The 288,358-nt window shown below is 39.2% G+C and overlaps 4 protein-coding genes across 9 annotated transcripts in view; 1 reads left to right on the top strand and 3 right to left on the bottom strand.

The window, feature by feature from the left end:
* FYB2 (FYN binding protein 2) overlaps positions 1-21,785 on the bottom strand; it is a 60,413-nt gene extending 38,628 nt beyond the window's left edge. For 3 of the 6 annotated variants that reach the window (XM_032218463.1, XM_032218464.1, XM_032218465.1), the window contains exon 1: positions 20,243-21,785. In XM_032218463.1, coding sequence (XP_032074354.1) covers positions 20,243-20,311 — 69 coding nt within the window. In that variant the 5' untranslated portion in view covers positions 20,312-21,785. Of the gene's footprint in view, positions 1-5,317; positions 5,424-5,793; positions 5,945-20,242 lie in introns of those variants that run through there. The other 3 variants (XM_032218466.1, XM_032218469.1, XM_032218467.1) reach the window with 2 other exon arrangements.
* On the top strand, positions 19,008-73,277 carry C8A (complement C8 alpha chain). Its single transcript, XM_032218470.1, has 11 exons — positions 19,008-19,214; positions 22,968-23,061; positions 24,424-24,568; positions 29,923-30,061; positions 33,817-34,006; positions 41,842-42,042; positions 42,831-43,071; positions 61,803-61,934; positions 62,539-62,696; positions 69,690-69,912; positions 71,992-73,277. Exons 1-11 carry the CDS (start codon positions 19,099-19,101, stop codon positions 72,141-72,143), a joined length of 1,791 nt encoding a protein of 596 aa, XP_032074361.1. The 5' UTR covers positions 19,008-19,098; the 3' UTR covers positions 72,144-73,277.
* Positions 73,278-85,512: 12,235 nt separating this feature from the next.
* On the bottom strand, positions 85,513-122,545 carry C8B (complement C8 beta chain). The gene is made up of 12 exons (XM_032217935.1): positions 122,320-122,545; positions 116,292-116,448; positions 111,610-111,745; positions 109,612-109,753; positions 108,314-108,446; positions 107,122-107,319; positions 105,695-105,935; positions 97,106-97,234; positions 95,776-95,939; positions 91,155-91,308; positions 87,494-87,562; positions 85,513-86,249 (listed from the first exon to the last, which is right to left on the bottom strand). The coding sequence occupies exons 1-12, from the start codon at positions 122,406-122,408 to the stop codon at positions 86,104-86,106; spliced, it is 1,758 nt and encodes a 585-aa protein (XP_032073826.1). The 5' UTR covers positions 122,409-122,545; the 3' UTR covers positions 85,513-86,103.
* A 6,762-nt stretch (positions 122,546-129,307) lies between these two features.
* On the bottom strand, positions 129,308-248,349 carry DAB1 (DAB adaptor protein 1). The gene is made up of 12 exons (XM_032217831.1): positions 248,336-248,349; positions 245,779-245,953; positions 238,741-238,839; positions 188,854-188,985; positions 185,716-185,835; positions 178,100-178,159; positions 155,112-155,168; positions 149,977-150,039; positions 149,270-149,378; positions 145,555-146,103; positions 142,832-142,959; positions 129,308-132,650 (listed from the first exon to the last, which is right to left on the bottom strand). The coding sequence occupies exons 1-12, from the start codon at positions 248,347-248,349 to the stop codon at positions 132,606-132,608; spliced, it is 1,551 nt and encodes a 516-aa protein (XP_032073722.1). The 3' UTR covers positions 129,308-132,605.
* Between the last annotated feature and the right edge of the window lie 40,009 nt (positions 248,350-288,358).

Genomic DNA, 288,358 nt, shown 5'->3' with positions numbered 1-288,358 from the left:
AAAAGGTTAGCCATCACTGTGCTAGAACAACTTTTCCCAGAACGGACGACAACAAATTCTGGGTATTACACACCTTGGAAATTTGGGAGCTGCCACAATGAGCAAGAGGGTGGTACTAGTTTGAACCACCTGATAAACCTAACAGCCTCACTTAGCACGAGAAACATGTATATTAGCTGGTTTTATCCTGAAATAGATCAGAGATTAGAAAATCTGGGGGAAACAGACAACCCTAGACAGAAGTTCCATTATGCTGAAAAGAGACCTGCTGATGTCTTTAATGAGAAAGCAACACAATTGAGTCTTGTCCTGAGATGTTATTGAATTTTGTATAATTGCATCCAACTTATTAAATACCAAATGGTCTCCTCTGAATAACCTCTCGTAGTCATTGCCAGTGTTTCCACATTAAACAGTGTGATGTAAAGCATCCAAGGGATACTTCAGTTGTTCTGATTGTGCTAGAGCAGCCAGCTGCATGATGCAACCAGGCATGCCAAAGACTCTAGTTGAAACTGGAATCTATCTGCAATTAACACTGCCATACAAGAAAGACAAATGAAACCCACTGATCTTCATCTAAAACACCACGCAGTGTTATGGCTATAACCAATGGCAGCGAAGATTAAATAAACAGCATTGTGTCTGCAGCATGGGCACAATATCTGCATGCTTTTCAAGGAACAAAAACAGCCCAAACACACAGCCCTGTTTATGGTTCTTTATTGAAAACCAGGTGCTCCTCTATTTCTGAATTCTCTTAGATGGTACTCAGAGATGGCCCAATGAAAACAGAAGCCTTTGCCAGGTCACAACACTGCAACAAGGCATCCCAGAAGGATTGTATTCCTGAAAAGAATTATGGTATTATGAGTTAAAACACAGCTGAAACAATAGATCTGGATCCAGAAGAGATGCCTCTGCTTCTAAAGAGCACCACAGGTGCCACGGCATGTCCATGAAGCACAGCACAGTATGCTGGAATTTGAAAATAGCTCTGACAAAACCAGAGATTCTGCAGTGGCACAATATACACACAACAGATCATTCTCTATACTCCCATCAGAACTGGGGGAATGTACAAATCCTTCTTTTTTCCTTCTTACAATCTACCATATTTTTTGGATTATAAGATGCACCTTTTTCCCCCTTAAAAGAGCCCCACCCTTACATCCCATTTTTATGAAAAACGGGCTGTTTTTCAGCAAAATGGGTGTTTTTGCCTTCCACCACCCCCAGAAGCACTCTGCAGACTTCAGCAGGGCTGGGGGAAGGGAAAATGCCCCCTTTTTGGTAAAAAAAATGGGATCATTTTTGCCTTCCCCCAGCCCTGCTGAAGCCTGCAGAGTGCTCCTGGGGGCCAGGGAAGACAAAAACTTTCCCCCCTACTTTCCTCTTCAAAATCTTGGTGCGTCTTATACACCGGTGCGTCTTATAGAACGAAAATTATGGTACTTTTTGATAGTTTCTTTTTAACAAATCTGATTCATTTCCTATCTTAATTATTTTTACAGATAACTCAAAGTGGAAAACATATCCAACACAACACCCACTTCCTATTTGTCCCACAACTACAGTACTGTGGGGTGTGTTGGGCTGGAGAGAGAGGGACTGGCCCAAAGCCACCCATCTGCCTTTCAGGTCTAAGATGGGATTTGAACTCACAATCTCACGCTTTCTAGCCTGATACTTTAACCACTTGTTAAACCTTAATTTTTAGAGGCGGGATACCCTAATGCAAGATTCTGGGGGGAAAGCTCCCTTCTTTCCTACTCCAAATCAAGTTTGATAAGGCCTAACAGTTCTTCACTTATCACCTTTCTAACTAAGAGAGAAAAAGAGAGAAATTCACAATGGGGGAGAAAGAGAGAGAGGGGGGGATCTCTATTACTAATTAGAAATCCTTTGCATATGCAAACACCTCTGAAATAAATTTCCTTGAGTTCAATATTAATGTAACACTTTACTAAACAAACAGGAATTCTACAGGAATTCCTGTAGAATATAATGCACTTAGAATTTTTTAAGTTATATCAGTCCAATAGATGACCAATATTTATGACTAACTCAAAGCTATAAACTGTACTTTACAAGCTACTATAGTTGCGTCAGATCAGATAAGCCACATTATGCATCAGTACAACCACATGATATGTTCTGTAACTACTATGAGTTGGTACAAATATATTACTGAACTCTAGAGATACATGTGTCACTTTTGTTCTACAACAGGGCTGTCAAACTCCCAGCCTGTCAATGAACATGAGGGTAGGAAGAGTGTGAATTATCATGTAATAGTAACAGAGTTGGAAGGGACCTTGGAGGTCTTCTAGCTCAACTCATCACTCAAGCAAGAGATCCTATAAACCATTCTGGACAAATGACTATCCAATCTCTTCTTAAAATCCTCCAGTGAATGGAGCACCCACAACCTCTGGAAGCAAATTGCTGATTATTTGTTCTCACTGTCAGGAAATTTTTCCTTAGTTCTAGGTTGCATCTTTCTTTGGTAAATTTCCAACTGTTATTTCTTGTCCTGCCTTTAGGTGCTCTTAGGTTGTTCCTCTCTTCTCTGTAGCAGCCCTTCAGTGCAGAAAATCAGATCTTTTTGTCTAAGAGATTTGGGGGGAGAGTAAGGATCAAGATTACAATAATAGAACAATACCACCCAAAGGATTGTGAGGGGACTCACTTACAGTTGCACTTCAAGAATCTAGAATTTATTTTGTAAATCGAAAGGGGAACAAGCTCGGAGAATCATTTATTTCCAGGTACTAAATACTCTAAATCTTAGGAGGCACATGTTGCCACATGCATCAGGGACTACAACTAGACTGACACACACTGCACTCAGGAAGTATCTACTCATGCAGATTTTCCCCACTAATCCAACAGGTTCTCAAAAAAGCAAAGAAGGGGGGAAAGCAAAAGAAGCCATTATTCAGGTAGTTTCATGATTAAAAATAAACTGTACAATATCAAGTGTATATGCAGACCATCTCAGGGGCCTTAGATCACTAGTACAATCTAGTGTCTCAGAAGCAGCTCCATTCTTCAGTGGATCTTATTTTGTGTACTTTAGAACAACAACAACAACAATAATAAACTATAGGCCAATCACCTGTTTGCCAACAACATATAAGCTCCTTACTGGACTGGTATCATTGCAAACCAAATTTATGGATACTTGGAAAGAAATAACTTGCTTCCTTTTTGCAGAAAGGATGCTGCAAAAATTCAAGAGGAACAAAGGACCAACTGTTGATTGACAAGTTAATCCTAAAGAATTCAAAGAAAAGACGAACCAACCTGTTCATGGCTTGGATAGACTATAAGAAAGCATTTGATTCAGTTCCCCATAGCTGGATCAAGAAATGCCTGAAAATCTTTGGCATCAGCAGCAACAATCAAAAATTCACGGAAACTTCAATGAACCTCTGGAAAACGAAGCTTATAGCTAATGAAGAACTGGGTGAAGTTGAAATTAAATGAGGCATTTTCCAGGGCGATTCCCTTTCACACCTAATTTTTATACTCTCAATGCTACCACTGACAATCATTTTGAAGAAGATTAACTGTGGATATGAACTTGCAAAGAAAGGACTGAAAATTTCACACTTGGTGTGCATGGATGATTTGAAGCTGTTTGGTAAAACAAAAGCTGAACTGAATTTATTAATTGAAAGCACAAAAGAATTTAGCCAAGACATTGGTATGGAGTTTGGAACTGACAAATGTGCAACAATGGCAACCAAAGCAGGTAAGGTCCTAGAAGATGATGGAATACAACTTGAGAATGAAGAAATGATAAAGGCAGTAAAACCAGAAGAAGGCTACAAGTACTTGGGGATTTTAGAGGCCTCTGACTTAATGCACAATAAAATCAAGGAATTAACTTCAGCCAAGTACATTCGACGAATTCGCAAGATATTAAAGTCCAAATTGAGTGGAGGAAACATCATAAAAGCCATAAATACCTGGGCTATACCTGCGTTTTGATACTCTGCAGGAATAATTGACTGGACCTAGATGGAGTTGAACAATTTGGACAGAAAAACAAGGAAGCTTATGAGAGTAAATCATGCTTTGCACCCTAAAAGTGATGTTGACCGATTATAACTACCAAGAGCAGAGGGTGATCGAGGACTCCTACAAGTAAAACAGACTGAAAGAAGACAAACACAGCTTGAATGATTACATCCAGAAAAGTGAAGAACCAATGATTAAGGAAGTAAATAAAGGAGGCCTTTTGAAGACAACTAAGTTAAAATCTGAATATAAGAAAGAAGTAATTGAGAAACGAGTGGAAAATTAGAAAAGCAAAGCTATGCATGGCCAATACTTGAAAAGTATTGAAGGCAAAGCTGACCAAAAACTAACTTGGAACTGGTTAAGATCAGGAGTACTGAAAAAAGAAACAGAAGGCTTTATTTTGGCAGCTCAAGAACAAGCCTTAGCCACAAACTGCATGAAGGCAAAAATTCAACATGTTCAATATGTCTCACAAACAGCAAATGTCGCCTCTGTAATGAGAAAGATGAGACAGTCGACTACTTGATCAGCGGGTACAGCAAAATTTCACAAACTGACTACCTACAGCGCCATGACCGCGTTGCTAAGATTATTCACTGGAAATTGTGCCAAAAGTTTGGATTTGAGTACAGCAAAAACCACTGGGAACATCAGGTTCAGAAGGTTTTAGAGAATGAGAAAGTCAAGATCTTGTGAGACTTCAGAATCCAGACTGACAGGCACTTGGCCTACAACACACCTGACATAAAAATAATTGAAAAGAAAAAAGTATCGTTCATTGACATTGCAATACCTGGTGATGCACGAATTGAAGATAAACATCAAGAAAAAATCACAAAATACCGGGACATGCAAGTTGAGCGACTGTGGAAAAAGAAATCATGTGTTGTCCCAATTGTAATTGGAGCCCTTGGAGCAATACATAAAGGGCTACCTTGCTATTTGAAAATTCTAAATTTACCTGACTTGAACATTCTGACTCTACAAAAAACCACCCTACATGGAACAGCTTATATCCTCCAACATTACCTTAACAGTTCCTAGGTCCTTGATTAGGACTCAAGCTGTTGAGCTACCAACCAGCCCCAAAGGCTGTGAATCTCACCAAAGATTAACCACATAATAACAATGACACAATCTTGTCCATTGACTGTTAGGCAGAATTAAAATGGAATTGGCCACAAAAACCAAATTACATTAGGAAAGGTAGCAGTAGAAGGAGACAGTGAGCTGCATTGCTACATTCCAGTTTTAGCCATATTTTTTCAGCCAGTGGTAGCCTTACCTAAAACATTGCAGGTAGAAATAAATTGTAAAGAGAAGCCATCTAGAAAGAATGGGAAGCGTTTTCCCCCTTCTGTTGTACTAGGAATGTTTACCGAGAAGCCACGTGTGTAGATGGATAAAGTTCACTTCAGAAACGTGAACCCGCTAAATAAACTCCAGCACCGAAAGCGAGGGAGGGCTCCGGAAAATCCAAACCACAACTGTGGCTCCAGACCAGACGCTGTGCTTTGCTCTAGAGTCTAGACATTAATGCCTTGCTCTAGAAACCAATCCAAAGTATAGCTACCCTCCTCCTTCAAAGCAGTTTGGGTCCGGTCTACTCCACCCCCCCTCACCCCCGAAAAAACCCAAACCCGCTTTCCTGCTGCCCGTGGCAGCGATCCTTAACCAGCTGCAAGCCTCTGAAGAGTTAAGAGAATCGTTGTTTTGTCCCCAACCCCACAAACCCAACCTCTGGCCGGAAGAGTTACCAACCATGTCCATATTTCCCCGCTTTTTGTCGTACTCCTTCCCAAGCCGTCTCCACTCCTCCCAAGCAGCCCATGCCTTGGCTCCAAGGAGAGGAGTCTGGCCAACTTCCTCTATCTCGAACTGCCAAAAGAAAACCGGCAGCGAGAGGCAGAGGAGGAGGAGCGTCGATGCAGAAGAATCGCACCTGAGCTCCTGAATCGGCTCCTCCCCGTCTAAAGCCTGGGGCTGTCTGTAAAGGCAGATTAGGTTCACCTGTCAAAAGAGCTAGCTCTGACATGCACTCCCTCCCTCCCTCCCTCCCTTCTTTCTTTCCTTCCTTCCTTCTTCACTCTTTCTCTCCCTCCTTCCTGTCTAAAAGCCAGATTAGATTCACCTCTCAAAACAGCTAGCTCTGAGATAGAGCCCACCCTCTCTCCTTTCCTTCCTTCCTTCTTTCTTTCCTTCTTTCTTTCCTCCCTCCCTCCCTCCCTCACTCTTTCCCTCCCTCCTTCCTGTCTAAAAGCCAGATTAGATTTACCTGTCAAAAGAGTTAGCTCTGAGATCGAGCCCTGCCTCCCTTCCTCCCTCTCTCCCTCCTTCCTTCCTTCCTTCCTTCCTTCCTCACTCTTTCTCTCCTTCCTTCCTGTCTAAAAGCCAGATTAGAGTCACCTGTCAAAAGAGCTAATTCTGAGATGGAGCTATTCCTCCCTTCCTTCTTTCCTTCTTTTCTTCGTTCCCTACCTCCCTTCCTTCTTTCCTTCTTTTCTTCCTTCCTTCCTTCCTTCCTTCCTTCCTTCCTCACTCTTTCTCTCCCTCTCCCTCCCTGGCATTTCCACACTGGAACCACCGGCCTTAAGACATGGCTACTTCATCTGGAAAGCAAGTCCCACAGCCAGGGCCTTTCAAGCAAAGATTGTGCTGCCCAAGGGACATAGCAGCGAACCAATTTAAGCCTCTTTTGCCACTCTGGATGGGAGATATAATATGTGCAAGTTGGTTTTTGTGATTATTTTGAGGAAATAATAATCAAATGTATTATTTGATATATTTCCCATTCTCATCTGTTTTGGTCAGAACACAGACAACCACTCTGATTCAGTGCATAAAGACAACTATGCCTGGTGTTCTTCTCCTTCATTTTTTCTTCTTTCGGTTTCCTCTGAAAAGGCAATAACATACTTTAACAAATATCAAAGGAAGAGGGCTTGAGGCGGACTCTAAATTAGCCAGAGATTGAGACAAGTTAATTGCACTTTGTCTAGGCAGAGGCTACTACCCAGTCAGAATTAAATAGAATATGTCCTTATTGGTTTTGATGTAGTTAAATTTTTCCCAAGGAAACCGATTGTATTTTAAATAGCTTATATAGAATAGCTAAGAACAGAAGCAAATTATATCCTAATATTTAGTTTTAATCAGCTCCTATGTAAGTTTAGTGTTGATCATATTTTTAATATTTCTGCATGCCAACAAACAATGGAGCACATTCTCTTATTGTTTTATTTACTGTTGGCTTGAAAATGTGTTCAGTTTTGCAGCTTTAGTGCAGACTTTTAATAGAAGGCCTTCAGAATTGTTTCAAAGTTCCGGGTGAGTCAGAAAATTGTTCTACCTGCCAAGAATGTGCTTATTCTGACTGGAAAAATTTGCATTCCCTCATGAAGACCAAATGCATCTTTCATTTCAAGATGCAATGAATATATAGTTGTCTATAATTATATTAGTGCAGGCAGTCTTCGACTTACGACCACAACTAAGCCTATTTTCTGTTGTTGAGACAGTTATTAAGTGAGTTTTACCTCATTTTACGACATTTCTCACCACAATTAAGTATATCACTTAATTGTTAAGTTAGTAGCATGGTTGTTAAGTGAATCAGGACCCTGAGACACTGCAACAGTCATAAATATGAGTCAGTTGCCAAAGGTCTGAATTTAGATCATGAGACTATGGGAATGCTGCAAAGTGTGAAAAATGATCATAAGTCCCTTTTTTTCAGTGCTGTTGTGCCTTCAAATGGTCATTAAACAAACTGTTGTAAGTCAAGGACTAAGGTAAAGGTAAAGGTTCCCCTCGCACATATGTGCTAGTTGACTCTAGGGGGCGGTGCTAATCTCAGTTTCAAAGCAGAAGAGCCAGCGCTGTCTGCAGATGTTTCCATGGTCCTGTGGCCGGCATGACTAAATGCTGAAGGTGGACAGAACACTGTTACCTTCCCACCAAAGGTGGTCCCTATTTTCTACTTGCATTTTTACGTGCTTTCAAGCTGCTAGGTTGGCAGAAGCTGGGACAAGTAACGGGATCTCACTCCGTTACACGGCTCTATGGATTCAAACCGCTGAACTGCTGACTTTTATGATCACAGGTAGTCAAGGACTACCTGTAGTTATTCAGGAGTTGACATGATCATTTCAAATCATCCATAGGGCTTGCTCAGTACATAAGGGACTGGAATTGCAATAGGGACATTACATGCACTACATACTATCATGTATCTGATTGCCATTTCATGGTGCCTGGAGACAGATTGGCTATAGTATGCAGAGCCATGGGAGAAATCATCTTTAGTTCTGAATGGAGAGGCATTACCCCAGGCAGGCCCAGTGTTCAACTTGGAGATTCTCCTAAACTCACGACTCCTGCTCAAAGAATAAGTGGCAGTTGTGGCCAAGAGAGCCTTTGTACAACTTTGGGAAAACTGTGTCCTTTTCTGGATTGTGAGGCTGTTTAAACACTAATCTCAGGTTTTTTTTAGAATGACAACCAGCCTCTTGGAGAGATTAATTGTCACTTTGTCCAAATAAGGAAAATGTCACATTACTGGTCCTAGATCTATTCAAGCTACAAATCTATTTACTGTAAGTTACCTTCCTAAATATCCTTAATGCAATTTTATTAATATCTAATCTAGTTTAACCGTCTGTGCCATTATAGAAATGGCATCATATTGGAGAGATTAGGGCTGTGGAAATATTTATTCAGGGAAGTCCATTTGTGGTCAGTTTGTTAGATGTTGTAGAGTTCACTACTGTGCCACACTAAAAATTAGGAATTTGTCACATGATATTGGTGGGCAGGCTCCCTTCTCATTTTTTCATGCATGAATCTGTGTTAATTTGAAAACCTCCTGAAGCTACAAGAGGTGTATTGAGGAAAATCTAAAGAGCTATGAAATGGCCATGGAAAGATGCCAATGAAAAGCAATTAAGTTTTTTTTAAAGAAAATAATGCCATTATTCATAATACCGAAAGTTAAATAGAGCTTGAAATATATCATATATTAAACCAGTTTAAAAAGGTGGAATGTATGACTCATTCTATTTTAATGATACTTCCTATTTCTTAACAATGAAGTGAAGGTTAAAGTCTACCTACTCCAGTGGTTAAAAATCCAAGGTGGGTTAAGAAATGATAGCATAACACTTAAATAATGATCATTAAGTAGTGATTTTGTGTAGGCTGTGTTATGAATAACATGCATTTTAAGGTAACAATTGACGTATTAATTTAAATGCCACATTCATCTCCAAAAAATATCAAAAATAGTTTGAAATTATTTGTTAGAATCTTATTTGTTTTTAAATACCAATAATTAAAAAGATAATTCTTTTGTGATTAAATCTGATGAGGGCAACATACAGAGGCTGAGATGTCATACAAGTGGCTACACAAATCAAGTGAATTATGAACAGGAAATTGACCATGCTAATATTTATACATGTACCTTTCAAGTAGTTTTGTATGTTAGATTATTTGGGTTACCTGAGAACTACATCTACCTCAGATGGCTGGTAAAATGCAGTTTTAAAAAAAGCACCTGGGAAAGTAGAAAGCTTGGAAAAGAAAAATAGTAATTAAAAAAAACCCACCAGGCTTCAAACCAGGAAACTAAGCAAGAATTAGAGCCATTGCTCTAGTAGAGCACTCTTGATTTAAAAAAAATCAATTTAGTTGAAAAGAAGCCACTCCCTCTGCAAAGCAGCTAATGAACTGATAGGATTGGTTTGCAATAAAATGAAGGGTGCTATTTGTAATAAAGGGATGTGGTGACTCAGTGGTTAAGATGCTGAGCTTGTTGATCAGAAAGCTTGGCAGTTTGGTGGTTCGAATCCCAAGTTCCACGTAACAGAGTGAGCTCTCGTTACTTGTTCCAGCTTCCCCCAACCTAGCAGTTCGAAATCATGTAAAAATGCAAGTAGAAAAATAGGAACCATCTTTGGTGGGAAGGTAACAGCATTCCATGCACCTTCATGCCAGTCACATGACCACAGAGACCTCTTCGGACAGCGCTGACTCTTCGGTTTTGAAACGGAGATGAGCACCACCCCCTAGAGTCAGGAACGACTATCACAAATGTGTGAGGGGAACCTTTACCTTTACCTTTATTTGTAACTAGCTGTACCCAGCCACGCATTGCTGTGGCCCAGTCTGGGAGTAGTCAGGTGGCAGGTGGGTGCTGCCGTTGTTCAGGACTCGGGGCTGCTGGGCTGGGCGAGGCTGGTTGGGGAGACAGTGCCGGGGCTGTCGGCCTCATAGAAGTTGTTGAGCATCTCCTCGGAGGAGCTGCGCTCGGGCTCCCCCAAGTCGGTGGCCCGGGAGAGTGAGATGTCCAGGATCTCGGAGCAGGAGAAGTCCTCGGTGTGCCGCCTCATGGGGCACCCAGGGGCCGCCCCAGCCCCGCTGCACCTCAGGCTGACACAGCCACTGCTACCCTGTCGGAGCCGTCTTGGCGAGACTGTAGCTGGGCGCGCGCGGCCGGCTGTGCTGAGGAGATGCTCCACCTCCTCTGGAGCTCTGCTGGGCTGGCCGGGGGTAGGCCGGCTTAAGGGTGGGGGGAGGCAGCCGAGGGATGGCACAGGTGGCGCCCCGCCACAGACAGCAAAGGCCCGGCGGGGGGAGGGAGGGGAGAGATGGGAGGGGGAGGCCGAAGGGCTTCGGCTCCCCTTGGCAGAAATGGCCAAAGCTTGTCAGAGGAGGGGCGGGAAGGGGAAAGGGTCCGGCCGCAGCCCAGCCACACATATAAAGGGACCGTTGGGATGAAGCTGGAGAGAGGCCGAACTGTTCCGAATATATTATACTCACTAAATGAACGTTGTGGTAAATGACACAGCTCAATTCCAACGCAATGTAACACAAAATAATTAAATCAAAATGAAAATAAACTGAAATCTATGAAAATTCAATATAACAATGCAATCGGAAACATTGAAATGGAATCATGAAATATTTAGTATAGCGTGTGTTGCTTTTACATACACCAGATGGCGCTGGAAACATTGAAATGGAATCATGAAATATTTAGTATAGCGTGTGTTGTTTTTACGTCCACCAGATGGCGTTGGTTTTCAAAAAAGCATGTTTTTACAAGAAATCATGTTTTTACCTGTCACAGGTGTGACATCTATGTAATATACGTATATAAAAACATTCGCGTATTCGAATGCAACGTTGTGTCAAAATTTCAAAGCAATCGGTGAAGAACTTTAGGAGATTAGCCATTTTGAACAAACAACCATTACATTTTTATTTATATAGATAAAAGGGAACTTTAAGTTAATAACTTGAACAGCATACTTCAGAGGCAGAACAGAAAAATGCACCCTAAAGTTATTCCAACAGTGAGTGGAGGCAGCATGGTCTGTTTTATTCCCTCAAAAAGTGGTTGCTTATCTATTCTGATGATGATACAACCGGGTAACAAGAATAAAGCTTTTTTATTTATTTCCTTCCTTCCTTCCTCTCTGACTTGTGCTGCTCAGGTATTTATCTGACTTATTCTCTCTCTAAAAAGGAAAAGAGAACACTTACATCCCGAGTAAAACTTATCTCTGTTTTTCTTTCATGCAAGCTCCAGCCTCAAAAATACTTTTTTTTTATAGAAGGTGAGCTCCTATCTTCAGGGTTTCATTCTATGCATTCTTTCCATTGTATAAAGCTATCGGTTATCCAACCTGGTAAAGCTGTGATATGACTGTAAACCACTCTCCTTTTATCCTTCTCCTGACCTTTGATGGAAGGTTGTCTTTTTAAAGGCCATTCTTTTCCTCTGCACCAGCAAGAAACCTGAGGTAGAACAGTTGTCATGTAAACATACTTCCCAAACAATAATATCTCCCAAAGCAAATACATAGAAATGTGTAGAAGTAAACATTTTATCTGAGCAAAAGAGATTTGCTTTTATTTCTTAAAAACAGATACGATCACCTATTTCATAGGTTAATATTGTGGCTAAAATATAATCTGAATAAGGAAGGGAGACCCAATCTCAGGTTTTCAATAGGCTGGAAGCTCATTTGAAGGCACAATCTAAGTACATAAACTCATTACTAAGTTTATAATTCAAATGTTATAAACATTTACCTTCATAAATATTATAAACATTTACCTTCATAAAGGTAAAGGTTTATAATTATGAATTAGGTCCACAGCTCACATCTAATTGGTACAGACTTGAGTAACTGCATTAAAGCAATTTACTAAGCTTGGATAGATTTAACATTGGTTAGAATTTTGACTTTTGAAGCCATCTCCCCTCCCCTCCCCCCACCAGTCAATGGAAGAAATGTCTTTTCCAGAAACTTGTCACTGGTGCCAAAATGGGAAGTTCTGCTCTGTTCTCAAGCTCTCGGAGATTTCTTCTATACTTTGCTGTTCTTATGACTAAAACCTGAATCACTTATCAGTGATTTTTGACAATTACTTCTGCTTTTGTGTTGTGGTATCTGTTGTCCTTTCTCTTCAGTTCTGTGCTTATGAGCAATTTATGACCAATGTAGATAATTCTCAGCACCATCTAGGAGCTTATTCAAAGTGCAATGTTGATTTGCGAACTTGTGCAAATCATATCTATCCTGGAAAAATTTCAACCAGGAATGGGGAAGAAGAGAATGAGACAAGCCGCCTTCTACTGAACTGGCCTGAAGTGATTTGAAGCCATAGACATTACTTTGTTGAGTTAAACCAGGTAAACTCTGCAGCAAAATAAAATCAAATTGCTTTTATGATATAAATCACTTCATTAAAGTGAATTTTAGTTGTTTTCCATACCCATATATTCTCCATGTGTTAGTTCTAGTTAGAGCAGCATCTAATTCACACATTTTTTTTGATAGACTGCTATCATCTACCATTTTAACCTTTTCTTCCCCAGGCTAATAATTGCCAGGTATATCACAGACCTGTCACATGGATTCAGACTATTTTCCATATTGATTTCTGTTGGGAATATGTGCTAGATTAGTATCTTGTGTTTTCTCTAGAGCACACAGAGACAAAAGCCTACAAGATACGTTGGATAGAAAGAGAATGATGGCCTCAAAAATATCCAGTAAACTTCTATGATTGAGGTGACTCAGAACTGGGACTTTCCTTGTCACATCTGCTGCAAACCACATCTGCTGTGGGATACCTTCTAGTTTTTCAGTATCATCTTAAAATGTGGCATAGTCAGAAATGACTTCAGTACTTAAGATGGTGCTATAGCATCATGTAACTTGAATCTCCTGCTTATGTTAAAAAGGTAAAGGTTCCCCTCGCATATATGTGCTAGTCCTTCCCGACTCTAGGCGGCAGTGCTTATCTCTGTTTCAAAGCTGAAGACCCAGCGCTGTCCAAAGATGTCTCTATGGTCATGTGGCCAGCATGACTAAATGCCAAGGGCGCATGGAACTGCTAGGTTGGCAGAAGCTGGGACAAGTAAGGGGAGCTCACTCCATTACGCTTGGCTAGGGATTATGTTTATGTTTATGATTATAATTATATTAATGCACTCTAAAAAATCCCCCTAGCTCTACAAAACAAATAAGGTTTTTTTCGGAAGAAAATAAATTTCTTCTCTTTTGTCAAGACCTAGCTTGCCATTACTCTGTATATCTCACAGGTAACATGACCATTAATTTGTAAATTGTAAAGACTGGATAACACATGAGTGCTATTCCTAAGAAAAGAGGGGAAGCTAGTGGAATTGTGTGAAAGGTGCCAGATTTTTATTACAGTAATGCCCAAATCTTAAAAAGAGTTCCCCAATCATTGCCTGATTACAGTTACGTGAAGAGTCAGTCTCCATCTCCTAACATTAAGTCTATTTTTCTCACTGGAAGCAGCATTTGTTTTCTCAGGTCAAAGCTTGTATCTACAGAGAAAATGCCAAGGAGACAAAGCACCGGAGCTTGTTACAGGCACAGCGTTATCTGACAAGTGCCTCTTAACCTGAATAAACTGAGGAATTTATTTTGTCCCTTTCTACTCCTATGATTCCAGCGAAACATTTTTTAAATTCTCCTCAAGATTTTGCTTTCAGGAGCAAAGCAGAGCCATATTTCCAGGCACTAGCTGTCTGAAATCCACCCAGCCTAATCTTCAAGGGTTAATCTTTTCTTCATGGGGGTTTAAAAGCTCAGCTGACAGTGCAGAGTCTAATCAATTCAGTTTGCAATCTCCATAAGTAATAAAAAAGAATGTCTCATTTAGGAGAAAAGGAGGACTTGATGCAAATTCATTAAGATGTTAACCCCCCCAATAATAAAATATTCCTTCCTAAAATGATAGTTTTATCAGAGAGACATAACCCTGTCACATCTTTGATGTGGAGAAGTACATTTTCTTCTTAAATGGATCAAAGCTCTTCCAATTTTGAAACACTCGTACGGTATTAAAAAAACTCAACTAGATTTGTGTTTCTTCTAAATTTTGCTTTAATATTTAGATGAGCATGTACAATTTATATGAAGTTGAATTAAATAACAATCACATTTTATATGAATGGAAATGTGTGAATAGAAATCTAAAGATGGCCTATAGTTTCCATAGTCTTTTGCATTGTAGAAACCATTTTTAGAATTCTAGTTACATAGAGTTCTTTTTAAAAAAAAGTTCCTGAAAATTGTAAATTGTTACACCCAATCTATTCAAATTTAGTTCTCAGAACTCTAGCAGTGTCTCAATCTTGGCAGCTTCAAGATGGGTAGACTTCAATGGTGGCTGGGGAATTCTGAGAGTTGAAGTCCATCCATCTTCAAGCTGCTATAGTTGAGAAACTCTGCTCCAGCACAAGTGATGATGATTAGACTAAGGAAGCTCTTTTCAATCTAGGAGAAACTTCAATTGCCAAAATCGATTGGGTGATGCACTTGATATATTTGAACATTTTCCATTTTTCTCTCCCTACCATTATGCCTTCTTTGAATTTATCTATTCTCATTGCAGGCAAGGAATAGGTTGTGATTTTGGGGTAAGAAAAAAGATAAGTGCATGATCTGATGCTTTAATCAACATAACAAAAGCAACTTTTGCACCATTATGTCCCAAGTCACAACACTTGTACAAAAGGGCAGAATTTACAATAAAACGGTGTGGTGCTGCTTTTATCATCTGTGCATCCTCTCCTACGGACGTTTGTCAAGCCCATGTGCATGCATTTGGAGGCAAATTGCATTCAGTATAGTAATAATGGATGATAATTACCACTATGTTTTAACTGAATCCCCTGGCATTCAGTATCCTCAATAGAGACGACTATAATAATCCTTCAAAATGTAACTTCTGCAAATTCCACAGTATTGAGTACTTGAAAATTTTTACTGTAAGTCTTAGTTAGGCAAAGGCTTTTTTTTTTTGCTACAGTTTTCCACTAGAGGACGAGCTAACCCAGCTTTAGTTGCATCAGGATTTTTTTCAAGATATTTCTCTACAGTTTTGGGGGAGGGGAAAATGTTCACAATGTTTATTGATCTTCAGGTTAAAATCAGACAAGGTGAATAATGACAACTTTTACTGAAGCAACTTATTATTAGCCAGACTGATGGAATTTACTGCACATCTAATAATTCTCTCTTCAGTAATTTTTAAGAGAAGTCTTCTCAAACAGGGCATTAAAATGTTGCATTGGAAACGAACTTTACTGTTCTCAGCTGCTCCAGTTTCCCACCACATGACTTGGAGCAGTGGTGGGATTCAGCCAGTTTGCACCACTTTGGGAGAACCGGTGATTAAGTTTCTGAGCAGTTTGGTGAACTGGTTGTTGGAAGAAATCATTAAGGCAGAGAACCGATTGTTAAATTATTTGAATCCCACCACCGACTTGGAGGTTTTAATATGCTGCTTCTCTATAGATTAGACCAGGGGTTAGGTGACTTTAAGACTAAGCCAGCTAAGGAATTCTGGGAGTTGAAGTCCACAAGTCTTAAAGTTGCCAAGTTTGGAGAACCCTGCTATCGTGAGAGAGTTGTCAAGTTTAGTCTTTGTGCTGAAAATCATTGGATCAGTTTCTTTCTCTTGGCTTTCTCTCATTCATAGCTGAACCACTCCAGGGTTTGTTTAGTGAGGTAGTATTCCACCACAGGGTTAGTTTTGAGACATGTGGCGATGCAAAGATTGCTGTCTTTTGCCTTTTGGATTTAGTGTGGCAGAGTGTGCCAAATAACTCAGATGGTGGAGCAGCTCCAGTGGGTTGCCCTCCAGAATTGCTAGCCAAATTCAGTTTTGGCTAGGAATGCTGGGAGCTGCCATCCAACACATGTGGAGAGCCTGAGGCTAGGAAGAACGGCTGCTCTTTGGGGACATTGCCTTGAAGGTCACTGCACCAGCTGAACAGAGTGAGAGTGTAGGACCCAACATTTATTTGCAGCTTTCTAATATTAATGCATATGGGAGTATAGTTTTTAGCCATCATTTTTAATATGTAATTTCCTGCAACATGAGATGTGTTTTATTCATCTGTGATATGCTTAGTGTCTTGAATCTCTCCAGTATTTTTCTATTTTCCTGATTGACAGCATCACACACTCACTAAAGTGGCACCTTCTTTTTTGGAAACTGGAGATGTGCTTGTTTTATTTCTGGAAGAGCCACAAATAACTTTAATCATATGAAGTGTGTTTCCGATGCCACTGTCAGCATAGCTAAGATAGATATAATACTTCAGCAATCTCGCTAGATGCTGAGAAGGACAATATTTGGCCATTTTTATTAGAGGATGGTCAGGTTTTGGGTTGGAGAGATTCCTGGTGGCTGGTTTACATGGCATATTAAATTAAAGGAAGATTTCATATTGTCATTTACTTCTTTCTTCTCTCCAATTGCTTTAGAAATCAAAGATTTAGATTCTAGTGATGCAGTGACTGAGTAGGCAAACATGACAGCCAATATGTGCTAAGCAATAACTCACTCTGCTTGGATGCTGGAAACTATTTTATTGAGACAGACAATGGGGAAAAATGAATTGCCATTTTCTTTAGGGCTCTGTGCAGTGTGCATTTTGTTTTCCCTAAGTGAATTCATTGGTAGGTTCGGCATATTATTTTCTAAAGCTTTGCTGTAAAGTGAGATCTGGCTTGCAAACTCCACTTGAACAGATGGCAAGAATGGCTGAATTCATATAGCCCAAAGGAAGCGCAAACTGAGTTTGTGTCATCTTCATTACTCATTGAGGTTACTGCTATTCAGTTCTATTCCCATATGTTATCCTGTTTTAAGTCTAATCTTAGCAAGGCTTAGCTAAGGTTCATTCATATTAGATCTTTATTACAGCAATAGACAACACAGGGGATCAATCTGCTTTATAACCACAGAATATAACAGAATAATAATTATTTTTTAAAAAGTTTTTGCTTATTTATTTTCTCAGTCCATTTCCCGGAAAACTGGCTGATGATTCTAGATGACATGGCATTAATTCTGGCAACATTGACCACTGGTCACATGGACTGATGTAGAATTAACAATGTTTAAAAAATAGTCAGAGACATTCAGAAAGCTCTCTGTTTTTATATCTTAAGCTACTTCTCTGTTTTATTCTGTCAACTGTGTAAAGGTATTTTTTTTGTCACATATTAGTTCAAATATGTCCTAAAATTATCAAAGGTGTCTACTTTCTATAATGCAGATGCATATTGGACTGTTTATTTGTAGCATTGTCCCATATATATTGTAGAATGCCAAACCACCGAAAGTCCAACTGGAATCTTACCATCCGCTCCTTAAAACATAAAGTTGTAGCTTACAGTAATTTATTCTCAGATTTTTGATTAAAGAAAACTAGACCAAAAAAAAAAAAAAGTGTCGAGGTCCTCTGCTTCAGATCAAATAAGATAATCCAAGTTGTGATCCTGCAAAATTCCTCCAAAATGGATATTTCTGCAAAAATTTCATTAAATAGTGTGGCTAAAGAAATATCAAGAACTAGCTGGATACCCGTCTTCATGTTGAAATTATGTGATTGGGCTATGCAGGAGAAATTCGGTTCACAATCGGTTGGCTCAGTGGTGGTTGGTGAGGTACCAACGCTTAATACTGAATGAAGGAGTGGAATGTCTGGCAGTTTGAACTGAGGTAATGGAATGTGAGGCAACTGGCAATTGGAAAAGAGTTCTTTTCTAGTGGGGAGGGAGAGTAGAATGTCTAACTCCATACCATCAGAGCATGTTAATATAAAGCAACTGGCAGATGGGGAGGGGAAGTAGAACTCCTTAGCATCAGAGTGTGTTAATTACTGTATAAGAAATTCTAATTATCTGATGGTCATTTCAAAAAATCCTTTCTTATCTAGAAGCAATATTTCAAGTTTGTAGGATTATTGGTTTTGAAGTCCCAATATTATCCCAAGTTGAGGACAACATGGCTTTAATTAGCCATTGCAGAGAAACAATCAGAGGATATATTTTTTGTCTCCCACAAAGCACCACAAAGTCATCTGCGTGGCATGATCCAACATATCACAGGTCTATTTGACTTGTACATACATATCAGATGAATGCATCACTACATATGGCCATGGTTTTTTTTCTAGTCAAATTTACACCTGTCAAAATAGTGTTAATATTAGTGAAATCCAGTATCTATATCTGGAAACTTCCCATATGTTAAACGTTGTACTTGGAAGAAGAGAGGGAAAACCATTGGGAAAAAAATTATTCTCTTGATTGTTTTGGATTTTCCTTCAATAATGCTGTCATTAACTCCTAACTATCACAATAAAACAAGCAGCAATTAAGTTCATGTTCTTATACCTTCAATTTGTAATATATGGGCTTCATAACAAAGAGTTCAGTTCCATTAACCAAACATAGTGGACTTTGGCATGAACACAAAAGCTTGTTTAAATATGTCCAGCTTTCTTGAAATGTCTGTCATGTAGAATCCAGTTTGATTGGTTTCCTCCCTCCCATTTTGTTTGTTTTTCTTTTGGTCAATTATTCACAATATCAAAGAACGTTCAGGACACAAAATACACTCTTTAAAAAAAAAAACCCAGACCACTCCCAAGTGGGTACTCAAAGGTTTTCAAACCAAAAAAATAAATAAATGAAAAGGATTTGGTTTTGCTAAAAGAAAATGAAGATCCACCCAAATAATATACTTTTTCCTATAATTTTCTTAATAGCTTACTTGCTATTATGTCAGAATACAGATGCGGCAGAGAGTAAGATAACCGGATTGCCTTCCCAGAGGTAAGTCTATCTCCATGTAATTTAAGATACTACCTGTCATATAGAAATTCTTATCTGGTCAGAACATCAATTCAAACTCACATATGAGTCGTGTGGGTACCATTATCTTAAAGCAGCTAACAAAAAATGGTTGACACAATTGTCCCATCACTATGGAGCAGTAACACAAATCATTTTTGAGTCTCATAATTACATCTGTTTAAGATATTTTCTCCTGAGCCACAATTTGTTCTTCAGACAATTCTGTTCTTCATTCCATGCAGACTAAATCAAAATGAACTTGTAACCAGATTATTTAACAATACATTTGCTAGCTATTCTATATAATTTTCTGGTGATTAAAAAAAAAACAGGGACAAATGCTATCCTCAAAGTTAAACTCCATTAAATTCTTTGGACTTTAGTTCCAAGTAAAAATATATAGGACATTTCCCCTCATTTCAAAGCTGAAATCCTTATTGGAACTAAATTAAGAATAGAATGTTTTTATGCTAGATAAAGTGATCACATCAAACAAGGGGGAAATGTAATGAAGGTGAACTTCAAACATTTTTGGGAAAGAGAAAGCAAGAATACTATGTTTGGATTATTAATATATGATTTCTGAATTTTCAGGATTGATTCATTTGTTTCTGCAAAAAGTACAGATGGCTTATTTTTGTCATTGCATTCCTCCACTGCACCCGCTCCCAGCCAAATGTTTAGTAATTTCATCACTTTGTGCTCCATGCAAGCGACAGCAAAGGGCAGAAAGTGGAGAGGAAAGAACAAAAATAAAATAAACAATTACAGATTTTTTTTTAAATGATCCTCTCCAACTGACTAGTTCTGAAATTGAAACTGACCTATAGAAACAGTGAGATATGATCAAGTACACCCCACTGCTATCTTTACATACATCTCTTGGTCTTTAGAGTAGCAATAGCACTTAGATTTATATACCACTTTACATTGCTTTACAGCCCTCTCTAAGCAGTTTACATAGTCAGCATATTGCCCCCAATAATTTGGGTCCTCATTTTACCTACCTCTGAAGGATGGAAGTCTAAGTCAACCTTGAATATCACGTCTTTTCCAGCTTTGGAAGAGTTGTTCATTGTACTAATTATTAGTAGTTTTCGTCCTTACAAAAAATAAATCTCCTATATACAGTAATATATCTGCTTGTCATCTGACATTGGGGATTATAGCCTGTGAAATCTCGTGTCATATTAAATTTGCTGGTCTTCAAGGTGCCGAAGCACCTTACATTCTCCTAGTCTGTCAGTCATAATGATAATAGAAGGTAAGTGATAATGACAGGGTCTGTGTTAGCAACGTGACAATAACAAGCATTGCTCAGAGTTTCTACTTCAACAAATAATCAAATTGGATGTATCTTATTAAGGAATACATTGGATTCAGATCTGCACCCTATCTCACCCTATGTTCCTTCTAGAGAACATACTCTGAAGAAATTCACACACAGGTAGTTGTGAATCATTGAAAAATGTAGCTATTTGAATTGTCTACCATGGGACATTTACTCTGATAATAAAGTAATGTTGCTCCAAGGAACAATATTACTTTATTATCAGAATAATCTACTTGTTATCATGTAAAATAACGTGTTCAAGATTTTGTCTACTCTGCCAAGGAAAGACTGCCTAGAATCTGAAGTAGAGATCTTTAGCCAGATTGTATTAACTTTGGAGTTATAAGTTATTCTGGATCAAACCTGACTTTATATTAATAAGGGGTTGTTTTTTTCAAGTGGGATAAGATGCATACAATTCTGAATCAGATGAGCATATATTTATGTTTAATTAATATACAAGGATGTTTATTTAATCAAATATAAATTAATTCATGTGAGTATAATTATATTTAATGAAGTATTCAGAAAAATAAAATTAAGGGTAATAGTATGCATTTTATAGTTTCAGGCCTCCAAATTCCACAATATTTTCATGTGATCTCATGCTTCCTTGGGACATTTGTCAGTATTCCTTTTATTTAATATAAAATTCTGGGATCTTTTATGCTTATCTTTAGTTCTTCCAATACCAATATTTTTTCCCATTTTTTCCTGTCAAAGTTTAAAAGTTGTTGCCTCTGCAGTATTTCGTAAGAGTGGAGGACAAAGGTAAGGTTGAGACTACAATTGTAGCTTGTCAAGGAACAGAACCCTGTAGCTTCACATACATCCACAATCATGTGCACATACTCTCAAGTAATTAGTTCTAATTTTGATTTCAGTCTGATGTTACATAACACTTGTTTCTTTGGAGGAAATAATAATGGGAATTGGTTGTCTATCCAGTTTTTCCAAGGTTGTGGAAGTCTTAATTTGCCTGTTCTGTAGGCTACCATGACATTGAAAAGCTTAAATAATTACTACTGAAGCATTTTTATGTTAGAATTCCTTTAATTCTGACTAACCTTGAATATTACTTCAGATGTCATGCCTAATACTGTAAATAAGTGGTATAGTGGTATAGTTTCCTACTAGACAAGAAATCCTATACCATTTCAGACAAATGGCTATCCAACTTCTTCTTAAAATCTACACTGGAAGTTTTTAAGATGTTGGATAACCATTTGTATAGGGTTTCCTGTCTAGGTAGGGGGTTGGACTAGAAGACCTCCAATGTCCCTTCCAACTCTGTTATTCTATTCTATTCTATTCTATTCTATTCTATTCTATTCTAATACTGTAAATAAGTGGATGGGAGCAACACTGAGTGAGAAATGGTCTATATTGGAGTGGACAATCCAGGGATCTCATTTTTAAGTAACTATTTTTAAGTCTCCAAGAAACACAGAAGCTATGATAGTGACATGATGATAAAACCAGAAGAAATGTAATAGGTTGTTTTTTTAAAAAAATAATAAAACCCTTTCTTAATTATTGGAGTATAGTATTTTTGTTTTGTTTCAGTGAAACTGCTATGAGAACTTCTTTTGATTTTAGATAGGACAAACTATGGGCATACATCATTACTTCATATATAGCTCAGATGTAGATAAAAAAGACAACAAAATATTTTCCAAGTGTGAGTTTCTGGTACTCATTCAATTTTGGTGGTATGATGCTGTGAGAAGATACTTATAAAAACCTTAATTAATGCATGTTTATTTATTTGCTACCTTTATATCTCACTTTTGCTCCACAACTTCACAACACAGTACACACAGAGCATACTATCCTACAGCTGAACTTAATCCCACAAGTACCATCTTGTTGAGAAAATGCTTCCGGGCCATAATCATCTAGTGAATTTCTATCACTGAGGCTGAATGTATTTTTTATACTGTAGGTTAGCTTCACTCTAGTATTGCCACCCTAATAGGCATTACCAAGACGTGCACTTAGATCTTTCTATAATGTAAAATAAATTTTGCTTGCAATGATGGTAAAATGAATTTTCTTAAAGAAATAAATGTAGATGGTATTCCTTTTCTCCTGAACATCACAGAAGAATGTAAAGTGTAAAATAAAAATAAAGTAAAATGAGCTCATCACTGTTTTCTGCCAGAGTGCAGACAAAACACAAATATGCACACAAGATTCGGCATACAAGATTCCTTGAACATTTGAAAACAGTCCTTGAAATTAACTTACCCACATTTGAGCCTGACATACTTAATAGGTATTAAATCCAACCCCATGTTGCAGTCAAGAGTATTCTATTAAAATTGATTTTCACAGAGTAGATGTGCAAAATGGATACTATTATTCAGTATTGCTAACTATTTTCATTCTATTACAAGATCACGAAGACAAGCTGGGGGACCTATTCCCATTGATTGTCACCTGAGCACATGGTCGCAATGGACAAAATGCTTCCCTTGCCAAGAAAAACGAGTAAGGAGTTCCAGTCTTATGCATCTAACTTCTTGCTATATGTTGCTTGCAATAAGTAAAATCATAGATCAGTATAGGGTCAATATCCAATTCCATGGCCAAAACCCCCACACAAAACAGATTTAGACTGAATGAAGGACTTTGAAATCCTTGTAATTCTGCTCTATTTTTGATTGGATCTAATGTGCTGCTCTGTACATACAGTGAACCAAGATGCCAGAAAAGAATATAGGAAGTACTTTGCTGGATTTGTGTATGTGTGTGTATATGCATACATTTGTGTCACTGTTGGCTCCTGGCAACTGCCTGGATTAGTCCCTGCAGTTTTCTTAGCAAAATTTCAGAAGTGGTTTGCTATTGCCATTGGCTGATAGAGTCATCCAGTTGGCTTCATGTCAAGAACAGGATTAAAACAGGTAACTCCTGGTTTCTAGTCATACCTTAACTGCTACACTAAAGTGGCTCTCTTTGCTGGATTGATGCACTAAATATCTAGATACTTATTTTTCGGTCATTTCATGTATATTATACCCAATCTGCCTAGTACTTCTGGCAGTTTATAGCCGTGGATAACAGTCAAAACATCCAGGTAATGTAATAAACAACTAGATGGTTACAAATCCATGACAATGCAATGGTAATAATAGCATAAAGATTATCACATAAACTATCATGGTAATGATATTGCTGTGGAGCAATCATAACCTTAAATAGTATATTATGGCAATGTTATTCACTACTAAATGCTATCCAGAAGCCTCTTAACTAACTTCTGAAGCATTGTAATAGGGCAAGCTTTACCTCCAAGAAAAAGCTGTTTTGTTAAGACTGAGACTGCAGAAAAGTGTGGCTTCATTTCACAAAAATTAGGTATTAACAGGAGTTTCTCTTTGGATGAACTTGGCGTGCAATGTTTCACTCACTCTCACACACACACATAGACACATACCAGCCTGTACTATTAAAGTGATAGCTCATATATTCACCAACTGTTTATATAGAATTCCAAGACATGGAAAACCGATCCCAGTTATTTGTGGGCTGATACAGAGTTATTTTATCTTCTTGAAACAAGAGTGCAATTGGATTTGAAAAAAGACCCTGCAATTTATGTTGACTGCAATCAGGCTTTACCTCTCGGTGTTTTTTTTTTAATTATCTCTGAATGTTTCATCACCGCATACTGCAAGCTGTGCTTTAAGTAATTCTCACTGTATTGAGAAACACTCAATTAGTTCTACATTTTTAATGGCTACATAATTAATGCTTCTCCTTCTTGGGTGAGATTATTTTGTGGGATTCTAAATCTTTAATTCCACATTTTAAAGAATTTGTATATAACTATTTTAATGTACTCTACAGTTCAGATCAAGGCAGCTGGTACAACCAGCTAAATATAAAGGGAGAATGTGCAATGGTAATCTTTGGGACAGAGAAACATGTGACCCGACAGAACCATGTGTGGTGGATCAAAGCTGTGGAAATGACTTTCAGTGTCAGGAGACAGGTAAGTCTGCTTCCATTTCAGTCTTCCCCATTCTGATGCCCTTTGGATGGCTTCAGTTTCTATGTTGTTGTTAGTTGCGAAGTTGTGCCCGACCCATCGCCACCCCATGGACAACATTCTTCCAGGCCTTCCTGTCCTCTACCATCCTTTGGCGTCCATTTAAGCTCACACCTACTGCTTCAGTGATTCCATCCAGCCACCTCCTTCTCTGTCGTCCCCTTCTTCTTTTGCCCGCAGTCTTTCCCAGCAGCAGGCTTTTCTCCAGTGAGTCCTTCCTTCTCATTAGGTGGCCAAAGTATTTGAGTTTCATCTTCAGGATCTGGCCTTCTAAAGAGCAGTCAGGGTTGATCTCCTCTAGGAATGATCAGTTTGATCGCCTTGCAGTCCAAGGGAACTCGCAGGAGTCTTCTCCAGCACCATAGTTCAAAGAAAGGGTAGGTTCTGGCAGGCACTACTGCAGGTTCACTCGTGAGTGTGCCACATGCAATAAACATTGTTCTGCGCATGCACAGAAGCAAAAAACAAAATGTTGGCATCTACGGCGGCACCCGGAGAATCAATTCAGGGGCCTGGCAGGCCTGGGTTGCTGCCAGTTCCAATGATCCAGACTGCCAAACCACTACCAGTTCAGCTGAACTGGTCCGAATCAGTAGGAACCCACCACTGGTTTAAAGGCCTTAATTCTTTGGTGTTCAGCCTTCCTTATGGTCCAATTTTCATAGCCATACATTGCAACTGGGATAACCATTAATTCCCATTAAATGAGGCACTGGTGTCTAGAGGTGACCAGCCTTGAAAGATTCACTGAAATTGCTTTGAAGAAAAAAAAATTTTGGTTGTTGTTGAAATGAGAAGAACAAAACTTTTTGTTTCATTTCTGTAGGCTCCATAGTCACGTTCAGTGATGATGGACTTTTTGGACTTGGTGTTCAGAATTCAGGAAATGCCTAAACTGACTTTGAAAAATACAATCCAATTCAGGCAGTGTTTTCTTTCTGTTGATAGGTCTGTGCTGCCCACAGGAGGCAGCTACAGGTTGCACGGGGCCTTCATTCTTGAAGAGGCTTTGGAGAATACTCTCACCTGGCCTGTGCAGTCTCCGAATATTACACAATAGCGCACTCTTCATTCATTATTATCAGACTGTCTGGGAGCTGCACAAGAGCACAGCCATCTCCCACGACTTTTCAAAGGGTCCAGAGGCTGTTTTGGTGTACATGTTTATTTTTACGTCCCAAAAATGCTTTTTCAAGAGGCAATTGGACTTTCTGGTTTTTCATTGAAGACGTTTCACATCTCATCCAAGAAACTTCTTCAGATCTGATTATTTTCAAGAAACTCCTGCAGCCTTAAAAAAATCAGGCCAGAACAGTCATTGTGGGGTGTTTTAGTCACCCAAAACATTGTGCAGTGTCACTTTTGACATACATGTTATTCATCATCACTGGTCTACTTTATTCATAATACTGTGACATAATATTACTGGTTTGCTTTTGACTCAGCATTATATATACTGTGCAGGAGCATTTATGTAAGTGCTAAGTTCCATCATATATCATACAGCAGTTCCGAATTGGTTTCTTTGCAGTTAGTGTTTTCCTTTCTATACATTTCTATCTTGCGTTCGTAATCTCGTTACTCATTATCCATTTTTATATACATTTCTTTCTTTCTTTATACTTAGCTACTTATGATGAAGTATTATTTACCTATATTGTGCTTAATATTTTTACTGTCATCTATTCTCTTACATGTAGTTATAGGTATACATTCACATAGTTATTCTTTTTCTTTGCCATTCTTACATTATTATTATTCCATTTAAAAGGGTATAAGGTATAATTTGGAATGTATTATTTACCATTCTTCACACCTGCTATGACACCACCTTATTTTCTCTTTCTTTTCTTTTCTCCCTCCCTTCCTTCTCTACTTACTTCCTTCCTCCTCTCCTTCCCCTTCTTCCTTCCCTTACTTCTCCCCTACTCCTACACTCTGTCTTCTCCTTCTTACCCTCTCTCCTTCTCTTTTTCTCTCTTCCTCCCTCCTCTCCTTCTCTTTCTCTCCCTCCCACCCTCCTCTCCTTACCTCTTTCTTCTTTCCCTACCTCTCCTCCACATCTCACCTTATTTTCTTTCTTTTCTTTTCTCCCTCCCTTCCTTCTCTACTTTCTTCCTTCCTCCTCTCCTTCCCCTTCTTCCTTCCCTTACTTCTCCCCTACTTCTACCCTCTTTCTTCTCCTTCCTACCCTTTCTCCTTCTCTTTTTCTCCCTTCCACCCACCTCTCTTACTTCTTTCTTCTTCCCCTACCTCTCCTCCACATTTCTTCTTCCTCTCCTACTATCTCTCCTTCTCTCTCTCTCTCCCACCCTCCACTTCTTTCCTTTCCTTCGTCCCTCCATTCTCTACTTCCTTCCTCCCCTACTTTCCTTCTTTCTTCCCTTCCTTTCTTTTTTATTGTTATAGGTGTCTCTTTCAAATCCAGTTTATGTTTTCTTGAGGGTGTTATTTCCACAAGTCCATTTTTTTTTCATATCACTTCCTTTTTTCTCTATCATTCTACAGTTCTATATGCCAGCTATCATCCTGATTTGATTTCACCAATCATGACCCCCTTGTTTTACTCATAATTATTATTTTTGAGAGTTGTTCTATTCTTTCATTGCTTTTTATTTCTTTGCTCCATCCATCTATCCCAATTAACCCATATCTGGTCTACTTTCAATTTCTTAGGAATATTAAACATCTGGGCTCTTTTTTTTTTAGTGAGTTCAGTCCATTCAAGTTTATTGACATAATTGTTATTTCTTGATCCATCTTTAGTTGAGATTGTTTCTTTTACTTCTAGTTTGTATCTGACTTTTCCCTCTCGCGCCTTCCTTCTCTGCTCTCTCTCTTTCTTGCCTCTGTTCTTCTTTCCTGCTTCTTCCGCTGTCTTCCTTCTCTGCTCTTTCTCTTTCTTGCCTCTGTTCTTCTCTCCTGCTTCTTTCGCTGTCTTCTGATGTTTCTTCCACTTGACCTCTGTATTCTAGTTCCTCTTTGTTTCCTTGTTTTCCTTCCCTATTACAGTGTTCTTCATAGAATTTGTGTGCTTCTTCTAAATTCTATATCTTATATCTTTTTCCTTGACAAGATACCAAAACCCCTTCTGGTACCAGCCATCTGTACATAATTCTGTTTTTATTCAACTCGTTTGTTAAAAATTGGTATTGCCTGCGTTGTTCCCGGATTCTCTATGGGATCTGTTTAAGCATGGTCAGCTCTTTTCCCTGTAGTATAATCATCTCTTCTCTGGTTTTTTTTGTACACTTCATCTCTGGCAGTTTTCTTAGTGAATCTTACATGTACTTCTCTCGGGAGCCTATGTCTCCTTGCATAATTAGTATTCACCCTGTAAGCTTCATCAATAATTCCTCTCAGTTCCTGTTCTGTTTTTTGCAGAAATTCAGTAAGGATATTAATCATTTTTCCTTTCAGATCTTCCTCCTTCTCTTCCGGTATGTTTTGAAATCTTAGGTAGAATGCCACTTTTTCGTTTTCGAGTCGGATTATTGACAATTCCAATTCTTTATTAAGTTGCCTATATTCTATTTCCATTTTTCCCATCTTCTGATCTGAGTGTTGTATTTTTTCTTCCATACATTGGATTTTCTGTTCGTTGATTGTTAAGGCATTCTGTATCTTTTCAACTTTATCATCTACATTTTTGATTGTTCCTTTCAATTCTCCCATTTCCTTTTTTAATTCTTCATGATTTTTCCTTGTCTCTACTTGGCTTATAGCCAAGGTCTCCTGAATCATCTGTAGCATCGATTGCATGTTTTGCATCGTAGGTGCTGGTCCCGCTGATTCTGCCATCTTTTCCCCTTTCTCCAACCCCCACGCACTCTCCATTGTTTTTTTATTTGAGGAGGGGGCGTTGCTGAACTCACAATGGATATGGTCTTTTTCACTAATTTTGATGAGGTTGCCATTTTTAACCCCATTTTTTGACCTTGCCCACGATTGGTTATAACTTTTACCTTATTTATACCTTGTCAGTAATATCCACAATATATTATAATTATTATAATTGTATAAACCAATATTCAACAACAATTCCACAATTATCCTTCCTTGGTATCACCTTTCAATACTTAAACAGTCTTATGTAATAATACTAGTAATATTCTATTTGATTAATTTGATTAGTAAATATCATAAATTTATATATCACACCCTATTCTTATATCAATAAATGTCTCTCAGTTTTTTCGGTTGTTCAATATTCAGTTCTAATAATTAGTCTCTCTAAGTCACTCTCTCCTTCGTGTTATTGTTAATGTCCTTGAAGCAAAAGACAGACCTCTATTTCTTGTCTCTGGCACTGCTCCAAGCTCCTAGTCAGCTCAATATCAAATACTTAAAAAATTCAACCCAGCGGCAGAAGAACTGGTAAGCAGAAAAAAAGGGAACTCCGTTTGCCAACCCGAGTATTATGCAGTCACTTCTTTAAACCTTCCAAATCCTTCCGGCAAATTTTATCCCCTGAAGTCCATGTCAGGATTTTGTTCTTACTGTGGCTGATCTTAAGGTTTCTGCGGCTGTCCCTTCCTGTCCGTTCTAACTCAGCCTCTTTGCACTGCTTCTTTTTGGCAAAATTAAACTGTAAAAAATAGGGTCTCTCCCGGCTCCTTCTTCTCTCAGCTCACCCATTTTGCCAGTTTTGCGTTGCTTTCCTCTCTGGATTGTTGGCAATAATAACCAGCACCTGAATTCGACTGCTTCTATTCTGTTTCTTCCTTCTATGCGGCCGCCATTGCTCAGTCCTAACCAGATGGTAGGATATTTCTTTGTCTGTTTAGAGGGGTTTCTCCTATCTGCCGGGGGATTTGCCTTACCACCCCGGCGTCTGCAGAATATCCCCTTTGATCTGCTGGTCTCTTCGGGACCAGCAGTGCTCCAAAAGTGAGCCCACACAAAGAAATTAGAGTTAGGGGTTAGCGGAGCTCCCTTACCCCGCTCTAGGCACAGTGATGTCACCACCCGGAAGCCGTAAGTGCTAATTTTTTATTAGCATGATATATGTCAGGATATTATGGTCACAGACCATAGTTAAACAGCCTAGCTTAACATTTTGTGTAAAGTCCAAGGTTTCTAATTAACAGAGATGTACCTTTCCTGAAGAGGACCAGCACTTAGGCTTCATAAACACCTTTGGCTTAGGTCAAAGGTGTAAAAGTGTAAGGTGAGCAAGAATGTGAAAAAATCTGACCCAAATTATTTTTTAAGCATGCGAGGAAAATATTTTTAAATCCAACTTTAGATCAAGCAGAGATTCCAGAAATAGATAAATAACAATATTTGTACTTCAGGACGTTGCATTAAACGTCACCTAGTCTGCAATGGAGAATTAGACTGCAGGGATGGATCCGATGAGGATGGTTGTGATGATGCTGAAAGTACATGTGACTATCCAGATCCAGTCCCAGGAATTGAACTAGTTTCAAGAGGGTAAGTAGAAATGGTCCCCCGCAGAGTCATTTAAAAAAAAAATCAAATAGAAACAAAAATCTTACTTCCAGTTTTGATAAGTTTGCGTCCAGTGTGCAAATGTTTTCAGTTTTTCTAATTTCTTCCCGTGGTGCCTGTGAATTTAGAATTTATTCTGATGCTGTACAAAATAATTGCAAGGTGGATGCCCAGCCTTTCTCTTATAAAAAATCCAATGGAAGGAATTTCCTTCATCTGTTGGGATTTAGGATGCTGACCATTTAAGACTGGGTTCCCAACCTCTGAACTGTAAACTGGCCACAGCCCGTTGGGAACCAAAGTGGTGTGAGATCATGTAAAGGTTCTTTTGCACATACACAGGGTTTATGTTCTGTGTGTGTGAAATCAATCCCTCCCCCTCCCCACATTGCTGAAGCTTCTGCTGCTGCCAGTCTGTGGAACCAAAATGGTTGGAGACCCCTGCTTAAAGAGATGACTGCATAAGGAAAGGCAATACATTCAAATATGCCCTTTGGTCATTTCACAACTATGCACAAGATCTCTTATCCCATTCATTGATATTTCAATGACAAGCCAAAATGTTGACCCTCATCAAATTAAGAAACAGTTGAAAAATTTCAGATTTTTAAAAATAGAACAACATTAATTTTTTTGCCTCATTTACAGCATGTGGTAGAAAAAATGTTTACTTTTATCCATCGCATTGTGCCATATTCTGAAATGCACATTTTAGAACTCAACCAAGTTAGGATAGAGATTTTATGAATGCCATAGGAATAGATTCTTCATCTAATCTGTTTTATAATAGTCCAGTTTGGCAAGAAGCCATTACATCAAATTTCAAAAATAGACTAAATTCTCTAGATAGATAAAAGGTTACCTGGTTTCTCATTCTGTTTTAAATACTGAGAATTATTCAGTGCATTTACAACATCATTTCATCTGGGAAAAATCTCTCAGTGGCTTAAAGAGTAAGCACTGATTTGACAGCTTATCATCCTCACCGCACTCATATACTCTTTTTTTAAAAAGTCTGATGTTTATAATTTACTGGATTTATTAGCAATGCAATAATAATGGCTGAAAGATAAATATTATGAGTTTGATAATGCAATAGCTGCATAGTTTGTGCAGTCTGCCTTTAGTAAGTTACACAAGGACAGAAGGGTTTATAAAGAATGTGCCAATACATGCAAATAACTGGAAAAATGAGTGATCTTAATAAACCAAGGATCCTGAGAAAGAGGACAGAATTTGAAATACTTATGCAGACTCAATGTCATTTATTAGGATGTATCTATATATAGTTATTCCTGGAGACAGAATATCTTTTTAAAGTATGATAGAATTCATATAAACATTCAAAGAAGGAAGGAAAGGAGGAACAGAAAGCATGAGAGAGAGAGGGCAGCTATTAAGATCTTTTTCCTATATTTTTTCTTTATTATTTTATTCCTTTGCCTTTAAAAAAACTTTTAATCACTTTTATAAAACTTTTATATTTTCATTTCTCTCTAGTATAAAGTTGATTTTATGCAAGCATTCATTTCATTTTTCTTTCTTTTCCCTTTTTGTTGTTTGTTTTATTTAATAAAAAATAAAAAATACACAAAAATTGGTTTGGGAAATAATCGGGTCACAACTTCCTGAGTTACTACTTATAAGAGTTGGATGCAGAGCAACACTGAAGATGTAACGTAGTTTGGATAATGAAATGTCTGCATGGAAATAATCAAACTCAGAGTGCATCAAGGACCCCTCATTTCAACCCCAAGCTATAAATATTCTCCTTTATTGGTACCATTTTTTATGTCTGTCCTGTTGTGGCATGATCATGTGCCTTGTTTCTACTATTTGGATAACTTCAGTAACTGCTAAGTAACCTCACCCCTTTGGTGCCACTAATGCTTCCTTGTCCGGTGGTTACACAGGCAGCCAAAAAGCCCATTGGTTCAAACCTAGAGGCTAATTATATAGTTGCAATGCTAGGAACATTCCTCACTTATTACCAAGTTACATCACAGGTAGTCCTAAATTTATGAGCACAATCGGGACCAGTATTTTTACTGCCAATCCAGGTGGTTGCATCCGATTATTATTTTTTTGCCACACTTTTAAAGCAAATCATTGCACTTAAGAAAATTACCCATTCGTTAAATGAATCCAGTTTCCCCATTGACTTTGCTTGTTGGAACCTGGCTGGGAAGGTCACAAATACTGATTACATGACCTGGGGTTCCATCATCAATACATGTTTTCAAATGCTCAAATTCTGATCATATAACTATGAAGATGCTGGCATAGTTGCAAGTGCAAGGACTGGTCATAAGTCACTTTGTTCAGTGCTGCTGCAACTTTAGACACTAAACGGCGAGTTGCAAGTTGAGGACTACCTGTATTGTAGGTTAACTATAACCAGTTGCATATAAGTAACAGCTGAGGTAACTACACCTAAAAGAAAGGTGTTAACATAGCTGCAATTTCAAGGAAACCTCACGTTTAAGGAACAAAAATGGACTTTTGTTCACTAGTTCATGTCTGTCAAAGAAGAGACGGAAAAAGATATTGTAGGTATGGGATACAAAGATGACATACTGTGGGTTTTAAATTGGCAATGAAAGCATATCAACATGTTAATTGCATACAGGTAGTCCTCAACTTACAACAGTTCGCTTATTGACCATTCAAAGTTACAACAGCGTTCAAAAAGTGACCTATGACCATGTTTCGCACTTATGACCATTGCAGCATCCTCACGGTCACGTGATTTACATTTGGATGCTTGACAACTGGTTCATATTTATAACAGTTGCAGTGTCCGGTGTGTGTGTGTGTGTGTGTGTGTGTGTGGGTGTCATGTGATCACCTTTTGTGACCTTATGAACAGTGGTGGGATTCAAATAATTTAATAACTGGTTCTCTGCCCTAATTATTTCTTCCAACAACCATTTCACCAAACTGCTCAGAAAGTTAACAACCGAAGTGGTGGGAACTGGCTGAATCCTACCACTGCCTTATGACAAGCAAAGTCACTGGGGAAGCCAGGTTCACTTAACAATCATGTTACTAATTTAACAACTGCAGTGGTTCATTTAACAACTGTGGCAAGAAATGTCATAAAATGTGGCAAAACTCACTTAACAAATTTAACACCATCAATTTTGGGCTCAATTGTGGTTGTAAGTTGAGAACTACCTGTATTTATGCAGAGGTACATTCCACAGGATTTCACTGAATTTTACTCTTAGATATATACTCATAGGATTCAAACTAATTTGTGCCAAATAGAAAACATCTCAAAAGTATGCTTGAAAATGTATCCACACTATGACACATACTTCAAATGCATTATCAAAATATATTTCTACAACTGTACCCAAAGACAATATTATCATAAAAGAGTGCAATGAATTAAAAAGTAAATGTGAACCATTATCACATTTCATGCACTCAGTATTAAAACGTCCTTCATCCTAATCTGCTTTGGTGCAAACTGAGAACTTTTACAACTTTTACCAGTTTATTGTGTTGTCATCTATGTGTCTAGAAATAAAAACTAATTACACATATTTAGAAGTAAAGAAATAGAGAATCACAGCTTTAATTGGCCTACATCTGAATCATTCCCCAGAATTATTATTTTTTTTGGGGGGGGGGGAAGAGAGTTTCTAGGATGCTTAAGAACTGGAATACTCTTTGCCACAGAACACACCAATGCTGCTTTACCTATCTGCCTTTCTCCTTCTTTATTAAAGATTCAACATCCTTACACAAAAGCCAGCACTGTTAGTCTATGACCCTAAATATTTTGGAGGCCAGTGTGAAACTGTTTATAATGGAGAATGGCGAGAACTGAAGTATGACTCGACATGTGAACATTTGTATTATGGGGAGGATGAGAAATATTTCCGAAAGTCCTACAATGTTCATTTCTACCAATTTCTAGTAAGTACGTGGGTGCATTTGTGTGCTTAACATTAAGGTTTCAATAACCCGGGAATAGGGGTGGGTTGCTGCCAGCGTTACTGCCGGTTCGCTACTCGCGCACAGTTGCCTATAAATTGTTCTGCGCATATGCAGAACATTTAAAAAGGACTAAAAATATGCCAGCAAGGCATGGGCGACTGGGGAACTGGTTTGGGGGGGGGGAGGGTGGCCAGCCTGCTGGCCCTACCGGTTCAGTGACCCAGTTGCAATTTCCACTACCAGTTTGCTCAAACCGATGTGAACCGGTAGCAACCCATCTCTGCCCTGGACCTATGCACGGGAAGACCTAATGCAGTAGAGTTATATATTGAATGGTATTAGCCAAATTTCCTGCTTTGAGTTATATAAAAAAGGCATCAACAGTTTCATTGAAGACACCAAGAAGAATATTATATCTTCAGGAATGAGACAGAGGCTCGTGTCCGGTAACTCTGTAACCAATTTATTTTAACACAACTTGTAACAGTAACAGGTAACAACCAGGCAGGGTGCTGGTTTAACAATGTAGCAACAGAAGGATGATCTGTGTAGAGAGAGAGGCAGAGAAGCAGCTCCAGCTGGATTGGAGTGTTCGTCTGCTCTGGTGCTGAACAACTGACAGTTTGAACGAGTCTGCCTTTTATAGTTCCTCAGACTCGCCCGGCAACTGACAGGCGCGTCTGATTGGCTAAGACGCACCTGGCTGCTGCCGAGCTGTCATTCGTAACAGCGAGGACTAACTTTTACTATACAACACTTCTTCCCCCCCAGCTGTGCGCATGCGTGATGTTTGCGCACGCGTAGTCTTGTAAGTATACAGGAGAACGGCGGACACGCCCCGAACGCCGCAATTGCATTGCAGGCGGATCATCGCATTGATGTCCCTGTCTGAGCTCCTCCCCTCGGGGAGTGAAGCTCCAGGTGACGTCTGATGGCAGAGGAACCCTGAATGGATGACTCCCACTGAATGGTAAGCTGGGCAAAGGGGGCGCGGCCGAGGATGTTGACGGCTTATGACTAGGCCGGTAGGCGGCCTCTGGAAGGGGAAGGCTAGGTCTATTTTGGCCTAAACGTAATGGGTTGGGGTTTTCAACTCCGGATTGAGAAGCACTGCTGGGCTGTGATACTGAGCTAGGCTGGCCTGGATTGGAGAAGGCTGGAGAGTTGTGGTTATTTAACTGCGGTTGCGGGTTCAGGTCTGGCTGAGAAACGGTTAAGCCAGGACCTTGCGTGTCGGCTTGAGAATCATTTTCTGATGACCGTCGTTGTCTCAATTGATCCAGGTGTCTTCTCCAGGTTGATCCATCTGAAACTCGAATCCTGTAGGAAACGGGCCCTGTTATTTCGGTTATAATTGCAGGCACCCATCTCGTCTCTCCTCCATAGTTTCTAGCCCAAACCAGGTCCCCAGGCTTAAAAGTGCGGGAGGGGGTTGGAGGCCCCAGGTTGCCAGACTGAATTCCTGAATAGACGGGATGCAATCTATCCAGGGTGGTGCGCAGGCGCCTGCCCATCAACATCTCCGCGGGGCTTTTCTGTGTCAGGGGGCAAGGTGTGGAGTGCTGTGCCAATAAGTAAGCATCCACCCTTGCCTGCCAGTCTCCACGGTTTAGACGGCCCAAAGCCTCCTTGGCAGATCTAACCGCCCTTTCCGCTCGGCCATTGCTGGCCGGGTGGTAAGGGGCAACCAGCGCGTGGCGGACCCCTTGCTCGGCCAGGTATGTTTGGAACGTTGTAGACGTGAATTGCGGGCCGTTGTCGGACACTACTGTGTCCGGCAACCCGTGGGTTGCGAACAATCGTCGCAAGGCTCGCACAGTACTGTCAGATGTGGTGGAGTGCATGAGCAATACTTCCACCCATCGAGAGTACGCGTCCACAACTATAAGGAAAGTCTGGCCGTGAAAGGGGCCAGCGAAATCTATATGTATTCTAGACCAGGGACCCCGAGGCATCTCCCATTCCCGGGAGGGAGAGGAAGGAGGAGATGGTCGGGACTGCTGGCAGGTTTCGCATTTGGCGACCCAGGCTTCGATCTCTGCATCTAACCCTGGCCACCAAACGAAACTGCGAGCAAGGGCCTTCATTCTGCTTACTCAGGGGTGACTTTCATGGAGACGTTGCAGAATCTGTTGTCGGAGGACCGTTGGGATGACCACACGGTCGCCCCACAGTAGGCAGCCTGAATGTATAGAAAGCTCCCACTGTCTGTTCTTGAAGTGCTTGAACTGAGGTGGTAACTCACCCGCAGGCCAGCCTCTCAGGACCCAGTTCAATAGCTGTGACAGTGTGGGGTCAGACCGAGAGTAGGCGGCCACATCGGTAGAAGTCAATAGCAATTCTAACTGAGCAATTGCCAGAACAGAACGGCAAGGAACCGCTTGATCTTCCGTGTCCGGAAGAGGGCAGCGACTAAGGGCATCTGCATGCCCTATTTGCTTGCCCGGACGGTAGCACAGGGCGTAAGAATACGCCGCTAAGAACTCCGTCCAGCGGGTCATCCTTGGGGACAGGATAGGAGGGGTCGGTCTATCACCAGCCAGTAGCCCAAGGAGTGGCTTATGGTCTGTGAATAGGGTGAAGTGCCGCCCGTATAGGTAGTCGTGAAACTTTTTGATTCCAGACACTGCAGCCAGAGCCTCCTTGTCAATCTGGCTGTAGTTCCTCTCAGCCGAGGACAGTGTTCTGGAATAAAAAGCTATGGGGGCTTCTGAGCCGTTGGGCAGGACGTGACTCAGAACAGCCCCCAAACCGACGGGGGAGGCATCACATGCTAGAGTCAGGGGCATCTTGTCGCTATATTGCACTAAGACTGCCTCTGACGTCAGCAGGGATTTGACAGCCGCGAATGCATGCGCTTCGCGGCTGCCCCATTGCCAAGGCGCGGATCGGTCGAGCAACCGATGTAGCGGCTCGGCTAGTGATGCCTTGTGAGGGATGAAAGGCGCATAGAAATTTAGAAGCCCCAGGAACGATTGGAGCTGCGCCTTTGTAGTAGGAGTGGGAGCGTTCCTGATAGCTGCCAATTTAGAAGGGGTAGGATGAATTCCCTGGGCATCAATTGTGAAGCCCAGGAAATCCACTTGGGGCACAGCAAAGAAACATTTGCTGCGTTTAAATTTAAGACCCGCACCCCTGAAATGGTCGAGGACTTTCCTCAGTACTTTGATGAGGTCTGAGCGGCTGTCAGCAGCGATCAGGATGTCATCAAAGTAAGGTACCACTCCAGGGAGCCCATGGAGCAGACGTTCCATGAGGCTCTGGAAAATCCCCGGGGCAACGGAAACGCCGAATTGAAGGCGGCGACAACGGAAAGCCCCCCGGTGGGTGATGATGGTTTGGGCAGCCGCCGCATCGTCATCCACAGGGAGTTGCTGGTAGGCCTGCGCCATATCCAGTTTAGCGAAAATACGGCCCTGCCCCAAGGAATGGAGCAGGTGCTGTACAACAGGGACTGGATAGGGGTTTGCCTGAAGGCCAAGGTTGATGGTCGACTTATAGTCGGCGCAGATCCTAATGGAGCCGTCGGCCTTCACTGCAATCACAATGGGGGTCTCCCAAGGTGAGTGGTCGACGGGCTCCAGTATGCCCTGCGCCACGAGCTTATCGAGCTCAGCTTCAACCTTTGGCCTTAATGCAAAGGGCACCCTGCGGGCCTTCAGTCTGATTGGTGCAACCTGGGGGTCCAAGCTAAGGGATATGGGGCTGCCTTTGTAATGGCCTAGCTGGCCATCAAAGATATCAGCATAGTCTGACAAGACTGCTGCTATGTCTGGGGGCGTGTCCGCAGTAGAATGAATCCCCTGAAGGGAGATACCCAAGGGAGAAAACCATTCTAACCCCAGAATTGCTGGTAAAGGTTTCTGAACAATTAAAGCAGGTAAAACAGCGCAAAACTTGCCATAAGAAACCCTCAAGGCATATGAACCTAGGATAGAGATATGGGAGCCTTGATAGTCTGTTAAAATTGCGTTAAGGGGTGACAAGTGACAACGTTTCACGTGGGGGCACAACATAGAAAAAGTGTCCCAAGAAAGAAGGGATTTTGATGAGCCGGAGTCCACTTCCATCTGACACGGCTTCCCTTCAATCAGTATTTTAATATTGATTTTGTCCGTACCCTGTGAGGATGAGTTGATGGAGGTGTCATGCAGGGACGAAGAAGCTTGATTGATGTTAAAGCATTCGTCTTGACGCTGAGCAGGTTTCCGCTGCTGCGAGCTCTTCGGCAGGGGTGGAGGAGGACCATATGGAGGAGGTGGCTCGATTGCTGCAGAAGGAGTAGGAAGTGAAGCCTTGCAGACATGGGCTAAATGTCCTTTCTTTCCGCAGCGGCGGCAAACCGCTGCCTTGAAGGGGCAATTAGCCCGGGCGTGCGCTCCGCCACAGCCAATGCAAGCAGAGGAGTTTGAAGGGAAACGGCTGATGGCTTGACTCTGTCGAGGCTGCTGACGGCGGGGTTGTGCTCCAAGTCTATCTACCTGAAGTTGTTGTAGATAGTCAGGCAGGGGGGCTAGCTCATCAATTAGATTTGTAATGTACGTTGGCTGCTGGAGCGGAGGAGGAGTTGGAACGGTTGAGGCTTGAGTGGCAGGTAACCCTCCAGCAACCGTCATCTGCGCGAGGTAGCGTTCTATTTCGTTGGAGGATGAATCTGCCAACTCCGCAGCGCGAGCCTCGTCTATGGCATAAGCTAATGTGACCTTAGGCTTGCCCAAAAGTCTACGCCTGAGAAAAATATCCTTTAGGCCACAGACGAATTGCTCTGCGAGATTTGCCTCAAGATCTGGGAACTCACACTGCGCTGCAGCAACTCTCAAGGCTTGCAAAAATTGATTTACCGTTTCTGCAGGCTTTTGGACTCGCCTGCGGTAAGCGAAGCGTCTGGCTATTTGAGATGGAGTAGGTGCGTAGTATGCCTGCAATCCGTCTGTTAGTTCTTGCCAGGTGAGGTCGTACACCGCTCTAGGTGCGGCAAAGGACCTTGCGGTGGCAAACATTTCTGGGCCACAAGCCGTAAGGAAGAACCCACATTTCCTCGCTTGAGACTGACCTTGATGGTTGTTAGCGATTAAAAAGCATTCAAACCGTTCAAGAAATGCCTCCCAGGTTTCACCTCCAACCCCAAAAGGGGCAAACATTGGCATTCCGGCCATAGCAGTTGGTTGGAGAAGTGGCAGTTGGTTCCTTTTTCTTCTGGTTACAGGTCCCCAGTCCTCGTCGCCAGTATTATATCTTCAGGAATGAGACAGAGGCTCGTGTCCGGTAACTCTGTAACCAATTTATTTTAACACAACTTGTAACAGTAACAGGTAACAACCAGGCAGGGTGCTGGTTTAACAATGTAGCAACAGAAGGATGATCTGTGTAGAGAGAGAGGCAGAGAAGCAGCTCCAGCTGGACTGGAGTGTTCGTCTGCTCTGGTGCTGAACAACTGACAGTTTGAACGAGTCTGCCTTTTATAGTTCCTCAGACTCGCCCGGCAACTGACAGGCGCGTCTGATTGGCTAAGACGCGCCTGGCTGCTGCCGAGCTGTCATTCGTAACAGCGAGGACTAACTTTTACTATACAACAAAGAAGACCTACTCTGGACTGATAGATTTTAAATGAGATAATGATCAATTCCTTCGGTGTTTGTTTGCTTCTAATGTGATAACTGAGGCCAGGATTTGGTCCCCTCCTGCTGAGGCCAGAATGAAAACTCGGAATGATCTATTGCAGGAATCAAATCAGGTTTTTTTTGCCTTGTGCAATTTTACCTAAAATCTAGCCTATTAGCACCGTTATGGGATTATGTACTATTAGATCAAGGTGCAGTATAGTACTGTTTTATTCTGCACTTGAAATACTGCATCTAGTTTTGGTTGCCACAATACAAAAAAGATGTTGAGACTCTAGAAAGAGTGCAGAGAAGAGCAACAAAGATGATTAGGGGATTGGAGGCTAAATTGTACAATGAATAGTTGTGGGAACTGGGAATGTCTAACGAAGAGAACGATTAGGGGGGGAGACGATATCAGTCTTCCAATATTTGAGAGGCTGTCACAGAGAAGAGGGAGTCAACATATTCCCCAAAGCACCTCAGGGCAAGATACAAAGTAATGAATGGAAGCTCAACAGAGAGAGAGCCAGCCTAGAACTAAGAATGAATTTCCTGACAGTGAGGACATTTAATCAGTGGAACAGCTTGTCTACAGTATTTATGGGTGCTCCATCACTTGAGGTTTTAAAGAAAAAAATTGGACAACCATGACCAGAATGGTATAGGGTCTCCTGCTTGAGCAGGGGTTGGAGTAGAAAACCTCCAAGATCTCTTCCAACTCTGTTACTCTGTATTCCCATCAATATATCAAATTTGCATATGTGTGAATACTGCAATGCAGAAGTGGGTTGCTCCCGGTTTGGCCTGGTTCAGCCGAACCGATAATGGTATTTTTGCCTGAGTCGCAGAACTGGAAGCGACCCAGGCTTGCCAGGCCCCCAAACCGATTCCCTCACTGCCGCTGATGTCGCCGCCATTTTGTTTTTTAGTGACTACGAATGTGCAGTTCACTGTAAATTGTTCTGCGCACACACAAAGAACAATTTACGTTGAACAGCGCACACATTGTCCGTGCGTTGCAAACCAGTAGTAAAACTGGTAGCAGCTCACCACTGCTGCAATGGGCCTTTACTTCCAAGTTCAGTGGAAGTTTAGCAGTATATATAAAGATTGGGAGTGAGGTGGGGCAGGAACATCTGAAATAGAATAAAAAAATTCAAAATGGTGCTTACCACCTCCCTTCCCTTTCCTATCTATCTATCTGTCTGTCTGTCCGTCCGTCCGTCCGTCCGTCCGTCCATCCATCCATCCATCCATCCATCCATCCATCCATCCATCCATCCAATTTATTTTCCGCCCATCTAATATCCAAAACTCTGGGCAGCTTACAATATAAAAACATTAAAATCATCCATCATTAAAAAAACAGCAAATAAAAACATTAGCAGATAAAATCGAGGACATAAGATGACAAAGAAAGGAGCCAGACATACAGAGGAGGAGGAGGGGGGTTAGAATTTTGATTCATCAACCACTTCTGTTATGAAGCTCCCCCATTGGGTCCCCAAGCCATCTGCCAAAGCCTGGACTCAAGGCTCTTATGAAACATCAGGAGGGTGCCCAATTTTTATGGGGCTTGATCATGTAGGTGTTACCACTATCTTGTGCCCTGGTGATGAAGTGGTTAAAAATAGTATTGCATGCTAACTCTGCCACTATTTGGAGTTTGATCCTGACAGGCTCAAGTTTGACTCAGCTTTCTATCCTTCCAATAAAATGAGGCCCCAGATTGTTACGGGCAATACGCTGACATTTTAAACCTCCCAGAGAGTGTATAAAGAACTATGAGAAGGTATATAAGTCTTAGTCCTATTGATGTTCCTATTTTCTGATATTACCCTCACAGACGTCCCAACGTATCAGATAGTAGTTTGCACACAGATGTGTACATTTAGCAAAGGCCTCTCTTGCACTCACCAAAGATTAATTCCAGAGTGTCCAGCATCATCTGAATAACATTAAGGCAATATCATATTGGTGGGCAGAAGGTAAAATGTTTGTTCACTGTGATCACAAAATAACTCAGGAAAAAGATATTTGTCCTGCAAAGGCTCAGATAGGATAAATTAGGTGTGCATGTTCTAAAATACCTCAAGAATTCTAGAAGTTGATGTCTAAAAGTCATAAAGGGGCCATAGTTCCTCACCCCTACTCTAGGGTAAAAGAGAATCCATTGTGATGTTAATCCAATTTATTATCTTTTTATTTCAGGCTCAGGCTGATACTGGTGTCTCTTCAGAGTTTTATGATGATTCTGCAGACTTACTGAGGGCCATCAAAAAAGACACCTCTAGAAATGTTGGATTTACAGTTGGCATAGGACCTGCTAGTGTTCCTGTGTCTCTGGAACTGGGCCTAACATTATCAAAGGCTCAGGGGACACTGAACAATTTTACCCAATACAAAGAAAAGGTATTAGAACAGCAAAGATCTCCTTTCTCAATCCTTGTTATTTTCTTAAATCAAATCACTCAGCTCACATTACCCTTTTGAACCAGTAATAGTCATATCTTAATTTATGTGTGTAATTGCACATGTGAGATTATTAGCACTGCTATTGCTCTTATTACACTGAAGTAAAAGGAAGTATTATAATGGAGAATAAAATTATGAAGAATATTGCATACTATCTCCCTCCATCCTGCTTCCTTGACATTAAATATATAAATGAGAATGGTTGAAAAATATATAGAATTATTCATCAGGCAACAGTTGTCAGAGAAAATGTTCCAACAGCAAATCTATCTTTCATTAATGTAAAAAATCAAAAGTTGTAGGAAGTCATTATTTTGCTTATGATTTAGGAAAGCTTGGAAATCAAGAGATGTGAACAGCTTGGTGCTGATCAGTTTTTAAAAGGCTTGTATGGGAACTGGTTACCATCCAGGACTTTGGAATAATTTGCTTCGAGAAACAACTAAAGAGGGTTTTTTAGAGTTGAGGTGGCGCAGTGGTTAGAGAGCAGTACTGCAGGCCACTTCAGCTGACTGCTAGTCGCAGTTTGGCGAATCAAATCTCACCGGCTCAAGGTTGACTCAGCCTTCCATCCTTCCGAGGTGGGTAAAAAATGAGGACCCAGATGTGGGGGCAATATGCTGACTCTGTAAACCGCTTAGAGAGGGCTGAAAGCCCTATGAAGCGATATATAAGTCTAACTGCTATTGCTATGAATGAACTTACCTCTCATGCTTTATCTACAGAATATAGGATTTATTCGGGCCAAAACCAAAGTACAAACAGCTCGTTTCAAGATGAGACGTGATAATATATATTTGGATGAAGACATGTTAGAGTCTCTGATTGAACTTCCAGAGGAATACAATTATGGGATGTACAGCAGATTTATTGATGATTATGGCACTCATTTCATAACATCTGGAACCATTGGAGGCATCTTTGAATACATCCTTGTTGTGAACAAAGACAAAATGATGAGCTCAGGTTTGCATGTTTATTTTATATATTGTTCAGTGAGGGAAGTTTATACATCAAAACACATCTACATGATTAAAGCCAGGTCCAGGCCCAGGATTGATATCTTATATTTATATCTGAAAATGCACCCTGCTCTTCAATTTACTATAAAGGTAAAGGTAAAGGTTCCCCGGCACATGCCTACTAAACATTTCCGGCTCTAGGGGGCAGTGTTCATCTCTTCTAAGCCAAAGAGCCAGGGCTGTCCAAAGACATCTCCGTGGTCATGTGGCCGGCATGACTCAATGCCGAGAGTGCACGGAGTGCTATTAGCTTCCTACCAAAGATGGTCTCTATTTTTCTACTTGCATTTTTTACATGCTTTCAAACTGCTAGGTCGGCAGAAGCTGGTACAAGTAACGGGAGCTCACTCCAGTGGTGGGTTTCAAAAATCTTTAGAACCTCTTTTGTAGGTGTGGCTTGCTTTGTGGGAGTGGCTTGCTGGCCATGTGACCGGGTGAGAGTGGCTTGCCAGCCATGTGACTGGGTGGGTGTGGCCAACTTGTAAAATGTGGTGAAACTCACTTAACAACACTCTTGCTTAGCAACTAAAATGTTGGCTCAGAAACTCTGGCATTTGAAGCATGCAAGTCTTAAAGCTGTCAAGTTGTAAGACCCTTGCACCCCTAACCCTTTAGAACCCCCCAGGGATGTTCAAACTTGACAGCTTTAAGACTTGTGGACTTCAACTCCTAGAATTCCTCCTTTCACTCTTCATCTTGATGATGGGCGGACAGGTGGGGGGAGGGAGCTGGAACTAGTTCTAAACGGCACTGTAGATTTGTGGAACCTCTTCTATAGAAGAGGTTAGAACTGGCAGGAACCCACCCCTGGCTCACTCCATTATGTGGCGCTAGGTATTCCAACCGCTGAACTGCCAACCTTCTGATCGACAAGCTCAGAGTCTTAGCCACTGAGCCACCGCATCCCTTTTACTACTAAAAAAATGCCAAAATGAAGGAATGGAGGAGAGGGAAAGAAAAAGAAAATATAGATATGAAGTCTTAGCATTTGATGGCCAAGTTGACTAGTAGGGGAGAAGACATCTGTTCTGCAGATCAATGTATGGAAACGTAATGCACATGGATAGCTGTACTAATAATTTTTATCTTTGACAAAAGAAAAGCAATGTTTCCAGGGATCTTATGACACAAAGTGCTCACCTGTCCTGTTTTATTATGTGTGGGAGAAGAACACCCTTATTTACTTTATTTGGGTCACTGCATTTGTTTCTTGCCTACATGATCCCAGAAGGCCTTGGAATTGGCAGTCCAATAATCTTCTTCCTCTCTTTATTTTTGGAATCATTCTGACCACCTGCAGACATAAGCAACATTTTTTGGGGAAGCAAACCCTGTAGATGCGTGATGGTGAACATATGGAGCCATATCTGCTGGCACGGCATCCCTCATGTCCGGTGCGCATGTGTGCACCAGGCAGCTGATTTTTGGCCTTCTGGAGGGCTGGGGAAGGCTGTTTTCACCCCTCCCAGGCTTCAGGAAAGCCTCCAGAGCCTGGGAAGGGCCAAAAAAAAGGGCATGCACGGGGGGCGGGGTTGTGCGCGCACACACAATTTTGGCACGCCTTTAGAAAAAGTTTAGCCATCACTGCCCTAGATTCTGCCTGAATGCATTATGCCATGACCATCAATTGCAGATCTGAAGTCTATGTACCGCTCTACTTTTACAGATCAGTTCCAGATTTGAATTTCAGCAGCTTAGTATAGATTATATTTACAAGGCTGTTAACTGCTTCCAAAGCTACATTAGCAAGGAGAAATTGATTGTTGGTTGCTTAATGCATTGGAGATAAACGACAGTCTGAATTAGTCAAAACTTGTGAATTATTCTACACAACCAAAGGAAAGTTGCCCAGATCAGGGGAGGCAAACTGTGTCCATATCGGGAATCATACACACAATAGAGACACGTACCAAGATGCCTCACTCCACCACTCAGCTTGTATTATTTTCAAAGGAGCATATACTGCTAGAAATATCTGGATCTCAGATATAGTATAGTATAAGTATAAACAATTTCATAAAAATATAAATCCCAGTCTTATCCTTCTATAACACCTTGAGACACATTTCAGTTGTATATTTGGAGGTAAATCTATTTCGCTCTATGATTTTTGGATAGGTGAGAAAAACTGTTATTGCTCATAAAACCTATATTCTGGATTACCATACAGGTAGTCCTCAGTTTACAATTGTTTGTTTAGTGAACGTTTAAAGTCACACCAGCACTGAAGAAAATGACCTATGAATTTTTTTCACACTTATGATCGTTGCAACTTCCCTGTGGTCATGTGATTAAAATATGGACAGGTGGTAACTGACATGTAATTATGACAGTTACAGTGTGCCAGGGTCATGTGATCACTTTTTGCAACTTTCCAACAAGCAACATGATTGGGGAAGCCAAACTCCCTTAAAACTATATTACTAACTTACCAACTGCAGTTATTCACATAAGAACTGTGACAAAAAAGATCGTAAAATGGAGCAAAGCACACTTAACTATCTTGCCTACTACAGAAATGTTGGTTTCAGCTGTGGTTGTAATTTAAGGATTACCATATTTTTCAGACTATAAGATGCACCAGAGTATAAGACGCACCAAGATTTGAGGAGATAAATAAAAAAAAAGTTTTTTCCCCTTCCCTGGCCCCCAGGAGCACTCTGCAGGCCTTCCAAACCCTCTGCCTGCCTTGAAAATGGGGCATGCAGAGAGTTTGAGAGGCCTGCAAAGTGCTCCCGGGGGGCGGAGAGAGTAAAAATGTGATGGTTAGGGGGTGTGGCGAAAAATAGGCCCGTGAAGAGGGTGTGAGAGGCTTGTAGAGTGCTGCTGGGGGCTGGGGAGGGCAAAAAACAAGCAAAAAGTGAGTCCATTTTTTGCTTCTTTTTGCCCTCCCCAGGCTCAGGACCACTTTGCAGGCCTCACAAACCCTCTGTGCATCTATTTTTGTGAAAAACAGGATGTGCGGGGCAGGGTTTTGGGAGGCCAAAAATGTTGTATTGAGTGTATAAGATGTACCCAGATTTTCACCCTCTTTTTGTGGGGGGAGATGCATCTTATACTCTGAAAAATATGGTACCTATATTATAAATTAAGAGGTTTTGTGATAGGAAGAAGTGGCTTTGGTGAAATGCATTGTTCAAGTCTCACATTTCCAAAGGATGCACCAAAAGCGATATGGATGACTATGAGATGAAGTGACATTGTTCCCTTGCATAGAATATTGCTTCTCCCTAAAGAGCATATTTTTAAAAGGGAAGGATGATGGGTCTTGGGGAATGATGATACAGTACAGTGGGATAAAGTTAATTGGAGATACTTCTGCTCCATGCGCATGCACAGAAGCCCCAAACAGCTCAAATACAGGTAAGGAGCATGGGTGGGTGGGTGACCCTCCAGAACACCATACCAGAATGGTACCTGGTGCTCCCAGCAGGCACTGGTTTGCCCGTACTGGGGCGTACCAGTCGTATCCCACCACTGACTTATATCTAAGCCTCAGCTTTCTTGGTTTGAACTGAGTTATCCAGGAATGAAGTCGGCATCTTTTCTACATAAAGCATGTAGAGCATGGGTATCAAACTCACGGCATCACTTTGCTGTCATGTGACATTTCGTGATATTTTTCCCATTCGCTGAGCTGGAGTGGGTGTGGCCTGTGCGTGACGCATCTGGCCCATGGGGTGCCAGTTTGACACCCCTGATGTCCTTGATTTATGATCACAATTTTATGCCTTTTTTCACCACAGTTGTTAAATAAATCATGCACTCTAAGTTTAAGTGAATCTGACTTTGCTTGTCAGAAGCCAACTAGAAAGGTTGCAAATGGCGATCACATGATCCTGGGATGCTGCAACTGTTGCAAAGACACGCAGAGCACCCAAATTTGGATCACGTGACCATGAGGATGTTATGATGGTCATAAGTGCAAGGACCGGTCATAAGTCACACTGTCCTGTCTGTATACTTTTCTACAGACTCAAGGATGGCTGGAGAGCTTTTCTGAGCAGAAGTGGGGAAAGGCATTTAAATGAGCATTGTACCTTGCAGATTTTTTTTCATTTTGAGCATTTCTTGGCATGCCTCTTCACTCTAGCCACCCACAAAAACACACAATACTGAAGAGCTATCTTTATGGAAAAGGCTATTGTCTTTTTCCCAGTAATCACCCAGATTTACCTTGTGGTAAGATGGGTGGTGTTGTGGCCTACCAGCAGCCAGCAAACCTGGCAGCAGAGTCGGATAGTGAGGAGGTTGAGGAGTAACATGGGCCAGTCCTGGGTGCTGAGGAAAGCTCAGACGAGGGCTCTGCATTGGAGGCAGAGAGGGAGCTAGACAGTAGTGAGGCAGAGGAACAGCTGGAGCCTGTTCCCAGTGTGCGCATGTGCAGAGCTGCCAGAAGACAAGAACAACTAAGAAAGCAGGGTCAACTTAGGAGGTGATTGGCACCTCCCATAGGAAACAAAAGAGGAGCAAATGGGGAGTTGGCTTTTTCAGGAAACAATTCCTTCATTTGGTCATTTCAAGAGAGGAAAGTTCTGTTTGTGACTATTAGAGAGACTGTGCCAAGTTTTGCGTTGCCCTGCGTTTGGAAACTAGTTATTTGGCAGGTCTCCAAATGAGATAAAGTTCATGTTGATAAACATTCCTCTGAAAGACTGTTTGCTAAGCCTTGTGGCTTGTGAATGAAAGGAATTCAGAGTCGTGTAAATAACATGGGTTTTGCTGGTCACCAAAACTCTGCTTCTTGCTTTTTAAGGAAGCCTGGGTCAGAACAGGTGGCCTATAAATTTTATAAATATATAAATATATAATAAGTGCAGAGGAAGGAGGACCTGACATAGCAACGACACGACGTGTGATCTTGGAACTCCAAGATCGCTGTCTATACTTTTGCCGCTGGACAGTCCTTTTGGACCTAAACCGTCCCAAAGAGATGGTGACAGGGAAGATTATGTCCTGCTGATCTCAGGGACACCACCAAGTCCCTGATTGATCCAGGAGAATCTCTTTTTACCGGCGACAGAAGCGCAGCTATTGAAGCTGCTGAATTTGGGACAGCTACAGAATGTGTCCATCTGGTGATGAAATCTTATTATTATAAAAGCCCCCCCCCAATAAAGCTAAATTAAATTTGAAAACAGAAGAGAATAAGTGACAAAATTAAGCTACATTAGACAGTGTATTATCCTTTTTTATTTTCTTTTATGGATGGAACTTTTGCAAATGTTTCCTATTCTTTAAATTGAATTGATTAGTTTCTCTTCTACTACTTTTTGCATTCTTTTTTTATACCTATGGATTAAAATCTTTTTTCTTATTATTATAATGCTGGATTGGATGGTTTTTTTTTTGCTCCATTTAAGAATTTTGTTGCCTTTAAGACTCGAATATAAAAAAGATATAAAAGGAATACAAAGAGGGCTGTAATAACAGAGGGAAAGGAAGTAACACTGCCACTTGGAGGCTGGAGGCTTGGAAAGCTTGGATCTCTCTTTGATCATTTGATTTTGCATTTCAAGGTTCCTCAATTTGTTTACAGACAGTGATAGTGAGAAGAGCATGGGTTGTTTATACAGGTGCTTTTCGGGATCTTCATTGGCAGCTGGAGTGGAGCGAAAACAAAGCCTTGTCTTGAAAGATTATAAATGAACTTGCTTTAAATTTAATAAAAAGTTTTGAAAGCCATAGTGGCAGTGTTTACAAGTTGGAAGAATGGCGCAACATGAAAAATAAACCTTAACATTGCAAAAGATTATGTTTGAAATTCAAAAATTATTAGAAGTAACAGAGAAAATTGAGAAGAGATTGGAGAACATAGATCGTAGAACAGTAAAATTTGATGGAAAAATTGAGGATGTTCATCAAATGAAGAAAGTGGAGGTCAGAGTTTTAAAAACTGAAGGAAAAAATAAACAAAGAGACAAGAAAAATGTTGATATTGACAGTGAGCTGAGCATGGTTGGAAATGGAAAGAGTGGAATATGGAAAGGGGAGATAGATGGATTGAGCTCTACCCCAGATCTCAAAGTATAGAAGAAGAAAAGAGAGAAGAATTGATGGAATTAAGGAGAGAAATTTTGTCAGAGGTACTAGTGATAACCAAGGATAAGCTGATTGAAGAAGTAGATGGGGGGTTTCAAGCTTATACAAGATATGCAATAAACAATAAGTTGCAAAGAGAAGTCCATACAAAGCTTACTAAGGAGATAACCAGAATACTAATGCCACAAATGGCAAGAGACATAAGACTGCACTATTACTGGAAAGACACAGGTTGATGTAATGAAAACTTATAATAAAAAATTAAGTTAAATTTAGTTAAATTTAGAGCATTATGTATAAAATGAAGTGATAATGGATACAGTTAAATAATTGATTGATAATGATAATAATGCATATGTATGTATGTATGTATGTATGTATGTATGTATGTATGTATGTATTTATTTATTTTAGTGTCACAACCCCTGGTATGCCCAAATGTGGGAGGAAGCTAACTGCTTCCATTCTGTCTATCGGCTCGTTACAAGAGACCATCACAACAGAAACCCAATATTTTTACTGTTGCCTTTGTTACATTTGTGTTGTATTTGTGCTGATAAATAAATAAAGGGAGACTAGTATAGATCTATAATATTGGGTTTCTGTCGTGATGGTCTCTTGTGACGAGCCGATAGACAGAGAATGGAAGCAGTTAGCTTCCTCCCACATTTGGGCATACTAGGGGTTGTGACACTAAAATACATACCTACTTCCCTGGCTCAGCTGATAAGGAGGAGGACCTTGTGGCTTAGTGGTTAACACATCTGCCTAAGATGTAAACAAGCATAGGTTCGAATCCCAATAAGGGTATGGCTAGCTGATGAGAGCTAAATAGCTTGAAATAGATCTATACTAGTCTCCCTTTATTTATTTATCAGCACAAACATAACACACACACACACACACACACACACACACACACACACACACACACACACACACATATATATATATATATATATATATATATATATATATATATATATAATATATTGATTTGATAAGAGGAAATTTGATATAAATTGCAAATGGTGACTACGAAAGGAGGTTTAAAAACTCTGTTATTAAATATAACCAATTTTATTTAGAACATGTTATAAAGATGTAATGTTACTGGATGATATTGGGAAGAACTAATGGAATGCCATTATGTGGTTTTGCTTTAAATTTGGAATATTTGATATAAAAGGACGTAAAAACAATTATAGTCAAATGAAGCTTGAGATATGATGATAGTAATATATATAAATATACTTGATTTAAAATATATGATTTGATATGAATTGTAGGTGATGACTGTGGAAGGGATGCATGGAAGTTTTTGTAACTAATCGACACACTTTCTACAATTTGTAATGGGAGATGGTTTTCTGTTTTTTTGTGTGTGTTTTGCCTGTTTGTGTTTATTCAAAAAATTTGTATAAAAAAAATAAAATAAGTGCAGAGCTTGCAATAGTGAATAGTGAATAGCGAATAGCGTCCATCCAGTCAGACTGTGGATTCAGTGGACCTTAATACTTGCAAGCATGTGTCTCTCCTGGTCCCAAAAAGTGACCAACAGAGAGACTAACGTGCCTTTCAAAGCGGCAGAAAGCCAGGCTGTCAAGAGAAGAAGAATACATCAGCCAGCAACATCTCCACAGAGCCAGTCCTTTATTTATTTTACATTTTGCTCCCTGCCTTTCAGAGGTGTGTGATTTATACAAGAAGATGGGCCCCGTGGAAGGAGGAGGGAAGCGGGAATCCTAAAACAGACAACAAAAAAATGCACCCCGGGAGAAAAATATTTTTTGCTTTTATGTAAGATACTTGTATAATTTTCACCCACAGTAGTAGACTATAAAAAGAGAGACACATTTATCAAATGAGTGCTATAGTTAAGTGCCTTGTTGAGTCAGGAGGAGCAACCTTTTGCTTTAGTGCTGCTCGCAGTGTCTGAAAGCAAATGTTTCTCTAGAATTATGGGCTTGTTTCCCTTCTTCTGAAAATGCTGATGATGGATGCAATCACTATCAAGCATGGATGACTCAATGAAGCTAAGGCAGAAATATACTCTTAAGGGGTAGTTTGGCTATCTTTGCCTTGGCAAGCATGTTGATTGACAAATGATGCTTAAAAGTAGGGGCATGTTGTAATGAACTAGTATGCAAGTTTAGGCTTCTGCTGGTTTACTCCTTCAAGGACAAAAAGAGCTTTTTCTCTCCAAGATTAACTTTCTTGTCAGTAAGACTTATTGTGAGTTGTCTTCAGTGTGCCATATTGGCACCATGAGCCCCGGTGGCACAGTAATTAGAATGCAGTATTGCAGGCAAACTCTGCCCACAGCCAGGAGTTCAATTCTGGTCAGTTCAAGACTGACTCAGCCTTCCATCCTTCCAAAATTGATAAAATGAGGAGCCAGATTGTTGGGGGCAAGATGCTAACTCTGTAAACCTATTAGAGAGCGCTGCAAAACACTGTGGAGAGGTATATAAGTCTAAGTGCTATTGCTATTGTCCTTTGCCTCAGGCAGCAGAATTACTTTAGCATGCCTTCTGAACTCAGGAATAAAGGATTTGTAAGATGTTTAGTAGCTACAGGAAGCTAGGAGTTGCTGAGCTATGGAGGTAAGGTAGCTTTCAAAAGCATCATGAGATCAGGTAGGTCTGCATTGGTCTTACTGACCCCTGCTGTGCATGGTGTCCCAAATTCTTACACTAGAGTAATAGACCAGTGATGGTGAACCTTTTAGACACCGAGTGCCCAAAATGCTCCTGCATGCCCATATTGAAAGGTGCGTTGTGCATGTGCGAATGCTTGCATGCGCGAACCTGTGCCCGCATGTGCAGACCTTAATGAACGTGCACATGCATGGACTTACAGACCCGCATCCGCATGCACGGACCTGTGTGCATGTGCAACAGAGACCCAAAGATCAGCTGGCCGGCGGGAGGTGGGGCATCCCAACCCAGTGAGGTAAGATCTTTTTCTTTCGTGAGGTTCTGTTTCATCATTTGCAGGGAAACAGAAGCTCATGAAAGAAACACCATAGAGATCTGATCTGGGGTGACGGCGTGCGTGCCAGCAGAGGGGGCTCAGAGTGCCACCTCTGGCATGTGTGCCATAGGTTCGCCATCACGGGTATAGGAAGTGACAAAAATTGGAGATCTAACTGAGTCACTGGTCTGGTTCAATAACACTTGTTTTTAGTTTTTATGTTATGTTATAGTATCTTACAAGCTTCTTCATGGATGTGATGCAATTAAAATTAGACATAAAAGTTTTCTACAATGCAACACAAGCAGTTGGCTGGTTCATGTAGATCTTTAATCTCATTACAGACATTCTATGGTATTTTTATTTATTATCACATTTATATGCCACCCATCTCTCAAAGCAATTGTTTATATATCAGTTACTGTAGGAATTTATATACAATCAGTATATGTTTAATAAACTAAATGTGTAATCAAAATAACTAGAAAGGTAGGGAAGTATGTAGATCGACTAGAGTAGGGATCTCCAACCTTGGCAACTTTAAGACTTGTAGACTTCAAAGCAAAACTGGCTGAGGAATTCTGGGAGTTAAAGTCAACAAGTCTTAAAGTTGCCAAGGTTGGAGACCCCTGGACTAGAGGGACAGATGGACAGGTATTTCTTGTGGACATATTAAGTTTTTGACCTCCTGACTAAGCTGTTATATTTTTAAAAATACTTGTTTCAATTCATATATATCAAGGTGTATGCAGACAACACTGTATTTTAGTATTAGTGATTTTATTGCTTGTTTTGTTTCATTTATTTTATTGACAATTGTTTTCGTTATTTTTTGTGGAGGCCTTTTAAGGCTTCTTTGGGTAGAAGAATTGTATGGGAGAAGAAAAAGAGAGAACGAAGCAAAATATGCATGTTTTGTATGTAATAGACTTTGGACTAAGTCTAAAAGTTAGCTACCTACATTTATCCATGGTGGCGCAGTAGTTAGAGTGCAGTACTGCAGGCTACTTCTGCTGCTCACTGGCTGCCTGCAGTTTGGCAATTCAGGTCTCACTGGCTCAAGGTTGACTCAGCCTTCCATCCTTCCAAGGTTGGTAAAATGAGGACCCAGATTGTTGGGGGCAATAGGCTGACTCTGTAAACTGCTTAGAGAGGTCTGTAAAGCATTATGAACCGATATATAAGTCTAAGTGCTATTGCTATTGCTTCTGATAAAAAAATCAATTTTCAAGTGCTCAAAAGCAGGTGCTGTGTTGGTACCCATTCCAATTCATTCTCTCTCTACCTCTCCCTCCCTCCCCCCCTCTCTCTCTCTCACACACACACACTCACTCTCACACTCACTCTCTACATAGACTGCTACATACATTCTTACTTACATACACTCTAATTTTCTTTAATTTGGTAGTGTTCTCTGAATTCTGCAAATATATCAGCAAAAAAAGAGATGGAAATTTATTCTGAAGGAGGGTTTCTTCACCTGAAACAATGAAAGAATGGAAACAAATATAGTTATGAATTCTTGGGAGTTGCACAAAGATTATCTTTGATTTTTCTTTCTTTCAGAGCAAATCATTATTCTTGTACGGTTTCACAGAGGAGCAATGCCATTTGTTTGTGATTTCTAATTATACAACAGAAAGAGACTTTCTCACACTATTATTAATTCAAAAATTAAAAGCAGAAATCCATCTAATTTGTGTACCATATTTAGTCCCCTGGAATTACAATAAGACAATAAGTAATCTTGTTTTCTCTTTTCCTGCACTGCCAATATATTTTGTATGATCATTGTTTTATGACATCTACTACATACCATTGATCAAAGTAGGAGCAACCCTCTCATGACTACCAATAGCAAATTGTATTGACAGGCCTTTGCTGCAACTAATTACTTAAGAGCTACTAGAATATATTGTTGAAACACTGAGAAAAGAACTAATCATTTCTTTTTGTTTAAAGTAAATAGATTTCACCCAGGTGTGTTGTTAAACAGTGGTGGAGTAGTTAAATACAAACAATACTATGGATTTATTAATATTCTGTCAGTTGGCAGCAAATGAATATAAATTCAGCAGCTGGGAGGCTTTGTTCTATTAGATATGGCAAAGTACAGTCCGAGTCATAGCTTTATCGAGAGTGTCAGCTAATTAGGAAACATTAAACTTTGTTCCCTAATTACATGAAGCAACACTGATACAATAATATACTAAACCACAACAGAGAAGGCAGCATAGTGTGCAAGCCAAGCCCAATAAAGAAATACTGCTTTATTTTGCTCACAAAGGCCGAATGTGGTCATTGATTTATGAATCCTGGCTAAATGAAACTATGGTTTGTTTTAACCTAAATGCCAGAATTCCAATTTATCTTTTGTTCTTGTACTCCACTTTGTATCTTCTGGGTACCAGTAGAAGAAATTGAGGAAATAAATGAGGCATTAGTCATCTGCTCTTGGTTTGTTCAGCAAACCATGGTTAAAATGAAAACTAGCTGACTATTATGTACAAATGCAAACTTACCAAAACACAAATGTGGATTTTCCTCACTGAGAAAGATTTTTTTAAAAAAAGAGATCAATCTGGTGTCTGTTAAATAAATTATTAAAATACTGAATCAAATTTCCTAAAATTTCATAAATAATACTTTTGGTCTAAAAGAAAATAATAGGCAAGATTCTACAGGAGAAACCTATCATGGTTTCTGTCTTCCCTAATCTGATACTATAGAAAAATGTTATATTATAAATTTACCTCTGAAAGTAGCAAGTTAAGAAAAATTTATGCATTTATAATACCTTTGGTATTACTATGTTTCTAACAAGTTGCAATTACAATATATGTAAGGAGTCAGCATCCTGCACCATGGCAGGGGGACGGGCATTTTCATCTTACCCAGCCTCCAGAGGCTTTCTTCAAGCCTCTGGGAAGGCGAAAACTGCCTTCCCTGGGCATTGAAGGCCTTCCGGGAGGCCTATGTTTACTCCTCCCTGAACCTTCACATGGGCCCTGCACTTACCTCGCATCCAAAATGGGCCATGTGGAGATTCTAGAGAGGGGCGGGGTGGGAGGGATGAGTGGGGCAAGCCAGGGGTGTGTTTAGTTCTCGCTCTTACAAATGACAGCACGGCAACAGCCAGGCGCGCCTGATTGGTTCTGGCATGCCATGGCTGAGCGCAGGCTGTCAAACGCGTGATTATTGGCCTCCCTGCTTGACAGCTCCATATAAATAGCTGTCAAGCAGGGAGGAGGTCCCTGTCTACCACTGTTCTGGCTTGTTACTGTTCTGTGAATAAAAGGTTGTATTAACTTACCTCAGATGCCTCCTGCCTCATCCTTCTAGGGGATTTAACATTGGCGACAAGCTCTGAGCTACAACCTACAGCGACAGACAAGCACATTTTGTTAGGCTCTCCATGCTGCCGGAAGATCTAACATCGTCTAGCTATGGCCGCAATTCCTCCATTCGCTCCGTTTGGAACTGCCAGCGAATCGTGGGCCGCATTCCTGCAGCACTTTGAGTGCTTTCTCATAGCTAACAACCAGCAGGGGTATTCGCAGGCTCGGAAGTGCAGCTTCTTCCTCGGTGCCTGCGGCCCCGAGATGTTCGGGACGGCCTGTTCCTTCGCAGCCCGAGACCGGTTTCTGAGCTAAGCTGGGACGAACTTATGGAGGGGCTAAAAAATCACTATGCCCCAACTCCCTCAAAGATTACCTGGCGCTACGCCTTCCGCCAGTGCGTGCAGAAGGAATCTGAATCTATCAGCCAATTCCTCCAATCGCTCCGAGTTGCCGCCATCCAGTGCGAATTCCTTGATCTGGAGGACAACTTGGTGGAGCAACTTGTGTGTGGGGTAAAGGACATTCATCTCAAGCGGTGACTGCTAGCCAAGGCAGACATTACCCTGCCTCAGGCGGTCGATGAGGCTAGGGCTGCGGAACTCTCAGAACAATCAACTGTTGATGGCAAGATACATGCCTCCATTGTCTTTTCCATGAGCCTGCCTGATCGATGAGCTGGCCCCATTGCTGGATCCAGACGATGAGGACCAGGTCGATCACCTCTGAGCCATTCCTCGGCGACAACAGCCTCCTCAAGTCTGAGCCACTGCGGCAGCCGCCGCCTGCCTTGGCTGTGCAGGCAATCATGCCAGAGCATCGTGCCCCTTTAAAGCTTCGATGTGCCACCATTGTGGCAAGAAAGGGCACCTGGCGCAAGTCTGCCGGGCCACCCTGCCGCCTCCCTCGCAAGCTGAGCTGCCTCTATCAGCCTATGGTCCTCCTGCACCACATAGAAGCCAGCAGCCCCGCTGTCAGTAGAAACACCGTGATGACTGTTTCGCCTTAGAGGAAAACCTCCCTGCCACCCCTGCAGAGTCGGTCAGCCGGGCCACGGCCGGCACCAAAAATATTACTGTCACTGTCTGCATCGAAGGGTCACCCTGCCTCATGGAGGTGGACTCGGGGTCCTCCCGGTCCCTGCTGTCATGGGCCACCTTCACTCGTCTTTGCCCGGGCGTCCAAAAAAGCACAGCTGTCTCCTCCGGACACTGTGCTTAGAGACTACCAGGGGACTCAGATTCCTACCCTGGGCTGCTATGGGGTGTGGGTGGAGTACGGGGGGAAATGCTATCTGCAGGTATTGGTGGTTCAGAAGCCGCTGCCAGCTCTCTTGGGCCTGGACTGGTTCACCCCATTGGGCTTCTCCCTCTCTGAGGTGCATTTTGTGGCGGACACGTCCCCTGGCATCGCGAGTGTCCTGGCAGACTACGCCGATGTCTTCGATGGTGAGCTGGGAAGGTATAAGGGGACCCCTATCTCCCTCAACCTAGACCCCCAGGTTGCCTTTATCAGGCTGAAGGCCCACAGGGTGCCTTTTGCCTTGAGGCCCAAGGTTGATGCCAAACTTGATAAGTTGTTGGTGTAGGGGATCCTGGAGCCCGTCAACCACTCATGATGGGAGACCCCAATAGTGGTCCCCGTCAAGGCCAACAGGTCCATCAGGATATGCGCTGACTGTAAGTCGACCATCAACCTTGGCCTCCAGGCAAACCCCTATCCAGTCCCTGTGGTGCAGCACCTGCTCCATTCCTTGGGCCGGGGCTGCACCTTTGCCAAACTGGATATGGTGCAGGCCTACCAGCAGCTCCCGGTGGATGATGATGCAGCGGCTGCCCAGACCATCATCACCCACCGTGGGGCTTTCCGCTGTCACCACCTCCAATTCGGCATCTCTGTTGCCCCGGGGATCTTCCAGAGCCTCATGGAGCGACTGCTCCATGGGCTCCCTGGCGTTGTCCCATACTTCGATGATGTCCTGATCGCTGCTACCAGCCACTCAGGGCTCATCGAAGTATTACGGAAGGTCCTCCACGTTTCAGGGGCGCGGGTCTTAAATTAAAGCTCAGCAAGTGCTCCTTTGCTGTGCCTAAGGTGGAATTCCTGGGCTTCATGATTGACGCCCAGGGAATTCACCCCACCCCCTCGAAAGTAGTGGCCATCAAGAATACCCCTGCACCCACCTCCAAGGCGGAGCTGCAAGCGTTCCTCGGCCTTTTAAATTTCTATTTGCCGTTCCTCCCTCACAAGGCGTCACTAGCTGAGCTGCTGCATCGGTTGCTCGACCAATCCACGGGCTGGTGCTGGGGCAGCCACGAGGCACATGCGTTCGTGGCTGTCAAAGCCATGCTGATGTCTGAGGCAGTCTTAGTGCAGTATAACGACAAGATCCCTCTGACATTGGCTTGTGATGCCTCCTCCGTGGGCTTGGGGGCGGTTCTGAACCATATCCTTCCCAATGGCTCGGAGGCTCCATTGCTTTCTATTCCCGGACACTTTCCTCTGCCGAGAGGAACTATAGCCAGATCGACAAGGAGGCTTTGGCTGCGGTGTCCGGGATTAAAAAGTTCGATGATTAGAGTTTAGAGTTTTTTAGAGTTTTATTATTATTTATAGGCCGCCCTTTTCCCTGAGGGGACTCAGAGCGGCTTACAAAATATAGGGAAGGGGGTACAAAACAGTAAACATGAAACAATACATGAATAAAAGTAATACACAACATTCATTCATCATTCGGGTGGGGACAGATTACGATCTTTATCCCCAGGCCTGACGGGATAGCCAGGACTTGAGGGCTGTGCGGAAGGTCTGGACGGTGGTGAGGGTACGAATCTCCACGGGGAGATCGTTCCAAAGGGTCGGAGCTACTACTGAAAAGGCTCTCCTCCGTGTGGTTGCCAGTCAACACTGACTGGCAGATGGAACTCGGAGGAGGCCTAATCTATGCAATCTAATAGGTCGCAGGGAGGTAATTGGCAGGAGGCGGTCTCTCAAGTACGCAGATCCATTACCATGAAGGGCTTTATGGGTGGTAAGTAGCACCTTGATTACTTGTATGGTTGGCCCTTTACGCTCTACACTGACCACAAGCTGCTCCTTGGGCTTTTGGCCAGTGACAGGCCGACCTTTCCCATCCTGTCCCCCAGAATGACCTGCTGGACGGAGTTTCTCGCAGCATACCCGTACACGCTGAGATACTGTCCTGGCAAGCAGCTGGGGCATGCCGCTGCCCTCAGCCACTGCCCTCTGCCCTGCTCTGACCCCCAGCCAGTCCCATGTCTTTCGATCCTCTCCATTGCTGAGTTGGACCTTCCTCTATCAGCCACTTATATGGCTGCCCACTCCAAAGCTAACCCTGTCCTCTCTCAGATCATGGCATGGGTCCTGAGGGGCTGGCCTACAGGGGTGTCTCTCCGGAGTTCCGCCCCTTTAAGACACGTCAGCTGGAACTGTCCCTCCACTGTGATTGCCTGCTATGGGGCGACCAGGTGGTCATCCCTCCCTCCCTCTGCTCCCAGGTCCTCGACCGTCTCCATGCAGACCACCCGGGGTCGCACACATGAAGGCTCTGGCCCGGAGTTACGTTTGATGGCCCTGTTTGGATGACGAGATCGAGGCCTGGGTGGGGAGGTGTGTGCCCTGCCAGGTGTCCTGCCCTGCACCCCCCTCTGCCTCCTCCAGGGAGTGGGAGCTGCCTCGCGGGCCCTGGTCTCACCTTCATCTCGATTTCGTGGGTCCTTTCCATGGCCAGGTATTCCTGGTCGCCGTGGATGCCTACTCTCGCTGGGTGGAGTTGGTGCTTATGCACTCCACCACCGCAGAGAGTATGTTCGCCACACACGGGTTGCAATTTTCTTCCACGGTCTTCCAGGCCTTCCTGGCCGCCCAAGGGATCCACCACGTGCCGGTCGCCCCTTACCACCCGGACAGCAATGGCCGGGCGGAGAGAGCGGTCCGCTTGGCCAAGGAGGCTTTGGGCCGTTTGGACGGTGGCGACAGGCAGGCAAGGGTGGATGCTTACCTGACGGCTCAGCACTCCACTCCTTGCCCCCTCACGCGGCAAAGCCCTACGGAGCTGTTGATGGGTCGGCGCCTGCGGACCACCCTGAGTAGACTTCACCTCCTCTATTCAGGGACTCAGCCTGGCAACCTGGGGAACCCCTCCCGGTCTTTTGGCCTGGGAGATTTGGTATGGGCCAGGAATTACACAGGGGACCCTCTGTGGATGCCTGCCACCATCACTGAAATAACCAGCCCCTGTTCCTATAGGGTCCACCTACCCAATGGCAGCGAGTAGCGCCGCCACCTGGATCAACTGAGGTGCCGCCACCCTCCAGAGGCCTCCACTCCTTCCGCTACACTGAGGCCAGCTGCCATCGGGGACGTCTTACCTCTCCAGCGCCGCCTCTTCAACTGAGGCATTCTGGGTGTGTCCGCTGCCCACCCGCCTGCCTACTTACAGGAGTACCCATGTGCCACTTCCGGTGCATGCACCCTCTCTGGGTGGGAAGAGGTGTTTAGTCCTCGTCTTACGAATGACAGCACGGCAACAGCCAGGCGCGCCTGATTGGCTCCAGCGCACCATGGCTGAGCGCGGGCTGTCAAACGCGTGGCTATTGGCCTCCCTGCTTGACAGCTCCATATAAATAGCTGTCAAGCAGGGAGGAGGTCCCTGTCTACAGCTGTTCTGGCTTGTTACTGTTCTATGAATAAAAAGTTGTGTTAACTTGCCTCGGACACCTCCTGCCTCATCCTTCTAGGGGATTTAACAGGGTGGGATTTGGTTCTCCGAACCGGCCATAATGTTAGCTATGCGTTCTTTCAAACCTCGGTGAACCTGTAGCAGCCCACCTCTGACATAGCTGTACTCGCTGCTCCTCAAGGCATTTTTACTAGTGAAAAGTGAAAGGAGATAGGTTGTAGCTGGGAAATACTGGGAAACAATGGAATATTTTCTATTTAAAAACACGTTGAGAAGGGTTAGAAAATGAATTGTAAATAATGTGATTGGATAGAAGGATAGATAATGTATTAAGTAGGCTGACAGTTAATGGATGAGATTATGTGTATATACTGTGATTGTATGGCTTCGCTGTGTGCACTATTTTAAATGCAAAAACAATAAAAATATATTTTAAAAAAGAAAATGATTTGAAAGGTGGTCTAGAACCTCGATCCACCAAAGTATGTTCTTGCTGTTCATTAAAAAAATATCCAACCTTTCCAAGCTTCCAATGGTGCTGGTTTGAGGGTCCCTTCTAGAGTCTGTTTTAGCTTTAATGAATAGATTCCTTACAGCAGAGATAGTTAGGTTTTTTTTAGGTTTACAATATGTAGAAGCTTTAAAAAAGTTTGATTCCTTTAAGAAAGAATATAGAAATTCTTCAGAATAGTTTCCCATTTTTTTCCAAAATATAGCAGCTTTTCCAATTATGAGGGCAAGCCAAAGAAATTTCATGCACATTTCCTCTGTTACTTGAAGGACCAAAAATATGAAAAGAATCTTGGCTATGCCTTTGCTTGTAGGAACAGCAGCATAATTGAATATAAGCTGATGTAGATTGTTGTTAGTTGCAAAGTCGTGTCTGACCCATCATGACTCCATGGACAACGTTCCTCCAGGCCTTCCTGTCCTCTACCATCCCCCGGAGTCCATTTAATTCACACCTACTGCTTCGGTGACTCCATCCAGCCACCTCATTCTCTGTCGTCCCCTTCTTCTTTTGCCCTCAATCTTTCCCAGCATTAGGATCTTCTCCAGTGAATCTAATGCAGGTAAATTATCTCAAATTATCATTTTTTAAAAAAAATATGTAATTTCAGTTATTTTTACACATTTCTTCTCAGACATTCTTGTTTCTCAAAACCCATATATGGCTTACACAGTGGCAATTATGGAAATGTAATTTATATTATTTTTTTAAAAAGCAGACTTGAATTCTCTTCCTCACTGTCAATAGCTTTCCAGATACCAGCTGCCAGAGATGGAGTAAAAAAAACAAAAAACCATCTGGAATGCATTTAAAGTCTCAGCTTAGTTTGTGTGTGTTGCAACATGAGGGTGAATTCCCACCTTTTTTAATATTGTGTTGCCTGTGGAAAAGAGCAGGGCTTTTATCACATGGCTCTGCCTGCCATCTTGGTTTTTTGATGTACCCTTGGCAGACATTGTTTTAGACAATGACCAGTGAAAAAATATTGAAATGCAAATAAGGACGTTCTTACTGTGCTTCTGTTGGTAATTAAGATATGAAGGTTCATCAATTATCCATGGGAATAAACATGCTAATGATATTCATGATTTCTTCCTTTACTATAGAAGTTAAAAAGGATTATGTAAATAGCTGTTTTGGGGCATCGATTGGCTTAAGCTTTCCATTTCAAGAAACTCTGGAAATAGATGCCAAGGTGAACTTCAATCAATGTGGCACAAAAGGAGGCATGAGCGATGGTAGGAAATAGACTTCTTCACTCTTGTATTTAAAATGTCTTTGTTTCCATAAGGGGACTCAGGCACTAGAAATTATTCTTCACAGAGCAAAACAGACACAGCGTGCTGCATTCTCTTGCTGCCGGCCCTTATTCTATTTGATAAAACACAATTTGTTTTAGAAATTAAGGATTATTTCAAAGGAGAAGAAAATGTTTATGAGGGGCATATGGTAGTCTTGGTCACAAAATGACTAGGACGTATATAGGAATGTCTTCAAAGTCTTGAATGTCATAGGATTCATTCTATGTTTTGTTAATTTCTTGCCATCAATTGATTTCATTCATAACGATGGATGGCAAATTAAAGGGGAAGGAACAATAACAGGAAAATATATATTTTGAATTCACAAGAAGGAGGTCAATGTTATGATGCAGTTTTAACATCTATGTTGACAAATGCTGTGCATACTATGATTATATATTATACTGTAGATGAATAGCACAATATTCCAAATTCTTGTAATTCTTATCCCCTTTTAAGTTACTTCAATTAATGAGTGTCTGTAGAATTAGGGAAATCATAGAAATGAAATCTAATTTTTTTCAACTGTTCAACTTTCCAGATGGCTCTGAAAATAAGTCAGCCATAGAAGATATTATTCCCCGGGTAGAAGGTGGAGATGCCTCATCCATTGCCAGAATCCTGGAAAATAGGAGCTCCATAGCATACCGCTACTGGGGGAGGTCATTAAAACTTAATCCCACCATTATTGATTTTGAGGTAAGCCTTTGCTTTCACGTGTAGGAATGCTGCATTTGTAAAGGATTGAAAGTGTACTGGAGCAGATCATTTTATATTTTGATAGTGATTCCATCTTAGAACAAGCTTAAATGTAATGGGCTGTAGATACGCTGACCTTCTCTCCGTTTCACAAGGATACAAATGTTTGTTTTGTTTTTTAAAAATAAGAGGCCAAAAAAAAAAGACTTTCAAAGTAAGGGAGAGGTAAGAAGAGGACTTGCATTCTTAATATGTAAGTTTTGTTTATTGCACTGTGGCAACAAAAGAAAGGTGGGAATAGAAGCACTCATTTTAGGAAATTGAGCATTGTTATTCTTCAACAAGGAAGAATGAATTGTATTTTTTAACCTAGGTCCTGATATGATTAATCCTGCTGTGAAGCATTTACTACCAGGCAGTTTAGATATCCTGTCTAAGATGAAAAATAGCTACAGAGATGGAAACAGTCAACTGCCTTAATGGATCCTTCTAATTGTTTCCCTAGTTGACAAAGACATTTGGAGCAGATGTGGGGCAAGAAGGTGCTGAAGAAAACAGTGGTCACTAGATTGTACACCCCATACAGATAGTTTAAAATGAAATCAATTGTGGACATATTATCCCCCAAAAATAAAAGGAGCCATAAAAAAAAAACTTTTCTGGCTCTCCTTTGCATCTAGCAGCAGGATTAGATCTCCAAGAAATATAATAGGACTCTAGTTTTGTCCAGAAGGAGAGAATTCCATGTATTTGGTTGCCAAGCAATGCAACTAAGGCTTCTCTAAGCTAACCAAATGAAATGATTTGTTTGTTGGGTTGCTGTATCCTCATCCATGGCTGCAAGTATAACATCAGTTCATTATATAGCAATAGCACTTAGACCACAGGTGTCAAACTCGATTGTGTCACATGATGCATTGTGACATATCACAATGTTTTTTGCTGTGCGGAGCTGAAGTGGGTGTGACCTTCCCATGTTCAAATATGCTATCATTCAAAAGAGAATAAGGATACTAGATTTCTAGTTCACCATGAAATACATAAAACGGTAGAGTATAATGTGTAAAATCCTTGAAACTTTGCTGGTATCTAGTGTTATGTATTGACTATATATAGTTGTGTTAAGCCCTGCTAAAGTGAAACCAACCTTTAGATGAATTTAACTGTTAACTGCAACTGTTTTAGAGGGAAACTTAGAAAATTCATATTTGGGTGGGCTTTTTCAAGTATTGTGATTGGTTAAGGCCCTGTGGGCCCAGAGCAGAGGTGGGTTCCTACCAGTTTGCACCTATTTGGTAGAACCGGTTCGTCAAATCTACTGAACCGGTTAGAAGAGGTTCCACCAGTGGACCCGGAAAGCAGGCCACACCTACAGAAGAGGGTCTAAAATTTTTTGAAACCCACTATTGGTCCTTGGATATGATTATTCTACACTATCATGCTCATATTTATAAAACTCAGTGCCTCTGTGAAAGGTAAGGATGACTACTGCGTTTGTGGTGCAATCAGAACATAGTGTGTGTTGAAGTTGCTTTAATGCAAACCAAAGATGCTTTTTAAAAAACAAGTTTACATCATATTCTTATGCATGCCAGTGCAGTGTGTGAGGTAATTTAAGGTGGTTCTGACAAGTGTCGTCGGCATCTTCATATCAGGTCACATGGGCGGCAAGCCACTCCCATCCGGTCACATGGGTGGCAAGCCACTCCCACAAAGGAGGCCACACCCACAGAGTAGGTTCAAACAATTTTTGAAACCCACCACTGGCCCAGAGTATAAATTACAGGAATTTGCCTGTTGTTCCACAGTTCCAATTTTGAGTCAATAAAAGCTATTGTATGTGTGCAGGTCTGTTCTTGCCTACTGAAGCCCATTATACACACTATCTAGAACTCATAATGTAATCGGTCTTTAAAGCAATAAAAATGCATTTTTGTTTTTTGACATAATAGTAAGGGTTACCTCCAGTTTTAATCCCAAAAATAACTGTGGGACATCTATCAAATATATAGGATAAAGTTATAAAGCCTAGAAATGTATTGGAATAAACTTAATTCCATGGTTTGCAGTAACAATATTACAAATAATAAGTCAAACTTATTATTCACATGCTTGAAGTTGAGGATCCAGCTAGACATCTGCCTTAATATCAGCATGGTTTTCAACCTAATAAATTGGTACTCCTGGCTGCCAATTTATTTTTTGCTGGGGCTTCTGAAGTTGTCATTTCTCAGTGTTACCTTTTCTTATGGCACAATTGTATGCTGGATATTTTCTAACGTGGAATGCCATTTGTGGAAAAAAGATGATACACCTGCATGATTAAATGGCTGCAACTAGACATCCAAGAAATTAAACCTGTCAGGCGAAAGTTCCTAGAACGATGTTGTTATGCATCTGTTCAGGGGACAGGCTGGTTGTTACTTTGTACGTTTGGAAGAAGACGCCATTTAACAACATTTGAAATGATATACCAGGCTCTTAACCAATGTTGTTTCTTCCCCTGGAGTTTATCACCCTAAGCTACCATTCGTTTTAGCTTGAATATAAAGTATTCAGAATTTATGCTCTGAATATATCTTGCTGTCCCCTCTAGCTGCTTTTCTCCCTAGATTTTTTTTTAAGGCACGAATATATATATGTGCTGTAGCAGAGAGATATTCCTGTCTTTCACATTCGCTGTTAGAGAGAGATTTTATTTATTCAAAAACCTACATAGCCAACTATCTTATACAATAGAAACCTGAGCAGCTCAGGAATAATAAGAGAAAGGAAAGGGAATTCAGAACATCCTCTAATTGCCAGTTCCTTGAGGAAAACCTTTATGCAATTCACTTTTTCTGGATGACTGTATAATTCAAGTCCCCAATTCTGGCAGATTCAGATGTTTAGAACTGCAAAATTCTCACTGTCCTGTAAATTCTGGAGCTTAGCTATAATCAGTGGTGGAATTCTGCCAGTTCGCACTACTTTGGGAGAACCGGTTGCTAGCTTTCTTAGCAGTTTGGTGCAGTGGTGGAATTCTAATAATTTAACAACCTGTTTTCTACCCTAATGATTTCTTCCAACAACTAGTTCACCAAACTGTTCAGAAAGTTAACAGCCGGTTCTCCCGAAGTGGTGCACTGGTTTGGTGAACTGGTTGTTGGAAAAAATCATTAGGGCATAGAACCGGTTATTAAATTATTTGAGTCTCACCACTGGTTGTAAACCCAACACATCTGGAAAGTGCTGATTTTAGGTAATGCTAAACCCCATTTCCTTTATTTTCCTATTTAATTGAAGCCAGTCCAGCTTTCCCATCTTGGGTGGAGACATTTCCATGAATTCTGACTGAATCTGTTTGCCCGGCATTTAGTCCTTAACCCTTCAAAGACAGCTTCAGGAACATCAAGTGCTTATGGTTTTTGAGTAGATTCAGACATCCAGTAATTACTAACTTCCACTTGAATGTCCTTTCCATTTGACATACTGTTGTTTGCTAAAGTGTCTTCTGTAAATATTGTTTTAAAACACCCTTATTTTTTTCAAGGCCGTGGAGGATCTCTTATGCAGCAATCCTCTCAACCCCTTGAATTACAGGAAACCTCTGTAAACAGACTGCCCTGCACCTATCTCAGCATTCCTGACAGCTCTCCATGCTATTTGTAGTTCTGTCACTTGATCCGTCTTTCCACACTGCGTTGCTCCTGTGCATTGGGCTGCAGAGCTTCAAGCTACCAATAAAAAGTAGCAAAGAATTAGAGATTCCTGTATGTTTTTATTGTCATCTGGGGCTCAGCAGGAATGTTTGCAGCCCAGATATTCTCGAGAGATCCACTGAATTTAAATTTCAGAGCCCACCTCCTTTGCAGTCTCCAACAGCCCATTTTGATCTCGGCCAATGATTGATGGAAAAGGTTCTTGAACTTGCAAACTGTCACTCTGTGAAAATATTTATCCAGCATGTAGCTGCTATGTAAAAGGCAAATTCCATATTGGGTAACAATTAGAAAGTCTTGGCAGATGGCAGAGCTGTTTAGAAGCTCAGTAGGGTCAGGTTTAGTTAACAATTGGAATAGAGAGACAGAAAAATCAAGAACTGTTGTCTGTATTGAGAAATTGGGCATTGGTGACGGAGGTGGTGGTGGTTGAGAAACCTTTAGATGGTAATGACAAATTGTCCTTATTCAGTATCAAGCTTAGATGAAAACACAACTTTAAATAGTTGGGAAAATGATCAATAGCATCACAATTAAAATTAAACATACTGTACGACATGAAATTTAAAATATGAAATACAAGATTAAAATATGTACAAGTTTATTCAGTGCACACATATATCTTGTTTTTTCATTTGCACAGAATTTTCAAAGCCGATTATAGCAGGGAAAAGAATGCAAACTGCATATAATGCAAAATTTTAGAAGTATAAAATTAAAACTGATGGCAGTGCAATGCCTATTATACAAATCAATGAGAGAAGCCAACTTCATCGGGCATGCTGCATATAGTTCTGTTATAACAAGATATAACAAAAATAGAGAAAAAAAATGCTGTAGAAAAAGATGATCAAAATGATAAAGGGGACTAGAACAGCACCTTAGGGCAAGCAGTTGCAAGGTTTATGCTTTTAGCTCAGGAAAAATGGCAGGCCGAGAAAGGAATATAATAAGCATTTTTAAAATAATGCAGAGCGTGGGGAAAATGTCTTGTGAGATATTTCCCTCCTGCTGTCATAAAAATAGTTGGGGAAAGTTCTCCCACTGAAGATGTTGAGTGGGGAGAAATTCAGGTAGAGAAGAGATAAGATTTTGTATTGCAGCCAGGACATTGCTTCCACAGATGTAAATGGCTGTGTATTACAGATGCTCATTGTGTATAATAAGATTAGCAATGATTATTGGCCATGAAAACCTAATATTGTCTCCAGACATCAGTGGAAGACACATCTGATCAGAAGAGACCTATTGTTTTCATCTTCAACTTCTCGGTTTCCCAAAGTTGTCTGGGTAGCTACAGTAAAAACAGAGTCTGATCCAACATAACTATTTGTATAATGGTTAGATAAATAATTATATTTAAGATTTTTGGGACGAGGGGGAAAATCCATATTTCATATTATAATGCAACAATCTTGCTTTTCGTAGACTTGGTTTTTCCTTTGATTTGCAAGTGGTACTTTCATTTGTTGGGATAACTCATCTTGGCTGTTTGCCCTGTAAGCAGCAAAGAGAGCAAATAGTGGAGCAATCTCTCCCTCAGATTTTACAGCCTGAGAAATTAGATCATTCTGAACTCTTTCAATATGATATTTGTATATAGTTATTTATACCTATTTTCCAGAAAATAAGGCAGCAATCTTAGCCAACCTTAAATCAGAAGTCACCAGATTGGGGAAAGCTGCAGAAACAGAATGATTCATTCCTTCTTTCTGAAAGATTCAGAAGGGTGCAACTGGTATACTGGTATAAATAGAGACTTCACATTTTTATAGTTCCAGGAAGTCACTTGATTTGGGAAATCAAACTGGATACAGATGAGAAACCCATTTTTAATGAACTTATGGCTGCTCTCAAGGAGAGACAAAAGACCTCATGACATGTTGCTTGATGTCTTTGCTTCCACACTTAATGACTAGAAGTGCTCTACAAATCTCTGTAGTCACAATGACTTGAAGTCACAAAAATGTCAGTTCTTAAAGCCACCAGAAGTCCTTTGGTGCTACTATTAATGCCGCCCCCTTTGTCCTGCTCAATATCTTCCAGGTCATCTAGCAGCTTTATAGAGAAACTTGGAGAAATCCTTTCCTGAGATCCTTTTAAAGATGATCTCCTTTATAGAATATCATCATTTCCTTTAAAAATACAAGATTTAGGATAAGAAGTAGAAGTAAACTTACCTGAGGATTAACCGATTGGTCTACAGGATCCCCAGAGCTTAAAATCACTAAACAATTCTTCCTTCTCTATCCCTGTTTCTAAATATAAAGATAAAAGATATCTTTATATAATATAACAATAGACTTTTTTTTAAAAAAGATATTGACAATGCAGTCCTAACCAGGGGTGGGATTCAGCCAGTTAGGACCAGTTAGGACCCGGAGTCCTTCGAGATTGGGCGGCATATAAATGTGGTAAATAAATAAATAAATAAATAAATAAATAAATAAATAATTGGGTAAACCAGATGCTAATTTTACTTCTGATTCACTGAACTAGTAGTTGCAACGACTGGCTGGCCCAGCCCAGCCCTTCCCTCCCATGAGTCTCCACGTGGCCCGTTTTGGATGCCAAGTAAGTGCAAGGCCTGCATGAAGGCTCTAGGAGGGCAAAAAACAGGCAGAAACCTCCTTCCACCATGATGCAGGAGGCTGAGTAGGCCACGCCCACCCAGCAACTGGGCAGAGAACCGGTTGCTAAAAAAAATTAATCCCACCCTAACTAATTATTTTTTCACCCTTGTTCCCCAAATTAATTCCTATAGCATTAATCCCTGTTGTTTCCAACACAGTCCAACACAGATTTAGAGAATTTCAGGTAGCTGACTTACTGTAGTCATTATCCTCATTTTCTATATCTACTTCTGTATTTAACCCAATTGTTTCAGTTATGAGAGCTAATGTGAAGATGTCTTTGGCTCCTTCGCCATGTTGTTTCCTCCATTCTCTATAAGAATAACACAAATTAGATTTTATGCAGCTTCTCGGGATTTTTAAAAAAAATGTATATAGCTGTTTAAACGAAGGAGGAGAAAATTGAGAGACAATCCTTGAAAAGCCAGACGGGGCCATTCATATCTTGGAATAATCTATCAAGATGATTATCAAAATAAGTATTTTGCCATTCCATCCAATCTGTACCTGAACCATTTAATTTTATTGGTTTACAAATGGCCCTTTCCCAAGATATCCTGGTACTTTCTGTGCATTGTATTTCAACTTTCCCAAGGTTGAGGTAACACCCCAAACAACCACAATATAAAAATAGTTTTCCTTTTTCTCTTTTTCTTCAGCTGCAGCCCTTACATGAATTATTGTCCAGGACAAACCTTGGTAATTTGGAAACCAAGAAGAGAAACTTGAAAAGGGCTTTAGATCAGTATTTAATGGAATTCAATACCTGCCGTTGTGGTCCCTGTAAGAACAACGGTGAACCAATCCTGCTGGGAGCTACATGTGTTTGTGAGTGTAAGCAAGGCTACCTAGGTCCTGACTGTGGAGAGACAAAGAGGAAAGGTAAGACTTTTGAGAAAACATTGTTAAACGAGACCTCCTGAGATCAGTAGGCTGTAAACAACATTTACCTTCAATATCTTGGATCACCTTGTATGCCAGGCTATCAAAGGAGCTTTATCCAGGAATCAGATTGGCATTTCAAGTCAGTCTGAAGTGTTAACTAAAGACGTTGTAGAAGTAGCTTACTGCAGGAGCATAAATCATATCAGAGACTCAAGGGCAGAGCCAAGGAAAGCCCCCGATAAATATTAATGGGGATGTCCAAGGCTCGCAGCTTAACCCTATGCAAATTTAAGTGTAGTTAAATTGATTTATTCTAGTGGATATGGGTAATACTTAATTCCATATGGGATTGTGTCAGGTCAGTCACTTCAACCTCAAGTTCTCCAGATAATTCTTTGATATAGATCTGGAATCTCTCATACTCTCTCTCATACACATTGTACTCTCAAAGACCCATTATATAGATATATAGCAGAACCTGATGTTCTCCTGTTGTCAGTAATTGCTTGCCTACATTTTTCCCAATCCATGAAAGGTAATGGGAAAGATGTCTTACTGCTATCTAATGCATACATTTATGGTGGTTGTGCCACCATAAAAACCAGCATTTATTTGGGAACTTTTAGTACAGTACTTACATTCAACCACAGTCAACATTCTCTAGGTTGCAGAGAAGAGAGCTAAATTGCATATTCTATGTACAGTATGTAAAGAGTAAAAACACAAAAATAAAAGTAGGTATAGCTAGAGTGGTATAGTGCTTAAGGCATTGGATTAAAGCACATGTATATACCTGGGTTATAGTTCAGTTGCAAACATTGAGGATTACTGTGATTCTGAGCCAGGCTCAGCCCAATTTACAATCCAGTTTTTTTGGTCTGAGGAAAAATTAAAATATAGAGTAGCTGACAGGTAGTATGTGAATCAAATAAATACCCCACAAGAAAAGCCTCCACAGAAAATAATGCAGTAGATAGCACTTTAGAATGCCTACCCCATTTAAAATGCTTGGATACAAGGCAATATATTGTCTAATGCCTAAAGTAGGATTTCCCAATCTCAATAACTTTAAGATGTGTAGACTTCCAGAATTCCTCAGCCAGCATGATGGGAATTGAAGTCCACACATCTTAAAGTTGTTGCAGTTGAGAGGCCCTGTTCTAAAAACAACAGCTGCTGTGATGTTGTCTTTGAGTTCATTTTGGATCATGTCGATGCAGTCCTAATAAATTTGTCATTCCAATGAATACAGATAAAAATGAAGATTAACAGGTGGGTCTTACAAAGAACTCTTAAAACAGTCTATTTTTTCCCCACCCATTGCAGTTTAAAGTTGAAACTCCAAACAGCTTTAAGGGGTTTTTTTGGGGAAGGAGGAGGGGCTGACAGACAAGAGAAAATATTCTATACCTTTTTATGATTGTGACTATTGCAGGCAACACATGATTCATGCAATGTGCAACAGTCTTAGGTCTCTCTTCTGGCTGCTTCTCTGTAACAATCAGAAAAGGAGTTATATTGTTATTATGCTGTGAATTTGCCCAGTTCCCGTTCATTTTACAGGCTGTTATACTGGTTTTTTAAAGCAGGATAAGGCAATCTTGTCTTATGGCCTTGATGGAATATATGTCAAATAATGGGACCTATGGTAAGAGAAGTTACCATCCTTAGTTCCACCCTCATATCCCACTAATGAATTCCTAGAGGAAGATGGCTACTGGATTAGGAGAAACCTTGCCTGGTTCAACAGAACTCTCCCAACATACTTACATCAAAAGATTGTTGGTCTTGATTAACATACAATAGCATTAGTTCTGGAATAAGTGTCTTTTAGATCAAGGATGGTCCAACTTTTCAGAACTTAGTAAGTGACAGCTACAGCAATTCCAGAAATATATAAGTGTTGCAAAGCTATATAATGCTGCTGGTATTCTTACTTATTAATAATTGCCAGTAATGTCCAAGTTCATCCATAAACTGGAATGGGTTTGATTTTTTTTGTTTTACTCTACATATTGAACAAATCTGAAACTGGTTTTACATGAAAGTTGCTAATCACGGTGTACTGTGTTACAGGTTATCCAGTTCAAGGTAGCTGGAGTTGCTGGACTCCATGGGCAGCTTGTCAAGGGGGATCTAGAAGCCGCACAAGACAGTGTACAAACCCACCTCCTGAAAATGGTGGAACAACATGCCCAGGCAGGAATACGCAAACAGAGACATGTTAATAACTAATAATGCTATGAGTGGATTAATGGGTTGTGCTACCAGGCAGGAAAATGTTGGGAGCTTGATGCAAATAGAGTCAAAACAAATGGGCCATAAATATTGACTTACCTTTAGGACAATGGAAAATCCCAGTAGCAATCATATAAAGAAAAAGAAATGTAAATGTTTTGTACACTTTGTACATCAGTATTGTAACTGTAGTAATTATTTTTGTTGAATGCAGAAGTCCGCCATAAGGAAGATATTTTTGCTCTGCACAAAATTTAAAGCAAGAAAAAAATCGTTATATTGCTAGCCCTGTAATATACTATTGACTAACATGTTGGGACTATTCAGAGAATTCATTTTCCTGTGGATACCTAGTGTATGATACAAAATAGAATGAACTTCCCAGAAGGAAGTACATTCCTTCTGGGAAGGAATTTACTACCATGGCAACAAAAATGTTTTTTTTTCCCTGCTGTTGGACAAATTTGTTCCCAAAGTAAGATGTAACAATTGGGTCCAAAATTATGAAGATTCTTCTTATCATCATCATATGATATTTTTCTCAAGTTCACTATTAATTCAGAGGTGGGTTGCTGCCAGTTCAGCCCAGATCTGCGGAACCAGAAGTAGCGGTGATGGGAAGTTCCACACACACACACCTGGACGCTTCTGTGCATGCGCAGAAGCATCTCACACGTGGAAGCATGCCCAAACTGGTAGTAAAAAGATTAGCAACCCACCTCCACTATAATTCAAGAATTGATCATTACAATATGAGCTTTTTTCCTTCAGATAAACCAATTTCTAAACAAAGCAGTCCTTTTGCTATAACTAAGATGATAAATTGCCTCTGGATAAAAATCTTCTATATATTCTGCCACTTAGGCAGTCTTAGCTTTTTAAACAACAGCAATAGTAATAATACTTTGGTGTAACACTTTTCAAACTTCAGGAGTTGTAAAAATCACACCTGTGGGTCAGAATCAAGCAACTGTTACAGCTGTCGAATCAAAGCACAAATATTCAGATAAATATTCAGAGATCCAAGAGATGAAACGTTAAGGGAAGCTAGGCATTTCTTTAACTATAGTAGATCTACCCAAATTGTTGCAAACTAAATCTAATAAAAGCATTTTGAAAAACAAGTGTGAACTGGCTGCCTTTTACTTGGAACATCCAATAACAAAAGATATTCTGTTTAATTTGTTTAATGATGCAATGGCAGATAGCATAAGGATAACAACATTTCTGGGAACAATTTATGCTGGTAAGGGGGAAATCCTCATGGTGACTTCTGTAGGGTAAACAACTTGTGCTCTTTGTGAGAATGGCTCCTAAGCGGGGAAAGAAGCTATTACTGTAGTAATGTGTTGTACAGCTCTAAATGAAGGTATTTAAGGTTTCTAAATGAATCTTTTGTACAAGTCATAGCTTCCTTTCTCACTCTACAAAAACCTTTATCCAATGGAGCAGATTACTTTAGAAGAAGGTTTTACAGATGGACAGCTAACTATCAGCATCTACCTGAAAATGATCCTTCTCATTGTAATCAAGAATATCATTTCCTGCTGTGAGAATGGATTTGTCAACTTCTCATAAGAAGTAAACATCATGGTGCAGTCAGAAATGTTGTTTATGGATGTTCTAGTGAATTATTTCAAGTTATAGTATGAGAAACAGTATTAAGCTGTTTCAATCATTACATGTTCCCTCTCCTAATGCAGAAATAGAGAAGTTTTGATTTCATGAGGGGGGGATAGGCAGAGGAGGGCTGGTTGATCAATTGAAGTGTTGAACAAAATTAATCTAAGCATTTATTGACAGGCAAGTATGGTGATGAATGGAATCCAGTTTAAATTAGAATGGTCTCAAAGGTTTCTCAGAGAGATCTGAAATGGGTTATGCCCTTTTTTTAAAAAAAAAAATGGGAGTGGTTCTAATTTCAAGCCTCACTAGCTACCATTCATGTTTCATATCAGCTTTGCTATAGATCATTCCATGAAACTCTAAAAGCCAAAATTCAATATAGAATAACAATAGGACATAATGTAGCACCTGAATATAATCCATACTTAAATAAAAGCTGGTGGGTAGAAAAGTCTTCCACAGACAACCTATGAGATCTCCATCCAGTCTGAGCTCCATAAATTAAACAGAGAATCAATTATAAAAATGAGTTTGCAACCTTATCTATAGAATAGAGAATAACAGAGTTGGAAGGGACCTTGGAGGTCGTGTACTCCAAACCCTGCTCAGGCAGGAAGCCCTCTTATCATTTCAGACAGATGATTGTCCATTCTCTTCTTTAAAACTTCCAGGGTTGGTGTACCCACAACTTCTGAAAGCAAGTTGTTCCATCGACAAATTGTTCTAGCTGTCAGGAAATTTCTCCTTAGTTCTAGGTTGTCTCTCTCCTTGATTAGTTTCCATCCATTGTTTCTTGTCCTGCCTTCAGGGGCTTTGGAGAATAGGTTGGCCTTCCTCTTCTTCATGGCAGCCCCTTATTGGAACATTGCTATCATGTCACCTATAGTCCTTCTTTCATTAGACTAGATATATCCAATTCCAGCAACCGTTCTCGATGTGTTTTAGTCTCCAGTCCCCTAATTTGTTGCTCCTTTCTGCGTGTAATATGTAATCTTTTGATTACATATTAGAGGTGTTTTTTTTTAAATAGCATGTTTTTAAGACATAGAGCAAATAGTAGGGGAAAAATAATGGATGCAAGAAAGCTAAATAGCATTTTATTTGTTTTGGTGAATTCTGTTTGGTTGTGCCAATGTAAACTTTAAAGTCTCCAAATTCCAGCTTGGTATAATCTTTGTACAACCTGATGATGGATAAAGGACTCATAGCCGCACACACAGCCCTTCCCGCGGAGGACAGAGCTGCACAAATGAGGCTATTTTCTGTTTAAGACTAGCTATGAATCATCTATTAGTACACCAGCATTTTATCTCCAAGGATCCCAGAACTGGAGATGTTAACAGTCTGGTTGATTTAAGACCTCTTTTGTGGATGCAGAACATAAATCTTAGGGTAAGAATATGCACAGGACTGAGCTAAGTTGAAAGACTGTGGTGGGGAGTCCAACAATAACACATTCCTAATGAACAGTGGTAAAAATGGGCCTAGGTGAATATAGGCAGACCTAGTAAATATCAACCAACATGTATCTGAGTGAGACAGCTTTAACAGGCAAAGGCTACAGTGCTAATAACTTAGGTGGCAAGGATGAATTAAAGGACAAGGTGAAGGGCAAAAATCAATCTCGGATTTGCCATGCATGAAACTTTCAGACACACCTCTTCTTTTCCCGCCTCTCTCTCCCCAAAAGTCAAGGGGGAAGCAGTTTGTGATGCTTCACTGCAGCATAAATGGAGGACATAGACCAGGCTTCATTACCGAGGCACACACCATCTTCTGGGTGGGGTTTATTTGGGCGGACCAAGCATTGGCACAAAATAAATACATTGCCTGCAGAGATTGGGCCTCAGATAATTACATTCCTCCAGAGATCATGATTGAAGCACAATGATTCAATCTCGCCCTGAGCAATAAAGCAAAATAATCCTTTAGTGGCAACAGTGCTGCTTCCATATTTGATTAAGCTGGCTGGAGAGAACAGAAGCAGGACATGAGAAGGATCCCTTGACTTGAACAAATGAAATGCTTTTTAATAGCAGCAGGTTGGAGATACACGCTTTACAGCACTGCCTTGATGGACATTTCAAGTTTCTTGTAGCTCCACTAACCTGATTTAATACTGCTTTACACCCTGGAGGATTAAAACAATGCCTCATGTGACCTTTCTGTAAATATTACCCCTTCCCCCATGTTTTTTCAACTGTTGTAGTTCATGAAAACAATTTTCTTCAGATTGAACCAACTACAATATTTGATCTGTCTGTAGAGACAGAAAACTGCATAACATTTTGAAAATGATAACAATGGGTCAATGTTTTGCTATTTTTGATTTTAAAAAGTATGTATGCTTTCATAAAAAATATGAAACAATCCATCTTAACTCTAGCTGCATTTATTTGATTGCTTAATCCCCCCCCCCAATCTTACAAGTTATTTTAGTCGTAACCAATTCTAAGTGGCTTACAAGGCCAGTTTACAGAAAAAAAGGATTAAAACAATAAAAGCAGCAAACACAGCATTCTGGCTTGGAAAAGATCATAGAGCAATTTACAGATGACAAACGAACAAACAAACAAAGAGGTTCTTTAGTGTGCCACGTTTGCACTACTGGATCAGCTCCCAACTTCAAAATATTGTCTTCTTTCAAGCCTGAGTTTTTGCAGTTGTTTCAAAATTCTGATTTTAAACAAGTATCCATATTTAAGCCCCTCAAATAACTTCTACAGCTATTTTATTCTTGATAAAATTTTGATCCAAATATTTCTAAGGAAGCTTGGTTATTCCCTGATTTACAATTAGGGGCAATATTATGATGCAATATACAGGTCATAGATATGGGAAATAATGCATTTATTTACTCTTAAGTCTCTATATCCTAACAATATGGTATTTATGGTAGTCACTGTCAAACAAGACACATGTAGTAGTCTTAAGCACCTCTTGGTTGACTATCATAATTTTTTAATATCATATTGGTAGCAACAATATAAAAAAATGTTGAGACTCTAAAAAGAGTGCAGAGAAGAGCAACAAAGATGAATAGGGGCCTGGAGGCTAAAACATATGAAGAATGGTTGCAGCAATTTATAAACTAGTACAGGGTGAGAAATTCTCAGGCCACGGGCCAGATGCGTTCATGTGCTGGTCACACCCATCCCTGGTTTAACGAAGGGGAAAAATGTCCCGATATGTCACGTACTGACATCATGACATCACGAGTTTGACCCGTGAATTAGGGGTCAATGATTGCCATATCTATGATTTGCGATTAGTTGGGTGGTCTGAGTCCTCTGTCAAGTTCAGGGCCCTGGGTTTTAACTCTTGCTGCATTTGCACTTTTGGAAGTTGTGGACAAGCATGAAAACTAACTAATTCATGAACTGAGTTTTATTTCATGATGTGTGGCTTGAGAGAAAATACAAATGTGCATTTGGTGTATTCTAAGAGAATATAAGTTTCAAAATTATGTGCTGAGTGCAAAACACAAAATCAGAGTTTTAATAGAAATGCCGAATCTGTTTGCCCATAGATATTTATTCAGCCATTTCTCTTAAGTGCAGTAGAACTTGACAACATTTTTTTTAAAATAAAGTAATCAGCAAGGGTTGAAAAAAACAAAAACAAGGAGAGATACGATGATGACATTGCCACGGCTTGCAAAGCCAGACAACCAGAAATCAGCCTGACAAAAATCTTAAATTCATTCAGTGGGATTTAGCTCCTTTATTTTCTTGAAAAGAGGGCAACACCTGACACCCTTACAAAGGCAAGGAAAGATTCATCCAATCTGTCAACTTTGTCTGCATAGCACGTGGCAGCAAAATACCGTTTTGGAGGTGCTCTTCAAATGTCACAGATAAACCACCATGAGCCCCGGGCTCCCCCACTTCATCCTCAACAATGAAAAATGAGAGTTTGTGCAAGGAAGCTGAAGTGAAAAGGAAAGGGAAGAAGAAAAAAAAGAAGCTGGATGGAGAGGAGGAGGAGGAGGAGGAGGGGGAATCTTGCCTGCCAGGCCTGTAAAAGATTATGAGCAATTACACAGTTACTGTCGTAGTCAAAGAAAGTAATATAAGCAGCGCTGAAGGGCTCAGCGTGTAAGCCATACCCAGTGAGATAAAGCTCCAGTCATTTGCTGGCCTAAATTAAAAGCTCATAATAGGGATACACAAGCGCACAAACAGAGGGTGGGGGTGGGTGGGGAGAGATAGTACACACTACCAGACGGTCTCTTTGTAATAAATGAACTTTATCCCTCCTCCCCCACCATGAAGAGATGTTTATTGTGCATGCATGTGTGTTTACATTTTTTTCTATACTATATAGTGTGTACAGTACTGTGCACACTTCATGCTGCACAGTACTACATAGTGCTATACAATATATAGTACTATACACTGTATACTATACAGTACTATATGCATATGTGTGTATGTGTGCACATAAGCGTGTGCACATACACACAAAACATAGGCATATCTACTTGCTCTCTTGCTTTTTTGGCAATGAATATGACCTGCAGGATCTTACTACCTTCCTGATTCATTTAATGGGTGGGTGGTGCCTTGTTTCAAATGCAATGTTGGAAAAGTATCAGAATCAGATGTGTGTCAAGGTAGGAAGGAACAACTTGATTAGCAAAAGCAAGAGATCTGGATAATGGAAACCAGCCCAGCATCTTCGATGTTCAAGGTGCAGATGCACGATAACAGCACAAAAGGGATTCTGCAAAATGGTTGATTTTGGGGGGTGGGGGGGAGGAGAGAAAATCCTTCTCTCTTTCCCCCCACCCTGGGTACTTTGTTGGCTTGGTTTTTGTGATCTCCTTGAGTCAGGCAACAGCGTGCACGTAAATCAATCAATTAGTCACATTTCACTGAAAAAAATTGGTACAGATTCCCCAGGAGGTTGCGCTGTGCATTAGAAATATGTCTGGGCATTGGATCTCTTCTTAAATATGTTCCTAGCAGGAGTGCTGGAATACTTAGCTGAATAGCAAAAAGACTCATTCTGTTTTCAATTCCAGCTGCCACACAGACTTGACCAGTGATGGTGAACCTATGACACATGTGTCAAAGGTGACATACCATGACATTTTGAGTGACAGGCTAGTGTTCACCAACACCTGACAGCAACTGTTCTCAAAAGCACACCCCATGCTCACGTGATTTGGGGAGGCTGCAGTGACTATGCAACAATGGGGTGTGCTCTTATGTGGCTTTTGGACCCTCAAAAATCACACACCATATTATAAGACGCAGCTTAGTTTTTTGGGGAGGAAAATAAGAAAAACAAAATTCTGCTCCTGCCTACCAGCAGTAAATCAGTATTCATCTGGCTAGCATCCTTATCAAGCAGCCTGGTCAGCTTCAGCACATTAGTTCCCTGGTTGTGAGCGTGCGCATTGGGCACTCGTTGGGGCTGATACACAGCTTCAAAAACACAGTTGATCATCACAGGGAGCACCAGTTAGTAAAGCAGACGAAGCACGGAAGTGATCAGACAAGGCAGCAGCTGTTCTGGGTTGCCATTTCTGGTGTGCAGAGGCCTAAAATATGATGGACGGAGGCAGTGATCAGCAGCAATGAGCTTTGGCGATCCCCACAGCCTTGAACGGGTCTCAAAGTGGAGCTCTCAGAGGCTGAAAATGCGAAGCCCAGAGGCCAAAAACCGCAAGCCATGGAGGGTGCGATGGTCTGTGGCAATCCCTGCAGCTTGGAACAGGTCTAAAATGTGACGTGTAAAGGCCAAAGGTTGGGGGCAGTGGGTGGGCGGGGCTACATTTTGTGTATAAGATGCATCCAAATTTTCACCCTCTTTTAGGGTGGGGAAAATGTCCATCTTATATCCAAAAAATACGGTAAGTACGAGATATGCTTTGTCATGAAGCTGCAGAAACTGTGGAAAAGCTCCCACATACCTTGGGGAATGGCACAAGGTGGCCCTGAGTGGCAAAGAGGGAAATAGGGCTGATGTCAAAGCCTGAGGCCCAGTCTCCACATTGCCACCGAATGCTTTTATGCAGGCAGCTGGAAATGGGGGAGGGGGTAGATATAGAATTGTTTCTCTTTCTTGGAAGGGGGATGGGTGTTATGCCAGTAGAGTCAAGTTAGACATTTCCAACTTTTCAGCACACCGAGCCTAAAAAAATTGTCCATCACTTAGAGTGTGTTTCTCTCAAGAAGTTTGACAACATTGACAACATGAAGGCCTCCATCAGCTTCAAACAGGCTTAAGGTGCCTAATTCTGCCCTAACCTGTGGTAGGGTAACGTAGAGTGAGCTTACTATAGGCAGTCCTTGATTTACAACCACTATTGACCCCAAAACTTCTGTTACAGAGCGAGACATTTGTTAAGTGAGTTTTGCTGCCTTGCCACTTGTCATTGTTAAATGAATCACTGCCGTGGTTAAGTTAGTAGCACGGTTGTTAAGTGAATCTGACTTCCTCATCGACTTTGCTTGTCGAAAGGCCTCAAAAGGTGATCCCGAGACCCCGGGACACTGCAACCATCATAATATGACTCAGATGCCAAGGGTCCAAATTTTATGCACGTGACCATGATCGTAACGGTCGTGTGAAAAGCAGTCATAAGTCTCTTTTTTCAGTGCTGAGTAACTTCAGTCACTAAATGAATGGTTGTAAATTGAGGACTACCTGTAGAATGTTTTTCAACGTTAAGGTAGATGGACTTCAGTAAATCCTAGTTTTGTCTGATCTAAGCTGCAACACTGTGTGACCAAAATTGTATGAGGCAACGAAGAGTCAAGATCTTCTGTAGCTCATGACAACTCCTGATCATATCCAGTTTTGAAACCCAGGTTAGAAGCTCTCTGGGATGCATATACCATCTTGATTTTTCTCAACCCACTCTGTGGATGCTCCTAGTTGTTCAGCTAAAAAAAGTGGTTCCATCCATATATATTCGGGCAATCCTCAATTTACAACCATTCATTTAATGACTATTCAAAGTTACAACGGCACTAAAAAAGTGTCTTATGGCTAGTTCTAACAGTTGTGATCAATAGAAAATCCTTATAGTCAAATGATCAAAGTTTGGATGCTTGGCAATTGGCATGAATTTTCAATGGCTGCAGCATCCTGGGGTCCTGGGATTGTCCTTGGCAACCTTTCCAGGGAATTTCTCACAAGCAAAGTCAATGGGGAAAGCAGATTCACCTAATAACTGCACGATTCACTTAACAATGGTAGTGATTTGCTTATGAACCATGACAAAAAAAAGCTCATAAAATGGGGCATGGCTCACTTAACAAATGCCTTGTTTAGCAAGGGAAATTTGGAGGTCATAAATTGTAAATCAATTTACGAGTTCATGCTCATAAATCAAGAACTGTCTCTACACACACACACACACACACACACACACACACACACATACACACACAAACCAAACTTAGTACACAGATGGCTTACTCTCTAGAAACAAATATTGTTGGGATAAGACACTCCTAAAACCTCTCGGGGTGTGTGTTCTATTAAGATATAGCTTGTTGTGCCTTAAAATGGCTTCTACTGTACTGCCATAAAATGGCTTCTACTATGCAGCACAGTGGAATTGCCATGGTAATGGCTTCACAGTATTCCACAAGGGGCCTCTCTCTAATAAGGGGGGAAATCCAACATTAGAAATTATGTTTGATCTGTACATTTCCTCCCTATAAATAAATACTTGGACAACGCTGGATAATTGGCTAGTACCAAATAATTATGAGCTGATGTACTCACTGGAAGAAACAAACAAGCATACATTGGACAGGATATCTGCTATTTTGATTGCGGTTTGCCAGACTGACACTGGGTAAACTCAGACAATTTGTGAGCAATTCAAAATTGATTTTGTCTGACTAATTAATCTGCAGAATATTGTGGCTCTAGAAAGACTGTCATGTTTTAAAGAAGACCCTGCAAAACATTTTGGTTATCCTTGTCCTTTGGGCTGTCCTCTGCCCCCTCACCTTCCATGTCTAATGAGATAAATGCTTTGCTGATCCTTGAAAAGTTTCTTTCCTGTATTTCTGCTCTCCCACCCAGCTCCCCAGGGTTGCCCTGCTGTCAAAAATCCTGATTTATTTTAGCTCAGTGATCCATTCAGCATTATGATGTGGTGTGTGTTTCAAACATCGGATGCAACTGATAGGTACTTAATGAACCCATGAGTTCCTAGCAGTCCTGCTTCATATTTATGCTAGAAAAGACGGGGGAAATTTACATAAGAGACTTTCCTCTTGTCCAACTGGGCAGCTTTGAGTTTCTGCTTGAAAAGTGATGAGTGTATCTGAAATGGAGGAAAGCTAATCAGAAAGCCAAGAGTTTATTTGCTAAAATAAATCCATCGGAAATGGTAGCTGGGAAGCGGATTCTGCAACAACAACACTTAGATATCTTGATGCATCTTGAAAAGAAAGGAAGTATGTTGACATTTTGTTTCAGATATTAAGGCATGTGTAATTGGCAGTAAAAAAAAAAAAAGAAGTTTCTTTGAATACCTGTATTTCACAAAGTAAGTTTCAGCATCTTCCTAACCTTGTTAGGTTCAGAAATTAAGCAAGGTCAGATCTGATTAATAATCAAATGGGAAGGTATAGGCCAGACCCCAAACTTAAAAGATAAATCAAACAGTAAAAGCAGTGACAAGCCACCACATGTCTCTATGTCATCATCAGGACGGGAACTTAATTGTGTAAGTGTTTACCTTTTCATTTCATAACTTGGTTCATTTATATTCCCGTGGTATTCATTAACTTTCTATCCTGCCTTTTGACCAAAGTTTGTTCCTTTGGATAACATATGCAAAATAAGATTCAAAACAACAAAAACATTAAAACAATAAATCTTAAAACACCAATAAAAAAGCAGTAATTAATGCAGTGTGCTTCAAATTTAGAAACTTTTAAGATGCGTGGATGTCAACTCCCAGAATTCTCCCAATCGCATGCTAGCTGAGGAATTCTAGGTGGTGGAAGTCCACACATTTTAAAGTTGCCAAGTGTGAAAAACACTGTATGAAAGCTATGATATTCTAAGCTATATATCTGTAAAGACTAACAGGTCAATGTTTATGAACAAAATGCATTCCCATAATTTGAACAGCTGGGAGATGAAATCCAAAAATTCCTTCCTCGGCTTCTCACCAAACATGTTTTGAATATAGGTAGCCGTTACTATCTGTTGTCAAAGCTGATGATTTTTTTTTCTGGTGCTCTTCTAAGGAGTCTAACTAGGAACATTCAATAAAAAAGAAGAAGAGTTAATTCCTGTCTGACAGCTAGTCCTTTTATAGGGAGCTGTCGGACCGCTCAGCCAATCGGCTTTGAGTATTTTCCCACCAGAATGGAGGACCTTGGTGGAGCCTATTGCTCCAGTCATATGTAGCACTTCTCATCCATAGTTCTCTGGAAATCACATATTGGAAAGCACTTGAGAACAGGTAATATGGGACTCTAATTGGATGTGGCACAGAACGAATGGAGATGTGGCAAAAATCTCAGAAGGGAAACTTCCTAGTTTCTTGGGCTGTAAAGGTGATGGGGGGAGCTATATACCTTCAGATTCTGCTAATGTAACCTTACAATAAAGTAGAATTAGTTCATCTGGGTATGCTTTCTGTCTCTGGACTACCTACCTGACAACAATCTGGAAGTACATTTCTCCACTGCTGCATTTACAGCCTAAGAAACTACACTCGTGGCTACACTCATTCCTTGTGCAAGCTAAGCTGCCTCTTATCCATGGTTCCCGTGACTGGGACTCTTTCCTCTACTTCCAAAGAATATTCCCACATACCATTAAAGGGACAGAATGTGCATGTGTAAATAAAAGTGTGCATGTATGTGGAAGAGAAAGAAAGAGAGAGAAAGATTGAGAAAAAAAAGGAAGGAAGGAAAATAATAGCATACTTCATTGTTTATAGGAAGGAAGGGAGAGATAGTACACCAATTGATATTGCCATAAAATAACAAAATAATAACCATAGTAGTACCCCAACCCAGAATCCCATCCCTTATTGCAACACCTAAGGTTATTCTAACATTTGCCATTCTGTCCCTCATGTGCGATGGATCCGATTTGTGCTACATAATGAACCCAACATTCTCCCCTGAACCCATGAAACAGATGAAATGAGCAATTCCATTTTAAAAGAAAATTACAAATGGACAGACGGAAATAAAATGCAGCGCTAAGGATGATGACAGATGGAGCCTTGTGCTGTTTTTAATCAGTGACCCAAATGAATGTTAAGAATGGTTAAAATGTGCAGTTCATTAAGCTCTCAAATGAGGGTTTTGCAGATGGATGCAACTGTACTGCGATAGATATGATGGAAGCTGGTGCAATTGCATGTTTTTAAGCAATTGTGGCCTAAAAATGTCAGGAGTTAGCATACATCTCACCTAACTACATATATGACTTCTAAGCATTTAACTGCATATTTTGATCTCACTGATTTTGAGGGGGCTAAACTAGATGGATGTCCTTTAGCAGCAGAAGTCGATTCCTCTAAAAAGAAGGCAGTTTGGAGGAATCATACAGGCCCTACAGATCCACCCAAAGATTAGATGTGCTGAGATAGGCAGGCAGATTTCCTATGCAAAGGAGGTGATGAGATTATAAATATGCAGTGCAATGCAAACCCTAACTCCTCCTGGATGACTAGAATAGAATAGAATAGAATAGAATTCTTTATTGGCCAAGTGTGATTGGACACACAAGGGATATATATTGTGTCATCCATGCTATCTCTCCCCCACCCCAATATATATTTGGATATTTCTCTATGTATTTCAAAAGCTGACATACAAATACCTAAAATATTTTGAACTGAATTGATCCCAAATACAGCATATAGAAAGAGCATCTGGAAAGACATCATCTGAAAATACAGAGCCTTTTCCAAACCCATTAACCAGGAGAAAACAGGCCTAAAATTGTTCTTATTAGCACCAGAGAAATAGTTCTCTAAGTTAAAACCTCATCAGGCTCTAAAAATGCAACCCGAAGATTTAGAGCCTAGGATAAACATAAAGTCCTTTTCCAGAGGAAATCCTGAATTCTGAATTATCTCTCCCCCCCACACCTGGATTAGTTTATTCTTAATGAAAACTGGCCCAAATAAGTGGATACTCTTAAAATGGTGCATAAAAGCCTTTACGTAAAAGCACTTGCTCAAACCTTCCAGATACTGGAGTAAATTTGGATTAACTCTTACGCCATGGCCTTGCCCCCCCTTCCATTTGTGATATCTTCTGCCTGTTGATCCAGGCATTGATGTTTCAGACTCAATCCGCTGTCCTTCTGCAAGTGCTATACAACAAGCCAGCAAGAAGGAAAGGACTCTTGTGATTTCTCTCTTCTGGCTGGGCAGCAAAGAAAGTAAATCTCGATAACTGTGCCATTCAAAGTACTTATCAAGATCTCTACTTTCCCTTGACAATGATCACCAGATGCAAGGTTACACAAGGCAACAATTAATCTATTTTATTGTGCACAAATTCAAAGTATTTCCCTATGACCTTTATGAATTTCATTAATTTTAGTTTGTGTTTATATGGCGCTCCAAAATGCTTGTGAATATATACTTCTGAAAAGTAATTTGCTGGGAGAATTCATGCAATGAATAAACATATCATTATTACACAGATAAGAAACTAGAGGGTCACGGTGGTATTTGAAAGAAGTTCACAATCCATATTTTCTTTCTTTTTTTAAAAAAAAAAAAACCCGACCTAATTGGCTAAATCAGTTACGTTTTAGGCAATAAATGGGAAACAGGATTTATTGTCACATTGCTTTCAAGTTTATATTTGACGAGGCTGCTTTGATTGAGATTTAAGCTTTCATTTATCCTAGGTATCTCAGCAGCTAGAAATACCCTCCAGTGACTATTAGAAAAGCTGTATTGTTACATTGATAGAAAAATAAGTAATATGTTCTTGCTAGAAGTTGCTTTACTTAACTATCTGAAAAAGGTCAATATTTCTTAATGCTGGAAGGGGAAATGATGACCTTTAATATTACAAGTACCTCTGCACCCTTAAGCTCTCTCATGACTGGCATAATAAACATTCATAAAACAGATTTTAAAACAGTATGCATTTTTTTAATCCAAAAGGTAATATGTGGTACCTTCCTCTGTAAGCTCTAAAGTTTATTGTATTTCATTCATACATTTCCACATCTGAAAAAGGATTTCTAAATGGGACTGCACTATTTATCATTTAACCCATCATCCAACTGTTTGGATTTATGAACAAAACTCAGCATAACCTGCATGTTCTCTTTCCAAACAACTTTTCAACACAATCATTAAGTAGTTTCCTGACTTGGCCCTGGACAAGGACTGCCACCATTTTGAGGAGGTGGGTTGTTACATTGCCGGCTTCTAGATTTTTGTCTTCCACTACTTGGGGTCCAGCTGGACCAGCAGCTCCAGTTTCCATCAATTGGAACATCTGGGGGGAGAAAACAGTGATGTTATGAGGTCAAACAAATAAGGTAATGTCAGTCCTAATTTTGACAATTCTGATTTGGTCTAAGCAGATTAATAAATGGAACCATAATCATATTTATAATTTTTGATATAAACTACAGCAAAATAATTTCTAAAAAGAGAAAAGAACACACTCATAAATGTAATATTGCTATCCATGTTATTAACTATGTCTTGCCTTGATTGAAATAAATTAGTGTGGAACAAGTAAAAAGGATTTAAGCAGTGGCATCCACAAATTGACAAGATAATAGATGCAGTGTCATAGTACAAGGAAGTACAGGCAGTCCTCAACTTACAACAGTTCATTTAGTGACTGTTTGAAGTTACAGCAGCATTTTTCACACTTATTACCGTTGCAGCATCCCCAAGTGCACATGATTTTCATTCAAATGTTTGACAACTGGCTCATATACTTATGACATCGCGGTGTCTTGGGTCATGTGATCACCTTTTGCAACCTTCTGACAAGCAAAGTCAACGGGGAAGCCAGATTCACTTAACAAATATAGCAAGAAAAGTCGTAAAATGGAACAAAATTTGCTTAATAAATTTCTCACTTAGCAACATAACTTTGTGGTTGTAAGTAGAGGACTACCTGTAGTAGACCATCAGAGGAAGTGTTGTGGCTTTATACTTTCAATGGTGGGACAAACAGGAAGGCCAAACATTCTGTGGGAGCCATTCGCCCATTGGTTGTGCATACAGATTTAAGTGCAGACAACAGAGGAAAACATTTGTCTATTCTCTCTCTACCAGAGAGGAAAATGTCTTAAGTCACTTTGTCTCAAAGTTCAGGGAAGGCCAAATTTGTTCATACCAACCCAGTTGGAAAAGCAGCACCTGAAGTGGTTTACATATTACAGGCCAAAGAATGATGATCAGTATGAAAAGGAAAGGACACAGGTACAGATTCCAATCTTTTACAGATACATATATGTATCTAGAAGGAGGATTTGCTCTGGCAAACATTTTAATACGTTGTCCTGATGTTCGTGCGTCAATGTTTTTCACATTAGAACACATTTGGTACCAATCTGGGGATTATATGGTTATAATGAAATTATGCCTGCAACACAACAAACGATAGGTGCAACACAACTAGGCTGAGCAGCATTACAACTCTACAGTCAATGACTACTTTGCTTTGGGAAAAAATAAATAAGGGTGGAGGATGGGAGGAGGTGTCACCCTGTTGTCTCTTACTTGTTCTTTGTGTTCTTTCACAGGCAGTACCCTCATGTCCTAGGGGACAAATGCATTCACAGCGAGTCCCTAAAAGGAAAAAGTAGAATTAGAGGTATTTCCCAGGCAATTTTCAGACACTTGCAAAAACCACTGAGATATAATTGAAAGGATTAATTGTGCAGATGGGAAGGGAAACTATTCCAGTCCTGCCCAAAGATACGGTTATCACAAAGACGACAGATGACATGGTATCGAATTGAATTGAATCGAATACTTTATTTGGCCAAGTGTGATTAGACACACGAGGAATTTGTTCCCTTATGCGTCTAATCACACTTGAGCAAAGGAACCCAGGGAATGCATCTTTCCTACCTGCAGCTCAGTTAAAAAAAATTGCACACAATGTTTATCTGTTGCAGAGCCACATATCCAATGATCCAGAAACCACACACAGAGTAAGCAAGACTTTAGGGGGTTAAGGGCTGCACTTGGTTTTTGAGTGTCGTGCTTGGATAGAGCGGAGAACTTACTTCAAGAAGTGGTTGGAGCCAGGAAAACAAAATCCTTCAATCTGATTTCAATTTAAATATAATTACATCTGAATTAATTGAAAATGAATGCATCATTGTATATGATTTTTCCATCTGCTAAGTTAAATATTTTCAAAGTTTTGTGGGAAGCTGAAAGACAGTCGAACTTTATGTACTCCAAATGACGTTGGGTAACCTACTTAAGTTTTTTAGACATAGTTTTAAACATTGCTGCTTGCTCAGAATTATAAAAAGTTGAATGGTTGAGGTTATCAAACCTGGGGAAAGCAGCATAGATCTAACAGAATGATATTGGCTTTATTTCTAAAACCTTCAATCTCTTCAACTTCTCAATTGCACATTTAAGAATAATTAAATTAGATAAAACATAACAATAATATTAGGGAAGATATAATTTTTATAACTGGCATGAAATCCAACAGAGAGACGGGAAATACATCAGTTCTAATTATGTAATAAATATCAGTTCATATATAACATGTCACCAATCACTTTGAGCCAAGATAGTCAATCTACGGATACATGTACCCCAAACGTGATTTGAATCTCTTTCAATTTTCCAAGAGTGTACACTCTTCACACACTAGTTTTCACTAATAACACCATCATCAAAGCTTTTCATGCCCTACAAAAGCCAAAAATGTTAACCCTGCTGATCTAACATTCTCAGAGGCAGGCACCCAAAATTATAATAAAAAATTAAGTGGGGTGCGCTGCCCATAGAAAAATGTAGCCCAACCTATTTATAGAGTGGGCTACAAAGATCAAGAGAAAAGAGGATTTGGCTTGTCAAAGATGCATATAGAAAAGAATAGACATAGATTGACATAGAAAACACACACTGAGAAAGACACAGAGAAAAGGATGTAAGGATGCTTCACATCTCCAGCCTGCTAAGGAAATGCTGTGGATTATTTGCTGAATAACACAACTGAAATAAAAAGCACTGAAAGGGAGCAGTGGTCCACATTCTGATTTAGTGTCTACCATATTTTTCGGAGTATAAGAGATATAGAGTCCGGGGGGGGGGGGGGTTGGTGCAAAAAATGACCTGGTTTTTTTTCTCATTTTTGCCCTCCAGGAGCATTCTTAAAGCCTCCTAAAGGCTTTGCACAGCCATTTTTGCAAAGGGGGCAGGGTTTCAGGAGGCCAAAAATGCTGTATTCAGTGTATAAGATGCATCTAGATTTTCAGCCTCTTTTTTGAGGGAAAAAGGTGCATCTTATGCTCCAAAAATATGGTAGTTTTAAACTGTTGTGTTTCCATGGTTAAAGGTTGTCCATAGAAGCAATCATGTTGGGAAAGTCATTTAATTCAGCCAACTGGACAGTTTTTGCAAAGGCAACTCAGAAACAAATGGTCTTAGTCATTCCAGTATGTAGATAAGTAGGTAGAAAGACACTGTAACTTAGAGAGGTGAGACTGAAGACCACAGCTTTTCAGTTTAGGGGGACAAAGAAGCTAAGCTTGCTAAAGGTAGCATTCTATGTCTCCATTCCTTTGTCCTGGGATAAGAACTGGCTTGAGATATCAAGGTCTTCCACAAGGCATCATTGGGAAAAATTTTCCCTGTGTTGTAGTTATGAGTGGAAGAAGCTGATTAGATTGAGATACCAGCCTTCCTTCTCTGTGCTTAGCAAAGTTAGCTTCCTTTATATTCCCCCAGTTACACTTGAAGAGTATTCAGAAGCTACAGCTCCACAAAATGTATCCAGGCAAATAATTTTAGTATGCTCAAGGGGGGGCCATGAAACATGACGGTTGCATGAACTACCCTGGTTACCAGTCTGCTTCCAGGTCCAATTCAAATTATTGTTGGCTATTATCTTTAAAGCCCTTTCTGGCATGAGTCCAGACCAGTGATGGGATTCAATTTATTTTACTACTGGTTCTGTGGGCATGGCTTGGTGGCCGTGACTTGGTAGCCGTGGCAGGGAAAGGATACTGTAGAATCCATATATTCCCTCCTGATCAGCTGGGACTCAGGAGGCAGAGAATAGATGGGGTCGGGTTCAGTCAGAGGTGGTCTCTGAACTTCTCAAAGTTTCTGCTACCAGTTCTCCAGAACTGATCAGAATTTGCTGAATACCACCTGTGGTGCAGACTACCTGAAGAACTGTGTTATTCCAATGGGATTATTATTAGCATATAGCACTGTTACATTAGCCAGGAGACTACAATGGTAATGCAGAGTAGTATTTTGGTGCCAATTTTACTAACTCTGTTGTGTAACACACTAACAAGACCTATCTTTGCACCAGGAAGAAAGGTGAGCATCTCTTCCTGCAGCAGCATCCAAGGCACACCCACTCAGCAACCAGTCAAAGCACTGGTTGTTAAAATTTTTAAATCCCGCTGCTGCCTGGGATCCTGACCAGGGCATTCCATTCTGGAGGTGGCTAGTAGAATAAGAGAAGATCCCACCTCCATTCTGTTTACTCATTGGATGTTTGTATCTGCATTCTTCTAAAATGGTTAATTTTGATTGTTTTAACTTTTAATGCTTAATGTTTTTAATGCTTTATTTTTCCAATTGTTGGACACTGCTATTTTTGACATTATAAGTCACCCAAAGCCACTTAATAGTGAGATAGGCATCATATAAATTCAATCAATCAACCCATACAACACATTTACAAAACATCTGTCCGCTCCTTAATCCAGCTTTGCCTTTCCTAGCCACAATTCAGAAGTGATTTCTTCCCCCTCGAAACAGGGGAGAACACCCAGTGCAGAATCTCCTGTAATGATCACAATAACCATTTTTAGCAAGTTGCAGATGGCATTTCCTCTTCCAAGAGATGGGAGAAACACTAATTAATGGCCAGAGAGCTAGTGCGCTAGTAAAGTTATTTCCGAAAGAGATTTTAAGCAGATTGCAATGCTGTGTTTAATGCCTAATTGGGTTGGAAGAGACATTCTTAAATGTAAATGAATAAGATTCCATTATACTTGCCAAAGTGGTAAAGTTTTTTATCTTGCTAGGCTGCCAGTGAAACAATTGTGACATTTAGAGAAATATCTTACTTTCTCATAGTGGATGGGAACAAGGAGAAAGTTGAAAGAAACTAAAGCAAACAGCATTTTCATCGCGGATATTAGACAAATGGTCAGAGCTCACAACTTACCTTTCAAAAATGGGGTTCCGTTGCCCTGGCACTGAGTGCATCCACAGTTACTTGTTTCCTGATGGAATTCCTCGAGAGCAAGCTTCATGTTTTGTTTCAGTGTAGCAGCATTGGCAAAAGTATTTGCAGTAATCAAATTGTAAAGAGGTTCCACCTATCAAGAGCAGAGAGGGGGCCTGTTCATCTCTTCTGTGTTTGCACAAATATTTAGGGGCGGGATTCAGCCAGTTCAGACCAGTTTGCGTGAAACGGATGCTAATTTTACATCTGGTTCGCCAAACTGGTAGTTGCAAAGACTGCCTGGCCTTGTCTACCACACCATGCCCCTCCCAGGAGTCTCCACGTGGCTCAATTGAATGCCAGATAAGTGCAGGGCCCACAGGGAGGCTCTGTTAGGACAAAAAATGGACCCCCAGAAGTTCCAGAAATCCGAAAATGAGCCCATTTCTGGCCTCCAGAGGGCCTCCGGAGCCCAGGGAAGGTCATTTTCACCTTCCTGGAGGTTCGAGGAAAGCCTCTGGAGCCTGGGGAGGATGAAAATACCCCCCACACACACCGTGGTGCAGGAGGCCAAGGAGGCCATGCCCACCCAGCAACTGGGCAGAGAACTGGTTGCTAAAATTTTTGAATCCCACCCCTGCAAATATCTCTAAATACCGTATATACTCGAGTATAGGCCGACCCGAATATAAGCCGAGGCACCAAATTTTACCACAAAAAACTGGAAAAGTTATTGACTCGAGTATAAGCCTAGGGTGGGAAATGCAGCAGCTACCGGTAAATTTCAAAAATAAAAATAGATACCAATAATGTTTTTGAATATTTATTTCAAAGAAAAACAGTAAACTAGCGGTGTATTCAATGAAATACTTCACTCACCTCATGATGCTGATGTCCCGCTGTGATGATGATGTCCCGTGCAGCCGCGGGAGCGATGTCCCGCCTCCTATGACACACGGCACAGTGATTCCTATCATTGGATCACTGTACCAGAGGAGGTGGGACATCGCTATGTGGCTGCTTGCCATAACAAGGAGGAGGTGGGACATCGTTGCAGAGCGGCAGGAGGGGGAGGAAGGGGAATCGTAAGACAGCCCTGCATTACATTAGAACGTGAGGAGGGGGGGATGGTGCGGTGCGCGCTGCGCGGCAAACTGACACAGAGGGAGGGGAAACTCACAGGGGCACCGGGCCATTCACGAGTGTCACCCAGCGGCATGGCCCCGCCCCTTTTTCTCCTCCATTTCGGGCAAATTTTTCACTGACTCGAGTATAAGCCGAGGCGGCTTTTTTCAGCCCAAAAAGTGGGCTGAAAAACTAGGCTTATACTCGAGTATATACAGTATGTCCAGTCAAAAGATATGGACCACAAAGCTCAATAAAGTTTATTGTAACCAACCCAGAATCACCTGGTGGTGAAATGGGCCGCAAAAAAATTTAGTACTAAATAAATAGTTTGTGATAAGAGATGGAGGTTTCCACATGTTTCAGATACAGGCTTTTCCTAACCCCACCAAGACATACAAGATTTCCCTCTAAGCAATGGCGATGAAGACAACTTCATCCTTTGTGGGTGGATTGAGGCTTGATCCGATGACAGCACATTAGAACTAACATGCAGAAATGACTCATTTCACTAATGATCTATGTTAAACTTTCATGGGAGCATTACTGCCAGAAAGTACCAGACGTCATCAGAACTCAAACACCCTAAAGGGACTGAAGCAATAAATCCACCAAGGTGATCTCTTTTGGAGTGTAGCAGTTAGTCATCCCTGTGAAGCCATGCAAACACAACTGACCATCTCCTACCATTAATTTAAAATAGATGCCAAGAGAGAAATATGGAGGTACGCTCATATAAAATTTCATGAATGTGAGATGGATGACAGTATAAATGGAATAAATAAATAAATAAAATATTGTGCTCTTAAAGTGGCTTGATCACCTCCCTTTACTGGGCAAGGAGTATCAGTTGTTTTTACAGCATCCTTTACAGCATATTTTGTTGGTAAAGTCGCAGAGTGGAGCATAAGGTGGAAGCAGGGGTAGGGTTGAAAATTTTTAGCAACCTGTTCTCTGCCCAGTTGCTGGTTGGGCATGGCCATGTGGGTGTGGCCTACTCAGCCTCCTTTGTCACAGTGGGGGGAGGCTTTCCTTGAGCCTTGGGAGGGTGAAAACTTCCTCCCCTGGGATCCGGAAGCCCTCCGAAGGTCAGAAACGTCCAGGAGACCTGTTTATTGCTCTCCAAGAGCCTCCACACAGGCCCTGCACTTACCTGGCATACAAAATGGGCTGTATGGAGACTCCTTGGAGGAGTGGAGTGGGGTTGGCAGGGCCAGCCAGTTCTTTCAACTACCGGTTCAGTGAAGCAGATGTAAAATTAGCATCCATTTCACCCCGGCTGAATCCCACTCCTGGGTGGAAGGTTGTATGAAAGATAACACCAGCTACTGAGATCGTGCCTGACACTACAGTGATACAGAGGACACAGTGTGCTGCAGTATTAATGACTAGATCTTCTTTTACGGTAGTGAAATAATTGTCTATAATTGTCATGTGATGTCCCAGCCAAACTCAAAGGCATTGAGAACAAGATGTTTGCAGCTGTGAATAAGCATTAGAATTTTTCTTCCCCAATAATCTTTTGTGATCTCAGGACATATTGACTAATTGTAAATTTCTTGTTTTTTTTTTTTAAAAAATTGCTGCAGCATTTGAATCAATCAGAATTAATTATACATCACTTTTGTCCACCCACTTATAATCTTCTTCAAATAAGAGTATCTGTCTGTAAGAGCTAGTCTGTACTGACAGTAGCCACCACAAATAGTGGCCAAGTTTGATTCAGAAGTACAAAATGAACTGGATCAATTCAAATTTCCAATTTGGAAAATAAGCGTCTTCTGGATGCCCGAACAAAAGCGTCGGAATTGTTTGGAAATCCACAGATTTCCAGTTTGATCCTCTAATTGGGTTCAACTGTTTGGTTTATTATTAGGTTTCATTTCACAGTTTTGGTTGAATCACCTTTGATTCAAGTCTTCAAACCAAAATGGACAATCCACCCAAGGAGAGCAACCCTGACTTTATGCTAAATATTCAGCGACTCCCTGAAAATAATTTCATTTTCTAAAAGTCTTGTCTAATTCTTTTCCAGAATCGGAATATTCCCAGCTTGGGAACATTTCCTATTGCATTTAATTGCCTCCGCTTCCTTTTTCTGATTACATGTAGGCTTAGGCAAATTAAATGACAAACTCTCAGTAGACAAAAATTGGTTAAAGCAATAGGTAACAACCCAGGAGTGTACTTTAGTCATACAGCCCAGTGCATTTGAGACAGAACTTGTTCATTGGGCTCATGTTTCAAATACTGTGAAATCTATGCATTTCCCCTCGTTGGATTAAAATGCTTTCTATATTGCCTCTTCAAGAATTGAGTACAATTTCTTGCTGCCTTTTTCTTTTCCAAAATAAAAAGTATATAGAATTGTTTCTTTTCCAAAGGACATCAGCTAATTTCCTTATTTGTTCAATAGCGTCAATAGATTTGGAAATCAGGCAAGTTATCATATTCAAATTTGGACCGATTACAGATTTCTTATTTGATTTCCACTCCTACTACAGGGAGCATACCCATTGGCTTAGATCCTGAAAGGCTTTGGCAAAAGCATTCAACAAAAGGACTCCCCCATCCCCCATACATGCACCCTGTCCCCACTGTCCATTTTTGGCTTCCAGATTGATACAGGAGGCTTTCCAGGTTCAAAACAGGGTATGGGGAGCCTCGTGCAGTGCCCCCTGAGCCCTGTTTTGGGCTCGGAAGGCCTCCTGCACCAAACTGAAAGCCAAAACAAGGCACAGGGGTGCTGTGCGAGGCCCCAAAAAGCAATACAAGTTCCCCTCCATGCATACATCTGTTCCCCATGCATACACATGTGTGTCCCCTGCATGCACCCTGCCCCTGTGCATGTGCAGCAGGCCTGAAGACCAGCTGGCTGGCAGGAGGCACACGCGCAGCTGAGCTGGGCTGGGGCAAAGGCTGACGTGCCCACAGAGAGAGCTCTGTGTGCCACTTGTGGCATGCGTGCCATAGATTCCCCATCAAGGATTTAGGCTTATATACTACCCCATAGTGCTTTACAGCAGAATTCTCAAATATTTCCATCTTCGCAGACTGGCAGGGGGGCAGAGGGAAAGATTCCGTTTGAGTGGCAGGTAAGCTTGCGCCCACCATTTGTGCAAGTGGAGCACATGTGCTTGTGCTTGCCCACTGTTCGCACAAGTGCTCTTGGTCACTACTTTGTGCCCTGGTTCCAAACAGCTCAAGATGGGCCATGGCCTATGGGTTGGGGACCCCAGCTTTACAGCACTCTCTGAGCCGTTTACAGTGTCAGCATATTGCCCCCAACAATTTGAGTCCTCATTTACTGATCTGGAAGGATGGAAGGTCGAGTCAATCTTGAGCCCTTCAGAATTGAAATCCAGCCTGTGAGCAGAGTTTGCCTGCAATACCACATTCTAACCACTGCGCCATCAGGAATCCCCACCTATTTTTGTTTCCCTCTCCTGAATATCCTGAGGCTGGTTAATGGTACGGAACGAATGTTTTATACAACCTTCATTCGGATGATCTCTGGGTTGTACTGAACAGCATCCCCCCACTCCTGCATCAGTTCTGCATTGGGCAAGTCTTTGTTTGCAAGTGCTGTAATGTATTCACTGGCCCCTCCACGGATAAGAGCAATAAAATCTTCCACAAATTTCTTTTCTGATGTGGTATCTGTGGAAAAAGAGATGAAGCATAGGTTTAGAGATTTCTATGTGTCTTTAATACTTTTTATGTCAAGGTCTGAACTGCCGTGGTGGCACAGTGGTTAGAATACAGTACTACAGGCTAGCTCACTGCTCACTCCAGGAGTTTGATCCTGACAGGGCTCAAGGTTGACTCAGCCTTCCATCCTTCCGAGGTTGATAAAATGAGGACTCATGTTGTTGGGGACAATAGGCTGACATTGCAAACTGCTCAGAGAGTGCTGTAAAACACTGTGAAGTGATATATAAGTCTAAGTGCTATTGCTATTGCCTGACATAATGGTGCAGATCATGCTTTGGTTATGCTCCAAATAGCAGGCTGATACTGTTGACCGATAGATGTAGATCTATAATACAGCTAGTTAGTCCTTGACTTATAACCATTTGTCTAGTGACCAAAGTTACAGTGGCATTGAAAAAAGTAACTTATGATTGGTTTTCAGACTTATGACTATTACAACATCTCCACAGTCACATGATCAAAATTTGGGCACTTGACAACTGGCATGTATTGATGACATTTTGACTGCGATCATCATTTGTAACTTTCCTAGCCATTTTCTGGCAAGCAAAGTCAATGAGAGAAGCCAGATTCACTTAACTGCAATGATTCACTTAACAACTATATCAAGAAAGGCTGTAAAATGGGGCAGCACTTACTTGAACGTAACTAACAACTGTCTTGTGTAGCAACAGTAATTTTGGGCTTGGTTGTGTAGTAAATCAGGGATTACCTGCACGCTGGTTTGGAACTATTAGGTTTTCAAATGGCAAAAAATATAGAATTATCTTATGCAGGAAAGTAAAAACATGCAACTGTTGATGAGATAGATAGACAGACAGACAGGATAGAGATATAGAGATATAGATAGATACTGGAGATATAGAGATAGGTAGGTAGGTAGGTAGATGGGTAGATAGGTAATAGAGATAGATAGATGATAGATGATAGATAGATAGATAGATAGATAGATAGATAGATAGATAGATAGATAGATAGATAGATAGATAGATAGATAGATAGATGAGAGAGAGATGAGAGAGAGAGAGAGAGAGAGAGAGAGAGAGACAGACAGACAGACAGACAGACAGACAGACATACATCACATATTTACTTGATGGTTACAGCCTCACCTCCAATTTCTTTTAAAATGGCATTACACCCTCCAGCAGTTATTCCTACTGATACACTAACTTCTTTAATAGTTACGCCAACTTTAACACCATTTTGTGTACAAGCTTGGACATCTCTGAAGTTATATCCTTTGAAAACAGAATAAATATGCATTAAAAACACCACCTTGCATTCAGAATCTAAGCAGTTTGAAGGATTCAACTTCCCTTAATTTGCAGTCTTCTATTCACATATTTGCTTTGAGGTTACCTTAGTGTTCTGCTTTCAATATAGGAGTTCAAGACAGCAATGTAGAAATGACCCTTCTTTTTTACCCCCATAGTTGTAACCTGTGAGGTAGGTTAGGGTGAAGAGAGTGAACTGCCCCCCAAATCATCAAATATGTTTCCATGGCTGATCTTGTGGATCTGAATCTGGATCCCCCCCTCAAGCCCCAGTCTTACACCTAAATTTTCAGGAATGATAATAGAAAACTAGTTCCAGTCCTCTGGAATGGAAGAGTCTTCTCAGTTCAACCATAACATATGAAAGTTAATTCATTTATTACTCTTGTGAAAAGCTATCACATAAGGAAGGACCACTTGTGCTTCACTGTTCAGATTTAAATGCTACGGTAGAGGAATACAGTACTACTTCTTTATTAATTACTAATGAAAACAATGTGGTTCCAGTGGGGAATATCAATTGATTGATCGATGGTTGATTGAATGGTTGATCGATTAACAACAGATCCCACATCCCCTTCATCCTATTCCCTCCCTTCCCATCTTTTAATGTTTTGGATTTTGTATTAACTTATTCATGTTTTAATGGGATGTGGTGGCTCAGTGGCTAAAAAGCTGAGCTTGTCGATCAGAAAGGTCGGCAGTTTGGCAGTTCGAATCCCTTGCGCTGCGTAGCGGAGCGAGCTCCCATTAGTTGTCCCAGCTTCTGCCAGCAGTTTGAAAGCATGTAAAAAAATCCAAGTAGAAAAATAGAAGCCACCTTTGGTGGGAAGGTAACAGTGTTCCATGCATCTTCAACATTTAGTCATGCCTGTCACATGACCATGGAGATATCTTTGGACAGCGCTGGCTCTTCGGCTTTGAAATGAAGTTAACACCAGCCTCTAGAGTCAGGAACGACTGGCACATATGTGCGAGGGGAATCTTTATCTTTACCTTATTAATGTTTTTAATTTATATAATTTTATTGTTTTGATTGTAAACTGTCCAACGTTACCTTGAGGTAAGATGAACAGTCTATAAATGTTATAAATAAATAAAATAAATAAGTAAAGAAAGCCCATAACTTAACATGCTTTCCAGCCCACTGTTTTTTCCTCCCTCGGAGGCAAAAACTCCTAGGGGTAATAAAACTTAGCATCTATACTCTCGGGCCCCCAGGGAAATTCCACTTGCTGGTTTACAGAGGAGGGCTTGTACAGATGGTCTGTCAACTTCCCTTTGCCAATGGGTAAACAAGGGACTGAAGCTATTGATTAACAGCCTAGAGCTCTGTTTGATCTGTCCAGAGAACACTAGCCTTGTAAAAGCATCATCCATCACCCTGTAAGGGTAACATCTTATAGGGGACTCATTCTAGTCAATTATTTACTGTTTCCGAGATGTGGACAATCTGGATGCTTTCAGCAAAGAAAAGAAAAAGTGTCAGTCTTAGAATGTTTGGTAAAGGTGTTGAACTTTCAAGTTTTCTCACTTGAGTTAATCACACAATTGTCCCAAAGGGATGTTCTCAACTCATATACATGTTTGTAAAAGAATTTCTAAATGATAATAATCTCCAGTGGTATGCATCCCAAAAAATCCTGAATGACGTAGGATCAGGGGTGGGCTGCTTCAGGAGAACCCGTAGCTAACGTTTTGACCAATTTGGAGAACCTCCAAATCCCACCCCTGGCTGCCCCCACTCCCCTCCTCTCCCCTCCCAAGACTCTCCATGCGGCGCGTTTTGGAGGCAAGGTAAGTGCAGGGCCCACATGGAGGCTTGGAGAGGTGGAAAAATGGGCCTCCCAGAAGTTCTGGAAGGCCAGAAATGTGTCCATTTCCAGTTTCTGGAGCCCAGGGGAGGCAGGTTTTGCCCTCCTAGAGACTCGAGGAAAGCCTCCAAAGCAGTGATGTGCGGTGAGGATTACGGTTGGTGAGGCAAGAGCGCAGTGGCAGCGAGAAGCAACGTCCCCGCCGCTGTCCCCGACGGGCCTCTCACGTTTATGTCCACCATAGACGCGAGACGCCTGTCGGACACAGCAGTGGGGACGGAGGAGGTGGAGGGCGAGGTGGTGGAGTGCAGCAGCGGCGAGAAGCAACGTCCCTGCCACTGTCCCTGACAGGCGTCTCGCATTTATATCCGCCATAGACGCAAGATGCCTGTCGGACACAGAGGCGCGGCAGGGATGGAGGAGGCAAGGGGTGAGGTGGCGGAGCGCGGCAGCGGCGAGAAGCAACGTTCCTGCCACTGTCCCCAACAGGCGTCTCACGTTTATGTCCGCCATAGACATGAGTTGCCTGTCGGACACAGCGGCGGGGACGGAGGAGGTGGGCGGCCAGGCGGCAGCTGGCAAAGAAAGGGGAGAGGAGGAGGAAAGGGAGAGGGGAGCAGGATGGGGCTCCTGGTGGGGGAGAGAGGAGAAAGGGAAGGGGGCACAGCAGGCAAAAGAAAGAAAGTGCCAGCCTGCCAGCAGAGGTGGGTAAAAGACCCGCTTCTTCTGGCGGGCTGCTCCTTTCTTCTCAAACAAGGCTGCCCTCCCTGCCTCTCCCCTTTCTCTCTCTTCTCAAATAAACTCTCTCTCAAATTGAGAGAGAGTTTGTTTGAGTGAAGTGAAGAAACAAACACACGAACACACACAAATTACTCATAATAAAAAAAATACTTACAAATTAAATTACAATAATTTTGAATTCCTCCCCCCTCCCTCCGTCCGACCCACATACCTTTTCCAGCTGTGTCACAGAGGATTTCAACTCTCCTCTTGTCCGCCATGATGAAAATGTAAAAAATGTAAAAAAAAAAAAAAAGGCAAAAGCTGCTGCTGCCAGAGCAGGAGGAAGCGAGAGAACCACGTGTCTGCTTTGCATAAGGAATTTTTCGCCTTTTAACCCTTGCTTAAGTCTGCTCAAGTGATCATAAAGATAGAGTAAAGGAGGCACGTGGTTCTCTCGCCTCCTCCTGAAGTTAAGCACTAAGCAGAGTCATCCACTGTGACTCTGGCAGCAACTACCTCTGCCTTTTTCCTTTTAATTTTTTTTCTTTTCATCATGACAGTGGTGAGGCCCTGCCTCCCCTGCCTCCCCTGACTGCATGTCCCTGCTCTGGAGCCTGTGGAAGGCAAAAATGCCCCCCCCCACTGCGCCCACCGCAGCGCAGGAGGCTGACTAGACCATGCCCACCATGGTCACGCCCACCCAGCAACCAGGCAGATAACCTATTGCTGAAATATTTGAAGCCCACCCCTGCATAGGATCCAGCTTTTAGGTGACTTATTACTCAGCCAACTAACTGATGTCTGTGGAGATTCTCAGTCATCCAGGTCATGGTTGTCCCAAAGATGCCTTTTCAAAAGGCAACTGGACTTTCTTTTTTTTTCTTTGAAGATGTTTTGCTTCTCATCCGAGATGTTTCTTCAGTTATGACTGGATGGTGAGAACGGAAACTAATAGCTGAACATTGTAACAGCCAAATTTTCTATCAGCTGCCTATTGCTCCCTGGATATGAAGCTGTCTAAAATTGATTCCCCTAACTCAGTTATGGTTAAGATGGATAAAATAGCTTGCCTCAATATACTATGATTCAATTACATATTTTTTTAAAAAAAACAGATGGTGGAGGAGGAGCCATTGTCATGACGAGATGGCCGTGCGGTCTTGATGCTCTGAGACCGTAGCGAATGGTTTTGCCACTGGGTGATCCAAACGGACCTAAACCGTCCCAAAGAGATGGTGAACAGGAAGAATATGTCTTGCTGATCTCAGGGATATAGCAAAATCTCTAAAAGAAGCAAGAGAAGTTCTTCAAGCCAGCGACAAAAATCCAGCTAAGGCTGAACAAGTTGGGGCGGCTCCAAAACGGAAGGATATGGAAAGAGAAAGTGTTTCCAGCTGGTGAGGAACTTTTACTGTTTTAAAAAGAGACTGCCTATAAAACTTAAAATTAATTTAAATTGGAGAATAGAAGAATCAAGCAGCAGAATTAAATTTGGAATGGTTTTGGACAGTGGTTATCTTACTTTTTAAATGCTATCTTCATGGATGGAATCTATGCAAGCCTTTTGAAATGGATGGATTAAGTTTTTTTCTTTTACTTTTTCTTTTATTGTTCTCTGTAACCTATAGAGTAAAGTTTTCCTCTTTCATTGCTGTGGGTATTTTTCTATTTCATTTAAAGATTGGACTCTTTTTTCTAACTTGAAATACAAAAAAAGATACAAAAGGAAACTTTTCAACGGTGTTACCGCTGCTTGGAGGCTGGGAGGATTTGTTGATTGAAGTTGTGTACTGAAAATGGAACACTTTCTTTTTTTCCATGGATTGTTTTGACTTAGGCTTACAAGGTTTCACTGCTTGGCTACAGAGAGTGGTAAGAAGGGAGGCACAAAGATGTCCCTTTGAAGTAAAAGTAGAAACAACGTTCCATGTGAATCTATGCTTTAATCTTATTAACCTTCCAAGCTAGAGCAGCTGTGTTTGTTAGAATGGCACAATTTCAAAAGAAAACAAAAGTCTCAAATTTGCAAAAGATACTCTCAGAAATACAGAAATTATCAAATATATATGAAAGAATAGACAAAAATCTGGAATACTTAGAGCACATAACAATACAATATGATGAAAAAATTGAGGATGTCTATCAAATGCAAAACGGGGTGATTGAAACTCAAAAAATCGAAGTGGAAAATGAATATAAAGAGATTAAACCTGCTGATATTTATGGTAATTGGTTTGTTTCTGAAAATGGAAAGAATGGAATACTGAAAGAGGAATTAAATGGAGAGGAAATCTATTCCAGAGGGCAAGATACAGAAGAAGAAGAAACTAAAGAATCTATGGATTTAAAGAGAGAAATTCTATTAGCAAAAGCATTGATAACACTGCTGACAATCAAAGATAAGCTGAATAAGGAAACAGAAAGAGGGCATCAAGATTATATGAGAGATCTTATAAGCAATGAGTTGCTAAGAGAAGTCTATAAAGCTGATCAAGAAGATGATTAGAGGACTGGCACCACAAATGGCAGAAGATATGAGACTGTTTTGCTATTGGAAAGACACAGGTTGATAGATGGAAGAACATAATTTAAAACTAGTTAAACTTAGTGAAATTTATTGATAATAGATACAGTATAGCTTAAATAAACAACTGATAGTGTTACTAATGTAGACAATGTGTAGTGTTATGATGAGTATAATTGGATATGAATATTGAATGGTACCCATGTAAGGAAATTAGCAATGTCGTTTGGATTATACATAAAGGATAATAATAATAATAATAATAATAATAATAATAATAATATACCAGGTGATAGCAGGGTCGCTGAGAAGGAACATAAAAAAATCGCAAAATACCAGGACTTAAAAATCGAAATGTAACGACTATGGCACAAACCAGCAGTGGTAATTCCAGTGGTAATTGGCACACTGGGTGCTATTCCAAAAGCACTGGAATTACATTTAAAACAGTTAAAAATTGACAAAATCACCATCAGTCAAATGCAAAAAGCCGCACTGCTTGGATCTGCACGCATATTATGAAAATACGTTACAACGTCCTAGGCCCCTGGGTGGGGCCCGACTAGTAACCAATGACAAATCCGGTGAAACAACTGGCCGCTGTGATACAATTGTATAATAATAATAATAATAATAATAATAACAACAACAACAACAACAACAACAACAATGGAGAACTGAGTTGGCAGTAGGGAATGAGATTGATTACAAAAAGGCATTCGACTCATTGCCACATAGTTGGATCATAAAATACTTAGAAACAACTGGCATTAGCAAAAATATTACATCCTTTACTGAAAAGGCAATGAAACAATGGAGAACTGAGTTGGCAGTAGGGAATGAGAACTACGGAATGGTTAATATCAAGCGAGGAATTTTCCAGGGGGATTCACTTTCACCTCTTCTCTTCATCATTGCAATGATCCCAGTATCAGTAATCTTAAAAAAAATGAAATTAGGCTACCAAACAGCGAAAGAAGCTGAAAATTTTTTGCATTTACTATATGTGGATGATTTGAAACTCTATGGAAAGTCAGAAATAGAAATCCAATCATTGACAAACACAGTCCGAGTATTCAGCACCGATATTTCAATGCAGTTTGGCATGGAAAAATGCGCCACTGTATCCATAAAAAGGGGCAAAATCACTGCATGTGAGGGAATTGAAATGCCCAATGGTCAACTAATTAAATGTAATGAAAATGAAGCCTACAAATACTTAGGCATTCTGCAGTTGGATAATATCAAGCATGGAGAAATAAAAACTATTATCAGGCGAGAGTACACCAACAGAGTTAGGAAAATTTTGAAATCTAAATTGAATGGTGGAAATACAATCAAGGCCATAAATACCTGGGCAATACCAGTTATAAGATACATAGCTGGTATAGTTAACTGGACACAAGCTGATTTGGACATTTTGGACTGAAAAAACAGGAAACTAATGACAATGCACTACAGTTTACATCCACATGGTGATACTGATAGACTATATCTGCCCTGAAAATCAAGTGGCAGAGGATTATTACAAGTGAAGCAAACAGTTGAAGAAGAAAAACATGCACTGGCTGATTATTTAAAAGAAAGTCAAGAACATCTATTAATTGAAGTAAAGAACAAAAAACTACTGAAGGCCCAACAGACGAAACAAGAATACAGAAAAGATGTGATAAAATCAAGAATGGAGAGTTGGCAGAACAAAGCACTGCATGGCCAATTTCTGGAAAAAATAAAAGATAAAGTGGACAGTGAACGAACTTGGTTATGGTTAATAACAGGTACATTAAAGAAAGAAACAGAGTCACTAATCCTGGCTGTGCAAGAACAAGCTATCCGCACAGATGCCATTAAGGCCAAAATCAAAAAATCCTCTGATGATGCCAAATGCAGACTTTGCAAAGAAGCTGATGAAACTGTTGATCACATACTCAGCTGCTGTAAAAAAAATGTGCAGCATTACATTTAAACAGTTAAAAATTGACAAAATCACCATCAGTCAAATGCAAAAAGCCGCACTGCTTGGATCTGCACGCATATTACGAAAATATGTTATGACGTGCTAGGCCCCTGCGTGGGGCCCGACTAGTAATCAATGCCAAATCCGGCGAAATAACTGGCCACTGTGATACAATTGTGTTGTTGCGATAATAATAATAACAATAACAACAACAACAACAATAATAATATTTTTTAAAAAAAGAATGAAGTTAGATACAATTAAAGTTTTGATTATAAGGGGGAAAATGTTATGATACAGGATATAGCCAAATAAAGGAGGGATAAGAATAACAACGTATATATAGATATGGGTATAACATAAGGAAACTGGATGTAAACTTTAAACAGTGATTTGGAAAGGAAAATTAGAAAACTTTGTTATTAAATATTATGGATGTTTAGCTAGAATAGGACATAAGGATTTAGTGTTAGTGGAGGATTTTAAAAATAGTAATTGAAAGGCTAGTATGTGGTTATGTATTAAACTTTGGTATATTTTATGATGAAGGATGCTTAAACAATTATAGTCAAATGAAAATAGAGATATGATGATGGTGACATGTTTAAATATTTGAGTTAAAATGCTTGAGTTAATATGAATTATGTTTGTTGACTGTGTAAGAGATGCACGAAAGTCTTTTTGTAACCAACTGATACACTTTCTATAGCATGTAAAGAAGGATGCTGTATTTGTTTTAAATTAATTTTTTTTTTAAATTATTAAAAAATAACAGATGGTGTCTTCATGAAAGCCAAAAACCAAAATCAGTTCAATAATTTGAGAGGATTAAAATCTGTTAATTTTTTTTCTCCAGTGGCAAAATTCCAGTGGCATGCAACTGACCAGTCTTTCTTGGAAAAGAAGTCCACAAAATAAAAAAAAATGAGGGCATTTGTAAAAGTGTTGGCAGAAAAATGCCTATTTGGGAGGAATTAAACAAGGAGACATAAACTCTTACTATTTTCTGGGCTTTTTTTTAATACAGTGGGAGGTAAAGTTTGTTACCAGATATTCATTTAGGTGTGCCACTACACACAATTTACACAATGTACAACTATCAAATCAAAAGGGACAGATGATATCAATGTATTAGATTTTTAAAAAAACAAGAAGGAAGTGGGATGCATTTTAAGTGGTCCCATTTTTGCAAGAATCCAGCAATGAGTCCCTCTAGAATGGTCAAACTAACAAAAACTCATAGAACAATGGAAACTTAATTAACTCAAACCCATAATTCAATGAATTCATTTTGCACCACACTGAGCCATGTTAAATTTGAACGTGTTTGCAAGAGAAGATAAAACCTTTCAAAAGCTCAACACAAACCATACAGTTAATGAACAATCTGGTCTCCTCAATCCTACCTGCCTTCTCCAGCTCATTACTATTCATGATCAAAGTATATTCGTAAGTGCCACCAAGAGTTGCTTCAGTGATGTAATGTGTTCCATAATCTCTGAAAAGATCACGATATTCTCCATAGCTATACACCAGAGGCAACCGAAGGATCCTCTGGAAGAACTCAGAGTGAAGCATCAGGTCCTGTCTCTTCAGTTTATATTGAGCAACTTCCAGTTCTGCATGTGCATGGACAAACTTGCTAGACTAAAGGAAAGCATCAGAAGAGATTTACATTAACTACAGGTAGTCCTCAACTTACAACAGTTTGTGTTTGTGACCATTCAAAGTTACAACGGCACTGAAAAACGTGACTTGTGACCATTTTCCACAGTTGTGACCTTTGAAACATCCTCATGATCATGTGATCAAAATTCAGATGCTTGACCATGGGTTCATACTTATGACCTTTGCTGTGTCCCAAAGTCACGTGAGCACCTTTTGAAACCTTCTGACAAGCAAGCTCAAGGGGGGAAGCTTAACAACTGGGTTACTAACTTATCAACCTCAGTGATTCACTTAACAACTGTGGCAAGAATGGCCATAATGTTCGCTTAACAAATGTTGAACGGTCGCAAAACTCACTTCACAACAGAAATTTTGAGCTTAATTGTGGTGGTAGATCAAGGGCTATATGTTGTTATACTGTTAAATGTTTGTTAGAACTCTATATGTAGAGTGAAACTGAGTTTGATTCTAGATATTGGCACTTCAATTTTAAATTACAAAGTGATTGTTCTACGATAATGCTGCACCACACCCAGTCTTTTACAGCCCCATTTTTGTGTGAATTTGCTTTGACAAGATTCCCCCCCCCAAAAAAAAAGCTCTCATAAGGCACAACACAGCTATTTTATTTATTAAACCCCCAGGCTTTAAAAGAGGGTACTAGAATTAGTTCCAATCTGGTCCCCATCATTTCAAACATCACTGCCATGCCCCTTGCCAACTTTTTCAAATGAAAAAAAAAGGGGGGGGGCTAGTTGTTCCTTTGAAAAAAATGTTATCCAGGCGAATATGCCCATGTACAATAAATGCTAAATTTAACAACCTCTATACATTATGAATATTTTTGTGATTTATTTATTAGATTATATCCTGTTTTTTCCCTAGAGTACAAAATAAATTATCTAAGTACCCCCATTTACAGGATCTAAAGTAAACATTTTATAAGTGCAGAAGGAGATGACACACTATAGCTACAGATGGAGATTGTCTGGCATTGCTCTCGTAAGTAAAATATATGAACCTCAGAAGAAAAAAACATCTTGTTTTTCATAATTTTTAAAAAAGTTACATGGTTTTCTATCGCTCATATTTTAATTCTAATTCTAAGTGTGTGCATTGAACAAACTAAAATAAGAGCCTAAGAAGAAACACAAGAAAAGTTTACCGTTGAAGAAAATCTTTTCGTCCTGCTAACAAATTTTTGATATCGCTTGTCATTTTTATTGTAACTAAATTTAAATAGACGGGGTATAGTTAGTCCAATGCTAAAACTTTCTTCTTTTGATTTTGCCCTGGAGACGCTGTGTTCAAAACTTGAATACGATTCGTGCGCAGTCATTGAAAATTCATATTTGCCTTTGGTCTAAACACAAAGCAAGGGGGAAAGAAATAACATCTCAAGTGTCATGTTTGAAATGTAGGAAGGAACAAAGGAAAAATTTAGAATGAAAAGTAGTCCACAATAGGTTACATGCTATAATTAGGATCAGAACATGTAGCGGTGAAGATAGATAAACAATGAAACTACAGCAACACATTTTAATAATATATTTAGATAAAGGCAAAATCTGCTGAAATTTTATTCCTAACTGTGTTTTAATGGATTACTGTTGTACACCAACTTACTCAATGTTATTGATTGATTGCTTAAGGTAAATATAATTTGTGCACACATGTTTTCCACTCACGGATATACCACATTGTGATTTTAGTCATTTTAATTTTACATAAATAATTTGTCCTCAAACATAGGTTGTATATGGCTTAGTGCAATAAGGAATGCAAATATTGTAACAATATCATTTGTTCATAGAAGTTGCTAAAAACGTTGTTAAAATTAGAAGAGTAATCTTATTCAAAATCTAGATTAGCTGTATATTTGCACATAGCAGATGTTTACTTAGTCTTAGTTCCACCTGAAACATCGTGAGTTTTCCGAAAATCTGTTCCAGTGTTTAAGAATTGCAAAGATTGCTGCCCTGTCTGTGTTCTATTCAAAATATTTTACCTGATCCAAATTCCCTATAGGAAGGAAATACAGAAGGGCATGCTTAGTTCCAACAAAGCATCTATGAAGTGGCCTTCTGGGTGACAGTTAGGTTGACAGATAATATTTGGGAAGGCTCAAATCATTTGAAATCCAACTAAAACAACTAAATGTAAAATAAAATGTAGGAGTGAGCAGTGATTTTTTTAAAAAATAGAGCATATCTAATATATTATATATAGTAAATCAATCTCAGGAATTTAGTATTAAAATAAGTTAAATAAATCAATGATTCAAAATTAAATTGAGTCTTGGTGAAGATTATTGAATCTTTTAAAAATAATGTAAGAATTAATTCTGAGATACTCACCTCAGCCAAATAACTTTCTACATTGTATGGTTTTCTAAAACCAACAGTACCAATATGTTGTGGCCGACATGCTCCTGCATAATATTTATAGTCAAGAATCACCCCTTCTAGATTGTTTGTGAAAGCATTAAAGCTGGGAATAAAAGATACAGGTGGAGTCAATAGATTTGCACATTAATTAAAATTTTGCAGTAAGTGCCTTTTAGTTCTGCATGTAAAGATTGGACTGTGTGGAAGGCATATACCAGCCATAGGAGTAAGAAAGGATTAAACATACCCATAAAATGGGCAAAATATTTTATATATATATATATATAGATTGACAAGGAAAGTTTCCGCCCCGTAGAGGTAAGATATTTGTTTTCGTAGATTTTAATGGGTGTAGGTATGCTGGTCTTGTTGTATTCAGGTCTTTTCCCGTGTAAGATTGAGATTGTCTTGGCAACGTAAAACACCAGCCTGAAGATGGTGAGTGAGACCTATATAATTTGTTTAAAATGTTGCATATTTTATCATTTGGTGAAATATGTATACAACATCCATACATTTAATACATTGAAAAACAGATTGTGATACTGGAATAGTTTTTGTGAATACTCAATGGAAAGCTGGTATGCAATAGCTGTGGATTTATGTCATCAATATTTCTTGGCTTTACCTATCTATCTATCTATCTATCTATCTATCTATCTATCTATCATCATCATCATCATCATCATCATCTATCTATCATCATCTATCTATCCATCTATCCATCTATCCATCCATCCATCCATCCATCCATCCATCCATCCATCTCTATCTCTCTATGTCTGTCTGTCTGTCTATCTATCTATCATCTATCTATCATCTATCTATCGTGTGTGTGTGTGTGTGTGTGTGTGTGTGTGTGTGTGTGTTTTCCAGGAAAACTCTGGAACCGCCTCGGAAAATTTCAACCAAACTTGGTACACAGATGACTTATTCTCTGAAAAAAATATGGTGGGTGTAAGGCACTCCTAATACCCCTCGAGGTGTGTGTTCTGTTAAGATACAGCCTGTTGTGCCTTAAAATGGCTTCTACTGTACTGCCGTAAAATGGCTTCTATTGTACAGCGCAGTGGAATTGCCATGGTAATGGCTTCACAGTACTCCAGAAGGGGCTCCCTCTGGTAAACGGGAAAATCCAACATTAGAAATTATGTTTGGTCTGGACATTTCCCCCCAATAAATAAATACCCCAACAATGCCAGGTTATCAGCTAGTCTTCTCTAACACAATCCTAGTAATCAGTTATTTGGGGTTAATTCTGCACTTACCCACTTGACAGCATCTGTATTCCCCAAAATTGTTCCAAGACCTGATTGCACCTCTGATATACCTTCTTACAATCAGCTTCATCTGATTGATCTCCACAGTCATCATCCCCATTGCAAAGCAGCCTACGATTGATGCAGCGGCCTAAAACACAGAATTAACTTGTTTATCATTCCTTGGACAGACTTTGCAAGTTAATAAATGCAATTCCTATGCCTTTAATGCATGCAGATCCCACAGTCGTTTTAGTTCCATTGAAAACTTTTGTTTATCTCCCTATGCTTAATTGGCTTAGTATTCTTTAGGAAGGCACACATTTTTTAAGCATTGCTTTCAGAATCATTTTTATGGTTAGAAGCAGATTATGTTGCATTAAAAAAGACCAGCTGGAGGATTGGAAGTTCCTCAGTGAGACAGACAGAAAAATGTGATCTCTGAAGAGCCTCACACAAATTCTGTCTGACAAACCAATGCTGAGCTCCTTTTTGGATCAGAACTTCTCTGGGGGGGAGTGAAGAAGGAGCTGCATCTCATTAGACCCAGAGGAATGCAACAGGTTCCTCATAGGTCGGAGATTAGCTTTCGGGGGAGGCAGCACGGCAACATGGCTGCACTAAGTTGCAGGACTTCAGGCAAAAGCTTTTGAGCAGGACCAGTGCAGGAAAGGAATGTGAAACCTGATAAGAAGATTTAATTAATCAACTGACATAAATCAGAATCTGGAAAAGGCAAAGAACTTGTGAGTATAAATAATATTGATGGATAAATTGGGATTTTGGCAGAAAGAAAGAAAGAAGGGGAGAATGGTGGTTTAAATTATTAAGCCCAAAAAGAACTGCTTGTTTTAAACAACTTGGAGACAGAAAGGGGGAAATAGAGAATTGATTAACCCATTGAAACACAAACCTTGAATTCGGATTTGAAAAGATTGTGTCTTTAATCTATAATCCAATTTTGTCTGAGCAATGAATGGAATGTGAAAACTTGGCAAGAAGATTTAATTAACCAACTGACATAAATCAGAATTTGGAAAAAGCACCCCCATACCTCTGCTTCATTATTATCCTTGGCTTGAGCTATTGAAGTAGATCATGTGACAAAACCTATGTACACCTTGTAATCTTTTCACAGACCTTAACAACTTAACATTTCATGCATTCCTTTGTCAACCACAGCAAATTCCAGACTGAAGCTTTTTCAGTAAACTCTTAAAAAGTTGCTATTTCTGCACTCTTGAGGAAAAGCAGAATGTTAAATTTTTAAGTGACAAAGCCAGAGAAAGCTACACAGTAATGGGCTTTATAAATCCACCCTGTCGTTTTGCAGTGAAGGTTGATGACACAAGGTGGTTCAGAGAAAATTAATATGCAAGTAATACTGATGATTGTACTTAGAGTCCTCTTTAAAAAAAAGTTTTCATTTTGCTTCTAATTAGCAGTGTATAGTGGGTCGGCAATCACTTGGGAAGGCAGTTTTCTGCTTTTTCCTGCTGCATTTTATAATCCATCAGATCAGAAATTAAGCCTTCAAAATCCTGTCATGTAGGCTGTTTGAAAATGTTAATGTACAATCAAATTTGATTTAATTTAACCTAAAATGTTCATCAGGGATGTGACAGAAATTATGTGATCCTTTTCCTCATTTAGTTGTGCCTTTACAAGAGAACATGCGAGGGGAATTAATAACAGGTATAGTCCTTTACAAAATAACTGAATGGCTAGATAACAGATATGGTTCCATGTATACAGCCTCTTTTTGGCTATTTATCTATTGGTCCTACTTGCCTGTGTGATCCATTCCTGTTACAGATTCTGTTGTCATGTCTTTATACGATGTCCGTCAAGATCAACATTTATTTGTGACATACAAGGTAATAAAAAAAACCCAAGCTTCCATATTCCATTCAATCTATTTGAGGGAAATTTAACTCAACAGATATGCAGTTAACCATTGCAGTTAACCATTAAATTAAGGAGCGCTGCTCCCCCCAATTCTCTCACCTGTGGCACAGAGAAAGCCTTCACAATGAGACTTACTGCAAGGTCTGTTTATAACACAATCTTCACTTTCATTGTCAGTGTAATCACACGGGTCACCGCCGAACTGAGAAGGCTGTTCCACATGGGCAAATCTGTACTGTAGTAGAATAGATATTATGAATTCCAGCCCTCCTAAATTAAAAGCCAAGTATCACAGATGGGTGAAGATCTTTGCTAGTTGGAACATCAACATGGACACTGGAATTGTAATGGAGCTCTCTCTTTTCACTCTGATATACAAGATGTAATTTGATTGCAGTTTTCTAAATGTAACAGAATGGTTTACTAATAATTCTGAATTAATATAAAATTACTTGTCTATGCATATAAAGTGAAGGGTATTTTGAGAAAAGGTGTAAGCTTAGCGAGTTACATCTTAGATGGGAATGGAATCCTTGATTACTTAATCCTAAAAAGTGAATTAAATCCATAGTGAATTAAAAATCCCACATATTTTTTGGTCTACCCATGATCTTGGAAATGCTGGTGTTTAATGTATGCGTCTCTCTGTGTGAGAGGAAATTTAGCTTTCAACTTCTGTGCCTTAGTTCATAGCTAGCTAAATATAAGATACACCAAGCACTTTATTCAGCTAAAGTGATTTCCAAGTATAGTAGATGGTTGTCTAGGAAAGAACCCTTGAATTTTGAAACATTAATTATTGCAATTAGGACTGGCAACTTGGTTGCTAAGTGACATGGTTGGTAAGCGAAACATCATATGACCACATACGGACCCATAATGTCAGTTCTGCTGTGCTTGTTAATAGCAATAGCAGTTAGACTTATATACCGCTTCATAGGGCTTTCAGCCCTCTCTAAGCAGTTTACAGAGTCAGCATATTGCCCCCAACAGCAATCCGGGTCCTCATTTCACCCACCTCGGAAGGATGGAAGGCTGAGTCAACCTTGAGCTGGTGAGATTTGAACAGCCGAACTGCAGAACTGCAGTCAGCTGAAGTAGCCTGCAGTGCTGCATTTAACCACTGCGCCACCTCAGCTCTTACATTAAGTTAAGCAAATTATTATGGGTCATTAAGTGCGACATCACATGACTGCAATTTGAGATTTCCTTCTGGCTTCACCATTGACTTTTCTTGTCATAAAAAAGCTGACTGTGAAGTTCATGCACGTCCCGAGTTGCTTTTGGTGAGATTGGCATTTACAGTATATAAATCTGATAAATAAACCAAATGGGTTCATGGAAATCTTTTTTTGACTTTCACATCTGCTATGAATTCAGCCTTACGCTGGTCCACCTTGTTGATAGAGTGACTATAAGATGTGAATGTAATAAATTGTTTGCACTGACACCTTCACTGTAATTCCTTCACTATAATTCTGTGGAGGATATCTGGAGGAATGGCGAAAAACCATTTTTTTATTGTTAGATTCCCATATTTCTAGCCCCTTGCTAAACAGCTACTGGAAGCTGTGTAGCCTTTAAATGCAAATGCTTGTAAATAATAGATCCATCTCAGTTACTTGTTCAGTATTAGCTTTGCTTTCCTCAGTGTGCTCAATTTATTTTTCTAAGGTTATTCTCATAACAAAAAGGAGGAATCAAATCTAGTGGCCATAAAGAGTTGAGCTGCTATTCCAATCGCAGGAATAATGATGATAAATAATGATATGTAAGCTTTGGCTTTGAGCAAAGCCGAGGAATGGATATTGTAAAAATGATTGTCTTAGAGTGGTGACAGGACAAGATTATCTTGCACTTTTGAAAATAATGAGAATTTTGCCACTAATGTTGTAACAATCAAAAGCCTTCGTCGGAAGGCACTTGTGAGGTAGGGGCAAAAAACTCAACGATGAAAAATGAGCAGCTGCATGTCATCATCTCTTAGTCAAAAACTGGAAATTGAGGTCACTTAACACAAATGGGTTCTACATCAGGAGTGCTTCAGCATAAGTGAAGAAAATACAATGGCTCGCCAACCTCATTCTGGATAAGACAGGGAGGCAGGACAGCTCCTTTCAAAGGCTCTGTGCCTTATGCAATACAGCCTGAAGAGTTCAAACAGGACCATAAATCAGTGTTCCCAAGACTTCTATCACATTTACAACTTGTTACTTTTGTCTTTTAAAGCAGTTTGCTTTAAAGCTTAAAGTGCAGTTAATCTGCATGTTTAAGAGAGCAAGGGACGCTAATAAAGTGCAGTATTGCAATTTACCCTGATTATATTAGGATGGAATTCCAAGAAATTATTTTACTATTAAAATAATAGTATTCATACTACATCATGTCTGTGGTAAATGTTCTGATCCAGGCTGCCTTTGAAACCAAGAAACAGTCTTGGTTCCTACAAATCCTTTTATTTTCACGACTGTGAATTCCTTTCATTCAGTTAGCAAAAACAAACAGTCTTTCACAGGAATATTTATCCACACACACCTTATCACAAACAGAACTTTCTGGACCGAATGAATGAATTGTTTCCTGCAAAAGCCCACTCCCTGTTCGTTCCTCTTTTGTTTCCTATGGGAAGGGCCAATCAACTCCAAGGTGTGGCTTTACACTTAAGTTGACCCTGCTTTCTAAATTGTTCTTGCCTTCTGGCACCTCTGAGCATGCACACACAGGGAATAGGCTCCAACTGTTCCTCTGCCTCGCTGCTGTCTAACTCCCTCTCTGCCTTTCCTCAGCCCTCAGGACTGGCCTATCTTTCTCCCCAACCTCCTCACTATCTGACTCTGATGCCAGTTGTGCTGGCTACCAGCGGGCCACAACAGTAAGACCAATGGTTTGAGAAGACATTTTTGTATGGGAGTTGTTTGAACTTTCTTATGTTTGGGAAAACAAAGCTGGCAAAATGCTTGAAGACTTTTTTCTGAAGGAAGGAAAGGTTGTCCCATTCATGGAAATTAGAAAACTTTGAGGTATTGGGATATTTTTGTTAAAAAAGCAAAAGTCTCTCAAAAGGGATCACACATACTGTCAACCCTGAAGCTGACCTGACTGAGGCCATTTTGAGGCTTCAGTGCAGCCACAGCTGGGGCTGAGGGTTAGGGTGTGGGGAGTAGAGATAGCTGGGATTTGTAACAAAAACAAAATATGTTCAATTGGGAACCAAGGACATTCCAGCAAGTGCTTGGAAGCAGGAGACTTGAGTCACCTAGCAACTGGACTACATCCTGATTAGACCATGTGACTGATTGTTTTGGGAAAGGGGAAACCTTTACTTTTAATTAGGTGAAAACCACGGGCATCTTTAGAATCAGTTTTCACCAGCCTCTGCCAATATGACATATCAAATAAAACTATACTTTTAGGAATCTACCTGCCTTGGAGTCTTGGTTGCTATGGATATGTTACTTGGAACCCTGACAAGTAAAGGTGCTAAACAGCCCAAAAGGAGCAGAAATGGTTTGTGCGTGTTGTAGAGAAAGCAAATAACTGAGAAAGACTAATCCTGAGGAATAGATGTGACAGGTTTAGGGAATTTACCAAAAGGAACCAAGGTTCCTATTTCTGGACAGTATTTGTTTTAACTTTATTTCATTTCTTTTAAAAAGAAGAAAATTACAATAAATAGATCCATACATCTGGTGACCATTCTTAGTTACAATAACACTGACTTATAACCTTTCCCCCCCACACTTATGACCATTACATACCCACGGTCATGTGATCATAATTTGGACAGTTGGCAACTGGCATGAATTTATGATGGTTGCAGTGTCCCAGGGTCATATGATCACAGTTTGCAACCGTCTGACAAGCAAAATCAATGGCAAATCTAGATTCACTGAACAGCCTCGTTACTAAGAGCCGAGGTGGCACAGTGGTTAAATGCAGCACTGCAGGCTACTTCAGCTGACTGCAGTTCTGCAGTTCGGCTGTTCAAAATCTCCCCGGCTCAGGGTTGACTCAGCCTTCCATCCTTCCGAGGTGGGTAAAATGAGGACCCGGATTGTTGTTGGGGGCAATATGCTGACTCTGTAAACCGCTTAGAGAGGGCTGAAAGCCCTATGAAGCGGTATATAAGTCTAATTGCTATTGCTATTGCTAACTGAGCCACGGCAGTGATTCACTTAACAACTATGGGAAGAAAGATTGTAAAATGGGGAGTGTTAGATCGGCGGAAGAATCAGTCTGAGGCGTCTGAGGTAACCGTAAGTCAACTGCTTTTATTGCAGGCAAGAACGAAGAACAGAGGTAGACCGGCACCCTTCCTCTGTCTGACAGCTTTTTATATGGAGCTGTCAGACGGATGAACCAATAGCCGCGCATATGACAGCCCGGCAACTTGCAGACGTGCCTGATTGGTTAAGGTGCGCCTGGCTGCTGCTGAGCTGTCATTCATAAGTCCGAGGACTTACTTAGGCTATAACAGGGAGTAATAACGGTCTTCCTTAGCAATGGACATTTTGGGCTCCATTATTGTCATAAGTTAAGGATGGCCTGTATTTTGTTGCTGTGGTCAAAATAGGAAGGATCTACCCAGGGTATTGGTCAGTTGGATGAAAATGAATGAAGAAATGGGATACAAAAAGCAGGGCTGTTGATGGGTGAGATGAAAAGGAAGTCCTATGGACATGACAATGACCAGTTTTATAGTGCCAAACTCTACATTTTAGTATACTGGAATTAACTGTGTAATAAACAGTTAACTAATTTTAGACCGCAAGCAGACTTACTCTTTTTTTCTGGCAAGAATCACAAGCAGTCCATGATGACCAACTGGAAAGAAGACAGTCAATAGGCTGCACCACCTGGCTTGAAGAGCGGCGCCATCTGCCTTTGGTCACATTGACGTCAGCTCTATTGAGTTGAAGAGAATCATCCTGTTTGCCACTACATTAATTGAGAGAAAACATACATAAAGTGTACCCATTTATATATTTTATTTTCTTCCCATCGTTCAGGGCCAAGCATTTTGAAGTACCTTCCAATGATAGGGGTTTTGTTTTGCAATTCCCCCTTCAATGAAGGTCAAGCTGCACAACCACACTGAGCACAACAAATACTGTGCATCACAGCTCCACCACATGAATGCCAATTATGCTTGCTGATATGATGGAGAAGAATTCACCGACAATGGGTTATCAATTAGATGATCACTTCTCTGGTCACTCATTACTATATTCAAGCTGTTGTACCAGAAGTGAAAATGTGTGAACTATTGGACAAAGTGCCATTTGTATACAACAAAAAAGTAAATGAAATCCAAAGAAGGACAAAGAACGACAAAAGAAAAATTAAAAGATAAAACCAGTCTTGATATTTTCTGTTTATTACTTTCAATTCACAATCAGCCACTGGCTGAACAATTGTGACATCACCCAAGCATAGCTCAACTAGGGTTTATTAACTGTTTAACTCATCCTTTGCATGTTATGCATGGTAAGAACTTTTTCTGAATATACAATATAGAGATGCAGAAATGCTGGCTCAAAAACCAGCTCCACATATGTAGATGGCCTTGGAGAAATTATGCCATTCACCTAAAAAGAAGAATGGCATGATGAAGAAAGTAAATATTACCCCACCTTGATTTTCTTGGCATAAAAGAGGGGAGAGGGAATATATGTCAGGCATTGACGATTCAATTATTATAACCTGCATTGAAGAGGTAATAGCATTGTTTACTGAAGGTACAGAAAAACTTTATCCCCACAAAATGGACGTAAGTTTTTCAAACAGAGCCACAGACTCTTGAAAATATAAGCACTATTTTTCTCTCCAAGAACTCAGACAATATAGAGTTCTCCCTGTTTTCTATAAAACAACCCTGTGAAATAGTAGGTTGAGCTGGGAGAATGACTAGACTAACATCTAGCAAGCTTTTGTGGCCCAAAGTGAAAGTATGTTTTTCTAATCCTGATCCTAATTATACATCATGATTGTGATATTGATCATTGTGATCATCTTCCTGTCTTGATACTATTCTTATTCTTTTGACTGATCATGAATTTTACCGATACATGGAGAAAACTGTTCATTCAGAGTAGAAGGAAAAAGAGGCAAAGATTTCTTTTGAAACAGAAACAAAATCAGGATCCTGGATTAAAGTGATGGTGCTGTTTTGTAGCTGAATAAGATTTGATGCTTGAGAAAATCCCACAAAATCTCTGCCCGATTCTGCTCTTGGTCTTTTTTATAGCATGAGCTTCTTGGTGCGTTCTAAGCTTTTTGTAGATGTAACATTACCAAACTAGATAATATCATCAGTGCTGGAAGAAATGGGCTTTGCTTTGTCAGTGTAAGTGGGAGTGTTCCTTGATTAGGCTGTTTATTTTTGGCTTGTTGGTCTGTGTTGGTAGTTCCTTGATTGGTGTATTCAGTGGTGGGTTTCTACAGGTTTGGCTGAACTGGTAGTGGTTTGGCAGCCTGGATCATGGAACCGGCAGTGACCCAGGCCTGTCACACCCCTGAACTGGTTCCCTGGGCAGCACCGTTGGCGCTGCCATTTTATTTTTCAGTTCTGTGCATGCAGAATTTCAATTGCACTGTGCACACATAGTGCACACACTAGCGAACTGGCAGTAATGCCTGCCAGAACCCACCCATGGGCATATTGTTTATTTCTTGATTGGAAGTAATGTTAATCTTGTGTTAATCTTGTTGTTAATTTCTGCTCATCTTGGTGTTGATTACTGGTGAGGAGGTGTTTTGATCTTTTTGTTCCTTTGGTTTTTTTTGATTGCCTCTTTGAGTAATATGTAGATATTGTTTATGTAAAGCATGAAGGAAATCAGGATATCCAGGCAGTTCAAATGTGTATAAAGATTTAGTCTAAGCTTAAGATCTCTACAAGAACCTGAATGGTCAAGAGAAATTAGTGGGAGTTAAGAATAGAAGAAATTCAAAGTGGGCTGGAAACGCATCATGATTAATGATGCATTTGATCCCTCCCTCAGCCTCAGCCTGGTTCTCTTCTACAGTTTATTTCTATGTGCCTGTTGATGGCTGACTTGTCTGAGGCCTCTAGGAATTCTCTGGAATTTTCAGATTTGACATGGTCTAGGATGCTCATAGTTTCCCAGTTGAAATGATGGTTGAGTTTGTTCCTGCGTTATGAAATTTAGGAATTTGTCTTCAGACTTCTAGTTGGTGTTCATAGTGTTTGGTTGGTGTTTTCTAATGTTTATGTCCAATTCTTGTCTCTCTTTTTAAATATTGCTGCAGGTTTTTTCTAAGGAAATGCTAGGATCTTTTTGAAACAAAGAATGCTGGAAATATCATATATATATATATAATTTTGTGCCACCCATTTCATCTACAGATAACTCTAGATCAACATTAATTTAATGAAATCTCTTTCAGAATTCCTGGAGTACCGGGGAACTACCAGAGGACTGGAAAAGAGCTGATGTGGTTTCCATCTTCAAAAAAGGAAAAAAAATAGATCCAGGAAACCACAGACCTATCAGCCTGACCTCAATATCAGGGAAGATTCTGGAAAAGATAATCAAGCAATGAATTAGTGAACACCTAGAAGCAAACAAAGTAATAGTCAAAAGCCAACATGGGTTTGTCAAAAACAGATCATTCCAGACTAATCTTATTGCATTCTTTGATAATGTGACAAAATTAGTGGACCAGAGGAATGCTATCAATATAGTTTACTTGGACTTCAGTAAGGCATTTGATAAGGTAGACCTACCTAGGTATAACCTACTACTAGATAAAGTAGAAGAATGTGGGTTAGACAGCATCACCACCAGATGGATTTGTAACTGGTTGACCAACAGCACTCAACATGTAGTCCATAATGGAACTGCATATTCATGGACGGAAGTATGCAGTGGAGCACCCCAAGGCTCTGTTTTGGGCCCAGTACTCTTCAACATCTTCATCAATGATTTGGATGAGGGAATAAATGGGGAACTCATCAAATTTGCAGATGACACCAAACTGGCAGGAATAGCCAACACTCCAGAAGATAGGCTGAAGATACAGAAGGATCTTGACAAACTTGAACATTGGGCACTATCTAATAAAATGAAATTCAATGGTGAAAAGAGTAAGGTTCTACATTTAGGCAACAAAAACGAAATGCACAGGTACAGTATAGGTGGTACCTTGTTCAACAGTAGTAACTGTGAAAAGGATCTTGGAGTCCTAGTGGACAACCATTTAAATATGAGCCAGCAGTGTGCAACATCTGGCAAAAAAGCCAACACAGTTCTAGGCTGCATAAATAGAGGGATAGAATCAAGATCACGTGAAGTGTTAATACCACTTTATAATGCCTTGGTAAGGCCACACTTGGAATACTGCATTCAATTTTGGTCACCACGATGTAGAAAAGATGTGGAGATTCTAGAAAGTGTGCAGAGAAGAGCAACAAAGATGATTAGGGCACTGGAGACTAAAACATATGAAGAACGGTTGCAGGAACTGGGTATGTCCAGTTTAATAGAAAGAAGGATTAGGGGAGACATGATAGCAGTGTTCCAATATCTCAGGGATTGGCACAAAGAAGAGAGAGTCAAACTATTCTCCAAGGCACCTGAGGGTAGAACAAGAAGCAATGGGTGGAAACTAATCAAGGAAAGAAGCAACTTAGAACTGAGGAGAAATTTCCTGACAGTTAGAACAATTAATCAGTGGAACAGCTTGCCTCCAGAAGTTGTGAATGCCCCAACACTGGATGTATTTAAGAAGATGTTGGATAGCCATCTGTCTGAAACGGTATAGGGTTTCCTGCCTAGGCAGGGGGTTGGACTAGAAGACCTCCAAGGTCCCTTACAACTCTGCTATTGTATTATTGTATTATTGTATTGTATTATAAATCTGATTTGGAAGAACCTGGGGGAAATTGTTCATGTATCATGTGTTAAGCACACTAGAAACTCAATACAGTTATTTTCACTTCCATTTTAATGAAAAAATGAGGGCATCACAAAAGATTAGCATTTTTCCTATAAAATATTAGTGATGTGATGTAGGACTCAGAAATCCATCATAGCAGGTGTCCAAAAATGTCTGTCTGCCTCCGCAGAGTTTATTTGGCTTTTATACAGTTTCAACAAGCAAAGCAAGAGCATAGGTAAGAACAGCATCGTTATTGTCTTATTCTCCTTGTCAATCTCTAAGACCATCCCAGCCAGGGTATAATCTCACATCACTCAATAGTTCCTGGTAGTGCCTGGTTCTACTAATTAGGTGAGCTCATAGGTAGTTGAGGTAACTGGTTACTAAGGCACATGGCAGTTTGCTGCTCTTGCCTGTACATAACCTTTGTATAACCTCTACAATGTGAGCTGGGCTGAGAAACGGCATTCATATGGACCTAAGGAGCATATGTGACTTATGGATTGGCCATTCTGTTCTTGAAGATTTATGGTGAATTGTGAGAAAATGTCTCAAATTTTCTTTTGCTTGGACTCTGATTTGTGTTCTTTGGAACAAAATGGCAATTGTATTTTCTGGTTCAGTTGAAGAGATACAATATCCACTTAGAAAGAACTAGGAGAGCATGTCTCTTTGGAGATTTTGGTATTGTTGGATTTTGATTTCTGAGTTCTTCTGAGGCCATTATACATGCCAAGTCTTGATCCAAGCCCTCCATAAATCAATAGATCAACATGGGGATTTGGTTTTTTTTGCATGGCTGAGGAAGTGGCAGCTGCCATTATTCACAATAGCCCTTTTTTAGCAGCAGCAAAAGTCAGTGGTCTAACAGTTTCTCATTTCCCTATCATTGCTTATAACAACCGAATGGCCAGCATCTTTCCATAGCTGATTCCTCTACCCATTGTTCTAAGTTATACACACATTTGCAGCTTGACTGGATTCACAAATGCAGCTTTGGATGGGAACTATTATTACCATAAGAAGGCTATAGAACCACAACAACCAGAAAAAACAAAGGCAGACCCAAGGTTGCTTGAGAAAAAACCAGAGTTTATAGAAATTGAAGGAAAATTTAGAGAAAAGCAAAACAAAAGGGAAAGCTAAACCTCTGAGAATAGAGAATATACATAACAGAATGTTAGGTATCTGTTTGGGGGAGAGAAAAATGGAAGCAGGGAGATGTAGAAATGAAGACAGTTCGTTAAATGAAATCCTGGTTTCAGCTGCCTAAAACATTGATCAAGATGCTATTTATGGACAAATTAATTTTGTTATATTAAAATAATCATTTTTCTCTTGATTGCTGGCTTTATAAGCATGCCATTAAAAGAAGTTACATAAGCTTTAATACATATATATTAAATGCCTTAGCCTGTTGTGGTAATTTGGTAGGAATTTTAGTTTCCAAGAAAAAAGGTACTTTGAAAATTATTGGAATGATAATTGTTTGAAAACTAACAAAAATAAATATAAATAAATTCTGGCACATATTAGAAGTATCCATTTGACAAGACAGAATATAAAAATATGCTAAGTACAAGATCCAAATTTTTATTTGTGTTTGTATGTGTATCTTAAAATTAAAATCAATCTTGTTAATCCATTTTGGTATAATATTTTACCGACAAATGATTTCACACAGTTGGCTGTCCCTAAGGTAACATATTTGTTATGATCCATGCCACTTTGCAGCCCAATAATTTCAATATAGCGGGCTTACTTTGTTAAGCCCTAAGTAACTCCAAAACCTATGCCTCAACTACTAGGAAACAAAACATTAAAAATCCAAGAAAGTCACCACTAGATACCATTATATATCATGCCTCTGTTTTCATAGTTATCTGAAAAACAATATTGACTTACCTGGAGCAGTGGAAATTTAAGAAGCTTACGATTGTACATATTAGAAAAATTCTTGCCGGGCAAAGAAACATCACAGATGTTACGCTCATAGCTTTACAGTAATATAGTCAATTTATAGCAACATCCTTTTCTAATCACTTTGCTATTGTGTTTGAAGGCAGTTGTGTAGGCAGATTAATAGCCAGGTTTTTCACCAGACAAACAGAAGATAAACCAGTTGATAATGGCCTTTTTTTGCTTGTAGAACAGAGCCTTCTACTGGCCTACTATGACATTGTCTGAACAAGTCAGAGAAATAAAAGGCTTCCATTGGCTTTGCCTTAAACTATGTGGAGCCCTAGAGTTCCATGAGGGTACAGGGATCTAAAGAATGGAATTCTGTGAATAAATGGTATTTTTGCAATGGAATATCTGTAGCTCGGGTGAAGGATGAGGGTGACGGTTCATTCTCTGAGCTTGTGGGTTGCTCTCTGACTCTCTCTCTCTCTCTCTCTCTCTCTCTCTCTCTCTCTCTCTCTCTCTCTCTCTCTCTCTCTCTCTCTGACTCTCTCTCTCTGTCTCTCTCTCTCTCTCTCTCTCTCTCTCTCTCTCTCTCTCTCTCTCTCTCTCTGTGATTCTGCTAGTTCCTGGCAGTCTCCTAGAGAAACAAAGATCATACATACTAGCACTAAAGACATCCACCATGAATGTATAGTAGTAAAATTGTTAGGAGGATCTAATTGAAGCTGCAGTTAGAAGAAGCTGAACAATCTGGTAGACAGGTTAATGTCTTCTTATGCACAGAACACAAGCTATGAATTGTCTTCCCTGCTATCTCTGCTTCAGTTATCTTAGCTTTTTTAAAATACATTTCTTTCATGAGGTCTTTAACTATTAAATTACTGGATATTACATTTTCTGTTTTGCTTCTTTGTTGTAAGCAGAAGGGAAGGGTACAAAAGAAATTGTTGACATCTTCATCATCCAATCTGGATTTGAAAAAAAAAATATTCAGCAGCAACACGAAATAAATACATAAAAATAAATATCCTTGCACAAGAAACCAGAAACCAGTTTGGGCTGCTGGAAGACAAGGGAATTCAAGGCTTAGTGGAAAATAAATAGACAGATTAGAGAATAGATTATTTGCATCTATCTTCACTTCAAAAAATATAGCACAGATACTAGCACTACAGCTGGTATCTCAGGAGTTGATGGAAATAGTAGTGACATTGTTATTGACAAAGTGAGAACAAACAAACCACCAGGTCCAGATTGGACCCATCGGAGAGTTCTAAATAACTGAAATGTGAAATTGTTTATCTTCTAACAAACAACGATAATCTGTAAGATTGGCCATGATTGGGAAATGGACAATATAAGAGTTTCTTAAAAATGTGCTTTACAGAGGAACTAAACAGCTGCAATCTTTTAATCCATGTGAATTCACAATTAATCAACATTAATCCTAGTACATTATTTCATACAAGATTATGAAGTGTAAAGGGCTAACTGTGCTAAAGAAGAATCAATAGACTTTTGTAACAATAAACCCTGTCTGATTAGCCTTCTAGAGTTCAGTGAGAATGTTCAAATATGTGGACCAGATGATCTTGTAGATAACAATAGCATTTAGGCTTCTATGCCACTTTACAGTGCTTTACAACCCTCTCTAAGCAGTTTACAGAGTCAGCACATTGCCCCCAACAATCTAGGCCCCCATTTTACCCACTTCAGAAGGACGGAAGGCTGAGTCAACCTTTAGCCAAAGAGATTTGAACTGCCGAACTGCAGCTAGCAGTCAGCTGAAATAGCCTGCAGTACTAGTCTAACCTCTGTGCCACCTCATCTCTTATGATATGATATGATTCACTTCAACTTTAAAAGCTGTTTAACGCTGTCTTCACCAAAGCAGTTGTGTGATTAAAAGAAGAAAACACTTTATTAGTGCTCCAATAAGATGGTTACTAGGCTTGATTATTTACAAAATGCTTACCACATCTGAAGAAATATAGGAAAACTATCACATAGAAAACAATTTTCTTTTTGGAGGAAATTTACTTCTACAGATATATCTTACCTGAGCTGATGGATGCATTTCCACACAATGCATTGGACAGAATGTCCTCCCTCCCTCCCTCCTTCCTTCCTGCAGAATGTTTTGATCTTAGATCATTTAATGAATCTGAATTGTGGGAGAACCCATAAAGTCCAGTTTAAATGGTGAAATCCACCCAGGTGGGTTACATTTAAAATTTATAGTAGTAAAGGCATTATTTGTGATGGATTTTATGAATGTCTATATATCTCTATGTATCTGATCTGCAGTAACAGCAGCAGTATATTTGATGATGTTACTTACTAGGAAACATGGCTGGAAAAATGCTATTGCATTAATGTGTTGCTTATGAATTGCCCCTAAGTATCTTGATAATTATTGTGGAAGGAAAATTCTACCTATGATATGACTGAACACATCTCCTTTCATTTGAATTTTCCTTTGAATAGATGTAGCAGGCCTCCCCTGAGTGAGAATTTCCCATAAATGGAGTATAATTCAGAAGAAATGGGATTTCAAAATTCCCCACCAATTTTGTGGATGGAGAAATCAGTTAGATATTCAGCAAGGAAGGGGTTCTTGACTTGTTTCTCCATGGGCTACTTTGAGAGGTTAATGAAACCTGAGTATTAAATACATCAGCACAATGCATTTAAATGCCTAACATAAAATATAGATATAAATAGGATGTCTTTAGATTAAGAATGAGTAGTACTGGCCTAGGATACCAATATTTAGGGGTACCAACACTGAATATATATACCGTGTGTGTGTGAGTGTGTCTGTGTGTCTGTGTGTCTGTGTGTATGTATATAGAGCCGAGGTGGCGCAGTGGTTAAATGCAGCACTGCAGGCTACTTCAGCTGACTGCAGTTCTGCAGTTCGGCTGTTCAAATCTCACCGGCTCAGGGTTGACTCAGCCTTCCATCCTTCCGAGGTGGGTAAAATGAGGACCCGGATTGTTGTTGGGGGCAATATGCTGACTCTGTAAACCGCTTAGAGAGGGCTGAAAGCCCTATGAAGTGGTATATAAGTCTAACTGCTATTGCTATACATACATACATGTACACACACACACACACACACACACACACATATGTGCACACTGTGCAATTTGTTTCAAATATTTAGCATAATTTGAGTTTCGAATACATTGAACATTACTGTTTTTATGTGTAAATGGTCATTGATTCCATTAAGATGTAAAACTATTTGATGAAATAAAATAATAATACCAATCACTATTTTTCACAATATACAGGAAAGTGTTGCTTAAATAAGGACAAGGACACATCTCTGCTCCTTCCTCCACCAATACTTTGTACTCATATGTATACTACTGAATTGCATCCAACTTAAATTGTTTCACATAGGTACAAAGTTGAAAAATAAATCACTGCCTTTTGCTCCTCTACAAAAATAAGTAGCTTGTCAACCAATTAAGCTAGAACAAGTGTCACATCTGCCAGTCCAATATGAGAAGCCTTCAAGAAAACCTGTCAACTGTAATATCACCTGATGGTCTCATGATAACCTTTCCCCTTCATCTTCGTTCAAGCAAGACTAATAATTAAACAAGTTATTTTGGACTCTCTAAGAGCTTGTCTTTTTCCACTCCCATGTTCTAGAAGTTGACAAAGATTTTTCTGATTATGGCTTAACTTCTGATGTGAATACTTTCACTATTAATCATTCCTGCAAGGACAAATATTTAATGAAACATCTGTGGATCTCCCTGTCAAATGCACACATTAGTAGTTGATAATATAGATAGAAGTAACAACAAAGAAACCCAGGGCTGAGTTTAACAACAAAATGAGTATAGGGTAGTAGCAAATCAGCACCTTATATTTAATTTTTTTTTCATGTTTATAGAATATTTTATTATCCTGAATGTATATTAAGTGAAAACTAAGACTGAATAGCTGCAATAGACAAAATGTAAAATTTTATTTTTCATGTTTCCATGCAATTACCTGTTTAATATAATAAAAGTCTTTTTCCCAAAACAAACAAAAAACAAAATGTCTCATACCATGTTTTCCCCAAAATAAGACCAGGTCTTATTTTCTTTTAACCCCTGAAATAAGCACTTGGCCTTATTTTGGGGGAGGTCTTATTATTTTTGAAGTGCAGAAGGCAGCGAGCGTGGTCACCTCATGTCTCCTGCTGTATTGCAATATTTTTTGGGAAGTCTTATTTTCAAGGGAGGGCTTATTTTAGCACATGTGCTCAAAAGCCCTTGGGCTTATTATCCAGGGAGGTCTTATTTTCAGGGAAACAGGGTAGAAACAGAGCATATTAACTAAATGATGTATCTACATTTGATTAAGGGATCTGAGGGAGCTATGAAATGGAATTTCAGGCTTGTCAACTAATGGGGATTATTTAAAAAGAGGTTGTGCAAATATATTGGTTGGAAACTACTACAGTTCTGCCTTCGACTGCTGTTTTTTGTATCAGAAGGTATGGGCACCCAGGGACACTTATGGCAGAGGTGGGCTGCACTTAACAACTGGGCCACTGGTTGTGAGTGCGCGCACATGGACCTCTTCGGGGCTCAAACAGTTCGCCCAAACCGGTCCGACCACTGGTGTGTTGATATGTTCTAATGCAACAATATCACAAAAGAGTAACAAGTGATTGTATTATTACTGATTCACATCCATGATTTGAGCATAAGATAGTGGTGACTGGATTTAACAAATCACACATAGACTTAAGCTAGTCAAGGGGTGAGCAATACATGAGTCTCTGTTGTACTATGTTTCCTACCAACTCTGATTTATGTGCCATGGCATGGAAGTCATCTGTAAGGGCATACAGTAGCTAAAAGTGTGTTTTGTTTCAGGCATGGTTGGAAGTTCAATGAGACTATTTTGGGTGGATTGTGGTCCAGATAAACTGAAGCCAGCAGTGCTTAATTGTTCCATCTTTCAGAGGAACGTCCTGTGAGGCTCTATGGGCAAAAGCTTTGCTAGTGCATCTTGCCACTTTTCCCTTCTCTTCCACATGGTCCCCATACCAAATCCTCTAGTACAACTCACCCTCTACTCAATTTTCCCAATATTTTTGCTGTAGTAATTACAACCTATGATCAGCAGGTTGCAGGGGTGCCATGAAGATTGCCATCTTTCCTACTCCTCTCCTTCAGCTAGAATATCCCAGGAAACATTTTCCTTCTACCTTCTTCTGCATCAATTGGCTGACTTAGTCATGTCCTGGGATGAAAGCTGATGATGCTATTTCACCCTATTCCTTCAGCTGGCTGACCAAAGCTTTTTATCAACATGTCTGAGGGGAGCCTGTGGCCCACAGCTTCCAAGCTGCATTCTGCCTGAGGACCCCTGAAGGTTCAAGGCCATTCAAATTGCTTCAAATTGGATGACATTCTTGTTTTGGTGAATTAGATGGCATCCAGTGGCCTGAATTACTATTACTTTATGGCTATATAACATAAGAATCATATGTGTTCTTTTCAACTGTCTGCATATGCTATGCTCCCTTTGCCCTTTAACCAAATCTGTACTCAAATTTTAGGATCACAAAGTAATCTGTTATTGGCTCAATTTAAGTTACAGAGAGAAGATCCACTGCTAATGCCTCCAAAAGACATACCTTTTGAACCCGCCATTTGTTTCAGTTTGCTGATAAAACTATTTTGCACTTGATAGATGGACTGCAAGGGAAACATTATCATGGAGATAAGACTATTTGGAACTGGAGGAAACCTAATTTCCAGATATGTGTTTCACTAATGAGTCTGATAACCTTTTGTCCAGCAGGAGATTTTCACAAGAACACAGTTAATCAGTGAATCACTATAGGATATCTTGTCTTATTTCTCACCGTCTCGGGAAATATAGAAAAGTCATATGATGTATATAATCTCGTTTTTACACAATTCATCTTGCAAACAAAGGGAACAAAACTACACTTTCACCAAAGAACAAAAAATTGGTACTGCAGTTACTAATCTCACTCAGCACTAATTAAAAGGACCATAATTTCTGTCGACCATATTCAAATCATGTCATTATTCTTAGAATAACTCTGTAGAGTCGCTGATTTTATTTCAATCCATGGATTACATAGAAAGTAAGAGTTGATTATTGAATTGCATTTTTATGAAGTACATGAAAACCATTATGATTGTTTTTTATTAGTGACTGATACATATCTCTTGTCACTTAATATGGTCCAACTCAAGCATCTAGTGAACATAAATGGTTTCCTGAATACCTTTGAGGTTGTCTTGTCAGTGATACTGTTGAAGCCTTCAGTGAACTGTTGAAATTGAAACTGCTTAGGTGGTTAAATGCTATTACTTCTAAATGTTCTTTACTTCAAAGGTAAAATTCTTCAACCCTTACTAAGATCTGGGAGTGATTAAGAAGACAAGGCTGGACAATAGTAGTCCAGGACTATTGTGTCCAACTGTGGTTTCTTGAGAGAGGATATACCAAACCTTCTTCCAGGCTAAAGGGACTACTCCTTCATTCAAAAAATGGACGCAACTGCATCAACCCAACTTCAAGTCATTTCTCGGGCATCTTTAACTATTCAAGAACTTGAAACTAACAATAAATGGCTGATAAAGAAGAGAATTTTGTTACAACAATAAACTCAAGTTGACTTGTGATTAATATTTGCCTTATCAAAATGTTCAATCTCTCCCCCCCCCCTCTCCATCTATACCATCTCTCTTTGTTTCTTTCTCTATCACTTTCTGGAAGAAAATTCAAGGTGAAAATGGTCATCAGATACACAAGGAATTGGTTATAAACTTCCAATGAAAGCTTTTCAAGAAAGCGCATTATGATGTAGCATTATATTGGCAGAGAAAGAAACAGAGATGGCCAGCTTTGCATTCTTCTATTATATTCAACTTTCATAAGAATAAGAGAAAGGAATAAACATGATTTTTAAACATTTTTATTTGCAACAGTACTACATGGTGTCTTACAGAAATCAATGGAAAATCTCTAAAAATTTCTTCTGATGAATGCATTATACATAAGGGGAAAGAAGATGTTCAACAGATGTTAACAAATGGTTTTCCTCTGAGGTAAAGTTAAAGTAGATCTAGAAATGTACTGCAAAACAGTCATTTTCATCTTTCTTTTAAAAAATAAATGTGTGAGAACACAAAATCAAACAAATCAAAGTAGAAAGTAAACATCTTTGCAAAGAAGGTGCCCAGTACATTATTCAATCATAGATTTCATCAGACAATTTAATGACAACAATGAATCAAAATACATTAAGAATGTAAGAATCAAGAAACGATTGGAAACAGGACAGGATGGGATGGTATTCCCTGGTTTAAAGTTTAAAGTGACAAGCTTAGTGCTAGTGATGAACAGATTCCTGTAGATACATTTCCTATCTACAATACTTGTATAGTGCAGGCGTCTACATTGTTTTTCTTCTAGATTATGGTAGAAAGGAATAATCTAATGATGGATAAGTTAAGCATGGGTTGTCTTATTTCAGGAAAAGACTTGCGGTTTGTATAGAGCAAATTTCCTTATGATCTCTTAATACCAGTTGTAATTATCTCTCTCATATATTTGGAACCCAATAACAACCATCATCAATGAACTGACTGTTAGTCCGCACCATGCTACAATATCTATGGATATTTCGAGTTCTGTATGTTTGTGTTTCAATAAAAACTTAGTTTAGCAAGATTTCACTATTGACTATACAATACATCAATATTTCAGGGTTGAAATGTCCTTTTGAATGATGTCATCTTTTTTCATAGGTAAAAAACAAAGCTAACATTTATATGTTACAAAAGAGATAACTTTTTTGCATTTTTCTTTTGATGCACATTTGCGATAGAGATGCTGACAATGACCACAAAATTGATGAATATTTTGGGCTGGGAAAAGGCTTGTGCAGACCCAGGCCATCTTCACCTTTCACAAATATATAATGATCAAGTTAAAATAAATTGATTTGTGGGTTAGATAAAAACAGGCTGGGGAAAGGGGAAATGAAGAAAAACAAACTGACTTTACAAACATGTTAATTTTTATTTTGGGCACAACTACTTTCTGCTTTAATTGGACTCAAATTATCATTTGTTCCTCTTTCACATCACTAATCATGTTCTGTAAAATCCACATGGAGTCTTTTATTGAAACAAGGTTGCACACCAAAAGAGTACAGAGAGGAAATGACTGGAAAAGTACATTAGATCTGCACCAATATTAAAGCCTATAGTTCGACTGACTGTTCCACACATATTTTGATTCAGTACCTATGTTGAAAAAAACCAGCTGGAAATTTCAAGTTTAGTTTCAATAACACCAAATCACCAGTTTTCATCTACTCTTGTAAAATGCTTTAATAATTCAAATGCATGAAATATAACTCCAGGCCTATATAATCAAAGGAGAAAACACAAGCATATTGGTATTTTGATTTTAAAAACAAAATCTGCATAATCCTTGAAACAAGTCATCATTTGAATTATTTAACTCTTCTTTTTTAGTGCTAAACCACTAAAGTTCAATATATTGTAATCTGCATAGGAACATCAGGAAAACATATTTGACCTGTATAACAATTCTCTGTAGGGCAAAAATATATAGATTCTTTATGCAAATCATGTGCGAAGAATAGAAACCAAACACTGCACTTTTCTTACATAAATATATTAAAAAAAACAGTTTTAAAAAACTTGCTTCTGTGGTGTGTAAACAGCTTCTATTAAATTAGGAAATGGGTATGAAATGTGACTTTTCTCCAAAAAATGTAAAGTATGTGATAAGAGTTGCATTATAAAAGCAAGATTGTATGATTATGGGCTCTCCATCAACCTAGCTAGTTTCAGGCAACAAAATTGTAGTTGGGAAACGCACTTCAGCTTTATCCCACTAACTATAAGCATGTGAAAACAAAACCAAACAAACGTGATACAAGAACCACAAAATGGGGGTTTCCACGCTTCCGAAATACCATCATTTACTACCTTCCCTACAGTGTGATGTCATGGTGAAAAAAAACACCTCCTAACGTTTATATTTACAAAACAAAAGAAAACCTGGCAATTTTCATTCGGACTCTTTAAAGCCATTTTCCCTTAAACACTGAAAGAGTTTTAACAGTTAAGATTTTTATTTTTAAATTTCAAGTTATAAAATAAAAATCCCATTTGAATTTTTTTCCAATGTACAAAAAGTGATAAAGATGAACCATTTGATCGCAGAATAAGTTCATTATTTCAAAATTCATGCCACCTCCATCCTGTTATTATTAAAGTCCAACCCAATCAAATCCAGATGTAGAAGTATTTGGCAAACAGTTTTTTTTCTCTTCAAAAAATGGCACAGAGAGAAGAAAAAAACACTTGTCTGCATAGCTTCACAGCAGCAAGGTATCAAAGAAATAAAAAATATCCTTTACTGATCTTTGTTTTAAGAGTTCCCTAGGAAATAACACACAGTTTGTTTTTCCATCAAAAGATCTGATGTCCTTCTCTACTCATAGCAGTAGTATTCAAAACAGAAAAAGCAGCATTTCATCTCTTCTTTGATGTATTGAAAAATCAAAAGGTCCATTTGGCAACATTTTCAATCAAAACTGATGATTGGTGAAATGGGATTCCATGACTTCAAGTTAAGAATTATTTTCACAGGAGACATTCTGCTGCTAGTGTCTGTCACCAGTTTTTAAGTAATGGGAGGGGGATGAAACACTTGAATACTTCCTTCATATATGCTGTTGTAGGCTGGTATACTGGGTGAAAATACAGAAGGATCAGTTTGTGATGGCCATAAATTTTTTTACCATATCTTCAAATGTGCAGTTGTGTTGCTCAATAACTGGTGAACAGAATGTGTTTGATTTCTCTGTGTTTCTGTATTATAAAAACAATGAGTTGTCATCTAATAGATTTGGATCACCTACTTTCATTATATGGAGTCCTAGAAACAACAAAAGGTAACAAGAAGAAAAGGTGTTTGGATAGTTCAAAATTGTAGGAATGCAGATGACATTTTCCCCTCCTCCCTAGGAAAGTAGGATTTTGAAAAATAAGGGGTGGGGGGAAGCAATGTTCTGCCAAACAGAGTTGGCAAAACATATTGTGTGTTGAATTAATCCAGTGATATGATTATCCTTGATTAGCTGAGATAACTAAATAATATTAGTAAGAGTAGGAGCCAAAGGCCTGTCAAGACTGGAGTTTTCATTTGAGACGTGAAGTGCCACGAGTGTGGGCCAATGCTATTTCTTAGGTCTTAGGTCTGTTGATCTGGGCATAGAGTGGTTCTCTTTCCTAAAAACAATAGAAAGAAAAAAAATGAATAGAGATATTCCTAGTCATTTGAATGTGAACAATAGACCCACAGAAAAACAGTCAGAGTGGGATATATTAACACACACACACACACACACACACACACACACACAATTTGAATTATGATAATATACAAAAAAGATAATTTTAAGAAAAAGAAAACAATAACTCTACACTACTTATATTTGTTAAAAAGTCAGTTGCATATGTAGAAGAAATTGCACTCTTTGGCTATGAAAAAAAGTGATTTGAATGCACAGAAATAAATTGTTTTTCTTCTCTCAGTATAATATTTAACATTTTACACTGTATGATTTCATGCTAATACATTACTGATTTAAAATTATTCCATTCCAATTTTTCCCAGGTTTGCAGTGCAAGCATGATTCATTTATTGAGTTCAGAATGATGTCCAAAACAAGAATGATACACTAAAAAAATATTTATTTATCTATTTATTTAATTAATATATAGTTGGCACATATACATAACTTTTGGCAGCTAATAATTGAAACAGAGTAAAAAAACCCAATAAAAACAAAATAAGTATCTCTCAGAATTCCAAAATATAACATAAATTCAAAACGTTAATAATTTTAATTCTAATGTTTCCAAACTATGGTAGACGAAATGCATTACAAATGTTGGCAAATATTGATTATGCAAATGTCAAGCAATGTGAAGACAGTTTAATGAGCATGAAAAGCAGCAATATGCAATAATTTGGTAAATTGTTACAATAAACTAAAGTGAGTATCTCGTCATCTTTGGAGGTTTAGTGCAGTGCAGAGAACATACTCTAATTCTAGATGTATTAGATTTGAGCTTCCATAATTGCTAGGGCTTTTCTCAGTTTGGAATTATGGAAAAGTCCAATGCATCTAGAAGGTATCAAGATTTCTAATATATGTTACATCAGGTTTTAGTAATTTGTTCATAGAAGCAATGATGATTCTTGAGAACCTGAAAGATACTCCCAATTTTTTAAAGATTATATCTAGCATTTGATTCCCCCCCATGCAATTCAAATACATTTTTTGTATAGTTGTATAAATCCCATTTGCTTACTCTTTAAGAATCTCTATTAATGGTAAAAAACTACTTCTCAAGTTGAGTAAACATGTACTTTGATTTTTAGACTGTAATCGAAACAACCTGTGAGTAGGCAAAAGGGCAGCAAATTTTGCATTTCATACACTTTTTAAAATAAAGGACAAGATACTCTTATTAATCAGATTTTGCTTCATTTAAGTACTCTTCTATTCTTTTCTGGGATAGACTCAATTTTATCCCCTAGAACAAGATTTTAGACAATAATTTGAACTTGAGAGCCCCAGGATAACTTGATTGTGTTCCATGATAGCCAAAACAAAGGAAATGTTCACTTAAACACAGTCAATCTTCTTTTACTAAAATTTTGTCTCTTGATGAGGGGTCTAGAAAATTTTCTTTTTAACTAACAGATTCGATAACTTGAAAATAATTGGAAATCCCTGCCCTGAAACAAAGATTTTGCTATTCTCCTGCCCCCTATAAAAGAACCAATTAATTATTCTCCATGCAAACAGTTCTTGATTCGTAAGAATGAGGTAGGAATTGTCAAATGTTATTGTTCAGAATGTTGATGAAGAATATTAATATATAGATGGAAATAATATGTTGTAACAGAAGATGCTTCCAGTAGATCAGCATTTTGGAAAATTGTTATTAAAATCAATATAAAAAAATAGGAAATGACACTGTAATTATGTTTGACATTTTTACCAATGTGCAAAATGAAAGTTTTCCATAAGTAAAAATTGTCTTGAAAACCCCCATAATTAGAAAAGCCATATTAATACTAACCAATTTGTTCAGTACATCTGTGTTACAGTAAATGCAGGCTCAGATAAGACACTGGAGGAAAATATTAAAAATATTAATTGTTTTGTTTAATATTAAAATATTAAACAAAACAAACCGATATTATTCCAGAATATCAGTTGATTTTTATATTCAAAATTTAATATTCTTCATAGCTTTGTATTAAATAAATTTCCTAAAAAATCTCTGCTATTATGATCCTTGCTATTTTCCACTGTCATATCTATTTGGTAGAAATAAGAAGCATGTAATTTTTTTTCAATTTTTTTGTGTCCGTTCATGTATTCCTAAGATTAAGAGCTCCAAAGGATAATTCAAAACTTTTATATAGGTTGGCTTTCAAACTAGTGAACATATTGCATTCCGTATTATTCTTCTAAGGAAATTTTACTTAAGCAATTTAAAATGATTAATGGATGTAATGTAACTGATCTGCTTATACCACTACTCTATTAAGATAAAGGAGAAATATACTATACAATAGATGGATTTTTCTTCCTAATGTAACAAGAATGGCATAAAAAAATGTATTATGAATTTAAAGTTTTCCAAAGGATTGTTTGTCCATGCTTATGCAGCATATTTAGTGGAATATTCTCCTTTTGCCTGGCTGATCAAAAAGCTGAAAATAAGCTGAGAAAATAAGTATTCTATTTTCTGATCACCCACGCAGTAGGAAAGCCCTGAATAAATATTTGATAGCAGATAAGGAAGCTCAAGGGAATAGCACTTCCATCCTAAGGGGAAAAAAAGAGAATATTTTTACACTATTTTTCTAAAGAGCTTGATGCAAGAGAACTGAGAGGCGTGGCAGCCCTTTTCTATGTATTTTTATAGATGCAAAAGTGGGCAATTGGAGAGGTTGAAAAGTCAGAGATATGGAAAATGCACTAGAGCCATTAAAAAAATTAAAACTTTTTGAAGGGAAGAAAGACTGAAAGAATTTTGAAACTTTGGAACAGTATTACTTTTATGATTAACTATATTTGACCAGTACAACTCCTTTAACAGGTTGTTTACAGGACTGAGTAAAGTAAAAGACTAGGTTCGTTCCTAGAGGTGACAAGTCTCCTTTTAATAAGAAAAAAGCAGGTCTAAAACGATAACATCATAGATTTTATCTTTTTTTTTTTGTCCAGTAGCAGTTTTAGCAGTAGCTAAATGAGAAAATATTGAGGAGAGAGGCTAATTGTGGCCTTACATTGAAAATCCTGACACAATCTGACACACAAAACATGAAAATGTCCCATGTTATAAAACTCTTGCTCTGGCTTGATGGAGAAAAGAAAAAATAAGGCATATTTTTATTATGGCTATAAAATATGCAGAAATAATTTTAGAAGAAACAAAAAAAATATTAAGGACTAAGAAAACCATACAATTGTTTTATAGCATTCCATTATATCTCAATTTGAATTAGAAACTGATAATGTTATCCAAGAAGGAGCTCTTGTAATTTCAATGCAGATAAAGTTCCCAGTTTTTGCTTTGAAAAATAAATTAAGGCAAAAAATTCATTTATGAGCAGATTCCAGATTTGGCTATGAGAAGTCTTTAAAAAACATAGCTGTGGATTTCAAGTTGGAAAACTTTTCTTTAAGAAACGTTTCTGTTAAGTAGAGAAGAGTAAAATAATCTATGAACTGAAAATTGATAAGGCGCTCAATTACTAACAATATCCAAAGATTTTAAAGAAATCTTTTACTAAAGAAAAAAGAATTGAAAAAAAAAAGAAATGCTTTTAACATTAAAAGTTCATGAAATCAAGGATTATCAGGTGAAAAAAGAAAGGGTCTAAAAAACATTGCAAACAACAATGTGGAGCAAATCTAAAGCCAAATGGGGAATGATAGTTTATTGTAGAATGTAAATAGATTTGCTGGAATACCATGTATTATTTTCTTTTGACCCCCAATATAACCACTATTGGCCTTATTTTCGGGAAGGTCTTATTATTTTTGAGGGCTGGAGGTGGGGAGCGATTGTGGGTGCACCTCGGTACACCCACGTTACACCTATCCTCCGCGAGCTGCACTGGCTGCCTATTGGTCTTCGGATACGCTTCAAGGCTCTAGTCGTCACTTATAAAGCCCTTCATGGTATTGGACCTGGGTACTTGAGAGACTGCCTGTTGCCAATTACCTCCAACAGACAGATTAGATCCCATAGATTAGGCCTCCTCCGAATTCCATCCACTGGCCAATGCCGACTGGCGACCACCCGGAGGAGGGCCTTCTCTGTGGCTGCCCCGGCCCTTTGGAATGAACTCCCCATGGAGATTCGAACCCTCACCACCCTCCAGGCCTTCCGCAAAGCCCTTAAAACTTGGCTGTTCCGACAGGCCTGGGGCTAATGAGCTTTTGTCCCCCCTCGAATGGTATGGTTGTTGTGTGTTTTAAATTGTGGTATTGTTTTGTCCGTGTTCTTTTTTTCCTTATTTGTAAACCCCCCCCCCCTTGACTTGGGTTGTGAGCCGCCCTGAGTCCCCTTCAGGGAAAAGGGCGGCATAGAAATATAATAAATTCAAAATTCAATTCAAATTCAATCTCATGGCTGCTGTTGTGTTGCAATATTTTTGGGGAGGGCTTATTTTCAGGGGAAGGCTTATTTTATAGTGCATGCAGCCCTAGGAGCCTGGGGAGAGCGAAAACAGCCTCCCCCCCCCCGGAGGCCTCAGGAACTTCCCTGAAGCCTCCAGAGGGCAAAAAACAGATGGACAAACCGAAGGTTTGGGAATTGTGACTTCCTGTTTGTCTGTAGGACTGATTTTTGACCTCTGGAAACTTTCTGAAGTCTCCAGAGAGCAAAAAACGCTCCTACAAGAAAACCGGAAGTGACTTCTGGTTTGTCCGTAGGTCAGTTTTTCGCCCTCCGGAGCCTTCAGAGAAGCCTCTTGAAGGATCAGGAGGTCGAAAATTGGTGACTTCTGGACAAACCAGAAGTCACCATTCCTGAACTTCCTGGTTCCCTGTAAGTCTGTTTTTTCCCCTGAGGCCTCCGGGGGAAGAGGCTGTTTTTATAGTGCATGCACTCAAAAGCGCGATTGGGCTTATTATCCGGGGAGGTCTTATTTTGGGAAAACAGGGTAGTTTGAGCTAGAGTACCCGTTCATGAAAAGATATTTCTTCCTTATACAGAAGGAATCAGGATCCAATAGATGTGAAGAAGTATTTCTTCCCATATTACATATAAGCAATACAGGAAGAAGTATTTCTTCTTGTATTCCTCCCTGTATTAAGGAAGCCTGGCTAGGTGGCTCAGAAAGGTCAGCAGTTAGAATCATTAGAACAGGTCTCCTGGGTGAGCAGGGGGTTGAACTAGATGACCTCCAAGGTCCCTTCCAACTTTGTTAATGTTAAAAGGAAGAAACACTTCCCTGATATCCCTAATCACTCTCTTATTATCCATAAAAATCCAAACTTCCAAGCAAGATCTTTATTGGAGGCTGTAAGTAGAAGGCAGCACATTGCTTTCATAATTTCACTAGTAGAAAAATCCTGACAGTGGGAATCCACTCACAAGAATGTAAAGCATTTCTGTCCTCCAAATTTACAGATTTAATATTAAAGAAAGAAAGAAAAACCCTTTCAAAATAGATTTCTCCACTGAGATTATTTCAGAATGGAAAGACTAACAATTCCTCTTCCACATTCATAGGCCAGAATTAAAAATAGCAAAAGAAAGCTTTGCTCATGGCTTTTAAGGATATTTTTGTCTATGAATGTTATTATAATGTTTAGCGAGAGAGAGAGAAAATGGTAATAGTTTAGATAGTTCAATAGTGGGCAAATTTAAAATCAGTCATGCCATGGTAGATAAAAATAAATTAGTTCACCTGCTTGATCTCTTTGAAAATTTATAGCAAAGTAAGTCATTGTTGGCATTGGCACTGTACTATTTAAAAACAGAGAAAAGTGATCAGCTGGCAGGGTTATTAATGACTGAGCAAAGCAACAAAAATGGGATAAAATGTTTCAGATGTGGTTGCATTTTTATCAATTGCATCAGAACAATTAAATACAAGTTGACTGGAATTATTGCTTTTTTTCCTCCCCCCCCCTCCTGTCCATCCTGAATGGCTGTTGTCTTTAATAAATAAAGTTCAAGGCTAAAGTTCAAGAATATGCTGATCAGGATCACCTAGTGTGATTGGTGAAACACATTAGCAATAACCCCACCCCACATTCTTAAGTCTGGAATCACTATACTTTATGCACTAAAAATAATTCCTTTATTTTTACAGATTTGCTTCAGATGTTTTATACAGAGAGATGAATAGTAAATCATACCACGTTTAATCTTGTTCAATTCACCATATATGAAGTATATATATTTAATATGGCAGTAGCAGAACTGAAATTAGATGGGTATGTTCAGAACTCACAAGCACTGCACCTTTACAATCATTCAGACAAAACACATGCCAGGATAAAAATAGCCACAGTCAGTTTAAAAAAAGTGTATCAACATGCAAAGTGAGCCATTAATGATTACAACAACATGTCACCTTAAATTTGGTAATGAAAAATGTATAATTAAACAATAGTTGGGAATGATAGCAGGACTGCTGCATGAATTAATAATCTATATCAATAATTTTGAATCAAACTGTTAGTACATTTTTAAGAGATTATTGATAAGCTATGGAGTGGAAAGGCATATTTCAATTTTGATTATGTTATTTTAGCCAACAGTTGATAAATGTATAGAATATTTATAACTCATCATGAATACCAGAAATTGGAGATTGACACTAACAAATACATGATTTCCTCTCTGGTTAATGGTCACAATCTCCAGTTTCACTTTAATACATATTTCCCTTTCTATTATACTGTAATTTCAAAAGTCAGTATTTTGACATCACCTGCAAATGGAATTATGGTGTGAGAAGTAATGAAGTGAAAAAAAAATTGAAATTCTGCACACATAGCATCCAAGAAAATGATGGCAGGCAATAGTGAAAGAGAATGGCTGAAAAGTAAGTGAGTGAAAGAGACAGAGAGAAGGACAGATACCTACCCCAACCTGCGCTATCTAGCTATCGCCCTGTGGACTTACAGTATCACCAATAGGTTCACCAAATGGATCACTGTTGGATGAGGCCTGAGATCCATCAGGCTAGAATATAAGAACATAACACCTTTTTTTTTCAACAGCAGAAAGGAAAACAAGATTATTTTCATGCCATCAATGCATTTCGTCAAAGTTTACCCACTGTGGTTTGAAAGTTCAAAATGAATTGAATACCCATGACCTTTATTTTATGGGATTATTCAGTCCTCATGATTGTATTGCTAGGAAAATGTGCACTATTCTTTTAGGACTGGACGGGGAAACCTATCACAGCCCTAGAGAATCAGAATCATGATCTAAAGTTCCAACAGGGAAATCCCTCCCCAAATCTAGAAAGTCAATGGGAATTATTTGAAAAAATGTTTAAAAATAAGATACTTCTAAAAAAAAAAGAAAAAAACCCTGCCACCGTGAATATAAAACCAATTTATAAGTAAGATTTTAGTTCAGTCCATGTTTGTGGCTAACACTAGCATTGTAAATATTGTGAAGTAAAACCACTCAAGGCAGATGGCTATTAAGGGAAATTTAATTTGCAGACATAAAAACAATTCTTTCAAGAAATGTATTTTTTAACAAGTCATTCTGTTATTTTGTTATTCTGATTTATTACATTATTTTATATAAACATAATATATATTTTTAAATTATCTTCCATTTTTGTGCCATTTTATGATGTTAAACTTGTTTGTAATTATATGTACCCGCTTTTCCTAAGCATTACCCTTTTTAACTTTTAATGCATTCTTATTGAATGCAAATTAAGTATGGCTTCCAACTAATTCCTTTCCTTGTTCAAGCCAGAAGAGAAGTATTAAGAGAGTATTAAGCCATACTGAGGTCACCCAAAACTTTCTCTGTGCAACTGAAATACTTCATTTTGCATTCAAATCCTACCTCCGTTTCTATTTAAGAAAACTGTGATAAGGTCTAGGTCCATGATGGTGAACCTATGGCATGCGTGTCCACAGGTGGCACGCAAAGCCATTTGTCAGGGCACTCGAGGGGTTGCCCTGTCAGCTGGTCAGTACGCGCTGGCCAGCTAACTTCAGCATTCTTTTGAGGCCTCCAAAGCATGAAAAACCAGCCCTATGGGCAAACCAGAAATTCAGGAACGGACTTCCAGTTTGCTCATAGGACCATTTTTCGCCCTCCAGAGCTTTCAGGAGGCTTCCCTGAAGGCTCCAGAGGATGAAAAACGGCCCTACGGACAAACTGGAAGTCTGGTTTGCTTGTAGGACCATTTTTCACCCTCTGGAGCCTTCATGGAAGCCTCCTGAAGGCTCCAGAGGTGGAAAATCGGCCGTACGGACAAACCAAAAGTCAATTCCCAAAAACACCCCCCCTCCGCTTTTGCCGCAGTTTTTTCGCCTTCCCCAGGCTCCAGAGGCTTTCTAGGAGCCTGGGGAGAGCGAAAACAACCTCCCCCCTGGAGGCCTCAGAAGCTTCCCTGAAGCCTCCAGAGGGCAAAAAAGGGATCTATGGACAAACCGAAAGTTTGGGAATTGTGACTTCCTGTTTGTCTGTAGGGCCGGTTTTCGACCTCCGGAGCCTTCAGGAACCTTCAGAGACTTCCCGAAGGCTCCGGAGAGCAAGAACCGCTCCTACGGACAAACCGGAAGTTTGGGAATTGTGACTTCCTGTTTCTCTGTAGGTCCGTTTTTCATCCTCCGGAGCCTTCAGGAGCCTTTAGGAGGTCGAAAACTGGCCCTACGGACAAACCAGAAGTCACAATTCCCAAACTTCCGGTTTATCAGTAGGTCTGTTTTTTGCCCTCTGGAGGCTTTAGAGAAGCTCCTGAGGCCTCCAGGGGGAGGCTGTTTTCACCCTCCCCAGGCTCCTAGAAAGCCTCTGGAGCCTGGGGAAGGCAAAAAAAACACGGCAAAAGTGGGGTGGTGGTGTCACTGATCTTATGCATGCGCGTGCTGGGGGGGTGTTGCGCACATAGCATTATGGATGTGGCATGCCGGTGCACACACCCCTGTGCTCCTCCCACTTTTGGCATGGCAGCCAAAAAAGGTTTGCCATCACTGGTCTAGGTAGTGGTGTGGATTTTAAGTTTGGCTCAATAGACAGAGCTGACAGATAATCTGGATTGCAGAACAAAGGAAGACACAAAAAAATGACAGCAATTTGATAATGAGAAAGGTATACGATTTTTGCTGCTGACCAGTGGTCACCCAGATTTATGCAACCCATATCTCATAGCCCAACTTAGACAATAGTGAACTTAAAATGTTACCATACTTTTAAGTGGAAGGGCACAATGTTTTGCATACTTTTTCAGTTACCTATGCCTTTTTTGCCCTTACAGTGGTATCTCAGTACTTGACTGCTTAAAAATTTGTTGAATTTGGTGCTCAATGTATCTTGAGGTAAAAATGTTGTCCCAGTATTCACTGTTTGTTTGGTACACTGTGAAAGGAAGGGGTGGATGGCCATGGACAATGGACAGGAAGTCACCCATGTCAGGAAGATTGTTGAAAAAGCAAGCAAGGGATAGCTGTAGAGGATGGATAGAAAATTGGCCATGCTGAAAGTTCGCTGACATAGGAAAAAGGACAGGCAGGAATTCCTTCCTGGTTGGAAAATGGGTCATGTGGTAAGTCATGGTTTGTTTGGTACTTGTTTTTAGTATCCATCACACCTCCTAGAACCAATTAATGATGAGTACTGAGGTAGCACTGTATATCTTGTTGTTTTTACCAGCTAAGACCCATAAATTTAAAGGGACTCTATATCCTTTCATATTAACCTCTTTCTATACTTCTTGAATCTTATCTCTTTTAAGAGGTAGCAAGAGAACTGAAACAAGAAGATCCAATTTAGTAGAAACCAATAAAAAGAAGAAATACCCCAATAAACTGTATAAACTGACATTTTGTAGATGTAAATGACAAGCTATGGTGCATTGACTTCAGTTTTAATTCTTCTGTAATATGCACACCACTCTGCCTTATTAGTACACATCAGGGCTGATCAGAAAGCTATACACCATACTCCACAAATGTTATTAGTGGTGAATAACCAAGAGAATAGCAAAAGAACTTTAAGTGGCAGTGGGAGGAGAGGGAAAGGAAGTTGGAAGGTTAAACAATTTCTCTGAACTTAAACATGCATATTTCTCTTAAAATTTAAAAGTACAAATCTATGAATTATGTTAACAGTTCAGCCAAAATAAATGAGTGAATATATCAATAAAGGGGAATTGGGTTACTTACTGCTTCTTGCTCTTCACTTTTGCTTGGACTTTCGAAGCCCTCTTCAAAGAGGTCATCAGCAGCAGCGTCACTGGTATGAGATGCTGAGGATTTAGATGGAGAACTCTGTCTAGGAGCAGGAGTTGGGGCTAACAAAACCAATCAATCAAATAAATAACAAAAATTAGTGCTCGTGGATTCTAAATGCTGTTTGGTAACCTCTTGAACTGTTATAAGAAAAATGGGGTGATCTGTGAACTTGGGCGATGCTGTGTGATGAAACATATGTGGCTATGACAAGTTGGCTTAATTAAAAGTTAAGATGCTGCTTAATAAAGTGCTTAGAGACCACTTGCTTAAATCCTTTAAAACAAATAGGATTGAAAATATGATTTTAATTTTATTGCTTCAACAAAAATCATACGTTTCACCCTTCATTTGATAAGTCTGTTGATAAAGAACTGACAGTATAGGGGGAGGGAGGGAAGCACACCAGGTTGCTGCACACCCAGTTTAATTCTAACATGTTTTAAAAGTACAATGTATATTAATTTAGTATTTATAGTCTTCTTTACATCGTCAATATTACTGCTATTGTTGCTGATACCAACACTGTGTCAACTCTGAATCAAACCTGGCTGAAGCCATCTTTTCCTGCTTCATAGCTGCCACATGCTAAGTGGGGAAGATGCGGGGGACATACCTAAGCAGGGAGGATGATGGGGACATACCTAAGTTGCTTTGCAGACAAAACAAAACCCTCTGCTGTGGGAACCAAGGTCATTCCAACAGATGGCAGTTGAATAGGAGTGACCAAGGAGTCCGCCAACTGCTCCCATTGGACAATGTGGGACATTTGGGGAGGGAAACTTTCACTCTTTTAATTATACTGTTGCCACAGGAGACTTTCAGAGTTGGTTTTCACTAGCTGTGCTGATATGTGTCCAATAAACATGTTCTTTTAGGAAATTTCCTGCCTTGGAGTTCTGATTTCTTTGGATGTGTTACTCGGAACGCTGACACACTGATTGAGATATCTTGATAATTAGGGTAACGTTACACAACTATATATCACTACCCTTAGTACAATACAATACAATAGCAGAGTTGGAAGGGACCTTGGAGGTCTTCTAGTCCAACCCCATGCCTAGGCAGGAAACCCTATACCGTTTCAGACAAATGACTATCCAACATCATCTTAAAGACTTCCAGTGTTGGGGCATTCACAACTTCTGGAGGCAAGCTGTTCCACTGATTAATTGTTCTAACTCTCAGGAAATTTCTCCTCAGTTCTAAGTTGCTTAGAGAGATGATGTGGTGCTGGCTGTGTGCCTGGAAGCTGTAAGGGTCTGGATGGAGAAGGTACTGGCTTCAATGAATCCTAGCAAGATGGAGTAGCTTTGGGTTTATGTACCCCAGGCCCAGATCATATTTCATCTTCAACACTGGATGGTGTGACACTTTCCTGGACTGAGTAGATGTGCAATTTGGAGGACCTCCTAGATTCATGATTCCTGCTAATGCAGTTGGTGGCTAGGCGGATCTTTTGATAGATTTGTCTGGTATTCTAATTATACCCTTTCCTGGACTGTGAATCTTTGCTCATGATAATTCCTGCCTTAGTCACTTTCCATTTGGATTACTTCAATGCATTCTACATGGGGCTACCTTTGGAGGCCACCTGGAAGCTACAACCAGTCCGGAATGGAGCAGCAGACACAGTGATGGGTGCCCCTAGATTTACCCACATAACATCTTTGTTGTGCAAACTGCACAGGCTATCAGTTTTCTTCTGGGAGGTGCTGGTCATTTTTAAAGCCTAAGATCAGATTTTCTGCAGGATCACCTCTCCCTAAGGACATCTACCCATCTTACCAGATCAGATAGTATGGGCACACTCCTGGTCCCTTCCCTTAAACATTGCCACCTTATGGGAGTTAGGAAGAGTGCTTTTCCATACCTATGGAATATGGAAATACACTATGGAACATTCTTCAACCTGAGGTATCCTCCCAAACATCTGAAAAGCATTGAAAACCTGGATTTTCACAAAGCACTGAGATAGATTGAGGCAAGTGAGAGGATTTTATAAAGAACCGTGTGTCAGAAACGTAACTTTGGTCCAGGAGTTTGATATTCATGGTTTTAATATATTTATGTGTTACATCAGTTTATTATTGATATTGTTTTAATTGGTAATTGGAAGAGTTTTATATATGATGGACAGCCATATGAGTATTTGAAATAATTAAATAATATTGTGAAAGAAATCAAATCTAAAATCAACAATATTGCTTTCAACTATTTTGATAGGCAACTTTGGCAAGAGATGTTCAAGGTACGCACAGCACAGCATAGATATCACTTTTTTTTCCCACCTGCAATTCATCATCCATGGATTGATTTTACATAAAATGTTTTTGCAATAATGTCATCACAATAATCAAGTAAGGTTGGAGATTCGAAATTCAAAAGCAACAAGTTATCACTATATCAAGGATAGCTACTATTGGAATAAAAAAAAAGTACTGAATTGCTACTGAATACAAATCTAGTTCTGGTTCTTATGCCTATTTAAGATAGAATTACATTGTTATTCAAACTGAAATTCATGAAAGCAGAATGTACAAATTTCCATAAATCTGACACGGTTATTTGAAATTCAAGTTTTCCCACTTTCAAACAGAATGCATATGGCTTAGAAAAGAGAAACAAGGCTACAGCAGAAACACTGAGATACTCACGTGAATTTGTTGATGGTGTTGTAGACGTCACAGGAGTCAGATTTAACTGAGAGATATCAAAGTCATCACAATCATCTGCTTCCTGTGCCATTCCAACTTTGTTAAAATAACTGGAGAAGGCCTCTGAGGTACAACTGAGGGAAGGCTGATCTGGTTTTCGTGATGGTACTGGAGGTGCCTGAGCCATCTGGAAATCTTTAAACATTTCTTTTCCAGCTTGCTGCCTTGGGCTATCTGTCTGTGGACTTGATCTGGTGGAATCACTGGTAGGTGGAACAGTAGCAGTGGGAACAATGGTACCTTGAAACATGGCTGCTTGTAAAGGCAAAACAGTTTGTGTTGGCATGAAGGCAGCGGACTGAAACTGACCAGCTACAGATGGCCATGGTTGCTGGGTGGGAGGAAACATCCCAGGTTGTCCCCATGCAATTGACTGTCCTCCTTGCATCACCTGAGCAACTGGAGGCTGAGCACCCATGGCCAGTTGTTGTTGAACAAGTGGTTGCTGTCCCCAGAAGGAAGGCAGGACAGCTCCCATTGCAACATAACCTTCGGAAAGAAAAGAGAATGGGCAGTGAGGACAATTGCAGATCAGGAATGGCAAAAATAGACCAATAGAAACAAAACACAAATTGACCAGATACCCCTTGAGCAGTTGACTTCATGTGCTTCACAGATATACTACTACTAGACTGATGATCAAAATTAGAAGAAGGATCAAATTGAGAAGCTATCACTAGGCTAGTACAAAACTTTATTGCTCTTAACAAGACTGTATTTCCTATAACAGGACAAGAGTGACCCAGTTATGTATATTTTCATGAGTATCTCTGTGATCAGAATTTCTCTCGTTCAGAGTACTTGGGATACTCACTCACTTCCCATCTCAATTATCCATCCTGGCACAGATCATAGCAACTTGCACTGTGCTTGCAATGCTTGTAGCTTGATGTTCAATTATAAGCAATTCAAAAGCTTACTTTATTCTTTTGTTTTTAATAAGTTGGTTAATTGACAACATTCCTTTATCTGTTACATATTCATCATAGCTCCTAACCTAGGAGAAAAGGGGCTTTCCAAGTTGTTCCTAATCTCCTTTTTAAAAGAAACAAACTTGCTTACTTCCTCTTTTATTTTTGACACTATTCCATCACACAACGAGTAATTTTGACCCTGAAAAGACTTAGCCAGTTGGTGCTGGTTTATGCAAGAAACTAGTTCCATATACTGTTTGGAAAAATGACAACTATACATCCAGGTATGTATTCATATAAGCTGCAAGAAAGCAATATTTTTTAGAGGGGGGGGGGGGAGATGGAGATAATCTTATGGCAGAATTATATTTTTCCAAACTGTGGGTATAAGTGCACATATACCAGTTTCCATACTATGTGGAATTGCATTCCTCACCCACCAACTTGCTTTGGAATGGATGGAACTTGGCATTTGCAAGAAAGATGCAACAAAATGTTTTCAGTCATGTTTATTTTAATGCCCATGGGGGGTCATGAGTCCAGATTGAAAAGATCAACAGTTTGTTAGAATATAGGATATTTCTGAAAGGTCTATGGGTATAGTCTGTAGGCTTGGAACCTAATGCTTTTTTTGTCTTTATTCTACAATGGACAGAAAAGAGTTTAGTAAAGGGACATATTAACAATGTCAGTAGAACAAATGTTATTTACAGAAAAAAGGGAACAATTTAGTAGGTCAAGCCATTTGTTGAAGGTAAGACTTCCTTAAAACCAACCGCTGCATCTGTGAAGCTAGAAGAATTCTATTGGAGCAACATAAAAATCATCGGCTATGCTACCGCCTGCCATGCTCATAAGTTCATCGAAGCCTGGCACTCTACAAGCAATCCCATCAACAGACACATTGACCTACAACCCCTCATAACCCCTCAGAATCCAAATCAACTGCACAGCCAACCAGAGACAGCACCCACCCTCAACCAAACCACGCAACCCTCCCCATCAGCACTTCACCTCCCAATGACCCGGACCTGATATAACCTCCTTACCACAACCCTCACTTGACATACCCACATCGACTAAAGATGTTACCTAACCTGGTAACAAAATGTTCGGAAACCAACCCACAAGCTCAGAGAACGAATCTTCACCCTCATCCTATACCCGAGGTACAGATATTCGCCACTATTGCTAGAAGAGTTAGTACTTCAAGGATCTCTTAACTTTGATATTACTTTTTCATTATGAGTTAAAATTAGCTAAAATTGATATTACTCTGAATCACAAAGCTATGGGAATTTGTTCAAAGTTTAAGTCTTAAGAAGAAGTGATTGACTACTCACTAGGCCTGACGAGATGGCTAAGACACTGAGCTTGTCGATCAGAAAGGTCAGCAGTTTGGCAGTTAAAATCCCTAATACAGGTTTCCTGCATGAGCAGGAGTTTGGACTAGATGACCTCCAAGGTCCCTTCCAACTCTGTTTCTGTTACCACAGATAGCCTTGGAAGGACAGGCCTGAGAAGCTATAGTAAAACCCATGTGAGCATTTATAATTACAACTAATGAAAACTGCTGTCAGTTTAAAACCAACCAAATTTCTCTGGAGAACCGGTAGTTCAGAGAACCAGCAAATACCACCTCTAACTGGCCTCGCCCCCATCTATTCTCTGTCTCCTGGGTCCCAGCTGATGGGGAGGGAATTGGGATTTTGCAGGAACCTTCCCCTGGAGTGGGCAGGGAATGGAGATTTTACAGTATACTTCCCCTGCCATGCCCACCAAGCCATGTCCAAGCCACGCCCACAGAACCGATAGTAAAACATTTTGAATTCCACCACTGATTTGAATCTTTATTAGGTGGTGATTATCAGGGTTATCTTCCTTTTAGATAAATAGTCCTACCTTTTTACTTTCAAGCAACCCTGTAAAGTTGGTCTACTTGAGAAACAGCAACTGATTCAATATCATCCGGATAAAGAGGGACTAGAGCCAAGCATCCTGGATTATATTCCAGTATTTAAGTCATAGATATTCAGCCTTTTTTAAAATAAAAGCATTGTTTTTGACTATGTTGTAATTATTAATTGCCACAATCCGAGTAAATTGTAATGATTTTGCATAGGAGTATTTCAGAATTTTGCTTTTAAAGTATGAGCTATGTACATCTTAAAATATGCATACTTTATGCATAAAAGTGAAATTATACCTTGACCTAGCAGTGGGACAGTGGCAACTGTTTCAGAATTCAAAAATAGCAGGAAACAAATAAATTTAACATCTGTAAACCTTTTTGAGCTTCAAAAGTGGGACACAATATTAACAAAATTTGCATTTTGGTCTCTGAAGAGTACTGAACAATAGTTTTCATCCTTTAGTGCTACTGACTCTTCAAAGAAAAAGAAATAATCTTAAGGATCAAACAGCCTTCTAATAATTAAGAGAATTTGATTATAAAATCAAATTCTCAAGGGTTCCCCCAAATTTGCAAAATAAGAATGATTGAAACAAAAATTGGCTGAGATGAGGTGAACATTCTGCCTGGGATGTTAGGTCTGTAATGGGTCATATGTTACAGATATATGTGAGCAAAGACGTATGAATCAGTACCTAATTAGTAAAATTACAAATCATACAAGAGCTGTCTAGGGCTTCCAATGTTTTGATGTGTAACACAACAACATCCCTTAGTCCCAGATTGAGCTTCAAATTTCCAGTTAAAGAGCTTGATGGAAAAGATTTACCTGAGGGTACAGCAGCAGTGCTGTAAGGTACAGAACTAAATACCTCTGTACCAGCAGGAAGTGACTGGGATGAAGATGGGATAAAGGCATCACCTGGAGTTGCAGGGGTCTATAAAACAAGAAACAATTAAAATGCCTTGATAAACTGTCACAGGTCATATTTCATGTGCTGCTTTCATTGCCAAGAACTAGTTCCATATCCTTTCCCTAATTAAAAGAGCTAGTGCGTGAACGAGAAAAGCCAACAGTGGATGATGGTTGGGAGTAGTAGAAAAGAAAGGAGATAAATGTGAACAAGTAACCAGGAAAGCTACCTAACATTAGAAACAGGGTGAGAAATAGTATCACCAAATTTTCATAAAATTTGTAGATATTTGGCAAAATCTGAAAGTGTTCTTTTGCATCTTCTAAAATATATGCAAATTCTTTCAGCACCTGTTTCTTCATAAAAGTCCAAAGCTGTGTAATTTTAGTAACTTCACAGGGGATTAGCATAAGTAATTAGGGTTTTAAAAGTAAGATAATTAGCAATGCTATAGAGGAAGAAATTCAAACTGGGTAATATGACTGTAACCCTTTTTGGAATTTTGTCAAATTCAGTCTTCAGTCTTTCTCATGAATATCAAAATGTGTTATATATTGATATTATAAAAATGTTTACATCGGCAAGCAACAAATAACCCAGCAATTTTAACAGCAATACTTACAGGGGGAGAGGTTATATCAGGAGGAGTGGACATATCCCCAAACAGCTCTAGTTGGGGAACAGCCTGTAAATAATTTCAAAATAAGACAGAATTAGCCATATTTTTATAATCCATGGAAGAGGGAGAACAAGTTCAATTCGTCAACATTATCTATTGTAAAGTAAATTATTTAGGTACTGATTGCCAGTTTTTGGGTACTAGGGGAACACACTAAAAAAATTACGCCGTATTTTACATTTAATTTTTAGTATCTTTTTTCATGGGAATACTTTTTGGGGGTTTTTTGTAGGGAAGGGATTTTCTATTCACCCAGTATAGAAATATTAATTTGACTTCTGTACAGGTAGTTTTCAATTTACAGCCACCACAGAGCCCAAAATCTTAGTCTGTTGCTAAGTGAGACATTTGTTAAGTGAATTTTGTCTCATTTTACAACCTTACTTGCCACAGTTAAGTGAATCACTGCCGTTGTTAAAGTTAGTAGCATAGTTATTAAGTGAAACTGGCTTCCCCATTGACTTTGCTTGTCAGAAATCCAACATAGAGAGAAAGCTTCCTTGTGAAGCTTTGCACTATCACTTATGCATTGATTTCTGCTCATGCTCTGTACTGGCATATCTTACTTTTTTACTGTTTGGAACAGTTCATTCCATTATCAAAATATTGTCTTATATCCTATTTTGAGCCACTGAAAATAGCAATATTAATATTACAAACTAAATAAGCAAACAAATAAATAAAACCAACAGTAAACATAGATGGCCTTCTGTTCAACTCCAATAAAACAATTTGAAATCGGTGTAAATAAAAATGACATTTAATCACATATCCAGAAGAGATATGAAAGTAATAATATCTATAATTTGATTGAAAAGCACTGGATTAGTCTTCAGAAACACCACCAATGAAAGATATTTAGTTTTGTCCCTTTGAAAGGAAATGAGATACAATGATTAATATGAACCATGTAAACTGCCATGTTTGCAGGACTTTTCATATTTACTCATACTCAAAATTCAAATATATATTTCAAATATAATTCATATCTTTATAATGGCCAGAATGTGTAAAGTAACTTAGAAACTACTGTTCAAAAAAGTGGCTTCTGAGTTTTAAATTTGTTTTCTTATGGACACATTTCAGGGAAAGGATGCTAACTGTTGAGGCCAAGTTAGTGTAAATTAAAAAAAAATCAATTAAGGTATATGATTCCGAACAAGGCAGAAATACTTGCATTTGGCACACAAGATGAATTCTGTATAACCCCCACCCCCTTTGTCCTGACTGCCATCTACTCTTCTAGCAGGAGCCATGCACCAGATACATCTGGGTGAGTTTACTTCATCCAGAGTCAAAGATGTCAACTCTCCTAACCCGATGGGCAGGGATAAAAACTTACATCCACTAAATCTTGCTAGGGTTAAGTTTCAGCTGGCTTCCCCCCATCCAAGATAATGTCAGTAGCTGCTGTATTTAAAGGGAAACTTAGTTTTTCCCAGAAGAACATGAAAATACTACTAGTCCTTCCTTATATAAGTACCAGATAGGATAGAGGAGGAGGATCCATTGTATTATACAAAGCTTCATTTAATGCCACTCATTTCTTGAAGTTGCAATTCTTGTGCAGTAAGAAGAAAGAAAACTCCTACTCCTTAAAAGGGATTTATTTCCCAATTGTTACAGAAAAATACTTCTTCAGCTTTTAGAATTCAAGTGTGCTTTTATAAAGCAGCACTTTGGTTAATTAAATTTTTATTCTCTGAATAAAAACATCCTGTATTTCTTACAATCAGGTTACAAGCATGCAGATTGCGACTTCAGAGGTGAAAAACCAGTTGTGCAATGTTATGTCTGAAATCGAAACTCAGATAATCCTCACCATTATAAGAACATAATTATTGTATAGGCAAGCATCTTTGGCAAAGTGAAATTTGTTACATGTTTCTCTAGCTCTGAATGATAGTCAAGTGCTTAGCAAACCCAACCTTTAGTTGAATTTGCAAATGTAGCACACCTATGTATATTATAATTGTAACTGCACAATGAATTATTTATGGAAAGATGTAAAGAAAACATGATGATGTGACAAACTGATGAACTGAATGAGAAATCGCATTAGCATGTAAATAATGAAATTAAAAAATTGACAATATAAATACTTAGTCTGTTTCAACACTAATAAGTTTCTTTGCAAGTACATATTTTATTAGAAGTAAATCAGAAGATTTCCTGCTTCCATGCGAATTTAAAAGAAACTATTCCTATGATAATTGCATATTAAAATATTTTTTGCAATAATGAGAACTGGACAGTCACAGAACCAATTATTTATTGTTCATAAGACAATGGTATTTGTGATCCTAGTAAAACTATAAGTCAAGTCACTAGCCCCTATGAGGATTGAGAAATGATGATTGGATCAATGGAACATCTTATATACAGCAATTGATAGGCAGACATTCTTTCAGCACATGGCTGAATTTTAAATATTTGCAAACAGGTGTTTTCTCTAACTAGGAATAGGCAACTTGGTATGTTAGATATTTGTAAGCTACAATTCAGGCATGTCCTTATTGGCTATGTTGGCTGAGATTAATAAATACTGAAATAGAAGGGCATCAGATTGCCTATGGCTGCTTTCAGCTGTTCACATCTGAACAACCTTATTTTCAGATCTTTCATTGCTCTTAAACTATACTATACATAAATATGAACAAATTTTCAATCTTGAATCTTTCTGACTATGGATATATAATAAAATATACTGTACTTTTCGGAATATAACGTTTTTCCCTCAAAAAAGAGGCTGAAAATTTGTGTGCATCTTATACACTGAATACAGCATTTTGGGTGTCCTGAAACCCCACCCCCTTCACCAAAATGGCCGTGCATAGCCTTTAGGAGGCTTCCAGAGTGCTCAGGGCTGGGGAGGGCTGGGAAATGAGCAAAAAATAGGCCTTTTTTGCTCAATTTTGCCCCCCCCGCCCCCAGGAGACTCTATAACCCTCCTAAAGGCTATACATGCCCCTTTTTTGCTCATTTTTGGCCCCTCCATCCCGCAGGAGCACTCTACAAGCCTCCTAAAGGTTATTTAGGCCTTTAAAAAAACGTGCCCATTTTCACAAAAAATGGACCATTTTTGGGAGGTCTGCAGAGTGCAAAAACTTTTTTTAAAAATTTGCCTCTTCAAAATCTTGGTGTGTCTTATACTCCAAAAAATACGGTAATTAATATAAACATTTCCCTGATTTACATATTTGCATAGATTTTTTAGTCCAATGTTTTGCCAATGTACTTGTATATACTAAGATATATAAGTCTTTCTATTAAACATTTCTAGTGTCGCTCAGTAAATATCCTATGTTCCATGTAAATAGAACAATGAATGTATATGCCATATTTTAGAAACATGAATTATGTTTACTTCTTTGGTCATCCTCTTTTTAAGTTTGAGGATTTTTTCCCCCTGTAAAACAAATGGAAAAATAGTCAATTTACAAAATCAAGGAATTATGAATGGTAACTCTGTTCCTGCTGAACATACAGAGTTTTGAAAAAAGATTTGTTACAACTTCTAACTTCTTTTAAAATAAACCAAGTTCATTAATTCTTTCATGCACTAAATCTAGTCATTTAAGACCTTTAATATTTGAAGAATGGTGTGTATATATTGCATTTAAAAGCAAGGAAAGCTTATTAATATTATATAAAATATGACTATGTAAACTTGAAAAAAGAGCCTTGATTCAAAGACCAAAACACTTCTTTGAACTGAATCTTCAAATAGATTAAATAGTTTTTTTTTTTTTAAAAAAAATTCCTTTGAATAGCTCTGGAAAGATTTGAAGTCTTTGGAGATTTGCAGACTTTTAGCTTTGTAGAGAGAGCTTGCAGATTTTCTTTCATATATAAACCAAGCTGGAGAGAGGGGTGATGTTAATGAGTTACCTGGTCAATGAATGTAATCACTGTCCCAAATATAGAAGTGGTATTCCCACAATATCATTCAATTGTTACTCACACAATCCCTCGATTTAGGTGGGATCAGGGGAAGATACTTGTTCTGTTTTTTCCTTTATTTTTTTTTTACATCTATGCTTTTTTACTTTTCTTTAATTATGATTTGCAGCATAGGTCCTTCTCATATCTGTATCTAATCCATAGCTCTTTTGTTTTGTCTTATTGATTCCCATTAATCATAACCATATTCAAGCTACTTATTTTGTTTTTGCCTGAGTAGGTCAATTTTCATGTCTTGGTGATATCCTTGAATTCATCTTAGACTATGCTGTTAACTTTTTTTCATAGCACAGTATATTATAAACTGAATATAGACTGTATACACAGATATTTCTTAGACTGTGTTTTTTTTTAAAGTTTCTATGTATATAAGTACATGGAACAAGATATGTTATTTTCAGGAGGCGCTAACTTTGCCACTGAGTCAGCCAACAAACTTATAAAAAGAGCTTACATTTTATACTTTTTATATTGTTTCAACACAATTTCTCTAATGAATTTTGCTGGACAATTTTCAGGCTGTTGTATCTGTTTTAAGAGAAGTGCAGAAACATTTTAAAATTTCATTGCAGACCTAAATCTTAAAGATATCAGAATGAAATTTTTAATTAATATCCTTTAAAAGGTTCTATTCTCACATTCCTCCCAAAAAAGATAGCAGTTGTAGGCAATTTCATGTTTACCTATCATAAGCTATAGTCCAATATTTTATTACATAGACATATTTATTGGTCATCTGCCAAATTAGAGCATTGCTTCATGATAAATGGTCATAATTCAAATCTAAATGAAATTCTTGGAGGCATAGAATTATTTTTAAATCTATTTCACCAAATCATTAAGAATTGATCATACAGATAATCCATAGGTTGCACTGTACTAAAATTATATTCCATCAATTGTACACAATATTTCACAATGAATCCTGTTAGTTCCCATGTCATTTTGTATGTGCATTGATATAACATGAAAAAAATATTATTCAATGTCTGCTCCTAGATGCAATATATTAGCAAATCAGTATTTTTCTACTTTATTACATTAAGTGATTAATGTCTATTTAGACCCTTGAAGGTTTTATGAACAATTATATTCACAACAGAGAATTAGCTTACCTGAGTGATTCTACCAAGATTTTCTTCTATGTCCAACAACAGGTTTCCATTCTCCAGCTGTAATGGATGATTGATGAACATGAAAATGGATGATTTATGAAAAATGGCATACACTATTGGACACAGCAATGAGTTCAACTATTATTGATTTAACATCTGAGCAAAAGCCATCCCAATAGTTTTTATTAAAATGCTTTTGCTCAAGTTAATGATAACGTTAGGTTGAATATGGGATTAAATTCATGCAAATGCAAGGAATTGAAAATGGAGCATGAACATGGAGAATTCAGAATGAATCCACAGTTCTTCTGTGGATATAACTTAAGATCACGTCTATTTATGCCACCCATCAGAAAAAAGATGGGATAGATGCAGAATGAGGTAGGTAGGTTAAATAAGTAAGTAAGTAAGTAAGTAAGTAAGTAAGTAAGTAAGTAAGTAAGTAAGTAAGTTTCTCAGTCTGTTCCAGGAATGAATGGGAGTAACTGGTTTATCACATACAAGTTGAGAAAGGATAAAAATGCCCATGTTCTCTATATATTATGCTCATACTACTTGTGCTTTTCATAGGCAACCTTTACTTTTTTTTCTCAAAGGATAAAAGGATATGTGAGAAAAATAAACCCTGTGGTTGGAGAAATTATAATTTCATTTAATACTAAATAGATATTTATTCTTTAATTGTGCTTCCATGATGCCTTTTGTTCTTCTGACATGTTCATAGAAATAGCAGTAGCACTTAAACTTATATACCACTTCATAGTGCTTTATAGTTCTAAGCGGTTTACAGAGTCAGTGTATTGTCCTCAACAATCTGGGTCCTCATTTTACTGACCTCGGAAGGATGAAAGGCTAAGTCAACCTTGAGCTGATTAGAATTGAAGTACTGGCAGTGAGCAGAGTCAGCCTGCAATACTGCATTCCAGCCACTGCGCCACCACGGCTCATTCCATCTCCCCCTCCAATATGGCTTCCTTTATTACATATTGCTTCTATCATTGACTGTAATATACCCTTATTATAATCAATCTGGTACTTCATTAATACATAGTAATCACAATTTATTGTTAAAGAAACATCATTTTGCATGGGGATAGCTGTTGCTTTGTAATATTTTCAAGTAGCTCTTTTGAATTTAATAGGGAAGAGATAAACAACTGGACATAAATACATATTTTTCTCCTGATAGAGTGAACCCAGCCATTGCTATCTGGATCTCATTAAAAGTATCACACATAGGTCTTTGGTACACCAAGATGATTTATTGCATGAAACATTTCCCCAAATCATTTTATACAATGATAGCAATATGATATGAAATCTGATTTTAAAAAAAATACAATTTAACTAAATTATTCAGCAAGACTTTTCAAAATGTATATGGTCCATTTTGAAATTCTGAAAGTTCAGAAATTCTGAGTTTTAATTAGAATATCAAATTCTGAATAGTAATTAAGAGTCATAATTAGAATTCAGAATAGTAAAAGATAAAAGGAGAGAGTAGAATATAGGTTTTTAACCAAAGGTCAAACAAAGACAGATCATTTGGGAGAAGGAATTTCAGTTAATTCTGAATGACTGTTAAATCTGAATTGACATTACTTATATCAATGTATTTTATCAATTTGTACCATTTACGCCATTATAAAATTGAAGCTTTTAAGGCAACTGTATCAATTTATATCATTTGCTTCATCACACAAAATATATTCATAAATGCAACAACACAAGTACATTAGTTATATGAATAGCATAAACTAATACAATTATGTTAATTGTCTGGACTATTTTAGAAACAGCAGACATTCTTTAGGTATTCAATTTGAACTAATTGTAGTTTGTTGTATCTGAAGTCTGCTAAATTTGGACAATTAAGGCTAGAAGACCTCCAAGCTCCCTTCCAACTCTATTATTCTGTTATGATGTTTACTTTGGTGAACAGGTATGAATTTGTGGGATAAGTATTCTTTTAAAACTAGTAGGCTAGCGAAGTCCAGGATGTCTTTATACATTAACATTAACACACTGAATTGGGATAGAAAATTAACTTGAGACAATGGAAATTATAAACTAAAACTGGCATAAAGCTGCTTCTGTTTGGATCAGATCTACAGGAATCTATAGCCGTGTGTCACCTAGGACTTTATTTATTTACAGTATTTTATAGACTTCCCCAATCCTGCAAGACTCCAGTAGGTCACAGAAAAGCCAACATAAAATAACTGAAGCAGTATTTTTAAAAAGCTCACAAATCAACTAAGATTACTGACACCCACAATCAATTCAAGCTAGTAGAGCACTGGGAAGCAGTTTTCGCAGTCTTCTGTAATTCATAGTGAGATGGAGTCAAGTACAACTTTAAGATGTGGCTTAATTTTGGCTGGGGTCTATAAACCCACTTTGCAAGCTTATTTTGAGGAACGTAGGGAGAGGAGTATTATGTATTCTGGTTTTTGCCCTTGAATTTTATTTTGAAAAATAAAATTATAAATATAAACTATTCTTTTATCCTTATGAATTTCTCAGATTTGCCCCCTTTTTCTGGTTTATTCTTTCTTTTTGCAAGACAAGATGGTCACTGTATATGGTGGATTGAAAATATATGACACACTGTAGACCCATGATGGTGAACCTTGGCACCCATGCCACTCGTGGCACGCAGAGCTATTTCTGAGGGAACGCGGGCATTGCCCTGTCAGCTCCAGTGCGCATGCGTGTGCTGGCCAGCTGATTTCCAGCCTTGATTTTTGTTCCCAAACTTTTGGTTTGCATGGGCTGTTTTTGCCATCCCCAGGCTCCTAGAAAGGCTCTGGAGCCTGGGGAGGGCAAAAAATGGGCCATTTCCGGCCTCTGTAGGGCCTCCGGGGGTGGGTGGGTGGAGGCAGTTTTCACCCTCCCCAGGCTCCAAGAAAGCCGTGCACACATGCATGGGGGTGGGGTCATGCATGAATACTCAGGGGGAATGGCATGGGGGACATTAAATTATGGAGGTGGGCACAGGTGCGCATGCAATAGCATGCACGTGTGTGCTTTTGGCACCCAAGGTGAAAAGGGTTCACCATCCCTGCAGTAGACTCTCTCTAGAAGTTTGAATTATATAGGCAAATTCAATATTGCCAAGGTGTTGCCTGATATATCCTGGCTATTCTTGAAAGATACCTAGAACCAGTGCAGCAAGCATAAAATAAATATTATTCTCCACTGGCAGTAATCTGGCCATCATTTTCTGTAGCAGTTGCAGCTTCCAAGTCCTTTCCAAAGGCAGTCCCATGGAGAATATGATACTAGCTCAGTTGTAATTTGGGTATCTATTACAATCACCAGAGCAACTGGCTGAGATAAGCTTACAATTACCCTCTTTTTCAAAGACTTTCCTACTGATTTATACCAGTAATAAGGAAGTAAAAAGAATAATATGTCAGTGCAATTAAAAGACTAAGTGATGTAAAGATAGAAACTATACCTAATTTGAAAGAAACAGGAAACTGAAGAGACATTAATACATTGCTTGGGCTCAAATCACAATCATTTGCCAAATCTAAAATAAAGTTCTGCTAAAATAAACAGAATTTATTTTTATTCCTTCCCTTTTGAACAACTTTTTTGTTTTGTCCCTATTCTTCTTACTCCCATGCTGTCTCACAGAGCATCCTCACCTGTGTCAATGGAACTGATTGCTATTTTGAAGATGTCCCAGGAAGCACAATAGCCTAACTAGGGAGGAACATTGTGCAGAGTTCAACAAAGCATTATCAACAGCAAGGCAAGAGCTCCCAGAAAACAGTTGCTCAGCCTGTTACTGCATGTCCCGAGGGTCTAATTATCAAGTAGCCCTTGGGCTGCGTCTTCCATAAGTTCTTGTTCTGCATCACTTGCTGCCGAGGAAACACTTCCTATGGGTGAACCATTAGTGTCTATTAGACCATGGACATGTCTTCAGTTGAGATTTTGCTGGCCCACACTGCACCAACTGGGGGCAAATATTTGCTCCGATCTGTCTCTACCTTTTGACATTTCAATAGAAAAGATTTTGCCAATTAGAGCAAACAATCTTACTCACAGCACCCTGTGTGAAACTATGAGAAGATATGTGATTGAAGGATCCTTCTATGGGTTCCTTATGTGAGAGTATAATTTTTAATCTCTTGGCAATATATCTCACATAGATAAAAATATATACAAATTAAGCTGATAATTAAGTCTGTAAAGAATATGTGACCAAGATACAACTGCCTGAAATAGAAGTCCTGCTAATAAACTTTGAACCTTTCTGTATCAGCATATCAGAAATAAATATTTTATGTATTGTAAAAGATGTATGTGTCTCAGTGGGTAGTTGTTGCGTTTAAATTTTCCTGTATAAGCATGTAAGAAATAAATATTCTTATTTATTCTCATTGATGTATAGGTGTCTCAGTGGGTAGATGTTTTGTGTTGTAGGCAAAGTATCTTTGTCCTCGACTTTGTGTGTCATGCTAAAATGCTGAGGACATCTTTGCATTAAAATATATAAGATGTCTTTATTAAAATACAGACATTTTATTTTTGTGTCTCTAGTGGAGTCATTAAAACAGTAAAAGACCAAGAACTACCACTACAAAACAGCAGTAGTATTAATTTTTCAAAAGAAACGAGAATACCCAGTAGGCTACTAATGATGTTACTAGGGTATATTAATTAGTTAAGGCCCAATTTAAATTTGATTACTGGATCTGGCAAGAATGAATTTGAATGTGAGATTTATAAAGAAAAAATGATTCAAACCAATTTTGAAATCTGATGAAACAGGCTTATAATGGGAAGAATATAAATGCTTCAACTACTGTACTTTATTTTTATTGTATTGTACTATATTTTTCAATAGAATAGGCTAGGTTTAGGGCTTACTAGCAAGTTTAGCCTCTTTTGGGAATATCAGTTGTAAAACATTTCTTAAAAGCCTGAAGTATGTATGCTATCGTATCTCTATACTACTAAAACTTGCATTGTCATGACTTTTAACTGGGTGAAATAATGCATCATAGGGCAACAGTTTTTGAATGAAGGTAACTCAAATGAGCTAAGTTACAGAATGCATCCAAAATTAGGGACTCGCGATTCCTGAGGGAATGATATTTAAGATTGCGGCTGTGTAAGTGCAACTGGCTGCTACTGTGTGCTGGGCTGCTGCTACGGTTGTGATCTTCATTTTCAATGTTCCCAGTCAGACTTGCAATCCCTTGTTCTCTCTTTACCCAGCAGTAACCAATTACTGTCTGCTGGAAAGGAAAGGGGTAAGGGAAGAAGGAACTCCTGTTTACCATTCTTGACTGGATTCTCCCCTGCATGCCTTCACCGATGCATGTTGCTTCCCTCATTTGTATGGCATCTCTTGCGCACCTGCCTTGTCACCCATACACCATCCCTGACCTGCACAGCACCTATTGCATACCTGCATTCACATTTCTCAGCCTACCCTCCCTAGTTTCATCCTCAAAAAGTGTGGTAACTCTCATGCACCTGTAACCTCTATGCATTGTTAACTTGTGCCAACCCTACTTGACTCACACTGTTGTTTTATAAACCCCCATGTTCTGACCTAGGCTTTCCCAGCAGCATGAAGCAGAGTTCTCACCCCCATAAACCCCTTTTATTTAATTTACAGTGAATTCCTCTCTAGTAAAGTCCCGGCACACAATCTGTCAAGATATTTCATAATTACCAACCTTTATCAGGCTTGGAGAGTGGCCCAGGCCTATGTCTTTTGGATGCCGCAATACTTGGCAAGAATGCAGGAATGAATTAATTGTCTCCTGCAAATACCCCTCCCCTTTTGCTCCTCTTTTAATCCCTATGGGAGGGGCCATTCACCGTCCACCTGCGGCCTTACTCCCAAGTTGACCCTTGTTCCTTAGTTGTTCCCTTCATCTGGCAACTGTGTGCATGCACACACTAGGAACAGGCTCCAGCTGTTCGTCTGCCTCACTGATGTCTGACTCCAAAGGCAGCTGGTAACTATCAGACAGCCCTGGCCCCATCTCTGCGCTACAGAGCCCTCATGAGAGTCTTCCCCAGACTCCAGGACTGGCCCATGTTCCTCTCCAACCTGCTCACTGTACGAATCTGTTGCCAGTTCCGCTGGCCACTGGTGGGCCACAACACCCCATGACACCAACACACTCTATCTTGAACCCCCCCCCCCCAGCACCTCCCATGAACCTCCAGGCATCCTTCCTATGTCGTTCACCTGCATGCCACTCTCAACACTGAGGGAAAAAAGGCTGCTTTGTTGTGTTAATATGCAAAGCACAGGACTTTCCCTCATCATGCTATGACTGGAGAGGAGAAACCTCTCTCAGCATATTTTGAAACCTGAGCTGCGTGTGTGCCTTCATGTCCCTTGGTGACTAATTCTTACAGTGTCCTTAGCAAGACTTTTGGAAGTAGTTTGCCACTGCATTCTTCCTAGGGTTGAGGGAGTGTGAATTAAGGTGGGACTAGAACTCATAGACTCCTGGTCTCTAGCCTAGTGTCTCTTAATTACTATACCAAATTGGCTCTCCTATAGTTTACATGTTTTATTTCCCACTGTTCGTATTTTTCTGTGGAATTAATTAATGTGTTAATTATATAACACATCCTGGTGTTTAGTTCATAACTTGGAAGCGGAGTATAAAATTTGCATACAATAGTACGTATGTTGCCTTCAAAGTTGCAGAATGTCTATTAAGCAATTAATTACATTTTTAATACTTAAGATCTTTGCAACAGGAAACATTTGAGCAAATCATAAAAATATCTGTCTTGATCTAATGGATGGAGACACCAATTCAAAAATGTAATAAAGTAGTTAATTGCTTTGTCTCTGTACTGAAAAATGCATTATTAAAAAGTCTGTATAAAATTGGCACATTTTAGAAATGCCAACTCTGGAAGATGAGAGTAAAACTGTTTCTTAACTGTTGGATTTTCATTTCTCAATTGCATGACTTATTTAAAAATCTCCTTTATTGATAGAACAATAGCAGTAGAACAAAAGGACTGCTTACTGCTTAATGACTGCAGTAAAAATAGTTGTGAAATTAGGTCATGTGAGGGTTCACTTAATGACCGCATCACTTGTCAGCTGTGACCAGGGGGGGCCTTTGCCCAGGTTTACCTGGTGCACCAGTTGCAACCCTATCTGGACCGGGAGGCCCTTCGGATGGTCACTCACGCCCTCGTCACCTCAAGACTGGATTACTGTAATGCACTCTACATGGGGCTGCCCTTGAAGAGTGTTTGAAGACTTCAGTTTGTCCAAAATGCAGCCGTGCGAGCGATAGTGGGCGTACCTAGGTACACCCATGTTACACTTATCCTCCTCAAGCTGCACTGGCTTCCTATTGGTCTCCGGACACGCTTCAAGGTGCTAGTCGTTACTTTTAAAGCCCTACATGGTATAGGACCTGGCTACCTGAGAGACCGCCTCCTGCCATTTACCTCCCAGAGACCCATAAGATCACACAGACTAGGCCTCCTCCAGATTCCATCTGCCGATCAATGTCGGCTGGCGACTCCCCGGGGGAGGGCCTTCTCTGTAGGTGCTCCGGCCCTATGGAACGATCTTCCTGTGGAGATCCGGACCCTTACTACCCTTCTGGCATTCTGCAAAGCGACCAAGACCTGGCTGTTCTGCCAGGCCTGGGGCTGTTGATTTATCCAGCCCCCATCCTAAGCTATGAATGTTGTGGAATTTTAATGTTGTTTTTTAATTTTTTGTATGTTCCCCCCTTCCTTTTTATCTGTAAGCCGCCCTGAGTCTCTTGAGAGTAGGCGGCATACATACCCTATAAATAAATAAATAAATAAACAAACAAACAAACAAACTAACTAACTAACTAACTAACTAACTTAGCAACCAAAATTCTGATCCCAATTTTGATCATAATTTGAGAACTATCTGTATATATCACAGAATGATATGATGGTATGATCTACCAGGATTCTTATGTTACAGAAATATGAAGAAAGGAAGGTTGATAAATAATGCTCATATCCAATTTTAGATTTTCACCATGATGATCTGTTTGTAGCCTGGTCCTTCAGGTTTTCCAATGGTGCATCCACTGCAGTTGATCCACTTCACTGCTAGATCTTCTCTTTCCTTCCACCTTTCACAGAATTATAGACTTGCCCAGAAACCAAGATTTTCATATAATAGGTCAAAAATATGTGCATTTGAGCCTGGTCAAATGTGTCTTGAACTCCGGATTGATTTGTTCAATGATACATCTATTTGTTTCTTTGGCTGGTTGTGGTATTTTCAAGATTTTTCTCCAACTCTGAAGTTCAAAAGCATGAATAATCCTTTAGCCCTGCTTTTTCAAGTTCCACTTGATAATAAACTGCATATCTATTTAAAAGCATCACACTGATTTTTTTCATTGTCTTTTTTTCTCCTTGCTTTGGCAACAAATTCCCTTCCTTTCCATCTGCTCATTAACTAGCTTTGTATCTGGCTGCCTAACTGCACTGTAGTTTTTTTTAAAAAAAATATACAGATATACTACACTCTTCATAGCTCATGCCATATATTTTAATAGTTCATATTTGATCTTAGCAGAATCTAGATATTTGAATTGTTTTAGCACAATCTAGACATATATATTTAATCATTAGATGACTACATGCAAAATATTATAATATTGCATTACTGGATAAAGTGTCAGGCCTGCAGCCGGTTCCTTTTAGGATCTTTGTCTTGCCACACTAATATTCTATTCTACTATGCTATTTCATTAGTGGGGAATTGGGAGGGGGAATAGTAAGGAGTAGAATGTGTCAAAATAAAATTCCCTTCTAGAATCCAAGGTCATCCTTTGTCTCTACACCTCTGCACCTGACCGGAACTGGATGGGTGGAACTGCCAGCATGGTAGTGGAAGATTGGACCATGTGATGGACTTGTGGGTGTTGGGCAAGATCATGAACTTTCAACTGGGTGGGGAAAACTCAGGAAGCTCACATTTGGGTTTTCACAGATGTGCTAACATGACTCTCTTAATAAATTGGAAATTTGAGGAATACTTTGCCTTGGACTCTGATTTAATTTTGGATGTTATTTGGAACCCTGATATAAAGATTTCACTACTACAATTTTTGTCTCCTGGTCAGAAAATCCTGATTATTTCTTAAAAGTGAGTAAATATACTTATAAATATGTGACTAGATTAAAATCCACAAGTTACAAACTATTCAGGAAGTGATTTAACATTCCAACTTATTTGCTGACTTGATTCTAAGGAAGGTATTCAGATAATCAACACGTGGATTGATCCATTTAGGTTTGCATTACTCAATACAATCTATAGTCAAATTAATTCTAAATTCTCTCTACATTGTATTTATTTACCTTTAAATCACAGTCTCATCAAAAGGTAGGAACTACGACCAAATAATACTAAAAGCAGCCACATTAACTACACTAATATTTTTATACCATTTTTCCTGGTATGATTCCCTTTAGGGACTTTGAGAAATCTAAACATTCTAAGTATTCTAGCTGTATTGAGCATTTGTATATGATCACAATAATGAGAATCAATTATCAAGTTTTGAAGGTAGTAAAAATGCATCTTTCAAGGCTAAGCAAGGGCAGTATTTAAAAATGAATAAAAAGGAAAAGAAATGCATGCTAGAAAATATTATATATTGGCTGCTTTCCCAAAATAGGTGATCAGCAAGGAAGCACTTTAGAGGACTGTTTGAGCATTTGGTAGCAGGACTGCAAAGGAAATAATGGGCTAAAGCTTTTTTTTTTTAAATAGTATTTATTATTATTTATTTATTTAATTTATATCCCACCTTTATTATTTTTACAAATAATACAAGGTGGCGAGAACATCCAACATACCTTTCTCCTATTTTCCCACAACAACCATCCTGTGAAGTGAATTGGACTGAAAGTGAAACCCAGCCGGCTTTCATGGCTAACTTGAACTAGCTTTCACGGCTGGACTTGAACTCATAATCTCCTGCTTTCTAACTTGGTGCCTTAACTACTAGACCCATGATGGCGAACCTATGGCATGTGTGCCACAGTGGCACAAGGAGCCATATCTGCCGGTACGCGAGGCATCAGCTCCAGCGTGCAGGCATGCGCCAGCTAGCTAATTTTCGTCCTTCAGGAAAGCCTCCAGAGCCTGGGGAGGGTAATAAACTGACTTCTGTGGGGAATTGTTTTCGCCCACCCAGAGACTTGAAGAAAGCCTCTGGAGCCTGGGTGGGCAAAAACTCCCCCATCTGTGTGTGGGGGTCATGCGTGGATATACGGGGGGGGGGCATGTGCGCATGTGCTGGGGAGTCACATGCACTTGTACAGGTGGGCAGGGTGCATTGCATTGTGGGGCACAGGCGCACGCACAATAGCACACACATACATAAATTTGGCATGCGTTTACAAAAAGGTTCGTCATCACTGTAGTAGACCAAACTGCTATGGGCAGAGGTTTGATCTTTATGTATTTTTTAATGCTGAAGAGTCAGGCAAAAGTATTAAGGTTAAGTGAACTTAGATTTACTGCTTTTATCATAACTCTTCCTTCCCTTTGTACCCCTTTTTTTTGTTGAACACAATATACACTTAATTTGTTGTGAATTAGTGCTGCCTGTCAAAGCCTGACAACTGATTATACACAGCTTTTCAGCCTGGAGAAAAAGTCAATGTGGTATATTAAGGCCAGTACATCAGAAACTGTTTGTAGTTGAATTTTGCATGGTGTTTGTAGTTGAATTTTGCATTTACTGGTGGCGACACTGCACCTTCTCAAACATCTGAGACAAGCATGGTTTCTTTAAATATAATTTAAAAACATGGAACTGCCTCTGTGGCAAACACCTTCCTACACAAAATATAGTATAATTTTGAATTACACAATTCAAAATAAGAAAAACCTGATATCTGAAGTCACTATCTCACATTCCTCCCACTGTTGAGTTTACAGTAGTTTGCAGTGCCCTGTGATCACGTGACTATGATTTATATTTCCTGCTCCCCTCCCGGAAACTAGTGTCTACTTCCAATTTCTCACAAAAACACACTCATTATAGGCAATGGATTCACTTAATCACTACCACATAGATTTAATAACCACTGGGAAAAAGGTTGTAAAATCAGGTGCAGTCACTTAACGACCAACACGACATAGCGCCATTTGTGGCTCCATTATGACAGACATAAATATTAGAATATGCCAATAATTCCTGGATCATATAAATCTCTGGCCAAAAATAATCTAAATTCCACATTGAAAATATTATAACACTATTAAAGTTTTGTAGTCTTTATACTACATTTTGCCTGAGATCCTATGACTGATATAGTACTCTTGTCTGCTTCAATGCTGTGAGAACTATATTCTTGTCTAACTGATTCTTTTCCATGCCATGATGCAGAGATATTTCATTTCCTGCTGTTACAGTCTGGAAAGAGTATTTTGGATGCAATTTCTTTCTGGATTCTTTGTTATAGGGATAGACCTATATCATCCTCCAAAGGCATTTTATCACTTTCAATAAATAATTTCTGATGGGTTAAGCAGAAATGCTATGATATCACTTTCAATAAATAATCTCTGCTGGGTTAAGCAGAAATGCTATGATCCTACATGCAGAACACAGTTGGACACAGTTAAAAATTTTAATTTTAAGAAAAAACAAGTTTTTGATCTACTCGTCCTTGCAGTATGATCACTCCACTCACTTAAAAGTCTTTAAAATGGATCATCCAAGGATTAATTTATCCTAATGTTTACTTTTTCCTGATTCTCTAGTCATACTAGCAGAGTTAAGATAAAATATTTCAAGCCTAGTAATAACTGCAACTAGAGCTGGCAAAAGGGAAAATTCAAAAGATTCATTTGACCTTTATGATGATGCCACAAATCAAGTCAAAAGACTTTTGTCCATTTGACAGATACATAATGATGTGATGCAAATTTCCTGATATCACTTTCTCTCTTCTTCTTTGTTTAAACATACCAAACTGTAAATTTAGGCAGAGAAGAAGAAACTCAATGACAAGGAATATGATTTACATACAGACAAATCCTAGAATCTATCTGAGAAATCTCTAGGAAACATGATTTTGACATCCTGATTACCTTCTTTTAGTGAAAACAACACTGAGTTAGATAACTTAAGGCTGTTTCATATGTTGGAAAAGAAAAAAAAGCCTAGCTGGAAAATCAAACTGCAATTAATGCCTCTAATAATGCTCAGAGCTTAAAGTTTTTGGAAAAAGTGCAATATTTCAGCCTTCAATAGTCTTCATGACTTTCAGCTCCACCTAATATCCATCATGTGAGAGTGAAGGACTCTGGGGTTCTTGCAAAGCATTCTCCATGTTGCAATTAATATCTATGTACACACAGAAAACAGATGAGTTTTCAGAAGGTATGAAAATGTGTTCAAGTTAGTCTAAAATAGCAATTCTGCTCCCTTGAGAGCTTGAAGTACTTTAAGAGTAATGTGAGCACAGGTCTTCATGAAGAAGAATCATGAAGTCATCTGCCTCTAGAAAATAACATGCTCTAGATTCTAATGTTATGAACAAAAATGAAATGGCCAATCTCATCCTAATTCTCTGTTAATGTGGAAGACTTAAAACTTATAAATAATGTTCCTAAAATGCAATTCAACTAGGATGTATAGCAGTATTTCTCTTTTAACCGTTAACTGAACGGTTAACTGAAGTTGAGAAAATAATGTTTAAAATGTCATGAAAAGAATAAGCACAAACACATCACAGAACCAACTCAGAAAAGAAATGAAGCTTTGAAATAACCCTTTGTGTGGTTCAGCACTGGTTTCTTTCCATAACAGAGCTGAATGTGTTTCAAAAATGTTTTGGGAGACATTATGCATACATGAAGACAGCATTTCTCTACGATTAAAACAGCCTCACTTTTTATGGCTACTGCGCTGCTTTAAGAAGCAGATTTATTTTAATGAGTGGACTTTTAAAGCAGCTACAGTTTCTTTTCAGAGTCATGTAGAAGGCTGGAAAAGGTGTAGCAAGGAATCATTTTGAATACACATAGCCATTGTCCAATGCATCTCCGAATTCTGGTCTCTGTAATATTTCCATAATGATGGTTTTCCCATGACTAAGCTTACCACATAATAAAACATTTTTAACCTGCTCAGTGAAATATTTTTTCATAGGCTGCAATAAGGAAGCATCAAAATAACTGCAGCTGTTTCACTCTTTGGAAGCATGATATGAAAACAGCAGGTATGGTAGAACCTTTAGCGGGCATTTGCCTAGTTCTAACTATCATTTTTAAGGATTTTACTGTGCATAAGATTTTTATTTAAAAAGAAATCCCTGGGGTTTTGTAAAGTAGAGTAGCAAGGATGAGAAAAAGAAAAAAGCCTAAATTGTTCTATATTAGCTGCCTAATTGTAAGTGGGAAAACACAGAAATATGCCACACAGATAAGCAGGCTTCAGAAGAAGAATGGCATTTATAGCCTGATCACTTTTAAATATTTAAACCAATGCCTGTAAAAATTAATCACACATTTATTTACTAAATAAATAAATATGTGATTAATTTTAAATATCTCAATTCTGCAAAACTTTTTTAAAAAATAAGGTTTCATTCCAAGCTGCCTGCCTGTTTGACCTACATCAGGCTAGTCAGCCTTGAACCCACATTCGAAGTGCTAAAAGCAAAGCTGATGTTTAGTTGTATCAATAGGATCTGATCAGAAGTGTAACATTCCATTAGCAAAAGACATAGCAAAGTTAAGGCTGCCCACATCCAAAAAATTTGAGAGCTGAGAAAATACATGATGATAGTATATATTAACCGCAGTAAAGTTCTCTGATAGGCAATGAGGGTAGATTTAATTAGGCAATATAGTTCACAGGTGAACCCCCAATTCCCACAGGGACTCCACCACTGTGCCTTTTTTAATGTCTCTATTTTTATTTGCAAACTAGCTGATAACCTGGTGTTGCCCAGATATTTATATTTATTTTTTTTGTATTTATTGGACATTTATAGGCCGCCCTTTTCCCTGAGGGGACTCAGGGCGGCTTACAATCAAAAAAGGAAAGGGAGTGTAGGACAATACAAAAGAAATGTGAACAAAAATAAATTAAACAGTAAAACTCAACATTCACTCAGCATTCGGGAGGGGCGAAAGTAGACTTATCCCCAGGCCTGACGGGCTAGCCAGTTCTTGAGGGCTGTGCGGAAGGCCTGGACGGTGGTGAGGGTACGAATCTCCATGGGGAGATTGTTCCATAGTGTCGGAGCCGCAACAGAGAAGGCTCTCCTCCGAGTAGTCGCCAGTCGGCACTGACTGGCGGATGGAATACGGAGGAGGCCAACTCTATGCGATCTGATGGGACGCAGGGAGGTAATTGGCAGAAGGCGGTCTCTCAAATAGCCAGATCCACTACCATGGAGCGCTTTATAGGTGGTGAGTAGGACCTTGAAGTGCATTTATAGATGTCTACATGTTTGTCTGACAGGGAACCATTGAGAGGGGCCCTTTCTTCCCCCTATTCCCATGCCCATCATCCCTGCCCTCTCCCTTCCCCCTCCCATGTGCTCCTCTTTCCCGCCTTGTCTACGATCCTGGCACTCTGCCCCAAATCCATCAGGCGCTTCCCCATTGATCCACTGGAAGGCAAACGTCAGGGTTGGCTTTCCAGAGGAAGCTGCGAAGGAACTGACATCACAAACAATTGCCACTCTAGGATGCTGCACTCGCCCTCCTTAACAGGCCAGGTGTTCCAGAGTTATGCTAGAACACACAAACACACACACCACGGGTGTCTTACCCCCCACCCCTGGTATTTGTTTCCAGAGTATAAGTCATCTGTATACCAAGTTTGGTTGAAATTGCTCGAGGCACTCCAGAGTTATGCTGTAACGTAACATACATACATACATACATACATACATACATACATACATACATACATACATACTTTTTATAATCATATAATAAAATAATAATATAAAAATAATAATATAATATAATAAGAATAAGATAAGAAGATAGATAGAAGATCTATTTCAGTAGGTGACATAATGCTCTGTTAAAGATAATCATCCCTTCAAAGCTCTGTAAAACTAATGATGTGTATTATAATTTCCTATCTTTCTAGCAAATCTAAAAAGAAAAAAAATTGAAAGAAATCACATTATACAGTAGATACAAAAACTAATTGTTTATGAAGAGAGGCTTGCCTTTCTGAACTGCCATGCTCATGGAGTTTTATCCATTGTTCTTATTCAGAACAGATAGTTGTTGTCATTACAATTTGGACTGATGCTCTCTTTTCCAAATATATCCATTATTACAAGATGGTTCAAGCAGAAATTTGAAGTTTTTATCACGTGAAGCAGAAGAATTAGTATATGTGATACTTGACTTTACTGCCTGTTGTCTCTTTATTTTTCCTGTACCATAAACTGTTTCATCTATTGTCCCTCTGTCGCTCTTACATTTTGTGCCTCTTCTTCCTACACCAGTTTTCTATCTGAAGCAGTATCCACATGGTAATAAATGGTCTTTAATCTTCAGACACTTAGTTGATTCAGAACTGCTAAATAGACTATATTGCCAAAAGTATTCGCTCACAACTGAGTCTGATTACGTGGATGGGTGAGCGAATACTTTTGGCAATATAGTGTATATTGATGGAAGGGAGGAAGCCACTAGTGAACAAACTCTGCAATACAATACAAGATGGTCATATTGACATCAAAATTTGAAATGACCAGAGTTGTAAAAATGAAGGAAGGAGACGCTTCAGAAGGGTATAGTAACATTCATTTCCTGAACAACAATAGTATTAAGAAGCCAGTTAATGAATCTGGATGACCAGGGATGCACAGTGTTCTCTGGTGTAAAAAACAGAAGGCCTTTGAATAGTGTTCCAGGATCTCAGTTCAAAAAGCAATGGAAGGTATCAGGTCATTTCTTTTACTTGCCAATTTGAATAAAATAAAGCATATCTTAATCAGTCTCTATCATTAATTACTTCTTCCAGTTTTCAGAGGCAGAATACTCAGGTCAAGCATATCTGCATTTAAATAGATTCATCGTCAACCTGGAAACACAATGAATGTTTTAGAGATAAAGGTAATGGCAACAGTGACATTTGCTTTTTAGCAGTGTCACTACATGTCTTGATAACATATTTTAAAAATAACTGTTTGATTATCACACTGTATGGATATGATTTAACTACACTTTCTATATCTGATGTTATTGTCAGCATCTTAGTCTTAGAAATATACTATTCTCCTTCTAAACTCCACAAGATAAATACATGGAATTAAATTTTATTTGTATCCCCATGATGTTTATTATTTTTAAAGCACTTCTGTATATATTTTTTAAAATGGCATTTTGGTGATATCATTTTGCACTGAAACGGTTTGGCTCTTACTGAATTATTGAAAGAATGACAGTGCATTCTATTCAATACTTTTGGTAGAAATGGAATGTCACCAGCTATTTTTGTGATATACAGTCCTTGACTTACCACTGTTTGTTCAATGACCATTTAAGATTATGACAGAGCTGAATGGATTTATAACCAGTACCAGAAATTATGATGTGTTTCAGGGCGTGGGAGAGTTCCGAGGAGGCCTAGTACAGGACACATGTGAGTTGAGGAGGTGTTGCAGTGTGAACTTGGGCCCTTGCCAGGGCTCCCAGGGCCTCCCCCATGCCTAGGCACCTCATGCTCTACTTAACAATCCATTCAGTCGCTTAACGATTGCAATGGGAAAAGCCGGGATTGTGCTTTTTAAAGAATGTGATCATGTGGGCAACTGATATAGCAACTGCAGCAACTTACAACCATAATTCCAAGTTTAACTGGGGTCATAAATTAAGAACTATCTGTAATTTAATTTTACATAGAACATTATTTCTGAACACCAATCAGATACTTTAGTTGCAGATGGTAAAACCTTCTAATAAATAAATAAATAATAATTCAGGAAACTAATCATAATACATGTTTACCTCTCTTTGTTTATTCAAACATGTATATTGCAAATATACAGACAAGCATGCTTACCAAGCGGTTTTGAGAAATATGCAATATAGGAAGAAAGTTTGATCTGAGATAAATTTTAATTATGAATAGAAAAATGTGACTAAAATTATTATTGTTCTATTTTCATAGAGAGACATCACACTACTTTCATTAGGAAGGAAGGAAGGAAGGAAGGAAGGAAGGAAGGAAGGAAGGAAGGAGTGTATCATTATTAGTAAAGGTTTAGCTGCAGACAAGTCATTCATATCTTATGGAAATGTGAATATACACCTCATCCTAACATAGTTTCTGCTTGTTAAATGTTGGTCACTCCTGGCCATTCTTCTGGCTTATTACTGAAAATGTACTTCATTGGCCAAGCAATAATGGGATAGTTGGATTTATCAATATAAATGAAAGTTCAGAACTATGATGACTTTTAAACTTTTAAATAAATTTGGCTAGATAGACACAGCATTGTTCTTTTTTTCTCTCTCCCACTAGTCCAAGTGGCAATCTGTCCCGATTAAGGGTACAGTTTTTAATGGGATCAAATTCCAACATATGTGCCAGCCTCATTGTGTCCATATAAATAAATTGATAAAGGTGCTCTACAAAAATATGTAGACACACCCACACAACCCACAACAATTTCCTCCTCTTATTCTTTCCCTATCCCAATGTACAGTTGCAAGAAAAAGTATGTGAACCCCTTGGGATTACATGAAGTTTTGCATGAATTGGTCATAAAATGTGCTCTGAACTTCATCTAAGTCACAACAATAGACAAACACAGTCTGCTGAAAATAATACTACACAAACATTAGATGTTGCCATGGTTTAATTGCACATAACATGTAAACATTCACAGCGCAGGGAGGAAAAAGTATGTGAGCCCCTAGCCTAATGACGTCTCCAAGAGCTAATTGGAGCCAGGAGTGAGCCAACCTTGACTTCAATCAGTGTGATGATATTGGATGTGTTGCTGACAACTGTTCTGCCCTTTAAAAACACACACCTGTTGTGGGTTTACTGGTTTCAAGAAGCACTGTCTGCCTCGCAGAAAAGAGCTCTCAGAAGACCTACGATCAAGAATTGTTGACTTGCATGAAGCTGGAAAGGGTTACAAAAGTATCTCCAAAAGCCTTGATGTTCATGTGTCCACGGTAAGACAGACTGTCTACAAATGGAGAAAGTTTACCACTCTTGCTACTCTCCCTAGGTGTGGTCATCCTATAAAAATGACTGCAAGAGCACAGTGCAGAATGCTTCATGAGGTAAAGAAGAATCCTAGAGTGTCAGCTAAAGACCTATAGAAATCTCTGGCACATGCTAACATTTTTGTTGACACATTTACAATAAGGAAAACATTAAACAAGAATAAAGTACATGGGAGGACACCACGGAGGAAGCCATTGCTGTCCAAAAAAAATACTGCAGCACGTTTGAAGTTTGCAAAAGAGCACCTGGATGTTCCACAGCACTCCTGGCAAAATATACTGTGGACAGATGAAACCAAAATTGAGTTGTTTGGGAAAAACACACAATACTATGTGTGGAGAAAAAAAGGCACAGCACACCAACATCAAAACCTCATCCCCACTGTAAAACATGGTGGAGGGAGCATCATGGTTTGGGGCTGCTTTGCTGCCTCAGGGCCTGGACGGATTGTTGTCATTAATGGGAAAATGAATTCCAGAGTTTATCAAGACATTTTGCAGGAAAACGTACGACCATCTGTCTGCCAACTGAAGCTCCGCAGGGGATGGGTGATGCAACAGGACAATGACCCAAAGCATACAAGTAAGTCAACACAAAAATGGCTTCAACAGCGCAGAATATGCCCTCTGGAGTGGCCCAGTCAGAGTCCTGAGCTCAACCCGATTGAAATGCTGTGGCATGACCTTAAGAGAGCGATTCACACCAGACATCCCAAGAATATTGCTACACTGAAACAGTTTTGTGAAGAGGAGTGGTCCACAATTACTCCAGATCGTTGTGCAGGTCTGATCTGCAACTACAAGAAACATATGGTTGAGGTTATTGCTGCCAAAGGAGGGTCAACCAGTTATTAAGACCAAGGGTTCACATACGTTTCCTCCCTGCACTGTGAATGTTATGTGCAATTAAACCATGGCAACATCTAATGTTTGTGTAGTATTATTTTCAGCAGACTGTGTTTTTCTATTGTTGTGACTTAGATGAAGTTCAGAGCACATTTTATGACCAATTCATGCAAAACTCCACATAATCCCAAGGGGTTCACATACTTTTTCTTGCAACTGTATGCATGAAAAGTCATGTCTTTTCAAAGATTAAAAAAGAGTTAAGAGTTAACTAACTTAAGTTAGTTAGTTCTTTTTTCATTCACTAGAGAATGCACGTGAATGATTTGTGCAACACATGTGTTTATTTATGGAATTCAACAAAACAAAAATTCAATAATACAACAAAAAAAATAGAAGCTTAAAAACAAAGACACTGACGCCACCCAAAAAATAAGGTCGGGAAAAAAAGCCAAGAATAGTTTAAAAGACTCACAAAAGAGGTCCATCTGGAGAGAGATGGCTTATTTATAAAGGCCCAGGTTGGGAGCCATACCCATTTTAGAGAAAACACTATTCCAGAGAGCAGCTACCATAAATTCCACTTTCTGGGTCCCATCAGGTGGCATTTTTTTTAATCTATGGAACCTAGAACATGATGATGCTATTAGAATGTTTGGGATGACCAAGGTAATCCCTTAAATAGCTATAATAGCTCATTCTTCTGCATTCTGCATCCTGGACAAAGTGCAGCTTGAAGTTGTCTTCAAGAATAATATTAAATATTTGGCTTCTTCAAGCGGTTTTATTATAGACAAGAAGCCTGTGATAAGTATTTCTCCTTGACTTCACTTATTTTATGCCTTCACATCTTCATGCTGCATGTCCCCTCCCAATAACATTGACTGCTGCTGATAAACAAAGTGTGATGAAGAAAGATAGGAAAGGATAAATGTTTAAAGGCCATTTTTTGCCATTAGAAATTAAAATGAACGAGGGAGCAAATGTTGTAAAAAATAGTTTTGTTTCTTTGTGTAAGTTTTTCAGCTGGGAATTATCACATTCATAGAATAGTCATCCAACAAATGTTATAGAAATTCCCAAGAAAAATAAATGTATCACTAATGGGATGATAAAATATCCGTGGAATAGGTTTCCTGGCTGGCTTAAGCAAGTTGTTTATATTGCTGGAGGGCAATGCATGCAGATGCTACTCTGAATGCCATCTGGATGCTATTTTCGAAGATACAGGAAAAGAAAAACAAGGTAAACTTAAAATATGACAAGGGAGTACAAGCAGTCAAACACAAATGAGATACCTGTGATAGAGATCACCTAGTGACATTCAGTGAAAATATATAATAATATAGGATGAAAAGAAGCTTAGCTGCTTTCTGACTGGTTAACAAAGGTCTGCTTTCTCTCTATTAAAATGCTGCTGTTGTTTTAAAAAGTGGCCTTGTGCTACACTGTGTATTGAACCATAAATAATAAACGACTTACCTTTAGAATTCATGTACTGCTATTTACGACATTATGGCTCTCTTAATAAAACTGTACTACTCTTAAACCATTTGACTGGTATCAGCCATAACTGGTTCAAAGATGAATCCATCTTTGCCATAGAGATAAGAAACCCATGGCATTTGTGAGGATGATACATTGCAATTCATAACATCTTTCATCCTTGGTTATGTTGACTCAGTTGATGAGACCTATGGTTCAACTACATTAGAAAGGTTGCATATTCCTCACTTGTTCTATAATGCATTTTTGTTTTTAAATGCGTGGAAATGTGTTTGAATGTGCAGTTAATAGTACTCTATTACCAAGGAAAATCTAGATTGACAGAAGTCTTTCAGAGGACCTATACCCATTAAAATCAAAATTAGTGTGTCTTGAGTCCGAATATATTCATTTGCAGACAGAGGTAACCTTCTCTTTGTAGGAATATATGATTAATCAACTGCAGGCAAAATTGAATCAGGAAAACGGGGAATGGATAGATCTTAATATAGCACTGCGAGTCGTTTGAAAGCCTTCATAAAATTGTAAACAGATAATTTGGACATGTTGATGGGAAGATTAGGTTTTATTGTTTCTTGACTGACAGACTTAGTGAAAGGTATTTGTGCTTTGCCTCCTGTTGCTAAAATCCAATGACAAGAAAACCTGACATGTGTATAATAGGAAGGCTTTAGGGAAAATATGAGAAACAGCTCATTAAGAAGCTTGTACTTCAGCAAGTTTTAATTTCACATGGTAGAATTGCAATATTCAGAAGATTTGCAAAATATTGAAAGATATCATTTGGTGAAACCTACTTTATTTTGTTTGCTCACATGTATTTGAAGAGTGGGAAGTTTTATCTAAGTATCATTCCTTGATCTGGTGCCCTTCATGTATCTTGGACATCAAGTCCCAGATTTTGGCTGGGAATTTTGAAAAATGAAGTTCACATATCTGTATGCCAGCAGTTGGGGAAAATTTGGGTTGAAGGTGAGGGTCAAAATGTTAAGGAAGACTGACCATAAACACAACAGGAAAATTTTCAGGAACAGCTTAAAGTTGCCTAATCCAGAGCCAATATAGACAACATATCCATTTTCTAGTATACAAATGTTTGCAGTTGTTAAATTCATTTCACAGCACATTAATTTTGACATTCAGCAACAAAATAAGAAAATAGTTTTGCCAATGCCAACTTTCCTCAAAATGAAAACAAATACTATCTTAAATCAGCTGCACTATTGTAAGGTACAATGTATTAAAAGGAGGTAATAAGGAAACAAATTTCTACTGATTAAGTTATTCAGGTAAAGTTATTTAGATATCCATAGGGACAAGAAGATCTACTATTTAATATGAACATTTATTAAGCTCAGAACATACTAAACTAGATCTACATTAGGCATAATGAAATCAATTGAACAGACGGACTAACTCATCCCATTAATTTCAGTGCATCTACTAGAAAAAAATGGTACATCTACAGGACACTGCAGCAATGTTACTATGTAGATGATGGTCGGACGTGTTTCTATCTCATTGTCTGATACCAGTATGAAACTCAAGGTAGTTGCATGATGATGTCATCATCCACATTTTATCATTTGTCTCTCATATTCTATGCAACAGGATTTAGAATGAATTTTAATAATAGTGAAGTGTTTATATAAGACTGTATTCTAAGGGCAAGTCTATCTCTGTCCCCTACTCTTTCTCCTTCTATTACTAATTTGTTTAAAAGTAACTACTAGTAACCTAATTGGGTGTAGGACAAAACACAAGGAGGATATGCTTATACACTCTTCGTCTTCTTCCTTTATGTACTGGAGAGAAAAAAGATACTCCACCAACAGAAATATGTTTAATGTTTCCTCTCCAAGAGGAAACAGATTTTTTAAAAAAACTTTAAAGGGGACTATGCCTTCTTCTCTCTTTGGATAGGGCCTTTTTAGACTGGGGCCCCACTGCATAGTATCCTTCATTGTGTGTCATTTTAAACTACATCTGGATCAAACTGAATATTTATTACACCGTACATCTACATCTGAATAATTTCTAAATAATTTCTCAGCTTTGGGAAGGCAGATTCATAAAAAATGATGAGATCATATGATTCGTCCACATCCTTTATTCCTCGATCCATTTCTCGTTCCAATTTTATTTAAAAAAGTATATGCAACAATAGTCTCCCTGTCCTGCTCATCCAAAAAAGTAAGATGAATATAAATCAGTTGTTGGGATGGATATTCTTCTGTACACTTAAAGTAAATATAGCTTATATAAATAAGGAAGTGCTGCAGAGGTATTTTAAGCCTCACTATGATAATTGTGCTAGAGTAATTTTTGAAAATTTAAAATTTTGGGAAAAAAAGGTTCATCTGTAAATATATTATATACTTACACTTACAGGTTGGCTTTTTGGCACATCATAAACACCTTCTTTCTTTTGGCTAGTAGGAACCTGTGGAAAGAAAAATGTAATTAGGATCAACATGAAAAGTACTTGAAGCTCTTACTGGAAGTTTAATGGATGATATACAGTATATGACTCTGTCATCTGAAACAGACACATTTTTATCATAAATTAGATGAAAGTCCTCTTTCCATAGTTCTTGGAATTCCACATCTTTATACTAGCCTCCATCTTATATTATCATGGATAGATGTCTTGAGTTTACTATCTAATACCTAGGTTTAAATTTAAAAAAGGACTCATTCACAACAAATCTGTAAGTTTATACGAAAGTAGAATTAGTATCCTGTAATATTTTACTATTTCTTATATTATATTTTTTCCATGTAGAGTTTGTACATCTAGTCCCAATCCATATTTGTTACTTTAATTTATTATTTGGGAAGAGAAAGGATTTGAGCAATATGTGAAGCTTCTAATTGTAGGTACCAATGACTGTCCAATTAGTACTTTGTAGAAGAGATCTGAATCTTTTATTTTGTTCACATCTGCTCTGTACTCATTAGAAATGGTTTTTCTTCCCCATTTGAGGATGAATAATTAAAGAACTTTGGTGGAATCAATAAAAGATATGTTTTTGAAACTTGTGCATTTTCTTCATGTCCTTCCAATGAATCCTTATTCCACTTGCTTCCAATATCTCTTTTCATTTGTATTCATTTGTTGCCTAATACTTTCTAGAAATTAAGTTTCATTTATTGGTGCTACTGTTTAGTTTCTTTAATATCTTGTTAGACTTTATTTGTACTGGCAGCATTACATTTCTCTCATGTCACTTTTTCTGAAATAATTAGATTATGTTTCATATTTAATCAAGTTCCATGTAATCTTTTTTTATTACTTAGCAGGTATGTTATTTATTTGAATATATAATCCAATAAAGGTTTAACTATCCGATGTGGAGACTTTTTATTTAGTGTTATGAGTACATATCATGTTATTGTATGAGAGGATTTTATATTACTTTATGCCTATACTATAATGCAGACAGTATATACCACTATAATAATCTGGTGCGATACATCTTCTAAATTATGAGGGAAAAAATTGTATACAACATTAAGAGAGGAAAATAATCAAGACATTCTTAACTTGAGAACTGGAAAATGTTATTATCTATTGGTAATAGCAAAAAAGTCAAATATAAGAATATATGGAAATTTTCACCTAGCCATTAAAAAGATGCAGAAGATCTCATTTTAAACATTTGCATTTCAAATACTTTCCTTATTTCTATTGCCCATTTCATCAAAATGTCTCAGATTTAATTTTACGGATTACAGATGCTTTAGAATTATAATATCTACTGGACACAGTAGCCGAATGGAAGTGCTAGCTTTGGCTTATACTGTTCAAGAACAAAGTTATTATACGCTATTTGTATTATCAGTTTATAAATAATAAGTAAGTTCTTTTCAGATTGTTTGAAAGCAGAAAGGAAATTCCTTATTGGACTGTCAACATTTTATAACACTCACAGCATTGACAGCCACTTTGTCATGGAAGACTGGATCGTAAGTGATATGGTACATTTCTACTTTGCCTTTTTAAGACGAGGTATTTTTGACTCACTTATGACTATATTTAGTAATTTTGCTCTCTATCTTTTGAGTTGCTTAGAAAAAGAAAAGATTTTTTTTTCTATCCAGATTTTTATCTCAATTCTAAAGGCATTCATTCGCATACATTTAATTGGGTGCTTAACTGAAGGAAAGGAAAATTAGCTATAAGTGACCAAATGGGGTAGTTTTATAAATTGAGCTTCTTTTTAGGCCAAGTAAATGTTGTAAATTTACTGGTATTTTATCAACGCATAAGATAATTATAAAATAAAAATATTATGTAAAAATGAATAAAAATTATCACAGAAATGGAAAATAAAATGCCAAAAAATATCCACAGCATTTAAAATTTAGTCAGTTCTACAATTGCACTTTCTACAACTTGCCTAGGATGTATTAATTACTGCTAGCTTTAACTTGACATAATGCAGTAAAAACTCATGATTACAGACTTGCTTATTCCTACAACCATACACATTTTATACTAATAATGCAAAGTGACTCAGTGACTCAAAGTGACTTTGTTATGTCCCCAATCATAAAAGCATGAGACAAAGAGTAAACTCTTTATTTAAAACTGACTATATGGACAAATTCTAACACTTTTAAAAAATAAAAATAATAATCTCTCTAGAAAAAGATTCCTGGAGATTATTACCTTGATACTGCAGAAAGGAAAGGTAATTTTAGGGACCAAGAGAATGATCCTAGTAGGAATGATAGTTCCTGGTAGGACTATCTTTGCTGGTAAGTTCAAAAGGGGAAAAGTGATGTTAATGTTAGGCTTTTTACATCAACGATAATTCACAACAGGTTCTGAAGCCAGAAGGGGCTCTGCAAGTATGTAGGAAATTGAGCCATGGAGACTGTACCTACATCAAAAATTTGTAAAGCAATGGAAATCTACTTCTACATTGTTATCAAAAGAACCATGTTGAGCTGAAACATTTAGAGAAGCTGACATTAGAGGATGAGACACTTGAGGTTAGATATTACTCCTCTAGTTATTGGGGAAGAATTCTGACATTCTATGCACAGATTAAGACTTCAAATAAAGTTGACAATCGAGAGTGCCAATGTTGTGGGGGGGGAGGAATCTCATTTTATAAGGGTACGTGCAGTTTGAACCAGAAATGTAAGAACCATGAACCAAGAACAATTGAAATGAAACCTATTACATTAAAAGCAAATGAGTGAATTTATGTTAAATAGAATGTGTTATTCAAATCAGATGATTACATACTAAATTTCAAGGGTGCTATTATAATGTTAGCAACATAGAGTACTGCTAATGAGTGATAGAATTTAAACATTGGTAAGTAGAGGCACTAGAAATTATAGATGGCGTATGAAAGAAATATGTTGTAGGAAATGAAAAGAAGAAGATAGGCTATACAGTAGTTTTGCAAAAAGGGCATTTCCAACCTTAGTTATAGGAGCATAAACTGAGAGTCTACATAGAGACATAACTGAATGTACAATCAGAAATTAATTGACCACATAATATAAACAAAAAGAAGATGGAAAAATGCAATCCATAAGCCAAAATCCATTCAAGTAGAAATTGTGGAATAGACTACAGATTTGTAAAATATAGATTGAAGGACAAGAATGTAACATCAATTTAAAAAATAGTACAAGGAATATATTTTATTTATCAAATTTAGAGGTCCCCCATCTCACTCTCAGAACAACTTTTGGCAGGCTGGTGTAATGGGGGCAAGAAGGTTTTGCAGATAACTTGGCCCCATGCCATCTAGGACTTTAAATGTCAGAACCAACACTTTAAATTAGATGAGGAAGCAGATCAGCACCCAATGAAGATCACTTCACTTTTTACAATGAAGAATGAAATAATTGAATTTGGAGAAATAGTGGTTCAAGGAAAGATAAAAGGATGACAAGGGGTGTATAGTGCTATCAATGGTTTCTCTTGAGCAGCAAATACATTATAGAATTAGAAGGATTAGAAGAGGTGTCAGATGGAATAAAAATTGAGAAGTGGAACTGCTAACAATCTCAGATATTACTTGTTAGGTTAGAGTTTATTTTGAAAATAAAAAATCTGGGTGAATGTTAAATTTTAAAAAAGCCAAGATTATGCCAGCATATACATTTAGTGAACCTAGGATTGATAATGAAGCAAAGGTAATAGATAGTTTGATTTCATAAATAAAGTAAGAAAATATTCTGAGCATGTAAAGATTTATTCTAGGAAGGAAAGCAATGACTATACCTAAACAGTATCATGAAGAATGTTAATATTTTCATGATTGTCAAGGTGAGAATACTTAAAACAATGTTTTTTTTTAATACTAAAAATAGATATGGTGGTGAAAGCTAGACACTGACAAAGAGACAAAAATCTATTTCAAATAATGGATTTGGAGGCTATTCCTAAGAGTATAAAGGTTGTGATTGATCAATTGATCAAGGCCAAATAAAGGCAGATTACTTCTGTGAGGTGATAACTGGTGAATAGAAATTCATAAATTTCCAATAAGATGCAAAGGAATTATGAACTAGAAAAAACTATTATGGATAGCAATGATGTGGGAAACAGAAAAAGAATCAGGTAAAACTGGATGAACACAATAAAATAAATTATTATCAGTCTTTGAATGAGTATTGAGAAACTGGTTCCTCCCCAAACTTCGGACTAAGGTGGTTGCCAGGTTCCTTTAGGTGGGTGTTGTACGAGAAAGAGAAAGGTTTCTAAGCCACTTTAGAAACATTTCATTAACACATATAAACAAATAAATGAAATCATAACAAATGTTACTACATAACTGGTAAACACTCAAATATAAAAAGGCAATAGTAATTCTTGTAGCAAAGGAAAGGTATTATACAAATAAACTTCAATCATACTTCTTATGATTAAAAAAATCTGTTACTGGTAGTATTAAATAGGGCTTCCAAAATGATAATTGTAGCCAGAATTCAGAAATAGAATTTTGTACTCGTTCTTAATTCTGTTAAAAGAACATACTGCAACTCTAAATCTGGTTAAGTCAAAATAATTTTAGGTAATTATGGATATAAAGTGGATTCCAACAACCATGGGTCAATTTGGCACCTCTCTCTCTCTCTCTCCCTCCCTCCCTCCCTCCCTCTCTCTCTCTTCTGAAGTAAAAAGACATCCTAAATGAAACAAATAGTCCTCAACTTACAACCATTCATTTAGTGACTGGTTGATGTTACAACAGCCCTAAAAAAGTGACTTATGAAAAAGTTGCCTTTTTCACCCTTATGACCATTGCAGCTTCTACATGGTCACATGATCAAAATCTGAACACTTGGCAACTGGCTCATATTTATGACAGTTGAAATGTTCTGGGGGTGGGGGGGGTGCCACATGATCACCTTTTGTGACTTCTGACAAGCAAAGTCAATGGGAAAGCCACATGCACTTTATAACCGTGGTACTAACTTAATAACTGCAATTATTCATTTAACAACTGTGGCAAGAAAGATAATAAAATGGGACAAAACTCACTTAACAACTGTCTCCCTCAGCAACAGAAATATTGGGTCAATTGAGGTCATAGGTCGAGGACTACCTGCACTCTACAAACTAAATCCAAAACCTGTACAAGTATGAAACTGTATCTATGACTTTAGGAAAAATAAATGAGCTTAAAAGGAACTTTACATATTTTACTTTACAAAATATGCTTGATGATTACGGGAAGGAACAAGAACACAAACATACAAATTTTATACCTGATAAATGTTTTCTTCTGTTTCAGGCTCACGAATTGGCTCATGTCCAGCCTCAAACACAATGTACTATTACATCAGCAGCAAAAGAAGAAAGGTCAGAGGTGAAAAAGAAAGGAGAAAAAGGCAGTTTTGAACTTTAGAAGAAATAATCATCAGCAGTAAAGGAACAGGTTGACAAAAGATGAATTTTCTTTTTTTCTAAAAAAGACTCCCCAAAAATGTGCCTTTCTTTTACAGAACAGAAATAAAGGAGATGTGAAACTTCTAATTGTCATTGAAGAAATTTCCTGCTGTTTCCTCAACAGAGTCATGAACAGAGTTCAACTTTGTTTCCAAAGGAGCTTATGTATTCCTTATAGTACTTTTAATCTTATTTAAGAAAAGCAGGGAACATGGACTTCAGCAATTAGTTTATTTTAAGTGCCTGGTTTCTATACTGATTCTGAAGATGTTCTATGAGAATAACATCACAGAGAACTATATCAATATTGATACTAATTCTAATTAATATAATCAGTTACATATTTTTTCTCCATTTTCTTGGAAAGACAATTTTCCTATACTGTATTTTAAAAACCACTTCTTTCTTCTTACATATTTCTATAGCTTTTTTAAAAAAAATGATCCATAGACATAGCACTCACTGAATGCAAAGCCATAATGGAAGATTTTACACATCAGGTTAAACCTAACACATACATACTTCCCAAACCAACATTATAACTGAGCATTGCAAGTCAGATGACTGATTCCTAGGGCCTAAATCAAACTAGCAAAATTTTAATTTATACCAAGAATTGGTACAAAATGTTCTAAAAAATAAATAAATAAATAGAGTGAGGAGGACAATCTTATAACTGGCAGAGGGGAAAATCTCTTGTATAGTTTTCCATATTTCCTAGAATTTTCCCACAATTAGTTTTTAAAACATCCCCTTTGGATGATGGATGAGGCATTGGCTGTAAAAGTTGGAACTAAGATACCTACCTTGAAACACCTATCTTATTTCCCATTGCCACAACTATTTATCTTCTACTATTATAATGAAATCTTAGTCTAGAGACTTTGCATTTCTTTCTCTACAAGATATGGACACCCTATTTCACAGGTAGAAATTTAGTATGTCTTTTGGAGAAGCATTAATTTCTTATTTTTTTTCCTAATTAAGCAATGTGTTTATTTCTTCATTAATCTTTAGCATGAGCAGATTTATTATTTCAATAACAATCCTAGATTATGAATACAGGGAGACTCTTACCAGCTCTGGGAATGACAGCACACCTGCTTGGCAACTTTTGTTTCTCAAATGACCTCCCAATTACATAAAATTAATTTAGAATGACTCATCTTTCAACTTACATCTTATTTACTTTAAAATAGTTAATTACAACTGTCCTTCTCTTAAAAGGACAACCTCAAAGCACATGCGTAAATATAAATAACCCTGTCAAAAATGAGTTAGTTTTTGAAATTACCTCTCAATTATTATTGCTAGACATTGTTTTTATATTTCAGTATTAGCAACATTGTTTCCTTTATTTTCTATTTTTAATGTTTTGTTGCTTTTAAAAAAACTAAAATACTAGTTTGAAAACATTTTTTAAATAATTTTCAGTCTTATCCTTGATACCTTATTGATCTGTTTTTGAAATGCTGAAGTTTTGTTTTATATTTTTCTATTATTTTATAGATAAAACCATGTCCCTGATTCTGAAACTTCACAAAAAATGGCTTCAAAAATTACCTGATAAACAGGATCCTCTACATCTTCTTCCAAAATTGTCTATCACAAAGAAAGTCAAAGATAAAGACAAAAAAAGGGAGAGAATATGAACAGCAGATGCCTAAGAGCCATTTCATGATTTAAAGCATAAGGGAACTGCATAATATATAGATGTAAAATAGAAATTCTCATTTGCATGAATCTTCTTAGCCCACAGTGTATAAAATTAGGTATGAAATAACACCAGAAAAAGTATCACACAATTACTCCAAAGATCTCCAAGTTTATATATAATATGTTTATTGCCAAGTCAACAAGTTCACATGATTAAGTTTTTCACTAGAGCTAAGTTGATTTTAATCACTGTCAAACATCATTGTACCAACACCAACAGTACCATCTTCAAATACAGAAATTGATCTTGTAATAAACTGGTTTTTAGTGTTTTGAATCACAAGTTCTGTACCAAAAAAAGCACCAAATCAAACACATATTATTTTTTTGCACTTGCCTACCAAAAATTATTAAAATACCTGATATACTGCTTGTTCACATTGTTTATCTTTTTGTGCCTTCTTTTCCAGTTCTTCTCTTTGTTTCAACTCATAAATAAGTTGGAAGAGGTCTCGCAAATCCAAAATCACAGGTTCTGCCTACACACAATACAGAAATAACGAATGAATGTCTATGTATGAATGGAATATATATACAAAAGGTCTAGCTAATAAAACAGCATTTCTGATAAGGCAGATGTTAATGACAAATATCAAACCATTTAGTCTGTTGCAAGTGCATTTAAACCAAATGAATTAATATTGTTTGGCAGAGTTGTTCATTACAGGTGGCCCTCATTCAGTGACTGTTTCAACTTTCAACTTTCAACTGTGCTGAACGTGAGAGTTCTGGCTGTTGGAGCACTTCTGTGGTCATGTGATCATGATTTGTGACTTTCCTTGCCAGCTTCCCACAAACAAAGTTAGGGGAAGCTGACATGAAATCACAATCACATGAGGTTCTTGCTCAACAGCATGCAATAACCGAGAGTCTGCTGGAACAGCCATTATTAAACAGCAGAGTCATGTAACGTTGCCACTTCACTTAGCAACAAAAATTCTGGTCTCAATTATCATAATTAAATGAGGATTGCTTGAAAACAATTTATGATGGAATATATAATGGAGATAAATTTTGAAATAATTTCATTCACTAATGGAATTTGTTTAATTATATTAGAAATTGAGCACCATTTTGATCAGTATTGGGTCTTTTTTCTTAGCTTGGCTTAGCTTGTTGTGTACATGTACTCACAAATTACTGTAAAACTGAGCAGTTCTATGTGCACATTTACAGAACTACTTTCCTGTTTGTTCCTTATTCTCAGCCACATTTTCATTTCTGGGACTAAGGCAATGTAACTTATAAAGAAAAATTCATGCAAAAACTGTTCTGTTACTCCATGAATTGCATAATCAAACCAGCTAACAGGTTTTTATAACTGAATATATTTTATTATTAATTAGTAGTCTATCATTTGTCAGACACTAAGTGGCTTACAGAATTAAAATGTTAAAACACCATATAGCAAAACATAAAATTAAAAGTACAAATAGTCCCAGACTTACATTTGTTTAGTGACCATTCAAAGTTACAACAGCACTGAAAAAATGTGATTTATTGTAAAACCAGTTTTCACAATTGTTGCAGCATCCCTATGGTCATGAATACCTGATAACTGGCATGCATTTATGGCAGTTGCACTGTCCCAGGTCATGTGATCACCATTTTAACCTTTCCATCTGGCTTCCAACAATCAAAATCAATAGGGGAAATCAGATCTGCTTAGCAATTGCAGTGATTCACTTAGCATTTGTGGCGAAAAGGTTGTAAAATGAGGAAAAGCCCACTTAAAAACTGCCTTGCTTAGCAACAGAAATTTTGGGCCCAGTTGTGGTCATAAGTCAAGAAAATTGTGGGCATAAGTCAAGGAATACCTGCATATCGGTTGCTATTCCCCAGTTAAAACTCTCTTTTTTCTTCCTTTCTGAAATAGCTCCATTAGAAGAAGCTTTGAATCTAAAAAATATTCAATATTATATTTCAGCACTTTCAGAGTAATTGAACTAAAACAATAGATGGAAAATCCATAGAAAAATATTATTCTCCTTGAAGGTTTTTATACCAACAGGAAATTTGTCTCACTGATATTCTGTCTGGATTTGGTTCAGCTCTCACAGCCACTAGGCACTGGGGCAAAGACTTCTATTGCCATCCCTTGCTTGGCCTGGGATACAGATATAGAGTTGGATCTCATCAGCATACTGGTGACAACTAACTCTAAATTGATGGATGATCTCCCAGAGCAGCTTTTGTTGATGTGAAACAACTCTGGAAAATAAACTGAGCTGCGAGGGACCCCAGATTGAAGGATGCAAGGCTTCAACCTTTCTTCCCTCCAAAGCACTAATAGAAGTGGTTAGCTTAGGAAAGAGAAAAACCAGTGTAGAGTAGTATCTATGACCCACAGTCCTTGCATATGGCCAAAACGATATCATAATCAATAGTATAAAATGCTGTTGGTACATGGAGGGATACATTCCAAGCAAAGGTGACCCTGAATTCCAATTGGAAGAAATTCAAATAATCTGAGAGGTTTTTAGGACCCTCTGAAATTGGAACCAAACCACCTTCTCATCAACTTTTCCTAAAAATAATAGGTTGTAGACCAATCATCAATGTTCCATCTTCTGTATGCATGTAAATCCTTACTAGGACTTCATATAAAATTGTGGTGCCTCTGTTTTCCTAGAGATATTTCAGTGCAAGGACCACATTTTGAAAGTCCATTATGGATAGTGCTGTGTAGTGAAGAAAATGCAACTAAAACCAAAATAAAATTCATTTAATGCAATAATACATTAATTTTCAGGTAAATTTTTTCTCTTGATGAAAATCTCAAACACGATGCAATTCAAAAATGAGTAACCCAACTCATCTCAAGCTTAAATTTCTTATTAATGCTTTACTGGTGACTCTATTTAATAGTTCATGCTATTTAAGCATAAATGTAACTTATTATAACTTTAAAATGAATTTTAAATTCAAAATTGTAAGATATAGAAATAACACTGGAAGATTACATATTATATGAGATTTGAAACTATTGCATCTGAACTCATATCAGAAATCTCTTTAATGTGGGTGGGAGGGAGTCTCGTCTATTCCTAGTGAATTAATTTGTACTTTATTTATACTGGACAAGCTGCAAATTTTAACTGAAGATTCATTTTTATATACCGTATATAAATTATATTTACAAAATAATGGTAATTAAAAGGAACAAAAAAAGATGGTTTGAGTAGGCCCTGTAAAATAGCTATTTGTTTCCCACAATTTTCTATCTAAAAGAGTGAGGAGGGACTAAGTAAGCCGATTTGTATTCAGCTAGTGTGTACAGCTTAATTAGGAAGGAAAATAATTACTAATTAGAAAGAATACATCAAGAAAAAACGAGGAACGATGACTGTGCTCATTCCTTTCCATGACTGATATTGCTAAACTGTCATTTCAGAACATTTATGCAGGGGCTTATGACAGCATTATGTACTGCATAAAGAATGCTACTGTGGATGATAAAATGATGATAGAAATGAGAAATGATACTTGATACTTACTGCCTGGGCTGTTTTTATTGCCACAAATCTATGATTCCCTTCCTTTCCACATACGTATCCAAAGGCCCGATGGTCTGTGATATCCTTTGCGATGTATGAAATTTCATGTACTGCATGATGGTGTTGTAGTAGCTGTTCATAAACAAAGCACAGGAAGAGCATTTTTAACAGAAGCTCAGGGTTTGATTGAAAGCACTCAATCCATTTTTATGAGGATAAATCAGAAAAAGAACAATCCCACAATGAAAAGCTTGTGGTTTGATCGAGTCATGTGATTTATATTTATATGGATAAATGTGTAAAACAGCAGTATCACAATGAAAAGCAATGCTTCAAGCACATTTTCTTCAAGACTACATCTGGACGTTTTGATCATGTTTATAATCATTTCATGCTCTAGGTGCTTTAGGTGTTTCATCTAGTGTTCTGTTTTCAGTTAGATGAATCTTCCTCATCTGTTATCACACTCTCTTGTGATATTGTGTCAAACTTCAGATCTTTCAATGACAGGTTGCTTTTCTTGTGATTATGAAGAAAGCTTGAATTGCTACAATTCCTTTATCATTATTCTTCAGTATCTTTCAAATGGCCTTTGTGACAAACCAAGCTTATGGATGAACATGTGTGGATATCCTGAAGTAGCATTAGCACTGAAATTAATTTTGCTACTGTTTAAATAAGATTAAGTAAGATTTAAAGGCCAACTGGCAATTTGTTCTTTCTTTCTAGAATTCCTGGACTGGATGGTGTAAAAGTTGTTATAATAAATAAATAAATCATACAACTTTCATCATAGCTCCATTCTTCTCCCAATATCTTGTTTATTTGTGTGTGTGTGTGTGTGTCTGTGTGTGTGTGTACACGTACGTACATACATACACATACAAATATATACATATACATACACAAACATACACACACACACACACATATACATACACTCTTCTTTGGCTTATTGAATGATTCTGTTTTGGATATCTTGTTCCCTATTGCTCTGACAGTCCAATTTACACAATGTCCAATGCTAATAATTGCTACTCAAGAACAATCATGTTAGGTAACGAAGCTAAAAACCCTGTTGCCAATTTTATTTTATTTTTTCTTATTAAAAATTCTTATTGTTATTATAACTCATTATAAATTATAGTGATTAAGAAAATCTCATGTCAGTCAATGGTACTAGCAATATAGAGAAACAAAGAGAAATATTCTTTCTACTATATTTTAATTTCTCTTTTTAATTAGCACAGAAAAATGAATTTAAGTTTAGCAGAGTTTAAGATAATATTCTAAACTGACATTTAAAAGATGAATTTTCTTGACATTTATACTTGTCAATTTATGTCATAAAAATATATGAACTACATATTATGATTTGAATATACTGCAGAATATACTGTAATCTACAAGTAAGACACTGAACAAATATATATTATAGTTAGTCCTTGACTTACAATGACAATTGGAACCAGAATTTCTTTGCTAAACGGAGCAGTTGTTAAGTAAGTCACACCCACTTTTATTGTCTTTTTTGCCATGTTTAAGTGAATTGTTGCAGTTATTAAGTGAATCACATGGTTGTTAGGTGAATACAGCTTATCCTGTTCACTTTGTTTGTTAGAAGCCATATGTGAAGATCACAAAGGCAATCATATGACCCAGGGATGCGGCAGCCATTGTAAATACATTACATTTGCCAGATGCCTGAATTTTGACCATTTGATTATGTCAAATGGTCTATGGATGCTGTGGTGCAGTGGTTAGGCAGTACTGCAGGCTACTTCAGCTGACTCTTATCTGCAGTTCAGCGGTTCTAATCTCACCGGCTCAAGGTTGACTCAGCCTTCCATCCTTCCAAGGTGGGTGAAATGAGGACCCAGACTGTGGGGGCGATATGCTGACTCTGTAAATCGCTTAGAGAGGGCTGAAAGCCCTATGAAGCGGTATATAAGTCTAACTGCTATTGCTATTGCTATTGCTGGTTGTATGTATGAGGACTAGTTGTAAATCACTTTTTTCAGGGATGTTGTAACTTCAAAGAGTCACTAAACAAACAGGTTTAAGTTGAGTACTATCTCTATATAAAATAATAGGAGAGGTGATCTGGTGTAGTGGCTAAGATGCCAGCCTAAAAACTGGGGGACCATGAATTCTGGTCAGTCCCTCCCTCTCAGGCATAGGAAAAAGACAATTGTCAACCATTTCCCAAATCTTGCCAAGAAAACTGCAGGGACTAGTCCAGACTATTGCCATAAGTCAACATTTAGTTAAAGGTCAATTCAAACTAAGTTTAAAAGCAAAATCAGCAATAATACAAATGAACACACTGGCTGATCTTGAGAGACAGTTGCTCAACAGAATAAACACTCATAGAAAAATGAGTTTTTATGCCTATCACTTTATGAAAGTAGAATACTAGCAACAGCTTCTCCCAGGGCAATTGATTTGGTTGATCCAGGTTGGAGAAGAAAATCTTGGCAATGTTTAAGTCCCAAATCACGCTAGCCTTTTTATATTAAAAATAGTTGTTTGACTTTAGAAGGTAAGCCAGAGTCCACAGCACAAGTGTAATATGTGACAGCTAATAAGAGGCCATTGCATTTTAAATGTACTTCAGCTTCAGGTTGGTCTTAAAAGGAATCCCCTCTTATAATGTATCATCACAATTCAGGCTGGTGATGATTAGGATGCGACTTGTTGGAGTTACATCCAAGATCTCTGAAATCTATAAATACTATGAAAAATCATAGTATCATATTTGCTGCATTAGGGATGGTGCTTTCTCACTTATATTAAACCCCTGAGCAATTAAGAGAGAGAGAAAGGCACAATACATCAATGGCAGGTCTGTCTTGCTTAGGGTCAACTTCAGAATTAACCAGAGATCTGAGTTTTACTATGCAATTTCTTTTTAAAGGGAATGTATGTATTCATCAATTGTATATAAAACCTCAAACTGATGCCTTGTTTTGGTTCAGCTTTAACAAAATATCTTATGATTTACATCCAGAAAGCAAACAATGTCCATATCTAAGGGATATAAAGAGCTGTGTGCATGGACAAATGACATTTCTACCAAACTGAAGTTAATGGGAGAACAGTCCAATTAACAACTACTCAACAGTTACTTTGGGTTACTCAAAGTGGATTGCTCAATTGTAAAGAGTTGGGTGCTAGTCCTTTTGCAAGTTTATTTTTCTATTTCTATAACGAATTTTCTATGCCATATTTTAATGCAGCAGTGTTCCCAAACTAGATTACAATATTAAACATGCAATTTAATTGTTGTTCTTATCAATGTAGAAGTCCAATCCTCACTAAAATAGATACTGGTTATTGTAATAAATATATAATTTAAATATTCTTATGTATAATTTATATAGATTTTCCATAGGAATCACCTTCTGTCAGTCATTTTGTTGGATTTCAAGAATGAGTAAGAGATATAAGCAGGAGACAGAAGGAGGTGGGGAGACACTGTGCAACATCCAAACTCCAGCCAAATTAGAGAAATGTCTATAATATTGACCCAAAGTTAAGCAGATAATCTATGTTGTCTAAATTATCATGAGATCAGCAGCTATAAAATTGTTTAAACAAAGAAGTGCTTTCCAACATACTGAATTCAGCAGGCACTCAAAACAGCATCCCCATTCCATATTCCTAGCTATGAGGAATATGGATTCCATACAGATTCAGTCTGTATGAATATTGGTTTAGCCAGAGGTTTGGATATGTTGGTGTCCTACATTAGGCTGTCAGATTCATATTTTTCTTTTGTTTCAAGAAATATTAAACATAAAGCATGCCATAAAAATAGTATGTAGGTTTCAGGGTTTTAAGCAAGCCAGAATACTTTGAAAAATAAGCAAATCAGAATTTATTAAGAACCGCAATCCTGAAATTATAAAGCTCTACAGAAGAATTACAAACAGGCTATCTAGTGCATCTATTCTCTATTCTACAGCTTTATTTCTTTACAAGTCTAAGCAAGAAAAACAGACATAAGTTATTTTATTCCAGTACAAAGTAAACTTGATAAATAGTAACAGTAACTGTATAAAAGCTGGTGATGCCCTATCTTGCTTATTAGAGCTTTGCAAAAAGGACAGCTGACAATATTTTGGATGAATGCCACATAAACAATCAAAGAACCATAATTATTTAGACATTTGCACAATCATGGAACAAAATGGAACAAATACTCTGTTATCAGACCCCTTCTTGAATGAGTGTAAGACTAAAGACCTGAACTGATATTTCTAGGGTTCCAAAGTTTTTATTAATTATCCAGATCCTAAGCAAACAAAATAGCCACATTATTCACAAAAGCTTACTTATATCCTACTGATCATATATTATGACATATCTGCCAATAAATTTAGAAGAGTAAATTAATTTTGTTGGAAGGGGTAAGCATTCTTCATGAGAGCTACATATTCTCTAGTGTATTAATTATATTAGCTTATTTACATAATATAATTATATTGATTTATTAGATTTTCTTCTGCATTCCAGCTGTATGCCTTCCTTCTAATTGTAAAATTAGGTATCCCTTTCTTTATCCCAGGGTTCTGTTAAATCAATTTTTTTTGTCATTACCTTATTGATTGCCAAGCAGTATTTGCACAGACATTAAACTATGATCACATTCTTTATTTGTGGAATTGGACATAAAGTTTATTCTGCAATGGTAAAATATCTGTAATGCAGGGACAGCAAATAGAAACTTTTTTATTTATTTAGGAAACCACATTAAGTCCTGGAAAGTCATTATATTTCCAATGGCTGATGCAAAAGTATTACCTTGTAACTTGTACCTGGCTATTAAGAAGCAGTAAAGAATTAGACTCAATTGAACAGAAGGGGAAAAAAAAACATGTGTACAGCTACTATCCTGTCAGTATTTATAGAGAATTTAAGTAAATGGCTGTCAAGAAATTCTTAGACTCTATTAAGCATGTTGTGTCCCAATACAGTAGGTATAGAATGAAGTATTTTATACTGGTTTAGAACATCCCTCTGTAAGAGGAAACATTTGTTTCTTTCTTTATTTATTTATATTTGTCAAGCAAAAACGTGATCAAGAATAAGAGAATAAAAGTACAATGACAGGGACGATAGGCATCTTAGTGCACTTATGCGTGCCCACTCTACTTCTAATTAGTCACGAGAAGCTTCTAAATTCAATGTACGTAGAACATATCAATTGTCCATGAAATAAATTAGTTACACCATTTAATTCAAGAATTTTAAGTTGTTTTACAAAACAGAGAATTCATATTATTCAGGGCACATTCATGCACAATATTATATTTCATACTTACCTGCTTGCTACTTATTCTGCTAGAAAACTAACTAAAAACAGCATGCAACAAAAATACACTTTGATTGAAATCGGCTACTACTGATTCACTTATTCAATCTATGTGTATGTAAAGAAATCTGGGAACTATTTTTAGACTTGTGAAATGTAATGGAAGGCAATTATAACAAGATCAGGGCACAGGAATAGCCTTTTTAGTGTATTATTTTTTTCTATTCACTTCTAAAGGGTGTACAATTCCTGAAATAATTTAATTTCAGGAAAAATAGATTCTGATTACAGAATGTTTGATTGTGCTTAATTTAAAATTTTAGCATTCAGGCTCAGCTCCAAATTAGGAAAAAGAATTCAGGAATGCTTAGTGTCCACAGAATTTTTAAATACTAGCATATTTTCTCTTCCAATTTAAAGGGCTAGAAAAGAACTATTCCAGAAGTTTGAGTGAAACTTTTAGCTTCTTTTAAATTTATACACTTTCAAGATCAAAGCTATTATAGAAAAATAGAAATCAGTAAGGGAATATTTACACAGCATCATTACTTTTAGCTTTTGGTGATTGTTATTTGCCATTAAGTCAGCCTCAATCCTTTAGCAACAATAAAATCTCCAGGATAATCCGTCCCTAAACTGGTCCTTCAGGTCTTCCTTTGTTGCGTTCATCACCACTGTAATTGAATCCATACACTTTTTTCCTAGTTGTCCTCTTCTTTTTCTTTCCAGCTTTCCTAGCAGAATCTCAAGGGAACTTGGTCTTCTTATCATCCTCTTCTTTTAATAACCAATAATCCCTTGTGGGATGGAATCTAGGCAACTGAACAGAGCTGAGTGTTTTAATGGCCAGACGGCCTTCCTGTCACCAATGCAGAGTTTTGTTCAGCAGATATATTCTCATCGTGCCCAGAGAGAGGAATTTCTGTCTCCAGTTAGGATTAAACTCACATTCTCCTCATTATGAGGTGAGAGCTCCACCTCTAGGCCATCGCACCACTTGGAACCTGGTCTTCTTATAATACATCCAAAATACGGTAATTGAGTCTTGTCATTTTGCTGTGAATGAAAACTTTATGATCCATATATACATATATACAGTATTTGCTTTCTGAGGTCAATGATGTTCTCAAGCTTCTGTTATTAACACTAAATATTTCTAAATATGTGATCACATGTTACAACCCTCACTAGTTCACATAGAGTTATCCTGTATTTTCCTTGCAGTCATGCTGATTTTGATCTATATAACTAATACTGCCTAAACATTAAATAGTTTTGTACAGAGGTATTGTACATAGTATTGTACAGAAGACACAAAAATGTGTCTATTACTTCTCATCAGCTTGGCCAATGAGGAGTAATTGCATTCTGTGAGAAAATCCAGTCTTATCCAAGTTCTAACACATTATCTAGCATTACAAAATAAAACCAAATGTTCCTTATTCTAGTTCTGAATGGAATGTTCAAAGGTATAATAAGATACATAAATCTTCATACCTTAAAAACCATTTCAAGAGCATGGTATGCAAAATGCACAGACTTAATATGAATAATTCACTTCCTATCATTTTTTATGTTTCCTTATAATTCCTTGACATTATTTATTTAGCAGTATTTAGTAATATTTCTAGGCTGATGTACTAGATTCAGTAATGACTTCTTGAGGCAAGGCATATTTTGAAACCTAGTCAATTCTTATTATCTGTGTAGCAAGCACACAAAAGTGGTATGCATACTTATGTCAGTTTCACAATGTCATCCCCACAATAGTCCGAAAGATATTTTTTCAGGAGGAAACTGAATTTTCTTGTTTTTTCTGTTGAATATGTTTTGCTTCTCATCCAAAAAGCTTCTTCAGCTCTGACAGGATAGGAATAGAAGGACATCCCAAGGACACAGGTAAACCTCCAAGTACTTCAATGACCTTCTAAAACAAGAGTGTCAAACTCATGGCCCGCGGGCCGGATGTATCACATGCTGGCCACGCCCACCCCCGGTTTAGCAAATGGAAGGAAAAGTCATGTGATGATGTGTCATCATGAGTTTGACACCCCTGCTCTAAAAGGATGCATATTACCAGCTGTCCTGCAAGTAATATAAATCCTTCCATCCGCCACTATCCTGTCAGAGATGAAGAAGCTTCTTGGATAAGAAGTGAAATGTCTTCAAAAGAAAAAAACATGAAAGTCCAGTTTCCTCCTGGAAAAGCACCTTTGGGACAACCGTGACCTGGATGACTGAGAATCTCTACAGATATCCTCACAATAGTTTCCCTCCAAATATATGCAACATCAACAAGATTAGTAGAAAACACTCTGAATCCAAATTTATCCCTAAAATGAAAATGTTCTCAAATAACATTTATCATCCTAACCTGAACAAACAACTTGCCTACATTTCAGTATGATCAAGCCTCATGTTCTTGCAAATTCTGCCAAGGATAGGCAGGAACCTGGGAAAACTTATAAAGTTTCCTTCCCTCTTCTTTGACCAAGATCACACATCCAGTACAGGGATTCAATTTTTTTTTACTACTGGTTCTATGGGCGTGGCTTGGTGGGCATGGCATGGCTTGGTGGGCATGGCAGGGGAAGGATACTGTAAAATCTCCATTCCCTGCCCAATCCAGGGAAGGGTACTGCAAAATCCACATTTTCTCCCTATCATCTGGGACACAGGAGGCAGAGAATAGATAAGGGCAGGGGCAGTCAGAGGTGGTATTTATCAGTTCTCCGAACTCCTCAGAATTTCCGCTTTTGGTTCTCCAGAACTGGCCAGAACCTGCTGAATATCACCTCTGATCCAGTGCATGTATATCTCCTTTTCCATTTACTGGCCCTTTGGTGAATTTTTCAGCATTGTTTGCCAATTACCTGAAGACTTATTTATAATTTCTAAACAATTCCAAACATTTTTGGAAGGTGCAGTAAGCTTCACTGAACATTGAATGATATAAATTTGGTTTCCTAAGTCTCAGTGTCCCACAGGATTTTAGATACAGCCTTCTCTGCCATCTAATATACTTTATACAAGTTTCTCTGCCTCCAATTTTCTCAAGCATTCATTTTCTCTATATTTCTGAAAGAAGAAAGATCAAAGAAGGAAAACCTGTCTAATTTATAATTTGCTCTCCAAATGGCTGGAACCCAAGTTGCCTTGATTGTTAGCTTCCTTATCTTATATCCACAGTGTTCATTCAGACAGCTTCGTTCATGGGCTAATCACCTATATACACAGTATTCAGTATGTTTGCTAACTCATTGCCTGTATTTCGAAGCAAAATATTTTAATATAACAAAGAATATAGCATTTTAGTACAGCATTTAAAGATTTTTACAAGGTATAATTAAGGTATTCTCCATTGTTGCATAAATGTATGACAGTTTAAAGTCACTTCACAATTTTGTTGATATGTCCCTTAGTGTCACCGGATTATAAATATGATTAATGATTATGACAAATATCTTTATTCCAAATTCAAAGGCCCTGTTGCAACAACATGCATTGCATAATGTCAAATTTCCATAATTTCATTTTGTGTTTTTAGAGGGAATTTATCAGCTCAGAAATGAGCCCCTGAAATTATGATATACAGATAGGCCTTGAATTATGACCACAATTGAATCTGGAATGTTGGTTTGTAGGTCATTCCAGTCATTAAGCTAGTCATACCTACTATGTTGATTTTATGACCATTTTTATGACAAAATAGTAGTTAAGCAAGTAGTTAAGCAATAGTAGTTTAACATGATCATTAAATGAATACACATCTCTCAAAGGTTTATTAAAGCCAACCTGAGGCCTTTTCTGGTTTTGAGAGCATATATATGCAAGCAAATAAAACTTCCACTGCACTGCAAAAATAAGTGAATAATGACTTGCAATGAAGAATGCAACTGGTATTGCTGACTTTTTTTAATTCTCTCCTCATAAATATGAAAGCCACCATAAAATGTGGTTTCAAAAGAAATTTATGATGCACTTTGTTTCAAGAAGATATTCAAAATCAAAAGTGTTGCTGGGCATAACACCACCTTCTATTGCTCATTATTGCTGCTTTTGTTTATCTGCAGTTTTACTTTGTGATAACATATTAAGTTTGGGTTTTGTTTTTTTTACATACTTGTATAATATGCTAGAATTGAAAACTAAAGGCAAACATTTTAAATAATACATAAATAAGCCTGTTATACAAGATTTAAGAACATCCAAGATCTTAAGTCACCGAGAATTGCACATAAATCTATATATTAGCTAGAAGGACCCCAATGCTGCTTTAGAAAAATCTAGGTTACAGAATAAAATATAATGTCAAACTAGTCCTTAGGCATATCTACAGGCGTAGTCTATCCATTTCAATGTCACTTCATGCAATGTATTGTTAAAAACTGCAATGATGGGAATCTGAGAAACAGATGCCCTGTGGCTTTCATAGTTACTTAAATAGCTTATACAGCACTTTTAATGCCTTTGACAGTAATAAAGCCTTACATTTACTAATGGCTTTTTTGCATTGCTAACTAACTATACCATGGCAGAGAAGAGTGTGTTGTTATAGGAGCCTTGCCTACCGCAAATTATAGTATATCATTAACTTCATAGATGGATTAGCAATACATAAGATTATAACAAGTGGAGTGGTAGCTGGGAAGCTGTCTTCCCCCATTTTTCTTTATAAATCAAGAGCTAGGTTGGCTTTTTAAGAGAAGAGCCACATTATCATGTTCAGCTGCTATTCCTCCTTTCTGCATCGTAAAAATAACCTGATGACAAACAATATTGATTATGAGGACTCTATGCCCTTTATAATAGCACTTCTGGATAAAAAAAACACATCACAAAAGGGTAGCCATAACTTTTAGAAATATTTGTGGGCAAGTTTTAAAGTCTTTAGAAGGCCATTCTTCAGCAAGAAGAATATTTTAAAAATGCTCTTTTGAAGGAAAAGGCCTTATCAGAGCAGACTATCAATTTCCTTTGATAAAGACTTATACTTAAATTTGAAGAAACTACAAGGGATTAAAAAAAAATATAATACATGGATTATATTTTTCAAAAACACAGAACAAGAATAGTTGGACTAGTTATTTTTGCATTTTGGTATGTTTTAATGCAGTTATTTTTGGTGCCATACTTTTTCAAACCTCTGCCTTCCCTATATGAAATCAAAACAATTGTCATCTACTTTACAGTATCTTCTCAAGGACAGAGAAAATGAAACATATTAACTTTTTTACAGATCAACTTGTTATCAGGACCAAATAAATATGCTTCCATTGACACTGATACTAGTTACTGAAATCTGCAGAGCAGAGTGCAAAAGATATGGTGCTCATTTTTTCCACACTTCTTCAAGAACTCTGCCACCCAGAGTCACTTTAGTTGAGTTCGGAGGCTGTACAAATGTTATAAACAAAAAACAAATGATGCAGTTCTTTATACCAATTTGAAGCTTTACTGCCTTCCACAGTATGGACAACCAAAACTCCATGGCAACAAGGCACATATATTCATGCAGACATGATATTGTCCATCATTACATAAACATTGTGGGGAGATGAGGATAGTTTATGAATTTTCATAAAGTAAATGGATGCTTATAGATTTGTCCAAAGCTATCCATAGAAGTTACCACCAAGAAGTTACCACCATCATGAGATATCCTTTTTTACAAACTAAACACAGTGTTTCATTCAGAACTATGGCCATATAAATAAATAAAATTAAAATACATTTTAATAAATGAACATTATTCAAAATTATTAAATCTATTCTTGCAAAAGGTATAGCTATGTTGGACATGAAATGAAAAAGGTAACCCGTTTTCTGCATACTTGTTCCATTCTCCAAATTTAGCTTGGGTTAACATGTTGCAAAGATTGTTTGCAAGTGGGTAATACTTCCAATGTAATCTACCAAATCCCCTTGGCAAGTGGTAGGCTGCTGCCAGTTCATACCGGCTCAGGCACTAGTAGTTTCGACCAGCGGCTGGGCTTGCCCACCTGCCCTGGCGCTATCACGTCATATATAATCACCGTTTTTTCAATGCTGCATGCATGCGCAGAAGGGGTGCTCACATTTTGGTTCTGGGTGAACCAGATGTTACAGTATGCAACACCCACCTCTGCCCTTGCCCCTGTGAGTATGTAGGATAGATAGGGAGGAAGCTAACCACCAAATTGCAAGAACACAAGCAAGCCGTATAGACAAGAATATCCAAACTCATTTATAGCCCCACAATGCAATGACATACATTCAATTTTGTAGCTACTATAATTGTTGGATGAGCAAGTACAAAAACAGCCAGGGAAGTGATTGAAGCCAGAGAACAGGCCCCTTGTCAGTCAACAGGAGTGCTGATTTGCTACCAGCTTATCAAATACTTAGGAGACAAGGGCTTGGCAGCACAAGGAAAAAAGCCAGGGACTTAGTAGCTGTCCATCAGCATCCCAATCAACAGGTAAAAAGCCACACATAATTAGGTACCATATAAATACCACACACAGAATAATACTCTTTCAAAAATGCTCCTCAAAACTTTTATTTCAGAATCCTCTCTTATTCAGAGAGACTGAGCGAGACAGAGAGAGCACTTCTAATCCTAGAATAGCCAATTCAAATAAACAGAGAAACAGCCAATGTTTTAATATATTATGTCTTACATAAACATGCAAGCAGAAAGGATGCCATGCCAGATGTCGTTCATCTTTTCCTAATGGCACATCCACAGCATCTGTCTCAGTTTCAGAAAAAAAACATCCTCATCTGTTCTGTTTAAACACATTTTGTTGTAACAGCCATTACAAAATATGAGGAAGAAAAAAATGCCTCAAGGGATGAATTCCTTTAAACTCAAGGACATTTCATTAAAACCTTATATTAAAAAGTAAGAGAACCGGATTCTACACATTTTACTAGTCAGCAAACCTGCCCCGCCCCACCACATAACATTTGTCAGTGTAACTTCAAAGCTTTCCATGGCCACTCTTGTGTAGCATTTCTTGGGATGGAGCCGATTAAGTGGTTCCGCTCCAGGCGCCTGATGGATCTGGAAGGATTTCAGAAGGAGCTTGGAGGGATACCTGACTCCCTTGCCCATAACCCGACAGAGGCCTTAGTCACAGTCTGGAATGTTGCGGCGGCTGAAGCTTTGGATCGAATTGCGCCTTTGCGGCTTCTCCGCGGCAGTGGATCGAGGAGGTCACCTTGGGTTACTGAGGAACTCCGGGAGATGAAGCGCCAAAAGAGATGCCTAGAGATGCGACTCTGGAGGGCTAGTAACTCCGAATCTGACCGAACACTACTAAGAGCCTTTAAGAGACTTATTTAATGGTGATACAGGCGGCAAAATGTACATATTTTTCTGCTCTTATTGCATCCACAGAATCTCGCCCAGCCGCCCTGTTTAGGGTGACCCACTCCCTCCTAAAAGATGAGGAAGCGGGGGAACCCCTGCAGGGAGGAGCTGAGGAGTTTGTTCAGTTTCTGTCAGATAAAATCACTCAGATTCAGACGGACCTGGACTCTACTTGGACAGCACCAGCTGAGATGCCGAGGGAGAGTCTTAGTCAGATTTGCTGGGATGAGTTCGAGTTTGTCACCCCCGAGGAAGTGGACAAGGCCATGGGAGCGATGAGTGCCTCCACCTGCTTACTGGACCTGTGCCCCTCCTGGCTGGTTTTGACCAGCAGGGAGGTAACACGAGGCTGGCTCCAGACGATTACGAACGCATCTTTACAGGAGGGGTCTTTCCCGCAACCATTAAAGGAAGTGGTGGTAAGGCCCCTCCTTAAGAAGCTTTCTCTGGACCCAGCTATTCTTAAGAACTATCATCCTGTCTCCAACCTTCCTTTTCTGGGAAAGATTGTTGAGAAAGTGGTGGCACTTCAACTCCGACGGACCTTGAATGAAGCAGATTATCTAGACTCCTTTCAGTTTGGTTTCAGGCCTGGATACAGCACAGAAACCACTTTGGTCGCACTGACCGATGATCTCTGGCGGGCCAGGGATAGAGGACATTCCTCTATCTTAGTGCTTCTAGACCTCTCAGCGGCCTTCAATACCATCGACCATGGTATCCGTCTGCGACAGTTGGAGGGGGTGGGAGTGAGGGGCACCGTTTTATGGTGGTTCTCCTCTTACCTCTCTAACAGGTTGCAGTTGGTGTTGGTCGGGTGACAGAGATCGACCCCTAGGCCCCTTAAATGTGGGGTGCTGCAGGGTTTGGTCTTGTCCCCCCTCCTATTTAACATCTACATGAAGCCGCTGGGTGAGATCATTCGACAGCATGGGGTTAAGTATCATTCAGTATGCTGATGATACACAGTTATATCTCTCTGCCCTGTGCCAGCTCAGTGTAGCGGCGGACGTGATGTGCCAGTGCCTGGAGGCTGTTAGGATCTGGATGGGGGTAAACAAGCTCGTACTTAATCCCGGCAAGACTGAGTGGCTATGGATGTTGCCCCCGAAGGACAGCCCAGACAGTCCATCCTTGATCCTGGGAGGTGAAAACTTACACCCCTCAGAGAAGGCTCACAATTTGGGGGTCCTCCTGGATTCACAGCTGACACTGGAACACCATCTGTCGGCTGTGACCAGCGGGGCCTTTGACCAAGTTTGCCTGGTGCATCAATTGCGACCCTACTTGGATCGGGAAGCACTCCAGACTGTCACTCACACCCTAGTCACCTCAAGTCTGGATTACTGCAACGCACTCTACATGGGGCTACCCTTGAAAAGTGTTTGGAGACTACAACTAGTCCAGAATGCAGCTGCGCGAGCGATATTGGGTACCTAGATACACCCATGTTACACCTATCCTCCGCGAGCTGCACTGGCTACCTATTGGTCTCCGGACACAATTCAAGGTGTTGGTTATCATCTTTAAAGCCCTACATGGCTTATGGCCAGCATACCTGCGAGACCGCCTACTGCCACACTCCTCCCAACGGCCGGTAAGATCCCACAGGGTGGGCCTCCTTCAGATGCTGTCAGCCAGACAATGTCAGCTGGCAGCTCCTCGGAGGGGAGCCTCTCTGTGGCTGCTCCGACCCTTTGGAACGAACTACCCCCAGAAATCAGGACCTTACCCACTCTCATGGCCTTCAGAAAAGCTGTCAAGACCTGGCTATTCTGGCAGGCCTGGGGCTGTTGGCCTCATTGTTGAGGTCCAGCCCCAACTGAAACGAATGTATTTGTGTTGTTTTTAACTTGTCTTTTTATTCTTATTTTCTTTTATTATTTTTCTTTCCTTCGCTGTAAGCCACCTGGAGTCCTCCGGGATTGGGCGGCCTATAAATAAAATTAAACTCAAATTCAAATTTGTTTGTGATGGGCATTCTGGCAACTGGCCATAAACAAGTCACCCTTAAAATATTTTCTCATTCTGCTTCTTATTGTTCCAGAATATTGTGCACATTCTTCTCTTCAAGATCCATCAGTTTACTGATAGATGAATAAAATATAGATGCCATATTTGTATTGTTCTAGAGTAGATAAATCAGTCTGCTGAAGCTACCTCTTCTCAGGACACACATTTTGAATGTTCATATTTGGAAGGCATAAATTATAAGTAAATAATATATTACTACATCACCATTGCAATATACTTTATCCATGGTAAAATTGTGCAGATCTTCTGTGGGGGTGTTTCACTTTGGTGATGGCTTACAAAACATCATCTTAAAGCAGCTTCGTTATCTAAAATGGCATCCTGACTTATAAAAGTGAAGCTGGCCTTAATGCCGCTACAGCTTGTTACCAGCCTATTTTATTTTATTTTATTTATTTATTAAATCGATTTATAGGCCGCCCAATCCCGGAGGACAAATGGCAGTTGACACAAACTAAAGATGATGCAAAGTACCTCATCAAAGCAAACAGTATTGCTTCTTTGCCTTGAGGAGATGCATCCTAGCACTTTCATGGCACAAAGTACATTAAGAACCCAAAATCACTCCTGCAGGACTAATACATAGCAGAACATGATTAAATGGATGTCATGCAATGGAAAAAATGCTTAAGTCCTCTGATTCTGAGAGAAACAAAAACTTGAAGCCAAATATGAGCTATTGTTATAAATTTATTCCCTTATTAAACTTGTGATACAGGTGACTCTAAAAAAGTCAGAAAATATTTCACAATGTTAGGAAGCAATTTATTGGCATTTCTGGATATATTTTTCTTAGAATGCTTACTTCACAAACTCTGACTGTTGTCTAAACTACTTATTGTTAAAATGTTCTACATTGACTACAGGGAGGTAAAATGAATAAATAAAGAGTAACCTATTTGAAATACTGATAGATTCGTCCTTCTCTAAGATAATGTTTTAAAGCAGCATATGGAGGGTGTGATGCTGTAGTTAAAGTGAAAATTAAATATTATGGTGCTTTCATTCCAAGGAAAATAATAGCTTATGATTTTAGGCACAGAACTTGCCTAGATCACAGGTATGCATATCTTATAAACATATAGAGGACAAATTGTTTACTTTAACATATAGAAAAAAAAAGAGATTTGAGTAAAGAACAAGATGACAGTAGATGAACTGTTTAAACTGGGCATCAGAATTGCAGAATTGTTACCTGGCTGAGGTAACCTCACCTCAGTTATAGCTAAATGGTTATTGAGATTCTCAGTCATCCAGATTATGGTTGTCAAAAAGGCTTTTTCAAAATAGCAGTAGACTTATATACCGCTTCATAGGGCTTTCAGCCCTCTCTAAGCGGTTTACAGAGAGTCAGCATATTGCCCCCAACAATCTGGGTCCTCATTTTACCCACCTCGGAAGGATGGAAGGCTGAGTCAACCCTGAGCCGGTGAGATTTGAACTGCTGAACTGCTGATCTAGCAGTAGCCTGCAGTGCTGCATTTAACCACTGCGCCACCTTGGCTCTGGACTTTCTTTGTTTTTCCTTGAAGATGTTTTGCTTCTCATCCAAGATTTGCCGGTTCCTGCCAGAACCGATGAAGCTTCTAGGATGATAACGTCTTAAAGAAAAAACAAAGTAAGTCCAGTTGGCTTTTGAAAAAGCACCTTTGAGACTCACCTCAATGAGTTACCTCACTCATTTCTTCTTTGACTGTTTGTCTGAAATGGTATAGGGTCTCCTGCTTGAGCAAGGGATTGGACTAGAAGACCTCCAAGGTCCCATATAACTCTGATGCTCTGATGTACTATGTGACTGGAAACTAATGTGCCACAATGAATCTGTGTGATCTAATAGTGCTCATTCAGTTGGGCTCACAAAAAGCAAGAAGAAATATTCACTTCTGGAAGGCAAGTATTAGAGGCAAAAGAGAGTGCAATCTCAGATAATTCTCCAAATAGCTTAGCTATCAATGAAAAAGAAGTTAATTGTCTTAATAGTTTTATAGATTTAGAACTATAAGCTTTCCAGAGTCACTTGGCTGAGGTGGGTGACTATAGAAATTGAAAAACCAAATAAATATTGTGATTGCTTAGAATTGAAATATATACAATTTTTTCAGAGTATAAGACACACCTTTTCCCTCAAAAAAGAGGCTGAAATTCTGGGTGCATCTTATACACTGAATACAGCATTTTTTGCCTCCCGAAACCTCACCCCCTTCACCAAAATGGCCGTGCATAACTTTTAGAAGACTTTCAGAGAGATCCTGGGTCTGGGGAGGGCAGAAATGAGCAAAAAACAGACCATTTTTTTGCTCAATTTTGCCCTCCCAATCCCCCAGGAGCACTCTAGAAGCCTCCTAATGGCTATCCATGCCCTTTTTGGGGGAAAAAATAGGCCCATTTTCACGAAAAACGGGCCTCTTTTGGAAGGTTTGCAGAATGCAAAAACTTTTTTTTTAAATTTCCTCTTTAAAACCTTGGTGTGTCTTATACTCTGAAAAATACAGTACAATCTTTGTAACTTAAAACCAGAGTGCTAGGTTAGATTATTTCTAAAGCATTCCTGTCCTGCTGGAGGTAGAAAAATAACAAGCCATCTCTTGTCACTCGTCTAAGAGTTGGTATAACATTTACATTTGTGTAAAATATCTTGTGGATATTTAAAATACCCAATGTAGTTCTCCCAGCTCCTCAAATGTGCTAATGCTAATGAGCTGATTCTCATGCAGAGTAGATTATTCACTGGATATATCTCTTTACTAGCCTGTCCTGGATTGCTTCTCCTAAACTGGGTTGGGTTGTCTTTACATCTCTAAATGATATCAAACTGCCAGAATTCTAGTGAAACATTTTTCTTACTTTTAAGTTCCCTACTGACATTTAAGGGACAAGGATCATTTAGTTTTGTTTCAGGATCAAACATCTGAGACAAGGAATGAAAGTCTACATATAACTGTACTAAATACTCTGGGGGAAGTACAGATTTTATTTTTAAAGCTACATGGGGTGAAATGTGGAAATAGCAAATGAAACTTCCAAAGCCAATGTAAAAGGAATACACTTGCATAGCTCTGAAATACAAATAAAAGAAGCTGAAAAGGGTTAGAAGCCTACTTGTTGCATAGCATCAGGGTTGTCTAGATTATGGATCAGGGAAGCTTGAAGGTGTGTTTGAAAGCAGGTCAATGATAACAAACGAGAAATATGCATTTTATCCTATGAGTTGATGGAGACCCTTTAAGTTGCAAGGGCCTCTTGAACCTTCCCAAAATGAATGAACTGATATGGAAGAGAAAGGTATAAGAATGTCTGTCTCAAGGGATTTTGCTTTGTTGTCGAAACTTCCACTGCAAGCAATGGTAAAGAGATTGGAAATTCACCATACATTTTAGCAATACTATCATGTTGAAGTCTTATAGTTTCTAGCGCTAGCCTCAGTAACTTTATGATTTGTAAGGGTCTTTTTTTTGTCCGTTTCTTCTTCTTTTTGTTTAAGAGATCTAATAGCATAATCATGGAGAAAAAGAAACCTAACCCCTCCCCCAGATAGTTACAGTTATTTTTACATACTACATGAAACAGTAGTAGGCTGATGCTATATTAGAAGAAAACTTAATTTATTTTAAGTTCTGTTTCAATTGAATTAAATTAAAATTGAAAATTGATGTATTTCATAAGAAAGAAAGAAAGAAAGAAAGAAAGAAAGAAAGAAAGAAAGAAAGAAAGAAAGACAGACAGACATCTCAAAGAGTTTATGTGAGAGAACAGTCTGAAAGTGCCTTTTAAAAAGTAATTTCAATATCCAGAGGTGGTCATTTCTACTGCCCCAAAGAGCTTGTCACATTGAATTATAATATCACTTTATTTCAATTAAACCAAGATGGTGCACTTAGAAACTGAAGCTGAGGCAGCAATCCCACAACATAAGGTTCCAAGGACTTCAAGAGCAGAACCTAAAAACAAAAGCTAAGCTTGACTCTTTTTTGTTTTCAAGGAAATTAAGTTTGGCATTAAGTTTCACTCCTTCTTCCCCAATCTGAATCACAAAATCACAATCACACAATAGTTAAATACTCAGTATATCAACAGTTCAAAATGGGGAGGATTCCTTTGAGCTTCTTCACTTACAATATGTCTTTTTCTTGTTCTTTTCTTCTTTGCTGGAAAAAAAATGGCATTTCTCTAATGCTGAGCTGTTCTCGCCTTATAGTTAAACACAAGCAATTATTATTTCATGGCTAAGAGAGAATAGTGCTTGCTTCCTGTTCATTATTTATTTCAGGTGTCAATATAGCCTTTGTTCTCTCCAAGTTTACAATTTTTAGAGACTGCATTGTACAAATATTTCCTCTTAATCAGACCTATGACTTAATTCAAATATTATATGGTTCATTTTATTATTTTATTATTCAAGTACAGTGCATTACTATAGAAAAGATCAAGAATGTGCTGCTAATTTGTTCACAATGGACTTGCTATGTTCTGCCCATAGTTTCCCAACCAATTTCCCTTTCTCTAAACACAGGTAGCAGGTTGGGACATGAGGGAAAATTGTGTACTACATGATCAGAAGAACAAGCACATTCTTTTTGTGCTTCACATTGTTGCTGTATATAAAGGGTGTGAGGGTTACGTCATATGATGAACAGTTGAAGTACAACTAGCCTAGCGAAGAGAAGGGGGAAACATGATAACTGTTTTCTAATACCTGTGGGGCTGTCAGAGAGGATTGACTTATTCTTCAAAGCACCAGAAGATAGAACAAGGAATAATGGGTGGAATCTTGTTAAAGAGAGATCCAACCTAGAAGTAAGGAGGAGTTTTCTGAGAGCAAGAATAATTAATTAATGGAATAGCTTATCTCCAGAACTGTGGATGCTTCATCATTGGAGGTTTTCAAAAATAGACTGGATTGTGAAGGTATAAGGCTCCTGAACAGGGGATTGGACTGGAAGACCTCTGAGGTCTCCTCCAACCCCAAGTGTATGTTATATTCTATTTCCCTTGATTTATTTTTCCTGCTTGTCATCCTTGACCAAAAGAATCAAGAAAAATGAGATCTATGCTATCCAACAATCCTGAGCTCTCTTGGGTTTTCCTCAGATGCTCTGCCATATTTCTTATGAAGGACTGATATCAAATGCTGAGAATGCTTGTCTTAGCACCTTCTTTTCTGCAGATGAAACAAGGAAGTTGAAAGAAAATTGTTCCTTGGTATTTCACCATGCATTGGCTCATCACTATTCTTTTAGCAGTGGCCCAGATAATTCCCATAAAATTAATAAGGGACTCATATAAGCCCCCATTGTAGAAAACATGTGGTCAGTAAGAGTCAACACCAACTAGAGGGTACATAATCAATGGGTTTCCATCCTAGCACACCTCTGAATAAAGCTCACTCAAATGGTCAGAGCCTCCTGAAAAGAAAATTCCAGAAAGGAAAAAAAACATCAGGTGAGTACAGCAAGCCTGCCATCAGACCAATAAAAGTTGGGCTAAAATTAATCACTTACAATATGGGGTCTCTGTCCTTGAAAAAAAACTTTGTCCCCTTTGAGCTTTTTGTATTCTACTCTGTAAAATTATGGGAGTTAAAAAGAAATTGAGGACATTTATTTCTCTATAGCTTATTACCAGACGCTCTATGACTCATAACATGTAAAATAACATAGTAAATTTTTCATGTTAAATAAAATCACATCAGGCACAGACACTTGAGGTAAATGATTAAACAAACGACATTCCCCATACTATTAAAATACTGCTGACCTCTGTATATATTGGAAAAGTAATAGGAGAAAGATTGAAGAGAAGGGGGAGGGATTCTTTTTCTACTTCCGTTATACACAATTTCTACTTGTACTGAACACAATTAGCAATATTTTTATTTTGACAACCATGAAAATACAACTTCCTCCTGGTCCCCCATTTTGCAGGACAAATACACTAAAGCAAGGGTGCCGAATCAGCAGGCCGCAGACCAGCCTGGGGCCTGCCAAGAACTAGGCCATGCAAACGAGCAAAGCCCCATCTGTGCATGTGCAGGATCCAGGCAGCATGTTAAACCAGCTTCCAGATCCACAGAAAAACCACCCTCCGTGGAATTGGTCCCTGGTGCCCAAAAGATTGGGGGCTGCTGCACTAGAGAGCAAGTTCAGATAAAGCTTCAAGCTTACACAACATTTAAATGTTAACTTTGAACAGTGTTCAATAGATCTTTATTGTCACTTGCTTTCAAGATCTTTTTTGCTAGAAACTTTGTTTATTATTTTCCATAAAAATAAATAAGAATAATATTACAAATCATGCCAAAGAAAAAGTAATTTCCTCAATATATCTTTAAAATAAAGTAATATTTCTTTCTTCTTGTACATACATGCCCTATCTGCATCCATTCCTCAGAATAATTCTTTATAATTTTATCCAGTTTGATTCCCAACTTACCTTCCAACATTATTAAAATGTGTAGTAAAAAATAAAAAGATATTAAATTGGATAGATGTTACTTATGGCAATCACTATAGCAAACACAACTGTCAAAATGTCTTTTTAAAAAAAAATCTAGTGCCTATCAGCAAAACTGGAAGAAAAAATTAGGTAAATTAAGTAATCATAAATAAAAGTATAAATTTTATATCACAGTTTTGACTTTGCCATTAGAATCTGCATCGCTAGTTTAACAGATCCAAATCTCATTTTTTGTCACATCACTCTAAGAACAACAAGTGAGTAAACATATCAATAATGATAAGTATAAGTGTCAAAATTAAAGTTATTTTATAACCTTGCATATTAAAAGATAAATTATTTATCTGACACAATTTTATACTGAATAAGAGTCTTCTCTAGGCAGTGACATAACTACAACTACCTCCATTGACAAGAGTGTGACAAATAATATAAAAGCAGGAATGAATATATATATATGTATGTATGTATGTATGTATGTATGTATGTATGTATGTATGTTATATTCATGCTGATAAATAAATAAAGGGAGACTAGTATAGATCTATTTCAAGCTATTTAGCTCTCATCAGCTAGCCATACCCAAGTTTGGGAATCGAACCTGTGCTCCATTGCCTCCCAGGCAGGGAGTTAACCATTTGAGCTACAGAGAACGACTCCTTATCAGCCAGCCAGGGTGGGAAGTATATACTTAAAGTCACAACCCCTGGCATGCCCAAGTATGGGAGGAAGGTCACACTTCCACTCTCTGTCATTAGGCTCGTCACAAGAGACCATCCAGACAGAAACACAATATTTTTTACTGTTGCCTTTTTGTTACATTTGTTATATTTATGCTGATAAATAAATAAAGGGAGACTAGTATAGATCTATTTCAAGCTATTTAGCTCTCATCAGCTAGCCATACCCAAGTTTGGGAATCGAACCTGTGCTCCATTGCCTCCCAGGCAGGGAGTTAACCATTTGAGCTACAGAGAACGACTCCTTATCAGCCAGCCAGGGTGGGAGGTATATACTTAAAGTCACAACCCCTGGCATGCCCAAGTATGGGAGGAAGGTCACACTTCCACTCTCTGTCATTAGGCTCGTCACAAGAGACCATCCAGACAGAAACCCAATATTTTTTACTGTTGCCTTTTTGTTACATTTGTTATATTTATGCTGATAAATAAATAAAGGGAGACTAGTATAGATCTATTTCAAGCTATTTAGCTCTCATCAGCTAGCCATACCCAAGTTTGGGAATCGAACCTGTGCTCCATTGCCTCCCAGGCAGGGAGTTAACCATTTGAGCTACAGAGAACGACTCCTTATCAGCCAGCCAGGGTGGGAGGTATATACTTAAAGTCACAACCCCTGGCATGCCCAAGTATGGGAGGAAGGTCACACTTCCACTCTCTGTCATTAGGCTCCAAATAAATATATGGAAGTGTGGAAGTGTGACAATGGAAGTGTGACCTTCCTCCCATACTTGGGCATGCCAGGGGTTGTGACTTTAAGTATATACCTCCCACCCTGGCTGGCTGATAAGGAGTCGTTCTCTGTAGCTCAAATGGTTAACTCCCTGCCTGGGAGGCAATGGAGCACAGGTTCGATTCCCAAACTTGGGTATGGCTAGCTGATGAGAGCTAAATAGCTTGAAATAGATCTATACTAGTCTCCCTTTATTTATTTATCAGCATAAATATAACAAATGTAACAAAAAGGCAACAGTAAAAAATATTGGGTTTCTGTCTGGATGGTCTCTTGTGACGAGCCTAATGACAGAGAGTGGAAGTGTGACCTTCCTCCCATACTTGGGCATGCCAGGGGTTGTGACTTTAAGTATATATATATATATGTATGTATGTATGTATGTATGTATGTCAGTAAGGATATGGCTAGCTGATGAGAGCTAAATAGCTTGAAATAGATCTATACTAGTCTTCTTTTATTTATTTATCAGCACAAATAAAAACATATATATATATATATATATATATATATATATATATATATATATATATATATATGTATATGTATATGTATATGTATATGTATATGTATATGTATATGTATATGCAATATATACAGCATTAAATCACAACAAAATATAAACCTATAATATTATAATAGTTCTTAAAATGCCTAAGAAAACAATGTTTTTATTTTAGAAATAAAAGTAACATAGGCACCTTCCCTACTTGACAGCTATTTATACAGAGCTGTCAAGCAGGGAAACCAATGGGCACTCCCCTAGTGGCCCGCGATTAGCCAAGCCACGTCTTAACCAATCAGGACGCGGCTTGGCTATTGCTAGCCGATAGGTCGTAAGTCGAGGATTTGACAAATATTCAACATCCCTTCCCCCTAGCGAGGCCGCATGCGCGGAAACAGCACAGGCATACTCGCTCAGGTAGGCGAGGCGATGCCAGATCTGCCCCGAATGCCTTACTTGGAGAGAAGTCATCGGAGGGGTAAGAGGTGCTCATTGAAGCTCCTCCCCGAAGGAAGTGGATTTCAGAGTGACGCCATCTTGGACAGGCCCAGAAGGCGGGCACAACAACCCAGGTAGGCCTGGGTGAGGGGGCGTGACATTTGAATGAGGAATACAATCCTGCTGCCGGTAGGCAGCAGCTGGGTTACTAAGGCCTGATTGGCCTGAACTGGGAAGGCCGGAAAACCCGGGGAGCGCTAAAATGGCTTGAGGAAGAATTGGCAATTGTTGCATGCAGGTGGTGTTTGGGTAAGAGAGGCCTGGCTGTGGGAAGGCCTTGAACTGGGGAACAACGGAAGCAAACTTGGCTTGAGTATCAACAGGGAACGGTTGCCGGCAGGCGGCATCAGGGTAGGAGAGGCCTGGTTAAGTGAAGGCCTCGAACCGAGAGTCGGTGGCCACTGGCCTCGGTGGAACAGTGACCGGCTGGTGTCCAACGACATCCTGGACCTTTGGATCAGTTGGTGCGCCAGTCTCAACGGGATGTCGTCTTCTCAACTGATCCACATCGCGCCTCCATTTGGTGCCATCACCAAGGGAGAGCCTATAAGAGCAGGGACCAGTTATAGAAGTGATGGTGGCAGGGACCCACTTTGGGTCCCCCAAGAAAGACCGAGCCCAAACCAGATCCCCCATCCTGAAACTACAGGGAGGGGCCCCCAGGTTGCAAGGCTGTTCCCCTGAATAGAGCGGGTGAAGCCTATCCAGGGGGGTTCACAGGAGCCGACCCATAAGGAGCTCAGTGGGGCTTTTGTTGGTAGTAGGGCAAGGGGTGGAGTGCTGACCTAGAAGGTAAGCTGCCACCCTTGCTGGCCAGTTGCCCCTCTCCATCCTGGGGATGATTTGGAGTAGACCTCCATCAGGCAGGGCGGGCACTCCAGGAGCAGGGACACAGAAATCTTCCGGGAGTCAGCTGTTGCTTTGCTGACTGACTCCGAGGGGCCTTCCGGGAGGGACACTGTGAAACAATCTTTGCCCCGTCGTTGTGGCCAGAGGTCCTGCTGGTGCCTGTGGGCCCACTAGTGGGTGCTGGGCAGGAAGTTGCTGGTAGGGCGCTGGCAAGGTGGCATGGCAGACCTGTGCCAGGTGGCCCTTCTTCCTGCATCTGCGGCAGACCGAGGCTTTGAATGGGCAAACGGACCCGGCGTGTTTGCCCCCGCAGCCCAGGCAGAGAGAGAGGTGGCTGGCTGAGGTGATAGGTGCCTGGGCTGGGCCCTCAACAGGTTTAAGTGGTTGTCCTCTGGCTCATCCTCTGAGGCAGGCACGTGAGGGAGAAGGAGGCAACTGGAACTGCTGCATGTCAGCCCTGGACTGTTTGGAGAGCTCCGTGGCTCTGGCCTCGTCCATGTCTTGCTGCAAGGTAATCTCTGCCCGTGCCAGCAAATGGCACTTCAGGTGAGGTCTTTTATGCTACAAACGAATTGCTCCACCAGTGAGTCGTCTAAATCGATGAACTCACATTGGATCGCCGCCTTACGAAGAGACTGGAGGAATTGACTCACAGTCTCAGATTCTTTTTGAACGCATTGCCGGAATGTGTAGCGGCGGGCGATCCGTGAGGGCATTGGAGCATAATGGTTGCGAAGCTTGGACATTAAGGTCTCCTAATTGAGCTGGTACACCGGCAATGGAGAGGCCAGGGCTCTGGCTGAGGCGAACATCACCGGGCCGCAACAGCTCAGGAAAAAACTGCATTTTTTTTCAGGCAGCAAGTTGTGAGTCTTGGAGGCAATGAGGTAGCCAGAGGTTCCGAATGGAGCAAAGGGAGGCAGAAATGCCATATTGCGGTTCTGTGAGGTGCGAGAGGCAGCAAGAAAGGAGAAAAAAATATTCGTTCTTCCGCGCTCTCCTTGGCTAAAAGGTCTCTCGCTTTAACCTAGATGGCTGTTCAGCTAGGCTGCCGAGATCCCACCTTCATCGCCAGTTTTAAAGTCCAGACAAAGGACGAGACAGGAGGCAGTCTGAAGTAAGAACAGCTCTCTTTATTCTAGGTCAGTCAGGAAAACTATATACACAAGCAGTTCAGCTATTTATACGGAGCTGTCAAGCAGGGAAACCAATAGGCGCGCCCCTAGCGGCCCGTGCTTAGCCAAGCTGTGTCTTAACCAATCAGGACATGGCTTGGCTGTTGCTAGCCACTAGGTCGTAAGTCAAGGACTTGACGAATATTCAACAGGATAATTTTTTTTCAAATAGCCAAGCCATTTAGGGATACAGATTACTACTAGTACTTTGAATAGAACCTGGAAACAGTCAATAAATATGACATAATATTATCAATTCCAATTAATTACTCTATTTTGAATGATGTTTTGAAGCTTGTTTTAAAGGCTGCAGTATATATGGAAGTTTTTGTGAGTTTGCTTTCAAATAAGATTTATCTCAACTACGGTAGAGATCTATTACCTCAACTATGGTAGTCCCTGTAGTTCTACCCCATTTGGAAGACTATTTTTGAAAAAAGTTATTCATGTCCTGATGGAAGAGAACTTGAAATGTTTTGAGTGCTCTTTCACAAGGAATGAAGACATTATTTGGTGTTAACTGTATGAAAAATGTACCAAAAGACTACATTTAAAACTGTACACATTTTAATAATTCCATTAGTCAGCAATGCAAACATGGTTACAAGTATTAGAGCTACTTACTGTATCAAATTTAATTTGGAAAAGATGCTTTAGAATGCATGGGAGCCTTTCACATCTCATTAAAATCACATCTGTTTTCAGGCTCACACAGCTGCAGTAGGAAGCTTCCACTTTAATGAATCATGAATATTCTGCTGTAATGAGCCACAAACAGGTGCTTCTGTTTGTTCCAAAGCACTTCTTCCAATTCAAACCCAAAACATTACACAGCTGTACACTATAGGTCGTGGACCTGTCTCCAATAGCCACAGAGTTCAATCTAGCAAACAAATAACAATGCACATATTCACTTCAACATCAATATCCTTGCACAGTACCTACTTTCTGCATTGGTAAACCTGCCTATTTTCAAAGGTAAACAACAACAGCAGGGCAGGGGTGTCAAACTCAAGGCCTAGGGCCCGGATCTGGCCCATGAGGTGCTTAGATCTGGCTGGTGGGGCCACCCAGGAAGCAGCAAAGGACCGACCTTGTGGTGCCTCCCGCAAACAAAAATGGAGCTCAGGAGGCCCTCCCGAGATCTGTTTTTACTGGCAGAGAGTTGCAGGAGGCCGTCACAGCCAAAAATGGAGCTGGAAAGGGCTGCAGGTAGCCTCCCAAGGTCCATTTTCTCTAGCAGAGGATTGCAGAAGCCATCACTGCAGAAGCTCAGGAGCCTGTTTTCGCTTGCAGAGTGCTCAGGCCACCATAGGCACCTCTGACATGAGCTGCTACGGCCTACTGGCCTCCCCGAGGTCAAATGCAACCCTGATGTGGCCCTCAATGAAATCGAGTTTGACACTCCTGAACAACCGTGTCTGCCTTAATATCTTTGACTTGCTTATTTTTTATTCCTTTTCTGTGTTTTGTGTAACACTGTTTACCCAAAAGGGAACAGTGTGATGACTATGTATGTATGTATGTAAACTCCCTACAAAGAAAGCACTCTCAAAAAGAACCACAACTGAGGCATAATTTCCATCTTGCAGACTTCTGAAAAAATAAAGTCAATGAGCACTTATCAATATATTTTCATTTGTTGACTCTTCTGTAAAGAGGTCTCAACAAACACCCAAGAACATTTTTATATTTGAAAGAATTTTGGGACAAAAAAACTTACTTGAGTTTAAAAAAAAATCTTTGGGACATACTTCAAAATCAGAATATTTTGCAAAATCCTACAGCCTCAGCTGATATAATGACATAAGACTGACTGACTGACATTTTTACATATGTTTAGATATCATTTTTTATTTACATGTGTATATAGTGTTTAAACTTTAGCATAATTTTTATAATTGAAAAAAGATGTAATTAAAATTGTTTCTCATTAGCTACCTAAGACTTATACAATAGCCTGGTCTCTACAGTTAAATCACATCCTAATAAAGCAGAATATTCCAAATGTATTGGAACTACACATATATCAAATGAACACCAAGTTAAGCAGTGATGTATTAACCATTAAGCAGACTAAGCATGTGCCTATGGCACCAGGCCCAAGGGGCACCACAAAGTTGAGAAAGAAAAAAATCCAATGAAGATTTGTACAGGAGGGGGGCACCAAGATTTGTCAGTGCTTAGGGCACTAGCAAGCCTATTACGCCACTGAAGTTAAGGAGGGCTTAAATGAACATAAAGCAAGAACTCTCAACCAGTTTTAAAAGGATTTTGAAATTTCTCTTCAGAAAAAATAATCTTTGGTGAGTTTCACGAAGTTTCCCTATTCATTAAAGACAAAACAAATAAAAAATTGCTTACTTCAATATTTTATTGGAAATAAACTTTCCCTCCTTGGTAATTCTACAAATCAAGTATTACATTTATATAAGATACATGAAAAATCTAAGTGTCTGTTCTTTTCTTATTAATTAATAATTAGCTGTTCCACACTATTCCCATATGCATGTGCTTACCAACTTTGTTTACCTTACTAAGGTAAAGTTGATGTTTACCTTACCAAGGTAAACATCAACTTTACCTTGATGTTTGAAACAAATAAAAGAAATTAGCTCTCCATTCCAGATATTCATGTCAATAATTTCTTAGAAAATGCTTAAAAAAAGAATATTTTCATAATTATTGTTTTCAGTATATTTACTAAACAGAAAGAGAGAGAGGGTTGAATTTGCTTAAATTCTGTGACAAAAAAACCCCAAACCACAAATATTATTTAAAACTTCAATCTTGGTCCACCTTTGCAGTATTATATTGTGAAGCAGTGAAATATAATGCTTAAAAATATTCTTATTCTCCACTATTGCCACTGGGAAAATCAATCCTGGAGTATTATCTATGATTCTGGACATTAAATTTCTAGAAAGTGGAGTTCTAAGTGCTTGCTGAGATTTCTAGTCAGGGAATGAGACATCTGCAAGCAAACAACCAAGCTCAGAGAATGCTAAGGATTCCACAGTTCAACTTGAGTTACATATATTCTCTTCTATTGGATATTGACAGATTAGGACAGATTCAGTGAATGATAAGAAATATAATATAGGGACTTAAACACATGTTTATTGAAACAGACTGAATTAACTGGGGATAGTCAACTCAAACTGGAATAGTTTATCTATGGAAGTTATGGATACTCCATCACTGAGGATTTTTAAGTGAATGCTGTATAGACATCTCTGGAGGGTGGTTTCATTTATTTTCCTGCACCATACTGATGGTTAGATTGGAGTCTCTTCAAGATACACAATTCCACAAAGTGAATTCTGATTCTTGTTCAAATGTTATGTCAGAGGCATGGTATAGGACTGTATGAAACAAAACCCTTAACCCTTAACCCCACATTTAACATATATGACTAATACTAGCTTACTTTACAGTAATGCAGTGACGTGCAGTCAGGGGAGGCAGAGCCTCACCACTGTCATCATGAAAAGAAAAAAAAATTAAAAGGAAAAAGGCTGAGGTAGTTGCTGCCAGTCACAGTGGATGACTCTGCTTAGTGCTTAACTGTTTAAAAAAGCCTCTAAAAAGTGCCCTCTACAGGAGGAGGCGGGAGAACCACGTGCGTCATTTAGTCTAACTTTATGATCACTAGAGCAGAGTTAAGCAAGGGTTAAAAGCCGAAAAATTCCTTATGTAGTTGAGGTACGTGGATCTCTTGCCTCTTCCTGTAAAGGGCATTTTTTAGAGGCTTTTTTAAACAGTTAAGCAAAGTCATCCATTGGGGACTCTGGCAGCAGCTAGCCCAGCCTGACCTCAGCAGCTCTTGCCTTTTTCCTTTTATATTTTTACATTTTCATCATGGCAGGCAAGAGCAGAGTTGAAATCCTCTGTGATTGTGAAACAGCTGGAAAAGTTATGTGGGAGGGAGGGGGAGGAATTCAAAATTATTGCAATTTGTAAGTAATTGTAAGTAATTTGTGTGTGTGTGTGTGTGCTTTTCTTCACTCAGAGGAAGAGGCAGGGAGGGCAGCCCGCCAGCTTTCTTTCTCTGTGTCAGGGAAACCCGCCTTTTACCCGCCTCTGCTGGTGGGCTGGCACTTTCTTTCTTTTTAGAAAGCGGCTTTTGGCCATCCTGCCGCTATGTCTGACATAGAGGCATCCTGGCGCTATGTCCGACATAACAGCAGGGTGGCTTTTGCCCACTTTCAAGAAAGCGGGCAAAAGCCGCTTTCAAGGAAGCTTTCTTGAAAGTGGGCAAAAGCCGCCCTGCCACACCTGCGCTATGTCCGACATAGAGGCAGGGTGGCTTTTTCCCTCTTTCAAGAGGCAAAAGCCACCCTGCCACTATTTGAGGTGTCCCGCCTCTATGTTGGACATAGCGCCGGGGCGCCAGGGCGGCTTTGGCCTGCTTTCAAGAAAGCTTTCTTGAAAGCGGGCAAAAGCCGCCCTGCCGTCCTGGCGCTAGAGGCAAAAACCACCCTGCCGCTATGTCAGATATAGAGGCACCCTGCCTCTATGTCAGCCATAGCACCGGGGCGGCAGGGCGGCTTTTGCCCGCTTTCAAGAAAGCTTTCTTGAAAGTGGGCAAAAGCCGTCCTGCTGCCCCGGCACTGTCTGACATAGAGGCGGGACGCCTGTATGTTGGACATAGCGGCAGGGCGGCTTTTGCCCACTTTCAAGAAAGCTTTCTTGAAAGTGGGCAAATAAAGCCCTGCCGCTATGTCTGATATAGAGGCGTCCTGCCTCTATGTCGGACATAGCGCCGGTCCGACATAGACGCGGGAGGCCTCTGTGTTGGACATAGCGGCAGAGTGGCCAAAAGCCGCTTTCTTTCTTTTTGCCTCACCAGCCATAAACCTCACTGCACGTTACTACAGTAATGATAAAGTGCTGGCTATGCTAATGTAGGTAAAAGCAGTTGATTTTCATTTTATCATCATAATAATTATTTTTATAAATTTTAAAAGTAATTGTTAACATAAACAGGAATTGTGCAGTGGATAAAATGATACCCAACATCTTTTAGCCCTCTATCAGTAACTGTACACTGAAAAACTCAGCTTTTGTATAGAAATGAGAAAGTTCTGAACTATTCTTTTTTTCAAATTTTGTTATATATCTGATATGTGGCCCTAACAAAGACACTGGATTTGGTGGACATGAATGGAGATGGAGCTGATCAAGTGGTTGATTTGATTGTTTTATTATTGCCATGGGCTACGGGGTGTAGATTTTTAATGGGTTTATATTATGTGCTGGATTTTTAAAATTTGCAAGCCATGAGGAGTCAGCTACTGTAAATGTTGGATGGCTATATACATTTAATAAATAAATATGTGATAGATTATTTCAGTACTAATAAAGGAATTAGCACCATCAATTTTGCAGAGACCATATTCTAAAGCCTGATTTTTCGCTGAGGATTCTTTTCTTCATACCTTCTCAATATCTATCCGGGAGTCCTTAGCACCTCGTAGGATCCCTGCTCCGGAGCTTGTCGGGTGTGAGTCCCTACTGGTGACACTGGACCTCAAGGGTCAAGTGGGTCTGCTGCTTACGTACCTGCCTCCCAACTGCGTTGCAGCAGCCCTCCCCTCGCTCCTCGAGTCAGTAGCCGAGCTGGCGGTTGAGTTCCCTAGGCTTATGGTTCTGGGGGACTTCAATTTGCCTTCGCTCGGTGAACACTCTGATGGAGCGCAGGAGTTCATGGCTTCCATGACAGCCATGGGCTTGACCCAAGTAATTCGAGGCCCAACCCACTCAGCGGGTCACACGCTCGACCTCGTATTCCTCTCGGAGCAGTGGAGTTATGATCTTGGTCTGAGGGGAAATGAGATCATTCCCCTGTCGTGGTCAGACCACTGCCTACTGAGGCTAGACTTCCGGAGGCCAAACCCCCACCGTAGGGAGGAGGAACCGACCAGGTGGTTCCGCCCCAGGTGACTTATGGACCCAGTAAGGTTCCAGACGGAGCTTGGGGTTATTCCAGATGCTCTCGCCCACAGTTCGGCGGAGACTCTTGCTGCTGCCTGGCACTCGGCAGCATCAGAGTCTCTAAACCGGATTGCGCCACTACGGCCCCTCCGGGTCAGCGGCTCGCGGAGACCCCCTTGGTTCACCGAGGAGCTCCGCGAGATAAAGCGCCGGAGGAGACGCCTAGAGCACCTGTGGAGGTCTGATAGGTCCGAGTCGAGCCGGGCACTGTTGACAGCTTGCACCAAGGAGTATATTCGGGCTCTAAGAACAGCCAAAAGATCACACATTGCCTCCTTGGTAGCGTCCGCCGAGTCCCGCCCAGCCGCCCTGTTTAGGATAACCCGCTCCCTCCTGAATAGGAGGGAGACGGAGAACCCCTTACAGGGTAAGGCTGAGGAGTATGTACAGTTCTTGGCGGACAAAGTTGCTCGGTTTCGATCGGACCTGGACTCCACTCCTGCAGATCCAGCCGAGACACAAGGGAATGATCTGGCAGACCATCTCTGGGTTGAGTTTCAGGATGTTGCCTCCGGGGATGTGGACAAGGCTATGCGAGCTGTGAGCGCCTCCACCTGTATTCTGGACCCGTGTCCCTCCTGGCTGGTTGCCAGCAGCAGTGAGGTGACACGAGGCTGGATCCAGGCGGTTGTTACCACCTCTCTTCGGGAGGGGCATCTCCCCACCGCGCTGAAGGCGGCGGTGGTGAGACCCCTCCTGAAGAAACCGTCCTTGGATCCAGCAATTCTTAACAACTACCGTCCAGTCTCCAACCTCCCCTTTGTGGGGAAGGTTGTTGAGAAGGTGGTGGCTCTCCAGCTTCAGCGTACCTTGGAGGAAGCTAACTATCTTGACCCCTTCCAGTCTGGCTTCAGGCCCGGTTACAGCACAGAAACCGCTTTGGTCGCATTGACCGATGATCTCTGGAGAGCCAGAGATGGAGGCCATGCGTCCATCCTGGTTCTCCTTGACCTCTCAGCGGCTTTCGATACCATCGACCATGGTATCCTTCTGCGACGACTGCGGGAGGTGGGGGTGGGCGGCACTGTTCTGCAGTGGTTCTCCTCCTACCTCTCGGACAGGTCGCAGTCGGTGTTGGTGGGGGGGCAGAGATCGTCCCCGAGGCCCCTTACTTGTGGGGTGCCGCAGGGTTCGGTCTTATCCCCCCTACTATTTAACATATACATGAAACCGCTGGGCGAGATCATTCGGAGGCACGGGATAAAATACCACCAATATGCGGACGATACACAGTTGTATCTGTCCGCCCCGTGCCAACTCAATGAAGCGGTGGAAGTGATGAACCGAGGCCTTGAGGCTGTCAAAGACTGGATGAGAGCTAACAAACTGGTGCTCAACCCGGAAAAGACCGAGTGGCTGTTGTGTTTTCCTCCCAATAATTTGGCTAATGTTCCATCAATCAGGCTGGGGGGACAAAATTTATACCCCTCAGACAGGGTCCGCAACTTGGGAGTCCTCCTGGACCCACAGCTGAGTTTCGACCATCATTTGTCAGCTGTGACCAGGGGGGCATTTGCTCAGGTTCGCCTGATGCGCCAGTTGCGGCCCTACCTGAACAGGGAGGCCCTCACAACAGTCACTCGAGCCCTTGTGATCTCTAGGCTGGAATACTGCAACGTGCTCTACATGGGGCTGCCCTTGAAGAGCATCCGGCGACTTCAGCTAGTCCAGAATGCGGCCGCGCGAGTGATCGTGGGCGCACCACGGTTCGCCCACATAACACCGATCCTCCGTGAGCTGCGCTGGCTACCTGTTGGTCTCCGGGTGCACTTCAAGGTCCTACTTACCACTCACAAAGCGCTCCATGGTAGTGGATCTGGCTATTTGAGAGACCGCCTTCTGCCAATTACCTCCCTGCGTCCCATCAGATCGCACAGGGTAGGCCTCCTCCGAATTCCATCCGCCAGTCAGTGCCGACTGGCGACTACGCGGAGGAGAGCCTTCTCAGTTGCAGCTCCGACGCTATGGAACAATCTCCCCGTGGAGATCCGCACCCTCACCACCGCCCAGGCCTTCCGCACGGCCCTTAAGATCTGGCTATCCCGTCAGGCCTGGGGATAAAAATCTTAGTTCGTCCCCTCCCGAATGATGAATGAATGTTGTGCTCTATTTTTTAATATTATGTACTGTCTTATGCTTTTTGTCTTTGTACCCCCTTTCCCGTGTTTTTGTAAGCCGCCCTGAGTCCCCTCAGGGAAAAGGGCGGCCTATAAATTATAATAAATCTACAATTCTACAAATCTAAATTCCAAGAAATAAAGCTTGTGAAATGCAAATAACAAAAGGGGCAGCCAATGCAATTCTGCTCGAGGAAAGCATTTAATGAGAATATCCTTTTAAAAAACAGAGGCCAGTGGTTAAATAAAGAAGGCAGGTTATATAATGGAAAGGAAGAAAAACATAAACGGGAGGGGGGAAGTCATCACAATCCCATCCAGATACAAGCGAATCAATAAAATAAATACAATCTATCCTTTATTTGGGTTGAATCTTGGGTTTAGAACATTTCCAGATATGAAATTCTGACATCTGGGTTCCAGATCCAGGCTGAGATGTGTCAGCAGAGGAAACAGCAGTAACTAAGAGAGCAATACTCTGCTTTAAAAGAACTACCTTGAAGATTTGACAGCCACAGCTGAGAAGAGGGACAGGGGAAAGGTTGAGTAAAAAATACCTATGTAACATGAATGATGGAAGGAAAAAGGAGGGAGGTTTGGGAAAAGTGTGTGAGAATGGCTGAACTTGTAAAGGCAACGGAACCGGAGGATTTATGGGTATGTCAGTTTGAAGGGACTGAAGGCTCTACATTCCAGAGATTCCCATCAGTTAAGTGAATAACCAACAGGGGAAAGGTTGTAAAAAGGCCTGATTTATTGGCCTCTTGCTGATGTCATGTTTAATGGGAAGTGGGCTTTTTTTTTTTTAGAATTGGTGAGATATACAGACTCCTGAAGGTAATGTGAAATGGAAAAATTGGTTAAATAGCAATAGCACTTAGACTTACAGTATATCACAGAAGTGAGTACACTCCCTCACATTTTGTAAATATTTAAGTATATCTTTTCATGTGACAACATTAAAGAAATGATACTTGGCTTCAATGTAAACTAATGAGTATGCAGTGTGTATATCAGTGTAAATTTGCTGTCCCCTCAAAATAACGCAACACACAGCCATTAATGTCTAAACTGCTGGCAACAAAAGTGAGTACAAATTAAGAAAAGAAAAGAGACATGGCAAGGCAAAGCATTATATGGCCAGTATCAGAGGTGGGTTCCTACCAGTTTGGTCTGGTACGGCCGAATAGCTAATAGAAATCTGGTGTACCTTTCCAAACCGGTAATAATGGTAGCCTGCCCACGTCCCCAACCAGTTCTCCCGGCAGCACCATAGGCAGCGCCATCTTGGTTTTGCTTCTGCGCATGTGCAGAGCAATTTTTATTGTACTGGTTGGCCCACCCGCCAACTCCGACGTTCGCCCTGCCTCACCTTTGCCATGTGGATCCACAGAACTGCTTCCTCCTGGCTCCTGCCTACACACAGGTAAACAGCATTCACATTACCCTAACTTTTTAAAGCCTTTTTTTTTCTGCTGGTTTGCCTGGTTTCCAGGGAAAAAAGGCTTTAAAAAGTAAAAAAAAAAAAAAAAGCTTCTGACAATTGTGGGGCTCAGCTCTGAAGCACATGATAATCAGAAACTTTTCTTTAACTTTTCAAAGCCTTTTTTCTCTGCTTGTTCAGGCAAGGGAAAGAGAGAGAGAGAGGCAGGGAGGGAGGGAAGGGTGAAAGAAAGAAAGAGGGAAATGTTAGAAAGAAACTCACTTTTCAGTTGGGAGATTCAGCAAAAGGAGAAAAATAATTGGAGTCTCCAAACTGAGCATGGCTGGCTGTGGAATTCTGGGAGTTGAAGTCCACAAGTCTTAATGCTGCATACTTTGGAGACCCCTGCTTTAAATTGAAAAGCTGTTCGGAAAGAGGTTTGCAAAGTGACATTCAGCAGTTTGTTTCTGGGTCAGCTGAACAACAAGCTGGATAAAAGGAAGGATTCTTATATGGTTCTATATTTTTGAAGTTTTGGGGTTTGTGCAATATGGCCTTTGTTTTTCTAAAATATGATTCCCTGCTTGTGTCAATGGAACCAAACTTTCTATAGGCTTATTATCTCATTATCTCTATCTGGCAAGAATGTGGAATGAGCCTCAGGCAGGTTTCTTTGTTAGCAGCTTGACTTTTCCTTGCTTTTCTGGGAGCCTTTTCTTATGAGTAATATAAGGGGGGGGGGTTGCTTCTCTCAGAGGGAAGGGAGAAAGAAAGAAAGAAAAACAGCACACCAATTTAAGGCTAGAAGGCCAATCGGAGGTCATCTAGTCCAAACCCCTGCTGCAGCAGGAAACCTTACATTGTCTGGATTATTTTGGTTCCTCTACCAGTGAAGAAAATTGCCAGAAAGCAGAAGGAGTTTACTAGGACAAGGCTGCCATGCAGAGGAAGGCAGAGATAGTCCTTGACTTATGGCTACAATTGAGCCCAAAATTTTGGTTGCTAAGCAAGAGCGTTCTTAAGTGAGCTTCACCACATTTTACCCAATCCATGACATTTCCTGGTGAGTGACATCAAGTTGGCCATGCCAACCCAGTCACATGACCATGGAGCCACACCTCTCAGTCACATGATCAACAAGCCACACGCACAGAACCGGTAGTAAAAAAATTACGTAGGAAAAATACCAGCCAAAGAAGCTAACAACAAGACCTGACAATGGCTAAGAGAGAGGGAAATTGAAGAAAGAAATGGAAGGGCTAATTATGGCTGCACAGGATCAAATGCATATAAAACCAAAATTGAGGAGATAGCAACAAAAAGCAAATGCTGCCCATGCAAAAAAGCTGAAGAAACAGTGGGCCATCCAGTTAGTTGCTGAAAGATAAATTCACTATAAACAGTGGCCTGTCAAAGCAATAACTGTGTATTGGAATATCTGTAAGAAACATCATTTTTCTTCCAGCAAAGAACTGGTGGGATCATAAAATAGAGAAAGAAATAGAAAATGAAGAAGCTAAAGTGTTCTGTACTTTATAAGTGCTAATAGTAATAAGTGCCTTGTATAAAATCCCAAAACAATTAAAGCACCACTTGAACACCATCGGCATTGACAAAATCACCACTGGTCAATTGCAGAAGGCAGCTTTGAAACAGCTTACATTCTACAACAATACCTTTAACACCATCAAAAAAACAATATCTATCTATCCAGATCCTTGGAAGTACTTACCAGGTGGATAAAAAAGTCAAATCCAATCTAAACACCTGGCTGTCTGTGTGACCATCCACAATAATAACAATTCTGGTATATACATTAAAAAACCTTGAAATAATTTATGGGGAAGAATAAATACATTGATAAATGCATGGGGTAACACAGGTTACAAAATGCATTTATTTTAAGCACTTCTAAAATGTAGAATGAGAGCAGTATGATTCTCCAAGGACATGCTGTTCTAGGGGCAAGCAGTACAACACACAACACTTCCAAAGTCCCACTAGATGATATTGTTTAATGTCCCCATTCATCGGATGGACAGAAACCATTGAAGAAATCACTCTGACAATTGTCTTTATTTTGTTAGAAGTTGTCTTGAATTATACTTTCTATCTAATGGGTGTGCAAACACAATTAATCTTTTTCTCATAATCAAAATGCATATTTTATTAATGCTGGCTTGTCCAACATAAAAGCAGTAAGAAAAGAATAAACTACATTTCTGATTGTAAGTGAAGTATGTTCTTTATATAGCAGTTCCTCTTAAACTATCTATCTCAAATCAGATCTGCCAATAACAATTTTTAGACAATTTTCTAGTTAGTGGCTAAAATTGATGTTTTTAATAATGATAAATTAAAATGTAATATTAGTCAGCAAGATACAGTACACATAAAATCAACACTTGCCCCTTTTAAATTAGGTAAGATACACATGAGTAAATGAGCAACAAAAACATATTCAGCTATGAACATTTTAGAAAAACAAGTAATAATTTTACAAATGATTTAACAATGAATTTATTCAAAGTAAGGTTGAATTGGGATAGATTACATTGCACGCGTTATTAATGAATTTCATTTCTGCAAAGAAAATCAATTAGTTGCATCTGTTAAGCATATCTAATTATTCTATCTATCTACTTTCCTTCTTGCCTATTACCTAACTACAAACATCTGTATACCACCCACTCCAGAGTCTCTGAGCTGTTTACACTATCTATTAAACCAATACATTAAAATCTCAACCTAAGGCCAAAGAAAAAGTAATAAAGCATCCATGAATCAGCCTATTGTCACAGTTAGCATCAAAACCCGATAGAACAAAAGTTGGTCTACATCATTTGAAAGACAGCAAATTGGTCCCTCAGGGAGGAGAGGTACTTTATAGTATGGCTTTCACCACTAAGAAGTAGCACTACTAGGCCACTAACTCTTCATCTTACACAAATTGGGGACACCCAACATTCTCTTTTTGAAACAATGCACAAGATACTATCCATCGATTTCGTGAAACATAGTTCTGAAGAAACATGAAAGCCAAGCTAAGTAAGGATTTATAGATTTAAAACCTTACTTCAAATTGGCTGTTGACAACCAATGTGTTCTGGTGTTAAATCTTTGTCTCCATTAGCAGCCAGCATTTGACCCATTTAGAGCTTTTTCTAGTAGCTTAATCATTTAGTGATGAGGGCAGGGGTGGGCTGCCATGGGCTCACCCAGGTTCAGGAGAATCCATAGCTAAGGTTATAGCTGGTTCGAATAAACTCCAAATCCCACCCCTGACTGGCCCCTCCCACCCCATCCCTCCCCTACCAGGAGTCCCCATGTGGCCCATTTTGGATGTGAGGTAAGTGCAGGGCCCGTGCGGAGGCTTGTGGAGGGGGAAACGGTCCTCCCGGAAGACCAAAAATGGGCCATTTTCCAGCCTCCTGGGGGCTTCCCGGGCCCGGGGGAGGCAGTTTTTGCCCTTTCAGTGGCTTGAAAGCCTGGGGAAGGCAAAAACGTACCCGTGCCATGGTGCAGGAGGCTGACTAAGCTAAGCTCCAGTTTTCAGAGAATGAACAAATATCAGTGAGGACACCTTAATGAAGATGTTAGCAGCCTTTATTCAGAAAAGAGTTGTTTCCCTCTTCTCCTGCTCGTTCTTAGGAAAGAAGTGAAATGTGTTAAAATATATTTTTAATATCTATATAGAACTGTAGATGTATTGTTTGTTAAGCTAAGGACACTGTACATATTAAGTATAACTGTAAATAGAGAAGAACTGTGTTTGTGTGTTTGGAATGTTTTCAGGAAGCAAAAATAAAAGCCTTGTAGAAATAAAGAGCTAAGTTTCATAAATCTGTTGCTTATGCACATTTGAAGAAAAGCATTCTTACTGGAAATAGGCCATCATATTCTGTATGTATAAATAAGACTGCATCAAATATTTTCTTTTTTATTTTAATGTAAAAATTGCTCATTTATGAACATTATTTAGCTCAATAAAAATATAGTTGGGTTTTGTATGAAGGATGTTTATTAGCTGAAGTACATATTTATCTCAAATATTTGAATGCTTTTTTTGTTTGTTTTCAGAGTGAGCATTATGTAGTTAACCTGAAAGAGGTTAACTATGCAATGCTCATTTCTGTGCCTCTTAATCTGTCTATGGTTGACATCATGATTAATTTCTCTGCCCAGCATTTATAGACAGTAAGGTGAGCCTTGTTGAAGGACAAATTGGTAAGAAATTCTAAAGCATTGTAAGATAACTTGCATCTTGGAAATGTTTTAACATTTTTTGCCTGCTTATAGAAGCAATAGAATCAATTTAGGCACAACAACAAAGCAAGTTTCCCTCAGAATAAGTGTCTTAGCGGCAAGGAAGTTGAATATTGCCACTCGTTTTTTTTAAGTAAGTAGAGCTAATGGATTACTTATTTTTTATTTCTCTCTATCAGACTGGAAAGTCAGAATCAATACAAGAAAACTACTATTGTATTGTAAAGGTAGAATCATTGAGGTGGCTCTACTATTAATAAAAATAATCTTTCTAATATTCCCTTCCTGGAATGACAAAAGATGACCTTTGGTTTATGACAGGTATTGGATTAAATCAACATCTTTATGGTTTATTGTACACTGAGAGATTATGCAACTGAGACAAATTCCTTCTGTGTCTAATCACACTTGGCCAATAACGAATTCTAATTCTTAGATCATCTAATCTGTGAATGATTCTTTCTAGGCTGCTAGTTCCTTCTAACCTTCTTCTAGAACACATAATAAAATCACCATGCCATGGAGGTACACAGAGGAAACAAGAGATTTGCAAGGAAACAATTTCAAAAGCCACAGTAAGTGATATAATTTGGGACTATCCTACCAAAAAAACCTTTAGACCCAGCCAAGATTCTTGCAGGGTTCTGCCATTTATACTGAGAATATGAATTTGGTTGATAAGATCATCTGACACTGACAATTTAGTTCAGAATGTTTCAAATTTATATGGCCAAATAATGCATCATATTTTGGAAGTATAGTTATTTTATTCCTATAATTCTTTGTAATTGACACTGAATTATTTACTTATAATTTTAATGATTCTGGTTATCCAGTAATACAATGTTAATTAGGAAAGCTAATTCTCACAGCCATCAGACTGGTTTATTTTTGGCATCATGTTACATAGTTAATTTATATAAACATTTAATTGAGTTCCTTATTAAAATTCAAGAGAGGGAATAAGCCATTGTGAAGATAATTATAGTTAAGAAAAAGCTGTTTTCACATATGTTCTGGCTCTATTTGTGGTTTTTGCCTTAGGACCCTGTTAATATAGAATAAAAAATTGTTTTAGTGGTGGCAATATTATGACTTGACTAGAAGATATTTCTTAGTCTCTATGCTATGAGCTTCCTTGAAGAAACCAAGCAAGTACTTAACCATAGTACACAATTCCAACACAGTAAACATAAATGCAAAACTCTTATGCTAATACTTATATTTTACTGATTTTCTTTCATTAAGATAAGAATTTGCATTTAACACAGAAACTAATTCTAATTACAGCTGCATTCATCAAAACAGAGATATTAAGAAATAATTCTTTTGCTATTAACATATATAGCTGAAATCAACTAACAGATTATTTTGCATAAACTCTGAGTGGCTTTTATCTTTGCAAAAAAACAAAAAAAATGTCTTAATAGTTTGCCTGTTTACTCTCTCTGTCACTTAACCTGAACCTGATAGGATCTCCTTCCTAAAACAACATTAGGTGGCACCTCTAAAGCGCTAACATTTCTCACAGTCTAATATTAGATTCTGGCCTACATTTCTCCATGCTTGCTCTCTCTTTATAGCGGCTAAATTTGAGTAATTCCACCAAATAGTAATTTACAAAGAACTGTCATTGAACTGCCATAGGATCGCTTCATTTTCCTTTTAAAATGAGCATAGGGACAACTTTGAAGCTTCTCTTGTAGCAACTGACTGGTTTCTTTTGAAGTTTACAAGAAAAATCAAGACAAAAAGCACAGAGCCTAAAAAATAGCACGGGGTAGTAATGTCTGTATATTGATTTCTGCACTCCTCGCATGGCCATTGAAAAGAGCATGGATAAGTTCATCAGAAGTTTTTCCTGTTTGGAAGAGGCTGCAGTTAGCACAATGATGCTCTGAAAAAAAATGTTAAGGGATTTGGTGGGAAAAGACCATTGGCTTACCTGAAGGGTCCTTTTCTGTGCACCGCGGGAGAGTCCAAGCGACGGGTTAAATCAATCTGGTTGCCCTGGGACTGAGGAAACTTTTTTTTGGCCATGCTTCCTGGTGTTACTTGGCGCCAGAATTTTGAGATGGCCTGGAACCATGGAGGCTGGAACCGTGATGAATCAGTAAAAGAAAGTCCAAGTTGACACGATGGTCATGAATCCCTGGACTGAGAAACAGGGTGGGTTGGACTCTCCCGCGGTGCACAGAAAAGGACCCTTCAGGTAAGCCAATGGTCATTTCCTGTGCACCGCTTGGAAAGTCCAAGCGACAGGACATACCCAAGTTATATGTCACTAGAGCGGACAGAAGAACAGTCTCGGGATTCATTCGTGGAAACAACCACCTGTAGAACCTGCCTGCCGAACGATGCTTCGGCCGAAGCATACATGTCCAATTTATAGTTCCTGACAAAGCGTGATGGTGAGGACCAAGTAGTCACTCTGCAGATATCTTCAATGGTAGCCTGGGTGGCTGGGGCCACGGTGGTGGCAGCACTCCTAGTGGAGTGGGCGGTAATGGGCTGGGGTACCGCCCTGGACTGGTGTTTGTATGCAGCTGCAATGCATGCTCTGAGCCACCTACTGACTGTGGAAGATGTCACCTTCTTACCCAAGGAGCCAGGCTGGAATGATACAAAGAGAGCCTCTGACCTGCGGAAGTCCGCAGAACATCTGATGTATATCTGCAGGGCCCGTCTGACATCCAACTTGTGCCAACCACATTCCCTCGGGTGGTTGGGGCACGGGCAGAAGTTAGGCAGGATTACTTCCTGTGTCTGTGGAACCAGGTGTTGACCTTCGGGATGAAGGCAGGGTCCAGACGCAGTGCGAGCCTGTCCGGGTGGATGACACATAGATCCTCCCGGACCGATAAAGCCGCCACTTCCGAAATGCATCTCGCAGATGTTATTGCAACAAGAAAGGCATTCTTTAAAGTGAGGTAATGAAGAGATGTCATACATAGAGGCTCAAAGGGCGGAGAGGTAAGAGCCTGTAGGACCACCGATAACTGCCAGGTGGGATAGCGGTGGACCACCGGAGGGCATAAGTTGGAGACGCCCTTAAGGAAACATCGAACCCTCGAGATCTTGCTGAGGGTCTGGGTCGGATCGCCGGACCAGATGGTGGACAGTGTCGCCACCTGATGACAAAGGGTGTTGGGGGCGAAGTCCTTGTCTAGGCCTCCTTGTAAAAAATCCAGTAAGCAGGAAACAGGCATGGTAACTGGATCGAGATGGTAATTGTCGCACCACTTAGCGAAGGTGGACCAGGTGGAGTCATATATCCTGGTCATTGATGGTCATCTGGACACCTGGATGGTACACACAACCTCCTCCGACAGACCTTCGCTCCTCAGGAGATCCCCCTCAAGTGCCAGACGGCCAGCTGGAGCCACTGGGAGTCCAGGTGTACTTGGCCCCCTGGCTGAGGGAGACCTGATCACATGGAATCCGCCATGGGGAGGACACCAACAGGCTGATGAGGTTGGCGTACCATGACCTGCGAGGCCAGTGGGGAGCTACGAGGAGGACCTCCATCCTTTCCGCAATGATCTTGCAGATTACCTGTGGTAGAAGCGGAAGCTGTGGGAAGACATACAGTAGAGGCCATCTGCATCGAAGGGCATCCATCCCCTCCGCCCCTGGTGAGGGGAAGCAGGAGAAGAAGCGTTGGAGCTGCGTGTTCTCTTGGGTGGCGAACAGATCAATCACTGGGGTGCCGAATCTGTGAAACAACTGTAGACTGGTTGAGCCAGAGACCTGATCAAGGCCAGCTAACCACCCTGCAGCTATCTGCAGAAGCATGGCTGAGCGGGAACACCAATGGGAGAAAAGATGTGAATTCAGGCCCTCCCAATTGGCCGCCGCTCCAGTGCAAGGGAGAAGGAGGAGGTAAAGATGGCGGCTGCACAATTTAAAGTGGCAGCGCACCCCTCCGCGATAGGCTGTGCCCTCTGAAGGGCAAGAAAATCGCAAAAACAACAAATTCCAACTAAAAGAGGAACCCAGCAGCCACCGCTCCTGCTGCGCTTTAAAGCAAATACAGCAGCTCTGCGCTGCTATCCAAAAGCGGTGCGGCAAGAGGAGCACCCCCCCACACACACACCTACCTCCGAGTCTCTAGGAGAAATCAAACGACATGAAGCAAAAAAGGGAGACAACGACGTGAAGCAAAAGAGGGAGACAATTTAAACTGCTAGTTATGGGAAAAACAAATTAAGGAAAAAGAAAGGAAAAAAGCTAGAAGGTGAGTCCAAGCCTAGTTAAATTATGCTGGAGCTCACAAATACAAGTCCTGAATGGGCAGACTGAGGAAAAATTCTGGCGCCAAGTAACACCAGAAGGCGTGGCCAAGGAAAAAGTGTCCTCAGTCCCAGGGCAACCAGACTGATTTCACCTGTCGCTTGGACTCTCCAAGCGGTGCACAGGAAAAATCAATAGTTGCATAGACGTGGAATAAAATTAGACAGACTGATGAGTTTATAAAGAGATGCTTAAAAAGAGCATCATAGTAACATATTATTGGTAGTAATATAGGGATCCCCAACAACAGGTCTGCACTGGTCTGTGGCATACCAGCAACTAGGCCGTGCAAACAAGCGAAACTCAATCTGCGGGGTGCAGGCAGCACACACTACGCCTCCTCCAGTCCCTCAGAAAAAACTTTCTCCACAGAACCAGTCCCTGGTGCCCAAAAGGTTGAGGGCTGCTGGTTTAGTAATTAATCTCAAAGCAAAATCAAAAAGTGAAAGCCATTTGAATGTATCTGGAACATATTTTTGTAATTTATGACTAAGTAAAGCTGATTTCTATACTAATTCCTAACTACGGAATTGGTTTTTCAGGGTCACAATATCTAGCTTCCTGTGCTGCGAAAGACAAATGATACGACAGCCATGATAGGAATATAATGATTATTTCTCATGCTTTTTGTTGCAAAGCTAGAGGACTATAGTCAGACATTGTAAGTTTTGGAAAATGAAAGTATTTTCCCACTCTCTATTGCAAGTCCAACAGAAAAACCCACCCCTTTTCCATTTACTTGCATCTCAAGGAAAGTCTCTATTTGTGCTACAAAAAGCTTTCTTAAAATGCAGATTTTAAAGATTTATTTTTTTCTACACACAATGTCATGGGAAGAAAGAATTAAATCTTTCCATGTCTCAAAACTACTTATGGCTCAGAAAATCCACTGGATGCTATAATAACATTCAGAAAAGTGATCTATTTGCTCTGCCAAAATATGTTGGTTGGTTCTATGCTATCCCTCATTCCTGTTTATTTCATGAACATCTTACATTATGTTACCCTGAGAGGAGTGACAAATGATTGTATTGTAGTCCTTCTTCAATGCATATACTGTATCCACACAATTGTGCAAATGCTGACAAAAACATTCATCTCCATCTTCTGGTGGATAGAGCAGTTCCAATTCTACTGCATATCACTGCAATCCTGATTGTGAACATGACAAAAGCACTAAAGTGTAGTTTCTTTTTGAAAAATATTGATTAAAATAAAATAAATGCCAAGAGGTTTACTTGCCATATTAACTAGAGTAGAACAAGTATTCATCTATATATAATTTGGGTATTCTTTCAGGAGTATTTCCATGGAGTGAAAATATTGGAATGCTAATTTCAAGAATTCCATCATTTCTGTCCAAACGAGATTGACTATGATTTGTTTCCCTGCAAAGACCAGGCTATTTGGTTTCTTTATGGTGTACAAATCTAAAAACTCACTGGAAATTGGTTGTACTGGGAAATGATATGAACAAAGTTTCTCAGTTCTCAAATATGTTTGAAACAAATCTCTTTGCCTTGATATGGTGGTAATTTCTCTATATTATTTTCAGTCTATTTCTGAAATTATTTCTTTCTTACCCCATAAGTCTTGTCTCAATAACTGTATGAGATCACTTCAGGTTGGCTAAAAATATGATGTAGGTGTTCTATTACTTAAGTTTCTTCGATGATATTATTCTTTGTTTGGTGCCAATGGTACAGCTTTATTAGACAATACATAGTGGTGTTTAAAAGTCTGGAAACCTTTTTGAATTTTCAATATTTATGTTTGGAACCTTCAATATTTATGTGTGGAACCTTCCTGAGGCTGGTGATTGGAGCTGCTGGATACAAGGGGGGAATCAGAGAGACAAAGAGGACTGAAGTAGGGGCCAGCGCACCTAACAGCGCATGAATCATATATCTATAAACCAAAATAGCAACGATACATTCTGGATTAGTGCGCTTGAGATTGTGATTTTATTTTATTTCAAAATGACTGGCTTAGTTCAATGTAATAGCTGTTTTGCACCTGTCTTTCACAGCACTCTTTTCAATTTTGGATACTGTCTCCTTTGTAATAGATAGATTACCTATCTAGAATCTCTAATCTGTGCTCTCCAAGCAGAAATTAGGTGCCCAATTTGGCCATTCCACTCTATGGAGATGCCACTCTATCAGCCCCCTCTACCACAAAGATCCTGCAGGAGAAGAGCAGTCTGGACAACTGTGGGATCTGGCAGGGTGAGAGCTGTGAACCATAAACACAAAGCTTTTGCTGTGATCTAGCATAACAGATATAGCACCCTTGCTGACCTTAATGAGGACACTAAAGAGACAGGTCAAGGTAGTTGTGATAATGATGACTCAAATAAGCAGGGGATCGTGGTCCAAATTGAAGAACTTTCTTCAGAAAGGCGAAATGGGGAACCAGGTATAACACATCAGTCGCACAAGACGAGCAAGTTATGCAAAAAGAGAAATCACCTTCTGGTTGGTGATTCAATCATAAGGGATGTAAATTTAGGAGATTTTAAAAGAGGTCAGGTGTCTGCCAGGTGCTACTGCCAGCAGAGACAAGAGGTGTATTCTTAAGATAGTCAAGAATGCAAGTAAGGATTGTGATATTGATGCTATTATACATCTTGGCACAAATGATCTGTCCCAAAAAGATGTATTTTCTGTGAAGAATGATTTCCAGAGCTTGGGGTATGAACTTAGTAGTATAGGTTGTAGGCTTATCTTTTCAGAGGTTTTACCAGTATATAAGGAACAAAAAGGAAAGGGCCAGTGTGTAGCAGAGTTTAATGTGTGGCTAAAGGAGTGGTGTAAAAGGGAAAGCTTTGGTTTTATTAATCATGATGTCTGCAGCTGGTCCAATGAAAAACTGTATAAAAGAGATGGTTTGTACCCATCCAAGAAAGGGACTGAGTTACTTGGCATTAAATTCATAGATTTTCTGGATAAACATTTAAACTGAACAGTGGGGACAGAGAATTAATTGATACAGAACATTTATGTCCCCAGCAATCTAAAATTCATAGGGTTATCAGTGCATGTAACATATATGTTTGTGCGGGTAAGATTATCACTCCTGCTGTCAAGCAAAACCAAGCATTTTATAGTGAATGCCATACCATGTTCACGAATCATACAAGTGGCAAGAAAATAGGGGCAGTTGGGCATAACACAGGTTATGTAGACAGTAAAAACAGGGTCAATCAAAGTGGACTCAAATGTCTATACACCAATGCGCAGAGTATGAGGAATAAACAGGTCGAATTAGAAATTCAGGTAAATGAGGGCAGATACAATATTGTTGCCATTACTGAAACTTGATGGCATGAAACCCACAAATGGAACATACAGCTAGAAGGATTTAAATTATTTAAAAGAAATAGACCAAATAAAAGAGGAGGTGGAGTTGCATTATATATAAGAAATAACTATATCTTTACAGAAATAGAGCACAACAATGATGAGAACTATCTTGAATGCATTTGGGTCAACATTAAAGGTTGGGGGGGGGGAATGACATTGCCATAGATCTATACTACAGGCCATCCAACCAAGCAGAGGAAGTAGATGAACTTTTTGCTTTTCATTTAACTAAGGTATGTAGGAAGCACACCATAATAGTAATGGGGGATTTTAACTACCCTGACATTAACTGGGAAACAAACTCTGTACCAAGTGGAAGATCCAACAGGTTCCTAACAAACCTAGCAGACAACTTACACCATTGCAAACTTATACATGGAACATTTTGAAATTAACGCCTTAGATAAATCTGAACACAAACCCAAACTCTGGCTTAGATATGTTCATGACACTTTTGTGATTTGGCCACATGGGAAAGAAAAACTGGACAACTTTCTCACACATCTTAACAGCCTACACCCCAAAATACAGTTCACTATAGAAATAGAAGCAAACAACCAACTTCCCTTTCTGGACGTCCTAATCTATAAAAACCCCAATGGCTCCCTAGGACACACCATCTACCGGAAAAAAACACACACCAACCGCTACTTAAACGCACAATCCCATCACCACCGTGCACAGATCAACTCTGTAGCCAAGATCCTCATCTCCAGAACCAAACGCCTAGCCAACAAAAACCACCTGAAAACTGAATTACACACGTATTAATCTCCAGCAGATTCCAAAGAAAAACAAATACCAACCTAATCCAAAGGGAGACTCCCCCCAAAAATGAGACACAGAACAGGACAACGGCATCGCCCTCCTCCCTTACATCAAAGGCACCACAGATAAGATCAGCAAAATTCTCCACAAACACAATTTCAAGACAGCCTTCAACCCTGACCAAAAAAGAGCCAACATCTTAAGAAACCCCAAAGACAAATTCCAGCTAGAAAATCAAGGAGTCTACGAAATACCATGCAAAATCTGCCCTGCAACATACATAGGACAAACGAACAGGAGAATAAATGCACACATTCCAGAACACAAGAACGCAGTAAGAAAAAAAGAAAAAACTTCCTCCCTTTTCCAGCACCTTAAAGCTACAGGACATGAAATTAATTTTGAAGAAACCAGGTTAATCTCCAAAACTCAACACTTCAACAAGAGAATAATTATGGAAGCTATCTAAATACAGAAACACCCCTACAACATGAATAAACAGACATCTGGAAACCAGCCCTGGTAAACAAATGAGCCCCACCCACCACCCAGGCCATTACAACACAAAACAACAACGGACACACAGCCAGCACCAATCTACCAATCATGAGATAGCCACACAGCCAATCAATCTACTTACTAAAACAACGCCAGCACTCCACACACTCCTACCAAGATTTATAGAAAGATGGTAGCTCCGGCCATGCTTTAAACCAAAAACACCAGCCTGAAGATGATGAGTGAGACCTCGCCGAAACTTTGCCAAGACAATTTCAATCTTACATGGGAAAAGACCCGAATACAACAAGACCAGCATGTATGCGTGTATATAGATAGATAGATAGATAGATAGATAGATAGATAGATAGATAGATAGATAGATAGATGAGAGAGAGAGAGAGAGAGAGAGAGAGAGAGAGAGAGAGAGAGAGAGAGAAGAGCCAACGTGGCGCAGTGGTTAGAGTGCAGTACTGCAGGCCACTTCAGCTGACTGCTATCTGCAGTTCGGCAGTTCAAATCTCACCGGCTCAAGGTTGACTCAGCCTTCCATCCTTCCGAGGTGGGTGAAATGAGGACCCAGACTGTGGGGACAATATGCTGACTCTGTAAACCACTTAGAGAGGGCTGAAAGCCCTATGAAGCGGTATATAAGTCTAACTGCTATTGCTATTGCAAGAGCCGAGGTGGCGCGGTGGTTAAATGCAGCACTGCAGGCTACTTCAGCTGACTGCTAGATCAGCAGTTCAGCGGTTCAAATCTCACCTGCTCAGGGTTGACTCAGCCTTCCATCCTTCCAAGGTGGGTAAAATGAGGACCCGGATTGTTGTTGGGGGCAATATGCTGACTCTGTAAACCACTTAGAGAGGGCTGAAAGCCCTATGAAGCGGTATATAAGTCTACTGCTAAGTCTATTGCTATATAGAGATAGATAGATAGATAGATAGATGATAGATAGATAGATAGATAGATAGATAGATAGATAGATAGATAGATAGATAGATAGATAGATAGCAATAGATATAGATATACACACACGCATGCATGCTGGTCTTGTTGTATTCAGCTTCTTGGTTGAGAAGCAAATCGTCTTCAAGCAAAAACAAAGAAAGTACCTTTGGGACAACCATGACCTGGATGACTGAGAATCTCCATATATATATTACTTTACTACTCATTTTGGAAGGACTGGTAGGTTCTGTTGCTTTATTTTATTTTTCATGGATCTCTAGGAATTTTGAATATATTGGAATTACTGTTAGCATATTCTCTGTCCTGATATTAACTGTAGAATTGCTAAATTTGTGTCTCTGTGTTAATCACCATCTTAATACATTCAATAAATTCCATTTTTATACATTCAAATCATTACTTTGATCCATAGGTACAACTTATGGAATATTTTATGGTATAATTTAATTGGAGTATTACTGCCTTCCTTGAATATCTTTTAGGGCAAAAGCTACTAAGAAAAAATGTTTTAACATTATTTCACTTACTCCTGTCTTCTCATCGAAGATTTTGATTCCTCCAAAGGAGATGGTTAGAAATATTTTCTGTTTATGTTCACCTTTTGAACGAGATGCAGCAACAATTCCCTGTTGGGAGAAAATAAGTATTTCACATTCAAAATAATTTCATTTTATTTTTTCTGACTCTTCTCATATTAAAAAATGTCAACTTCCCATTGCCTTAGAAATTTGGGGATAACTTATTTCATTTATTTGAATAAAACTTTACTTCTATGTAATGTGCATAATATTTATTTATATTTTAGGCTGAGATGAACACTGGTTTCAATTTATATGTTTGTTTTCAAAATCTTCCAATCTATGTAAGTGGAATGAAGTTGCAGAAAGGCTGCATGAATGTATGCCATATAAATCCAGGATTTCCTGATTATTTTGACATTTCAAAATTATGTAATTAACGGCCTAAGTTAGGAAGTTGTAATTAATTTCTATCACTTCCATTTTTGGCAATAAAGATAATGACACTATTCACTAAATTATGGGGATAACACTGCTGCTGAGCAGATTATCCTATCTACTCATAGAAGAAATCCTTTACACACTTATACAAATCTGTGAAATGCAGAGAATAGTTGTTTGACATTCTGACAACAAAAAAATCCTGTTAAAAGAAAGGAAGACTGAAGACATATTTGCTGAAAACACGGATGTTTCTGAAGATTACTTGATCAAGTTGCTTAACACATTTTGTAATGCTTAATAAGCTTCTCAACTTCACCCTTTCTTTTGCTCATCTTCTGTCCTCCCCTAATCTTCATCCACTTCTTTCTCTCTATATCTTTTTCCTTCTCTTACAGTAGTTATCCCTCCAATCCACACACACTTTCCCCATCCATCCATCCATCCATTTTGATTGTTTATTTTGGAAGAAAATAATAGCAACAATAACCATAATATCCTATTTTATGCATCTAGAGATACCTACATAAATGCTGCCATTTCTTTTTCTCACAAAAATAATCATGTAACGTAAGCTAGGTTGAGAAAGAGTGACTAGTCCAATGTCACCCAGCTTTCATGCCTAAGAGATGATGAGAATACATGATAAACCTTTCCTAATGCAGCTCCTTAATGTCTATAACATACCTAAATAGCTCTATGGAACATGTCTGTATTTAATAGCAGCAGAAACTTCTTAGAAGAATCTCATTGTGTCTTTCTTGGTTTTGGCACTATTCATGCTGTCTATTTTCTCTTCTGGTAAATACATCCCATATCCTAAATGGAATGTTAAACACACTGATAAAAATACTATTTATCAGCCAGTTCCAAACCTAGTCAACCTAGACTTTAGGTTGTGTGTGTGTGTGTGTGTATGTATTTGTTGAGGGGAAGGAATATATTTCTAAAACTTCTGTTGTCATTACTTTAACTGGGTAGAATAGTGCATTATAAGGCAACAATATTTGAACCAAGGTACCTCAAATGGAATAACTTAAAGAATGTGTCCAAAATCTTGGACCCACAATTCTTGTGAGAATGAAGTTTGTGGACATTGTGATTGTTTCAATAGTACTGCCTGTTGCTGTGGTCAGAATATCTTGATAGAGAAGATCTTGATTGAAGGAAGCAACAAAGGGAGGGAGAGAGGAAGATTTTTAATTCCAATTGCCAACTTTCCACAAGGGAGGAAGGAAAGAATTGTCATCTCTCTGCCAGACTCCCACTCAGAGGGGAAGACGGCAGGAAGTCAGAGGTTGCTCTAACTCCCACTGCCATTTTGCCCCACTTTGGTCACTCTGTTTCTGTGTTTTAAGTAAGGGAATATCTCTTGAAATGATGATGCAATGGGATAATGGTTGTCTAGTTTACCATGCAGGCGGTTATCTTGACAATTTGTTGATGGACTGGGCAATAATTCTTAACCAAATATTTGTAGCTTATGATGCTTGGCAAATTGGCTCAAATTGAACAAGCTTATAGGAGAATAGCTATAAGAAAGAATGATAAATGGAAAGTAAATATGAAAAGTAGACAAATCTAGGTGGATAACAAAATTGAAGTAGAAAGGTAAGTAGCTATGAAATCTGACAGAAGAAATAGAATAGGCAGGAATAAGACCAGGCTTGAAAAGGGCTAGACAACTATAGGTTTCTACTTAAAAATCTAGGGATATATTCTTAACTGTTAGCCATTTTTCTTCCAATTAGATTCTCATTATTTATGTTTCTCAAATTAGATTAAATACTTCAAGTCTTTGCATGGGTATTTCTTATTATATAGGTACCATGGAAACAGATTCTTGGAGTATTTTTTTCTTGCAGTAATTCTTTGTAGGTATGAATATGAAAGTTACGGGATCCATATTTGGTGTACTTTGTTTGAATCCATCAGCATTTAATTTTATCTACTGAGGTAAGCAACATTGTCAGACTATGGTGTATGTGCTTTCCAATTACTAATCTCAGCCCTACACTTGAAGTAAACTCTTTAATTGCCTAGTATATTACTTCTTACTCACTGAGTTCACTCTGTAATGTATCTCTGGAATAGTCAGTCACTCATAAATCACCTTAAACCCAAGACAATATGCATGTTCCCTTCAGCATATTCTCCCCATCCTTTTTTTTAAAAAAATAGAACAGTATGACCCACTAAATATATTACATTCATATGATTTATAATATTTTTATGGAAGCATATAAAAATAAGACAGGGATAGAAAGTTGTCCTGCTTTTACAGGGTTTCAAGTCAAGGTCATTTCACACAAGGCAATACTTTCTCAAGCAACACATTTAAACTAGGGAATTCACAGCCAGCTGCTGTGGTAATAGCAGCCAATTTGAATGCTTTTGAAGAAAAGTATTGGAGAATCAGGCTTCAATAGCTACTAATATTGATGCCTGTTTACTACTTCCTGAATGATCGGCAGCATGCCATAAATGCTGATTGCTTCAGAACCAACAATGGAAGGAACTGTTGACTTCTCATTCAAGCTTCTCTTTGAGCTCATCAAATTAATCCAGTTAGCTAAAATGTGACACCAAATGCTGGTGTTAGGCCTACAGAATAACAGTTGAAAGGGACTTAGAGGTCTTCTAGTCCATCCTCCCTGCTCAAACGGGAAACTCTAGTCTATACCATTCTAGACAAGTAGCTGTCCAGTCACCTGGATGCAGTATTCTAAGGGTGATCTTACTAAGGCTTTATAAAGCGGTACTAATCCTTCATGTGATCTTGATTCTATCCCTGTGTTAATGCAGCGTAGGTTTGTATTGGCTTTTTTGCCTGCTGATCTATATTACCGACTCATATTTAAGTGATTGTCCACTAAGAGTCCAAGATCTATCTCAAAGTTACTGCTATTGAATCAGGTTTCACCTAATCTGTACTTGTACATTTGGTCTTTCTTTCTTTCTTTCTTTCTTTCTTTCTTTCTTTCTTCCTTCCTTCCTTCCTTCCTTCCTTCCTTCCTTCCTTCCTTCCTTCCTTCCTTCCTTCCTTTGGAGTTTTTGTATGCCGCCCAATCCCAAAGGACTCTGGGCGGCTTACAAGAAATATAAAAAGCACATAACGACAAAACAATTTAAAACAACAGACACCCCTAATACATTCATTCCAGTCGGGGCCGGACCTCAACAGTGAGGTCAACAGCCCCAGGCCTGCTGGAACAGCCAAGTTTTTACGGCTTTCCTGAAGGCCATCAGAGTGGGTATGGTCCGGATTTCCGGGGGGAGCTGGTTCCAAAGAGTCAGAGCAGCCACCGAGAAGGCTCTCCTCCGAGGGCCCGCCAGCCGACATTGTTTGGCCGACGGCATCTGAAGGAGGCCCAATTTATGGGATTTTACTGGCTGCTGGGAGGTATGTGTCAGCAGGCGGTCTCGAAGGTATCCTGGCCCTAAACCATGTATGGCTTTAAAGGTAATAACCAACACCTTGAATTGAGTCCGGAGACCAATAGGTAGCCAGTGCAACTTACGGAGGATAGGTGTAACATGGGTGTACCTCGGCACACCCAATATTGCCCGCGCGGCCGCATTCTGAACTAACTGCAGTGTCTTGCCCAAGTGTAAAACCTCACTTTTCTCTACATTGAATTTCATTTTGTTAGATAGGTCCCAGTGTAAAGTCTGTCAAGATCCATCTGGATCTTGAGCCTATCTTCTGGGATGTTGGCTATTCCTGCCAGTTTAGTATAATCTGAAATTTGATTAATTCCCTCATCTAAATAATTTAGGAAGACGTTGAAGAGTACTGGGCCTAAAATAGAACCTTGGGGTACTCCACTGCTTCCTTCCATGTAGATGTAGTTCCTTTAAGGACTATAAATTGAATGGGACTTGTCAGCCAGTTACAAATCCAGATGGTAGTGATGCTGTCCATCCCACATTTTTTCAAGCTTATCAAGAAGTAAGTTGTGATCTATTTTGTCAAATGCCTTACTGAAATCCAAGTATATTATGTCCATTGCATTTCACTACACTAATTTAGCTATTTTGTCAAAAAAATGTAATAAGAATTGTTTGGCATGGTCTGTTTTTGACCTCTGGCCTGATCTAACATAATTCTTCTTATGTAAATATATGTTCATATAGGAATATCCATCCACTACTCAGTGCATATTTCTGATCTATTCTGTTTATATAAATTAATATTCACAGAATCTGATATTGTTTAAAACAAGAATAGTTCATGGCATATCTATCTGTTTAAATAAAATTTGCTCAGTTAGGTATTTCACATATTTATATCCTCCCCTTCCCTCTCCCTCTCTCTCTCTCTCTCTCTCTCTCTCACACACACACACACACACACACACACCTAGCTCTATGTATCTCTAGTAAAATGAAAATGATAGTCAATAGCCTCGCAAATCAATTGTTAGGAAGGTCGGTGGGATGAAGGAGATGAACATTTTTGTTGTTACGGTCTACTGGATCAACCCGGACTCCTAGTGATTAACGAGAAATGTTTTCTTGGTAAGATTTTTAGAAGTGGCTTACCAGTGTCATCTTCCTAGGGAAAGAATAACTAGTCTAAATCACCCAGCTGATCACATCAGAACAAGAACTCATGGTCTCCCATAGAGCTACATAGCACTTCCTATATTTATTCATTGCCTCCTCACTTATTCCTTCTAATCAGATTTCTGAAAAATCTTGTAGCTTGGACATTTACTCCTGCTACCTTTCTGTTTGTATAGAAAAACAATGATGGCATTACTCCAATTTTCAGGCAAAGATGTAGCTTTCATACACACGCTGCAAAACCAAGTCATAAGAAAGCTATAATCATATTCAATAACATTCCTGTTACACCATCTATACACAATACAATAGCGGTAGTCATCACTGAATGATCCTAATTGGGACTAGAATCTCTACTGTCAAGTGAGATGGTCATTAGGCAAAACATTTCATAACCACATAGCAATGGCAATTAGCTTGCAGGACTGCAGCATTGTTAGGCAATGATCTCGCAATTCTCCTGCCCTGCCTTCCTTATCTCTGTTTCAGTTCCCCCCACCTATTGATTTACATCCATTTCTGTTCTCTGTTGCTGCCGCTTATTGTACCACCCCACTAGCTATAGGTGACTGTCATCATCTTCTTACTGCTGCTGCTAATAAAGTGTGTCCAGCTGAAACAGTTGCTTGTCCTTTGTGAGGACTCACGCCTGAATTTTGATCACAAGACTGTGGGTGTGCTGCAACGGCCATAACGTTCAGGACTGCCTGTAATTACCATTGTTCGGCACCAGTGGTGGGATTCAAAAATTATTACTACCGGTTCTGTGGGCGTGGCTTGGTGGGTATGACATGGCTTGGTGGGCGTGACTTGGTGGGCGTGGAAGGGGAAGGATACTGTAAAATCTCCATTCCCACCCCACTCCAAGGAAAGGTTACTGCAAAATCCCCATTCCTCCTGATCAGCTGGAACTCGGGAGGCAGAGAATAGATGGGGGAAGGCCAGTCAGAGATGGTATTTACTGGTTCTCTGAACTACTCAAAATTTCTACTACCGGTTCTCCAGAACTGGTCAGAATCTGCTGAATACCACCTCTCTTCGGCACTCTCATAACTTCAAAGAATTGCTAAACAAATAATTGTTAAGATAGGGCTACCTGTATATTATTCATTTTGGGAGCATGGTGTACTATTGTCTAATCTTGTCTATAAGGAATTATTATAAGTAATGAACCAAGGGAAGATATTAGGTGACATTACTAGCTACAAAGCCACACAGGTTTGAACCTCAAGTATCAGAAATAAGTCAAAAAGTACTTTAAGTTCTTTGGAAAGCTTGACAAACATGTTGCTCAATCTCAACCAGGCTGTGTATCTGTTTATTATTAACATTAATCGGGGTCATGGAAAGAAATAGCTATAACATGAACATATAATTTTGAGATTAAGAATTATCTTCTTATTAATCTATCTCCATTTAGGATCAACATACCATCTATGATTACATGAATATATGACTATCTTACCTGCATGGTGTTACCTGACTGAGAAAAATGTCACCTACAGTTTCAGAGAGAGACTATAAAATACATGATGGGCTAATACAAAAGATTGTACATTCCAAAACACAAATTGCATGGAATCAAGGAAAAATGTCTAAATTATATCACATAATTTAATTCCTACAGCTAATATAATTAGCCTAAATTTCTAAATTATATCACATAACATAATTACTACAGCTAAATTGTAAAATTTTAGCTGTAAAGCAAGGTGCCAATATCAAATCCAAAAGGTGGAACTTCTATTTATGTCCAAAAAGAGATAATTCACTAAACATACATAGCATTCCAATGCTGTTTCAAGATTTGAAATTGGATTGTAAAGAAACTGTTCTACTTCAAAGAGTTAAAAATCCTATCATTCTCTTCAAGACCTTGTCCCAAAAGATTTACATCCTTATTTCAAACAATGTTTAGGTGGCTTCGAAGTTAAGTCATATAAATTAGAATTACACATACATGCGCACATGATTACATACATACATTAAACATTATAATTAGCATTTAAAATATGTATTTAAGTATTTTCACAGCACCTTTAATTTCATCATGGAATCTTGACATAACTTGTCACCTCGTGCTGCAGAGACTTCGTCTATCCCAATGAGTTTTGCTTTGTATCTCACACCGTCACCTTTAAACCTCTTTATTAAAGTTGCTTCACTGCGATCCTGACCTGCAAAGAGAAATATAAACTTGTAAGCCTCACAGCTGTATAAAAATATCAAAAGTTAAATACTTATAATCAAGTTTAAATTTATTATACAGATATATTGCATCCACAAGCATCACTTCCATCTGTTGTTCTTGTTTTGGCCACATCAAATGGAAAGAGGGGAGTAGTAAAAAAATTAATAGTGTGTCATATTTCTCAATGAAACTATAAAAGCCACTTACACTTTTAAATTAATTGCTAGTTTCTGAATTAATACATGGAAAAAGACATAATATCAAAGGATGTATCTTTTCTCTTTTTATTATATAAGAACAGATTTGTTTGATTTGATAAATCTATGACTAGTTTATTTTAGATGTGACTTTTGACCAATAATTAATACAGTTCTGGCATCATTAAGTTTATCAAATCAAGCAAAATATTTCTCTTTTAGACTAAATTACTATATATAATCCTTGTTTGATAATAACACAGTCTAAATGGGATGTAAAATCTGTGATTTGACATTGTTAGATCTTTGTGGGTCTTACCAATTACCAATATTGTTATTCAAATCACATACTGCTATTTCTTGGTTTTCAGCCAGACTCCTTCATTGACATGCTAAATATTTTGTGTTCAAAACACAGATTATGTCTTAACTGCTCTTTAGTTGGGTCCTATACATTCAAGTTTTTAAAGCAGCGTGAATATGTTTGTATAAAGTCCTTTTCATATTTATATCAGATCTGATGAAGCTTGCATTTGAATGTAATTTCTTGTTTTACTATTATTATTATGTTTTTCTGTTTTGGAAGAAATAGAATGAAGAACCTTGTTAATAGTTGAATTGGAAGAAAACTAGAAATGCCAGGGTAATAAGTCTGTGGAAGCCTAAAACATTCCAGAAGGCACTGACACACCACTGTCTTGCTATTATCAACAATAACAACCCTGCACAGGCATTAACACATAGTCAACAAAAGCTGAGCTCTGTCAAAGTAAATGTTTACAATTTTACACATTTTTGTTTCTTCTCAAGTAAAGGTGTTGGATATGGGGTAGGAGAAGGAATCCATTCCAAATTATGTATGAAGCCATGTGAGAATACCATGCTTTGAATGAATTCAAAATGCCAGGTATAGAGTTAAAACACAGAAACAAATCACAAAATATGGGATAGTGATGGAGAAAGGAAAGTTATTTCTGTAGTTTGCAACTGAGCTGTCTTTCTAAAAGATGGTAACAGAAAACATTTTGTTAGGGTCCAAACCACTTAGCTATACCCCAGCAAATTAAATCTCACCATATCAAAAGAAAATATCTTGAAATTAGACAACTCTGTTACCCAAACAATGGAAATGTAGAAATTGACCTCTACATTGGGACTGGTTCCAAAACTGTTATGCCATGAGAGTAAGAGAAAAAGTCACAGAAATTTAAACTTGATTTCACTCTAGATAGGGGTTACATTTCAGTTGCTGGAATAAAGAGTTGGTTTGGTCTAGTGGTTAAGGCACAAGGTTAATTCTAGTCCGACCTTAGTCATGAAAACTAATTGGGTGACTTTAGACCAGTAACTCTGTTTCAGTCCAACTCACATAACAGGGCTGTTGTGGGAAAATAAGAGGAAAAATGTGTGTTGAGTATGTTTTCTGTCTTGTCTTATTTATAAAAATAATAAAGGTGGGGATCTAAATAAATAAATTAAATAAAAATTCAAAACCTTTTATTTTATTTCACTTTTTAACCATAAATCCCTTAGACCTTGTGTGTCCTTATATGCCTATTGTGTTATTTCTAGTTTATCAAAAAAAGAATGACAGATTAAAAAGTATGTATTTACTCATTTACTTATTTAAAAAAAAAAAACTAATGTTAGCAGGAGTTAGCCAAGTGAGCTTTGGTGCATTCATGTTAATCCAGGTATACCAATGTTGGATCTGTTTGTCACTTGTTACAGTTGATGAATGAGAATCCTCACACTTGGGCAGCTGTAGACTTTACCACAAAGATATGCTCTAAATGTACTTTCTGAAGTGACTGAATGTAAGGAGTGTTTTTAAATTAAAGAACATTTATCTATTTGTTGTTTAAATAAGATAAAATGGAATGCAGAAGATAAGACATATTTAAACTATCAATATTTCACAGAGAAGATGTGATCATTATATATTTTAACATACATTTTAAAAAATCTTTAGTTCACATACCTTTGCCCTTATACATGGACATATTTAAAGCTATCTAATATCTCCAAGCTTAACTTTAATGAACATTAATCTCTCCTCAAAATGCAAGAATCTACAAAGGAAAATATATGTTATTCTGAATCCATACTCAGTATTGTTGAAAACCTCAGCTAGCAATTATAATAGTTTTCCACAATTTTGAAATCCATAAGTATTAGATTATCTTTTAAAGTTTTAAATATGTACCTTCTTATCGTCATTTTTGTTGGGGGAGGGCAGCTATACATCTTTTTTTTTTCTATTTTCATTGTGGGAAAGAATAAGGTAGCCTAAAATATTGGCAGTTGTTTACAAATTTAAAAGCAATTAAACAACACCAACAAGTTATCACCTATCTTGGTCCTTGAAAGGACTGGGTTTAGCCCTGAGTTTATCAAATGATTGTGCCCACCTGCTCCTGAACAATATCATCTAAAAGACTAATGGTGCATTGATTACTAGTCAGAAACTGTAAGTAATGTTTAAATTATGTGGGAGGGAAATGCTGAGGCAGATGTTACTAGTCAGACATAAGAACAATAAAGGAACATTAGCAACACTATGCTCTGAGGAGTAAAAAAAATCACATCTGGATGCACAACAATGCTTTATATTATACATGTAGTTTGTCTGTAAACATTCATGTTTCAATTTGTTTATGTGATAATAAATAAAACTTAATTGGTAAATCCTTGTTTTAACAATTTTCAGTTTTCCAATGCCATTATATAGTATATGCTATTCACCAAATATATAATTTTATATGTTTCTTTAGTTTTACAATAACTGCTCCTCATTTGTTAGTGGAACAAGACTATTTTGGAGAGAGAATAACATATAATCCCATTTTACAGAAGTGATTAAAATGTTGGGACTAAATCTAGAAAGACAAAGAATACTTTCAGCCACAGAAGCTCACAAGTGGAATTGGGGCCAGTCATTCTCTCGCTACCAAATAACCTTACAAAGTTGCTGAGAGGAAAATTGGAAGAAGGAAGTACTATATATGCCAACTGCAGATTTTAAAAAGGGAGAAAATATAACACTGATTAAATCCATTGATAAATAACCACAGTCCAAGAATTTGCAAGTCTTTTCCAGTCGCACTCTTTATTTGGCAAAAAGGAGAAATGAAACTAAATTGGCTTAAATTTTAGAGTATAAATGGAAACACGTTTCTCTACATCTTTTTACAAGATACGATCTTCTGCAGCTGATCAGAAATGATCTAAGAGCAACACTGATCTCACTGTGTGATGATTGGAAATGTAGGTGATTGATACGGCAATACCAGGAGATAAAGAAGAGAAGGCAAAGAATTGGAGAAGATCACAAAATATCAAGAATTGTAAAATGAAACTGAAATACTATGGCATAAACCAGTCATGAGGTACCAATAGTTTTCACCACACTGGTTGCCATACCAAAAATGTTGTATGGCATTTAGAAAATATGTGTATTGACATCTGTCAATACACAAAAGGTCACATTGCATAGAGCCACACATATACTACACCAATACATTATGATAGGCATTTGTCCAGAATGGTATAGGATCTCCTGCTTGTGCAGAGTTGACTAGAAAACTTCAAACATCCCTTCCATCTCTGTTATTCTGTATCCTTGGTTCTTGTGAAGAACTCAATGTATATAAAAGTCAATAGTAGCTAAATAACTTGCAGCTGTGATTTCACATTATTGTGAATATAATAATAATATGCCATTGTATGTGAGAGCGGACATTCTGAAATGTTCAAGTATGTTTGCTACAAGTTTGTATTAGATTCCTCAAACAATATTTGGAGCCTATATTCAAACTCAGATTCTGCTCACTTTTTCATGTCCAACTACACCTTCTTGATCGATGGCAAAATTTCCTTGAATGTTTTTGAAAAAGCAAAACATATTTTAGATCTCAAGTGATTATCTGCTTGAGCTGTAAATGTACAGAATTAGATTTATATCTAAATCAAGTTAACTTGTTGTCACATATTTGTGGAATTCAGAAGTCCTGTTTCTGATGATACAGCTATTAATGAAACTATCAGAATTATGAAATACAGTATTCTTCCAACTTTATGTTGAAGGTTAGCTAAAATCTGCAATTATACATATAAAACATATAAAGATATACATATGAAACATTGCCATTAACTAATCATGTAGCGAAGTAATGTTCTCATTTAACACATGTTTGTATCATATGGAAACATTTCTCCTCTGACACAAGAAGTGATGTAGCTTTCTACTGAATCACACATGGCTGCTTAATCCTTAACAGGCAACTACTATAAAACAAAAGAAAAGAAACCCATCCTTGAATATTATTTCCATTTTTTTAAAATTTGCAAACTAAACCAGGGCAACCCTTTTCCCCCTGGCTATGTGTTTTAAGCAAAAATGTTCATTTACTCATTGCACATAGCATGAAAATTACACTTATAGTGGGAAATTCTACATAAATTTCTAAAGAAGTAAGCATCACTTACTTCCTTGGGGTTTTCTTTTGAGGTATATGCACATAGGATTGCAGGCTAGGTAATAAAAATTAAATTAACATATGGATTAATAAACAATCCCACTGCATAACTCTGAGCAAATTTAGCACATAAGACATTTTAGTGAAACTGGAATACTATGAGACAATGTGCCATAATTCATTCAGATTGGGCAGAGCATGAAACTCTGATTTTTCTCTAACACGAAGGAAGGAAAGGAGAGAGGGAGGGAACTTAGTTGGTTTTATAATTTATGTGAAATGATAAAATGGGGAGATGATTAAAGGTTTAAAAATAATTAATTCAATGAATTGCTAAAACCAGAGTGATTCTTCATTGTTCTTGATTCTTTTAATCACAACATTTGTTGACAGGTAGAAAGACCTTTGAGTCTGACAATGTGCTTAGTTTTATCATTCTTTCACTTCACAGTTGGTTCAGTCAGCAAATTATTTTATACAAACCAGTGAATTAATATCTGAGTACTAATGCTTGGTCTAGGAAATGTTTAATGATCATTAGGGAAGTGTGCCAAATTTGGGTACCAAGGCACAGTGAGATAAAGTTATCACAATAAATTCAGATTCTGAGTCTCCACACATTCTCTCCAAGGGTTTTCTTTCTTTTTTTCTTTTTTTTTTCTTTTTGAGTGATGAGGATTGGTGTGGACAAGGCATTGATTAGGTAATTCCCTGTGGCTATAGAGAATTCATTTTTAAGAGCATGGGGGCAGGGGGATACTTAGCAATGCTGTTCAAACTTGGCAATTAAAAATGTGTGGACTTCAAGTCCCAGAATTCCCTAGTCAGATATTGCCAAATTTGAAAAACTTTACTTTGGAATGTTTCCAATGTGCGAAATTTAAAAAAACAGTTTTCATTTTCATTCTGTTTTACAGAATAGCAGAGAATTGTATTACTGTTTCTTAAAGAAGAAGAAAATGCTATAAATATATGTTTCACACAAAGTTCCAGTATATTTCATTGGGAAACATTTTTAACAGGAAAACACTGTTGTACAAGTAGCATTCAATGTCCGTCGGGATGGTGAGACCGTCCAGTTCCCTGAAAAGGGTGCCCTTCGCAAGAGTGGGGGACAGCCACCACTGAAAGGACTGGCATACTTTTGGTGAGACCGGACCAGCTGTTGAGAACTGCTTTGGTTGGCCCTCTGGAAGGGCAGGAGGAACCATTTTAGGTGTCGGGAATGAAGGCGTGCCCAAGGCACTATTGACAGGCACGAAATCATTTTGCCCAGGAGCTGGAACAACTGTGCGATCGATGCTAGTGATGACTGTTGCACCTGTAACACCTGGTCTCTGATGCTTGCCAGCCATTCCGGAGACAGGGAGACCTGTCAGCTCATGGTGTCGATGATGGCACCAAGGTGCTGCAGCTTGGTGGTCGGTGTGAGATGACTCTTTTCTGTGTTTATGGAGAAACCATGTTGTTGGAGGGTGCGTAGCGTGTGTTGCAGGTTCTGCACCGCTTGTTGTGATGACGACTGGATGAAAATGTCATCTAGGTAACAATTTAGTCACACTGGATGTGATCTTAGGATGGCTACCACTGCAGCTAGGATCTTCGTGAAGGTCCGTGGAGCCAATGACAGGCCGAATGGCAGTGTCCTGTACTGGTAGTGGCGGCCTGCATAAAAGAATCTCAGGAACCTGCGGTGAGCCTTGTGAATGGAATTGTGGAGGTAGGCCTCTTTGAGATCTATAGATGTTAAGAGATCTCCCGGCCTGATGCAGCCCAGAATTGACTGAAGGGACTGCATCTTGAACCTCCTGTACTCTATTTGACGATTTAACTTTTTTAGATCTAGTATCCTCCTCCACCCTCACCCCCACCCGGAGTTCTTGGGAACAAGGAAGAGGATGGAGTAAAATCCTGTCCTTTCCTGGCCTGGTGAAACCGGTGCTATGGCCCTGATTTCCCTGAGATGAAGGATCCCCTGTTCCATGAAAGCCTTCTTGACTGGGGAGGTGGGGGTCAGGCATTGGATGAAGTGTCGAGGAGGTGTGGATAGGAACTCTAACGTTAGACCTATGCGTATGGTTTGAAGAACCCACTGGTCTGATATAATCTGCTCCATTGGGCATGGAACAGCTGTAGATGCCCTCTGATGGGAGCCGTCCGCTGATAGTCACTTATATTGCCTGAAGTGTCTGGAGCCGGACCACCCACGATAGGGACATTTAGAGAAGGACTGCTGGCGGCCCCTATCATGAAAGGGCTGCCAGTCCTGGGGCCTATCAGTGCCCTGGGAAAAGAGACATTGAAAGGAACCAGAGGTAGATGGCTGCTGTGTTCCGAAAGGACTGCCTCCTGTAGGATTGGGAACCCTTGCAATCAGACTTCTTATTGACTGAAGGCATGACCTTCTTTTTGTCCTTATTTTCAATGAGGACAGGATCAAGGGCCTCCCCAAATAGTTTACCACCTTTGAAAGGAGCAGAGGCGAGCTTCCACTTGGAGTGCATGTCTGTGTTCCAGTGTCTGAGCCATAAAAGGCGTCAGGGGGTGACATTATAAGTCAGAGATCGAGACACAAATTTGGCAGTGTTTAGGGTGGCATCAGCAGTGTACTCTGTGGCTGCAATAATTTTGTTAACATCCTGTCTCAATTTGGTGTCCCCAGACGGAAGCTTACCAAGAAGCTGCCTCAACCATAGTAGGGCCACCCTGGACAGGAAGGATGCAGAGACAGAAGTCTTGATGGCCCAAGCTGCGGCCTGATGAGTCTTGTGGCAGGCATTTTCAGCGCTCTTATCCTCCACCTTGAGCCCTTCTAATAGCTTGGGGGGGAGCACTGAGGAGGAAGTGAATGCCGCCACTGGCGCATCCATGGGAGGCAATTTTAGCAGGTCCTCCAGGCATCCACTGTGTACAACTTCTTGTACACTTCTTGTACTTCTTCTGGGAGTAGCAAGGGTACCTGGTTGTGCCCATTGCTTTTGTACTACATTAAGAAATAATTTTGGAACTAGCACAATTTCCTGTGTTGGTTCTGGCTCCTCAAAGAGTCCTTCACTGAGGTCCTCAGGAGCGGGGACAACTGGGGCTGGGGTGCTAGTACCCAAATGGGTCGAGGCTTTGGCCTTATTCAAAATAGTATTGAAGTGAACATGCTTAAAGAGGCCAGAGAATGCAGGTTTGTCGGGAACGGTGGCCTCATCTCCTGAGAACTGAGGCTCTGGTCCCAGTCTGAATCCTCACTGGCCAGAGAGGAATGCGGAGACTGAGGAGCCTGGGCCTGGGCAACATCCTGAGAAGACCCTGGGACCGGGGGTGGATGGGTTTTACGCGGGCACTTAGCCCGCTGCAACATGCCGGCCTCAATCCCATGGGATATAGCCCTGGCAATCACCTCCTGCATCTCCACTGAAAAATTGGGTCCCCAATCTTCCAAAGGGTGATCCCTAGAGGAGGGCTGAGTGGCCAGTTGTTGGGGTGCAAATGGACCTATCGGAACTGAATCCTCCTCAGGGTCGGATGGGCATGCAAATAGATCTGCTCGGTCTGCCATTGAGAACCTGCCATGGCAAGGGAAGCCACAGAGGAAAGTTCCTGGCCCTCATCCTCGCTTTTAGATACCAGTGGTGCCTGTCCAGGCTGGATCCTGGGTGACTGATCCCCAGGGGAAACTGGCCTGGAAGCCTGGGCCTGTTGTTGGGCCTTGGAGAACTGCTTTTCCAAGGCTTTCTGGTGCCTAAGGGCATCCCTGTCTAGGCCTGAACGCTGCTTGGTTCCCTGCCTAGAATAGGGCTTGCTTGCTTTAATTGCCTCCCTGGCTGCCTTGCCAGCTTGTCTGGTAGGGGCTCTGCTGGTGGATGGACCTGGCTATGGCTCCTCAGGGGCCTGGTCTGCCATGGCTGAATCTGGCGATGCAATGCCTAACTGACCCACCCTACAGCTGGTGGGGTGCTTAGCGCTCTAGCAAAGAGACACTGAAGGCAAGGTCAAGCAAGGCTCAGCAGACCTTAAGGAATGAGTGAGATGGGTGTGAGCCTTGAAGCTCCCAGCACCACGCAGGCCAGTAACTCCGGAGAGTGACCTATGAATCCACAAGCCCCTGCTGTCGCTTTTGTAGAAAGTCCAATGGAGAGGCTGCAAACCTGCCGGAATGACTGGGCAGGAAGCTCCAGACCACAACCAGCAAGAGACAGGCAATCAGGCAGTTGCGGCAAGTTTGAGCGGGAAATTTAGGGCAAACAAAATGGCAGTCACAACTTTGGGCCCTCTCAAAATGGCCACCATAACTCTGACCTACTCAAAATGGCCGCCCACCCTTCTTGGAGTGTCTTGAGACTCCGCACAAGCTGCTTGTTCCTTTACAAGCATGGTCAGAAGCCACAGATAGCTCAGCGGGGAGATAGATCGCAGCGGGGTTGCTGCGATCGTGCTGTGTTGGTGCTCCGACTCACGCGCCTCCTCCAGCAGTTGCCTGTAGCCTCAGGGTGCCCGAGCGAGCCCAGGACATCAGAGAGGCTAAAAGGGGTGAAATGCCAGGGAATCCTTAAAGGAAAGGAACTCACCAAGCCTGCTCACCATGCTGGAAATTGAAGAGGGAAGAAAAAACACAAAAAAACACAAAAGGAAATAAAGGAGAGTCCAAGCAATCTGGAAGTACTGAAGAGAAACTCAAAGCATGTCCACTGGGCTGACTGAATTCAAAAAACCTGGGAAATAATCAGCACCAGAGGTGTGGCTTTAAGTTTTAACTCAGCCCTGGGCAGATTGGCGGTATTTAAGCCATGCTTGAACTCTCCAAGCAGCACCCAGGAAAATTCCCCAATTGTAAAAATATGAATATATAATGATATCGCCAACAAAGTTAATAGCAATCAAAATTCTACAAGTTGACACTAACCTATCTAATTATGCCCAAGCACAATTTATCATATATTTGAGTTGTAATCATGAGATGATTTCTTTTTGAAACTATAGAAAAACTACGGTCCGATGGCACAAACTGCCAAATTATAAAACACTGCATTTTCATGGAGGCAATTAACATTTTTAAAGCAGAGTCAGAATGACAATGAAACAGGGTTGCAGCAAATACCTTAGGTGTGTGTCTGTGTGTGTGAGAGAGAGGGGGGAGAGGGAGGGAGGGAGAGTAAGAGAAAAGAAAGAGTGAGTCAATCATGTTTTCATATTTTTAAAATAAGTATATGTGCCTGTGTGATTGTGTGTTCACATATATAAGCAAAGACATTTATACACAAGTATGCACTCTTTTTTTAGATGTACATACATGCATACACTATATTGGCACAAGTGGAACTGTGAAAATGTATATCATGGTCATTATGCACACTACAATACAATGTAGCTGGCTGCCTGGAAGTCACAGACAGCCAACTTTAAGGTTGGAAGCTGATCTGCCAGCTAGTCTAGTCTTCTTAGTACTTCTGCCAATCTTATGCATTTTCCAAAATCACTTTTGATACATACATAGTTTTCTTTTTCTGAGAGTCTCCAAGGAAGAAAATGCCTGGAGGAAGTAGCTGAACTTCCTATAACAATAGCAATCCAGAGCAGACGGAGACATTTATACTTACAGATGTATTCTATCTCTGTTTGTTGGGAGCTAGTTGAGCAAAATAAAATGAGCTAGTTTTAATTGGAAACTGGTCTAGTTGACAGCCAAATCAAACATTTCATAAGGAATCTACAATCAAAGATTCAAGTGATGCAGTGGTGGGTTCTGGATCCCGTCGCAACTGGTACACTGCGACAGGGCCAGGCGTCCACCATGTGCACTGCGCACGCATGCACACCCACTGTCCTGCGACACTCCAGCTACTTGGCGGAGCATCATGCAGGAATCGTACGCTGCATGCACATACACAAATGGCCTGGTTGGGTCAAATACAGGTAAGGAGGGCGGGCGGGCCCTCTGCAGCACCGTTCTGGTACAGTGCCTGCTGCTCCCAGCAGGCACTGGTACACCCGTATCAGGGCGTACTGGCCAGAACTCACTACTGAAGTGATGTATTTCAAAAGCTTATAAAGGATTTTACCATTGAATATTGATTTTTGTGTTAAGCATCAAAACAGATTTGAGGAAATACAGCTGTCTGCAACATCCCACAGTCATTGTGAACATGATTTATGAAGTTTTTGCCATTTTTTAATTTCCAGTTTCTGGGGAAAAAAGGTGCCACAGCGAAGGAAGGGTTTGTTTAACGACCATAAAGTTTGCATAATGACAGCAGCATTTGCTTAACAATTACTGCAAAACTCCATAAATTGGGCACAAAATTGGGTGAACATCACACGGTATGACCAAAATTGTGGGCTTATTTATGGTTTTAAGTTGACTACCTATACCTGTTTGGTCTTTCAAATGGCATTTTACAAGTCTTTGAGTGCATACTGAATTTCTACTGAAAGAGCATGAAGTGTCATGGGTTTCTGTACTTAAATATGTATTAAGTTAGGAAAGTATTGTTTGACTATTAGTAAAAAGCCTGCTTCTAAGCATCCATCACTTTAATTTAACATACAAACAGATTTAAAAAAAGGCTTCTGATTATGCTTTTAGGACTGTTACAGGAAAAATATGATGTTATATGGGAAGATCTCCTTTGGACACCATGGCCACAACATTTGAAAGTTTTATAGGTTAATTTCTTCCAAAACATGGGACTGAATTTATATTATAGATCCAGCATGTAAGAGTAATTCTTACCAATTGGAAATATCTAATTAAAATGCAATGAACTGTACATAAATTAAGTCCCAGGACAGAAATAGGAATTAAAAAATATCTATAGTGGCTGTAGTAATAATTAATATTAATTAAAACATTTCCACATAGACTTATATTCATCACCTTTTCCCTATCGAAATACAATTACATATCTTGATATGCATGAAGTCTAATTTTCTCTACCATAAACAGAAATGTATAATCAAAAACTTTCATAGTGTGCTAGAATTAACTTTTGAGGTAATTTTGATTATCAGAAGATTTGTCAGCAGGGAAGGGAAAGACTGATCAAAACGGAGAAGCAGAAAATACAAGCGATATTGCATCTACATTTTCCAGCATATTAAGGAAGGATGAGACAGGAATATCACTAATGCAGAGTTCAAGTTAGATGAAAATCTAAAATCTAAGCTATTATCAGAGGGAAAAACTCCTATTTATTGTGAGACTAAGATCAGCATTTACAACTGAACTCTTAAAATATCAAGGGCAAGTGAACTTTAAACTATGTACCAGTGACATGTGGTGAGGTTCACTGCCGGTGAGGCAAGCGGGCAGGACCTCTATATTCTCCTCCCCCCACCCCTCCAATCTAGGCAGGATCCAAGCCGCTCTGAAAAAAAAAACCTGCCCGCCTCTTGCCTTTGAAGGAAAGGAGGAGGAGGAGGGCACCCACTTGGGGAGGGGGGTAGGACAAACTGCGGGTTCATCTCCCCACCGCATAAGGATTGGAGGGCTCGCCTCGGAGCCCGCCTCTCTGAGCGTGCACTCGCTCGCTATAGCTGGGTGAGGGGGGGTGGCGGGGGGCTTTAAGCCAAGCATCTGAATGCAAGAAATGAATAATCTCCCCGAACAGCTTTGCACACCAGAAGCACTGAAGAGGGGCAGCAGCGGCTGGCGTTGGCAGAGCCCCCTGCCTCCGCCCACCCTTGCGCGCCAGGATTTTCCTTGTGGCATTTTGCATCCCCCCCCACCAGCCGGAATAGTGTGTGTGCATGCGCCATCCACCCCCCTCACCCCAGCTGCACCTGAGGAGAGGGGGGAAAGCCAAACAGAGCCCCCCTTCCCACTCAAAGCCCCCTTAAAGCAGAGAACAAGCCTGCTCTATGGCGGACAGGCATGCCAGCACTTTAAAGTGCATGCCACCTCGGCCCGCCATACAGCGAAACATATCCTGGTTTGTGGTCGGGTGGCACACTGGCATTTTAAAGTGCATGCCGCCCAGCCACAAACCAGGACATGTTTTGCTCTATGGCGGGCCGAGGTGGCATGCACTTTAAAGTGCTGGCATGCCTTCCAGGCCGGCCATTCAGCGGGACATGCTGAATGGCCGGCCCAGAAGGCATGCCAGCACTTTAGTGCATGCCGCCTCGGCCCGCCATACAGCAAAACATGCCCTGGTTTGTGGCCAGGAGGCATGCTGGCACGTTAAAGTGCATGCCGCCGCCCTGGCCATACAGCGGGGCGGCGGCATGCACTTTAAAGTGCCACAAAACAGGACATGTTTCGCTCTATGGTGGGCTGAGGCGGCATGGCTTTAAAAAATAAAAAAATAAAAATAAATGTGCCAGCCCACGCGTCAGCAGAGGCGGGTAAACACACACACACACACACACACACATAATAAAAACAAATTACAATTACTTACATTACAAATAATTTTGAATCCCCCCCTCCCTCCGTCTGATCCACATACCTTTTCCAGCTGTGGATTTCAACTCTCCTCTTGTCCGCCCACAATGATGAAAGTGTAAAAAATTAAATAAAAAAGCAACTTACTTAAGCAAGGCTGCCAAGGCATGATTTGCTGCTCCCAGATCAGGAGGCGGGAGAATCATGTGCCTCCTTCGCATACAGAATATTTTGCCTTTTAACCCTTGCTTAACTCTTAAAAGGTGAAAAATTCCTTATGCAAAGGAGGCCCATAGTTCTCTCGCCTCCCCCTACAGTTAGCATTAAGCAGACTCAGAGACACTGTGACTCTGGCAGCAACTACCTTAGCCTTTTTAATTATTTTAAAAATTCTTTTCTTTTCCTCATGACACTGGTGAGGCCCCGCCTCCCCTGCCTCCCCTGACTCCACGCCCCTGCTATGTACTATTTAGATTATATGCATGCTTGAATAATACATCAGATAATTTCTCAACTGCAAAAACACCTAATCATATAGTTTTATATTTACAAGTGCATTTACTTAATTAATGTCTATAATTATCTAAGACAGTGCAGGGATTATAATATATAGGTTTAAATATTTGCTGAGCATTATTTCACTCTTTACAAGACTTTCTCTTAGGACCTGTCTGATAATGTAATCTAGGTTTTTATTTGCCTTAGAAAGTAGTTGACATTTGCTTCAAACTCAAGGTGCATAACTAAGCAATAAGTATCAACTCAATGCCCTCAGTATATCTCTAAAACCTCCTTTTGAAGCAAGCAATGGGAAACTTTTTATTATTTATGTAACATCTACATGGGTACACATGTTGAAAGTGCATATTTATTTATATTTAAAGAAGATTAACCCAACTGAATTTACTCCTGGTTTGTTTGTTTTTAAAAATTTCCAAATTCTCACTGAATTAAAGAAGACAATTTGTGATGAATAAATGTATACATAAACACTTATTTCAGAGCTTTATTGAAATTCCATCACAGTTCCATTTTTTTAAAAAGTATATATATATATATATATTTGTGTGTGAATAAGTGATACCTGAACTGTATCAAGTTATCAGATTATCATCTCAGCAGTGCTTCCGTTTCATTTAGCACTGTCACTCACAGTAAATTCTGTTCAAGAGCTTTTATAGCCCTTTGTACGATTAGCACTTAAAATAATAAAATAATGGCACTATAGTCAAACAATACATTTTTCCATGTTTATTTGTAATCAGTTGTTTTATTGAAACAGTGCAATCACAGCAGACTTCATCTTCATATATAAATCAGCTTAATCCTTCACAGTACATATATCTGTTGTTGTTTTTTATTATTCTGTAATTTTATATCTTCTATTTTTTTCTAAGAAAGCCAACATGTACATTTCATCATTTTTTAAGTTAGACTAATAGCTGATTAAATTATTTCTTAATAGCTGAAAGATGAATCATAATTAAGACAAGAGGGCAAATTTATTCGGATGACCTCTTAGTGAATTGCATTTGATTGAACTTTAAAGTAAATTTCAGTGGGAAATTATATTTAGTAGAAATATACAGGAAGAGTCACTCACATACTTCTCAGATTAATGAAGGAAAGGATAATGATACATTACACACCCTTATTCAAGACTTCACTAAGTATTTTTAATGTTCAACTTCCAAGTTAAAGATATATGAGTATTCATAGAAACATCAGCTCAGCTAAAAGCTATTATCAGTTTGGCCTTTTCATCAACTGTTTGTTAACCCGTTGGGCACAGTGGATTTGAACACATCATTTATCTTCCTGTGACACAGAAAAAGCATTTGAAATATAGAGACACACCTCATTTTAAGCTATTTGTGTGAAAAACAAAAGACCATACAGCATGCTTTCATGGAAATTTAGAGGAAATGGTATAATCTTTAGTAGTATATATTTCCATGTAATCATACATAATATTGCAATATCAGGGAAAGTTTGAGTAGCTAAGTGCAGCCCATAAAGTCAAGATGCATTTAAAAAGAAACACAGCCTATGTCTGATGAAGATTAATTGTCCCTTACTGCAATGCAGAAAACAAAAAGATAAATCAATTTAAGTAGTCTGAATGTAATGACAATACAATGCAATGAATGTTGTGAAAGCAAGTCTTATTAAGGAGCTTAATAATACTTAACATCTAGCTCAACTGTGGTTATTCAATAGTGTTATCAAGGCAATAAATCTATGCATATTTGTAAACATGAGCATTCCCTTCACCATTTATACAATGTACAATGGGAAATTGTTTTTACCCTTCAGAGATGCAAAGGAGGAAAAACATAGCAGGAACTCTTTTAAAACCTTACTTTCTGCCATGTTAAACTTCTGATGTATATTTAGAAGTTAAGTATGAAGCATTACTCTCGCTCAGACTGAGGGATGTAGAGTCATCAGAAAAATAATGAAAATAACAACAGTACATTCCTCCCCTTCTTGGGCGACAGGGTATAAATAAGGAAAGAAAAAGATAGCTGTCAATTTTCAAGATTCGATGAACAGAAGCATCTGAAGGGCCACAAAAATATGGTAGTTGGGCAAAAGATATACTGTGAAAGAGGTGAATTAGGGGTATTGTTCAACTCCCCCTTTTTAACCATGCATTTTCCCCCCAAAATAAAAAATAATAATTTGTTCAGTTTAGAGGAACATAAATGTTCCTGAAGTTATGAAATTTGCTGTGGAGGCTTTTCATAAGTTGAATAAACAGCTTACACACTGCATCTGACTTTGTTGTGTCCCAGTCTTTGGGGAAATCATACAGTGTCTTGGATGCAGAAAGAAACTATTCAGATGAGAGTCAGAAGGATTCTGCCTCAGTGATTCAGTGGGCCTGCCTTAGGGCACAACTAGGTAGTATGAGGGAAACAGGGAGGAACTTTTGACAGCTGAGAAAGAAAATAAAACTTTACACAGAATAAAGTCATGGTACAAAATCTCCCTTTGACAGCATTAGGAGATTATATACGTTCTCATTTTAGCATTTAATATTCTTTAACGTGAGGTGTGAAACATATTCAGACTCGTATTGTGGCCATTTTTTAATCATCCTGCACTGAAATGCTGGTAGTGTGTAAAGAAAGTACAGTTTGCCAAGCAGAGGATCGTTTGGGGACAGTTAATATTTATCATAGGCAAGATACAAATTGCAATGTTGGCTTGTACAAAAGTGCATTAAATATTTATAGTGTGTTAATGCATTCAGTATTTTTCCACCTGTACCTACTTCTTTCACTCAGAAGCAGCTATTTACAATAGTTTTTGCTGTATAATTGTAATAATAATGTTGTGTTCAAGGACTATATGAATCCAAGAATATTTAAGGAAATACAGAACTGAATTAATAAATTGATCCATAATAAAGACCTTAAAATTATAGAATATCTTTTATTCACCAATGGGCTCTTCTAATCAAGTACCCTGGGAACATGTTTCAAAGGCAAGTAAAATCACTATTTTACTTTTTTGCAATCTAATGTTTCAGACAAGAAATTATTTTCATTCTGGCATCCAGCTGTCTTTTTAACATTACAGAATGTCTTTCTCTGCTGGAGAATCAACAGGAGTCCAACAGAAGAACTGCGTTTTCCCTGAGACCTTGGGCTACAAATGCTCTTAAATCCAAAATTACAACAGTGGCAAAGTGCTTCTTTCAATAGGTTCCTTTAGTTTTTGTTTCCTACTGTCATTCCTATTATCAAAGGGGCAGCAGGAGATATTTAAACAAAGCCCCCCCTCTCTCCCTCCCTCCCTCTCTCTCTCTCACACACACACACACGGCTATACCCACATCTGCATACAAGTATGCAAGGATGCACATATGCACACAAACATACACACACGCACACACCCTATGAAAAAATGCCAAATGACTATCCATGTCTAGGGCCCATCTTAGTTTATCAACCAGAGCAACCATTTCTGTCCCATTCCTGAGTCTGAATCAGATGGATATGGGTCCAAATAATCCACTCCTGTAAATGTTCTATGGTTATGATCTGACCTAGGCTTTCCAAGAGCATGAAGCAAACTCCTTGTCCCCCCCAAAAAAAACCCCTTTTATTAATTTACTGTGATTTCTGCTCACTCACATCCAGCAAAGTCTTTGAAGGGAGGATTTGCAGCCACAGACCTTATCTGGCTTGGAGACCTGACAGGCCGATATCTGCAAAACTTGGCAAGGAGAGACATGAACCAATTAAGTGAACAAATTGTCTCCTGAAAACTCCAGCCCCTTTCGCTCCTCTTTTATTTCCTCTGGGAGGGGCCATTCATCGTCCACTGTGGCCTTACTCCCAAGTCGACTCCTGTTCTTTAGCTGTTCCCTTCGTCTGGCAACTCTGCACATGCGCATACTGGGAACAAGCTCCAGCTGTTCGTTTGCCTCACTGATGTCTGATTCTAAAGGCAGTTGATAATTGGCATATGGCTCTGGTCCCCTCTCTGCCTCCGACACAGAGCCCTCATCAGTGCCTTCCCCAGACTCCAGGACTGGCCCATGTTCCTCCCCAACTTCCTCACTGTCCGAATCTGCTGCTAGCTTTGTTGGCCATTGACGGCCCATAACAGGTTAGTTCTGAACTATAGTTTTTGTGTCAACACACTTCACCAAAAACAGTTAAACCGAGTAAAAAAGCTAACATGGACATTATCATTATTGTAAAGATATAATTTCCATCCTTTTTTTCCTCCAAATAGCTTAGAGAGAAAATGTGTTATATACGAATCTTCACACAGATATCATTCTAAAATAAAGAGTATATTCAAAGAAATGAATTTCAATTGTTTCTGAGAGAGAGAAAAATAATGTTATTTAAAGAGTGATTTGGGTCCCCAGCTAGATTTGCACATGGAAGCATCAGACGTGATTTTCTGCCTTGGTTTGAAGTTCTAGTGTAAAATAACTATATAGCCATGCACTGAAGATGTTTGGTTTAAACAGGAAATGTTTTCAAAGTCATCACTAACATTTAAGAGCTGAATTGAAGATACTATCCATCTTCAATAGATACTATAGATAAATGAGACTGAAGCTAAATCAAAGACTCTCAGTTCTAAGTAATTCAAATCAGGTAAAATGCCATAGGTATTGCTAAATTTAAACTTCACATTAAAAAAGTATTTCCTAAAAACTTTTCTAAACTTCCTTTCTTTTTTAGCCAGGAACAATAATTAAAACACAAAAGATAACCTATGCAATGATTTATCTTTAGAAAATAAAAATAATCTCATTATTTTGTAATTCAGACAGCACTGAAATAAATTTATTAGTGTCAATATGTATCTGCTTGTTCCTTATGGAGATTTTGCTGAGCTTCCATAGAAAAAGAAATAGTGTGTTTCACAGTTTACTTGGCAATATCCATACCAATATGTAATGTGCATTCTCTTCCTACTCTATTTATAGGAGCAATACTGAAGCCTTTGATATAAAAACAAGATGAGGGCAGGATTTTCTTTCTGTAAATCCCACCTGAGCCATCAACTTCAGATATTTTTTTAATTGCTGACTTTTTCCACATATTTGCCTCTCCGCATATTTGCCTTTATCTTTTTTTTTGTTGCAACAGACTGCATCTATTCTTTCATGAGAATACGGCCTAATAATTCAAAATTTGCATGCAGATTAGTGCATGTTAGGTAGAAAGAACATCATTTCTTAGGTTACTATGCTATTAGCTACAGAATTCTCAGGCATACTGTGTATTAAGTAGGTCAATTTCTAGACATATTATTCTAATTGCATTTATTCATTCATTTCATAATTCAACCTATTATGGATTTATATTGTATACTTGCACTTTATATTATACTGCCTATTTAGATTTATCTTCTACACATCAACTGAAGTTAAGGTTGAACTATTGAACTCATTGTGAAATTTAAATCTCTATAGTGACTGATGATAAAGGTGAAATATGATTCCTCAGTAATTTTATAACCATCAAATACTTAAGACATAGAGGTAGCAGAAACAGTGGATACTCTTTTTATAGTAAACAGTAATAACACATACCTATTATTATTTGTGATAACATTAATAAAATTTATTATTAATTTTGGTTATCCCATCAATAAAGATACTGAATAAAGCAGAATATAGCTATTTCCAAAGCAACACATTAAAAAACCCTGCTTTTTAAAAATATGTATTACTTAAACTTAAGTAGAATCATTAGTAAATATTGTTCATCTATTTAGTAATGTTATTGTAGTGCAATTTAGACTTGTCAATTCATTTAAATAAAGAGAAAATCACTAACTCAGAAGAAGGTATTGAATTAATAAATGAAGTCACCATCAAAGATCTATCACCTGAGCAAGCTTATAGATAGTTGAGAATCCTGGAAACATGAGATATTATGCAAATCATAACATAATTCAGATATTGTTGTCATTGAAAAGAACTATGGTTTATTGATGTAGCCATTACAAAAGACAGTAATGTTGAAGATAAGGAATTGGAAATGATTACAAAGTACTAAGATTTACAAAAGGAGATTGCAAATACTTGGAAGAAGTTGACATTGATATAAATTATTATTAGGGTAGTAAATACACACCATAAGGGTGTAGAAAAAAATTAAATTGTCTAAAATTGGAGCAATTTTTAATAGCCCAACTTCTAACAAGCACAAGCAGATGATTCATAACCTATGAAAAAGCTCAAATCATTTTGAAGAAAACCAGGCAATATCAGCTGTGACAGGATGGGTATTTCAATTCCATAGTTAATTAAAAAAAAACACCATTAGTTTAGATTCAAAGAATAAAAAAGTAATTGGCTAAATTAAGATGAATCCGGCAAAAAAAAATTAGGATGTTCACATACATTTGGATAAGAAGAGTGCTAATTGAAAGTATGTAAACAATATTATTTTCCTAATTAGGAAGATCATTCATATATTTGTTGAACCATTGAAGTATAAATGGAAATATGGAGAACAAGGAGCAAAACACTCAACTTGCACTTCCACTTGAAATTACAGGTGAAACTCAAAAAATTAGAATATTGTGCAAAAGTTCATTTATTTCAGTAATGCAACTTAAAAGGTGAAACTAATATATGAGATAGACTCATTATAGTTCAAGTTGTGATGTGTCATAATTGTGATGATTATGGCTTACAGCTCATGAAAACCCCAAATCCACAATCTCAGAAAATTAGAATATTACATGCAATCAATAAAACAAGGATTGTACATAGAACAACATCGGACCTCTGAAAAGTATAAGCATGCATATGTACTCAGTACTTGGTTTGGGCCCCTTTTGCAGCAATTATATGGAAGACCAGGATGCTTCAATAGCGGCCTTCAGCTCTTCTCCGTTGTTCGGTCTCATGTCTCTCATCTTTCTCTTGGCAATGCCCCATAGATTCTCTATGGAGTTCAGGTCAGTCATGTTTGCTGGCCAATCAAGCACAGTAATCCCAGGGTCATTGAACCAGTTTTTGGTGCTTTCGGCAGTGTGGGCAGGTGCCAAGTCCTGCTGGAAAATGAAGTCAGCATCCCCATAAAGCTCGTCTGTGGAAGGAAGCATGAAGTGCTCCAAAATCTCCTGGTAGCTGGCTGCATTGATCCTGGACTTAATGAAGCACAGTGGACCAACACCAACAGATGACATGGTTACCCAAATCAACAGAGACTGTGGAAACTTCACACTGGACTTCAAGCATCTTGCAGTGTGTGCCTCTCCATTCTTCCTCCATGCTCTGGGTCCTTGGTTTCCAAATGAGATGCAAAAGTTGCTCTCATCAGAAAAGTGAACTTTGGACCACTGAGCAACAGACCAGGTCTGTTTTTCTTTAGCCTAGGTAAGACGCTTCTGATGTTGTTTGTTGTTCAGGACTGGCTTGACAAGAGGAATACGACATTTGAAGCCCATGTCCAGGATCCGTCTGTGTGTGGTGGCTCTTGATGCACTGACTCCAGCCTCAGTCCACTCCTTGTGAAAGTCCCCAACATTTTTGAATGGCCTTTTCTTGACAATTCTCTCCAGGCTGCGGTCATCCCTGCTGCTTGTGCACCTTTTTCTTCCATACTTTTCCCTTCCACATAACTTTCTATTAATGTGCTTTGATACAGCACTTTGGGAACATCCAACTGCTTTTGCAATTATCTTTTGAGGCTTTCTCTCCTTATGGAGGGTGTCAATGATGGTTTTCTGCACAACTGTCAGGTCAGTAGTCTTTCCCATGGTTGTGATTCCTACTGAACAAGACTGAGAGACCATTTAAAGCCTCAGGAACCCTTTGCATGTGTTATGGCTTAATTAGCCGATTAGAGTGGGACACTTTGAGCCTAGAATATTGCACCTTTTCACAATATTCTAATTTTCTGAGATTGTAGATTTGGGGTTTTCATGAGCTGTAAGCCATAATCATCACAATTATGACAAATCATGACTTGAACTATCTTGCTTTGCATGTAATGAGTCTATCTCATATATTAGTTTCACCTTTTAAGTTGCATTACTGAAATAAATGAACTTTTGCTCGATATTCTAATTTTTCGAGTTTCTCCTGTAGTTATAGCATGTCCTGTGTTGGATTCAAGCCCTGAACTGGGGAAAAAGAATACATGTCTTCTCATGTTTCAGAATACATGCTGAACTCTAAACCAAGAAAAGACATAAATATATGTAAACTATATGTTAAAAATGTCCATACAGTAAAGACGTATATCAGTTGTGAAGTTATGCCAAGGGACCAAACCATGAACTATACAATAGTAGCTACTAGGAAAAAACAAATTAGAGAAAGCATGGCTTCTTAAAATGTTTTCAACCCCTCTATCAGTACGAGACATAAAGAAAATCTTATTTCCTTCTATGAACTAAACAACATGTGTCTTTGCATTTTTCTAATTTCTCTCTAATTTCTAATTTCCATTGTTGGGTATTGGGAAAGCTGCTACACATTCAGTCACAAGACCAAAAAGGAGGGGGTTAGAATTAGGCAGTGATCACCATCCCAAACCATCCTCCATCTCAGTGGGAAATTCAATTTTTTTTAGTGCCGGTTCTGTGGGCGTGACTTGGTGGGTGTGCCAGGGGAAGGATATTGCAAAATCTCCAAACGCTCCCCACTCTGGAGCCAGCCAGAGGTGGCATTTGCCAGTTCTCCGAGCTACTCAAACTTTTCGCTATCAGTTCTTCAGAACCTGTCAGAACCTGCTGAATTTCACCCCTGATCTAACTGCTTATTGTACAGGTGTCAGCATTCCAAATATCATTCAGAATTAAATCAGAATTCAAGGCATAGTTTTTATCAAAATTCTAATTTAATAAGAGAGACATGTTGGTACAAATTGTGGAAACCCAAATCTGAAAGCTTCCTGGGTTTCCACCCAGTTGCAAGTTCAAACCCTTGTCCCCACACCCACAAGTCCATCACATGGTCCAATGTTCCTCTGCCACACTGGCATTTCCACCCATCTAGTTCTGGTCAAGTGCAGAGGTGCAAAGACAAAAGATGACCTTGGGCTTCTGGAAAGGAATGTTCTATTCTGACAACAACACATTCTTCTCCTTACTATTTCACTAATGAAACAGCATAGAAAAAATAATAGAAAGTGTGGCAGGGCCAAGATCTTAAAAGGAATATGACTGCAGGCCTGACAACAGGGATATATTTGGAGGTGCCCTGTACTCCCTCAGAATGTTTTTCTTCACTGTACCAAGTGCCAAACCATTTTTTTTCATTCCAAACTTATGTAAGCCTCTTCCATCTTATATAATTTAGTCTCCTCCTGCTCGGGGTTCAGAGCATTATCATGGTAGTGGACAGACAGGCAACTATTTAACCCATTACTTTTTTTTCAATTAAGTTGTAAAGAATAAAAAGTATATCCATGACCCCATAACCTGTACAGAAAATTTTAACAAGGCAAAGCAGCCTGCAAAAAATATAAACCACCAAGTATACTGTAAATGCAAAGTTTTTCTTCTGTTGAGAACACTGAACAGTAACACCCGTGCCCTTAAAATTACATTTTGACTCTGTTTCACAAAAGGAATCACTCAGAATAAATGGGTGAACTTACTTAGATCATCTCTATGTATTTGCTCCAGTGGATTTGGATAGAAAATGAATACTAGCACTTTAGTTTGCCAGTGACCTTTTTAATCAATGAAAAACAGAGGTTGTATTTATTTTTAAATACTTTCAATTATCAGGGTCCTAATGTGAATTTCCTAAGTGTTCTTTCTGCTATAGTAATCAACTGCAATCATTATCCTTTTTTGTCTAGTTAGTCCTCCTGCTATGATTTAAATGGTATGTTTTGCTTCCTCTTTAATCATTTTTTCTCAAACCTTTATGCTAGTGTCTCTAAGCATTCAGTGGAATCTAATTGTTGATTATATATACAGTTATTATTTAACTATCTAATGTAACAATTAATAAGCCATTTATAGCATTCACAATGATGTATAATAAGAGCAGAATAATTCAATTCTTTTTTTAGAAAACAGGCCAATATTTTTTAATTTTTTTCTGTTTAACATCTACATGCCACTAAAAATTTTCTGTGATACTTTATAAGATTGAGTTGAGCAAAATGCTGCATCAAATGGCAAAACTTTGCCAACAAAGGTACCTCAAATGGGTGAACCTAGTGTCAGCGTTCCAAGTATCATGTAGAATTAAATCAGAATCAAAGGCAAAACGATCCTTAAAGTTCCAATTTAATAAAGCAGACATTTTAGCACATCTGTGTTAATCCCAATACTGGAAATGACATCACAATTCCACCCAATTAAAAGTTCATGATCCTGTCCCCACACCCACAATCCATCACATGGTCCAATCTTCTTCTTCCACCCTGGCATCCACACCCACCTTATTCCAGTCAGGTGTACTGGTGCGGAGACAAAGGATAACCTTGGCTTCTAGTAAAGAATGAAAACAATACATTCCACAATCTCACTCCTGTCTAATCCCCCCTCCCATCAACTATACTAAAGAAACAGTATAATGAAATAAGAGAAAGTGTGGCAGGCCAAAATTCTAAAAGGAATATCATTGCAGGCCTGACACCTAGAGGATGCTGGGATCCACTATTCCTGGGGGACTACAATTTGGGAATGTTGTGGCTACTTCAGTGCCACAATACCTTCCAATTACACTTCACAGAAACACATAGATTGTATGGCATGAGGGAAGATGGGAGGTGTGTATCCAGGGGTGGGATTCTACTGGTTTGGACCAGTTTGGATGAACCAGTAGCTCCAAAGACCAGCTGGGAGTGAACCAGTTCGCTCCCATGAGCAAGTGGGTCCACCCACCCCTGCGTTTTACCTACCTTTATCTTCTCAGCTGAGTCACGCAGCAGAGTGGATTGCTGCACTTCAGCTATTTTCCTTCCCAAGCAGTAAACCGGTAGGTAGGTCTTCTCTAAAATGTGTGCCCAATTGGCAGGCAGCAAGACCTGACAGGCAAGCAGCCATTGGCTGCTTTGGACTAAGACTGATATCTGAAATCTCTTAATGGTGGTGATCATGACAGAAGGATGAGGTAGTGTCTTAGATTCTTGATAGTGAGCTAGGGATGACTGAGGATGGCAACAGATGACATCTCGTCCTCCCTTTAGGGAGGGAACTAGATGTATATTATAATAGCATTATAATATGAATGGAAAGTAGACAGATCCATTAGGATACAAGCAGTGGTGGGTTTCAATTTATTTTACTACTGATTTGCTCATGCACCTGCGCATGCTCACAAAATGCTTCTGCACAGGCACAGAAGCATCTGGGTGTGTGAGCGGAGTCTCCTGCTGCTGCCACTACCGGTTTTTCCGATCCACAGCAAACCAGCAGAAACCCACCTCTGGACACAAGTTGTCTAATAAGGAATATTATTAACACTGTAACCTAGGACTATTACCAAGTGTTCTATATTACGATTCTTGATGAATGTATTTTTTTTTCTTTTTAAGTACACTAAGAGCATATGTACCAAAAACAAATTCCTTGTGTATCCAATCACACTTGGCCAAAAAAGTATTCTATTCTTAAAGTATTACATCAGAGTTTAAAAAAATAAGTTTGGATATGCAATTAGCCTGCAGTAACAATACAATTGCCCAGGTATAAACTTTGTATTTCTTGACACCCACAATTAAAATGATAAAGGGTCTATATAAGTTTCTGAGAATGTTCTCCATTTTAGGCATCGACTTAAAATTCAAGCAAAATGCATAATTTTGTGGGTGACAGGAAGATCAAGAAAGATGTAAACGGCAGCAATAAAAGGAAGTCCTCAAGATTACAGACAAAAATAGGTACATGGTGATGGTAGCAGGGTAACAAGTCATAGAGTCAGGAATGCTCACCTGATTCTCTATTAATCTATTATTTCAAGTTGATTGGGTGGGCAGTAGACATCTTTCCCCTTTATCATTTTCCTTCATTCTCTGCCCCATTCTGAAGAAATGCACAAACCCAAGAGGTTACTATGCACAATTTCTTAAACTCTTGGGGAGACTACACAAAGGAACTTCTACTTATGAAGTCAGTGGTGTCTTTTGCACCTAATTCTCTTCAAATGATGGACTATGAGCATGTAAAAGGGGCAAACCAGCAAGTCATGGGAACCTCTGTGGATATTTCTTATGTCATTGCTTTCCAAGTTTCCTTTTCCTAATTTCTCATCAAGAATCTCACTCTATTGCCCTTCTTCTTGTGCCCTGTTGCCTCTGAAATTTCTATTCCTTAGCTTACCCACCTCATTCCAGACATATATTTTCCCCTCTTTATTTTTATGATTTCTTAACTTTAAAATTTAAGCTACCTAGAGCAGGGGTGCCAAATTTAAGGCCCAAGGGCCAGATGCCACCTACAAGGTGCTTAAATCTGGCTTATGGGGCTGGCCTGGAAATCGCAAAGGACCAGCCCGTGTTGTGTCTCTGGCAGCCAAAATGAGGCAGAACAGCCTCCTGCAGCACTCTGCCAGCCAAAACAGGGTGTGCGGGAGAAACACATGGCAACCACACCACATTTTTGGCTGGATGGCCTCGTGCAGCATTCTGCTAGCCAAAATGGGGCATGGGGGGCCTACCCCCAGAGAAATACAAGGCTAATCTGGCCCTCGAAGAAATCCAATTTGACACCTCTGACCTAAAGTATCTGGGCTTCAGGCTGCCTTTAAATCCAATAAAATAAACAAATAGTTTTTATTCATATTACATTGTCTCTATCCAAAAAAAATTAAACATCTGCTAATTTTCTACACTGCAAAGTACACTTTCAGCTTTATTTAATATATCAAATCAATTCAGAATTAGTACTGTAATATGTTGATTCAGGAGAGGGCTTTAAAATGTGCAGGTTCATGAACACAGCACTGTTGGAACTCATTAAAGCTGCTACATCTTTTACAGATTATAAAACTATTGTAAAAGGGTTCCCATTAAGCAAATCATGCATAAGTTGAAGCTGTATGATTTTCTGACTTCAGTTGCCTGGTGAATGTGTGGTTACATAAATTAAAGAAACAAATACATCTGACTGTTTCATTGTTTTAATGTTATTACTGAAAGATGCATTATCATTTCTAAGAAGAGACCTATGAACTTCAGCATCAGGAAGTAAGATATGACAATCAGAAATGAACTGAAATTGTTTAATAATTTAATGTAATTTAATTTAATAATTTTAACTCATGTTAAAATTCTATGAAGACCTGGGCACGTCCTACCCATTTCAATTTCACAGGCAGATAAAACTTAAGAATAACCATAAATTGTGAACTTGAAAAATATTAAAAATACCTGAAATAATAAGCTGCTTCTGGATGCAAGGAGGTCATACCAAAAGAAGAAATACCACACAAAAAATGAGGATGAAAGAAGCCAGAATTAATTTAAATATGTATATCTAAACGTGCTTATTTAGAAAGTGTATATAATCATTCTTAGTTTAGTGGAGAAGTGTAATGATTTAGTGTGTCATGAGATAAAATAACTGCTCAATTTCCTATTCTGAAGCTAATTATTGACATATTATTTCAAGATTCCCATTCTTTCTTAGAATGCTTTAAATGTGGCTACAACTGAGCTTGGCTTATATACAGGTTGTTTTTCTTTTAAAGAGAACTTTGTTTTGTAAATCAGGATGTCATTTTATTCAAAATGGAATTGATAATAATTATGACAATGTAACAAAATTAAATGGATAGTATCCATTCATGTCCATATTTTTGTTAATACACAACAATATCCTAAAAGAATGAGCATTGTCTTATATCTTCCCAATTTTTGTATAACATGTATCTTAAAAGTTTGAAGAACTAATGTCAATCTCTAATGGATAAATATCAAACATTTATTCATCCAACCGTTTATTAGTTATTTGCAGTGATAGCTTTCTTACAATATATCTTTCTACCTTAAAAAAAAACACAAGGATACTGAAAGGAGGATTAAAAATACTATTACTATTCTCTTCTCTTTCATATTACTGACCTGGGAAAAAACAACATCTACAGAAATAAATCAAAACCCACTCTACATTAATTTAATTGCACCAGCGGCAGCTAAGTAGTCCCTTAAGTAATTTAAGCTTCGTTCTTTAGGCGGGTGAAAGCCTACAACAGCATCCCCTTGGGAATAGAAGTTGGAGAACAAGTCAGTCATGATCTATTTCTCTTTAAAGAGCTTTCCTCTTTCAAATAAAGAACAGTCGTCAGTTTCCTATGATGTCAAGCATGATGCTTTCAAACAAGGATATAATGCCAAATACAGCTAAGTATCCTTGCAAATTTCTAATTTTCACCATCTTTAATAACAACTCAAGAAACAATAATGCCAGCAACATAACATAATTCTGGCAATGTTACTAATAGTATGGTTTAAGTAACTAAATTATTGTCCCAACATCAATAAATATTGTATTTATTGAATAAATAATTGTACTTATAAACTGACAAATAAAAAGAGGGGAGGGGCTTTTAAAAGGGAACCAAAAACTGCCTTGTGAAACTAAAAATTGTGTATCTTAATGACCAATGAAGCGCACTGAAGGGTTTACATAGTAATGTAATACCATAAAAAGCCACTTCACTTGTAGAGCTGTATTAATAATGTTGGCAAGCAGAATAGGAATAAAATATCCTATTTTATTTTTATGGATTGGGACCAGTGGTGGGCTGCTGCCAATTTGGACTGATTTGGGTCCAAATCCTAATTTTATCCTATCCTAATAAAATAAAATATACTGCCTCCAAAAAAAACACACACTCAAGCTTTCAGCTGGAAAAGCAACTTTTTTCCACTGTACTGTTGTATGTATCACAATATTATTAATACAGCTCTACAAGTGAAGTGGCTTTTTATGGTATTACATTACTATGTAAACCCTTCAGTGCGCTTCATTGGTCATTAAGATACACAATTTTTGTAATCTGTCCCAATCAGAGGTGGGTGGCATATAAATTAACAACCGGTTCTCCCAGCACTGAAAATGTCACATGCACACGCTCCCTTGCCTTTCATCCATGCACTTTACTCGTGTGCACCTTGCTCACATGCTTGTGGCATCAAAAACAAGGCTAAATAGGACTGCATAGCGCCAGGGTGGGTGGGTTGGAACTATCGGTTCACCTGAACCAGTCCAAATTGGCAGCAGCCCACCACTGGTCCCAATCCATAAACTCAGGATGGTACAGAACAGAATAAACATAGACACACAGGACTGTATAAAATTAAAAGCTAACCCATGCTGAATGCCACCAAACAACCATCTCTAATTTCAGTCCTGATAGAATATGCATTTGATGTATATAAGGTCAAACATTCAATCAAGGAAAGGCTGGAAAACTTGAATCTAGAATTAAGGGACCTGTCTATCAATCCTCTTGAATAATGCACTTTCTTGTACAAGAGTCTAAGTTACATCATTCTGCTTGGACAGGTAGGACTCAACTTATGACAATTGAGCACAAAATTTCTGTTAAGTGAGACATTTATTAAGTGATTTTTGCATTTTACAACTTTTCTTGCCACAGTTGTTAAGTGAATCACTGCAGTTGATAAGTTAGCAACCCAAAGTGAATCTGGCTTCCCCATTGACTTTGCTTGACCCTGAGATGCAGCAATTGTCATAATATGAACTAGTTGCCAAGCATCTGAATTTTAATTATGTGAAAATGCTACAATGGTCATAAGTCACAATTTTTTTCCATAAATTTTTTTTATTTTCCATTTTCCTAGCATATAATCACATGTATACTATTACATAGTCAATATCATGTTGTATTATTAAGTAATTACATCAATTCATCTTGCCATCAACTACCCCCCCAAAAAAACAACAGTTATTGGCTCTTCTGCTCTCCATACACCATATTTATACCTTATCCGACACTTTCTTCCTACTCTCTCCTCCCCCTCTCTACCTCCTTTCTTCCCTCCATCATCCTTTTCTACTCTACTTCCCCTTCCTTTCTCCTTCTCCTCTCTTCCCTATCTCATAGGGATACACCTCATCTACCCCCCTCACCTTCTCTCCTGTCCCTCTCTTCCTATCTTCCTTCTCTCCTCTGCTTTCCACTCTTCCTCTAATTCACTTGGTGTATTTCAGCTTCTGAGCAAACTACCTTTTGTGTTGATGATATTTATAATTCCATTTCAATATACATAAAAAAGAAAAAATAGCAGTATACATATACAATCATATTACCTTAAAATCCAACACCCCTCCTCCAACCTAGTATACTCCCCTCCCTCCCACCCTCCCCCAACCCCCCCAACCTTCCCCCCCACCTGACTTCCCAGAACCAATACAAGGTATAAATCTTTAACAAAAATAGTTTAAAATATACTTAAAGAGAAAGTAGAAAATTAATAACGTCTTTAAATTGAGCTTAGCTCCTCCTTGTTAGGCTAACTATAAACAATTTGTATCATTTCTGATCTTAATCATAAGCTATCTGAAATTTCCTAGACCCATATTTATTTTGAATATAGTCAATCCATTTTTTCCAGTCTCGTTTATATCTCTTGTTTGAATAGTCTTTAAGATATGCAGATATTTTAGCCATCTCTGCTAAGTTTGTGACTTTCAATGTCCATTCTTGGATAGTAGGCAAATCTTCCTTCTTCTAGTATTGCACCACCAACAATCTAGCTGCAGTTATCAAGTGCAAAATCAAGTTAATCTCTACAGCTGTACAGTCAGTAATTATACCTAACAAAAACAGCTGGGGGGTAAACTTTAACCTTTTTTAAAGAACATTTTGCATAATCCACCATATTTTTATCCAGAATGCCTTAACCTTTTTGCAAGTCCACCATATATGAAAATATGTAGCATCCATACAATCACATCTCCAGCATTTAGGTTGTAAATTCAAATACATAGAAGCCATTTTTGGGGGGATCTAGGTGCCATCTGTAAAACATCTTATAAAAATTTGCTCTCAAGTTTTGGGCCTGTGTAAATTTTACATTTCTCACCCATACCTTTTCCCATGTATCCAACATTATTGGTTCTTCACCATTTTGAGCCCATTTAATCATACAATCTTTAACTACCTCGGTTTCGGAGTCAATTTCTATTAATACATTATATAATCTTTTTATATGCATTAGACTTTGGTCTCTACTTTGTTTAAATAAATTATCCTCGACTTGCATAAAGCCAATTTTTTGATCTATTTTCCATCTAGCCTGTAACTGCCTGTACTGAAACCATGTTTGAATTACCTTTTCCTTTTTTAATACATCCAAAGATTTCAATTGTAGTACACCTCTTTCTGCAGTAAGAAGCTGCCTGTAAGTAATTATATCCTGTTTTTGTACTATATTTATATTTTCTATTGCATGTCTAGGGATAGCCCACATAGGTAACTTATCATTTAGTTTATATTGATATTTTTTTCCAAACACGCAGCAAAGCATTCCTTAAAATATGACTTTTAAAATTCTTATCCACCTTTTTGTTATATAGCAAATAAGTATGCCAACCATATACCAAATCATACCCTTCAATATTAAGTATTCTATCATCGGTTAAGTTGATCCAATCACTAATTATAGATAGAACTACTGCATCATAATATAGTTTTAAATTGGGTAGTTTCAAGCCTCCTCTTTCACGCACATCTTGCATTATTTTAAATTTTACTCTCGGCTTCTTACCTACCCATACAAATTTATTAATACCCTTCTGCCATTCTAACAAATTTTCATCATTTTTAATTATTGGTAACGTTTGAAAAAGAAATAAAAATTTAGGTAGAATATTCATTTTCACTGCTGCTATTCTTCCCAGCAGAGATAACTGTAATTTCTCCCATTTTTTCATCTCTGTCTGTATACTATACCACAGTGGTTCATAATTGTGCTTATATAACTTCCCGTTTGAGGTTGAAATATAAACTCTTAAGTACTTGACGTTTCTAACTATTTCACATCCTGTCATTTCTTCTAGTTCTTCCCTTTGTTTATTATTCATATTTATAGCTAATATCTTTGTTTTCCCTAGGTTTATTTTAAATCCTGACACTTGACCATATTGATTAATCATATTCATTAAGACCTTACCAGATTCCTGTGGTTGGGTTAATGTTATAACCAAATCATCCGCAAAGGCCCGTACTCTGTATTCTTGCTGCCTAATCCTGATTCCTTGTAGGTCCCCTGAACCCCGTATTTTATTCAACAATAGTTCCAAAGTTATAATAAACAATAGTGGGGATAAGGGACACCCCTGCCTTGTGCCTCTCTCTTTTTTTTAAATGAATCTGTTAAACTTCCATTAACTATGATTTGGGCTGTTTGTTCCTGATATATTGCTTTGATGGATTGTAAAAAGTGGTCCCCTATTTGCATTTTTTGCAGTGTTTTCAGCAGGAATTGCCAATTCTCTTGATCAAAGGCTTTTTCAGCATCTAAAAATTTAAGCACCGCAGGGATTTGGTTGTTCTTCCCCAGGTATTCTAATGTATTAAGGATTAATCTTATGTTAGTTCTCATATGTCTCCCTTGAATAAAACCTGTTTGATCATTATGAATCAATTGTTGGATAACCAACATTAACCTGTTCACTAGTATTTTAGTAAAGATTTTATAATCTATATTAAGTAATGATATGGGTCTATAATTTTTTGGATGAGTAGGATCTTGATTTTCTTTGGGTATCAAAGATATAAAGGCTGTCTTCCAAGATGGGGGTATCTTCCCTTCCACTTGGATCTTATTAAATAATTCCTTGAGCGGTTCTACCATTTCTAACTGCAAATTTTTGTAGTAAGCCGCTGTCAAGCCATCTGTACCCGATGCTTTTCCTGCTTTTAGCTGTTTAATTACCTGTAGGATTTCCCCCGAGGTTATTGGTTGATTCAATCTTTCCCTCTGCTTGTCTTTAACTATGAATATTTTTTCTTTATCCAAGTATCTGTCTATATCTAAGCTTTGAATTTTATCGTTCGTATACAATCCTATAAAAAATTCACGAAAAACCTTTTGAATCTCCTCCTGTTGATACACTTCCTTTCCTTTAAAAAGTAATTTCGATATGTTACGAGACTTCTGTTTTTTCCTAATCAGATATGCTAACCATCTACCAGATTTGTTTGCATTACAGAAAGTGTTGTGTTTTGCATATAACAAATTGGTAGCCACCTGATCTGACATTAACATGTTAAATTGCTCTTTTAATAATGTGATTGTTTGTTTAATCTTTTTGTCTCCTGGGTTTAAGATTAGCTCCTGCTCTCTCTTCCTAATTTCATTCTCAAGTTCAATTCTCTTTCCCCCCCATTTGCATCTATGTAATCCATTCATATTTATTAGAACTCCTCTCATGTACGTTTTACTTGCATCCCATACCATTTCCATAGATGTACCCTTGTTCATATTAAAAACAAAATATTCTTTTAACAACTTTTTACATTCATTAATGTTTTTCTCATATCTAAATAAGTTTTCATTCAGTCTCCAAGACCTTCTTGCTCGCATCCCCACCCCCAACTCCATCCAGACTGGATTATGGTCTGATAAGGCTCTGGAGCATATATCGGCACAATTTTCAATGAATTTAATTGAATTGAATTTATTAAATTTATATGCCGCCCTTTTCCCCGAGGGGACTCAGGGCGGCTCACAACCCAAGTCAAGTGGGGGGGGGGGTTACAAATAAGGAATAAGAAAGACGAACAAAACAATACCAAAATTTAAAAGCACACAACAACCATACCATTCGAGGGGGGACAAAAGCTCATTAGCCCCAGGCCTGTCGGAACAGCTAGGTTTTAAGGGCTTTGCGGAAGGCCTGGAGGGTGGTGAGGGTTCGAATCTCCACGGGGAGCTCGTTCCAAAGGGCCGGAGAGCCACAGAGAAGGCCCTCCTCCGGGTGGTCACCAGTCGGCATTGGCCAGCGGATGGAATTCGGAGGAGGCCTAATCTGTGGGATCTAATCGGTCTATTGGAGGTAATTGTCAATGCTGTTGTAACTTTGAAATGTCACTAAATGAACTGTATCTTTAGAATTTTGTTCAAGCTAACCAATGTTTATTGAACTACTGTAATCATTTGCCTGTGGATAATCAGATAACTATGTTGCTTACTTATTCCACATTCCTTATAACTGGAATATATGGCATAAAAAGTTGCCTTATGCCAAACTGAAGAATTTCTTTTCCTGTTCTTGCATACTCTGCTTTGAATGGCAATGATATTCAAACTCTTGGCATCCGAGATCACATTTTAAAAGAACTACAGACTAAATCAGGCACCTTGCATGTGTAAAACATGTACCATGTCAGCAGACACTAGATCTATCTTTCTCAATATCTAGTCTCCCAAGTAGATTAGCACATATAACATGAAGGACATCCTGCAAAAAAAATAGAATTTAATAGGATTCTTTTTCCTTTGACACGATTGTCTCTACAAATAGTTCTTGTATTGAATAATTATGTGGGGATTAGGAAAAGCTAATAAAAACTTTCTTGAAAGAGAATTTGAGATAATAAGATAGAAATGTTCCTGGGGGAGCAGATGCATCTGGAAGCAGTTTAATCAAACTTGATTAAGGGAAACATTCACGCAACCTATACTTTGACATATATATTGTGATTTTAAAAGATCCACATTTTATAGCATTTCATTGAACACAACTAATGGTAAAAAATATTTTGTATCCCATTTGCCACCAGTGTCACCTGAAATGGCATTCATCTCCAAGAGTTGTCTATGATAATTTAGTACTTCTATTACCTAGCATTTATAATCAATATTAAAGCACCTGAACCTGTGAGTTTTGTTTCAGGTCAGAAACACCTTCAATTTAAGCATCTTATATTAGCTTATTATAAGTATAATCTTTATTGTCATTGTACTTAAATACAACAAAATTGGTTTTATTGGTGAGAGCCCAGTTGTTAATCCTTGAGTCTCTAGATTTTCAGCATCCTCCTCATGATATAGTTTTCAGGCAACATTCAGAATGACAGTTGGTCTTACCTGAACTGTTGTTTTAGGAAGTTTTGCAGGATTAGCCAGGATTGGGAATTGTGATGTCCAATTGGCCTCGAGACAGAGATAATTTGAAGCCAAGCCTCTGTGCTCCTTGCTTCTGGTTCCCAGTTTCAACGAGTCAAGACCACTGCAAAACACCTGAAAACAAGTCATAAGGGAACACACCCTTGAACTCCCCTAACCCCTGGACCAATGCTAGGGCGGGAACCTGGCTAATCCTGCAAAACCTCCTAAAACAACAGTTCAGGTAAGACCAACTGTCATTTTCTGGAGGAATTTTGCAGGATTAGCTAGGATTGGGTATAACGTCCCTCGGGGGGGGGGACTATTGGTCCTGGGCTCCTTTTGCACTACCACCTGTTGTAACACCCTATGACCAAATGCCGCATCAGCCGATGCAAATGCGTCTAACCTGTAGTGCCTGATAAAGGGAGATGGGGACGCCCACGTAGTCGCCCTGCAAATCTCCACGATAGGTGCCTGTGTGGCCCAGGCCACTGAGGTAGCCGCACTCCTGGTGAAGTGTGCTGTGATGCCCCGGGGCACCGGAAGGTGCTGAACCTCATAGGCAATGTGATGGCCAGTTTGACCAACCCCCTTTGGCTGAGGAGGACACCCTCTTCCCCAGGGAAGACGGATAAAAGGAAACAAAGAGTGCCTCAGACTTCCTGAGGCCCTCCGTGCGCCTCAGGTAAATGCACAAGGCACACCTGACATCCAGCCGGTGCCAAAGGTGCTCCCTCTCATGAGACGGGTCCGGACAAAAATCCGGTAATACCACCTCCTGTGATCTGTGGAAAAGGGAATTAACCTTGGGAATAAAGGTCAGATCCAGTCGCAGGACGACCCGATTATTGTGGAATGTACAAATATCCGACCTGGAGGACAACGCCCCCAGTTCGGAGATGCGACAGGCTGAGGTGACCGCCACAAGGAACACTACCTTAAGGGTTATGAACTTCAGGTCAACTGTCCTCAGAGGTTTGAATGGTGCTCCTGTCATTGCTTGGAGAACCGTAGTGAGGCTCCATGTCGGAAACCTGTGATCAACCGGGGGACGGAGATTCCCCGCACCCTTCAAGAACCTCTTAATTAACGGGACCTGGGAAAGTGGAAGGAGTCCCTCTCCCTGAATAATCATGCAGAGGGCCGCCACCTGTCTCCTGAGGGTGCCATGTGACAGCCCCCTATCCAATCCATCTTGGAAGAACTCCAAGAAGCGCGGTACTGAAGCCTCGCGAGGATTTGCTCCCGAGAACTGGCACCACTCTGCAAAGAGTGCCAGGTGGAATAATAAATCCTAGTGGTGGAACCCTTGCGTGAAGCCTCAATTGTGGAGATCACTCTCTGTGAAAGCTGGGCGGCCCTTAGGCGCTCCCACTCAATCTACACATGGCTAGCTGCAGCCACTGTGGCTCTGGATGCAGCAGGTTCCACTGCCTAGGTCCACATCCCTCCCCGGGATCCTCCAAGAGTGTGACACTGACAGGCACATTAGGTCCACAAACCACGCCCGGCACGGCCAGTAGGGAGCCACTAAGATGAGCTCCGCCTTCTCTGATATCACTTTCTGAACTACCCTAGGGAGAAGGGGAAGGGGAGGGAAGGCATAGAGCAGGCCCTCTGGCCATGGAATCCGAAGCGTGTCAACTCCCTCCGTCCCCCGAGCCAGGAACCGAGAGAAGAACCAATCCACCTGAGCATTCTGCAGTGTGGCAAACAGGTCCACCTCCGGATGGCCGAACCTGGAGTAGATGGCCTGGAATAGTTTCGGAGAAAGGCTCCACTCCCCGTGGTTGACCGTGGCCCGACTGAGCCAGTCAGATGGTTGTTCACTCCTGTGATGTGCTCCACCCTGAGCGATTGAAGATGCCTCTTTGCCCAGGCACCGAGTGCCATTGCCTCAGTTCCAAGAGCCCTGGAGTGTGTGCCGGTATGTCGGTTGACATGGGCCTTTGCCGCCACGTTGTCAGTCAGCACCAAGACATCTTGATCCCAAACATGGTCCTTGAAGTGCCGCAATGCCAAGTGAATCACTCGCAGTTCCAGCCAATTTATATTGTGTTGGAGGTCCAACCAGGTCCAACGCCCCTGCGCCATCCGGGACTCCAAGAGAGCTCCCCACCCATACAAGCTGGTGTCCATTGTCAGGATGAGGCCCTCTGGTTCCCTGAACTCTCAGCCCTCATGCAGCACTGGGGAGAGCCACCACCTCAATGACAGCTGCACCTTTGGTATCACTGGAATCTTTTCCTTGGAATTGCTGGAGTTTGACCTCTGATGTGGCAAGAGACGCCACTGGAGCGGCCTCACATAGAGACGAGCCCAAGACACCATGTCTATGCAAGAAATGAATTTCCCCAGCAAGCTGGAGAGCACTACTACAGGAACAAAATATTGACTTCTAACTTGTCTAACTAAGGCTAAGAAACTAACTTTACTGTCTTGGGACAGGAACACCATTCTCCAGCTTAGAATCTATGATGGTCCCCAGGTGAGGAATCCTGGTGGCAGGAACAAGGGAACTCTTATCTAGGTTAACCGAAAAACCTTACTGCTGTAGTGTGAATACCACCAACAAAAGATCCTCCCTCGCCAGCTCAAACAATGCTGCTTGGACTAAGATCTCATCGAGATAGCATTGGACCCTGACAGAGCACTCACAGAGGTAAGCCGCCACTGTGGCTAGGACCTTAGTGAAGGTCCGAGGTGCCGAAGCCAAGCCAAATGGTAGGGCCCTATACTGGTAGTGGAGAACCTGAGATATTTACAATGGCCAGGGAAGATGGGGATATGGAGGTAAGCCTCTGTCAGGTCGATGGAGGCCATGAAGTCATTGTGCCTGACTCCCGCCAAGATGGAGTTAAGCGATGCCATTTTGAATCTTCTATAGACTAAGTGAAAATTTAGCAGTTTATGATCCAGAATCGCCCTCCATTCCCCCGAATTCTTCCGAACGACAAAGAGGTTGGAATAGAAACCTGACCCTACTTGGTCCGGTGAAACCGGTTCCACTGCCCTAATCTCTAGAAGGTGTCAGATCGCCTGCTTCATGAGAGAGCATTTATCTTTACTTTTGGTGACCAAAAACATCCGAAAGTGGTTCGGTGGAATGGAGAGAAACTCTAGGAGCAGTCCAAATCTGATGGTATTCAGAATCCAGGCATCAGTGGTAATCTGCTGCCTATGGGTGGGGTTGCTATTGACCTATCTGCCCCAGCAGTAGGGATGGCCACCTCCCCCTCGAAAGGGCCTCTTCCCCTGGGGTTGGAACCTAGGCCTATCCCTGGCGTAGTGCCTATCCAACTGCCTATCCAATCTCGGAAAATGCCTGCGGTGCTGCACCTCCTGATCTGACTGACGATAGGACTGCTTCCAAAAGTAAGGCACAGATTTTTGCTCCAATCTCTTTGCGGGTGTAGACATGACCTTCTTTTTATTCTTGTTCTCAACGAGGATTGGGTCCAATGGGGTACCGAAAAGGAATCCCCCGGAATAAGGCAATGATGCCAGGTGCCACTTTGCCTTGTGCTCTGCTTTCCACAACCCCCCAGCCACAGGAGACGTTGGGAGGTCACCGAGACCACCATTGCCCATGAGTTCATGGCATGCAGAGTGGCGTCCGCAGAGAATTGAGCAACAGCAACCAGCTTGCTGAGATCTTGATGAGTATTACCTCCTCAGGCAGAATCCTTTCCTGCATCTGTTGTAGCCAAAGGATAGCCATGCGTCTGAAGAATGATGCAGAGGCAGCTGCCTTGATGGCCCACGCAGAAGACTGGAATGTTTTACGAAGGGTCAGCTCCGCCTTCTTGTCCTCGGCCTTCAAGTAATCAGCCACATCACTGGACACCACCGTTGATGTGGATGCCAATGCCACCACTGGAGGGTCCACTGTGGGCACCTGCAACACCTCAGAGAAACTAGATTCCATGTTAAAGAACCTCCTATCACTGATTCTGGAGTTGGGAAATGTTCCTGGCTTTTCCCACTGCTTCTTAACTACCTCTGGGTAAAACTTAGGGGCAGGGATGTCTTCCTTCGCTGGAGGAGGCTCTGAGTAAACTCAATCCTTCGGCTTTTTCTCTGGACCACCCTCCTTGGCACCTGAATTGGTGCCCTCCGTCTCACCCAGTTGTGCTGTGGCCCTGGCCTTGTGCAACAGTGACTTGAATAAATCCGGAGGAAACAGACCAGAGAATGCTGGTGCCTCTGGTTTTGAGGAATCCTCATCATCAGACATATCTACCTCTCTCTGAACCTGATCCCCCGCCATGGAACCCACGCTAGCCGGAGAAGGAGAAACAGGCCAATGCACCTCCAAGGGGGAAGGCCTCAGCCTGGCCTGAGCAGTGGCATTCCCCCCCCCCCAGGGACCTTTGCCACCATTGCGGGTTGCACAGACACCTTCTGTAACCCAGCAGAAATTCCAAGTGAAATTGCAGATAAGATAAACCTCTGAATGCTTGCTGGAAGTTGCTCCATGTCTCTAATGAAGGAATCCTCCTCCTCCACTTTGTGCCCAGCCTTCAGACTGTGGAGCCAATGATGGCCTGATGGGACTATCCCCCTGGCCCCCAGGCACTGAAAGGATCCCTTAGATAGGGGCCCTGTTCCACCATGGAGAGTGTGGGGGGGGGAGTGAAATGTCCCTGAGATACACTGGGTAATCTCCCTGGGAGGAGACCTAGACCTAGATCTAATCGGCAATTTAGACCTCAAGGGAGAACTAGGCCTACCCCTCTGTTCAGCCCTGGACACCTGCTTTTCCACAGCCCCGTGCCTCCTTTCCTCATCCTTCTGCAAGGCCTTGGAGGATTTTCCAGTTGCTGTAGTTTTTCGCAGTCTCACAGAGGCTATGGACCTCACTCAGGCCCCACTGGAGGTCCCCTCCCCAAGGGACAATGGGGGGGGGGGAAATCCAGCCTTTCCTCTGCCTCTGCCATGGCACCAGGTCAGGGCCCCACCAGGCTCAGCCTACTAGAAACAGCAGCAACCAAAAACAGCTTCCCCCAATCATTCATGGCCTCCACACGACGAAGTCAGCCTCTGGTAGACCTCTCCTGCCCCTTTTGCAAGCCGCGCGGCTCTGGGCCTCCTGGCGGCCTTGCCGCTGCTGTAGAAAGGATGGCTACCCAGGAAGGCAGGGATGAAAACGAGGCTTCATAGTAGCCTTTGTCCCAGTCCATGCAGCCTGTGGGAATTGAGCTCCCAAAATGGCCACCGTAATGGCATCCTGCCTCTAAAGTCCCAAGAAACAACTTTTAAATCCCTTACCGGCGGCCGGGAGCAAGCCACACTGAGGGGAGGCTTCCAGGTATCAGATGGAGGCAAGGGGAAGAAAGCAGGGAGAAGAAATTTGCAGGATGGCACTGGATTATTTCTGGAAGAATCACCAAAACCAACCTTTTTTTCTTCGGCCAGACAGAGTTGAAACTGGGAACCAGAAGCAAGGAGCACAGAGGCGTGGCTTCAAATTAACTCTGTCTCGAGGCCAATTGGACATCACAATACCCAATCCTGGCTAACCCTGCAAAATTCCTCCGGAAAATGTATCCATCTTTCTCTTCCATTCAGAGAGTAAAGTCTGAAGATTCTCAGTAATCCAGGTCATGGTTGTCCCAAAGATGCTTTTTCAGGAGGCGACTGGACTTTCTTGTTTTTTTCTTTTGAAGACATTTATATCCTTACGATTTATATTGATATTGTTTCCTGATTGCTTATTTGTACCTTATGATTCTTGATGAATGTATCTTGTCTTTTTATGTACACTGAGAGCGTATGCACCAAAGATAAAATCTTTGTGTGTCCAATCACACTTGGCCAATAAAGAATTCTATTCCTATTCCATTCCATTCCAATCCAACCCACTCTGCTCTGTTTTGCTTCTCATGCAAGAAGCTTCTTTAGCTCTGACAGCTCTTCCATTCACCACTATCCTTTCAAAGCTGAAGAAGCTTCTTGGATGAGAAGTGAAACATCTTCAAAAGAAAAAAACAAGAAAGTCAAGTTGCCTCCTAAAAAAGCACCTTTGGGATAAAGCACTGGTTGCATGCTTTTTTACAGTCTGCTATTAGTAGCTGTAGGGAGCAGAGATTTCTATTTAGTGTTCCTATATGTCCTCCGCATTCTGAAACTAACAGAAGTGAAGATGACCACAGCTCATGATTTTAACAGCTTTGGAAAGTGGAGACAGTGATGATATGGAAGTACAGTGACACTAATACATTGCAGGAAGCTGTCAAATGCCAGCTCTAGGGGCAGATAATACTTTTCCACATAACATGAAGTGCAATGGAATAGTTAACCCTGTGCGTGTCCAACATTGCAAGCAGAAATCATCCCACAAATATTTCAAGCAACATAAGCACCATAATGTGAAGACCACCCTTTCAGTCAATATAATATACACCATTCCTGAAAGTTGTAAAATATCTGGGCAGTTAATGGATCAATTGTAGAAATAAGCTTTTGATTATCTCCTGGATTCTTATGAGATTCTGCTCCTGTCACTCAAAAAAGGAGGGGGGGAGGTTATTTTTCTCAATTTCTTCTTCTCCAGATACCCTTCAAGGGATAAATATTCTGAACCAAAACCCAGACCTGAAATACAAAGACTGAAGGGTGAAAGTGCTATCTATTCTTTCCCAGACTATTTATCTCATAATAGTTATCATTTGCTTATAATATTGATTAGTAATGAAACACTACTTTATCATATCTTCAAATGTACTTTTCTTTAGGATCTGCTAAATGGGAAAGATTATGCTTCAAATATACAGTAGTTTTAAAACTATGTATCTATGCATGTACAGATTTTTTTGGCCATGATATAGCTTCTGAAATCGTGCACACCTGCTTCAAAAATGTTACAATAAAAAAAATCAGTGTTGTGTTTTTACTTCTCACAAACAGCCTGTGTGTGTATGTTTGGAGCAGAGATTGCCCTGCCAATGTTTTTTTTTTTTTTAAGAGTGATTTAATTTATTGGTGGGAAAGTGAATGGGAGCTTCTAAAAGGCCAACATTTCTTACTTCAAACACCTCTGAAAATCCCCAAACCAGTTCATAATTATATTTTGGGAGATAAAGCTTAGCTATTTTGGAGGGTTTTTCATGATGAAAAAAAGGAGTTTACATTAGGTAAATTTCAAGCCGTATTCAATTTGGGGAAAGTTTTAAAGGTAAGAATAAGAGCATTTTGCTTCTCAGACATATTCTTCCCCGAAGCAAAAAAAGGCCTCAAAGTTTCTTCCTTTTAGCTTTCGTGCTATCAATGAGATTCAACCAAATATCAGGGACGTGGAGTCACTAGAGGCAAGGGAGGCGGAGCCTCACCAGTCTCCTCAGGAAAAAGAAAGAAATTTAAATATTTTTTTAAAATAATTAAAGCCAAGATAGTTGCTACCAGATTCCAGGTCACAATGGCTTGGTGTCTGCTTAGTGTTAACCAAAGCAGGAGGCGAGAGAACTCGGGGCCTCCTTTCCATAAGGAATTTTTCGCCTTCTAAAAGTTAAGAAAGAGTTAAAAGGCAAAAAAGTTCAGATGCAAAAGAGGCACTAATTCTCCTGCCTCCTGATCTGGAAGCAGCGAATCATGTCTTCTTGAGCACGCTTACGTTGGGCGGGTTATTTCGGAGGGCGTGCTTCAGAGGAGAGAGGAATGGGAGAGAAGGAGGCTCGCTCTTTGCTGCAGACCTGGGCGCTTGGCGGCTCCCACGATGCAAAGTGCCCCGCCTGCCCCCGATGCTGCCGCCCGCCCGCTGCCCCGGCCTGCTTCTCCAGGCTCCACTGCTGGAAGTCCCGGATCGCCTCTGGGGGAAGGCTGAGTGAGAAGCG

The sequence above is a fragment of the Thamnophis elegans genome, chromosome 5, assembly GCF_009769535.1.
Source record: "Thamnophis elegans isolate rThaEle1 chromosome 5, rThaEle1.pri, whole genome shotgun sequence".
NCBI lineage: Eukaryota > Metazoa > Chordata > Lepidosauria > Squamata > Colubridae > Thamnophis > Thamnophis elegans.
This window is presented reverse-complemented; position numbering and strand designations above follow the sequence as displayed.

What these genes read in the sequence shown, in the direction of transcription:
- C8A (XM_032218470.1), top strand. Translation starts at nt 19,099, where the DNA reads ATGAAGATCCACCCAAATAATATACTTTTTCCTATAATTTTCTTAATA. An exon ending in ACCGGATTGCCTTCCCAGAG is followed by an intron (nt 19,215 to 22,967) that starts GTAAGTCTATCT and finishes TTCTATTACAAG; the next exon opens with ATCACGAAGACAAGCTGGGG. An exon ending in TCCCTTGCCAAGAAAAACGA is followed by an intron (nt 23,062 to 24,423) that starts GTAAGGAGTTCC and finishes TGTACTCTACAG; the next exon opens with TTCAGATCAAGGCAGCTGGT.
- C8B (XM_032217935.1), bottom strand. Translation starts at nt 122,408, where the DNA reads ATGAGCGTAACATCTGTGATGTTTCTTTGCCCGGCAAGAATTTTTCTA. An exon ending in ATACAGATGCTGTCAAGTGG is followed by an intron (nt 108,447 to 109,611) that starts GTAAGTGCAGAA and finishes TTTTATTCCCAG; the next exon opens with CTTTAATGCTTTCACAAACA. An exon ending in CATTTTAAAAGAAATTGGAG is followed by an intron (nt 95,940 to 97,105) that starts GTGAGGCTGTAA and finishes CTTTTTCCACAG; the next exon opens with ATACCACATCAGAAAAGAAA.
- DAB1 (XM_032217831.1), bottom strand. An exon ending in TCTTCGATGAGAAGACAGGA is followed by an intron (nt 188,986 to 238,740) that starts GTAAGTGAAATA and finishes GTTTATGAACAG; the next exon opens with CTACTACAACACCATCATGC. An exon ending in CTGATATAACCTCTCCCCCT is followed by an intron (nt 149,379 to 149,976) that starts GTAAGTATTGCT and finishes CTTGTTTTATAG; the next exon opens with ACCCCTGCAACTCCAGGTGA.